Source organism: Macrotis lagotis, chromosome 1 (assembly GCF_037893015.1).
Source record: "Macrotis lagotis isolate mMagLag1 chromosome 1, bilby.v1.9.chrom.fasta, whole genome shotgun sequence".
NCBI classification, from domain to species: domain Eukaryota; kingdom Metazoa; phylum Chordata; class Mammalia; order Peramelemorphia; family Peramelidae; genus Macrotis; species Macrotis lagotis.
The window spans coordinates 131114220-131402577 of record NC_133658.1 but is presented as its reverse complement, the minus strand read 5'-3'; the positions used below and the strand labels follow the sequence as shown (position 1 = coordinate 131402577).

The following is a 288358-nucleotide window of genomic DNA, read 5'->3' as shown; positions in this document are numbered from 1 at the left end:
TCTTTATCTATTATCCCATGGTCTTCAAATGAAAGAAAATGAATTTAAGTGTGGGATTTAGAGAAGAAGTAAAAATTCATCAGGTAAAATGATCATGGAGACATACTCAGCATAGAAAATAGTCTGGGCAAATGGAGGCCAGAAAAATACAGCAACAACTTCAGATCTAAGATCTTTTTCCAAAAGAATGCTGAGTCTTTTACAAAGTATTTCCATTGATCATCACAACCTTTTTAAGGCACTGGGTTTTGTTTTGCATTTTTCATTTAAAAGGTCAGAAAGTATTTGCATTGAAATAGAATAATAGATCTGAGCTCAGCTAATTAGTTGGATTTAGGGCTTGGGTGCCCTAAAAAAAATGATTTCTACCTTCCATTATATAGTCCATGCATACACATGCATACATTTTAAAGGGAGACAAGAATAACTAGAATCACAGAAATTTCATATATATATATATATATATATGTTTTTATATGCAGATGTTATATAATGAATGTAACATACATAATCATATGTATAATATATGCAAAAACTTTATTATCTTTCTCAGTGTGTGTGCTCCTTGAAACATTGACTAGTTTGGTGGGGTTTTTGCCCTTCTTTTATCTTAAAAATATCTTGACAGACTGTCTGACTAATTAATCTGATGTTCATAATTAAACATGGTAAAGTATTGCAGGTACACATCCTCATATTTCTTGCACCAGCTAGTAGAAAAGATAAACATCCTTGCAGATCTCAGGTTATAGGGAAATCTAGGACCAGTGAAAATTTACAAATGATGCTGAGGTAGGTTGTATTTATTTTTCCACAGATAAAATTCAGATCTGCTAAGCCACTTTTGTTTAACAAAAGTTAAATATGTTAACTGTTAACATATGAGGTAACTACAGGTACTTAAAAATAGGTAACTATTTCATAATAGAAATATTATGAAATAATTTTTTACTTGCAAAATGATTTTCTCACAAGTTTCCTTTAATGGGCATTCCTTCTCACCCACCCAGGATCTTTCAATGTTTGCTGAAATTTAGCTTGGTATAGCCCAGACCTGGCCTTCTATCTCAACTCTGATACTGAAACACATTGTAAATCACTATTATCTCAGCTGTGAAATGGGCAATAATAATATTTACATAATGTCCCTCATAGATTTGTAATGGGAAAAATGCTTTATAAACCATAAATCTCTATAGAAATGTAAACTATTATAACTAAGAGGCAGAAGTCAAAAGGTTACAAAAATCTGCCAATTGAAAATTATTTCTAAAGATACATTTTTAAATGCATCTCTTAAATGATAATAAAGTCAGTGGGGAGAGAATAATGTCAATTTCTATTAAGCTTTGAATCTTTCGAAGTAATTTCTCATTCATTTCCTCTTTCTGTTTTTGTAAAATCCCTCTGAGATATGGAAATAGTTATACCTATTTAACACACGAAGAAACTGAGGCCTTGAGCAGTAAAATGACTTGTCTATGGTGAAAGGGAGTTCAGTGGTAAGTAGCCAAAAGCTTTCAAAAAACCAGACTCTTGAGCTAAATTCTCTTGCAAAGTGACTGTTTAAACTTTACAGCTCACTGGATTAAAAAAATATAACAGGATGTGAAGGGTGACTTTTGGCATTTTCCATTCTTTGCTCTCTTGAAAAGCTGGAGGGAATGCAAATTCATGTCTCCTCATCCTTAATGCTTCTGGCCTACATTGGTTGCTATGCTTCGTCCTCTGGATGTCACCCAACACAGACCCACATGTCACTTGCTAAACTGCTACTTGGGGGACTTCTCTACTGTGATGTCCCTTAGGGTTTTTTTCCCTTTTGTGTTTGCTACGCCCCCGAGCCTAAATTATAACCTATAACATGGTACGTGACCAACTGCATGCACCCAAAAGATAGTACTCAACTTGAGATGTGGCACCAATGAAGCCACAGCATAGAATCACAGAGACTAACCTTGAGGTGACCTCAGAGGTCATTTTGTCCAACCTATATCTGAATATAGGCATCCTCTCCATAATATCCTGGACAGGTAATCATTTAGCTTTTACTTGGAGACCTCTAGCATTGGAGAATTTGCTATATTTCAGTTAATACAGTCTATTTTTGAAAAATTCTAACTACAAAATATTTTTCTTTATATAAAACCTAAAGCTACCTCTCCATAACTTTCACCAACTCTCCTTCATTATATAGGAGTGAGCAAAACTAATCAAATCCCTTTTCTTTAAGAGTTCCATTAATCCTAAATGACAGTTATATTGGCTTTTCTCATCTTTTAGTTTACTTCTCCTCTCTCTTAAAGGGAAATTGTCAGTATAATGAGTGGCACATGCCCAGATCAACGCCATGGGAGATGCCAGACAGAAGGTCTGGTGCAGGCATGAACACTGTTGGCTACCATATGGTTGGGCTACCAAATAAGTTCCTGGTATGTGGTGTTTAATAAACATTTGTTCAGTGAATGAATGAAAGCAAATGAAGAAAAGAATATTAGATTCTCTGCTTTTAATAGAAAGCCCTCCAATATGATTGAATGATAGCAGTGTCTATAATGTTATCTCATAATGATATCCTGTCTTTATGTCAGACTCTTAATCAGTATCATGAACTCAATTCAACTTCTTTTCCCTTTATTTAGTTAAGCAGTCTGGGGCACATTCCCTAAATATTTGCTTTTATTTTTACAGTTTTGAATTTTACCCAATTTATCATACTTTTTCCACAGTTTCATTATTTTGAAGGTTTGCTTATCTTCATGACCCAACAGTGATGAAATGCCCTCTTGTCCCCTTAGAGATTTGCTTCTTTTGAATGAATTATACTTCCCATCTTACAGTGACTCACATATGAATTCCTACCATCAATTTAAACCAAATTTCATTTTATTAGCCATCCTTTGTACTTAGACACCTGATTTCCATAACTATCCTTTCCCCAAAATTTATCTTCAATCCTGATCTTTTTTTTGAAATGTAAATGAAATTTTTTTGAAATACTATTATTTCCAACTTCCAAGAAGAATATAAGCTCCTTGAGGAAAGGATAGGTGGTATCATCATGTCACCATTTTCTATCCTTGCACAAGTATCACAAAGTTTAGAATGGATCTCAGAAGCTATCCAGAGCATACATTCCACAATGTAACCAACAACACTTTGCTTGAAAATCTCGAAGATGACTGAGCTTATTACCATCTGAGGTAATTCCTGTTACCTTTGGATAGATCTAAGAGGAAATTTTCCTCTTTACATATTTCCTCTTACATACATCATCTCTACCTAATGCTCCTATTTCCCCAAGCAGAACCTCCTTGAAAGGGAAGGTTGGGAGTGTTATTTTCTTTCAATATACATAATCTTTGTAATTTTGTAACATTCAGGTTTGATTTTGTTTGTTTGTGTGGTTGTTTATTCCATTCACATTGTTGTAGTTATTGTATTGTTTCCTGAGCTCTGCCTACTTTGCTTTCGATCAGTTTGTGCAGAGCTTCCTATGCATCTTTATATTCATCATATTTATATTTTCCTACAGCAAAGTAATATTCTTTTATATTCATGTATCAAAATTTGTTTATCTTTTCTCCAACTGATTGGTATCTACTTTATTTCCAATGCCTTGCTTTCCCAAAAAGTTCTACCCCAAATCTTTTAGTGTTTATGGGGACTTTTACCTTATTGATGTCTTCCTTGGCATATACACCCAATAATGGAATCCTAGAGTCAAAAGGAATGGACATTTTAATCACTTTATTAGCATAATTCCAAATTGCTTTTCAAAAATGATTGTACCAATTCATAGTTCCATTCATAATGCATCAGTTTATCATCTCATAATCTCTCCATCATTGACTATTGCCATATTTTTGTCATCTTTGCTAATTTGCTAGATATGAAGTGAAACCTTATTTCCATTTCTCTTATTGTTAGTGATTGAAGCATTCTTTCATGTTGTTGTTAATATTTTGTTATTTTTAAAAAACTGTTAATATTCTTTAGTTATTTATCTATTGGGAAATTACTATTAGTCTTATATATTTGTTAATTGTTTTTATATTATGGATACTAAATCCTTCTCAGAGAAATTTAATAGAAAGTTCTTTTTCTTGTTTAATTGCTGTCCTTATCCTAGGTATATTAATTTTGTCTTTGCAGAAGTTTTCTAGTTTCAAGTAATCAAAGTTATTTATTTTATGATTTGTAATTATCTCTATTTCTTGTTTGTTTGGGAATATGTCCCTTGCACATAACTGTTAGAGGTATGTGATCTGTTTCTGTTTTTTTTAATAGTAAGATCTTTAATATCAAGGTCACATATACATTTAAAATATATTGTGAAATGTAGTGTAAGGCACTAAGCCTAATTTCTGCTAGCCTACTTTCCTTTCTTTTTTCATTTTTGACTGCCTTTTGAAAATGGTTAACATATATTTAGCTTATAACTGTCAAGGGCCAGCCCCTAGGGGTGATTTACACATATTTTTGGTGATCTTTGTCATCAGAGATATGCATGTATTTTTGTTCATTAAATGGATTTGTTGGTTCATCAGTAAACTCTGACCTAAGACATCTGTGGTACCAGAGGTGTTTGGGAAACTTTCTGATAAGGAAGTTTATAGACTTCAAAGGATAAATATCACAAATTTAATGAAGGAAGCTATGCAGTGGGGTTTCATCTGACCTGTCATGTCTGAGATAAATTTTGTTATAAAAGTCTGAGTATTCAAGAATAAAGCAAGAGAAATTGTTTCTCAACCTTAGGTGTTGGTATTTTTTGTTCGTGGGACATTTCCTTCAACCTGGCTCTTCATTCAATGCCAGACCCATATCAGAGCTATTGTAGGCGATAATAACTTAAAATTTTTTTTGTTAACCAAACTTGTATCAAGCAATGCTTCCCTAATTGTGCTTAATGAATATTGGTTGAACTGAATTAACAGCAGGATATGTCCTCTTAGACATCCAGTTGGCACCTCCAAACTCAACATGGCCAAAACCAAGTTTAATACCTGTTCCTCTAAATATACTTTTCTTTGGAATATATTTATGGAATTTTGACTATTAAAAAGTAAACAAAAAAACTTTCATTTTTCCCTCTTCCTTATTTCTAGTAGCTCATCAGTTGCTCTAATATTGAATCCACCTCTGAGCTATCTCCCTTGTTTGAATGTTTCTCTGTAATTCCTAGAATTACAATCTGCCTAGAGTCTTGAAATAACCTCTTTAGAGGTTTTCCTACCTTCATTTTCTCCCATTTCCAAATATTTTTACATATATTTCCATACTAATCATATAGATAGATAGATAGATAGATAGATAGATAGATAGATAGATCTAGTCATGTTACTGTTCAGTTAAGAACTATCCAGAAAAGTAGAAGTTTCTGGTCCTTTAGTATATGAAAAGCCCTGGTACCTACACTATCACAGTCATTTTCTTTGCCCCAACTAAATTCAATTTAATTAGCTTTATATTATTTTTCACATCATGAATTACAGCTATGATTTTAATGTACTATCCATATATATCCAGCAATACTTGTTCCAGGGATGTTTTTTGCTTCTCACATTAGGCACTGAAGTTGATAGTTCAACTCAACTCAACAATTCTTCTGATTTTTTTATTTTTTTAAAAATTTGTTTTATTTATTTTATTAAATATTTTCCAAATACATGTAAATTTTTTTCATATTCACTTTTTAAAATTTTGAGTTCTAAATTTCCTTCTTCCTTCTCACTTTTTCCTCATTCCTGAGAAGTCAAGCAATTTGATATTGATTATATATGTGTGAAGTCATAAACAACATATTACCATATTAGCCATATTGAAATGAAAACAGACAAAAAAAGAAAGCAAAAGCATGATATCTTTCAATCTATATTCAGAGTTCATTAGTACTCTCTCTGGAGGTGGATAGCATTTTTTAACATGGGTTCTTTGGAATTGTCTTGGATCATATCTTGATCAGAGTAGCTAAGTCTTTCGTAGTTGACTATCTTGACAATACTTCTATTACTGTGATCTCATTATTCTGCTCACTTCACTTTGCATGAATTCAAACAATTCTTCTTAGATTTTTCTTGAAAACATTTAATTCATCATTTCTTATAGCACACTAGAACTCCACTAAGCCATATGCCACAACTTGTTCAGCCATTTCCCACCTGATGGGTATTTCCTCAATTTCCAATTCTTTGGTACCACAAAAATAGCTGAGGCTGTTTTCCCATTTTTCTTATCTGTTGGAATACAGACCTAGGAGTGGTATTTATATGTCCAGGGTATACAGTTTTATAGTCTTTTAAGTATAGTTTCAAATTGTTCTCCAGAATACAACTCAACCAACAAAGCATTAGTGCCCCCATTTTTCCATATCCTCTCCAACATTTGTCATTTTCTTTTTATGTTATGTTAGTCGATCTAATAAATGTTAGCTGGTATCTCAGAGTTGTTTTAAATTGCATTTCTCTAATCAGTGGTAATTTAGAGAATTTTTTTCTGTAACTGTTAGGAGCTTTGTTTTCTTTTTCTGAAAATTGTCTGTTCATATTCTTTAACCATTTTTCTGTTAAGGAATGGTTCTTTTTTTAAAAAATAAATTTGCTGCAACAGCCAGGTGTTGCAGTGGATAGAGCATTGGCCCTGGAGTCAGGAGGACTTGAGTTCAAATACAGCCTCAGACACTTAATAATTACCTAGCTGTGTGACCTTAGACAAGTCACTTAACCCCATTACTTTAAAAAGAAAAATAAATTTGCCTCAGTTTCTTATATATTTGAATAATGAGGCTTTTATCAGGATATTTGTTATTAAAATTCCCCCCAGTTTCCTGTTTTCATTTTGGCTGTATTAGTTTTGCTTTTGGAAAAGCTTTTTATTTTATTTAATCAATTTTTTCCATGATCTTCTCTCTTATTTGGTCACAATTTCTTCCCTTTTTCATGGATCTGTTTTTCAATATTCCCCCAATTTAGTTATGATATCATTCTTTTTTAAAGATTTATTTATGTTGAATTTTACAATTTTATCCCTTAATCTTGCTTCTCTCCCCCCCCACCCGTCATAGAAGGCAGTCTGTTAGTCTTTACATTGTTTCCATGGTATACATTGATCTAAGCTGAATGAGATGAGAGAGAAATATCCTTAACAGAAAAAAAAATAAAATATAAGAGATAGCAAAATTACATAATAAGATAATGTGTTTTTTTTTTAATTAAAGGTAATAGTCTTTGTTTAAACTTCACAATTCTTTCTCTGGATACATATTGTATTCTTCATCACAGATGCCCCAAAATTGTGCCTGATTGTTACACTGATGGAATGAGCAAGTCCATTAAAGTTGATCAGCACCCCCATTTTTCTATTAGGGTGTACAATGTTCTGGTTCTGCTCATCTCACCCAGCATCAGTTCATGCAAATCCTTCCAGGATTCCCTGAATTCCTATCCCTCCTGGTTTCTAATAGAACAATAGTGTTCCATAACAGACGTATGCCACAATTTGTTTAGCCATTCCCCAATTGATAAACAGTCACTCACTTTCCAATTATTTGCCATCACAAACAGGGCTGGTATGAATATTTTTGTACAAATGATGTTTTTACCCTTTTTCATGATGTCTTCAGGTTATAGACTCAGTAGTGGTATTGCAGGATCAAAGGGTATGCACATTTTGGTTGCCCTTTGGGTGCAATGATATCATTCTTGTCTAAATCATTCATTCATTTGACTTTTATTTTGATAAATGGTATGAGATGTTGGTCTATGCCTAGTTTCTTCTAAACAGTTATTTACTTTTCCCAGAAATTTTTGTCCAAAAGCCTGAATCTTTGCATTTATCAAACTCTAGCTTATTATGGTCATTTGCTACTATAGTTAATTTATTACATTGATTGAACACTCTATTTTTTTAGCCAGTACCAGATTTTTTTGATGATTACCTCTTTGTAGTATAATTTGAAATCTGGTATTGCCAGGCTACCTTCCTTCACATTTTTTTCAATGATTCCTTTGATTTTCTTGACCATTTATTTTTTTAGTTGCATTTTGTTATTATTTTTTCTAGCTTTATAAAACAATTCTTTGATAGTTTAACTGGTAAAGCAATGAATAAGCAAATTGATTTAGGTAAAATTATCATTTTTATTATATTGGCTTAGTCTACTTATGAGCAATTAATATTTCTTTAATTGTTAGATCTGTCTTTATGTGAAGTGTTTGTTTGTTTTTTTATTTCATTTTTTTAGGTTTTTACAAGGCAAATGGGGTTAAGTGGCTTGCCCAAGACCACACAGCTAGGTAATTATCAAGTGTCTGAGGTTGGATTTGAACTCAGGTACTCCTGACTCCAGGGCCAGTGCTCTATCCACTGCGCCACCTAGCCGCCCCTGTGAAGTGTTTTGTAATAGTGTTTATATAATTCTTGGGTTTGGATTAGCACTTAAATTCCTAAATATTTTATATCATCTACAGTTATTTTAAATGGAATTTCTCTTTCTATCTATTGTGCTGGGTTTTCTTGGTAGTAGACTTATGTGGGTTTATTTTATATAATACAACTTTGCTAAAGTTGTTGTTTCAAATAGTTTTTTAGTTAATTCTCTGGTATTCTCCAAGATCTCTTCATATCTACAAAGAGAGATAATTTTGTTTCTTAGTATTTTTATTCCTTCAATTTATTTTTCTTGTCTCATTATAGCTAGCATTTCTACTACATTATTGAATAATATTATTGATAATGGACACCCCTGATCTTATTGGGAAGGCTTTAAGTTTTCTCCAGTACATAATGTTTATTTTTGGTTTTAGAATGATATAGTTTATAATCTTAATAAAGGTTCCATTTATTCTTATGTTTTCTGTTGGTTTTTAAAATAGGAATGAGTACTGTATCTTGTCAAAAGCCTTTTCTGTATCTATTGTTATAATTGTATGGTTTTTGTTGATTTTATTATTGATGTGGTCAATTATATTAATAGTTTTCTTAATATTGATTATACTGATAGTTTTCCTAATATTGAACCAGCCCTGAGTTCCTGGTATAAATCCCATCTAGTTACACTATGACAGTCTTTTTTTTTTTAGGTTTTTGCAAGGCAAATGGGGTTAAGTGGCTTGCCCAAGGCCTCACAGCTAGGTAATTATTAAATGTTTGAGACCGGATTTGAACTCAGGTACTCCTGACTCCAGAACAGTACTCTATACACTGCACCACCTAGCCTCCCCCACTATGACAATCTTAATGGTATTCCCTGCCTCTTGATCTAATTTTGAATTTTCTAACAATTCAATCAGTAAGCAGACAAGATACTGTTGTCCCCATTTCCAAAACTATATTTTGGGATCATTATGAACTAAAATTGATTCTAATTTCAAATTATAGAAAAAAGAAAATGAGTGATAGTAGTGGTTGTAGTGAGTTGCCTCATCCTATGATTTTGGAATAGAGTCCCTCCTATCTTCTTATTAGCATGGGGGAGGAGGAATTGTCCTGATGATTGCCCTATCTATGAGCACATAATTTTTGAGACAAAAATTGTCTTAAAATGGCTGAGGGCAGCTAGGTAGCACAGTGGATAGAGACTGACTCTGGAGTCAAGAGGACCTGAGTTCAAATACAGCCTCAGGCACTTAATAAGTGACTTAGCATAGCATCCCTCACCCATATCCAATTCACATGCTTGTCATGGCATCATCTCCCTAATGTCATGGTCTTCTTCAAAAATGAAGGACAACTATTATTATTATTATTATTATTATTATTATTATTACTACTACTACTACTACTACTACTACTACTACCCATCTCTGTGACCTTGGCCAAGTCATTTAATCCCATTGCTTTGCAAAAAAATAAAAATAAAAAAGAATAAAATGCAAGGTCAATAATGAATAAAGGACCATTATGGCATTAAAAAAATCAGAAACAGATCATTTATACACAGTAACCCACAAATACATGTATTTTCTCATTCAATTAGATGTCTAATGAAAATCAAATAGATAGTAAAGAATACATTTATACAGAGGCATGACACTTTGTAAGGAGTTGTTTTTTTTCTATTCAACAGTCTCAAAGAGTACTACTATTCTGGTAGCAAGTCAAAATAATGAATTGCAGTTTTTCTTACTAAGTCTATATTTCCCCCCACAAGTAATTGTCTTAATGGGCATAGGCAGAAGGCAACTCAGAGTTTAATAAGCAACAGAAAGCAGGACTAGAACACTTGCCTTTTTATTCAAATGTTTCAATTGAGTAAAAAAGCATGAAAATATATGCCTTTTATAAAATATACTTTTCTTTGTTTTAGAAAGATTTTATTTTGAGTTTTACAATTTTTCACCCAACCTCCCACAGAAGGCATTTTGTTAATATTTACATTGTTTCCATGGTATACATTGATCTCAGTTGAATGTGATGAGAGAGAAATCATATCCTTAAGGAAGAAAAATAATGTATGAGATAGTAAAATTACATAATAAGATAACAGTTTTTTCCCTAATTTAAAGGTAATAGTCTTTGGTCTTTGTTCAAAATCCACAATTCTTTCTCTGGATACAGATGGTATTCTCCATTGCAGACAGTCCAAAATTGTCCACTGGCTGTTGCACTGATGGAACGAGTAAGTCTATCTAGGTTGGTCATCACCCCATGTTGCTGTTAGGGTGTATGATGTTTTTCTGGTTCTGCTCATCTCACTCAGCATCAATTCATACAAATCCTTCCAGGCTTCCCTGAACTCCCATCTTTCCTGGTTTCTAATACAACAATAGTGTTCCATGACATACATATACCACAGTTTGTTCAGCCATTTCCCCAATTGAGGGACATTCACTTAATTTCCAATTCTTTGCCACCACAAACAGGGTTGCTATGAATATTTTTGTACTAGTGATGTTTTTACCCTTTTTCATAATCTCTTCAGGGTATAGATCCAGTAGTGGTATTGCTGGATCAAAAGGTATGCACATTTTTGTTGCCCTTTGAGCATAATTCCAAATGGCTCTCCAGAAAAGTTGGATGAATTCACAGCTCCACCAACAGTGTATTAGTGTCACAGATTTCCTACATCCCTTCCAATGTTGATCATTGTCCTTTCTGATCATATTGGCCAATATGAGAGATATGACGTGGTATCTCAGAGATGCTTTAATTTGCATTTCTCTGATAAATAATGATTTAGAGCAATTTTTCATATGACTGGATTGCTTTGATTTCCTTGGCTGTAAGGTGCCTTTGCACATGCTTTGACCATAAAATATACTTTTCAATGCTACCTTTGGAAGAAGGACATTTCCCCCCCCTTACCACAGTTGTTTTTGTGACTTCTAAAATACTTAGTCAATTATAGTTTTAAGGTCCCTATATAATATTTTGTTTTTCCCCTTGCCCCTCCTAAATTTGGAATATAAAGGAAAGTGAGTAATTTTGGAGAAAGTAGAAAGATTCATAGCTTACAGCTGGAAAAAAACCATAAGCTGGGATAAGTAGAAGATGAAATGTATTATGGACCAAAAACTTATTTTTTTCTGTATAGTATGCCCAAAAAACAAACCCTGAACTCCAAGAGTATCTGTTTAAATAACTGGTCATTTCTATCATAATTCTCTCTCTCTCTCTCTCTCTAAGAAAAAAAGTTCACACCCTCAATCATCCACAATGATAAAAAATATCATCTGCACCTCCAAGTCCTTTAATTTCTTGTTCAGGACTTCTTAGTCTCTAGAATTTTTCTTAGATTTCTCCTGCAGATTACTGTCCCTATCATGCATAACTCCCAAGGAGGGACTAGTTAGGTCTCAAAGTAACCAGAAGACCAACCAGGATTTTTTCCAATTTGTAATATTCTTTCATGAAATGTTGATTGTTTGATAAATCAAATATAAAGTTATAGAGAAAAAAACCTGAACTTTTAACTCAGTGGAAGTTTTAAGGTCATTGAAGAGGAATTACTATGGAGAGCTGCTGTGTCTTGGTCACCTGTCAGAAAGCAATACAGAGCCTACACTGCTGGCTTGGTTGTTTACTAGTGACACAGGGGCACCACAATAGAGAACATTGAACATTGAACATTGAACCTGTAATTAGGAAGACCCTGAGTTCAAATTTAACTTTATTTTTGTTTGGTTTTTTAGGTTTTTTGCAAGGCAAATGGGGTTAAGTGGCTTGCCTAAGGCCACACAGCTAGGTAATTATTCCCCCTAGCTGCCCCCAAATTTAAGTTTAGATATTCACTAACTGCGTTACCCTAGACAACTCAATTTAACATTTTTCAGGTTCAGTTTCCTCATCCATAAAATGGGGATAATAATAACATCTACCTTGCAAGGTTTTTGTAAGGATCCAAAGAAATAATATTATAAAGCACTTTGCAAATCCTAAAGCACTGTGTAAATGTGAACTACTATTATTAATAATGTTAATATTATTATTATTATTATTGCCATAGTTAGTCATTTGCACTGGAGGCACTGGGGTCTATGCCATCCTTGAACTGTGTTTTTCCAGGTTTTGCATGGAAGAACTTCTATGTTTTTTAGGCAATTGGTCAGGATTCCCTCAAGAATCAACTAGGTCGATTCAATTTCATTCAAACAAAAATAATTAGGTGCCTGATATCTGCCTAATTGTACTATGAGGATTATAAAACAATAGAGACAGAGTCTCTGCACTCGTTAGAAACTAACAATTCATGCTATGCCAAAGCAGAATGAAGATTTCTAAACAATGATTAGTTACTTGTAAGTTATTATTAAAAAAGATCATTTGTCAGAAATGTTTTTTTCTAAATCTAGATTTCGGTGATTCTATAAAGTTCCTTCCTACCTCCTTATGAAGACAAGACACATCCAAATGAAATCAAGGGATAATAAAATGAGATAGTATAGAAGTGTTAAATTGAATATAATCAAGTTTCAAAATGTTATTTCTCAGGGAAAAGTGAGATCTTTGTTGTCTGGAGACATTTTCAGGCTTTATGTGGGAGGTAGAATTTCAACTGGACATGATAATGATAATAGTAACTCTTCATATTTCTATAATACTTTGCTCAAGAATTGATCATATAGGAGGTTGGATTGTCTTTGGGACCCTGAAAAGTTCTCTTAATGACTTCCAAACTTCTTGAACTGAAATTACATCTTTTTGCTTCCAATTTTCTTCTTCTGGTGTTATTATATAGATGCAAGTGATGGGACTTTATAATCTCTAAAGAACTAAAATAGTCACCCAAAGGAGAAAGGAGAAGTACATGGTAGGTAATCAGAAATACAACAGGGAAGTACAAAAGGAGAAACAAGAGTAAAACATGTCATCAAAGATATGATATGGAAAAAAAAAAAGATGGCTATTAACATGGTAAGCCTGAGAAATAGATAATGGACAGCTCGAGTTCCCCCTGGTATCTTCAATGTCCAAATAAAGCCTACAAATATCTCCAGACAACAAAGATCTCTATTAAAAACTTGCAAAGAATAATGTCATTGGAAGGAAGACTCTTTGGAGGAGATATGTTACAATTGCTTCTTAATGGATAGATAGGCATTTCAGTTGGCCTAAGAGGAAGAAAAGCATTACAACCACAGAGGAAGTATAATTAAAGATGCATGGTTTTAAAATGGTCCTGGAATGAGTGAACATTCCTCTTTAAAAGGATTAGTAATGGCAGCTATCCCTAGTTCTCCTGGATCTAAAATTTTTTGTCTTTTTGTCTTTTTAATCTCTGGCCTCAGAAACTTAATAGCTATATGATCCTGGGCAAATCACTTAATTTCTCTGTCTCAGTTTCTTCAACTGCAAAATGAGGACCCACCCCTTGGAGTTGTTGTGGAGATGCTATATAGATGTTAGTTTTCATTATTATTTTTAAAAATTATTACTATTATCTGATAGAACTCTCTTGGTTCTGTTAAGGGAAATAAGAAAGTTGTTAATCCTGGTTTCTAGAGGTGTCCTGACCACCTATTTTGGACTCAATTTAGACAAGTCTCTGGTTCCCTTAATTCATAAAAGACAAAATTGATTTTTTTTCCCTCCAAGAAATAGTCAACTCACTATACATTTGTTATGTATTTAGAAGAAGAATGAATGACTGTCCCTGCCCTTAAGGGAGCCTACATTCTAACAGGAAGACAATATGCTTATATATAGGAATATTTAAAAAAACATGCAAAGTTGATAAAGACATTTGCAGTTGAGACGCCAAGGAAAAGATGGCATGTGAGCACTTTTAAGAGATTATAGGAGGTGGGGAAGGAGATAATTCTAACTCTCCTTCCTCATGGAAGGGTGAAATGTCACCTGTGAGGAACAGCAAAAAGTCAACTTGATATCACTACATATTATATAGTGGGAGACCAACAAGAAAATTATTTCAACAGTTCATGTATGAGATGGTGAAGACATAAAACAGAGTGGCAGCTTTGTGAATGAATAGTGGAATGTATCCAGTGGAATAGTGAAATGTAAGGTGGAAATGGCAGACTGGATTTATATACAGTTATTATTATTATTATTATTATTATTATTATTATTATTTTAAATATAGGGAGGGAGAAAATGTGGAATATTCATATTATTATTAATATTAATTTTTATCATTTGCAAATGATCCAAATTCAATTAAAAATTTATATATTATATTTACCAGAGAGGGTTCGAAGATGATGCTAAGGTTTCATAAGAATGATGGTACTCTCAAAAGAAATAGGGAAGCTTGGAGGAAGAGTTTTAGGGAAAAAACAAAGGCTTCTCCTTTGAATATGATGAGTTTGAGAGGTCTACAGAACATCTAATATCCTTAAGGCAATGGTTGATGCAAGATTGTAGTGCCATAGAGAGTTTAAGGCAGGATATAGAGATCTATAGATTGATTCCTTAAATCATAGAGATGATCGAACCCAGCAAGATTACACCATCAGGTCTGAGTTTAGGATAATCACTTTAGTAGCTAAGTGGAGAATGGTTTGAATCTGCACTGGTAAGAGGACTTTCCACACCAGATATCTCCTAGTCAAAGAAGTTATTGATTTTTTAAAAAGTTTATAATAGAAAAATAATTTACATACATAGTAATGAAAATTCCCACCAATGAATGGTAAAAGAACTGCCTTACTTTCAAGGAATAATAGATTAAATTCTGAGTACTTTGATGTAGATAAATCTGTCAATTCTTTACTTTCTGGTGGATCAGGATTTACAGGAGTACACTGGATATCTAGTGGGGTGTACATAGATAAAGGAGGACCCTGAAGGATGAAAGGGGAGCCCATGAATAAAAGGGAGGGAGGGAGGGAGCATAAAAAACAATTATTTTCCCATTTCATAGTGAAAGTAGACTCTGTCCTCCACTCCCTGAAAGGCACTGATAACCTAAGTAGCCTGTACTTTGGTTAGTTTAATTGAATGTTCCTCTAAAGGAAACATCTCTCCAACTCAAGAATGCAGAACCTTTCAGAAAGTGATTCCTGCAGAGTGGGGAAAGGGCAGCAAAAGGGAAATAAGCTTTGGTAAAATCGACTATCTCAGCTCTCTCTACTTCCTCAACACCCCCCCACCCCAAGCCTGGAATAGTCTATTCTAGAGGACATGCACAGCTGCACGTTCCACCAGACTAACAAATTGAGGGCATTAGGGAGATTGATCTGGCCCTATTTTGGAACCTTAATGCCAGGGGACTCAAAGCCAGTTATGTAAGATATTATGAAACTTCAGAGATGCTTCTTAGAACTAAAGCAGCCTAAATAACCTGACCTGGTAAAAAGGCCATACAAAGTTCCAGATGCAATGCCAGTTTGATCAGTTAGAAATTTGTTTCTGAAAAAACAGGTTCAGACATCACTCAGCAGGAGGCTGTAGATGCAGCCCCCAGATGGGTTATAGGAAAATTTCAGCACTGCATATACCAGGGTTTTTTTCAAAGTATATTCCATGAAAACTTTCTTAGGATCGAGGGGATATTATTTAACAATTAGATGAGTTTTTCCTGAAATTAGAAACTCTTCCTCTATCCCTATATTTTTGGTTTCTCTGAAAATAGAATTTGACTCTAATTCCCTTTCCTTCTCTAATTTATGCTCTTTTCCTTGCTCTGTAGTGATGCATTTGTTCCCAGGCTCAAAAAAATTCAGAGAACTTTAAAGTTGCTTTTTACCTAAAATATATCTGCCTTATATGCATGTATATAAATATATATGAATTAAGCTTTATCACTTGATTAATGGCCCCTTAATTTGTGTACACTAAGACATAACTTGACATAGTACATAGGACCTTGGATTTAGAATTGGGACAATTGAAGTTCTGATTCGAACTCTGGCAGTTACTAGCTGTGTGTCTTTGGGAAAGTCATTATTCCTTTTATATGTCTGAGATATCTCTCTAGGGCTTTTCTACTCAATCAAGGATCAATATTGGTGGAAGGAATTTCTATACCCAGAATTCCTGACAATAACAGGTGCATTTCATAATTTTGTCCTTGTCCCTTTCTTTCTGTCTCTTTCTCTGTCTCTGGCATTTTGTTTGTTCCCTCTATTGTACCCCCACCCCCCCACCCCAGCAAAAAAAAAAGGTTGTAGTGATTTGAGGAATCATTCTAATTATTGACCTATCCATCCAGCCAGCCATCCATCCATCCATCTAGATATTCACCTGCATTTATATAATTCAACATGCACATATACATAGTACTTTGTATTCACTACTTACATTTAATTGTTGTTATCTAATCATGTTTAACTCTTTGTGGCTTACTGTTTCCTTTTCTGGCTCATTTTACATATGAGGAAACAGAGGCAAACAGGGCCAAGTGACTTGCCCAGGATCAAACAACTAGTAAGTGTCTTAACTGGATTTGAACTCCAGAGGATGCATCTTCCTGTCTCCAGGCCCAGCACTCTATCCATTGTACCATCTAGCTGCCTTCACTTACTATCTATATATTCCTCAAACTTAAAATTTGGTTTCTGACTCCACCACTTGATTGAAGCTGCTCTCTCAAAAACTCCTAGTGACCTCTTAATTGCTAAATCTGATAGACTCTTTTCTTAATCTGAATATTCTAACTTTTCTGAAACTTTCAACACTGATTGTCACCCTCGCTTACTATACACTTTCTCCTCCCTTGACTTCATGCTGCTGTGCCCTCCCTGTTCCTTTACCTGTTTGACTGCTCCTTCTTAGTCTCTTTTGCTGGTTCATCATTCATTTCCTGCCCCTTAAGCAAGGGCGGCACCCCAAACTGTCCTAGGTCTTCTTTTCTCTTGGTTGCTACCTCCTTTGGTGATCTCATCTGCTACCATGGGTTAAATACCTTCTCAACATAGATGACTCATAACTCTCAATCTCTGTCTAAATCTTTTTTTTTCCAATCTTGATTCATATTCACTTGTTCATTATCTCACACCAGCATGTAATGCCAACATTTCAATCACAGTATGTCCCAAAGGGAATTAATTCTCTTTTTTTCCCTAAACCTGTCCTCCTGAATTTTTCTGTTTCCATTAAGGGCACCACCATCTTCCCAGTTACCAAGATGCATTAGCTTTATTGACTGAAAATCATCCTTCACTCTTCCTTCTTCCTCTCTTCATCTCTCCTTCATATCTTATCATTTGCCAAGTCCAGCAGATTTTACTTCCATTTTATGTCTCAATAAATTTTATGTCTCAATACATTTCATTTTTTTCCATTTACATGACCATCATTTTTTCCATTTACATGACCATCATTCTCATTTAGTCTGTTACTCTGTTAATTTGTCAAACAAAACTTTGTGATCTTAGGCAAGTCACTTCATGTCTATGAGATCCAGTTTCCCCATCTGTCAAATGGGTATAATAAGAGTCCCCATGAAATGACATATGGCTATGGAGCCTTGCTGCAAAGCTACTCATCTGAATCACTGGAGTTGAGCTACAGCTCTGACCAGTATGACCTCTGGCAACAAATAAAGCCAACCCAGACCTTTGTAAGTTGAGCTTTGGAGAGAAACAGGCTCAGTGCCAGATGAGTGACCTGACTAGGACAAAGAATGTCCCTGGGAAAGGATGCTAAGGCCTTGCTAGGCTGGAGGTTCTGCCTTGACTGGTCATATTCTGTAAGGGTGTACCCTCCACTAGCTTACTCTGTGTGGGCCCATTCTTCCCTTGGCTGCTTTGTATAGTTGCAGGAGGAAATGTTTTATTACTATTGTTCATGTGGTGCCATCTGAATAAACATCTAGCTTTGAGTTAATTATGTCCTTTGGCTGATTATTACAGGTAAACATGCTGGGAAGACTTGGGAGCTATAGATTTAGAGGAGCAGAACCCCAGAGAACTAAGAATCCAATGTATCTGCTCTCCAAGGGGCCCAGACTGTATGAGTGGCAGGATAGCACAGAGGGCATTGCTTACTTATCTGGATATATGATTGCATAGGTTAAGAGTCATAAGATCATAGATTTAGGAAGGATCCCCAAAGGTCATCTGTGCAAAACCCTTCATTTTACCAAAAAAAAAAAGAAAGAAAGAAAGAAAGAAAGAAAGAAAGAAAGAAAGAAACCAAGACACAGAGAAGTTGTGACTTAACCACATGGTTAATTCCTTGATTGAAAGAGATTGGAGCAGAAGCTAAGTGGTGCAGTGGATAGAGCACCAGCCTTGGGGTCAGGAGTACCTGGGTTCAAATACAATCTCACATACTTAATAATTACCTAGCTGTGTGGCCTTGGGCAAGCCACTTAACCCCATTGACTTGAAAAATCTAAAAAAAAAAAAAAAGAAAGAAAGAGACTGGAACCCCCTTATAAATTTTCAATCTCTGAGATTTTTGTCCAGGTTTTCTCATATATTTTCTATTCTAGTCATCCATATGAGATTCTTTGATCCTAAATCATCAATACTATCTTCTATACCACTTCTATATAAGTTATAGGTTATAACAGGCACTAATAATAATAATAATAATAACAATAACAACAATAATCATAACGTATATCCAGAACACTTTGAGATTTGAAATAGCTTTGCATATTGATGGGTTATTTTAGTGGATTTCCCTGTTTTGTTACATAAGGTCATAAATCATGTTCTTTTAACCATTTTCATTTTCCATTTAGGATAACTAGACCAGTTTCCTTTGCATTTTTAATGAAGAGATTCTTGAGGATTTATTAAACTATAGTGCCAAGGGATTAAATTGACTGGAAGGCTGGGATGAGCAAGAAAGGGTTTGGGTAATAATAAGCAGACTTAGGTCCAAAGATATAAAGTCTTGTAATGTCCCTGATGTCTTAAAGTAAGATATTATAACTATTCTGTTATCTCCTCTACAATTGCTTGGAGAGGCATATAGTAACTTTCCAGAAATTGATTATTCATTATATGGGGTTAAGGCAGTTTCATCTAATGAAAATGATTGCACAGGAGTTCAGGAGAGAGGAGTCTTTCATAAGATTTATACCAAAGAAGGATCATCATTGCTGCTAAGAGATAAGATTGGTGAGTGGACTAAAGTATATTTCTATTCAGTATATAGTTTGTACAAAGATCGTGAGCAATAGTTCTTGGGATAAGTTCAGAGACCAGAAGAGAGTTGTATCAGAGGAGATGTAGCAGAGAGCAACAAGGGAGCTGAGACAGGGATGAAAAATAGCAGGTTTTGGTTTTGGAATTGGCATTTTCAAAGGTAAGGAGAGAAGTATTTGTATAATATGCTGGTATACCAAGGAAAGCTTTTACCAAAGGAGATATTTTGCTCATGGGGTAAGTTCTACATGAATCAACAACTTTTAGAACTAAAGTACGGCTAGTTATGTTATTTACAAAGAGGTATAAAATTGTAACAAGGGGTGCTGGTGATTAAATTTTATATGTTATAGGTTCAAAATTGAGAAGTTTGAGTATACCCATTAGGCTGAATTGAATTTTCAAGTCTCAGTGTTTCCTTAAACCTAATCTCATCATGCGGGAACCTCAGGCCCATTTCTCTCAACATCATTTTTCTAACAATGGCTATTAGCTGTTATTTGAAGACCATCAGTGATGGAACATTTGCTACCACATGCAGCAACCCAGCACATTCCACTTTTGTATTGCTCTAAATGTTAGGAAGTTTTCTCTTATATCACACTTAAATTTTCTTCTCTGCTACATTTACCCATTCCTACTTCTGCCTTCTGGGGCTATCCTTCTATGTACACAGTGGTTGGCACATAAGTGATTAGTAAATGGTTTTAAAATTAATTCCTGTTTGTCCCCCTCCCCAAAAAATACCATGCCCCTAAAATTGCCTGCCATTTGATACAGCAATACCACTACAAAATCTGTATCCCAAAGAAATCACAAAAAAGGAGGAAAAGACCAATATACAATATTTTTAGCAACTCTTTTTGTATTGGCAAAGAACTGGAAATTGAGGGGTTGCCCAAATGGCTAAACAAACTGTGGTATAAGAATGTAATGGAATACTATTGTTCTGTAAGAAAAAATGAGCAGATGGAACTCAGAAAAAACCTGGAAAGACTTACATGAACTGATGCTGAATGAAGTGAGGAGAATATTGTACAACTTATCAGCGACATTATGTGATGATCAGCTATACCCACTTTGCTCCTCTCGTTAGTTCAGTGATCAAAGATAATTCTAAAAGACTTGTGATGGAAAATGGCATCAATATCCAGAGAAAGAACTATGGAGTCAGTATAGACTAAAGCATATTATTTTTACTTTTTAAAATTTGTTTTAGATTTTTTCTTTTCCTCATGGTTCCCCCCTTCTTTCACAACATGATTAATATGAAAATACATTAAACATGATTGTACATGTATATCAGATTACTCATTGTCAAAGGGAGGGAGGAGGGAAGAAGAAAAATGTGGAGCTCAAAATCTTACAAAATATGAATGTTGAAAACTATCTTTACATGTAATTGGAAAAATAAAATAGAAAAATGGAAAAAATTTAGTTTCTAGGGCATTGATTCATTCATTGACCACCTTTTCAAATTAATAGTTCAACTGATTTTCTGTGGCATAAACCTTTTCTACTGAACTCTCATGCATAGGAAATAAGTCCCATGTAGACTTTTTCTGTAGATCTGAGTTTAATAATATTAGAACCACTCATCTAGGGTCCCTCATTGCAAAGCCTCATGCTTGCCTTCATATTGAAGAGTTCCTTGGGTTCTGAAAGTAAAAGAATGCAGGAGAGTAACAGGAGAAATTATCAAGTGCTGTATGATTCTCTTCAATCTTTCTCTCATCTCCTTACAATGGAAAGATGATGTAGAACCTTAGGTGTTTCTTGTCCTTATGATATAGCCTCAACACCCCAAGAAGAAGAGTATAATAAATAATTCACCCAAGTTATGTAGTAAATGGTGTTGAAACAAGTAATAGAAAGCTCTATCATGAAATTTACTTTTGAGAGGGTCTTTTTGAAGACTATGTATAATGCCTCCAACTAGACTGTAGAGGACAGAAAGTATATACTTTGGCATATAGAAGATGACCAAATAGAAAGAGACATGTATATAATAGGAAATATGATGATGCAGACCCAAGTCTTACCTCTGCTAGAATTACAGTGTGATCCTTATCATGATGATGTAGAAGTAAGAGGAACCCTTAGGAGAAAGTGATCATGCTAAATCAGAGTTTGGGTAGCCATGCTGGGAGATGCTCAATATTAACCTTACTTGGATTTTGGAAAAGTAGAGTAAAAAAACAAGAGGGTTAATTCTTGTGAGGTGATTTGGCTCAAAACTTATTTAAGTTACTAAGCCAAATTAAACCACTTTCTTATATTTTTGTCTGTATAAAATCATCAATTCTGTCATTTAATTGACAGTGAAGATTATCACCTTTTCGTTAAGTAACAAGCCCAGAGTTATGGCATGTGTCAGAGAAAGAATTAGAACACAGCTCTTCATGACTGCAAGGGCAATTCTGTATCCATTCTATTCCTGTGCCATGGTGCCTTTTGTATAACATAACACATATTATTCACATCTTAGAAATAGTAGCTCTGAACAAAAGTTCTGCTCCAGTGCCTTATTTTGGAATAAAAGGACACTAGAAACCATGCCAGAATTCTTGGCAATTTGTTTCAAACTGGTCAGACTTTGATTACATGCTGTTACTGTTGCCAGGAACAGTTCAGCCAAACAGAAAGAGACTCACTGTCAGGAAGTTGGCTACCAAGTGGTTAATTATTTTGGCCATGGTGATCAGTGAAGCAGATAAAAATACAAAATGATTTGTAATCTCTTGCTTTTCCTTTTCCTGGAAAGGGAGTCTAGGAATCATACAGCTATTAAATTGTTTACATTCATTTAACCATTGGCACTCTTAAAATATGATCTTTGTCCAATGATAAGCAAATTGATATATCAATGGAGGAAAACATCTGTTAACTGATACTCAATACAAATGAAACTAGATGACATAAAGAAGTTGTAGATGAATTAAAAGATGGTCCATAGGTTCTCAGCAAGGCAAAAAGAATAGCTGATAGAGTTGGTTTTATTGTATTCTCCAAGGCAATCAGAAGCTTCATTTCATGGGACAATTTGTAGTTTCTTTGCAGTAATAACTATGAATATGAGCAAATGTATTACTGTGACAACAGTCATAACAGATGCTCCAAAAATTGTCACCAAGAAAAAAGACAAATTCATGAATTTAATCAAGACCTTTTAGTTGAAGTGAATAAATTCATCGATTCTAAATGATTTCAGGGCAAAACTTGATATAGTGTGGAGAGGGAGCACTGGATTTGGCATTAAAGGATTAGCTTTGAATACCGGCTCTTCACTTTCCACCTACGTGACTCTGAGCACTCTCATTCTCAGTCTTCTTGACTCTAAAATGAAGAAGTCAGATTAGATAATCTCTGAGGTCAGCTTTAAATTTATTAATGATTTCATGACTTAGCACTCTAGAAAAGGAAGATAGTTCTCAAAAAGAATGGGTAAATTCCCAAAATAAAATACTAACATAACAATTGCAAATGATCCCAGTTCAATTCAACATATAGTGGGGATAGCCAATGAGGGTCCAGTCCTAAAGCCTTGCTTAGATTTACTCTTCCTGAGGAATTATAGAAATACACAGATATTCCCTGCTTGTTTCTAATCCGATATGTGGAACTTTGGGGAACCAGTTTCCAATCATGCCTATTTGAGGGGTTAGTTCTATGTTGTGATGGAATGGCTATCTATTGGTATTCCCCTCTGTCTCTAATGAGGGATTAGGCTATTCTTTTTCTGAAAGGCAACAAAAACTGTTTCTTGGACTTGACTGGTCCAGGGGGAAGGCTCAAGTTTATATCTCCTTTGATCCAGTTTTCTCAGTGGTCTCTTGATCAACTGAAAGTATAAAAAAGATCACTCAACTGAAGTCAGTGTCTTTCAGACTTGATAGAACTTATCATCATACTTGACCCTACTGCCTAGACAAGTTTCCATACAGATGTATTCAGGGTAGGGATGACAAAGGTCTGCTACTGAAATTAAGTGCTATCACATCCTTTTGGAATGTCTGACAAAGTACATCTCTTTTTTCTTTGTTCCATGTCAGCATCAAACTGAAAATAAAAGGTTATGGATTTAACAAGTTCTTCCGTCACATGTGGGATGATTAAAAAAAACAACAACCTTCTAATTGGCTAAAGAACTTAAAAGATTTATGACCTGAGAGGTTCTGAGCCAGAACTGAATTCACACACAAAAGGGATGAGTGGCTGATCTCATTCTTTTTTAACTTGGCTCTGAATGAGGCAAGAATTATTTTAAATTGCCAAGCAAGAGAAAGAAAGCTTGCCCTGTCTCCCATTCAGCCTCATAGGGAAGATAGAAATACAAAAACCAAACACCAAATATGGTTCCTTTCTTCTTGAAATTTATAATTGAGAAGGGCAATGGTAGCCGGCAAAAATACTTACAATACAAAATGGAATATTATTATGAACAAAGGTCTATGTGACCACTAAGGTAAGAGACAGTTTCCTACTGTAGGTATCACAAAGAAGGTGGCATTGGAACTGAATCTTAAAAGAATAGGCAGGATTTTAACTGGTCTGCAGTAAGAGGATTTGAACTCAAAAACCATCTGTGGCACATATTATCTATGTGACATTGTACTAATAAAATTAGCCCCTCTGAGCCTCAGTTTCCACATCTGGAGGAGATTGGAACAGATGATCTCCGAGTTCCCTTCCAGCATTATAGCTATGATGTTCTGTTCTTCTAGAAATAAAGTGGGGAATTAAAAAAGAGGGTATTCTAAGTACAGGAAACAGTGTGACCCAAAACTCAAAGGTAGAAATCTGTTTTTAAAAGGATTTGTAAGTGACAGGAGTTCCAATTGTCCTGAAACAGAGACTATTTGGAAAGGGATAGCATGAGAGAAGGCTAGGAACATCACCAGATGTGGAAAGCACAGTTTTCTGTCTTCTAGCCTGGATTATATGTCATTAATACAAACAAATAAACAAAAAACTGTAGGTGTCATTGCAAAACCACTGTATTTATGCTGTAAGAAATCATCCTCAGGTGTTCAAAAGACCAAAGACAGGCAAATGCCACTCATTTTTTATTAGTAAGAATGGATGCATTCTAGATTTTTGACAAAATTCAAAGCAGATTATTAAATGTATGTTTGTAGGCCTGTTAGAAATGAAAAGATGGATCACTAGAAAATGCATTCAAATAAAACTTTAGCAGATTAATCCCAAGCTCCCTTGCCAACTTCTTTTTACCACATTAGCAGGGATCAGGAAGGTGAAAGGGTTCACGATTGATTTCTTTCTCATTTTTACAAAACCCTAAAGTAATCAAGAACAGATATGGCCTAGGACTGTTCTTATTGAGTTACTTATCTTTACTCACTCTAAGCAAGTTACTACTGAGAAAGGATGGAGGATTCCTTAATAGGATCACTGGCAAGGTCATTAGACAGACCCAGGCAGCTTTCTCCAGAAATGGTGAGAGTTCTCCTCCTATCACCTGTTTAAAAAAATCAGTGAGGCTTCCACTTAACCTGTCCATTTGTGTCTGAGTCTCTAGACAGGGTCGCATTTTAATGCTTCCTATGATAGCAGGATTCCCTAACAGGAAGAGTGTATAATGTACACATTTTTAAATTTTGAATTTATTTATTTTTGAATTTTACAATTTTCCTCCTAATCTCACTTCTCTCCCCACCACCCCCACCTCCACCAGAAGGCAGTCTATTAGTCTTTACATTTTTTTCATGGTATACATTGATCTAAGTTGAATGTGTTGGGAGAGAAATCATATCCTTAAGGAAAAAAAATAAAGTATAAGAGATAGAAAAATTACATAATAAAATTATGAGGTTGTTTTTTTTTAGGTTTTTGCAAGGCAAACGGGGTTAAGTGGCTTGCCCAAGGTCACACAGCTAGGTAGTTATTAAGTGTCTGAGACCAGATTTGAATCCAGGTACTCCTGACTCCAAGGGCCATGCTTTATCCACTACGCCACCTAGCTGCTCCTATGAGTTTTCTTTTTAAGTTAAAGTCTGTTCAAACTCCACAATTTTTTCTCTGGATACAGATGGTATTCTCCATCACAGATACCCCCAAATTGTCCCTGATTTATACACATTCTTCCTAAAGGCAGCAAGATAGAATTGTGAAGCTGTTCTCAATAAATCAGAATAGGAGGGGCGGCTAGGTGGTGCAGTGGATAAAGTACCGGCCCTGGAGTCAGGAGTACCTGGGTTCAAATCTGGTCTCAGACACTTAATAACTACCTAGCTGTGTGGCCTTGGGCAAGGCACTTAACCCTGTTTGCCTTACAAAAAAAAAAAAAAACCTAAAAAAAAATCAGAATAGGAGGGAAATTGTCACTCCCTGGGCTAGGCTGGCTTGATTCTCTTCTTCAAGGATAACCCTGAAGTAACCTGTATTTCAGATACCCCCTTTAGGTGTACTATCTTGGGGGGGGGCAGAAAACAAAAACCCCCCAAAACCCTTAGGTATTCTTCCAACCATTCCTCTTCAAGTGTCTTTTATTCTTTTTGTTCTCCTCAATCTGATCTGTTCAGAGTTTCTCAAAACTGGTTATTCACATCCTCACTTCTTACCTTAGATCACACTGTCCCCATTGCCTAAAAAGACCTGATATCTTCTCTTCACTTACACGAAGCTTTCTGATTCTCATTTTAAAATCTACATTTTTCTCTTTTCCTTCTCTGAATATCTACAAGCCCATCTTTATCACTCATTTGGCACATGTTACCATGCCATTGTATTGTTATCCATCTCTTTATATGAGTATCATCTTCTCAGTTCTAGTGTGACACTCCTAGAAAGCAGATTGTGCTTCTAATTACAATACCTTGCACTCCATCACTGTCTGTGGACTGACTAATTGGGAAGTAATAGCATAGTAGAGAAATATATTGGATTTAGAGTAAAACTCCTAGATTTGAATCCTAGCTTTTTTACTTCTTGTGGGAATCTGGGCAATTGCTTAATCTTTCTGGGGCTCAGTTTCCCCTTCTGTAACATTATAGGATTAGATTCTAGGATCCTCTTTTGAGGTGCTTAATAGTATTTTATTTTTTTCTAATTATATGTAAAGATAGTTTTCAACATTCATTTTTGTAAGTCTTTGAGTTCCAAATTTTTCTCCCTCCCTTCCTTCCCCCTTTCCCAAGTCAGTAAGTGATATGATATAGGTTATGCATGTATGATTATACACGTTACCACTGCAGCAGGAATCATGAAGGTGGAAAGGGTTTACAATTGATTACTTTCTCTTCCTTATAAAAATCAAGAACAGTTATAGTATAGGACTGTGCTTCTATGAGGTCCATTTTAAAGCTAAATCTGTGATCCTTGACTTGGAATTTTTCCTTCTCCTTGTCTCAATTTCACAGTCTTTAAAAAAATTTAGGGAGAACAAAACTATATCTGATTTTATCCAATAACCTTATTGCTCTGTTGCCTAGACATTTGCTTTCCTTCCATCTCTTTTTTTGTTTGTTTTTTTAACCTAGAAAAAATGTGAAGAATGAACAATGACAAGACCCCTCTGCTCTTTCCAGGAGAAAGATGAAAAATATGAAATTTCTTCCTATTTTTAGACAACTTTAACAACAGGATTGGCTCCATATATGTGGCATGATTAGTGAAGCTCAAAAAAGGACAGTGGTCAGATTTGCTGGCCATTGATACAAGGATTTTTAACTTGTGATCTAGAACTTTCTTTTGTATATATTTTAATAATTATATTTTGACATAATTGGTTTCTTTTACTCCTCTGTATTTCCTTTTATGTTTTTAAAATCATTGTTCTGAGAAGGGATTCATAGGCTTTACCAGATAATCAAAGGGGTCCATGACACAGAGAAGGTTGAGAATCTCTGTTTTAGTATGATGCCTCAAAATGTTTCTTCCTTCTTCTAGTTACATTGGTGATTCAAGATTGACTCAAATTAGAAGTCTTGAATTAGCTATTTTAGTATGAGGGTAAACAGGATAAGAGGAGTGTGTACACATGTGAAAATTCTTTTCTTCTGTCTTGAAATAAGTTTCTTTTTTTTGTTGGGGTATTTTTTTTGCAAGACAGTGGGGTTAAGTGACTTGCCCAAGTTCACACAACTAGGTAATTATTAAGTGTCTGAGACTGGATTTGAACCCAGGTACTCCTGACTCTATCCACTGTGCCACCTAGCTGCCCCTTGAAATAAATTTCTAAACTTGTGTGAGCATCATAACCACCTTCCTCAGCTATGTTTGACATTAAGTGATGATGCTAGATGCCAGGGTACAAATCTTCCTCCATTACCAGCCTCATGATGCCAGATGTCAGCCAGGAAAAGGTAAGCATATCTAATATCAGAGACCAGCAAAGCCTTCCAAGTGATGGTACCCTGGGCAGATGTCACCTCCTTCCTAAAAAAGTACAGTCATTTCTCTTATGACAAGCTTCAATAAGGGACTGTCGGTAAACTGAGGACCTGAGTTTCTTCCCTCAGTAGCCCATATATGACCAGGTCACAATGTGATCAGCCGCTGCCTGCATGTTTCTTTTGGACCCAAGACAGTCAGATGTTGGGACAGTTTATAGAGTGTTGAAATCATTCCAAAGGTGTCACTCAATCTCCATCTGTCCCTGTCTATCACATGCCCCAAAGCCAAAGTTAATTTTATGACTAACAGAATAGTACATTTGCTACAGAGATTTCTTTACCAGTCAACAGTATCACTTGTTGCAATAATAGTTTCCAGGCAGTTTCCAACTTAAAAATTCACTGTGGTCCAAAAGATTAGTAGAGCTATCATTGAAGACAATTCATTTTCTAACATAAATACTAAGAATCATAGATTTAGAATTGAATGATTTTAAAAGTAATTCAGTTCTATTCTTTCACTTTACAAAAGAAAAGGAAACAATATTATAGATAGTAGATAGATTTCCAGGATAACTCACAAAAATAAAAAACTACTTAAAATATATGATGTTGCTGATCTGAGTTCTGGTTACTGGGAGCAGGATATAAAGCAGAATAGAAGAGAAGGAAAAAAAAATTCCTCCCTCATTCCTGGATACCAGGCAGACCATAGGTAGAAATTTGAGATAATCAAAAACTTTATTATCTTCCAACCTTCCTTTTTTGCAACTTGCTTCCTATATGTACAGTGGCCTAATGTTTCTTTAGAACCCCCTGCAAGATCCTTTACTGTTCGTGCCCTAGCTAATCTTTTTTTTTTTGTTTTTTGCAAGGCAAATGGGGTTAAGTGGCTTGCCCAAGGCCACACAGCTAGGTAATTATTGTCTGAGGTCGAATTTGAACCCAGGTACTCCTGACTTCTAGGCCGGTGCTCTATCCACTGCACCACCTAGCTGCCCCCCCTAGCTAATCTTAAAGTCTGCCATGCTCCAGAATTATTCATCCCAACTAAGCCAAACTCTATTTTCCTGGTGTTGAGATAAGATAAATATAAGAAACAAAGCAATCTTGAATTTATTCATACTAATGTCTGAATCACTTTCCAGAGATATTTGCATTTTAAAAAGTTTGTTTAATCCAAAATGACCTTAAAGCTCTGTAACCAACTGAAATGAAACAAATTCAGATTGTAATTGGAAAAAGTGTTTTTTTCTAGAAGGTGGTCATAACATAATACCCATTTACCCTCCTTCTTTAGCTCCCCCCTAAGTTGTTTTCCCCTTAGAGAATATAAGCTTTTTATTTTGCTTGTTATTTCCTGAGGGCTTGGAACATAGTGGTTGCTTAATAAATGCTTATTAATTAGTTGATTGAAGAGATTCTTACTGAGGCAGGAGTTGAAGTCTGAGCTCTAAATCCATAATCCTCTCTGGCTCCCACTATTTTTAAAAAATTATTTTTAACAATAACTTCCATGGAAGAGGCATTCAGGGTCTAGCACACAAATATTATTTTTGGATGTTGTATAATAGAGATGAGACAAAAATCAGCAGGCCAGAAATGGCAGGGGTTGTTTGTATACATGTCTCTTTTGTAAGTCCAGGATTATTTGTAGTCTTGCTAATATGCAACCTTTGTTACTCAAGCTCTAGGTATCCATATTTTTTTCTTTTGAAAAAAGATTTTTTTTCTTTCTTTTTTTCCCTTTCACTTTCCCTGTCAGCTTGGAGTCCTGGGAAGTCCAGCATGAATGTATAGGAGTGTCTAGGTAGGCAACACGGTTCATCAAAAGGAAACTAAGAAGGTTCAAATCAATTAGCAAACATTGCAGTGGATAGCATTGAAATGCAAAGTGCTCCGGGAACTTCCAAGTTCTATGAATCAATCCCTTTAAGTTCTCTGGGTCCCCATTTTCTCTGTAAAAGGTGAAAGTTTAATGATTTCTAATGTCTCTTTTAGATTTAGGATTGTGAATTTATGAATTCCTACCCAATGCAGACCTACACTTGAGGCTAACTCTGTTTTTGGATCTTAACCCAATCATGGCAGTAAAAAATAATCTCTCCCTTCTTTTCATGTATATAGGACTTTCTTGTTCAGATTTCCTTGTATCAGGGAGGAACTGTATGTAGCACAGTGAATAGTAATGGATCAAGACTTAAAGGATCTGGATCCAGACTCAAACATTTTCTATCTATGATCACAGAGAAGTCACTTAATCTCCATGCCTCAGTTTCCTTATCTTTAAATGAAGCTAAAGTCATTCTACTCTATCTCATAAAAATGTTTAAGGAAAGCTCTTGGTTTAAAAAAGTGAATTATCATAAAGCTTTCATTTATGTGTCTTAAAATTAATACTACATTTTATATTCTTAGGTATCAGAGCAGTGCTCCCCAAGGTGGGTACTGTGATAGGATTTCAAGGGATATATTATCAAACTTTTGGAGGATGGAAAAATAGGTCATCCTATCCCTACTCTACCTTCCTCCTAGTCAATCATAGGTTTATCTATAATACAGTTATCTATTTTTCACCCATTAGCCTACCATTCATTCATTCCAACTCTTCTTCCCCAAAGTCATCTACCTCTTCTCAGGCATTGGCCCCTCAAGACAGTTATAACCTGACTTCAATGGGGACCTCAAATTTTTAGCTGTGCAGGTATCCTCCAGAAGGCAGGGTAAGTGTACCAGAATAGGGGTGAATGATTAAGAGTCTGATCTTTTTCTCATTCCTCACGTCTTTTTCGTTTTCATTTCAGATAAGTAGACAGGAATGGGTTTCAATCTACAATACATATCTCATTACATTATCTATTCCTCAAATCATTACATGATCTATTCTTTCAAACTTTCCACTTTCTGATGAGAGGTCTGTCATCAATGAAGTTATTCTGGTTTGTAACTGATTTCATCCTTGACTCCTCACCTTCACTCATCTCACCTATTCAAGCCATTGCCAAATCTTGCTGTTTCTCCCTCCAGAGCATGTTTCAGAGCCATCCCCTTAAGTATTTTCACTTGAACAATTAATAACCTAATTGATCTCCCTATTGTAAATCTCTTCCCATATCAATTTCTCCTCCATGGGCTTTACAAAGTATTATTTTTCCTAAAGTGAAGGACTATGTTATCCCTTCTACTTAAAACATGGATAACCAACTCCCTATTGATTTTGAGATCAAATATAAACTCCTTCCCTTAGCATTTGAAGCTATTTCCAATCCGACCCAACTTCTGGGCTTGGCTCCACTACTCCACTACTGCTGACTGGGATTGTTCCTCTCTAAGTCCAACACAGTGTTGCTGGAGTAGTTGCTTTATTCTTCCAGAAAGGACAGAGACCCTTAGTCTGGGACTTACAGAAATTTTTCCAGTTTTGCCCCTCTTGACTGACCTCTCAGGCGTTTTCACCTCTAAGAGAGGAGGTGACAGAAGAGATAGTCTTATGCCAGACTTTGAGGTCTTTTCTTGTTTCCTGATTCCTCAATGAAAAGATGTCTCTCGCTCAGGGTTTTACCTTTTTTGTGAACTCCTTTGGCCACTATTGAAATCGATCTACCTTCTCTCAGAATGTTTTAAAATGCTTAAAATAAAATACATAGGATTACAAAGGGATTCAATTATATTGAAATAGTTATATGTGTGTATATATGTACACAGGTACACATCCATATACATAACACCCCCCCCACATACACACATACATACCCCCTCTTTCCCCCCAAACATACACTCCCAGATGAAGATCATCTGTTCTAGCTTATAGTGATTAACCAACTGGTTTTTACTAAAACCAGAGTTCTCAAAGCTGAACCATACCCAGGCAATGTACATTTGTCCTTGATCACAAGATAGTACTGAATTTCCCTATTTCTTAACTTGGAAATTTTCCTGTTGGTCAGGAAAAATAGCTGGGAAACAAAGAACCGAAATACTTAGCTCTGGGTAGTGTGTTGTCTTAAGGGGCTTTCTTCATGCTTCTTCACATGTGTGTTATGTTTGTCTTTGTCTTTACTCCTTTTAATCTGAAAAACTGCAAACATATGAAAAGAGAGCTACATTACATAACCACCCATTAAAAGGAGAATTATGTTTTAAAAAAAAGATGAAAGGATTTATGTTGAAAAACTTTTGCTGAGTTGAATTCAGAAAGAATTTATTTTTGCTGTTTTGCTTGTCATCTTTGTCTTGTAATGTGGTAAATACCTAGACAAAGAAATATGATCCTTGCTAAAAAAAGTATTGTGTTCAATGTACTGCATGTCTTATAATTGAAAAGTTTCTTTAAAAAGAAAGAAATTAAGCTGCTTGGCTATCTACACTGATCAAGTTAACTAAATTATTAATTACTAACAGTTGCTATTTATAGAATTGCCCTGTCTTCCAGGACATACAAAGAATTAAAAAAAACAAATGGAATTACATTGCTCTCACTAAAATATGCTATTATTAATGCTCATTTTAGTGAGAATAGAATTGATAAATAATATTTTGAAGTACTAATTTTTCTTCTTTATCATTTTTATTTCTATTTTGTGTACATTTTAAAATGTATACATCAGTAAAGTAGTATATGTATATAATTAATAAACAACATAATAAACACATATATCATGTGTATACATACACACATATTAAAAAAATAACAAATATATCCTCCCCCCCAAAAAAACCCTAAGATTTAGCAACTGGTTCTATCATTTCTGGGCATATAGAGGGAAAAGAAATGGAATCAGTGCCACATTTTATATTTTTAGGCTCAAAGATCACTGTAGATGGTGATTGTAGCCATGAAATTAAAAAATGCTTGCTCCTTGGAAGGAAAGCTATAGCAAATCTGAATAGCATATAAAGAAAACACCTTGATGACAAAGATCCATATTGTCAAAGTTATGGTTTTTCCAGTAGGAAAGTATGGCAATGAAAGTTTCATAATTAATGATTTCTAATTGTGGTGCTGGAGAAGACTTATGAGACTACTTGGACAAACAAGGAGATCAAATCAGTCACCTAACACAAATCAATACTTGAAGAAATTAATTGAGACTATTCACTGGAAAGTTAAATACTAAAGCTGCAGCTTAAATCCTTTGGCCACATAATGAGAAGACAGGATTTGATGGAAAAGAGCTTCATTTTAGGAAAGATTGGAACGCAAAAGGAAAAGGGGTTGACAGGATGAGATGGAAAATGTCATGAAAACAACAAATTGGAGTTTGAACAGATTTTGGGAGATAGTCAAGGATAGAGGGTCTTGGCATGCTATGGTCACAAAGAGACAGGACTGAACAACAGCATACATACATATTTTGGAATTACATGCTCAAAACTTTTTCACTGATGGAACACCTGATCAAAAAAAATTTAGAGAACATCCCAGAGGATAGGGATTGTTTCTCCTTCTTCAAATCCTTCACAATGTCTACTATGTCTTAGTACTCTGGTAGAAACATCCCTGGATAGGGAGTGAAAAACTCTTGAATTTTAATTCTGGATCTTGCTTTGATCTTGCTTTTAGTCCTAGGATTTAGATCTTAGAGAAATATTATGGATTATCTGGTCCTGTTCCTTGGTTTTACAGAAAAAGAAACTGAAGACCAGAAGCAAAATGACTTTCTCAATGCCACATGAATAGCACTTGAACCAGTATTTGAACCCTGAACCTCTGTCTCCAAAACTAGAACTCTTTATCATACTATTTACTAGCTGTGTAATCTTCAACAATCACTTGACCTTTCTGAGTCCCAGATTCTCCTTCTATTAATAACAATAGTAGTGCTTGTGGTATCTCACGGTAAAAAAAAAAAAAATCAAATGAGATCTATGTGAAAGTGCCTTATAATTATAATACAAATAAATTTGTTTTAATAGTAGAAACCAAGGTGGCTAGGTGACGCAGTAGATAGAGCACTGGCCCTGGAGTCAGGAGTATCTGAGTTCAAATCTGACCTCAGACATTTAATAATTACCTAGCTGTGTGGCCTTGGGCAAACCACTTAAACCCATTTGCCTTGAAAAAACTAAAAAAAATAGTAGAAATCAGTGGATGAATTTATGTCCACTCCCAGCCTCATAACAATATTTATACTTATGGCAGTAGAAACTGTGTTGGTCCAGATCTAGCAGGATAGATAGCTATGAAAAGAAAACTGTCAAAGGATTGGGGGGGGGAATGAACAGAAAATTGGATTGGAAATAAATAAAAACAAACTGATAGAAGGGCTTTGGGGGTTAGAAGGGAAAAAAAAGGACAGTCTTGGAAAAGAGTTGCCAAATTCTGGCCAAGACAAGAACTGGTTGGGACATCAAAACTCTGCTCTTATTGGTATGATAATTGTTGTTTATTGATTATTTTATATGTAAGTATTTTGTGTATAAGCATTTTTCTTTTCCTACCTTGTAATAAAAATGGTACCGGGGGAAAAGGAGGAGGATCATAGATTCTATTTCCTAGACCTAGAAGTAAAGGTCCTCTAGCCCAATCTTCTCATTTTACAAATGAGGAAACTGAGTTCCAAGATGGTTAAGTGACTTGCCAAAAGTCACAAAGGTAGTAATAGAGGCAGGTTTGAAATCTAGATTCTCTGACTATGTTGTAGACAGTGCTTTCTAGGATAATAACAATTAATAATAGATGTTGGCATTTATGACACTATAGGATTTAGAAAGTATTTTAGATATGTAAAGTCATTTGAATCCTCATAGTTTGAAACTCCAAGTTGCATATTCTATGTACTTTGTTACCTGACTAGCCTAGGAAGACATGAAAGAAACAAGCATTTTTAAAGTGCTTAGTCAACCATGTCAAATCCTTTTTTTTGTTTTGTTTTTTTAAGGCAAAGTGGTTAAGTGGCTTGCCCAAGGTCACACAGCTAGGCTGTGTCTGAGATCAAATTTGGACTCAGGTCCTCCTGACTCCAGGGCTGGTGCTCTATCCACTGTGCCACCTAGCTGCCCCCTACCAGGTCAAATCCTTTAAAACAATATTCTCTTATTTAAAACTCACAACAACCTTGAAAAGTAGGTGATAGTATTATCTTCTTTTTCCAACACTGAGGCAGAAGGATGTCAAATGATTTGCCCAAGGTCACACAACTAATATATGACTGAGATATCCTTGATTCCAGGTTCAGAACTCTATCCATCTAAGGGCAAGACTCAAAAGAGAATGGGAGAAGTACAATCATTATTCAGAAAGGTAAAGGAAATTAGGTCAGATCTGGTCAAACTAATATAAGAGGGCTGGAAACCAAGTTTAGAGACCACATTAAGTAGACTTTTTCTTGTCCTGGCATCCTGAACATTTGAAATCTTCCAGGAAGTTTGAATATCTTCCAGGATAGTCTAAAGTTCATGGAAATGATATTTGGTAAGGTATGCCTTCTGCAAACCAGGAATTCTATTCCTCAAGATAAAATTTGGGAATAGGCACCAGAAAAATTATAAAGACCTTAGTAGCCTTTGAATTCAAATCTGATCTTCCTCCTCTTCCTCCTAAGAGTTTGTGTAGCATTGAGTCTGGCTGGTTCTAAACAAAGAAGGGGATAAACTAAGGAAAGAGGGAAATTTGGGGTGGAATTACAAGAGGTAGGTCTATTTCTCCCTACTCTATCATGGGAGATATAAACTTAAAGTGCTATATAAATATGAATTTTTATGGTTAACTTTTAACTATTTTGTAATTTTTCTTTTTTCTGTCATATTAACCCTCATATGTCTTCCTGAAGGGGTTAGCAGTGAAAACCACAACAAAACAAAAAAGAAGTATGTGAATATATCTGACTATCTTTTCTTATTTCAGATACATCAGAGCAAGGGAGTATTAGAAACCTATATTCCTTTCTGCAAGAGAAAGCCTGCAGGAGGAAAAAAAAAATCAAGAAAGCATTGTGGAAATAGATGGTTAATGACATCACTATGTTTGAGACAAATTATAGTGTGTCTTACTGTGGCTCATTCGACCAATACGAACTCTGGCACAAATAGTCCAGGTGAACACCTGGGGTACTAATTCTAAACTTACAGATGTCATATTTCCTTTGAGCTGCTTCAATTCTGCCCTCACTGATGAGGCCATTCTCTGCTGAGTGGTCCTGTGCCAGGGTCTCCCATGCTATACAATCAATTCTAAAGTTCTTAAAAGAGACCTTCAGGGTTTTCTAGTATCAATTCTTCTGTCCCCCTTGTGAGCCCTTGCCCTTGTGAATTCTCTATAAAAGTCTTTTTGGCAAGCATTCTTCTAGCACTCTAATGATCAGCCTATTGTAGTTGCACCCTCTGTAGTAATGTTGGAATGCTTGGCAATTTAACTCAAGAAAGGACCTCAGTGACTGGTATCTTCTCCTGCCAGGCTATCTTCAGAATTTTCCTAAGACAATTTAAATGGAAGTACTTTTAGTTTCCTGATATGGTACTGGTAGATCAACCAGGTTTCACAGACATACACAATGGCTATGCAGACCTTCAGTTTGATAGCCAGTCTAAACTTCGGCTCTCGCACACTTTCTTTCAGATTCTCCCAAATACTGAGCTAGCTCTGGCAATGTGTGTGTCAACCTCATTGTTGATGTGTACTTCCCTGGAAAGGATACTGCCAAGGTAAGTGAACTAGTCCACGGTACTCAAAACTTCTCCATTTGCTGTGGTGCTGGCTGATGGAGCACCTGGGTTTTCTTGGTGTTAATTGTTAGACCAAATCGACCCATACTTTGCTGCATCTCAGCTTCAGAGGCTGCATTGAGTGCACAAGCATCTGCAAATAGAAGATTATGCTCCATTACTCCTTCAACTTTGGTCTTGGCCTGTAGCCTTTTCAAATGGAAGAATTTGCCATCAGAGCAGTAGCTGACCTTGGATGTTGTCTCAGTGAAGGTGTTTGATAACATGGAGCAAGGACACATCCTTGTTTCAATCCATTGGTAACTGAGAAATCTCAAGAGCATCACCCACTATCCACAATCCAAACTGATGAAACTTCTGATGGACAATGAACTTCTCCAGGCAATCAAATTATGACATAAATTTCCATAAACCCTCAAAACTGACAGTATCAAAGACCCTAGTCAGATCTACAAATGTTGTATTCAGACCTCTCTTCTGCTCTTGGCATTTTTCCTGGAGTTGATGGGCAACAAATACCATAATGATTGTTCTTCAATCCTTTCTGAAGCCACACTGGCTCTCAGGGAGGTGACTATCTTTCAGATGAAGGATTAGTCCACTGAGGACTCTGGCAAGAATCTTATCAGAAATGACTAAAAGGGAAATACCTCTGTGGTTGTCACAGGACAATCTATTCCCTTTACCTTTATAGATATGGACAATGGAGGGATCTTTGAATTCTTGGGGGATAACTTCTTCATGCCTTATAACCTGGAAAATTTCAGTCAGTTTTTGGATGAGCAATGGACTCCTCCCCCCAACTTTGTAGATCTCAGCTGGAATAGAATCAGGACCAGGTGTTTGGCCACTTGAAAGGATCCTAATGGCATTCAAAACCTCTTCTTTAGTTGGAACTTCAGCTAGGGATTGACTGACTTCAACTTGAGGTAAATGATCAATGGCTTCTGCATTGATTGTCGATGGTCTGTTAAGAACACTATGGAAGTATTCAGCCCATCTCTCTAGGATCATGTCCCTGTAGTTAATCAGTGTGGATCCATCATATATCTTTGGCCCATAAATAGCCTTTGTGGAATCATAAAAGCACTTTGGATTGTTACTCTCTGCATAAAACTGATTTTTCATCTGCCTTCTTACTGAGCTGAGTCCTGCATCTCTCTAAGCTTCAATTGTACTTTATTTTTGATAGGATTAAATTCTGTCTTCTTAGAAATGGATGAACTATCTGACTGCTAAACCCTGTGGAGTTCTCATTTTTTTTTGTTTTTTTTTTGTTTCTTTTAGCAGCTTCTGTATTTCCCCATCATTTTCATCAAACCAGATTTGATATTTTCTAGTGTTCTGACCCAGATTAGCAGATCTTGAAAGCTTGAAAGATTCTTTTTCTGCTCCACTGTGGCCAACTGTGTGTTGGCTCAGTTTTCCCTTCAAGTTAGCAAGAGGCCATTCTACTCAGAGAGATACTCTGATATCTTGACATTAATTTTTCTAGTAGTCATTTTGCCTTGGGGCAAAATGGGGCTCTAAGTATCCCACAGCAACTACTTCAGCTGCTTTCATGGATGGCCCTTGGAACAAAATATTCTCCTCCACCCATTCCACCAGTGGAAGACTTCACATGCTTGGGGTAGATACTCACTGCAACTCACCAATGATTTTGAGACTCCCTTGGTTACCCTCCACCTGCTGAAATAGTTTACTGGGGTTTGGCCACTGTGTATTCTACAGCTTCTTGGAGCCACAGGTAAGTTAGGTGACTCAAGTGAACATCAAAGGTGGAAAGTAGCCCTGAAAAGGGTTTGACAGTCTTCACATCAAAGGTACTATTATTCCTGGAGCACATCCTACAACCCAGAAATGGATGACCAATGTGGAAAAGGGGGAAGACCAGTCAAACCCTGATCATTTGTTCATTTATTCAACAAACAGTTTTTTTAGGTCTATTTAAAATGCAATGGATTTTATTAGGTGCTGGAAACCCAAAGCTAAGATGGAGACTTTTAAGTTACATTTTGAATTCATTATTTTTTGTTATCTATTATATTTTAAAAGAAACCAAGTCATATATCATAGACAATATTTATTTGGTGTGCATTCTTTTTTTTCTAAACAGAAATGCCTATTTTTTATTTTATTTTAAGAAAGATTTTATTTATTTTGAGGTTTACAATTTCCCCCCATTCTTGCTTCCCTCCCCTCACCCCCCACAGAAGGCATTCCTTTTAGTGTTTACATTGGTTCCATGTTATACATTGATCTCAGTTGAATTTGATGACAGAGAAATCATATCCTTAAGGAAGTAAAATAAAGCATGAGATAGTAAAATTATATAACAATGTAACGTGTTTTTTTTTTCTAATTTGATGGTAATAGTCTTTGGTCTTTGTTCAAAGTCCATAATTCTTTCTCTGGATACAGATGGTATTCTCCATTGCAGATAGCCCAAAATTGTCCCCAGTTGTTGCACTGAAGCAATGAGCAAGTCCATCAAGATTGATCATTGCCCCCATGTTGCTGCTAGGGTATACAGTGTTTTTCCTGGTTCTGCTCACCTCGCTCAGCATCAGTTCATGCAAATCTTTCCAGGCTTCCCTGAATTCCCATAGAACAATAGTGTTCCATGACATACACATACCACAGTTTGTGAAGCCATTCCCTAATTGAAGGACGTTCACTTAATTTCCAATTCTTTGCCACCACTAACAGGGCTGCTATAAATATTTTTGTACAAGTGATGTTTTTACCCTTTTTCATCATCTCTTCAGGGTTTAGGCCCAGTAGTGGTATTGCTGGATCAAAGGGTATGCACATTTTTGTTGCCCTTTGGGCATAATCCCAAATTGCTCTCCAGAAAGGTTGATGAGTTCACAGCTCCACCAACAATGTATTAGTGTCCCAGATTTCCTGAAATGCCTATTTTTAAAGAAAATAATAAAAAAGAAACAAAGAAAAATAAGTGATTCAAATGCCAAAAGAGCATCTGGAAAATAATAATTAAAACCAGAAAACACTGAACTTTGAATTCAACAGGAGCTCAGAAGGAGCTGACGTGAGGCTAAATTATGATGTAGGTAGAAGGGATTTTGTCTTTTCTCCTATCCTTGTTTGTCAATCTCTATTCCGTTTTCCTACATCAAGCCCAAGCCCCCAACTCCTAGAGGAGCTACACAGTCAGGGATCTCTAACCAACTCTTAACTTTCTTGTTCTATAAACATTGCTTGAGCTCACCAGGAATGCAGGAAGGCTCAGAGAATAAAATCATCACTAAACTGGAGGGGCCTGGTGACTTTAGGCAAATAAAAAAATAAATAATAACTGGCATTTATATAGAACTTTAAGGGGGGGAAGTATTTTTATATATTATCTCATTTGAATTTCATAATATTTCTTCAGGTATCCTTATGTTCTTCCCCTTTGATAAAAATTTGCTTTCACATCCTTCATTCACATTGAATTCTAAATAACTAATGATGCTCAGGATTTGATGGATTTGTTTTTTAACAAAGGATAATTAATACATGCTTATGGAATGAATTAAGCCCTTAAAGGGATGAAGTGATAATGCTGAGATTTCAAGCACCCACCAGTGAGCAGAAGACTTTTTTCTTCTTCTCTTTTGTAGTTTAGTGCCTTTTTAGTTCCCAAATAACAAATATATATTATTTTTAGTTTGCATGTTAAACAACTGGTTAAAGTAACTGAAAATTTTCTCCTAGTTGAAATGGAATTTATTTCCCCACTAAGTCCCTAATTACCTGGATCTCATAAGAAACCCAATTTATAATCTTCTAGCAAATTACTTCTTTTTGGCTACTTATCTACAAAATTAGATAAGGCTCATCATATTCATAATTGATTAGCTATGTTCACTGGACACATAGCTCAATCTTAGAGATTATGGCCTACTTTATATGAAGGTGATAGAATTATCATTAAATAAATAATTTGGAATTATAAAAAGTCATTGAAATCAACAGGAAGCGGGCAGCTAGGTGGCATAGTGGATAAAGCACCGGCCTTGGAGTCAGGAGTACCTGGGTTCAAATCCAGTCTCAGACATTTAATAATTACCTAGCTGTGTGGCCTTGGGCAAGCCACTTAACCCCATTTGCCTTGCAAAAACCTAAAAACAAAAAACAAAAAGACAAAAAAGAAATCAACAGGAAGCTAAAGACAGAAATTCTTCCTTTTTGTTGCCATTTTCTGCAAGGCAATGGGGTTAAGTGACTTGACCAAGGTCACACAGCTAGGTAATTATTAAATGTCTGAGGCTAGATTTGAACTCAGGTCCTCCTGACTCCAGGGTTGGTACTCTATCCACTGCACCACTAGCTACTCCTGACAGAAGTTCTTCCTCCAAAGATACAAATATATATATATATATATATATATATATATATATATATATATATATATATATATATATATATATAGTACAGAGTAAGGCAAAAATAAAGTTTTATATATTACTCTGTACTAACAAAGAACCAGAAAGAGAAATCAGAGGCCATGGATTGTGGTGTGACTGAACATACTGTGACATACAATTATAACAGAAACAACAATGAAACAGAAACCAAAGTATCATTTAAATATAAAAACAACACAGGCATATGACCACAATAGGAATGACAAATAGAATCTTAACTTTAGGGTTTGGAGGGCCTTTTGTGATTATCTAATCCAACTCTTTCATTTTATAGATGATGAGACTGAGGCCAAAGACATTAATCTTGGGAGATCATAGAATTTCTCTGGCAGTTGGGGTTATAGAAATTGTGTTTCTCATTCTAAAAATGGCACAGGAGTATGGTGTTGCCATCACTTTTAGGGACATAGAAACTTGTACATAAGGGTCATTTTCATCTCTGAAATTTATACTGGTGAAAGATCTTGTTCTGGGCTTCTGACCTTTTGCAAATTACAGGATTCCAAGGGCATAAAGGCCCATTTTGAATACTTTGAGTCAAAAAATCTTATCTGTTTAGTCTACTTTAGTTTCACGCCTACTCTTTATTCAAAGCCTATCCTTGGAACAGAAACTGTTTTTTACTCTCAGGACATTTCATTTTGGCCTTGATGATGATCCAAGAGAAGGAACATTGGGAGGATTACAAGTTCATATTACAGCATCTCTTAAACACGGTCTCTTCCTGGAAGCCTTGAGATTAAAGTTTCATGTAGGGACCCTGAAATGTTTTACTTGTGCTGCTAGAAGCCCAGGGAGGAGAGGGGCAGAGATAGAGAAGGATGTTGTCAACACTGGACAGCTTTTCCCTGCCCAGGAATCTATCTCTCCCCACTCTGAATTCCAGACCCTCACTTCTTAATCATTCTTTTGGCACTTACCATACTACCATCCTGAATCATTACTAAACTGGTTCACACATTATTTCTCATCTTCTTAATTTTATGAAAGCACACACTGTGTTCTTGACATAGTGCAATATGGATGCTCAATAAAAAAATTCTTACATAAGTGAATTCACTCATAATGTTAATATGGGTTAAATATAGAACAAATGTTCTTTAAAGTTCATTACAATAATAAAAATTTACATTTATATTTTAAGAATTTTATATATACAAAGAATTTTATATTTACTAACTCATTTCATCCTTACAACAATTCTTGTCAGATCTACATTTGACAGATGAGGAAACTGGTACAGAGAAGTTGTGTGATCCCAGGATCACACAGCTAGTAATTGTCTGTGGCTGCATTTGAACTTGGGTTCTTCTGATGCTAAAACCTACCATCTATCCATTAAGGAACATTAATATTTGGGAGAAGTGGAAATATGCTATTTCCCTCCCCCCTCCCACATCTTAATCCCAGATTATAGGATCATAGAATTCAGAGGTAAAGGGAACCATAGAACATATCTAGTCCAAATCCCCTGTCAACCTAAATTATTATTTTTTTAATATTTAATATTTATTCTCATTTTGTACAAATAATGTTTTTATACATTAATAAAATATTCTTGTTTAAGAGTAAACAGAATACCCCCTCCCCAAAAAATATAGACTTGGTTGAGGGATAAAGTAAAGGGGGAGAGAAAAAAATTAAAATTAAAAAAAATAGCAATAATTGTAGGTATGGCTAGGTGGCACAATGGATGGAGCACCAGCCCTGGAGCCAGGAGCCCCTGAGCCCATATTCAGCCCCATACACCCAACAATCACCCAGCTGTGTGACACGCAAGCTACCCCAATTCCTCTGCCCTGCAAAAACCAAAAAAAAGAAAAAGAAAAAAAGACCCAAAATAAAATAAAACAGTAATAATAATAGTAGGGGTGGCTGGGTGGTAGACAGAGCATTGGCCCTTGAGCCAGGAGCACCCAGGTCCAAATCCAGCCTCAGACACCCAATGATCATCACCTTGCTATGCGGCCCCAGGCAGGCCACCCAGCCCCATTTGCCCTGAATCCCCCCAAAATAATAATAATAAAAAATGTGCTTCAATCTTTGTTCCAACACCAACAACTCTGTTGTGGGTGGATCACATTCTTTATGATAAGTCCATGGCAAAAGTTACTTCCATATTTTTCCACCGTTGCCATTGCTGATCACAACTCCCTCCTTTTATATTTCTCCACTACCGTGTACTATGTTTTCTCTCTCCTTTCACTCTGACTGCCGTAGGGTAGCTGAGTGATGCAGCAGACAGATCCCTGGCCCTGGGGCCAAGAGGCCCCAAGACGCCCTACCACCCCTTAGGCCCAGTATCCACCTGGCCCTATGGTCCCGGACAGGCCATCCAGTCCCAGCCCCTTGCAAGAAGCAAAAAAGAAAATGTGTTATATCTGACCACTCTCCCCCTACGGTCCATCCTCTCCTCCATCACTCACATCCCCCCCCTTCCCCCTGTCCTCCCCCTTCTTAATCTAGATGCCTATAGCCCATTGAGTATATATGCTGTTTCCTCTCCTAGACACCTCTGATGAGAGCAAAGATTCCCTCATTCCACCTTGCCTTCCTCCCTTCCATATCATTGCAATAGCTCATTGTAATAAAGAAAAATATCATATGAAATATCTTGGCCTATTCCCCATCTCCTTTTTTTTTCTCCCATTACATTTCCCTTTTTTCTATTGACTCCATTTTTATACCATATTTTATCTTCAAATTCAGCTTTCTCCTGTGCTTCAACTATAAAAGCTTCTTCTACCTGTTCTATTAACTGAGAAGGTTCATATGAGTATTATCAGTGTCATTTTTCTATGCAGGAATACATGCAGTTCATCCTCATTAAGTCCCTAATATTTTCCCCTTCTCCTCCAATCTCTATGCTTCACCTGAGTCCTGTATCTGAAGATCAAACCTTCTGTTCAGCTCTGGCCATTCCAACAGGAACATTTGAAATTCCCCTGGTTCATTCAAAGTCCATCTTTTCCCTGGAAGAAGACATTCATTTTTGCTGGGTAGCTGATTCTCGGTTGCATTCTGAGCTCTTTTGTCTTATGCTATATTATATTTCAAGCCCTACTAGCTTTTAATGTAGTTGCTGCTAAGTCCTATGAGATCCTGATTGCAGCTCCAGGGTATTTGAATTGTGTCCTTTTGGCTGCTTGTAATATTTTCTCTTTGACTTGAGAGTTCTGGAACTTGGCTATAATATTCCTAGGGGTTGGTTTTTTGGGATCTCTTTCTCAGGGGGATCGGTGGATTCTCTCCATTTCTATTTTGCCCTCTGCTTCTAGAATATCAGGGCAATTTTCCTGTAGTAATTCTTTGAAAATGATGTCAAGGCTCTTTTCCTGATCATGACTTTCAGGTATTCCAATAATTTTAAATTGTCTTTCCTAAATCTGTTTTCCATACCAGTTGTTTTTCGATGAGATGTTTCACATTTTCTTCTAATTTGTCATTTTTTTGGTTTTGAAGTAATGAATCCTGATTTCTCGTAAATTCATCAAACTCCCTGAGTTCTATTCTTTGTCAGAAGGATTTGTTTTCCTCAGAGAGTTTTCTTATCTCTTTTTCCATCTGGCCAATTTTGCTTTTTTAAAGAATTTTTCTCCTCAATAACTTTTTGAACTGTTTTATCCATTTGACCTAAGCTGGTTTTTAGCATGCTATTTTCTTCAGCATTTTCCTTGACTAGGCTGCTGACTTCATTTTCATGTTTTTCCTGCATCTCTCTCATTTCTTTTCCCAGTTTTTCTTCTAACTCCCTCATTTGATTTTCAAAGTCTTTTTTGAGCTCTGTCATAGCTAGCCTGAGCCTAATTTCTATTTCTCTTGGAGTCTTTAGATGCAGGAGCTTGTCCTTCTTCCTCTTCAGACTGAGTATTTTGATCCTTCTTGGGATCATAGATAATGTATTTCTCAATGGTGTTCCTCTTTTTTCTCTGCTTGCTCATTTTCCCAGCCTAAGCCTGTTTTGGGGGTGTTTCCTGAGCTTTTGGGACACTTCCACAAGGGTCTCAGTGTGTGAGACTGTCCTTCCTCCTGGTCTGTGAATGACCATATGAGCCCCACCCCTGATACAGGGCTGAGGTGGGGGGCCCTGCTGTTCTATGGGAAGCCTAGACTGATCAGGATCTGAATGTGTTCAGAGCCCCAGAGTTCTGTTCCAGGGGCAGAGCTTGGCAGTCTCTCTTTGCTCCCTTCCCTAGATTCAATGGGCTCATGCCCTGGGGGCTCCTGCTTACCGGCTCTACCTGCTTCTGTTCCTGGATCTGGGCTGTGGAAAGACCTTCTCCTCCAATCTCTAGCTGTGTGCCCTGAGGGCTGGGCTTCATGTGCTCGCTCTGGCAGAGGTCCCCCGCTGTTCCCCCAATTTGTGCCCAGTGCTCCCCAGGGCGTAGCTCAGGAAATTCCCCCCGCTGCTGTGAGCCACAGCTCCCAGCACCCTCGGGCTTCCTCCAGGAGGCTAAAGTTCTTTCACTCTTGTGGGTCACCCCTCTGGTGGGCCTCCCCTCCAACCCCGCGGAGCAGAGCCTTTCTGCTCTTTTCCAGGTTACCTTGAGTAGGAGAACTGCCTCATTGGGTCCCTCTGTGGGTTCTGTCTTAGTTAAAGCCCTTAGTTTTGAAGATTTATGAGAGAGTGCCTAAGACATGATCCGCTCTTGTAGCTATCTTGGCTCTGCCCTGTCAACCTAAATTAAAGAGAAAGTAGCCAGTAAAGCAAAATGGAAGTCTTTAATCAGGGCTAATGAATTGCAGCTTGAGGATCCAAGCAGCAAGTGCTAGGACATTGGAGGAGAGAGCTAGGAACAGGATTTACTTAGGGCCCTAAGACAAAGGGACTGTCTGGGCTGCAGGTGGGAGAGGCTTAGGGAAAGGGAATGATCAGGATGCAGGTGGGAGGCTTTAGGGTGTCTCACAGTTTCACGAGATGAGTTGTTTTGCATAATAAGCAAAAGTCCATAGAATAAACTTGGTAATCTCTAGAGCAAAGAGTTTGGACCTCTAGAGCAAAGAGTTTGGACCATTTACAGAATCAGAACCTGGGAGTGGCAATATCTTCTCAGTCTCAGACAATTCATGGGTCTGGGAATGAGGACAAGGTCAGATTTAGTCATCTAAGTTTGACACATTTCATATTGCAGATAAGGAAAATAAAGTCTAATACAGTAAAGGAACCTGTCTAGGATTCAACTTTGGTTCTTTAAATTCACTATATCAAGAAGTATTGTACTCTTCTTTATAACTTTCCACAGCAAATTTACTTGAGTTTCCAAATAAAATTAACTTTAACTTTTGTTTCTACCTGGAGATAAAGAGTAAATGTCCTTGCTTTATACTTGGGTATTTCAAAAAAGCAGATCTCATCCTCATAGATGTGCTATGGTGGTCATCATTTTCCCCATCCTTGAAGATTTAGAAAAGCACAACAATTCCCCACCCCACCCTCTCATCACCACCTTTAGCTTCCAGAAAACAAAGTTGTAACATGATCATGGTCAGATTTTCACATTGGCAGCTGTGGGGTGGATGAACTTTAGTCCATCAGTGAGATGAGACAAGATAGGGAGACTAATTGGTGAAGGGGCTCTTAAAATAGTTTAGACAAGAGGTGAAGGCCTGAACTATTCTTAGCTATATGATGAAGAAGAGAAATGGGTAGGAAGCAAGAGAGATTGTGGAGGTAGAAATGGCTAAGGTTTAGCATCTAATTGGATATGTAAGGCAATGTGATTAAGACATCACTGATAACTCTGAAGAGAGTATTTTCAGGTGAGTGATGAGGTCAGAAGGTAGATGAAAAGGGTTGAGGAATTAAGGGGGGAACAAGATGAATTTACAGTTTTTCTTTTGGTCTTAATAGTATTTTTTTCAATTACATGTAAGATAATTTTTTTCTTTCTTTCTTTCTTTTTTTTTAGGTTTTTGCAAGGCAAAAGGGGTTAAGTGGCTTGCCCAAGGCCACACAGCTAGGTAATTATTAAGTGTCTGAGGTCGGATTTGAACTCAGGTACTCCTGACTCCAGGGCCAATGCTTTATCCACTGTGCCACCTAGCCGCCCATAAAGATAGTATTCAACATTCATTTTTGTAAGATTTTGAGTTTCACATTTTTCTCTCCTTTTCCTTTCCCTCCTCCTCCTCCCCAAGACAGCAAGCAATCTGATGTAGGTTATGCAAACAGTCTTCTATGGCTTTTCTAAGAAAGGGAAGGAAGATATATAATCTGAGGGTATTGGTAGGGTACAATGAAGGTTTTTTGTGTTTTTGTTCAGGATGGTGGATATTTGGTAGATACATATTTGAAGACTGTAGGGAAGGAATCGGTAGAGTAATTGAAATTAAAAGAGAATGGGTTGTAATCTACTATAACAGAGAAAGCAAACAAAACTGGAGAGTAGCAATGAATATGCTTGAACCAGATGAAAATGTAATTGGGAAATGTTAAACAAAATAAATAAAAATATGGTTTTTCAACAATATTAATGCAGCCTATTGGAATCCTTATGTGGGGCTTAGTGGCCTCAGTTTCTATTAGAGTTTCATAACTGTCCTGGAAAATACAGGAGGAGATGGAATCAAGAACACATGTAAATGAATTAGCCATCTCAATGTCAGAGATTAGGAGAAAGGAGAATAGATTTGAGAAGGATGTCATGGGGCTTTGAGATGAAGAATGAGTTCATATGAAAGGGACTCAATTTTCTTATAGTAGGAGGCAAGGTCCTCAGTTTAGGGAAGTTGCAGCTGGGGAAAGGAGATTGGGAGGTTTAAGGAGTGAAAGTTGAGAAAAGCTTTTGTGGGGAGTGAGATAAGCAATCAGGGAAGGATATAAGATGCTCCTATTGCAAAGGTCATACTGAAATTAGATAATTAGGGGTGGCTAGGTGGCACAGTGGATAGAGAACCAGCCCTGGAGTCAGGAGTACCTGAGTTCAAATCCGACCTCAGACACTTAATAATTACCTAGCTGTGTGGCCTTGGGCAAGCCACTTAACCCCATTGCCTTGCAAAAAAACTAAAAAAAGAAATTAGATAATTAGAATTTATATTCAACCAGCATATGAGAAAGAGTAGAATGATAAAAAATAATTCAAGGGCAAGGGTTGACAAGAGAGGAGTGTCAGCTGAAGAGGGTGCCAGGGAACTTGAGGGTAGAAGATAGGCTAGAGTTGATTGGTTAACTAAAGTTCAAGCCTAGAGCACCAGTAAAGTGAAGTAATAGCAAGGATAAGCACCTGAGAGCATACTGGGGATTGGAGATCTCATTGAGAGTGAAGAATTTAAGCATAGGGAGAGAGAGAATGATAGTGGCTTATGATCTCATAGAAATAGATGAAATTCTTGAATTGTTATGTCCAAAGAAACTAATCACCTGGTACTACGTTATGATGATAAGCCTCTGAGTCTCTCTTTCTTCATCTATAAAATGAGATTGATAATGCACTGTCATAGAGCAGATCAAAACTAGTCCCAGAAGCCAGAAAGATCTGGGTTCAAATTCTGTATCTTACACATACTGGCTGTGTGACCCTGGACAAGTCACTTAAGTCTTCTGCTCTAGGGACTTCCCTGAAATGATAAGTTGCCAATTTTCATTGGTGGAAGGCATTTCCTCATGAAAGAATTCTGTATGCCAATGAAATCATGGCTCTAATGCTTATCCTATCCCTGCCTCACAGAATTGTTTTGAGAAAATTGTAAACTGGGGCAGCTAGGTGGAGTAGTGGATAAAGCACCAGCCCTGGAGTCAGGAGTACCTGGGTTCAAGTCCGGTCTCAGACACTTAATAATTACCTAGCTGTGTGGCCTTGGGCAAGCCACTTAACCCTGTTTGCCTTGCAAAAAAAAAAAAAAGAAAAGAAAAAAAGAAAATTGTAAACCTTAAATTAGCCCCTGGTATATAAATATCAGGGTATTTTTTTATTAGCAACTAGACTGATCTTTGGACAACCTGGTCTTTCACTAGGCCTACACTAAATTAAATTCAGTATATATTTATTTAGAACCTACCACATATAAGGCATTGTAGGAGGTACTGGGAATACATAAATAGAGATGGCTTCTTTAATAGGGATCAGGCTAGGGAAAACATATTTATAAATAAACATGAAGTGAGGGTGTATGATATTTGCAAGGAGATTCAGGAAAATTTATTACTTGAAAGAAGATTTTAATACTTTCAGTTAGAGGAAGAAAAAAGGAGGCCAGGTAAAATTATAAAATAAATGGTCTCTAACTTGGACCTCAAAGAAACTGAAGAGCTTCAACAGACAAAGACAGGGGTAGGAAGACCAGGGAATGATAAAAGCAAGGTCCAGAGTGAAAGAGAGAAACATGAGAGAGAGAGAGAGAGACAGGAGACAGGGGGGAAAGAGAGAGAGAGAGAGAGAGAGAGAGAGAGAGAGAGAGAGAGAGAGAGAGAGAGAAAGAGACAGAGAAAGACAGAGAGACAGAGAGAACCAGATTTCAATACTGACTGATTTTATTAGGAGTATCACCTTTGGCAAGTTGCTTAAATTTTCTGAACATCAATTTCTTCATTTGTAAAATGATAGGCTAGATAGTCCCATCATATTCTAAATTCTCTGAGAATTGGGGATAGAGAATAGTTCAATGTTTCTGCAACTTAGTGTTTATGTAGGTGAGTATTATAAGGTAAACTTGGAAAAGTGATGATGATGTTTGTCCTTCATTCTCTCTCTTTTTTAATTTTAGAAAGGTTTTATTTATTTTGAGTTTTACAATTTTCCCCCAATCTTGCTTCCCCCCACCCTCACAGAAGGTAGTTTGTTCGTCTTTACGTCATTCCCATACTATGCATTGATCTAATTTGAGTGTGATGACAGAGAAATCATATCCTTAAGGAAGAAACATATAGCATGAGATATAGCAGAATTACATAATTAGACAACATTTCTTTTTTAAATTAAAGGTAATATTCCTTGGTCTTTGTTCAAATTCCACAATTCTTTCTCAAGATACAGATGGCATTCTCCATCACAGATACCCCCAAATTGTGCCTGATTGTTGCCCTGTTGGTATGAACAAGTCCATTAAGGTTGATCATCACTCCCATGTTGTTATTAGGGTGTACAATGTTTTTCTGGTTCTGCTCATCTTGCTCCTTTTCCCCCTTTTCCCCTTTTAACACTTTAAAGGTAAGATAAGTTTCTTAACTTAACTGAGTGTATATCTAAGTTAACTTTAAGCCAATCTGATGAGAGTAAGATTCAGGTGATTCTCACCTCCTCCCTTCTTCCCCTCTATTGCAATAAGTCTTTTGTACCTCTTTTTTTTTTTTAATTTTTGCACCTGAGTTGGATTTGAGTGAAGGGATGCTGTACTACATCACCAGCCTCACTTTCTCCCTGGAACCATCTTGACCCAGTGGCCAGATATGGAGCAGGATGGCTGGAGGTGGCCCTGGACGTGCTCTAGTCACTCAGCCTTACTACTGCAGTTCTGTCCCATCTGGAGAAGCAGAACAGAATCAAATTATAGTGAATCTTGTCACGATCAAAAGTTTAGGGGCGGCTAGGTTGTGCAGTGGATAGAGCACCGGCCCTGGAGTTATGAAAACCTGAGTTGAAATCCGGTCTCAGATACTTAATAATTACCTAGCTGTGTGGCCTTGGGCAAGCCACTTAACTCCATTTGCCTTGCAAAAACCTAAAAAAAAAAATGAATTGGAGAAAGAAATTATAAATCAGTATCTTTGCCAAGAAATTACAAAGGGGTCACAAAGAGACCCTGAAAAATAACTAAACAACAAAAAAGTGAGAACTTCCTAAAGATAATAATCAGCAATGTTTAATTTTTTTATTTAAGGATGGATTTTACTCAGTCCATTAAATTTAGTCTCTATTCCCAAAAGGGAAAGAGGTTTGCTACTTGATTGGAACACACTTGAGCAATCCAACCTCTAGAAACTGTAAGATAGAATCTCTGGGTCTCAGGGAAAATCCATATCATTAAATAGAATTTCTTTCTTTCTTTCTTTCTTTCTTTCTTTCTTTCTTTCTTTCTTTCTTTCTTTCTTTCTTTCTTTCTTTCTTTCTTTCTTTTTTTGCAAGGCAATGGGGTTAAAGTGACTTGCCCAAGGTTCCATAGCTAAGTAACGGTTAAGTTTCTGAGCCTGGATTTGAACTCAGGTCCTACAGACTCCAGGGCCAGTGCACTATCCACTCTACCACCTAGCTACCCCTAAATGGAATTTCTTTATGAGTTCCTCAACAATCCATTTACTGGAGAAAAACTTGTTAAGATATCCAGGAAATTCACACCTCCCCTTTAGACTCCAGGAATTTATGATTTTACACTTTCAAAATCAAGAGTCACAGTTTAAAGCCCAGAAATATTTATGCTGCACTTGCCACTAACTTGGAACAATTTAGTCTTGTCAAATCAATTAACTACCTGGGGGCCCACGTTTCTTTATCTACAAAGCAGAAATATTAATAAGTGCTCTATATGTTTCATGGTGTAATTTTGATTGTAAAATTTTTAGGATAAAATTTCCAGAGAACAGATGACTCCTTGGACTTGCTGTGAAGCCACTATCTAGAGGGCAAATCTAATGATAAACTTGGCTTAATCTATCACCTCCAAGGAAATCTGTAATGTTGCATATACACCAAGGGATTCCCCATGCCATCAAAGAGACATCATCTTTGCCAGAACTAAGTCTCAAATGTGTTGTTGATGAGAATATTCATGCCTTCTGTGGAAAGATTATTCACAATATCAGGAAAAAAGACTCATCCTATATGTTTGTTAATCCTGAGCAGCTTCCACCTTGATCAAACAAGTGATTGATATCTTAGGAAATACGTATCCTCATTGGACTATGTTCTGATTAATATTTTTGTGGATGTGGATAACAATTTTAAAAATGTTAAGTACAAAGTAAAGTATTCTAATGAAAAATAATTACTTTATTTTATTTAGTATGTGCTTATGAATAGTAAATACTATGAATTATTTCTTTTCATATTGAATAGAAGGAATGGGAAAGGTTTGTAGAAAGCCTATGGATATGAGGACAAAAACAGTTTGAAAACACATTTTCTATATAGATAGCAAAGGTGAAAGTATTTTGAAAAAACAGAACATATACTACAAGATGTGATAATGATAATTTCAAAAGATTGGACATTACTTTAATGGGGTTACCCTTACTACTGTAGTAACCAACATTACTTTGCAATAGCACCTCTAATGGTATAGAGATGTTGGTTCAATTGTTCATTTTGGACATTGTATTCATGAGGCTAACTTTATGCTCATAATAATAGCTAGCATTTACATAGTATTTTAAAATTTATAAAATTACTTCTTTAGTGAAATCTTAGTGGAGAGTTTCACAAGGTGCTGTGACAGAAAAGAAAAAAAAGTCACCCAGTGGTTAATCCTCTGGAGATAAAGCTTCTCTTCATTTTATAAGGCTGGTCCTTGAACAAAGAACATGGAACTCCATCAGCAGGGTCCTACTCAAATCCTCCCAACCCTAAAAGAATTAATATCCATAAGCAGCTGGACTAGCCTTTGGAATCCCAGAATCATTTTCATTAGATGAGGCAACAAAATATGATTTTAATGAAAAATTATTAAAAACCTTGAAGTAACAGGGTAGAAGATGATTTGATAGAGGATGATTTGGTGATTATGACTGGGTTCTAAGAATGTTTAAAAAGGAGGAGACCATTCATATGTTCACCTTCCTAATCTCATGATATTCTATGATTTCTGCTTTCATCGGCACATATATTTGTGCTTCCATCATCCCTATATCAGAGAATATTGAGCTAATTGTAGAGGAGAAGCATGTAATTCTTTTTTTGTTATTTTTTCCCACATTACTACAATAGTCTTATTGTAAAGGTAAATATAATCCCTCTTCCCCCACAAAGATAGAGAAACCTCAAGAAAAATAAAATGAGAGAAGGAAAAAAGAAAAGTGAGCTTCAGACTGTATTCAGATACCATCAGCTCAATTTTGGGGATGAATCATATTCTTTATCATAGGTTCATTAGAGAAATTGCTTCAATATTTTTCCCCACAGTTGCTAATGCTAGCTTTATTTCCCTCCATCCTATTCCTCCCACTTCCATTTATTCTATTCTTTCTCTCCTTTCATCCTGTCGCTCTTCAAGTGTGTTATATCTGAGTACCCTCTCCTACAATCTTCCCTCTCCTTTATCACCTACATCCCCCCCTTCCCCTATCCCCTTTCTCTTACCTTTTCCTCTTCTCTTTTCCTCTAGAGTAAGATAGATTTCTTTTTTTTTTCTTTTTTAGATTTTGCAAGGCAATGGGGTTAGGGCCACACAGCTAGGTAATTATTAAGTGTCTAAGGCCGGATTTGAACTCAGGTACTCCTGACTCCAATGCTGGTGCTCTATGCACAGAGCCACCTAGCCACCCCTAGATTTCTAGATCCTATTAAATGTGTATGCTGTTTCCTCTCTGAGCTACTTCTGATGAGAATGAAGGCCCACTTATTCCTCCTCACCTTCCTGAAGGCTTGTAATTCTTTTTTTGTTTGTTTGTTTGTTTTTTGCAAGGCAATGAGGTTAAATGGCTTGCCCAAGGCCACACAGCTAGGTAATTATTAAGTGTCTGAGACCAGATTTGAACTCAGGTACTCCTGACTCCAGGGCCAGTGCCACCTAGCCACCCCAAAGCTTGTAATTCTTAAAGCTAAAAGAGGCCATTTTATAGATGGAAAAAATGTTGTCTTGAGATTAAGTAGCTTGACAAAGGTTATACAACTAGTTGATGGCAGTTAGACTAGGACTCAGGTATTCTAATTCCCAAGCTAGTTCAATTTCTTTCTATTAACCTGTCTGATTATTAGACAACCATGGTTACATAGAGTCCATTTCAGGAGAGGGGTAAAATTTAAAGGAGTTACCAGATAGTGATTATTTATTTATTTATATACATATATATGAAATGCCTTTTATTTATCTTCTCAGATAAATTTTGAAACTGAGCCAACTTCTCCTTCTTACTCAGCCTATTTCAACAGTGCCTCCTGTTGTCAACTGGTATTTGCTCAGAAAAAGAAGACTAATATTTCAGAATTAGAAAATCTCAGAGATACTCTAGAGCTCAACTAGTCCAATCTTTATTGGGTGGGAACTTCCTCTATAAAATCCTCTATAAAATTCCTAGTCCTCTGTTTAAAGTCTTCCAATAATGGAAAGAATATTCCACCACTGGACATTCTAAGTGTGGTGAAGTTATTACTCAAATGGAGCTAAAATCAACCTTTCTGGTTTCTATCTTCTTTTCCTAATTTGCCTGCTAGAGGCAAGCAGAACATGTCTAATCTTCCTTTTATTTAATAAATATTTTATTGAAATGAACTGAATTCCACACAAACGTAAAAGACATGCTATCATCCCCTAATAACCCTCTACTTTTTCTCCAGGTTTAAACTCACTTAGTCCCTTTGACCAACCTTTCTTTGACATGACCTCTGGGCTTCTTACATTTCTAATTGCCCTTTTCTGGATATGTCTCAGTTTTCCAATAGCATGTTCCTAAAAGTCCCATACAATTTTCTTTTAATATGATGTAGCTATAATAGAAACATTTCAAAATCAAAGATAAAGGCAGTGTTGTATATTGGAAAGAGACTTGGCTTCTAGTCTCAGATCTGCTGTTGATTGAGTTACCTTCAGCAAGTCATTGAATCTCTGATGACCTCTAAGACTATTCTAAAAGCATTTAAAAAGTCCATGAGCAAGAAATGATTTTTGGATTACATTATCCGACCTTCTTCCTTCTATTTTTATGGATAATAGAGAGTTTACTATGATTATATAATGTATCTCCAAGCATCTCAAATTTGCTTAATCCATATTTGGCTAATCAACACCATCAAATAGCTATTCAAGTCCATGGATATATGGTACTATCTAGATTCCATACAAAGACATTTTTCTGACATTTTTTAAGACTGTAACTCACAATTCATAAAAGAGTTAAATCCAGTTAATCCATCTATTTCTTATCCAATTGTTCTTATTTGCCAACATCTATTTCTGACTTCCTTATTTATTTGACAGTTGACATTCAGATCTACATCACATCATCCTGACAAAAGACAAATTGCCAGGAGGAACAGAATGTTGATTAAATTCATTTTTGGGGGGTGGGGAGCTCAGGTGTGGAGAGGACTAGGAAAGACATGGGAGGGGGCAAAATGTTTCAGGCTGGTAAGGTGTGGATACATATTTGCAAGGCTAACAATTTATTACCCAACATTTTCTTTGGTATACAAAGCTGACTTGCAATATGCTGGAAATAGAAGTTAAACCAATGTAAATTAATTGTTATGACAGGGACACCAAAATGACCAGAAAATGTCTTAGTAAAATTTAATTCTTTTTTGCCAAATGGAGAGAGATGGCTTCCAATGGCAAGTTTAAATATAACTCTAGCTATAAAACCTTAGGGAGAAGAATGATAGATAATCGTGAAAGTAACATTTCATACAGCTGAAAGAAGCAAAGAGCTCATGGTCTAGTTCTCAAATACCACATCTATTTCCTCTTTTTGTCCAAGTATAGTGTAATCCAATACCAAAACAGTCTCCATTATACTTTCCCCTTCTTATTCCTGGATTTCCTCATATGGTGTACCATCTTCACATACAAATGCTACTCTTTTACCTATCCTGGGGATTTTTTTTTGAACCATAGTCTCAAAAATGAGGGGACATGATGAACTTATGTCTAGATTTCCTCTCCTTTATCAGAAAATTGAGGATGGGGTGTTGACTTCTCAAGATAGGTTTCATCCCACCAAGTTTCAATCATACCAATGAGATCAAATTTGTTCCCTTAAGTTTCAATTTCTAATTTCTCATTTCTTTTCGGAATTTTTTGTATAGATACTTGTATTGATGGGTTTTACTAACTGTTCTTTTCTTAGATTTTATCTTTGATGAATTTTGGATTGTTTCAATTGTTCTTTTGTGGCTACTTTCCAACCAATCTATGACATTTCATGACATCCATTAGCAATCTTCTTTTTCCATCATCATCATTTTAATTTAAATTTGTATTATACTTAAAAGATATGCTGTAAATATATTCTTAGTATAATTTATTCAGCTCTTCCACAATTAGTGGGTACTCACTTATAAAGTTCTTTACCTCTATAAAAAGAGCAGCTATAAATGTTTTTTTTTTCTATACATAGGACCTTTCTTCATTTCCTTATACCCCTATTTGGAGTATAAGCCCTATTGCTGGGTCAAAGGGAATGCACAGTTTAGCAGCTTTGGGAGTATAGTTTCAATTGCTTTCCAGAATATTTATAGCAATTCTCAGCTCCACCAACAATGAATTATTGTACCTATTTTCCAGTAACTCCTTCAATATTTGTCTTTTCCCTTAGAAATGAGTCTTTTACTAGAAAACTATTTATAGAGACCCCCCCCCCCCAGTTAACTATAGTTTTTCTTCTAATCTTAGTTAGCATTTATGTGGGATTTAGATAGATGCTATCATTATTGTTTGGAGGGGGTGGGAGGCAGGAGAAGTCAATAAGGTCTAAATGACTTGTCCAGGGTCACATAGCTCATGTCAAGTGTATGAGGTTGGATTTGAACTCAGGTCCTCCTGACTCTAGAGCTGGTGCTCTGTACCACCTGACTTACCTAGATGTTATTATTACCATATTTCAGAAGGAGAAATTCAGGCAAGGAGAGGGTAACTAACTTGCCGATAGTCACAGGGTCTGTAAATATTAAGGAAAGGATATGAACTCAAAGCATTCTATCTACTGTACAACCTGCCTGCCTCTTAGCTGCAGCAAGGAAAACCTTTTTCAAATCATCTACTTTATCTTCTGTGATCTTCTCTAGCTCTTTTTTTGGGTGATCTAACCCTTATCTTCTAAGTCTCTTATTTCCTGTTTATTGACGTTAAAGAAAGCCCATCCCACTTTGAAGGAAGAACTGGGCTTGGTGCTAAATCCTGAGTTGACCCTTGCACCTAGATATATATACTGTCCTGTTTTCAAGTCTCTATGGCTTTTGAATGATTGGCTAATTTATAGGACTCTGAAGAGATTCAGCAGAACTGAGAATTTTTTTTTATAATATTGTGAAGTATTTTAATATATCATCTACTTGAATTTCCACTATGTTGAAATTTCATATATTTGGAACACAAACAAGAATGAGGAAATAAACATAAAAGACATTCAGCATCTTGCACAATATGTAGGCTTGATAAATACTTTTGAAATCACTTGTTCAAAATGCATTTATTAAACTCATTTTATTTTTGAGACTTTTGATTCGATCTTCAGAGTCTTTACTCTTCCTTTACACGTCATCCTAATAAACCTGTTTATCAGGTGCCTGAGGTTTACCAGAATAGAAGCCCAAAATAAAAATGGAAGAGAAACAGGCATAATGACAATCAAATGCTAATAGCAACAAACATTTGTGGAGAATCTACTGTATGCAGAGAGCACTATGTTATTTCTGAGAGAGATACCACATTCAGATAAGACAGATTCTGCCATCAAGGACTTTACAGTTATTTGAATGATAGAATTTCAACACACATAGGTACGATAAACAATAAGAAATGCAAATGAAGCACTGTGTGAGTACTAGAAAGTGAAGCCCTTGTTTGGGGAGATAAGGATCAGAGAAAGTATCATGGGCAGGGTGCCATTTCACTTGGTCTATAAAGATTGAATAGGTATTCAACAGGGAAAGATGGATCAGGAAGCATTTTAGATATAGAAAACAGCATGAGCAAGAATAGAGAAGCATTGGAACTTGTATTCAAGGGACAAAAAGCTGTTCAGTTTGGCAGTACATTGAAGTGGGGCATAATATAAGACTGGAAAAGAAAAAAAGGTAGTATCAGCTCATGGAAAGCCTTGAATGCTTTGCCTTTTTTTTTTTTTGGTAGGAAATAGGCACATAGTATTTGAACAGCAGAATGGCATGAAAATATATATGTAGAGGAAATATTTATTTTGGTAGTTTTAGATCTTGGCAAGGATCTAAAAAGGGGGAGAAAATAGTAAAAAATATAAAAAACAGGCACAAGAAATAAAAAAAACTCAATCATTTGGGACCAGTTAGAGCAAGAGTAAATATTTAACAAGTAAGTGCATAACACACCTCAGTAGACTCTAAAAGTATCTAATAGCACTGGAAAATAACTAATGGTCAATATGATGATCCTGAATTGTCAAGAAAATATGCTCTGTGTACTCTGCTTATGAAGTCAAGGAACTGTGTAATCTGTTTAAATATTTACTTTTGAAATTATTACTTTAATATTTCTCTTTGCCTTCCACGAATGCCTTTCCCCTCATTTCTCTCATGATTTAATGCTAGAGATTCATTACATTTTGAAATTTCCCATTCCACTTTAAGAATCATTTTCCTTCCAACAAGTATGATTTCATCTCTTCTGCTGAAGCTTTGCATGTTAAGTAAGACCTATCAATTACATCAAATATCTGTTAAGAACCTACTTGGAAATCCCTTCAGTTATTTGGAAACTTTGTGTATCTAGAATATCTCATTCATCCAAGTCTTCAATTTAATTTTGGGAACTCATTGCTTAGAAATTATCCTAATGTTAGATTGTTAATTGTTGTGTATATTTATATATAGGGTTCAACAATACAAATAGTTTTCACTATAACTTTATTTTGTTGATATGTAATGGTGGTTGTAGTAAAAATAATAATAATAATAAAAACAACAACTAGTGTTTATATAGGGAGGCTAGGTGATACAGTGAATAAAGCACCAGGCTTGGAGTTAGAAAGATCTCAGTTCAAATCCAACTTCAAACAATTTCTAGTTGGGTGAGTCACTTTGACTTGGTCTATAAAGGTTGAATATGTATTCAACAGGAAAAGATGAATCAGGAAATACTTTAGATATAGAAAACAGCATGAGCAAGGATAGAGAAGCATCGTAATATATTCAAGGGATAAAAAGCTGTTCAATTTGGCAGTACATTGAAGGTGGTATCTCTCCCAGAAATAACATAACACTCTCTGCATACAGTAGATTCTCCACACTCTTATTTGCCTTAGATCCTCATCTATAAAATGGAGACACACTGGAGAAGAAAGGAATACCATTACAGGATCTTTGCAAAGAAAACTCCATGGAGAAATCCATGGTGTCACAAATAGTTGGACACAGTTGAATGACTAAACAACAATATAGAGATTTATTTGTACATCTTTTTAGTTCTTGGAGAGAAGTACTAGTGGAAAGATAATGTTGACATTTTGTACATATTTTTGACCTCAGAGTTGAGAGATCTGACTTCAGAAAATCTAAGGATCATAGGCTTAGAGCTGGAAAGAATTTTCAAGATAGTCCATCCCTTTTATTTCACTAAAAAAGAAAACTAAGACCTAGAAAGGTTAGAAAATCAGGATTGTGTTATTAATTACACAGCATTAAGTAAGTGACTTTAACTGTCTGTGTTAACCTCAGCTTTCCTCATCTATGACAGGCTGGTTTAGAAGATCAAATAAGAAGATAAGTCAGATTATGCAAGGTAACCAAATGGAAAGAGGACCTTATCTTATGAGGACTGCTTGAAGATATTGAGTATATTTAACCAGGAAAGAATAAGACTTAGGAGGATATGACAGCTATAAATATAAATAAAATAACAATAAATAAAACAACAAACAAAATTATTAATGAACAAATAATAATAAAAATAAATGAATAAATAATAATTTAGAAAATAATGTTAATAATAATAATAGATAGCATCTCCCATGTAACAGGTATTATTATGCTAAGCATATTACAAATATTATCTCATTTGCTCTTCACAACAAACTTGGAAGGCATTTGCTATTATTATCACACACACACATCCCATTACAGATAAAGAAACTGAGGCAGGCAGAGATTGAGTGACTTGCTCTAGCAGCTAAGAAATATATAGAACTGGACTTGAATTCACGCCTTCCTGACTCCAGGAAGAACATTGCATCATTTAGAAGAATAATTAGATTTGTTTTGCTTAGCCCCAAGGGGAAGAATTAGGAACAAATATTGGAAATTACAGAGTCAGTAGTTAAACTTAATATAAGAAGAATCTTCCTAATAGAGCTGTCCCAAACTCAACAGTTTATTGTTCAGTTGTTTCAGATATGTTTGATTTTTATGACCTATTTGGGGTTTTATTGACAAAGATAAGGTTTATTATTTCCTTCTCCAATTTATTTTACAGAGAAGGCAATCAGGATTAAGTGACTTGTCCAAGGTCACTCAGCTAGTAAGTATCTGAGGACAGATTTGAATTCGAGAAGATGCATCTTCCTGACTCTTGGTCTGGTGCTCCATTCACTAAATAGTTTGATTTTAGTTAAGTTTATAATGGGATGGGAAATGGCTTTGAATCAATTAGTGTGTAAAGGGGGAGAGAGAGAAAAAGGAAAAAAAATTACCCTAAGTAATCAATTTTACCTTCTAAATTTATGACCCCCAAACTAGCAACTGAAAAGAGTAACGAAAATGCTTATTTTTAAAGGCCAATGTCGCCACCTACTGTAAAGGTTGCATTACTGTAAATAGCAGAAATCTAAAGTGAAACATTTCATTTACCTTTTGGTCAAGAAAAAGACTCTGTGAACCACCTGCTTGGGACAATTAGACAGAGGGACTCTCTCTCTCTCTCCCATGCTCAGTGTTTCAGAGTTGAGTGTTATAGCTCCTCCAGGTTACTTAGGCTATAGCTCTTTTAATCACTGGAGAACTTAGCAAATCAAATAAGAGAATGTAGCTAAAAGAACACTGTGTAATAGAAAATCTTTTCTAGTTAGCAACCACCTTTTTGATTATCTTGTAAAATGTTCATTTTGTACTTTATAACAATTTCTTTCTAATATCAATTTAAGGACAATCTGTGTTTTGGACTAGGATAAGCACTATCTGGGGAACTAAAAAATAATGTTCAGTCTCTAATGAGGTTGGAATCAAGTTAGGTCAACAAGCATTTAAGAAATTAAGAGGATGAGGGCTCTATGCTTAGTGCTATGGATATAAAGAAATGCAAAACAAGTTCCTGACCCCAAGTAGCTGTATGACTCTGAGCAAGTCATGTAATCTTCTTTGCCTCATGTCATCATCTGTAAAATGAACTGGAGAAGGAAACGGCAAACAAGTATTTTTGCCAAGAAAATCAAATGGGGTCACAAAGAGTTGAATAAGACTGAACAAAAAGAAAATTGGAGAATATGCTTAGAAGTAAAGCTGAATGGAAGATAGCATTCTAGATGAGCCTTGAAGGAAACCAGGGAATCTGGAGGAGGAGGAATATTTTAGGACTAGGCAACAGTAAGTGAATAAATAAATGAATATCTAGGGCGAGGATTTGAAACATTCTACCCTAGGCATCACTCCCACTCCCCTCATTCAAAATATTTCCCTATCACTTGTAAATAATCAACAAAAGTCAATGAATAAGAGAGAAAAAGAACATGTTATTTACCAACTACAAAAAAAATTCAAATACCCATGAACTAAAACATGGACTTAAATTCCATTCTGTTCTATTCCACAAACTTTGATAAACCACCAACTATTTAGGTGTTTGCCAGGCACTCTAGGAAAGGAATGAGATAATGAGATCTTAAATAAGAATGGTGATTGTATGAGCAGAGAGAAGGCATGGTAATAAAAGAAGTATTGTGGATGTAGGAATGACGACATTTGGCAACTGATTGGCTAGGTGGGGTGAGGGAAGACTGACAAAATGAGTAGTTGTATTAACAAAGTTTCAAATTTAGAGCAATCCACAAATTGGCATAATTCTAGGTCAATGAAGATGATACATTGCTGGAGTAGTCCTTCATTACTACTCAGGATCTTTGATTTAGTTAGTGCCGGAACTCTCTCCTTCACATACATTAATACATGAATTAATGAATTTCTGTGACCAAAACACTCATCACAAGCTGGACATCTTTTGGCCATCACCTCTCCTGGAATGCATTTTCTGGTCCTAAGACAAGGCTGGTCTTTTGATTGCAATCTATCACCATGTCTATCTATATTAGAGACATGCTGACTTGGTAAGCCTTGCCACAGATTGGTTGTTTTTTCTTGGTATATAAATTTTGAGGGCCCAGCATCATTTCCTCATCCCTTGTTAGAAATTCAGGGGGACTTCAAATTATTTTAATTTACAGCAGATTAATATCCTTCCCATGAAGGAAGGTTTTTATTGAAGGAGAGGTGAGGAACTACACAATTAGTAAACATCTTAGGACAAGAATTTGTGACTCCAAGTCCAACACTTGATCTACTATGCCAAATTATCCTAGGAAGGAATCTCACAGATTTCAGTACAGCTAAAATATAACAAAGATGTGGTCACCCAGCTTTCATTTGGAGACCTCTTAGAATCTGAGAAACTAACTACCTCCTGAAACAGGTCAGCCTATTTTTGGCCAACTCTCATTATTGGAAGATCTTCTTTAGAGAGGGGAAATCTGCCTCTGAGAAATTTTGATCCAAAAGGCATATGCTAAAGGCTGGATCTATTTGAAAGAGAAGATTATATCATACAGGCAGAACTATAGAAATGTAGGGAAGGAAACATAGATAATTAACCTGACTAGAGAGAGTAAGACAAGATCTGAGATGACCCAGAAGGTCGGTGGTCTGTTTGACCTGGGGGACTTAAACCCTGGGAGTAGGAGAGTAAAGGAGAGAAGGCCCTTGGATCAGCCTCTTTATAAGAGGTAAGTGGCACAATTCATAACTGGATTTAAAACAAGGAAGGCTGGGTTTACTTCCAGCTTCAAATACCCACTGTATTAGGAGTCTGGACAAGTTGCTTGACTTCTTTCTTAGTTCTCTCAGCATCTCTCTAAGTTGCAGAGAAGGGTCCCATCTTCATTAATTGAGAGAGTTTGTTCATCTAGGGCAGGGGCAAGGAATGTCCAGTGTATAAGGTTGGCAAAATCATTTGGTCTGGCAGCACCACAGCAACCACAGGCAGGACTTGAAATTCAATATATCTAGGAGGTTTTTAGAGGTTAATTAATTAAATGTTTGACCAAATATAACAGGCTAATTTTTAATTGATATTTTATTTTTCCAGTTACATCTTATGAAAGTTTTTCAACTTTCATTGACATGCATAGTTATAAGTTACACAGTTTTCTCCCACCCACCCTTCCCAAACCCCTCCCCCTAGCAGGGAATAGTCTAGTGAACATTGCACATGTACACTTGTCTTTGATCTGTTTACATACTGGTTATTTTCTGTTTGAGGAATTAGGACAGGAACAAGAAAGAAAACCATCAGACAGAAAGGAAAAACAGAGAAATTTTAAAAAAGTAAAAAAGTAAACAGTGTTCATTCAGATCCTGTAGTTTGGGGGGTTTTTGGTTTGGTTTTGTTCATCTGGAAATGGATGATGTTGTCCATAACAGGTCTCCCAAGGTTGTCTTAGCTTTCTGAACTGCTGAGAGGAGCTACATCCATCAAAGTTGATCAACTCTCAATGGTGTTAATGTATACAATATTTTTTTGGTTCTGCTCCTTTCACTCAACATCAGTTCTTGAAATTCTTTCCATGCTTCTCTAGAGTCTGACTATTCATGGTTTCTTATAGAACAATAATATTTATATCATTCATATTCAATAATTTGTTCATCCATTCCCCAATTGACGGGCATCCCCTCAATTTCTAATTCTTTGCCACTACAAAAGAGCTGCTATGAATATTTGAAACATGTGGGACTTTTTACCTTTTTAATGACTTCTTCTGGATAGGCCTAGTATTGGTATTGCTGGGTCAAAGGGTATTGCTCTGTGAGCATAGTTCCAAATTGTTCTCTAGAATGGTTGGATCAATTTACAACCCCACCAAAATGCATCAATGTCCTAATCCTCCCACAACCTCTCCAACATTGATCATTTCCCCTTTTGTTATCCTAGTCAATCTGATAGGTATGAGGTGGAATCTCATAGTTGTTTTAATTTGCATTTCTCCAATCAGTAATGATTTAGAGAATTTTTTAATATGATTATATAACTTTAATTTCTTTGTTTGAAAACTACCTGTTCCTGTCTTTTGATCATTTATCAACTGAAGAATGACTTGTAACCTTATTAATTTGATTCAATTCTCTCTATATTTTAGGAATGAGACCTTTATCAGAACCCCTTTTCTGTTGAAAATTGTTTCCCAGTTTTCTGTTTTCCTTCTAATTTTGGCAGCATTGGTTTTACTGATGTAAAAACTTTTTAATTTAATATAGTCAAAATCATCCATTTTGCAATTTATAATGTATTCTATTTCTTGTTTGGTCATAAACTATCCCCTTTCCATAGATCAGACAGAGTATTTTTTTGATCTGTTAATTTGTCTATAGTATTGCCCTTTATGTCTAAATCTTGTGCCTGTTTTAACCTTATTTTGGTATAGGGTGTGAGTCTATGCCTAGTTTTTGCCATACTATCCCAGTTTTCCCCAGCAATTTTTGCCTAATAGTAAGTTCTTATTCCAGAAACTAATATCTTTGATTTGGTTAAACAAGAGATTACTAGAGTAATTTCCAACTGTTTCTTTTTACCTATCCTAATCTTTAACTAGTAGCAGGCAATTTTGATGACTACTAGCAGACAAATTTTAAAGTTAATAATTTTGCATGGCCCACAAATGATGTTATAAATATCCAAATGGCCCTCGGCAGAAAAAGGGTTCCCCATCCCAAACTAGGGAGTTCTCTATGCAAATGAAATCTATAGGTCCAGTCTATATCAGTTAGGCAAAACCAACATCCATAAAGAGCATTCATCCATCTAACACAAAATGCTTGCTCTGATGGAAAATCTTTTTTTTGTCTTTATTTTTTATCTATTTACACATTACTAAAATATTCTTGTTGTGAAAGTAAACATAATCCCCCCTCCTCCCACAAAAATATAAAACCTCATGAGAAATAAAGTAAAAGAAAGAGAAAAAAATGTGCTTCAGTCTGGGTTCTGATACCATCAACTTTGTCTCGGGGGTGAATGGCATTCTTTATCATAAATCCATCAGAGAAGTTACTTCCATATTTTTCCACAGTTGCTGTTGCTGATTGTAATTCCCTCCATCCATTCCTCCCCACTACCATTTATTATATTTTCTCTCTCCTTTCACTCTGTCCCTCTTTAAAAATGTACTGTCAGCCAAGTGGCACAGTAGACAGAATGCCAGCTCTGGGGCCAAGAGGCCCCAAGCCTACATCCCACCTCAGAGACCCAGCAACCACCCGGTCCCTTGGTCCTAGACAGGCCACCCAAACCCACTACCTTACACAAAGTAAAAAAGAAAATGTGTTATCTTTGACTATCCTCTTCCATGATCTACCCTCTCCTCTATCACCCATATCCTCCCTCCTCTCCCCCTTTCCCCCTTTCTCTCCTTTTTCTTCTAGATTTCTATGCCCTATTGAGTGTGTATGCTGTTTCCTCTCTGTGCCATTTTTGATGAGAATGAAGGCTCCCTCATTCCCCCCTTACCTTCCCCCCTTGCATACCATTGCAAAAACTATTTCTTGACTCTTTTACATGAAATATCTTAGCCTATTCTACCTCTCCTTTCTCTTACTCCCAGTACATTCCCCTTTCACCTGTTGACCCCATTTTTACAATATATTATACCTTCAAATTCAACTCCCTACTGTGCCTTTTCTATATGTGCTCCTTCTACCTGCTCTAATAAATAAGAAGATTCATATGAATATTATAAGTATCATCTTACCATGCAGGAATATACTCAGTTCATCATCTTTAAATCCCTCATAATATACCCTTCCTATCCACCCTCTATGCTTCACCTGAATCCTGTACTTGAAGATCAAACTTTCTATATACTTCTGGTCATTTCAACAGGAACATTTGAAATTCCCCTTTTTCATTGAAAGTCCATCTTTTCCCCCGGAAGAGGATGTTCATTTTTGCTGGATAGTTGATTCTTGGTTGCATTCCAAGCTCTTTTGCCTTCTGGAAAATTATATTCCAGGCCCTACAAGCCCTTAATGGATGTTGCTAAGTCCTGTGCAATCCTGACTGTAGTTCCACGATATTTGAATTGTTTCATTCTGGCTGCTTGTAATATTTTCTCTTTGACTTGGGAATTCTGGAATGTGGCTATAATATTCCTGGGGGTTATCATCATCATCATCATCATCATCATTATTATTATTATTATTATTATTATTTTGGCTCTCAGGAGTAAATTGGTGGATTCTCTCAATTTCTATTTTTGCCCTCTGCTTCTAGGATATCAGGCAAATTTTCCCTATAGTAATTCTTTAAAACTGAAGTCAAGGCTCTTTTCCTGATCATGACTTTCAGGTAGCCCAATAATTTTTAAATTGTCTCTTTGGATCTGTTTTTTCCAGATCTGTTGTTTTTTCAATGAGATATTTCACATTTTCTTCTAGTTTTTCATTTTTTTTGGTGTTGAGTTATTATGTCTTGATTCCTTACAAAGTCATTGGCTTCCTTTAGCTCTAGTCTACATATGAAGGACTTATTTTCCTCAGAGAGCTTTCTTATCTCCTTTTCCATCTGGCCAATTCTGCTTTTTAAGGCATTCTTCTCCTCATTAACTTTTTGGATTGTTTTATACTTTGTCCTAAACGGTTTTTTTTAGTTTTGTTTTCTTTTGCAAGGCCAATGTGGTTAAGCGGCTTGCCCAAGGCCACACAGCTAGGTAATTAATAAGTGTTTGAGAATGGATTTGAACCCAGATACTCCTGATTCCAAGGCTGGTACTTCATCCACTATGCCACCTAGCCACCCCCTAAACTGGTTTTTTAACATGTTGTTTTCTTCAGCATTTTTTTGGATCTCTTTGACTAAGCTGCTGATTTGGTTTTCATGTTTTTCATGCATCTCTCTCATTTCTCTTCCCATTATTCTTCTATCTCCCTTACTTGATTTTCAAAATCTTTTTTGAGTTCTGAAATAGCCTGAGCCTAACTTCTATATTTCTTGGAGGATTTAGATGTAGAAGCTTGGGCTTTCTCATCTTCAGATTGTGTATTTTGGTCCTCCATGGGATCAAAGTAATTGTCTATGGTCAGGTTCCTTTTTTTTTCTGTATACTCGTTTCCCTGGCCTGTGCCCTGGTTTGGGGTTGTTTCCCGACCTTTTGAGTATTATTGGGACACCCCAACAAGGACCTCAGTTCCTTCAAGGTCTTATGAGAGGCTCTAACTGTTCTCCTGCCTGTGCTCTGGTCTGTGGATGACCAAAAACCCACTCCTCTGACCTGGAGCTGTGAGGAGGGTCCCTGCTCTATGGCAGTATGAGGGCCCCAGACTGTGACCAGGTTCTGAATATGGACAAATCCCTAGAGTCCTGTCAGAGGAGAGACTGCAACAGTCTCACCCCACCCCTTACCTTCTGTGGGCTGAGCACTCCGGAACCAGCTGCTGGTCAAATCCCTACTCGGTAGTTCCACAGGTCTGCTTCTGTTTCCTGGGATCTGGGCTGTGCTGAGGACTACAGCAACACTGAGGAGGGCTATACTTGCCTAGGCTTCATGCTCACTCTGGCAGAGGTTTACCTGCTTATCTTCCAAGATGCGCTTGATGCTCCCTGGCTTGGAAGGTCAGGAAACTGCCAGGAGCCAGGGCTCCCAGGGACCCAGGCATCCTGTGGGCTGTTCCTGGAAGGCTAGAGTTCCTTTGCTCTGCTGCTGTCCCCCTCCAACCATGTGGAACATAGCCTTCCCACTATTTTCCAGGTTACCTTGGGCTAGAGAATTGCCTCACTGGGTTCAGAGTCTTGAAAATTTAGATGGAATCATAATTTTAAGGTTCTTGAAATATTTTGGAGAGAGCTTCTAGGAAAGGTTGTTCTCATGCTGCCATCTTGGCTCTGCCCCCAGAAAATCTTTTTTACAATTTGTGGGAAAGGATGGTGCAATTATCTAGCTTTTCTTCTCCCCTTTTAAGCTGTTCCCTTCTGATACAGTAATCTTCCTTCATCAGGAAACTTGTGATTCCATCCCAGTCTATGATTTTTTGAAGTCCATAACAGTGGGGTAATTGTTCTGCGATCTTCCAAAACAATGTCATTTGTAGTCTCCAAAGATACACTCCCAATAGGTCATAGCATGATAATAAACCAGTTATGTCTTGGCCCCCAAAAGTAACCAACAGAAGAATAAGAAGATGCCCTGCATCCCCCCTCCCTGCATAACCAATTGTAGGGTCTTTTTCTAACACAATCTTTCCACACTATCTCCCATGATCCTAGACACTCCTAAGCTCTCTTCTTCTGCTCTTGATTTAAGTCTCTACAGCTGACCTCAAAACCAGCATATCCTTAACCCATCACCTTAACTGTGGCAGGCAACTTCCAGTGGCCTCTGAGCTCCCAGGATTGGCCTCCTATACAAAATAAAAATAAGAAATATCTCTACCTTGCCCCTTCATGTCATTTTTGGTGGGATAGAACTGTATAGGATGAGTATGCCAAGATGGTTGTAATTTACACCACAAAATCTCGTTATATTATGTTTCCTTCAGACTCACCCCACTTTTGAATATCTTTACTGCGATCAAGGATATAATCATGTTTTCAATCTCTGAGGCTCATAATCTATCATACTCAATTCTTCACTCTACTTCAAGCCACATATACAATTAGCTGCCAAATCTTGTCAAGTCTACCTCCTCAACATTTCTCTCATCCATGCACTTTTCTCCACTCCTACGGCACCACCTTATTCAAGTTCTTTTCACTCCTTTACTGAATTATTAGAACAACCTCTTAATTGATCTCTCCAATTGAAATCTCTCCCCACTCTCTCCATCCTCCATACAGTTCTGATTATGTTGCTCCCCTTCTCAATAAATTCTAGCAGCTTCCTGCCTGCTCTTTGATCAAGTATTATTTCATCTTTTTAATTTCCATTTTTATTAGTTTTATAATATACATGATTATTACCTGTGTAATTTTATAAACATATTAGGGTATAAATAGGTATTGCTTCAGTCAAGTTGAGAGCTGTTAAAGACTGCTTAAAAAGACCAAGTTTTTCCACTGCATCAGGGGCATCTCCAGTCATCCTGATCCATATCTGGTCCCTGGACCAAGATGGCTCCAAAGGAGAATGAGGATGGTGACTTTGCACAGCATCCCTTCACTTAAATCCAGTTCACTTGCATGTCATGTCATCACCTCCCTAATGTCATGGTCCTCTTCAAGAATGAATGACAAACAACAAGGGTATAAGTGAAAAAAAATTATTTATGGGGTAATAAAAAAGTCTAGACACCACTGATCTAGAAGATAGCCAGCATCAATGAAACTTTGGAGGTATTATTAAACATAATTTTCACTCATTTCTCAGTTTATAATTGAAGGTCATTAACCTTGGACTACAAACTTATATTTACCACAGATTTACATTCTCATTTTCTTAATTGATAGTTCCTAATATGAAGGTGTGGTTATCCCTTTCTCTAAGGAGCTCTGTTTACTCAACCATCAATGTCAACTTTTCATTCTTCTAAAAATGTGTTTGATCATTTTTATGTGGTAATTCAAGCTATCATAGAATGAATTAGCAGGGTACTTTTCTTAATGAATTTGAATGTTGTTTGCTGTTACATTTGCTAAGCTCTCCAAAACTCTTAAATGAAATTCACTATATGAGTATGATTGGAATCTTTTTCTGTTAGCTTGGGTATCATTTGTAAAATAAGAGACTTCACTTCTATTCATACATTCCATTTTATAATAGTATTATTATAAGCATACCTTCTCTTGCATCTTTGAAAGGTTCTTTAAAAAAGGTTTGAAAGTTGAGTTCTAAAGATGGCGGCTAGGTGGTATACTGTATAGAGTTCTGGGCTTAGAATCAAGAAGACTCATCTTTATGAGTTCAAATCTGGCCTCTGACACTTAGTAGCTGTATGACCCTGGGCAACTAACTTAACTCTGGGTAAGTTCTTTATCTGTAAAATAAAATGGAGAAGGAAATGGTAAACCACTATAGTATCTTTGCCAACAAAGCCCCAACATTTTAGTCTCACAACTGAACAACCACAAAAGATGACATATTATAAAGAAGGCATCTCTTTTCTCAGAATTCTTAATTAAATTTCAGATGATAGTTTGTTTCTACTAAAAGAAGGAAGTAAAATTTACTATTTAAGGAGGAGGGAGGAAGGAATCTTTCTTCAAATAGCTAATTGCAGTTTTATTAATGTTATAAGCTATATAATGTCAGGCTATAAAATGCTTCTGAAAATAATCTCACTGACCCTGCAAACTTCTGTTTTGGTATTCTAAAATTAAAGTTGCCAGTTGTCTCAGTTCTGTATTTCTTGTATATTTACTAGATGTATTGTAATTTTAAAGTCTTTATCTTGAAGAAAGAATAATCTAATAAGGTAAATTTAATAGAAAACTAATTCCTTTTCAGAAACTGAGAACATGGTCTCCAAGCCTCTTATCCTGCTGGCAACCCTTTCTCTGGCTGTGTTCCAGCTTCTCAAAGTTCCTCATATAAAGTGAAGCCTTGAATGCAATACTGTCATCTGACCAAGTTAGTGTCTTCTGGTTCTGTCAGCATTTTTATTCTGAGCACTCCACAATGCTTTTTTTTTAAGTATATATATACTTTTAACTAAAATCACATTAGCTTTCTTTCCTTGAATGCAACCCTGTTAACTAGTATAGGCTTGCAATCCTCTGATATCTAAGTTCTTTTTACATGAATTTCTCTGAGTCTATTTCCTCCTACTATTTGTATCTTTCATTGTCTTTGTTTTCTTGTCTCTCCTTTCCTTCCTCCTTTTCTATCTTTCAGCAAAGTCTCTAGATATTTAAGTCATCTGGCCCTTAGCTATTTCTTTTCCTCTCCCCTTCTCACTGTTACTCTTTCAAATTAACTGTCCATATTAAGTATCTACTCTGTGTGCAATCCTTTGAAATAGCCCTTGTCCTCAAGAAGCTTATAGACCAGTGGGAGAGATAACCATATGCATAGATAAGTATAGGTAATATACATAAATATATAAAAGGACATTTTTTGAAGGGGGATAATAACGGCTAGTAATTATGTAGAACTTTAAGGCTGGCAAAGCACTTTACAAGTACTTTCTCATTTTAATCTCACAACATCCTGGAAGGTAGGTGTTACTATTCTCCCCATTTTACAGATAAGGAAACCAAAGAAGATAGTGTTAAGCTCAGGAGATTAGGAAAGGTTTCACATAGAAAGTAGTGTTTGAATATTAAACTCTATAGCAAAATAAGGTCAAAATGGGTATAGAATTGAGACCAATTAAAAGAACAAGAAATACTCTATCTGTCAGATCTCAGGAAAGGGAAGAAATTTGTGACCAGACAAGAAATAAAGATTATAAATAAAAAGAAATAAATAATAAAATAAATAAATAAAAATAAAAAATAGTATAAATTACAAAATTAATGATTTTTACTATTTTAAATTTAAAAGTTTTTGCACTAATAAAACCAATGCAGCCAACATTAGAAGGAAGGCAGAACTGGGAAACAATTTTCACAGTATTTCTGATACAGGACTCATTTCTAAACTCTATAGAGAACCAAATCAAATTTATAAGATTGCAAACCATTCCACATTTTATAAATAGTCAAAGGACATGAACAGGAGGTTTTCAGAAGAAGGAATTAAAGTTCTTCATAGTTATATAAAAAATGCTCCAAACCATTAATGATTAGAGAAATGAAAATTAAAACAACTATGAGGTAACACCTCACACCTATCAGATTGACTAATATGACAAAAAAAAAGGAAAATGATCAGTGTTGGAAAGGATATGGAAAAATTAGGACATTAATGCATTGTTGGTGTAGTTGAGGACTGATCCAGTAATTATAGAGAATAATCTGTTGCTATGTCCAAAGAGCAATAAACCTGAACATACCCTTTGATCCAGCAATACCAATATTAGGTCTTTATACTTAAGAAATGATAAAAAATGGGAAAAGTCTCATGTGTTCAAATATTTTTAATAGCAGCTCTTTTTGGAGTGGCAAAGAATTGAAAATTGAAGGAATTTCCATCAACTGGCAAATGTCTGAACAAAGTTATGGTATATGAATGTTATGAAGTACCATTGTTCTATAAGAAATCATGAGTGATACAACTTTAGAGAAGCATGGAAAGACTTGCATGAATTGATGCTGAATGAAGTGACCAGAACCAAGAGAACATTGTACATATTAACAACAACATTGTGAGATGATCAACTATGATGCATGCAACTCCTCTCAACAATTCAGAAATCAAGGACAATCTTGAAAGACCTACTATGGAAAAATGCCATCCACATCCAGAGAGAAAAAAACTATGGAGTATGAATGTAAAACAAAGAATGCTATGTTCACTTTTTTTTTTAAACTTCGATCATGTTTTTCCTTTTTCTCTCATGGTTTTTTTTTTCCCTTTAGTTCTAATTCCTCTTTCACAACATGACTAACATATAAATATGCTAAACAGAAATATACATGTAGAACTTTTACCAATCTGTTTGCTGCCATGGGAAAGGGGGAAGGACAGGAGGGTGGCTGAAAATTGTGGAACTCATAAATCTGCAAATGAATGAATGTTGAAAAAACTACCATTGCATGTAATTGGATATATAAAATGAAATTTCAATAAAAAAAAGAAAGTAGTGTTTGAGTTGAGACATGAAGAAAACTATCCCAAGAGCTCAGAATGAAGCTTATACTTTTGATGTATTTATTAATCTTACACTGCTTGTTATAAACATTTTATTTTATTTTATTTTTTTAGGTTTTAGCAAGGCAAATGGGGTTAAGTGGCTTGCCCAAGGCCACACAGCTAGGTAATTATTAAGTGTCTGAGATCGCATTTGAACCCAGCTACTCCTGACTCCAGGGCCGGTGCTTTATCCACTGCGCCACCTAGCCGCCCCTGTTATAAACGTTTTAAAGGCTCATCTTTATATTTAAATTTCTCCTACAAATCCCTCCTCTCCAAATCTGAACTCAAAAGTTGTTTTAACTTGGCATATTAGATTGTTCTCTTCTCTCTTTTTGGGTTCATGGACCTCGGTAGAAAAAGGGACGCACATCCTTTTTCTTAATTTTTATTTATTTTCATTCTAGAGAAAGAGAGAGAATGAAAAATAATTTGTCATATATATGTATATATATATATATATATATATCAGAACCCCAAAACAATTTTTTTATGAAACTGCAAGTCTCCATTTTATACTGCATGATTCAATATATATATATATGAAATTAATTCTATGTTACTTTCAAAAGCTTGTTTGTGCTTCCTTCTGAACTTCCTTCTTTTCTGTGTATTGTTTTTAAAGTACAGTCTTTTCTACAAAGATCAGAAGCCACATTGAAGAGCTTTGCAGTTCTTTTATATATAAATGAAAAAATTATAATTTCACATTTGGGAAGCATTCAAGACTCATATGTAGTCCTGAAAGATGGAAGAGGTATTAAAGATTGCTTAGTAATCATCAAATTTTGTAAATGAAGAAACTGAGACCTAGAGAGAAGAAAATTTTCTAGTGTCATCTGGGTAGTAAATAGTAAACCTGGAATTCAAAGTGGTCATCTCATGGAAAAGTCAGGGGTCAACATCTCACACCCTGTACCAAGATAAGATCAAAATGGGCACAGGATTTAGACATAAAAGACAATATTATAAGCAAGCTAGGCGATCAAGGGATAGTTTACCTGTCAGATCTATGGAATATGACAAAGGAAGTGATGGAGAACATCATTAAAAACAAACTAGATAATTTTGATTACATTACATTAAAAAGCTTTTGCACAAACAAAAGCACTGTAACAAGATCAAAAGATATGTAGTAAATTGGGTAACAATTTTTACAACTAGTATTTCTGGCAAAGGATTCATTTCTAAAATATATAGAGAATGGAGTCAAATTTATTTTTAAAAAAAAGCCATTCCCCAACTGACAGTCAAAGGATATGCAGAGGCAATTTACAGATGAGGAAATCAAAGCTATTCATAGTCATATGAAAAATTGCTCTAAATCATTATTGCTTAGAGAAATGCAAATCAAAGCATCTCTGAAGTACCACCTCACACCTCTCAGACTGGCCAACATGATCAGAAAAGACAATGATCAATGTTAGAAGGGATGTGGGAAATGTGGGACATTAATACACTGTTGGTAGAGCAATTTGGGATTATGCCCAAAGGGCAACAAAAATGTGCATACCCTTTGATCCAGCAATCCCACTACTGGGTCTATATCCTGAAGAGATTATGAAAAGGGTAAAAACACTTGTACAAAAATATTCATAGCAGCCCTGTTTGTGGTGGCAAAGAATTGGAAATTGAGTGAATGTCCATCAATTGAGGAATGGCTGAACAAAATGTGGTATCTGTATGTTCTGGAACACTATTGTTCTCTTAGGAAACCAGAAGGGTCGGGATTCAGAGAAGCCTGGAAGGAGTTGCATGAAGTGATGCTGAGCGAGATGAACAGAACCAGAAGAACACTGTACACTCTAACAGCAATATGGAGTTGATGATCAATTTTTTTTTTTGCAAGGCAAACAGGGTTAAGTGGCTTGCCCAAGACCACACAGCTAGGCAGTTATTAAGCGTCCGAGGTCGGATTTGAACTCAGGTACTCCCGACTCCAGGGCCGGTGCTCTATTCACTGCGCCACCTAGCCACCCCCGATGATCAATCTTAATGAACTTGCTCATTCCATCAGTGCAACTATCAGGCACAATTTTAGGGTATCTGAAATGGAGAATGGAATCTGTATTCAAAGAAAGAATTGTGGAATTTAGACAAAGACTAAAGACTGTTCCCCTTACTTTTTTTTTTTTTGAAAAAAGGTATTTTATGGGGCGGCTAGGTGGCGCAATGGATAGAGCACCGGCCCTGGAGTCGGGAGTACCTGGGTTCAAATATGACCTCGGACGCTTAATAACTGCCTAGCTGTGTGGCCTTGAGCAAGCCGTTTAACCCCATTGCCTTGCAAAAAAGGGGGGGTATTTTATTATGTAATTTTGCTATCTCTTAAGTTTTGTTTTTTTCCTTAAGGATATGATATTTCTAACAACATATTCAATTTTGATCAATGAAACAAAGCACAGAAACAAAGTAAAGACTATCAGACTGCCTAGGGGGGGTGAGATGGGGGGGGGGAAATGTAAAATTATAAAAACAATAACAAAAAAAGAAAAAAAAGTCAGGGGTCTTTCTACTACTTTGTAGGGTCTCCAAAATGTGTTATTTTTAACATCCTTCAATCCTCCTATCCTTTTTCATCATTCATTCATTCATTTAGTAAGTATTCATTGAAAGCCTGTTCTGGGGGCATTATACTGTGCTCTGAGGAATACCAAAATTTAGGACATCATAGAGCTAGCAAGTAAACAGAAAAATGATTGAAACAGGTCTTGTAGATACCAGACAAAGGACCCGCCTCTGTGATGGAAGTTTGCAATATTTGGTATGTTAGAAAGTCGACTGGATTCGGTGTCCAAATTCAAATTGTACATTTTGGATTTGGTGACTGACACTTGATGTTCTTCTACCTTCTGTACCTCAGTTTACTCATCAGTAAAAAGGTGGCCCGGTCCCCAGGTTCCTCTCTACTAAACCTGGCGGGGAGGTGAGGGAGGGATGTGTGTGTGGGGAGTGGGGTGAAAGGCACTTGCACTCACCCTTGGCCCTCACAGTCCTGGCCTCTTCTGGGGGTGGGCACATAACCGGCCAGTGACTGGTGACGGGGTGTTGGAGGCTCACTCAGGCTTTTCTGCCAGACTCCTTCCAGGCTGTTCTGTGCCCCAAGAAGCAGGGATTCCGAATTTCTTCCCACCCCCTTCTCGGGTTCAGGTGGGGGCTGAGGAATGGCGGGTGGGGGCGGGGTGGAGGGCTAGGCAGCCCCTCCCCCCAGGGCGCTGAGGCATCCCCGTGCGGCCATCCAGGTGAGCACACACGTGCCCGCCCGCGCCTTCTCAGGTGAACCCATTCGGCTCCCTCGCCCACTGAGGGTCAAATGTGCGTGGAGCTGGCGGTCTGTGCGGGCCATGGAGGGACACCCGCAGCTCTCCCCGCCCTGTCCTTTGCCCCTCCAGGCCACTCCGCGGGCCGAGCTGCTGGAGGAGGTGCTGAAGGAGCAGTTTGGCAGCCGGCCCCAGCTAGCCGCCATCAGCCGGATGAAGAGGCAGCCGTCCGGGGACTACTCCTCCACCGAGGACCTGAAGGAGGTCCTGGAGAGGCGGCAGGTGGCCAACGCCAAGGAACGGGAGCGGGTGAGGGAGCTTCCGCTGGGCACCTCCTTCTCGGCCCTCCCCCATCACCTCCTCGCCCCCCGAGAGTCAAGTCCTGACACTTTGATTGGTTGTGAGGTGATGGTCTCAAGGAGTGAAGGAAACGGGCCTGGCCTGACTTCAGGGCCCCCTCCCCGGTCCACTTTTATTTTAAGGTGGTTTAGAAGGTCCAGAGCGTTGCAAAGCAAGACTTCACATGCCAATGACTTGCCTAACCTTTCCATAACCAGATACCCCTAAAGAGTCATGGACACTGGCCCAATGCCCCCCTCAAAATTCTCAAATTTGTCTGTAATCCTCTCAGATGCTCACATGTAGCTAAATGTCCAGCGATTCTGACAGTTCTCACTTTAGGAATGAATGAATGCTAGTGGGCGGCTAGGTGGCGCAGTGCATAAAACACCGGCCCTGGAGTCAGGAGTACTGGAGTTCAAATGCGTCTCAGACACTTAATAATTACTTAGCCGTGTGGTCTTGGGCAAGCCACTTAACCCCATTGCCTTGCAAAAAAAAAAAAAGGAATGAATGATAGCATTTGGAAGGAGTCCTCAAAGACTAATATTTCTCAGATTCCCTGTTTATCTTGTTGTCATTCCCAATTCTGAAGAACTACTGTTATCATTGCTGGAGTAGTTTGCTAGCTAGTTTTAGGAAGAGTGGGAGGGAGAAGTGGGTGGGTGTGCAAATGCTTCCCAGAATTTCCTTGGAAATAGTTTACTGTGTGGGCTTTTTTTAAAGAGTTTCTCAGCCTACAGAAATTTTCATTTAACGCTTACTCTGATTGCGGAGCTGCTAATGTTCTGATAGCCCACTGGGTGTGCTTCTATCATAACTCCCCTTTCCTCTCTAATTCACCCCCTCAGCAAATACTCAGTGAGGTTGAATAGAGTAGACTATTATATTTCCTTTTATAGAAATGATAAGTAATGCTACGGCATCAGTGTAGCTCCCTACCAAATCTTATGGAGGCAAATGAGAATGGACATTTTTCTGACCAAGTTGTTTCTTTAACCTGTCTGGAGTAACTGGTCTGCAAACAAGAAGGGCTCCCAAAGTAAGACTTGGCAATGGGATACACCATAATCCCAAAATAGAATTCCTTGGGGAACTAGCATGGTCTGATAGACATGCTCAGTCACTTAGAAATTTTATACCCTATTCTGAGGGCCACATCATTTTCCTGTATCTGTTTGAACAGCTTATCTGGAACTGGTCATATTAACTTTCAAACAGCACTTATAGATAAGTTATCTGGGTTAGACATTAAAAGCTATGTAAGCTTGGGTGGCCTCTTCTACAAATGGGTTTGACACCCAGAGGCTTACTCAATCTGCTTCCCTATATTTTTTAAACAATCATTTTCATTAGTCTCTAGAGCAGCTCCATCGTATTCCACTTTGGAAAGGGGAAAGAATCGGGTGAGAGGAAGAAAACTAAAAAGAGATACCCTTCAGGTCTGGAGATAGTCCCACTAAGGAAGGCATAATAATTACTGAATATCAATCAGTAAACATTAAATGCCTAGTCTATATTCTATCCACTGCTGGGGATACAAAAAGAGGCAAAAGATAATCCCTGCCCTCAAGCAATTTACAGTCCTCTCTGAAGTTATGGGGAAAAGAAAAAAATTCAATAAAATAGGGTTTTTTTCCTTGGGACTGCAGTGATTTCATCAGTATGGATAATTCCAAGAGTGGAAATTCCTTGTAATCAAAACAGACGGGAAACTACTCTGTTGGACTACATGCTTGTAGTGAAGCAGTCAGATTTTCCTGACTCTTAAGACTAGCCTCCTAAGATCTATGTCAAGTTGTCATTCTACACTATAATTTAATATTTATAAATGTTTTTAGAGGAATATATAAAAGAAAAAGACTTAAGAAGAAGCTGAAGGATCAGCTTAGGATATTAGAAAAGGTGAATTTTTAAAAGATTGAAGGATAAAATTTCATTTTTTTGCATTGGAATCAGAAGATTCTCTGAGTTCTAAAAAGGGATTTCTGCTTCTAGAAGGAAAGATCCTTATGATCTAATTTTTTTCTTATATTATCATACCTTATTTAAGAAAATCTTTAAAATATCCTCTGATTTGGTATTCACCAAACACACCTGGTCTATAATTTGATAACCTGAATGGATCTACTGACCAAAAGAGTTGATATACTCTTGTCTACTTTTCAACTTTTGGTTCTAGTTTTTGTGATTTTTTTTATCCCTCAATATATTTACTTTATTTGAGACCTATATCTTTGTGCTTCTAATCAAGATTAATTGTTAAATGAACTACTAATACTTGCTTTAAACATTTTATTCTGATCTATTTACTGTTCCAATTGGCTCTGAAGGCAAAATTCTGAAACTACTCAAGCTCCAAGTGGTTTTTCCCCCCCCACAGATCTTACATCATGCTTTATTCTGTATCTCTCAAAAGATTTTGCTACCCTGTATGCTATCCTAAGCTAGTAAGAGATGTAGACTTTGCACCCCAACCTTCTACCCCCAACTCTGGATTTAACTTTGTTTCTATATTTACTAATAAAAATGAGAGAGTAAGAAGAAAGTGTTTTGGAATTGAGAAAATTCAAGACCCTGAACCTTAAATCCTATAGCAATTGATAGATGAATAACCTCTTCACGCATTATCAATTAATATACTCTAGCCTTCAGAGAGTAAAAAATGAGGTATATGAAAGTTTTGCCTTAAGTAAAAATGATATTGTCTACTATTGAAAGTTCAATTTAAAAGAGAAACATGATCCTGTGGGCACTGGATATTTAGTTAGGAATGTATCTGTCATTTGTTTTAAGAAAGTAAAAATCTTCTGCTAGAGAAGAAAGCTGCCTGGTCAAGCCTATGAAAAAATGAGTAAGACCAACTATTCCATAAAGAAAAGAGTCAGGAAGTTGGATTGTCCCTCATTTTCTCTTCCCCCCCATAAGGATTTTTAACACAAAAGAACATAACAGAGCTCATTCTTTTCTTGAAGAGATAACATATTAGTTATCTAATCAACTTGAAGTTGAACAAAGAAGCTCAGAGGAGAAAAACTTTATAGCCACATACCCAGTGGGACCATTGGGACTTTTGGTTTCTGACAGACATGAAGTGACAAATGGAGGGGTACCTGCCAGTGTGAGCTATATTCCTGGTGGGTACAGGATGATGATGATATCATTAGAAAATATCAATGGCATTGCCCTCATGGAAGAAATTGCCCCTCCATACATATATTCAAGATACGTTCCTACATGAATGTCCATGAAAACATGTATTGGCTACCATTCTTCCCATGGGTGTGTGATTATTTGCATCTTAGGGTTACAAAAGAAATTTTATTAGTACTTTTATTTCTGAACTATTTCATTAATTGACATGCCTTGGGTTTATTGTGTGCCCTTTTTGACTTGTAAAAGTAGAAATCAGTGAGGAATATCTTGAACCCTGCGTAGCCTTGTCTGGAGGACCTAGGTACTACATATAGTTCAAACCTCTAGGTACTACATATAGAATTGTTAGCTGTTTGTGGTTTATTCTCCATTTTAGCCTATAAACTCCATGAACTCAGGAATTCTGTCTTTTCTCAAATTTTTTGCTACAGCCTCTGTAGCAACTATTTACAGACTCTGTAAATAGTAAAAACTTAATAAATGTCTGAATTGTGTTTTCTAGATAAAGAATCTTAATCGTGGATTTTCCAAATTGAAGGCTATTGTGCCACTCCTTCCTAAAGACAGGAAGCCCAACAAAGTTGATATCCTTAAAACTGCAACTGAATATATACGCCTTCTCCGTGAGATTTTAGAAGATACCAAACACTTTGAAGTACAGGTATGACAATTTCAAAATGACAAAGACTTCATTGTCACTTTCTCCCTCAACTAAACTCCATTTCCAAACTGTATTTCTTTTAAAAAAATTATTTGATATATTTGAAGATCATCTCCTTTCATCTCCTTCTTGTCTTCCTGTCATTCTCTCCACTCCCAGGGTTAGATGGGAACATGGGTTCATACCAGGATAAATATAAGCACAATCTATGATGGGTAGAATTTTTAAGGGAAGTATGAGATCTTTTTAATTTTTCATTAGAAGAAAGAGAGACCCAGAAACAGTAAGTGATTTTTGCCTGAGACTGTGGAGCTACTTAATGACAGATAGGTTTAAGAGGAAAGTTAGGTGATTACTTATCATTGGGAAGATTCATTCAAATCTGACATCAGACACCAAATGTGTGACCCTAGACAAGTCACTTAGCCATTTGCTTTAGGATCCTCATCGGGAAAATTAGTTGGAGAAGGAAATGGTAAACCACTCCAGTAACTTTCACAAGAAAACCATCAAAATGGGCTCATGAAGAGTTGAACATGACTGGAAAAACAACTGAACAATATACATATATATTTTTTTTCACGTCTCTACCACCTTCCATCATTGAACTCTGATTCAAATACATGAAAATTTTTCTTTAAGCAAGAGGTGAAATATGCAAAATTTACCTTAAGGATTTTCTTTCCAAATTGGCCTATAGCAGGAATGAATTACATCTCTAGTTGTTGGCCTAGTTCATTCATGGTACAATCTAAGAAAGAATACTGATTTGAGGTCAAAGCTTGAATTTAATTTTTTTTTTGTAACTTCTACCCATTGTTCCTGATTCTGTCTTATGAGGCCAGACAGAAAAAAATCTAATGCTTCTTCCCTACAGCAATCCCTCACATACTTGAACACAGTTATCAGACCCTACTCAATTCTTTTCTCCTCCAGGGTTAATATGGCCAGTTCTTTCAACCACTCCTTTGCTATGAACCCAAGTCCCCTTTGAGTCTAGTCTATAGGACTGGAATCAATTACCATATTTTATATCATTGTAACTTTATATAGTATTCAGTTAAGCATTTCAGTGTACACTAATTGTACTAATTGGGACCTGTATGAGAGACAAGAAAAGATTACAATAAAATAATATTTTATGGAAATTTAGTGGAGGAAGGTGGTTTTTTATGTCTCAGGGAAAACAGCTTAGGGTAGCATTTGTTAGGTTTGTTAAAAAAAATTTCATTTATTTAAGGCAATGGGGTTAAGTGACTTGTCCAAGATCATACAGCTAGGTAATTAGTAAGTGTCTGAATCCTGACTTGAACTCAGGTGCTCCTGACTCCAGGGCTGGTGCTCTATCCACTATGCCATCTAGATACTTTTGGAACTTCTAATAAATGATGACAGCAAGCAAAAGGAAGCTGAAAAGTGGGGTAAGGTTAGTCTCAAAGTAGATCAGCATAGCCTATGATTTCTACTGGGTCCTTTTCTCTTCTATACTATCAGTTCCCATGGTTCACTTATATCTATAAAGTGATTCCCCAATTTATATATCCAGCTCTGACCTGTCTTCCAAGCTCTAGTTCCATATCCCTATCTTTTTTCTATCAAACCAGATGTTCCAAAAGCATCTTGAACTCAACATGTCCAAAATGACTCATTATATTTGCTTCCAAATCCTCCCTTCTTCCTAGCATTCTTTTTTGCTCTTAAGGGAAGCATCATCCCTCTTCCAAATCATCTTAGATCTGGGGCACCTAGGTAGTGCAGTGGATAGAACACCAGCCCTGGATTCAGGATGACCTGAGTTCAAATCTGGACTCAGATACTTGATAATTACCTAGCTGTGTGACCTTCTTAACTCCATTTCCTTGCAAAAAACTAAAAAACAAAATCATCTTAGATCAAAGTCTTGGTATTCTCTTTGACTCCCTACATTCACTCTACATATCCAGTCCATTGCCAGATCTTTTGAATTGTACCTTCACAATGTCTCTTGTATGTGCCCTTCATCACCTCTCACTGGAATAATTTCCTGACTGGTCCCTCCACCTCAAGGCTCTTCCTTATTTTAAGCAATCCACTCAACTGGATGATTGTAATTGTTCTAAAACATAAGTCTGACCTTTTCCCATTTTCCCTTCACCCCCAGTGAGTTTCAGCATCTCCCTATAACTCGAGAATCAACTATAAGCTCATCTTTGGGACACTTAAGTTGCTTCATAATCTGGTCTCGTCTTTGCCTTTCTTATAATTTATTATCCATACTTTCTATAATTCCACTGGCCTTCTTTCTGTTCCTCAAGCAAGATATCTCCTCTTCCTTTTCTATGTCTTTGACTGGTTATTCTCCATACCTGCCAGGCTCTGACCTCTTACTTTGAGTTCTGGCCTCCTGTATTTAAGGAGGCCTTTCCTGGTGCTTTGCTCCCATCCCCTCAATTCCAAGCTTCTAGTGGCCTCCCTTTTGAGATCCACTTTTATCCATTCTAGATATCTCTTATGTACTTAGTTATTTAAAATGTTATCTCCCCATTAGACTGTGATCTTCTTGAGGACAGGGACTGTTCTTGCTTTTCTTTGTACTCTTAGCATTTACCTCAATGCCCAAAACATAGTAAAATGATGATGTTTGTTGACTAACTATAAATCTTATAGTACTAAAAAAATTGCCTGTAGTTAAGGGCCTTGTCTTGGTTACCATGACAGTAGACAGTCAGAAACAGGACTTGAAATCCAAGACTTCATGAATCTCTAAACAACATGGTCCACTAAACTATGCTGCCGTTTCTGAAAAACAATGCCTTACCTTGTTCTTTTTTTTTTATAGAAATTCTCATTCATCTCTACCTGTCTAAATCTCAGACATCCTTTATAGATCAACAGCCTTTAATAAAACCTTTTTTTATCTAAATCCCTTGAGCCTTCCCAGGTAGGATAGCCCCATGATGCTTTGCATTCAATTTTACTTAATTTTTCTATCTACAGTGTGTTATGTTCAAAGGCAGAGAGATGGCACAGTAGATAGAACACTGGTCTGGAGTCAGAAAGACCTGAGTTCAAACTGACCTCAAACACTTAGTAGCTGTGTGACTCTGAGCAAGTCACTTGACCATATTTGCCTCAGTTTCCCCAAATGTTAAAATCAGATGGATAAGGAAATGGCAAACCATTCTAGCATATTTACCAAGAAAACCTAAAATGGGGGTCATGAAGAGTCAGACTGAACAACATTAATTATGTTCAAGGCATTGCACTAGTGAAATAAACACAAAGACAATCCTTGACCTCTAAGTGGGATTTCTAAGAATCCCACTTCTAAGGAGACATTATACACACAGAAAAGTATACTTCAAGGTAATTTTTTTTGTTTTGGGGTTTTTTTTAGGTTTTTTTTACAAGGCAAATGGGGTTAAGTAGCTTGCCCAAGGCCACACAGCTAGGTAATTATTAAGTGTCTGAGACTGGATTTGAACCCAGGTACTCCTGACTCCAGGGCCCGTGCTTTATCCACTACACCACCTAGCCGCCCCCCAAGGAAATTTTTAAGAAGAGACTATAAGCAACTAGAGGGATTGGGAAAACTTCATAGGGGACAATTTGGGGGGGGGGAGGAGATAGAATGATCAATTCAAGGAATAGCTAGAGGTCTAGTTTAGCTAGAAAGTGAAGATTGTGTAATAGATAGAAAAATCAGGTTGTATCTAGATCATCAAAGGTTTTACCAGTCTAATGCATTTGTAATTTATCCTTCAGGTAGTGATAGTTTTTGAGTGAGAGTGAGGTATATGTGTGGAGTGGGTAAGATAAGGAGATCATGATGAAAGTTGTTAAGAGTAATCATTTGCCTTTTGCATTGACTCAGAATGAATAGATAGCAAACATAATCAACAGTTTTAAAAGTTTTTTCAAAGGCTAGAATTGGCAGTCTAGGAAAATGAGCATTTCCTTGACTAAGATGAGTAATTAACAGAATACTGTATTCCTTTCATCTTCTATGATGTGTGAGAATATATAGTTGTCACCAAGGTGGCAATAAGGACTTTCCCCATATTGTTGAAATTTAGAGGGTTCTAATAACATTCACTGAACTTAGCATCCAGTTAACGAACAATAAAAACAATCAATTAAAATGATACAAGTCCAACTAGTGGTTTTCTCTTATCACCCATCCTTGACAATAACTTTTAATGGTGAATTCAAACTCTCTTGATTTTCCTCTTTTTTTTTTAAGGTTTTTGCAAGGCAAATGAGGTTAAGTGGCTTGCCCAAGGCCACACAGCTAGGTAATTATTAAGTTCCTAAGGCTGGATTTGAGCTCAGGTACTCCTGACTCCAGGGCCAGTACTCTATCCACTGTGCACCTAGCTGTCCCTGATTTTCCTCTTCTCCTCAAAGTAACATGCTAGAAGCACACTACAGACACTAAAATTGGTAGTTTGAAGTCTTGGATGAGTGCATAGGCTGACCATGCCTCTCAGACTTGGATGGGGAGACAAATGAAGACAATGGATTAATAGATGGGAAAAATAAGATGGAGATTAATGAGTCATTGTTCATAATAAAGATAAATAATTGATTGAGATTGAGTTAGAAGGGACCTTGGTACAGGAAGTCAGTTTTCTTCCACTTCTTTCTCCCTGCTTCCAAATATTTGCCAAGTTGTATTATTTTACCTCAAAAACCCTTCTTCTCTGCTTTCTATTCATATGGCTAGCACCTGACTGATTCCTTCATTATATTTACTTGGATATTGAAATGGCCTTCTAAGTGGTCTCCTTGCCTCCAGCTTCTCTCCTCTCTAATTTTTTTTTCTGACAATTGTCCAAAGTGATGCTTCTAACAGAATTGACCATGTCATTTTCCTGCTCATTCCCTCACTCTTGCTTCTCAGATAATTCCTTAATCCATAATTTAAGAGCTATAATTCAGATCCAATTTGCCTTTTATAGTTTTATTTCCCATTAATCACTTTGAGGCCTTTTAAGCTGTATCCAAAAGGACTACTAGTTGTTTCCCTAGTCATATTTGATCTCTTGCCTACACATTTTGAACAAGCCACTTCCCCTATGCCTAGGATTAGACTCCTTCCTCATCTCTACCTTAAAAATTCCTTCTCTTCCTTCTAGACCTAGTTCATTTGTCACTTTTTCTATGAAGCTTTTCTGTATCCTCATAGTTATTAGCTCCCTCTCTTCCCTTTAACCTTTTCTTTTGACTTGTCTGAGCACATATGCTATTTTCCCAGTAGAACATATAAGTTCCCTAAAGGCAGAGACCATGCTGTGTTTGCATCTTCAGTGCTTTATACGTAGTAGGCATTTAATGACTATTTATGGTATTGAGTTGTGTTATAGAAGATGACCTCTGAGATACCTTTGAGGATATGAAACTTCAAGATCTGTCTGGTTTTTTGCTTCCAGATTTCAAAAAAGAGAGAAATAGGACAATAGCATGATGTGTAATTAATTAAAAGTTTTTTTAAGGGATGGCAGATTGGAGTATAATTTGAAGGAAAAGGATGATCCAGTGGAGAGAATTTGGGGCTCCTGGAAAGGGAGAAAAGTCAAGTTTGAATTTAATAACTGGAGACTTTATGATTAAAAATACTTAGACCATAACACATCAAGACCCTCAACTTAAGTTTTTGCTTCTTATCTGTTCTAATTGGAATCAAGCAACATTGATTTTACAGTGAAATAAGATAATTAGTTGTACTGGCTAAATTAAACTCTTTGACTCTGTCTTGGTATAACTAGCTGTATGTGAGTAGGCAGCTATATTCTAATGTTCTTTGATTCAGACTAAATCTTAAGTGGAAGGGTTCTCAGAGGCAAATATTTAATAATAATATTTATTATTGTTATTATTATTATTATTATTAATACAGCAGCAGTAGTAGATGTTTAGGAAAAAAGTTACTGGTTTGCAGAGCAGTCAGTATAAATGCCCTTAATACTTTTGTTTCCTTCCTTAGCATCACCAAGTCTTCAAATATTCTGCTTAAAATCTAAAGGTACTATAATAATACTCATCAGTTAAAACTAAAAAAAAAAAGAAAGCATTTATTAAGTGTTTATTATGTATGACAACTGAGCTAAGTGCTATAGAGACAAAATAAAAAAAAGTTTTTGGGAGAGGGAGAGAGACTTACTCTCTCTATTTTATACACACACACACACATAAATAGGTTATATAAAATGTAGTCTGAGAAAATGGAAGATATACGTATGTATATATGCACTGTATATATGAGAATGTATAAATATTGTTCACTTATAAGTGCATCTATGCATACATAGACACACATGTATGTATGTTTCTGTGTACACATATGCTTATATATATACATATATAATGTAATGCTGCCTATTTCAAATGAGAACAATTTGTTGAAAACTGATAATCTCTTTGTGGAATAAAATCTCTCAAAATGTTTGGGAGAAATGTAGGCTGAGGATTAGTTAGAGAAACTGTCCTTCAGAGGAATGTACTGATAGGTTCAATTTGAAGGTAGAGCAAGGAGTGAGGTAATGATGACTTCATGAACTCAGTTGTAGGTGACCAATTTTAGACTTTTGAATATAACAACTGACAAAATTATAGCTCATGTAAGGATTGGAGACTTGGGGAACTGCTGGGTTTATACCTGATGGTAGGGTTTTTTTTTTTATTTTACTTCTTACAATAAAGATGAGTCACTGCCTATGTTAGAGTTACTAATTTTGAGGCATAGGAAGATCTAAGAATCACAGGAAGAAATATAAGAAGAGAAAGGAGTAGTGGGATCATAATCTGAGTGCTACAATAATCACAAGAAGCTAAGAACAGAAGACAGATGGTTTTCAGCTGAGCTCTGATACTTCAATTGCTTCATGCTGACTAAGGAATTGGCTTAAACCAGATGACCTCTGAGATCGCTTGAGGATATGAAACTTAAAGATCAGCTGGAGAGGAATGGCTTTGCTCAACAGTAGAGTGGTGAGGAATGAAAGAGTATCTGCTAGCAGAGAAGGAGCTTCATGTGGATGCAGCTCATTCCTAGTGTAACAAGGATGTAAGACCTACTATCCAGAATTGTGACTTACCTGACTTTCCTCACTTTTGTGACTCCTTATTAGTTTTTTTTGTATGTACCCCTCCCCCTTCATGAACTGTGTACATTGATGGGACAATGTGACCCAGGCTTATGAGTATACAGTGTTGTGATTTTGCTTTTGTCATTTTTTGGATAAATTTGTGATTATTTTCTCTTATCATTTAATAAATGTTTTCTGTTTGAGTTAAAGGTCTCAATTTCATGTAACTGGGAAGCATGCCAATGGGGGACCCAGGAGCTAGAATGGACAACTAGTAAGAGTATATTCTCTATTCTTCCCCCCCCCATCCCCACAGATATCACATTCATAGATCAAGCTTATACAAGTTGTGAATTGTATCAATATAGTATACTTCTTTCCTTTCCCTACTCTCAAGACCTACCTATCAGAATAGGTTGTGTGAACAAGCCTGTTTTAAGAAAGCGGGGGTCTATTCCATACACACATGTATTATGTACTTATATAAAAAGTGTATCTGAAAATACTACTGTTTTGCATCTTTATGTATTTGTATATGTGTTTTTTGAAGTATGTTTTCTATTCCTTGAAGGTAGAGATTGTCTTCTATTTTCTCCACTTTTCTCCTTTCCCCTCTCTCCTAGAGTATTCAGTCTATACAATAGAAGTGCTCAAAATATACCTAGTTAAGAAAATAAATTATTGGAGATTATGTTTCATTCTATGGTGTCCAGAATATAAACTAAGGAATAAAGGTTTTTTCCCCTAGGTGTTATTCCAGTCAGGTGTCAGTTTTCCCATCTTTTTTTAAATTTATTTTTTATTTATTTTTATTTATTTTTTATTTTTTTTTCAGTTTTCCCATCTTTAAAAGAAGGATGCTTGACAGAAGTCTACGTGATGGTCCTTGAGGTGGTGGTTTTTCTTTTTTAAAACACATGTACCCATCTTGTCCCATATTTCCAAGTTCTTGAAATATGGTATTCTATAAGAAACTTTGCCATTTTATGGCTATTCCTGCAGATAGAGCAGCAGGAAGTAACAAGATAACTATCTCCACAATTTTGTTCAATTTTTTCCTTTCAGATTATACATTATGCCTCAACTCTTTCCTAGGGTCTTCAGGCAGATTGCTAACTGTTGCGGTAGTCTAAAGACATCTCTGCTGACTAAAGAAGTAAGTGACCATTTAGCACTAGAGTATTTATTTAGATTTGAACCTAATTTCTAAGTAGCTAGCACTGTGTAGTTGCTGTATGGCAAATCTTATCCTTTTCTTCCTTAGAATCTTCAGCATCCATGTTAACTTGTGAAGTATTAGTGTGGAATCAATAGTATAGGAATCTGTTTCCATGAAGGGAATTTCATGCTGATTGATTGACTTCACTGTTTCCTTGTGTTGCTATTGATTTTAGAATACCTGAGCTGTGAACCTTAGTTTCCTCATCCTCAAAGTGATGGAATTGTATTAGTTGAGCTCTAAGCTTCTGCAGTTATAGCTTTCACATAACTTTTGTTTCTAACATTTTGATATCCCTACTTGAGCACATATGAATAATAGTGTAACATTGCTAACAAGCCTCCCCAAAACTTATCATCGATTTTCTCAATCTCTTTCAGACTGCTCAGAATTTGAATGTGTACAATGCTGTCTTCAGCTAAGAGATCAATAAATTCTTGTTTATTTTGATACTCTGATCTATCATTTCATTGTTTTGGGTTAAATATATATATCCTTTTGGCACTTTCCCAGTCTCTGAGACTCTTGTCATTTTTAAGTTTCCATGAGCTTTCAATAAAGATGTATCCACGTATATGGAAAACCTTCCTTTGGCTCTTTTATTATTGTAAGACTACTGGTCTAGTCCTTGGGCCCTTTAACTGTTGCTCCTTATTCTTGCTACACTCTCACCATCCTTCTACTATGACTTTTCATCTCCAACTGGGCTTTTCAGCTTTCACTCCTGGGTTCCTGATTGGTGAGAATTCAATTTATTGTTCTGTGACTGCACTCACCATCCCTGGAATATCCCAAGTCAAAAAGAGGTCTCCTTGGTTACTCCTGTTATCTTCCTCTATTAAACTGTAAACTGAACAAGGGTAGAAATTTTATTAAGTCTCTCATTTTTAAACCCCAGTGCTTAGCATAGTCTCTATCATAAAGTGCTTAAACAATTTTTCACTTATACATGAAGGATTCATTTCTTTTTCCATTCATACGTGTCCTCACTAATGTCTTGTGTAACTTCTTATAGCAAAGTCATCATGTCTCATATGCTGCACAGCCTTTAGATGATTTATAACTTTTAGTTTTCTAATACCACATGACTGTGAATCATAGCATAGCCATAGCCAAGATTCACAGCAATATATTTCAAGATATTATGGAAAATATAATGTTGACTTTTCTATGTATAACAATGGCTAGAGGGAGGAAGGAGCAAAGATACAGTAAGAACCACTCCTTAAGTTTGGTGGAGTGATGATAGATGATGGAAGAAAGATCTAACTGTTCAAATCTACATTTTATTTGTTTTCTGTGTCAAAGAAAATTGTTTTTGTTTGGTGACTGGAAAGAACAGAACAAAGATGGTTAATAAGGACTTGAAACCTAAGAAAAATAGCTACATAAATCTACAATATATAAGCTATGTCAGTTAAGTCACTAAACCCAGATGAATTATATCCTAAGGAACAGAAATAACCAGAGCAGAGTCCCTCACTGTGGGAATTCACCTCTAGGGTTAATTCATCTCTTATTCTCCTCTATCTAAATTTCCAAGGAAGAGATCTTTCTAGAAATTGGAGTTTTGTTGATCATCTACCAATTCCTCCTTAAAGAAGATTCAGGCAGTTGGTTAAATTACTAATACTTGTAGTGTCAAAGTGGCAGGAATAAATGAGTAAGGTACTTTCTCCTTCCTCAAAAAATTACATAGACTGATGAAAACTGAAATTCCTCATTTCAAATCTTGGAATATGAAGAGGAAAAATATTTAAAAAAGCTGGATTTCTATTGTAGGTCAAAATTTCAGAAAACTGAGAAACTGAGAAATTTTTATTCCTAACAAAATTCCAAAATATATCATTAGAGGGAGGTTTGGTGACATCTTAAAAAGGAAGTAATGGTCACAAGGAACCAACAAAATCTTCATCAAGAATAGGTCTTACTACTTGACTCATTTTACAGATTTTTTTTTGAGAAGGGGGCTAAGATTGGTGGAATGTTGTGGATGTATCTTTTAGCAAAGCATTGGACAGGCTTTTATCTATTTGAGTGACTTACCCCTGAAAATAATCATTAATAGCTTCATATCATTTTTTTTAGGTTTTTGCAAGGCAAACGGGGTTAAGTGGCTTCCCCAAGGCCACACAGCTAGGTAATTATTATGTGTCTGAGACCGAATTTGAACCCAGGTACTCCTGACTCCAAGGCCGGTGCTTTTATCCACTATGCCACCTAGCTGACCCTTCATATCAGTTTTAAAAAAAGGAAGGTTCCCCTTGTCTTTTCCTTGTCCCGTGCCATTCAGTACTTTTATCAATTACATGAATGAATGACAGGCTAATATTTATGAATATGTAACATTTATAAAAATGAGGTAAAACTAGGTGACTATAGATAGTGCTGGTCCTGGAGTCAGGAAGATCTGAGTTCAAATACTTGCTAGTTGTGTGGCTCTGGGCAAGTCACTGAACCTCTATTTTCCTTAGTTTCCTCATCTGTAAAATGAGGACAATAGTAGCACTTGCCTCCTAGTGTTCTCGTGAAGATCAAGTGAGATAACATGTATGAAGCTCTTGATACTATTGGCACAAAAGTAGGGATTATATAAATGTTATATCTTATTAAATTCTAAAATGATACAAAATTTCCTCCTGTACTATGAGATGGACTTGGTAGAGTACAATAACACCACAAGCTAAGAGGCTAACCCCAGAGGGGTTATCACCTTCTACATTCAATGGATGTCCCTCCATTCACTAATACTCAGCTTGGGTTTATTGACCAGTGGTTGGCATATCCCACCCTTCATAATTTCTCTATACAAGTGATTCTGAATATCCTCCCCCCCAACGTCTGTTGATAATCCTTTCCCCCAACCCTGGCTATCATCTTTCTTATTTCCATCTACCTCAATTCTGCCCATCTCTTCCATTGGTGTTCCTTAGAACTAAATTTGTTTCTATGAATAACAATTTTGATTCTAAAACTACTTCTCAATTTATTAATCTTCTAAGAGTTATTGAATCTGGGTTTTCTTCAAATATCACTGTATCCCCATCACCCTTTAAAAACAATGCTATAATCTTTTCACATTTAACACAGAGTATAATGTTCCCCCTTTCTACTAGAAATTCCCTCTTCCACCATTATTCAGAAACTCCTTGAGGTTCAGTGAAATGCAAATATATCCTCTAATCCTAATCATGTGATTGTTAATATTGACCCCTAAATCTTTCTCTTTCAATGAGTTTAATGCCTGCCTAATCCTGCCTTCCACCCTTACTCTTGTCCTCATACTAGAAGACTTCAAAATACACTTTGATATTTACTCAAAAAATTTTCTAATTATTCAATCTATTCAGATCCTATGATCCAAATTCTCCACAATACCTCACCTAGATAAAGAGCTGGTCAGAGACTTGACCTTTTCAGAGCTTTCTAGTCATCTACTTTCATGACCATGAATACAAATTCTTTTGTTTGAACATAATATTTTAACATTCATGCTTTCTCTTTCAATTCCTTTTTTATCTTAAGACCTCTAACCCTGTTCTTTGTCCTCATTATCACCTCCATTGGACTTTAACCCTGTAATACTTTACCAATCACTCACTTTTGTGCTAGTAACACTTTTCTTCTCCCCAATCTCAACCCCTTGGTGAACCTAGTTCAACTCAACACTATTCTTTTCTCTTGAACCCTTTTCCCTTGTCCTCTAATTGATCATGCCTCACTAAACTCTTGCTCTAGATTATGCCTTCCATTCACCTCATTTATTCCCATGCACATTCTGCTGAATGGAGCTGAAGAAGTCATAAAACTGATGATTGGGTCTACCACATTTATTTTAAATCTCATTTTTCAACTAGGCCTTCACTGCAGAAAGGCAATTATTTTTCTCCCTACTTGTTTTTATCTACTTTGTCTCAATAGCTATTCCAAACCCTCCCCCCACCCAAGTCATTGAAATCTCTCAGATGAGAATCTCACTTATAATTCAAAAGAAATCTAGGAGCTCTTTTTTCTTCCCTTCTCTTTCCACATCCCTCTGACATCTGCTACCATGTCATATTTTCCTATAGTTGAAGAGGTGATCCTTTTTTTTCCTAGCCAAGGTTAACCTGTCCACATTTTTCTCATTAATATCCCTCCTCTCTTTTCCCATATCAGTTAAAGATAGGAGCATCCTATAAAGATTCTCAATTTATTCTATCATCCTTGCTAAGTTATATTTCTCCCTACCTTCAATTAAACTTCTTGAAAAAAATCATCCACACTTGGTGCCTTCACTTATCCTGCTTTTCATATCCTATAGACCTTCTGTGGTATTTATTGTTTCTGACACTCAAAATTTCACTGAAATTTTGTTCACCAAAGTTACCAATGAGATTGCTATAACCTTATAGACTTCTTTCAATTCTTACTCTTCTTGACCTTTCTGTAGTATTGGGCATCCTTAGTAAGCACCTTCTCCTATATACTGACATCTCTCTATTTTCTTCTGAGATGTTTTTGTGATACTAGTCTCTCCTGACTCTCCTACCTGTATGACTATACCTCTTTCTTCTTTCTTGGAACTTCATCTGTCTCATGCCCACTAACTATGGGCATGTCCACTAAAGCTCTCTCATGAATCTACTTTTCTTTTTCTGTACTCTCACCCAGTGATCTCATCAGCTGCCATAGGCTCAATTATTTATATGCAGATGATTCCTAGAGCTATATATTTAATTTCTGTCCTGAGCTCCAATCCTATGTCACTAGCTACACATTAGACAGCTCAAACTGGATGTCTGCTAAACCTCTCAAACTCAAATGTTAAAAAAAACAAAACTTTCCCTTTCCCAAATCTTTCCCTTTTCTGAATGTCCCTCTTATAGGAACATTGTCATTTTTCCAGCAAGGGAAAAGAAGAGGAATAAGCATTTATTAACTTCTCAAGTCTTTACAAATATCTGTTGATTCTCACACAATAATCATGGGAAATTGATACTTATTCCTATTGTTCTTATTATTATCACCATTTTATAGTTGAGAAAGCCGAGACAAAGGTGACTTGCCCAGGTTTACACAAGTAGTAGTACATATCTCAGGCTAGATTTAAGCCCAATTCTTCCTGCCTTTAGGCCCAATACTTTACTGTACCACTCAGTTGTCTATTCACAAGCTAGGTATCTTGTTAACTCTTCTCTCTCATCTCACATATCATCTAGTTGCCAAATCTTCTCATATATTTCTCTAGATAGTACATATCTCTTATATGTCCCCATTGTTCCACTCATGTGGCCTCTACCCTAGTTCATACCCTAAGTCAGTCCCATTGGACTTCTGCCATCGCCTTCTCATTTTCCCCTCCCTCAAGTTTCTGCCCACTCCACACAGGTCATATCTAACCATGTCCATCCCCCTACTCAATGAATCTCAGGTGTTCCATATTTCTTTCAGTCTCAAATATAAAATCCTTTGTGAGATCTGGTCTTTTCCTAAGCTTTCTGGTCTTATACTCTGCACTCATCTAGTCACAGTTGATAGTTGTGCCATTCACAGCCCTGGTAAACACATACAACTAGAATATTTTGTATAATTTGGGGACATCATGTTTTAGCAGGATTGCTGATAAGTTAGAATGTCCAAGAAGAAGGTATGCAGAATGGAGAGGGAACTCAAGACAGGTCATACAATGATCACCTGAAGGATTGGAGATGTTTAGCTACAAGAAGAAAAGATTTAAGGGGAAAAATATTGCTGTGATCATGTATTTGAACTGATGTTTTGGGGAGAAGGGTTATATTTTGGAAGAGATCAGAAAAAGGATCAATAGATTGAAGTTGCAGACAAGCAGATTTAGGGTCAATGGAAGAAAAAAAACACTTTACAATTTAAGGTATTAAAAATAGAATAAATAACCTTGGGAGTTAGTTGGCAAGCAAAAGTTAAGTGACTTAATCAAGGCCATTTATATACTATATACTGACACCTTTCTATTTTCCTTTGAGAGGTGTTTTTATGATACTAATCTCTCCTGACTCTCCTGTCTGTATGCCACACTTCAATTTCCTTCCTTGGAGCTTCATCTGTCCCATGCCCACTAACTATGGGCATGTCTACCAAAGCTATCTCATGAATCTACTTTTCTTTCTCTATACTCTTACCCAGTGATCTCATCAGCTTCCATAGGCTCAATTATTTATATGCAGATGATTCACAGAGCTATGTATTTAGCATTAATTTCTGTCCTGAGCTTCAGTCTTATGTCACCAACTACACATTAGACAACTCAAACTGGATGTCTGCTAAACCTCTCAAATTCAAATGTGAAAAAAAAAACCCACAAATTTATCAATTCCTCTTTCCCAAATTTTCTCCTTTTCTGAATGTCCCTCTTACTGGGAGCATCATCATCCTTCTAGGAAGGAAAAAGAAGAGGAATAAGAGAATCTAAAGCTGGATTTGAACTCAGATCTTCTTAACTCCAAACCCAATGCTCTATCTACTGCCCATATATGGAAGGAGACTTAATCTATATCTCAGGAGTCTACAATAAGGCTTCCCAGGATAGTGTTGTTTCTAATGCATATTACTAAGTCACTCAAGAAAGGACATTCAAATAATTATAATTTAAAAAAATAAGGCTAAGTGTTTATATTAGTACCTTTAATTTTTTCCATTGGGTCACATTTTATCCTGTTATTGGAGATCTTCAACTAGAGATAAAGGATCACTTATTAGAAATGATATATTTCAGTGGTTTCAAAATCAAATAGAATTAGGAAGCTGAATTGTACATAAGGATGCCTGCATCTGGATATTATTTTAGAAAATCATTTGTATTCTACTGTACTTTTATTTACTTTGGTATATATTTCTCAATTATATTTTAATCTGGTTCAACTACATTAGAGAATGTTGGTCTTAGGTTGCATTATGCATGTTTGACACCTTTGATGTAGATGATATTACTATTCATCTACAAGTTAAACTATATGTCTTTTGAGGTCTCTTCCAGATCTAATATTCTATAATTCTCTATTACCTAAGGATAGCAACTAAATAAAGATAAAAATAATCACTAAAATTTCCTCTTTAGAAGAGATGATATTAAAATACTGTGACAAAATGGAAGAAGATTCCCAGGGAAAATATTTCTCCCCCCCCCAATTTGTTTTTAGAGGAGGTAAGATTTTAAGTTTATTTTTGTTATTTGACACTTTCCTAATGTTAGACCAAATGGCTCTCAATTAGGGTCTTGGCAGATGGTGTAGAGCTTCAAGATCATTGATGAAAAGAGGAGAAATCCTGGGCAGCATAATTGCACTGGACATCTTGAAAGTGTAAAAAATGTTGCCTGGCAGAGTTGGGTCAGGGTACTGATGAAGCACAACTAATTTCATTTTTTTATTATAATATCTGTATCTCAGTTGTGTGTACCTCCTGGTATAGATCAGTATTATTTAATAGAAACAGCCCTGGGCTGGGAGAACTTAGTTCTGATCTCCTGAGATACAGATTAAGTTATTTTTCCTTTTATGGACAACCTAGGTAGCACAGTGGATATGAGCATTGAGGGTGGAGTCAGACCTGAGTTCAAATCTAGATTCAGATAAATGTATGTGACCCTGGACAAGTCAACTTAACTTCTACATTCCTCAGTTTCCTTGTTTGTAATTTGAGGATAATAATAACACTACTAGGGTTGCTGTTACACCAAATGATATATTTAATTAAACTATTAAGCATAGGTTCTATTTAAATATTAATTATTATTAATTCTCACCTTTGAAATGAAGGGTTTAAACTAGACATTTTCAAAGTTTGCTTTCAATACAACATTCTAAGAGTTTATTATTCTAACATATAAGTTCTGCAGGGACAAGGACTGTTGTAGTTGTAATTTTTCCTGGCGCCTAAAAGAAGGCTTTGTACAGAGCAAATCTTTGTTGTCACCAGACCCAAGTGACCTATTTATTCAGGGAATGAAAGAATTGACAGATGTGACACCTTGAGTCACTGTCAGTGAGGAAAAGTTATGGAGAATAGAATATGTGCCACTCTACTAGAGAAGGTAAATATTATTTAATTTTTGTAGGGAGATGGAGAAAAGGCCCCAAAATTTAGGTTAATTAGCTTGATTTCTCTTCTATTCTTATGCATTATTAATGAGATAGTATATGACCATTTTAGTAAAAGAAGTACGGTTCATAAAGAGTCACCATTCAATTCAATTTAATTCTCTATTAAGTTAAAAAAAAGACAGTCTTCTCTCAAGGAGCTTACAATGTTGATGAGGGAGATAATATGCCCATAACCATGCACAAACAAGTTATATTTGGGATAAATCGGAAATAGCAAACAAAAAAAAAGACCCTCCAAAAGCCCTCCAATAGGTGTTAGGAAAAAGCTTCTTCTAGAAGTGGGATTTTAGCAGATTTTATGGGAGCCAGGGAAACATAAGATTTGGAGATAATTAGGGAGAGCATTTCATTTGAGAGATAATTATGAAGGCAAAATCAGCAGTCTTTAGCACAAGTTTAGATTGAGGAAATGAAAAGGTTAAAGATGACAGGTTGTGAAACTGGATGACTAGAAGTATTGAGGCACATGGTTTCATCTAGAGCATGGTATGCCAGAATAACTTCATTTTTAGGGGAATTTTGAAGTTACAGTTTATCTAGATTTCAGAGATTTGACAATTTCACATCCTATTCCTATGAACGAGATGGAAATAAAGGGTGGTAGAATGATAGTTATATGGTTTTGAAACCACATAACATAATAAAATAGTTTTGGAACTGGTAAAATACACTAAAAAATCATTAATGTTACAATGTACCTCTTAAAATAGAGTGTCCAATATTGACTGCATTATCAAAGAGATGGTTGAATTAGCTTTGATAGAATTCTCTAGTGGTATAACTTAAGAATTTATACTTAGTCCAGTGCTATTTAATATTTTAATCAGTGATTTTGATCAGGACACAGATGGCATGTTTATCAAATTTCATGATGACAAAAAGTTGGATGATATATTCAATGAAAATTCAGGCTACAAAATGAACTTGATATATATAACATTCAGTTAAACCTAGAAAGATTCAATTTATTAGATAAACAAAAAAACATACTTGTATTCACAAAACCAACTTCACAAAGGCAAGAAGGGGGAGGTTGTCTGAATAAGAATTGAAGGTTTTAGCATGGCACAAGCTCAATATACATCTATGGTATGAATATGCAGCCAAGAAGCTAAATGGGATTTAGGATTGTAATAATAATAATAATAATAATAATAATAATAATAATAACAATATATAGCATTTTAAAGTTTACAAAGAATTTTACATTTACATAACTTTATGAAGTCCATGTTGTTATCCTCATTTTATAGATGAACAAACTGAGTTAAATGAGGTTAAGTGACTTGCTGGTTCTAGAGGTAGGATTATAATTCAAGGCTTTCTGACTTTAAGTCCAGAATTTGATCCACTTTAGGTATTCAGATCCACATAGCTATTTAGATATACCATTTAAGGAAGTAGTATCCAGAATGAAGGATTTGTGACAGTCCTGCCCTAATCAGACCACATGTGGCATTAGCATGAGACACTTTTGGAGGCCAGATTTTAGGAAATATGCTGATAAATCCATGAACATCCAAAGATAGATAAATAGGATGGTAAAGGGCTTCATGACCCTTAGGAACTGATGACATTTAACCTGAAGAAGAAAAGACTTGGAAGAGATATGTTAACTATCTTTAGTTGTTTCAGAGGCTATTAAGGGGAAGAGGGATTAAACATTTTCTGTTTGAACCTGGTAGAGAAGGAAATGGCAAACTACTCCAGGATCTTTGCCAAAAAAAAAACCCAAAACACAAAACTCAACCCAAATAGGGTCATGAGGAGTCAGACAGGACTGAAACAACCAAACAATAACAATAATAATTGACCCTGGAAGACAACTGGGAGCAATAGGCAGAAGGTAGTTATAGTAAGGCAAATTTAGACTTGACATAAGGAAAATTTCTTAACAGAGTCATTGGAATGGCTTGCTTTAGAGATTGTGATTTCCCTTTCACAAGAATTTTTTGAAGAAGTACCAAATTACCATTCATTTTTATTATTGTAGAGACAATTCTCAGTCAGGAAAAGACAAAATGAAATATCATTTGAGGTCCCTTCCATCTCTGAATTCTTTCCCTGAATTTTTGTTATGTTGTTATTCAGTCATTTCAGTCTTTTCTAATTCTGGGTGAATGCATTTGAGGTTTTCTTGACAGAGATACTGGAGTGGTTTGCCATTTCCATCTCCAGTTCACTTTACAGATGAAAAAACTGAGGCAAATGGGGTTAAGTGACTTGCTCAGGATAATAATGCTACAAAGAGCCTTGGACTGGATTTAAACTCAGGAAGATGAATTGTCTTGACTCCAGTTCCACCACTCTATCCACTAGCTGCCCTTTTAGTCCTATCTCTGTCCTTAAGTTCTTCCTGACTCCATCTGGTGCACTATCTCCACTGTACCACCTGGCTACCCTGAAGTGCTTTATAAATATGAGCTATTACTAGAAACTTTAACAGGTTCTATACAGTGTTCAATCCAAATGACCACTGTTCATTGCCATTTACTTTATCCTATTTATTTCTCATTTTGTTTTGCTTTCCCTCTCCTTACCTCCTTGTGATGCACTTTCCCTATCAGTAGTTTGGATGTTGGAAAAATGTGTGCTAAAATGGTATGATATTAATTTTATTATAGAAATAAGCTAAAAAGTGATATATTTTAATCTTTATCAGACTCCATCAATTGCTGCCACTGATATTCTTGAGTTTAGAGGGTGGAGGGTCAATAACATTTTATGGCAATTTTCATGTAATATAAAGCTTATCCATCCTCCTCTCAATTAATGTAATCAATTCTATTTATCAAATTTTAGGAAGGACATTAACAAACTGAATTGAAACTAGAGTTTGTGGGTAGGTCAATGAAGCTGGAAACCATGTCATATGTGGTTCAATTGAAGGAAGTGGGGATATTTTAGCCAGAAAAAGAGGAAACTTTGTGAGGTTGTGATAGCTGCCTTCAAAAATCTGAAGAGCTGTCTGGTTAAAGAGAGAGTACATTTATTTAGTTTTGCCTGGAGGGAATAACGGGAAGCAGTGCTTCTCTGCTTTAGAGATGGGGAAGGGAATACATATTTATTAAGGTTCTATTATGTGCTGGGCACTGTGCTAATAGATAGAAAGCTTAGATTTGATGGACAGAAAAGGAAAAGCATTTGGCAAACCTTGCAGTACTCCATAAAAATGAGCTACTATTATTGTAATATGAGCCTGCTTTTATCTTAGGTGATCTGAAATGCACCAAACTCTATTACATTATTAAATGGTAATGACTTCTCCATCCCTATAAGTCTTTAGACTTTAGAGGCTGAAGGATAATTTTTAGGAATTTTTATTTTTATTATTTTTTTTATTTTTTAGATTTTTTTTGCAAGGCAGTGGTGTTAAGTGACTTGCCCAAGGCCACACAGCTAGGTGATTATTAAGTATCCGAGGCCAGATTTGAACTCAGGTACTCCCGACTCCAGGGCCAGTGCTCTATCTACTACTCCACCTCCATCACAAGCAAATTTTTAGAGGGATTCCTGCTGAGGTTAAAGCTTGATGAATCCCTTTAAATCTCCCCCAATGTTGAAATTCCTTGACTTGGATAATGAAATCCCCATGTGCTTTCATGGCTATTTGCAAATTAAAAGAACAGTTTGGTTTTTAATCTCTGGGAGCTCTCACAGATCTTATTCTTTAACAGATTCTATACAGTGTTCAATCCAAATGACCACTGTTCATTGCTATTTACTTTATCCAATTTGTTGTTGCTGAGTTGTTTCAGTCATGTCTGACTCTGTGACCCCATTTGGTGATTTTTTTGGCAAAGATACCAGAGTTATTGCCATTTCCTTCTCCAGCTCATTTTACAGAGAGGAACATGAGGATTCTTGCTCAGGACCACACAATTAGTGTCTAAGTTCACATTTGAACTCATGTCCTTCTGACTCCAGGGTCAGAGTTCTATCTATTATACCAGTAGTACCCCACCATTTTCATCTGACAGGGGAGATGAAAACAGAAAGATTAGCTCCCTGCTTTGAGTGGTTTTTTTATTGTTCATTCTAACTAGTTGAGAAATTTGAAGCCCATAGAAAGTAAATGATTAGTCCATGGTTACATAACCAGTGAGGTAGAGTAGAAAGAATATTGTATTTTCAATCAAAGGATTAAAATTCAAATTTTTGCTGGGGTATTTATTCCCTGATGAACCATTTCATCTAAGTCTGTTTCCATATCTATAAAATGAAAGAGACTAAATGGTCTTTTAGGTCCCTCTCAGCACCAAATCTAGATCACATGAAATAGCAGAGCCAAGAACTGAGCCCAGGAAATTTGACTGTACATACAAGTCCTGTGCCTGTTTTAATTTTTTTCCAGGTTTTTGCAAGGCAATGGGGTTAAGTGGCTTGCCCAATGCCACACAGCTAGGTAATTAAGTGTCTGAGGTCGAATTTGAACTCAGGTACTCCTGACTCCAAGGTCAGTGCTCTATCCACTGTGCCACCTAGCTGCCCCCTGTTTTAATTTTTTTTATAATACCAAACATCTGTCTCTGATATTATAGGTACAGTATGTGGGGACTGTATGAAAAATTTTGCTTTAGCTTCTGAAATCTAATAGCTAGAGCAAGAATAAAATGAACTAAATTTTTTTCTATGAATTAATCTGAAGTGGTGTGTTTTGTTTTTGTATTGCTGTAGTTTTTCCATCCTCAGATTAATTTATGCCTCTTCTCCTGCCATTCTTCTCCAATGGAGGCTTTAATTCTTGCCAGTAGGGAAAGAAGGAAGTTGGGTCTAGAAGCTTAGTAGTATCTGTTTTCTTTGAAAAGATGGGGTTCAAGGCTAGAATTACATCTAACTTGTTTCTTAAATGTTATTAGTTTGGGGATATAATTTTGAGGATCAGTCTTAACTTCTGATCATTATTCTTTATTGGGAAAATGGAGCCTCAAGCTTTATATCCAAGGTCTAACTTCATTCCCCCAAGTACAAATTTCACAATGAACATGCATAGCAAAGAAACTCATTTATGCAAATCAATAACCAAACAGAAATCAGAGAAAGTATAAATAGGAAAATATATATCAGACAACACAGAGTCAGGGAGCTTTCCCAATGAGGCCCTGGAGTCAGCATCCTGGAGGAAATTCCCTTAAATCTCTAGTGTAATAAACTGGAGATAATGGCATGATGGAGCCTGACAGCTCCTCTCTTGTCAACTTCTTCCTAGAGTCTTATTCTCTATTAACTTGAAATGGAGTTGACATCATCCATCTTTTCTCTAGAAACCTGGAGCCGAAAGCACCCCAAAATAGGCTAGAGGCTTGAAGAGACAGAAAAAAACTTGAAAAAGACTAGAGACTCCTCTCTTTCCTGCTCTTTCCAATCTTATCCTGCTCCTCCCTCAGGTGTGGGTCGTTGAACACTACCAATGAGCAGAGAGCCCCATACTAATAGTCTTTGGGACTCAGGTTAAATATGATAAGTTAATATTTTATATCAAGATAAGATGATGTTTAAGTTGATTGCAGTTTGGACTAGATGAGCTGAAGGTCTCTGTCACTATTAAGAATCCAAGAATATCAGAGGACTTGTTTAGACTGTTTAATAGAGGAAAGGTACTAAGTTCTCTGGAGCTTCCATTCTATCATGAACATTGGTAGTGTGTATAGAGCATTGCGCTAAAGACTGATCTGGCTTCTAGTCTCAGTCACTAAACTATCTGTGTGACTCTGGGAAAATTACTTCTCTCTTTGTCATAGTTTTGTCAACTATAAAAGGAAGGACTTGACATAGCTCATCTTTAGGTTCAAACCTTATAATTACAATGTAAGGCTTATTATTATATGGGTAGATTATAGGTCAGGTTTTGTTTCCCCAAACATAATTCAATTCAGCAAATGGTTAAACAGGACTTGTTATGTAGCCAGTCCTCAGCCAGGTGTTTTAGCCATTATAAAAGAAATGGAGTTCTTAACTCAAAATCATCTCTACAAGTTAAGCAGAAATTACAGATTTTGTTCCCTAAAACATATTCTAAATGAATTTCTACTTTATCTGCATCCTAAATGCTTTTTTATTTGATTATTTTTGTTTTTAAATGACAGGGTCCTTAATTTTGTTGTTTAGTTGTTTCACTTGTATCTGACTCTTTAGGACCTCATTTGGGAATTATCTTGACAAACATATTGGCATGATTTCCCATTTTCTTCTCCAACTCATTTTACAGATGAGGAAATTGAGGCAAATGTTAAATAACAAATCCAGGATCACATAGTAAATGTTTGAGGCTGAATTTGAACTTATAAGGATGTCTTTCTGAATCCAAGTCCAGTGGAATACTGTGTCATCTAACTGTCCCAGGTTGGGTCCTTAAACAATTTAATTAAAAATATAAGGGTAGGATTAAGTCAAAGACTTTTTTTAACTTCTAAATTGCAGCACCATTTTATAATAAAAAAAAAAACAGCAGTTCAATGGAAAGAGTGTTGGATTTGGAGCCCAAGAACCTACATTTAATAAGGCTCTGCTACTTACTACCTGTGTAATCTAAAATGAATAACCTCTCAGAATTTGTTTCCTCATCTGTAACATGAGATTGGACTAGACGACCTTTGATCCTATGATCTTTTTAGAGACCAAGGTAAACTCTCCAAGTTTAAATGTCCTCATTCCAGGAAGCACGCCCTAAATAATTTTACTGAAGAGTGTGGCAGGTACGGCCAAGGATATAGTGATGTCTGACATAGTGACTCAGAATCATAGTTGCCATTTGATATTTTCTGTATCTATAGTCCCTGGTATTTCAAATCACTGCTCAGTGCTCAGATCTTCTCACTGGACCCAGGATAAACCATTTGAGAAACACTAAATCCCTAATCCCCAGCTGTAATGCTCTTCCACAAAGAGTTCTCTACTATTTCTCCTATTCCTCTTCTGTCAACAACTCATCTCTGCAGCCACAGTATAAGGCCAATTTAGAGCATCCACCTACTGATTCTGGGTTTCCCAGCTTTTATCTCCTGCCAGCAGGCATTCTCAAAGTGGGAGAGAAGCTGATTGGCAGCAGTTGCCTTCCTGTTCCCACAGCCCAACTGAGTATCCTCCACTCCCACCCCTCTTTTGTGATAGCAGTGAAAACAATCTAGAGCTGAACTTGATTTAAGTAGAAAAATTTGAATTTGAATAAAGCTTCAGAAATTTGCTAGCCTTGTAATCCTGGGCAAGTCACTTAACCTCTCCCATACTCAGTGTCTATCTTTCAAATGGCATAACAGTAGCATCTTACCTTATAGGGCTGTTGAGAGACTTGAATAAGGATATGTGTGTATATATATTTTATATATATATAATATATATACACATATACATGTATACATATATACACACATAATATACATTTGCCAGCTTTAAATACTATAAAATATTAATTGTTGTTACTGAAACTACAAAGGCAAAAAATAGGTGGCAGATGAACTAAACTTTGAAAGAAGAGGAATATTCTGATGGTTGAGATTCCAGGCAATTGAGAAAGCCTGTGCAAATGAACCACCTCTAGTGGAATATCAAGTTAGAGAAAAAAATAATGATCCATTTGCCTATAAGGTACATTCTATGAAGTAAAATAATATGAATGATGTTGAAAAGGTAAATTGGAAGAATATTGCTGAAGGCTTAAAATGTTAGGTTGATGAATTTATATTCAATGCCAGAAGCAACTGGGAGCCTTGTCAAGGTTTTTTTTTTGGGGGGGGGTGGAGTGAGAGGGTCAACCTTGCACTTTAGGATTATTATTTTACCAGCTGTTTGGGGGAAGATTGGAGAGAGGACAAGATGGAAACAGAGGGTAGCTATACCAATAGTCTTGGTGAGAGACTATGAACTAGGGTGGCAATCACATTAGAAGAGAGAAAGGAAAGGTTACAAGAGATGTGGAAGTAGAATGGATAAGGCTTGGCAACTGAATAGATAGAGGTCATAGGGCAAAAAAAAACAGATTACTGGAGGATGATGGAAACAAACAGAAATTGTGAAGTTTGAAGGCAAAGTAGGTTTGAGTAGCTATAGAAGAAAGGATAGAGTTCTGCTTAGAACATGCTGAATTTGAAATGCTGGTGGAAATGTCTAGCAGAGAGTTGGAAATTTAGGGTTGGATTTTAAGAGAGATTGGAATTAGAGGTAGAGATTCGATCATAGAAGTGATAATTGAACTCATAGGATCTAATGAAATCATTTAGGGAGAGAGTATAGAAAAAAAGATCAAGCAGCTGATATGGAGTCAGCAAAAGAGAATGAGGAAAATTCATGTAGCACAAAGAGAAAGTAGTGTCATAGAAGCCAGGGAAGAAGGGGAGGGATAGGCAATAATATCAAAAGCTGCAGGAAAGTTAAAGAAAAATTAAACTTTGTGTTTGGGAAAGTTTGGAGGGGGAATAATAAGAGAATATAGAATAATCTTACAGAAATAAGAATAATGGAGGAACCAATAGCAATCAATAGGTAGAAACTGTAGAGACAAATTTAGGTTGGATATGAGGAAAACTAACTATTAGAACCATCCAAAATATCATGGGTTGCCTAATGGAGGATTAATGGATTTTATCTTCAAGGAGAATTTTGATAACCGTTTGTCAGGTGTACTGCAGAGATTCTTTTTCAGATGTAGGTTAGATTAAATAGTTTTTGGGGTCCCTTCCAACTCTAAAATTCTGTGATTCTATAACAATAAGGACTGATAAGAATTCTTATTTATTTATTTATTTATTTATTTAGGTTTTTCCTGGGCAATGAGGTTAGGTGGCTTGACTCAGGTCACACAGCTAAGTAAATATTAAGTGTCCAAGGTCAAATTTGAACTTAGATCCTCCTGATTCCAGAGCCAATGCTCTATCCACTATGCCACCTAACTGCCCCCATAAGAATTCTTTAGAGTCATCCTTTTTTTTTTAGGTTTTTTTTTTTGCAAGGTAAATGGGGTTAAGTGGCTTGCCCAAGGCCACACAGCTAAGTAATTATTTAGTGTCTGAGACCGGATTTGAACTCAGGTCCTCCTGACTCCAGGGCCCGTGCTCTATCCACTGTACCACCTAGCTCCCCTACATAGATAACTTTCTAGTAAAAAGATGGCAAATTCAGTTTGCTAAGATGGTAAGATGCAATATGATATACTAAGAGGCTTACTAAGATTAAAGGATGCAGGAGCAAGTAGATGGCACCGTGGATAGAGCACGGGCCCTTGAGTCAGGAGGACCTGAGTTGAAATTCGGCCTCAGACACTAAATAATTACCTAACTGCGTGACCTTGGGCAAATCACTTAACCCCATTGCCTTGCAAAAACAAACAAACAAAAAGATTAAAGGATGTGGCAATATTTTTTAAAGGATGTAGTGAAACAACATATTTTCATTCAAAATATATTAAAGTAGAGAGAGAGAAATGAAAAATTATGATAAAGGAAGAATAATTAATTCTTTTTTTTTGGTCTTTTGTTTCTGCAAGGCAATGGGGTTAAGTGACTTGCCCAAAGTCTCACAGCTAGGTAATTATTAAGTGTCTGAGGTCAAGTTTGAACTCAGGTCCTCCTGACTCCAAGGCAGATGCTCTATCCACTGTACCACCTAACTGTCCTAGAATAATTAATTCTTAAGGAGATGGAAGGAGATAGGATCAAGTACACAGGAAGAAGATTTTGTATAGTATTTTAAGGTTTACAAAGCAATTTCTTCACATCAATTTTTATTTTTATGAGTGATAAAAATAAAGACTCAGGGAGGAAAGTGACTTGCTTAATAGAACAACTCATAAGTAGAATTCCCTTACATTTCACCACATCATATTGCCTCTGTTAACTAAGTTCAAATTTAAGATTCCTACCCTACCTCCTCCCAGTGCAAATGGACAATATTGGTTAATGGTCATTTAAAAAAAAATACCTGGATTGGATGGAATCTGAAAAGTTCTTAAAAATTGTTTTGCCACTAATTTGTTTCTAGATTTCCAATCACTTCCCTTGGACCCCATGTCTTTTCTTGCAAAAGACTCCTACTAGCGCATCTCTCTGGCCTCTTCCAGCTCCAACAGTCTATGACATCAAATCTGGTCTGTTGCATCATCTTCCTGACTGCCGCAACAGAGAGTAGGTGGGGATTGCAGCAAGGTTTCTTCTGGAGCTGCATTGGGGGCTATGGCCCACTAGAGGGGGCTCTGGATGCATTGGGGGGGGGGGGTCCTTCTCTTTGTCAGTATAGGCAACCAGTAAAGCACTCTCATTCCTCTGAAGCCTCATGCGGGAGATGGATTTAATTTTGATCGCAGGGCTATAAGGGAGGGGACTGGGAAGAAAACCTTTGTCATACAGCAGCAGCCTCTGGTCTTTAATTATCCTTAAAGTGAAGAGGCTGTGTCCTGGGGAGGGCACTGCCAGCCAGGTGTGGGCAGGCAAGAGTGAGGCTGAGGATGGATGCAAAAGGATCCTCTGCAGATTAGCTGGGTGGACTTCAGATCTAAAAATTGGCCACAGCGGATCAGTTATGGCTAAGATGCTCTAAGGAGGTAAGGCAGTCGTGGGTGTGGAAATGGCTAAGTCTGTACATTCATTTCTTTTGAATGTTATTTGAAAATCTGTGGTATATTATTAGGCAGATGATATGCTTCTATATGTGGACATCTGATGTTTTAAAAAAATTTTTGCGATGTATTTTTCACTGTCATGGTGTTTTGTGTCTATTCGTATCACAGAAATACCAAAAGATTGATGACAGTCTAATTCCGTGGCCCTGTGAAATGAACGTCTCTGGAGTATAATCTCCTAGACTAGTCTGCATAAAACAGTAATAAGTAATTTTACTATTGCAGAAGGTGAATGAATATTCATTTTCATATAGGTTTATCTCAATTACAGGTGAATTGTGTTGTGTTTTTTTTTTTAAAGAAAAGACTGTGGGGGGTTTTTTTCCTTCTGCCCTCCCCCACCTTTTAGAGGGTAAAAATTTGTGTTCAGTCTGGCTTGTGGCTTCAAGGTTTCTGCATAATTTACTCTTGGGGGTTACCTCCTGTGCGCTTGGTAGCAACATACACAGAAACATGCTTTGCAGCTATTTCACAGATGAGGGGCAGGGTGAGCTAAAAACTGAAAATATTAAGAGAGACTGGCATATAATTGTCTTCTAGGGGGGTTTTCATTTTTCAAGTATCAATTACTCAGCGGTCAGTACCTGTGAAAGTCATGTCATTTTTGTTTATTCTTGAGCTTGCTGCTCTTTCTCCCCCTTTTTTTCTTCTTCTCCCTCTTCTTCCACCCCTTCCTCCTCCTCCTTCCTCCCCTTTCATTTGTTCCCTTTGGTACATCTGTGAGGCAAGGACAAGTATAATCTTGTTTTGAAGCCAATGAGCAATGTACCTGGTGTGGCCTTCTTAAGGATGTTTGCCATATAGTCTTCCGTCTATCCTATTGTCTTGTTTTCTTTCTTCCTCCCTTGTCCAAGTCCCTACCCGCCCAGTCAACACCCCACCCCTCCAAGGAGAAAGGAAAAAAAAGCCATCATACAAAATAAAAAAAAAGGGACTATCCTTCATTTCTGACACATGATCAGTGGCCATCTGCTTCATCTCTTTTCTCCGACTCCACTTGTGGTCTGCACTGTAAAGGTTTCACTGTCTCAAAATTGCTCTGTAGATAATATAAATTGAATTTCAATGCACTAAATTGGCATATGAATGTTTTCTGAGTAACCCCAATGGAGGGGGTCATGATTCTACTTGGCCAAGAGGCTTTTGCAAAAAGACCACCACTTCAGAGAAGTCAAGTTTGGCTATCTTCATGTTTCAATACTTTAGAGTCCTCTGCAGACAAAACTGAGTTTTTAGAGGTCTGGGACATATTTAAATTGATTATTTTAATTGGGAGTTGATATTGTTTGGGGACATGAATCAGTTTTTCAAAAGACCTGAACGAAAGTACTTGAGATGAAAATCAAAGGTCCCTGTGAAATTCTATTCTTGTAAAATCTTCCTTCTGTCATCTAAAAAATTTGTATTGAGTATTTATTTATGGTTAAATATATATATATGTATATATATACATATATATTTACACACACATGTAACCTTTGTACAATTCCACCTGTTTTCATTCTTAATCAGAAAAGGGTCAGAGTTTCATTGTACTCACCACTAGATAATAATATTTTCTTTATACAAACTAAAAAATGCAATTTAGATTATTTGTAAATTAAAGCAAAGCAAATTTATGTGTGTAAGCATATTTGCAAAGCCTTAAGAAAAATGACCTTTTTGATTCTATGACTATAATTTCTTTATGGGAAAACCCTCTACACATAAATCTTTCTCCCCTCCCCCATTTCCCCCTTCAGTCCTCCCCTTAAAACCCAAAATAATTATCTTGCCTAATTAGGTTAGAAACAGTCAAAGTCTGATTGTCTGTCTCTATGCCTAATATTAATTATAAAAATGCCTTGGGTGAGCAAGATAAAAATTTCAATATATAGTTTCTAGTCTTGTAAAGTTAGAATTTATTTTAGATGTTGGTTCAATGGCTAAAATAGTTGAGAGAAATCATTTTTTACTTAGGTTCTTTCATAGCAGTTGTTTCTTTGAAGACTAATAAAATTTTAAATAGAAAAGATGGAGTTATACCCTGATAGGTTTATATTGAACAATCTAAAAAGATATCACATCAAGGAAGAGATGATATATTCCCTCTGAATATCTATTTCTTTTTTGAATTTTTTTTTATTTTTAAGGTTTTTGCAAGGCAATGGGGTTAAGTGGCTTGCCCAAGGCCCAACGGCTAGGTAATTATTAAGTGTCTGAGACCGGATTTGAACCCAGGTACTCCTGACTCCAGGGCCGGTGCTTTATCCACTGCACCACCTAGCCGCCCCTGGATATCTATTTCTTTAATAAGTACTCATCCCCCCCCCCCCCCCAAAATAATTAAATTTCTATATGGCAGACCTACTCATTTTGTAGATGGTAAAATTATATATTGTTAGACTTGGAGGGAACTTTGAGGTCATGGTCATTTGGTCCAATCCCTCATTTTACAAAATAGCAAACTGAGACCCAGTAAACTGAGACCCAGGAATATCAAGTGATTCATCTATGGCCACACACATATGAATAGAACTAGATATCAGATCTTCTGATGTCCAGTTAATTTCTCTTTCAGTCCCTCCTTGTTGCTCTCTAATGACTAAATTATTAAATCCTTTTGCAATTAGGCAGAATACAAGACTCTCAAAAATTCATAAAGTTTAGAAAAGACCTTATTTTAACTAGTCCAATCATCTCCTTTTAATTAATTTTGATTTTTTACTAATGTAAAACATAGAGTTTAAATGACTTGCCCAAAGTCATACACCTTAGGGACCAGTCAATGGGCATCATGAAAAGTCAAGAAACTAAAGATTGGGAAAGGATACTACTATTAAAAATAAGTATCCACAAAATAATTCCAAATATTAACATCTTGGATAAACTGCAAGTTATTTGTGAATTCATAAGTCAGACATCTAATTTAGTTACTTCTTTTCTCAAGGCTCAAAATAAAGTGATTGGACTAAATCTCTAAGGCTTCTTCCAGTCCCAAATCTTCTATTCCTCCATAAAACTGGGCAGATTAACTTCTGACTAAGAATTAATCTGCATAATGAATCTATGCAAAAAAAAAAAGACTGGAAGTTTCCATCTGTCAGGGCCCCATCAAAAGCTCTACTTTCAGTGCTGAAACAGAGGGATAACCTTGAGATGATTCCTAGGAATAGAAGAGTCAAATCAGAGATGAGGAATAAGGGGGAGTGGAGAAGAGATGGGCATTTTAAAGTCCTAAAAAGACCACCTCAGGGGTACATCAAACCCAAGAAAATACAACCAAAGAAGATCTGGAACTAGAGTGGTTGTAGTTGTAAGGACTTTAACAACTTACAGGTCTCTGGCACCAAGTAGGCACTTAATAAAAGTTCATTGATTATGACAGAGCATTCACAATTAAGATATTATCATTTTATGTGGAAAAACTACCATTATACCACCAAAAGGCATTCTACTTATCTAAGTAGCAGTAATTATGATAGACAGTATTTATACAACACTTTAAAGTTTGTAGAGCAATTTACAAATATTTTATCCTAACAACCACCCTAGGAGTTAGGGGCTAGTTGTTATGTGTGTAAAGCAAGATGTGAACTCAGTTCTTCCTGACTCCAAATCCAGCACTGTATTTGCTGTTCCAATTGACTATCAATCATTTTTCTTGTTAATCAATTGTGTCTGACTACTCATGACCCCCCCACACACACACACACTTTGGTATTTTCTTGGTAAAGGTACTGGAATGGTTTGCTATTTCCTTCTCTAGTTTATTTTACAGATGATGAAATTAAGGCAAACTAGGTTAGGTGACTTGGCCAGGGTCACATAGCTAAAGGTCACACAGGTCTTAGGTCAGATTTGAACTTGGGAAGATGAGTCTTCCTGACTCCAAACTTGGAACTCTCTCCACTGCTGCCAGTCATAGTTGTCTTTAAAGGTCAAGTTCTAATGGTACATCTATTTGCACCAGAGGAAGATACACCTTCCTTATCCACTAAGAAGAAATAATATCTGTCTCATTTTATTTTAATTTTTTTAGGTATTTGTCATATCTTAGTTCCCCTACTAGACCGTATGGTCCTTAAAGGCGGTGACTATGCTCTTTCCTCTTACATCCTCTAGCACAGTATCTTCCATATAATGGATACATTAATAAGCATTATAAATAAAAATGGAATAAATGCACTTTAAGATGCAGAGGATCATAAATAACAGGGCCAACCTTGGAGTCAGGGCTCATCAGGGTTCAATCCCTGCCTTTAGCTAAGTAAGGCTAGCTGATAAAATGATTCTCATTTGATAATCTTGGCTGAAAGTAAATAGAGACTGGAATCAAAGTTATTAGAGAATCACCCCTCCTCTTCCACGCCTCAAGTCCAAACACCTTCTAAGAGAGCAAAGTCAAAGGATAAAATTAGTCAATACTGCAAAGATGGTGAGAAGTCAGACACATAAACATACTGATTGTAGAATTGTGAATTGGAAATTAATCTGGATTTATGTCGTCCCCCCCAAATTACTAAATAGTTTATAGTCTCTGACTAGATGACTAGAAATTAATCTGGGCTTATGTCCCCCAGAATTACTAAATAGCTTACAGTCTTTGACTGAATGACTGCCACTACTTAACATTTATCCTGAAGTGGGGTTAGAAGGAAAAGAATGGTCTTATCTTTATGAGAGAGATGTAGCTAGCTAAGCTTTGGATACTCAACTCATCCAGTAGGAGTAAAAGTTGGAAGAAGGTGTCCCAGAATTTATATGGGCTACAATACAAATGTGATTTTTAGTGGACACAGTCAGAATAGTTTTGTGGTTCCAAAAGCTCAGGTGAATAAGAGGGTGATTGGTAGAGCTGGGGTTTGGTAGGGTGTGTCAGTAATAGGACATAGAGGTGCGCAGTTTAGTAGAGTAGGAGATTGGCTCACTAAGGGGTCAAGACAGGGAGAGGGTAGCCAATCCAAAAGGGATAGACTGGAAAAGAACTCAGGTTTGGAGTGCATGGAAGTCCAGCTAAAGACTAAATAATAGAGTTAGGTATCATAAGACTCAGGAAAAGAGAGATCATTCTTTCTGAGATATATATGTTAAGTAGTGGAAGTTTTTTTGTATTTTGTAATTTATTTTTTTTGTATTTTGTAATTTATTTTCTCCTGGTTCCAAATTGATTTTCACAACATCTAAATTAAATCACAATTCTTTAAGTTGAACACCCACAAGAATGAATTGTGTCTGATTTTCACCTGACTTCTAATAACCTTCCAACATTGACTAGTTTTATCCTTTGTCTTTGCCAGCTTGGCAGGTATGATATAATATCCTTGAATTGTTTTAACTGGAATTTTAATTATTATTAGTGATTTTTAGTATTTTTCACATAGTTGTTGATATATTTCTTTTTAAAATTGTTTATGTTTCTCACTACTTTATTGAAGAATATATTTTAATTTAAAAAATTTATGTCTTTCTTATATATCTTTGGTGTCAGACTTGTATAAGATACTCAGTGTGATTTGTTTTATTTTGCCATTTGCTAACTTTCTTCTTAGTCTTAAATTGATTTTATTCATGAAAAAAGGAGTCATTCTCACTTTACTTCAGAATTCATTGCAAAAATGTCTCATGCTCCTCCAAAACAAACACTACTAGTTCTTGGTTTTAAAAAGCTAACTTTTGAAAAGTATTTCTATATTTTAAGGGTATTTTTAAAAATCATATATATTTGATATTATTTATCAAAGTTTTTTCTGTATCTGTTCAATCAAACCACATTTATTAAGGACCTACCATATATTTAGTATTGTGTTCAGTGCTAAGCAGATAGTAGGTATTCACACAAAAGCCAAATAATCCCTTTCCCCAAAGATCCTACCTTCCACTGGGAGAGAGAGAGAGAGAGAGAGAGAGAGAGAGAGAGAGAGAGAGAGAGAGAGAGAGAGAGAGAGAGAGAGATTTCTATTATTAAAATCCTATGAATTTGTGTTTATAGGATTTACTATGCTATTTTCTCAATGTTGAATCATCTATGCATATCAGGTATAAATCCAGCATAAGATTAATGAATATTTTTTGAATATATAATTATAATCTTTGCTGGAAATATGTTAAAATATTTTGTGTCAATATCCTTTAGTGATGGAAAAGTAGCATAGCTTAATGTATTGCAAATCTGCCAAAGTGTTTTGAAGATCTGAACTCAAGTCCCACTTCTGACACATACTGACAATAGGAAATTGAACAAAACAATCAAAGTTCTGCTTAGGTAACTTTCCGAAATGTTAAATTTCAGAAAAATTTATGGAGGGAGTTTTCTTGCTGGGGACTCCCTACACAGATGAAATCTCAGATCAGGAAAAGAAATGATTAGTAATATTGTATGATTCCCCCCCCCCCCCCCCCGCTTTATTGCTCCCTGGTTTGGGAATCTACATTAGGTTTTTCTCATAAAGCATCTTCTTTTTTATTGTTGGGAATAATTTTGTAATTTGGTTGATCTTTAAGTGTCTGATAGAATGTATTTCTAAATTCTTCTGGATAAAGTAAGTACTCTTTCTGAAAGACAATGAAAAAATTAATTAAAAAGTGTTCTCTCACCGTGTAGTTTGCTTTAGCAAAATTCTCACTTGTGAGGGATTTAAGTAAAAGAAAAGATTATCTTGATTCAGGAACACAGATGTTTCTTAAGTATTGCTTATGCTTTTCTTTCCTTTTCTTTCTGTTTTTAGTGAACTAATAAAAAGAGTTTTGAAAGAGGGAAGATAAGGGTGTGGAAATCTGTTTTAAATGCAATAATTTATTCTTCAACAACTATTTGTTAAGTTCTCACTGTTTGCCATGTGACAATCAGTTGAAGGAATCTGGATATGATTTAATCTGCAGGCAAGAAGGCGTAGGGAGGGAATTGATAGCTGCCATCAAGTGTCTGAAGAATTGAAGGTGGGATTTGACTTCCTCTGGTTGGATCCAGGAAATTAGAAGCAATCAGTGAAACTGCAAAGAAACAGACTTAGCCTCTAAGGAAAAACTTCCTAATAATTAGAACTATTTACAAGTGGTACTGAGTGCCTTGGAAGGTTTCCATTCATTTTAGATCTTCGGACAAAAGATGGATAAAGGATTAACTATGCTATTTTCTCAATGTTGAACCCATCTATGCATATCTGATATAAATTCAACATGAGATTAATGAACACTTTTTGAATGTATCATTATAATCTCTGTTAGAAATGTATTAAAATATTTTAGCTATTGGGGACAAAGTAAGGTGTATTGTTGTTCAAGCATGGGTTGGTTAAGTTACTGTCTGAGATTCTGTGATTCTAAAAAACTTCTCTGTTAGGTCTTAAGGTAGATATAAATGCTGTTATCATAAGGATAGAGATCTGTAGTTTTATCTGTACAGGGAATTCCAAGATGAAAAGGCACTATCTTCTGGAGCAAATCAGCATCTCTTCCACCACTTACTGTTTTAGAAAGTGACATAGAACACTAGGTTAAGTGATTTGCCCAAGTCATGCTGCCAAGACCTGACCAGAGCTTTTCCTGGCTTTGAGGTCAGTGCTAACTCTAATCACCAAGGATCCTATAGCACACCTGAGAGACTGGTTCATAGCTTCATAGTATTTGAAACTGAAACAGATCTCAGAGATTACTTAGTCCATTTACTTGCTTCATTTTGAGGGGAGCCACCAGGGTCGCACAAGATTTTGAAGTTTATTTTGTGCCCATTGAATATCCTTTTCTAGTCCCTCCACCCCTAGTGTCTTCCAGAGTTCAGTGCTCTTATATTGTTTTCTGGTTGCTCAAAGTCTCCTATTTTAACATTTTACTCAAACCTCTCATCCCTTGATTTGTCTAATCCTCTCAATTATCTCCTTCATAGCTATGCCACTCACCTAACAAGTGTTTTAAGGCTTGCAAAGCATCGTTCTCTCAATTCTATGAGGCAGATAGTGTCTGCATTGCTACACCCATTTTACAAATGAAGGAACTAAGGAAAGATCAAATAGCACTTCCCTTGTCACACAGTTAGTAATTGTTAGAAAATTGTTAGAAAACTGATTTCAAGTTCCATTTTTTTCCATTCTGCAATCCCTAGTTTAAAAAATAAAACAAAACAAAAAACTAAGAAATAGCCAATCAAAGCTCTTATTTCTTCAATGCCAGGTTCTCAGTTGGTGGTAGAAGGGAAATTCTTATTAAACTAACCCACGCTATATGTACCAAAGTGCCAGATGGGCATGGTCATACTGGAAGGCAGAGGCACAAAGGAGTAGAATGGCCTGGTAGAAAGAGTTCTAAATTTGGTGTCAGATTTCCTGAGTTCCAACCCTCACTCCATTCTTTAATCTGTGACATTGGACAATTCACTTCCACTTGCTTCCTTTGAATACTCTGTAAAACACTGGAGAGGGAAGAGAGGAAAGGTGAGGGAGAATCTCTAAGGTCCCTTACAACTCTAAATCTAAATAAATTTGTAAGTCTCTCACATTAACTCAGTAAACAGTTGAACACATACACATACATACATAAATACATACATACAACACATACCATTTCATTAAGGCAAAGCATTTGAAACTGAAATTCTTTGTTCCTATACCCCCTTCAATAATTTTCTGGAACTTTTTCCCCTTCAGGGTTGTCTTTAATATGTTAAGCAAATGAGAACTTCATGTGGATATTGGCTAAAAGCAGGATTTATTGCCAGAAGGAAATGAGGAATGATTGAATGGTTGCAGTAGTTTCTATTCATCTATATTGGACCACATACCCACATGCTTCAATTTATCAACAAAAAATGAGAGAAAGGCCAGGGCCCAGATTCTGACAAAGAAGTGACCTTGGTTCTCAGGTTAAGAGCAGTGGATTTAGGGAAAGAGGACCTGGATCTCAAACCCAACTTTGTTGCTTATTACTTTTATGTCACTGGTCAAATGTCTTTCTTCACCTTTGGGGTCTTAGTTTTTTTTTTTTTCCTTTTTAAAAGGAAAGATTTAGAATACTTGATCTCTCTGTTTTGTTTGTTTGGGTTTGTTTTTGTTTTTTGTTTTTGCAAAGCAATGGGGCTAAGTGACTTGCCCAAGGTCACACAGCTAGGCAATTATTAAGTGTCTGAGGCCAGATTTGTACTCAGGTACTCCTGACTCCACTGCGCCACCTAGCTGCCCCAGAATACTTGATTTCTAATATTATTTCAAACTCTAAATTCTAAGAAAAGAGAACAAATGATTCAACATGATGTTCTGCCAAATAAATGGCAAATTTCCTCTCATATTTAAAACTATCATTGTTTTCTGTCCATTGAATGCCAGTATCCATGCCAGCAGCTAATGAATGGTGCTGATAAACATCTATAAACATCTATCATGGGGCTATAACCTAGCAAAAGAACTCATATCACCAAATTCAAATGTTCATTCATCTTCACTCAAACTTGTGGGGAAAAAAGTCTCTTCCTCAAATTTCCTCCTCATTCTCCTACCAGTTCTTTGAGCAAATAAGAATCATGATATAATCAATTTAATTTGCATGATTGTATTGACCCTGGGCAAGCCACTTAAGGAATCAGTGTGTTAGATTTAAAGTTATAGTAAAGGTTTCAAACCCCAAATCTATTGCTTATCATCTGAGTGACTTGGACAAGTCACTTTATTTCCCTGGACCTCAGTTTTCCCACTTGTGAAAGGAACCTCTGAAGTACTTTCTGTCTTTTGATCCTAGGATCCTAAATTCTCTGATTCATATTCTTTCATCTGGTAAATTCACTTACATCTTTCAGAGGTCACCTTTGTAACGTTTTACAAGTTAGCAATTAATGTGGAGACTTTTATAAACCAATCTTGCTTGAAGGTTAGTTCAATTTTGGGGGTTTTACTCATTGTTTGTCTAATGAACCACGTCATTAGTCATAAATTAATATAATTTTTCCATTTCCCTAAACTCTTAAAGTTTTAAAAAATTTTCAACTCTGGCTGTTTGTATTTTAATTTCATTTTTTCATTAGATAATTAGAAAACTTTTTTTAAGTTGAAGAAGAAAAGAGGATGCTGGTTATATTTCATTTTGTATGATGTCTTGTCTCCTAAGCAGGTTTCTGAGGATATTTTCTCATAATTTCTCAGGGCAACAGCTTCTCAGTCCATACATTATCATCTTTATACTTATAACTGAGGAAGGACATATGAGTAGATAAAGGGAGTAGGGTGGTTGACAGTTTTCTAGACACAAAGAACAATTAATGCAAAAACATGGGAATGCCTAGAACATATATAGGGAATGACAAGCAAAACATTTTGGTGGAATGAAAATTATACGACATAATATTATTTCACCACATTCCCCTTTCATCCTTCTTTTGAGACTTTTTGACTTATTTTGTGATGGTGGATGTACCTGGAGTGAGGTACCTAGAGTCAGGGAGATGAGTTTAAGTTCAGTTTCAGAAACTTACTAGCTGTATAACCCTGTACAAGTCATTTAACCTCAGTTGTCCTTGATTTTTTGATCTGTAAAATTAAGATAATAAAAGCACCAATCTCCCAGGGTTTTTATGAGGATTAAAATGAGATAATATTTCTAAAGAACATTGCAAAGTCCTTAAAATAGTATATAAATGCTACCTATTACTATTTCTATTGTTATTCTAGAATTAATAGAGAATCAAGAAAATTTTCTCAATTGGGGCAGTAACATTGTCAGACATGCCTTAGGAAGGTTATTTTGACAGTTTTGGATGGAAGCCAAGTGTTCAACTAGGAGGCTGTTATAAATAATCCAAGTAAGAGGTGATGAGAGCCTGAACTAGGGTTTTAGCCATTTATATGGAATGAAAGGGAAAGATGTGATGTCTCCTAAAAATTATATAAATATCTTAATTCTTCAGTATATGTGTGATTTCTGTGACTACCTGTAGAGATCATGACCCTTCCATGAATTAGTCTGTTCATGAGTGGCTTGGATCAAGAGAAATAATTGCCTAGTGGCCAACTCTTCCAATTATAATCCTTTCTATACTTATTAAGGATGTTTCTTGGACAATAAGAGAGAAAGCCATTGCTAGAACATTTGTTGGAAACTTGAGAGTTCAGATTCCATTAGTCCAAACTTTGAGAACCTAGGATTACCTCCACACTCCCTAATAAACATAGGTATTTAGAGTCAGAAATTTTTTAAATCCAATAAAAGACTTCTGATTTGTTGACATTAAATTTAATCTCCTTAGTTTTGGTATAATATTATAGCTTGTTGAGATATTTTTGGATTCTGACTCATCCAATGAGTTAGCTATCTGTCCTATTTTTGTGTCATCGGCAAATTTCATGAATTTGCCATCTATATCTTTAACAGAGTCCCTTGTAAATTGTGAAACAATGTAGGGCAATATTATGATAGAAAGATTAGTAATTTGGAGACAGAGAAAATGGGTTCAAATTCTAGTTCTGCAATTTACTACCTGTATGACCTGGGGTGAAATCACTTATTATGAATATGTTGCATTATTTGGTTTCGAAGTTCTCATATCTCTGAATCTATCATCCTATGGATTTGTTTCAGTTGTCTGTGGCTAAATTGTCATTTTTGCTCTATTTTAGTTTTTGAAATTTAGTTCTTTTGATTCTTATAGGCAATATGGATTTTTCAACTCATTTTCTCTTATATTCAGTAACAAGTTAAGAGGGATTTTTTTCTCCCCATTTGAAGATTATGTGGAAAGTTTTTAAACTGCCTTACTTTGGGTCAGACTCAGCTATTATACTTAAAAATCATACCTTCAGACTTCCCAGTAGTCTGGTTGCAGTCACAGTCCCTTGATCTGAATATGAGATTGCCTCCCTCCATCCCCCACCCTCTCCAAAAGTAGACATTAGAAAACCTCTTCATATCATTTTACAATATTGTGTAATTTATTATTATAATTATCTATTCTTAAGATGTCCATTAGACATCCTTAGGGATCCCAGTTTGTGTTTCTTTTTTGAGTGAATACAATGCTGAAGCTTTCAAGGGCAGATGTAAAAATCATCTTAAAGACACTTTTTAAGTCACAACAGTAATTAGCCCCCAGGAACATGTAATCTATGACATATACACATGCAATCAAAATTCAGAGCATAAATACATGAGAAGTGCAAACAATGTAAAATGTGAAGTCTGTGGGGAAAAGGAAATTATCTCTGGTTGGAAGAGGGCATCCGGGAAGATTTCCTGGTTGGCACAGGAGTTAGAATTTAAAAGGAAGGACATATGATTAGATAAAGGGAGTAGGGTGGTTGACAGTTTTCTAGACACAAAGAACAATTAATGCAAAAACATGGGAAGGCCTAGAACATATATAGAGAATGACAATCAGAATGTTTTGGTGGAATGAAAATTATATGACATAATTAAAATATGAAAAATGGAGATATCATATTTATTGGACCTTGTATAATACTGAGAAAGTTAGATGGTTTTTTAGTAGACAACAGAGAGTCATTAGAGGGTTTTGGGTAAAGGAGCTCTGTGATCAGATCTGTTATAAGAAAGATTAACCTGATGGAGACATGAAGAATAAAGTAGGGAAGTTAGAAGGAAGGAAGATCTATTGGGAAATTCTTACCATAGTCTAGTTGATCATAAGTACCTAAATGGGACTGGGAATGGGTTCAGAGATGAGCTAATTTGAGATTTGAAAGGGAAGTAGAAAAAATAGATGAAATTGCTTTTGTAAATTATTACAATAAATGTTCCTTAAAAACAGAATCATAGAATTTTGGAATTGGAATGGACTTCAAAAGCCATCTAATTCAATCCATATTTGAATGAAAATTCCAGCTACAATCCCCCACAAGTGTTCTAAAAATAAGATTCTTTTCATGAAGAGCTACAGTGGAAAAGAAGGGACTATATCTCCTGCTATGTACTAAGCATTTTTTTTTGCAAACATTATCTCATTTGATCCTTACAATATTCTTGTGAAGTTAGTGCTATTATTATCATCCCTATCTTACAGTTGAGAAAATTGAGACAAGCAGAGGCTATATGACTTGTAGTCAATGTCTGACACTGAATTTGAACTCAGTTCTCCAGACACAGCCCTTTATCCACTGTACCACTAGCTGACAACTACAGTTACAGTCTGATTGTAACAGAATACAATGGAATTTGTACTTCCTGGTCCTAGACACTATGTTTTTCTATTCAGTTTAAGAATGCATTAGCTTTCTTAGATGCTTTTGACATTGCTATTCATATTGAACTTATATCCACCAAAAAACTTTATCCTTTTCATAGGTACTGTAGTCTAGCCACCCTCCACTTTGGACATGTCAAGTTCAGTTTTGGACCTAATATAAGGTTTTGTTTTGTTTTGGTTTTGCAAGGCAATGGGGTTAAGTGACTTGACCAAGGCCACACAGCTAGGTAATTCTTAAGTGTCTGAGGTCATATTTGAACTCAGGTCCTCCTTGACTCCAGGGCCAGTACTCTATCCACTGTGCCACCTAGCTGCCCCCCAAATATAAGGCTTTATATTTATATCCTCCTTCAGGGATCCCATTCAGGGAGCAAGCAACTCCTTCCTCCCTTTTAGTTGTCTTTCTCAAAGCAGTCTCAATTATAGATACTATTACACTCATATAACTTCACTGTTACTCCAAAGTTGGTTAAAAGTCTATATTGAATATATTTTTTATTTTAAAACAAATGAAGACTCAAATGCTTTTAACTGATCCTTGGATGTTCCATCTTTTGGTGTTTGTAGTTCTTTTAAAAATAGCTTAACTGTATTCACACTTGCCTGCAGAATATCAGAGCATTCCCAGGGAAGTGTGAGGGCTTGAATATTTAATTCAGCAACTGACTAAAAGACTCTGCATTCCTATTTGATTTTTATATCTTTCTTCACCTGTTTTTGAAACATTTGTTCTAGAAGTATTAAAAGTGTAAAAGGAGGGGTGGTTAGGTGGCGCAGTGGATGGAACACTGGCCCTGGAGTCAGGAGTACCTGAGTTCAAATCCATCCTCAGACACTTAAGAATTATCTAGCTGTGTGGCCTTAGGCAAGCCACTTAACCCCATTGCCTGGTAAAAACCTAAAAAAAAAAGTGTAAAAGGGTGCATAATCCTCCTTAAGATTCTTTTGAAATTAAAAAAAGTTTAACATTTAATAACAGGTTGCATGATAGAAACAAAACCAAATCCTTTCTCCACAGATAATATGCACTGTCCCTGACACAAAGGATCTTCTCACAGACAGTAACCATTTTTCATTTGTCACCAAATCTGATATGAGAATGCACTGAAATGAGAATTATCGGCTCTAGTTGTCCTGAATTTTATTTAGTATGTTTGTTTTCTGCTTACAATATAGGTGACTTTGTACAAGTCACTTCCCAATCTCTGGGTCTTGGTTTCTCTAAATGAAAAAAAAAAGAAAGGTCAACCTATATGATCTGCAAGAGTATATTATAGTTTAGCTCTCTGACTTATCCCTATGTAAAGTATCATAAAGGTGGCTTTTCAATTCATGCTCTGCCAATGTGATAAAATTTCTCCCTGTCAGTTTTCTATTTTTGACAGGGACTTATGGGGTACTTCCTTGATTTTTATTATTTCTAATCTTCAGGTTGAGCATGGTGAGCTGGCCCTATAATGTGACAGCTAAGAAAGATAAAAGGACCCTGGTCTGAATTTTAATAAAAGCATAATGAAGGACATAATAGTTCCACTATACGGTCCTGATCAAAACGTAACTGAAATATTATGTTCAATTTGGAGTGCCACATTTTAGCAGAGACATTAACAAACTGGGGATTATTCAGTGGAGAGGTGGATCAAATCTATATAACATGAGAACCAATTAAAGGAACTAGGGATAGTTTAGCCTGGAGAAATAATCTCGAGTGGGAGCTGGAGACAGGGGGTTCTGTCTTCAATTATTTGAAGGGTTAGCTTGTGTAAAAGGGTTTAGAAATTGGGCTTAACCTTTTGGGGTGTGTGTGTGTGTGTGTGTGTGTGTGTGTGTGTGTGTGTGTGATAACATGGACCTCTTTAGAGAATGTTTTTAAATGCATAAAAGAAAATACATAGATTATGAAACTAATTATAGTTAATGGAACCAAGATTATGAATGTTTGTTTTTAAGAGGTATTCTGTTTGATCCCAGAAGGCAGAATGAGATCTGATAGTGGAAACTTAAAAAAAGGCAGAATAGCTCAAACTAAAGATAAACTTCCTAAGAACTGAAACTGTCCAAGAATTAAATGGACTTCTCTGAGATAATGACTATCAGTGGAGACAAAGTGACCTTTATTAAGGATATTTTGACAAGAGGTCAAGGCAGGATTCTTTCTCAGGTACATGTTGGACTACATAAGCCTTGAGAGACTTTTCAATTTTGTGATTCTCTTCTATGAATCCCTGTTCTGCAACTAGCCCCCCCCCCCCCCATGTATGTGTGTTCACACCCTGGGTGTGTTCCTTTTCCTCTCTGGGGCTCAAGTTTTCTCATCTTGAAAATGAGAATAATGAACTATCTTAGATCTTTTCCAACTCTAAATCCTTTGATCTACAATGCTATGATTATATGAACCAAGAATGGTAGGGGTGGGAGAAGTTACTCTTATCCTTTTTTGGTATCAGATGGTTAAGTATTAATGCTAATTATCTCAGCATCCCTTTATTTAGAATTTATCCTCCTTCACTCTTTAACACCACACTTCTGATATTTTCAACATGTTCATTTGCCTCCTAAATTAGCTACATCTGTTACCATAGTTATGTAGCATCCAGTTTAACTCCTTCCTTGCTTTTTGCATGCTTGTCCTGAGTGTACTCACATTCATTTTTTAATTCTGCTATAATCTTCAATGGTAGCCAAGACTTCTGGACTATTGTAATCTAGGGAAATTTTTCAGTATGTTAAGCTGAAATATACCTCTGAGTAATTTCTATCTATTGACCTCAGTTTCACACCCTCAGGGTCAAATAGAATAAATCTATATCTCATTCCATACTTCAGAGCCTCATACATCTATCCCCAACCTCCAGAACACCCCACACACACATACACCAATTTAGACTTTGATTCTTTTATATAATTATCATATATTACAACTCCATGTTGGTTCCCTAATCCTGTTGCCCTTTCTATGGATAGAACTGAAGGGTTCTTATCTAGGTCCATGAATTTGTTTTTTTTTTAAATATATATTTGGATAATTATCCAAATACAGATGGTTTCTTTTCAAATCTTTTATATTTTATTTTATGGTTTTAAAAACATTCTGAGAAGGGGTTCATAGGCTTCCTTAGCCTTCCAGTAGGATCTCTGACAAAAAAAGGAAGAACTGCTGCTCTGAATGTATTCTGAAGGAAGAAATGTATAGTGGTACTATCAGTCCCTAATCTGAGGCTTTTATTAATACTGCCTAGGATTGCATTATATTTTTTGGCTGCTACATTATAGTCAACTTATTTTGTGTTTGCAGTCTTCTAGAACAATTTGTCTTTTTACATGAACTGCTACCTAGTTATGTCTTTCCATACTGTTTCTGCAGTTAGTTTTGGAAACCAAGCACAATTCTTCATTTATGCTATTCCATTTTTTCAACCTGTCAATTTTTTTAAAATTCCATCTGCCTCATCCAATTCTGTAGCCATCTCCCCTACTACTTGCCAGTTTGGTAAGCCTGCCAAATCTACCTTACCCAAGTCAGTCATTACAATTCTAAATCAAAAAAGTTCAAGAATGAAGCTCATCAGAAACATTTCTCCAGATTGGGATTAACCCCTTAATCACCATTCTTTGTTGTTGTTCAGTCACTTTAACTCTAACTCTTCATGACCTTATTTGGGCTTTTCTTGGCAAAGGCGCTGGAAGTAGTTGGCCGTTTCCTTCTCCATATCATTTTACAGTTGAGGAAACTGAAGTAAGGTTAAGTGACTTTCCCAAAATCACACAGAGAGTAAGTATCTGAAGTCACATTTGAACTCACATCTTCTGACTCCAGACCCAGAACTCCAATCCATTACACTACCTAGCTGCTCTGTCATCACTCTTAGGGTCAGTCAGCCAGTCTTCAACTAATTTAACTGTACTATTATCAAGCCCACATCTCTCCATTTTGTCCAAAAGGATATGGCAAAGGACATAGTTTATTTGACCTTCATCAGGACATTTGATAATGATCACAGTATTCCTCTGAATCTATCATCTCTAACAAGAGAAAAAAAAGAAGAAATAAATTAAAACTGGTATGCTTTATTTTTAATGAATTTATGCCAACTTTTGTAAATTATTACATTCCTTTCTTAGAACTCATAATTTTTTCTTTTACTCCTAATGAGTCCTATAGCTGCCAATAATTGAAGTCAAGTTTACCAGCCTATCAATTCAAAGTACATGGTTTATTCCCCATTTTGAATATCAGGATAGCAGTTCCCTGTCTCCAGTATCTCTGACACTGCTTTTATCCATTAAAGTTTTTCAATTATAACAGATGGTCATTCGCTAGTCACAATCATAAAAGTTCTTTCAGCTAGGTGTGGTGGTAATCCTAGCCACTGGGAATGCTGAAGTTGATGGATCTCTTGAGCATCAACATTCTGAATTATGCAAATTGGGTGTCCACATCAAGTTTGGTATCAATATAAACCTTTGACAAGAGGTAGGTCCCCAAGTTGCCTAGGGAGAGGTGACTCAAGTCAAAAGCAGAGCAGGTCAAGCTTCCATGACAATCAGTAACAAAATTGGGTACATTCTCAACCCCTGCAATTCCAGGCAGGGCAAGATGGGAGGACCTAATATTTTATTTTGGTTTTATTTAAGAGTCTTTCAAAACCATAAAATGTAGTTCATTTGAGCTTGTCAATGTGGCTGCATTAAATGCCCCTACTAGATACTTCTTTACTATCTCTATTCTTATCTTGACATTTAATTCCTTGTTAACCATTTTTATTTTATGTTTCTCATTCTGAAGGTCATTTTTCTTGGTAGAGAAAAATGTAAGCAAACTAAGAATTGAGTAAATTGACTTTCTATCATTTGCTATCAGTTCTTTGATCTCAAGTCTTTCCCTTCCTTGAGTTTCTCATGTCCCTAGCACAGCCTTTGCTTTCAACTTCTGTACCTATTTTTTAAAAAAATCTAAGTTGATCAATGAGTTCACTATTTAGTGTTTTCTTTTTATATACTCCCCCTTTTCTTTCTCACTGAAATCATTTATATTTAAGTAGCCAGTATTATTTTTTAGATCCTTTTATTCCTTTTGAAATTCCCTCAAAATTTTAGGCCAAGGAATCTTATCTATTATTTCTATGAACTTTGAAATTAGTTCCCTTAAACCAATGGTTTTAGGTCAAACTTTGATTCCTTTATCTCTTGAGACAATGTAGCCACTTTCTCTTAAGGTTCCTGAAATTCTTTATTACCTTGGGGGATAAAATGACCAACAGGACAAGTAAATAATTTTTCAGCTCTTGGTATGATAGACATAATTGCTATTGTGATAACATGGTAATTGGACACAAATGTTGAAGATTTCATGTAAATAACTATAATTAGTAATACTTTTTACAGCCAACTCAAATTTTGAGGTTTGTTTTCTTATTTTTAGTTCTCTACTCTCTGTAATCAGCTTCAGTCTCAACAGTTTCTCCTTATACCATTTATTATTTAATCATCATTGTCATCATCATGCTGAGCTAAAAGAAAAGATCCTGGATCTTATCCACCAACAAACCTTCTTCACTCTTTTGTGCATCAAGATTGATGTTCCCTGTTCTTTAATAAGGAAATTGAATCCCAGAGAGAAGAAATGACTTCCCCAAAGTCACCTAAATAATATATAGCTAAGTTGAGATTCATACCAAGGTAATTTCACTACAAATCCATCTGAGGACTGGTCATCAGATAGTTATGTTGGATGTTCAAAAGGACTAATTAGGGCTTGGAGGAGTTCCTATTGATTTGTGCCAGAGTACACTCACCAATTGAATTGATAATTTTTTTAAAGGTTTTTGCAAGGCATTGAGGTTAAGTGGCTTGCCCAAAGCCACATAGCTAGGTAATTATTAAGTGTCTGAGGTCAGATTTGAACTCAGGTATTCCTGACTCCAGGGCCAGTACTCTATATACTGCACCACCTAGCCACCCCTGAATTGATAATCTTTTGAAATTTAAAGCTAACATGACCAAATAAATGAAGTTCAGTTAAATTTATAAAAAGACATAAATTTCTTTCTGTTTTAATGGAGGAAGAGGGTTGAAACTAGAGCTATGAATTAGTTATCACAAGAGGTAAGGAAGGGACCTTGGAAAACTAAGAAAGGGATGATTATTCTTAGATTCTAACTTTGAAATTTGGTAAAGAGTTTTTTTCTGCTTATCTCTATCTGAACTGAAAACAAATAGATTGAGTCCAAGTGTACTCCATGTCCTTTGTGACCATACAGCACTAGCCAGAATGATTTCCAAGCCCTCTCTCTGAGATCTCTGGGTATTTTGGTCTAGGTTTCCTAATGGAAAAAGCAATCTCACAAAGAATACAAAAACATGAATATGTTACCAAATGATATAGGACACCATTATTTTCTAGAACACTAAATTTCCAATTACAGTATAGATTTTGCTCTCCAGGATCTTTTACAAATGTTTTACCTTCCTAGTGTCGTAATTTTCACATATGATTGTGAGAACTAATATATAATGAACCCAAGTCTAACTTGGATTCTTTTTTTTTCCATCTATCACTCCTTATTTATGGTAGCCTATAGCAGTAGAGAGAGCACTAAACTGAGAATGATAAGACCTGTTTCTGCCAGTAGTTTACTGTATGACCTTGGTAAATCATTCCTTTCTCTGGACTTAACCTTATTGCTGTTTACCATTGACAACACCAGATTTGGAAATATTATGTTTACACAAAGCTGACATTGACAATTCCTCTTCTGTCAAATGACGGTGTTTATCTAGATAGGTGGTTTTTAGAGTTCCTTCCAGCTCATAAGTTCTTTATGTCAATAAAACAATAAAGCAATTAGGTATAAGAATATTGCTGGCCTCTGTTCATTCTACTTGTGATACTGCTTCCATAAAAGATATTATAAAGAGCACATGCCCAGCCATGGACAACCATGGTTTGGAGAGTTGCTATATATCCCAAAGGAACATGTATGAATTTTTCTATGTGACTTCGAAAGACAGTAGGATTAAAGGAAGAGTGAACTTGAAGCCTTCAGTCCCTGGAGGTATGGGAACTGATAATTTCAAGAAACAGGTGGTAAGAGTATTTGCTGATTGATTTAATTCCTTGTTATTTATCTCTTATTCTTTAAAGTAAATGATTTTTTTTACAATATTGATACATGAATTTATTCTGGCTAGGTTGAGTGGAATTCAATGAAAGTGGAAATTTATGAGCTGTAGACTTGGAAATGACCTAAAATTTGTGATTTTATGGGTTCCTCAGGTACTACAATAGTTCAGTAAGTTTAGTTTTTGTGATGCAAGACCAGTTTCTCCTACTTTCTATCTTCATATAAGGATTGCCACAACAATGGAATTTTCATAGGAACTTTACTTTACCCATTCTTATCAGTGTCTATTAATTGTAAAGGATAATTGAAAAAAGAAACTCAATTCACAAACATTAAGTATTTACTATTTACCAAGAAAAGAAAAAAAAACATTATTTATACCCTCAAAAATTAATGTTATAATGAGGTATAATGAGCACACAAATTAACCATACATATAAGATACACACACATATATACACATGTATACACAAATGCATATATATAATACCTATATCTATATCTATATATATCTATATATCTATCTATATATATATATATATATATATATATATATATATATATATATATTGAGAGAGACAGAGACAGAGACAGACAGACAGATAGACAGATAGAGGGTAATTTCAGGGGAATGTATTAACAGCTAGTGGGATAAGATGATTCCTGATGACAATGGGATTTGATCTGAGTTTTGAAGAGAGCAAGGAAGTTGCAAGGTGAAAGTGAGATGGAGTTTTCCAGACATAGGAGACAATCACTGTCAAGGGATAAAGTCAAAAAACGGAGTATCCTGTGCAAGAAATAGGACAAAGACCACTACACTGGATCACAGAGTGCATAATAGGAAGGAAGATCTAAAAAGACTGGAAAGTAGAAAACAGTTCAATTCATGAGGGATTTAAATGTTAAAGACAGGAGTTTTTAATTTGATCTTGAAGGCAATTGGTAATGACTAGAGTTTGTTAAATAGGGGGATGATATGTGCTTTAGGAAAGCCATTCTGACAACAGAGGGAAGGAGATATTAAAGTAAGAAGTGACTCAAGGCAGGAATAACAACCAGAATTGTTATTATATTAGCATAGATGAGGAGACAGGGGTCTGCACCAAGTGGGTGGCTATGTGAGTGAAGAGAAGGGGACACATAAGAAGGAGATCACAAAAATAGAATCCATAATACAAAGCAACGGATGTGGTATAGGGGTACATGGAAAAGAACTGTTGAGAATGGCCCTATATTTTTGAGCTTGAGTGGGAGAATGACAGTGTGCTGAACCAGAGTAGGAAAGTTGAGAAGAAAGGAAGATTTGGGAGAAAGATGAATTTTTTTGGGGGGGCGTGGCATGTTGAGTTGTCTAATGAGACCACCCCAGGTGAGATGGTCAAAAGATAGTTGTTTATTTAGAACTGGAGTTCAGGAGAGACAATAAGACTTGATATATAGACCTAGAAATCATCTGCATGGTGTTGGTAATATAATTAATGTAAGTTGATGCTAATAATAACAATCATTTATATAGCTATTTAAGGTTTTGCAAAATATTTGGCATATGGCATATCATTCGATCTTCACAACAGCTTTAAATTTTCAGTGACTTCATATTTTGGAAGTATGAGTCAAGCTGAGAGAATAAAACTATCATGAGAGAACTGAGGAAGAATGGAAAGGTTTATAATGTTTGGTGTGTGAGTGAGGATAGTGAATCTATTAGAATTGCCTTGCTTTGTTAAGGACAATTGGGATTATGTAACAAATATGTAGGAAACCAGGTTAGAATGGTTCTGTAATTTTCTCCAGCCATATTCAGCAGCAGGTGGATGATCCTGGGAATAATCCAAGCTTAGAACTTGGCATAGTATGATTGGCAATTGGACAATGCATCATGGGATTCTAGTGTACAGAATAGTAGAATTGAACTGATTCACTAAGGAGTATAGTTAGGAAAAGGAGGAGTGGCCAGACAGAGCAGGTATGATCACCTGGGAAAGAACTGAAAAGCGGGAAAATTAGAGCAATAAAGGGAAAAAATAAATTCAATAAAGGGGGAAAAGTTGGTTAGGGGTCATGAGGCAGCGAGAAATATGGAATGGTAAAAGATAATGAGCAGATAAAGGCATTTTTTTAGATTTCTTGAAGAGGAGAGAAGTTGGAAGAAGAAACAGTAAGAGGGAGGAGGAAGTAAGGATAACTATTTCAAATGGAGTGATTAAAGGCCACAATAGGAAAGTGACATACCTAAATATAGTCATTGTCAGAATGAAGACAGGTTTCTCAGTTCCAGGAATTCCCTATCAGGTGTTTTATCTCAAAGATCATAATGCTTCTGCTTGTAGGTTTATACAGTTTCTTTTGTAAGTCATTTTTACACTGGTTATCTGCTCTTTAGCACTTAATTATATTCTCCTTTCTATTGTTGATATAGTTATTGTGTATAAGTTTCATTTTTTCAAAGAAAGTATTAGTTCACTGAGGGCAGAGCAGTAAGTATATCAGAAAAGTAGCTCTCTGTAGATGATGTATAGTTGGGAGAAGAGGTCAGTGGTCATTTCATTATAAGGCTATTATGAAGTTTCAACCAATCTATCACTATTATTGATGGTTGTTCTGGATGGTGACAATCTTAGTTGCTTTTATTCCAAAGAACCCATCCACCTTCAGACTAGTAGAGTTTTGTAAAGCTGCCTAAAGAGAAAAATATTTGCTGGAGTTGGGAAGCCCTGAGAGAGGTTTTCTTCCTGTCAACCCCTCCCCATTCTTTCTAGGCAATTGAGGTTAAGTAACTTACCCAGGTCTCACAGCTAGTAAGTGTCAAGTTTCTGAGGACAAATTTGCATTCAGGTCCTCCTGACTCCAGGTCTGGGATTCCATCCCTGTGCCACCTAGCTGCCCATCCCTTCCCCTTTCTTGAAGTGCCCACACCTGATATGAAGACACAGGAGGTTTACATGTATGTCAAAAATTGAAACTGGTTTAAAGATAGATAAATAAATACAGGGGCAGCTAGGTGGTGCAGTGGTTTGAGCACTGACTTTTGAGTCAGGAGGACCTGATTTCAAATCCAACCTCAGACACTTAATAATTACCTAGCTGAACTTGGGCAAGTCACTCAACCCCATTGCTTTGCAAAAACAAGCAAATACATACATATACATATATATATATATATGTATATATATATATATATATCTTTCTACTTTTGTTTATTCTACACACTTGACTTTGGAGTCTGGTCTTTTCCTATATTCACAGATCAGTTCCATTTTGAGCAGGGAATGAGATGTGCCCTAACAATCCTCAAATGATACATTTTCAGATAAAAAAACTGAAATGATCTACAGAATGGGGAATTCAAAGACAAATATAGCAAACCTATTTAATAGTAATGAGACAAGAGACTATTCCACAATACATTTCCTTAGAAAATTAAACTTAATTACAGCCACCAGGATGATGCAAAAAACACAGACTGCTAGTTCTAGTGCCTTGGAAAGGCATTTTCCCTTTACTGCCAGTGTATTGGGTTCATAGCAATTTTACATATGAATGAATACAGTCACAGAAAGAATAGCTTTCAGTGAGTCAGGTTAGGACATACACCATGCTTGTTTTTGCCAAACAAACCCTTATATTTTGAGGACTGGTCTGGGTCTCTGGGCCTTCTTTCTGAAGCTGGTCAGACTTTGATAAATATTTATAAAAGGAAAAAATTGATTATATTATCCTGGTGCCTTCTAATTCCTTTCCAGGTCATTTAGATTATGTTTCAGGACTGCTGTTAATGGACTTTTATGTAACTAAAATCAATGTTCATAGAAGCTCATGTCTAAATTAGATTGACATCTAGTGTAGTTTGGTCTGTCATTTTATAATGAGAAGTAGGTCCAGTTATAAAATGTTTCAACTAAATAAACCCAGTTTGTGATGGTTTGAATCTTGATTTTTATAGTTTAATTCTATGAGGATCTATGATTTCTGATATATATATATATATATGTCTTTCCTTCTAAGAATGATTAAGCCCTCTAAACCTTAGTAGACAGATTTATATTTGCTGAGTTCAAAAATGAGTCTCTTTAAGTTTAGTTATGTTAGTCCTTGGGCAACAGGGTTCATCTCTGAGTTCATACTCAGAGCCTTTCCAGCTTAGACCTGAGAAGGCTTGGACTCTACTGGTCCTCAGGTCAATCTCCATGCTACAAAGAGGTATTAAATAAGGGTTTAAATGAAGGATTTTTGACTTAGATGGCAGAATTGTGATTTACAGGATCCATCTACCTAAGACTTAGGATTGATTTTGTTCCAATTAATATTGAATAGTTGTTGTGATTCATTTCTATCAGAAGAGGGAAGCATCTAATGAGATATGATTGCCATTAAGTTCTCTCCAGAATCCAGTTATTTGCTTTGGCTATCTCTTGTGGTTGTTTACAAAACCATGATCTTCCTACCTCTTTTACTGACTCTCTTGGAAATGTGGGAAGCAGAAAAGGCTTTCAAGTTTGATAATCTTTACATTTTATGTCAGAAATGTCTGTAAAATTAGCCTGACCAGAGGCACTGAGATCCAGATTGTTCTTTTAGATAGAGAGGTGGGTCTCATATCAAGAAGACTTGAATTCAAATTTTGCCTTCGAACTATAGGACCTGGACAAGTCATTTAACTTCCTCAGTTTCCTCAAATGTAAAATGAGGGTCATAATACTCCCAGGATTGTTGTGAGAATCAAATGAATTAATGTTTGTAAAGAATTTAGTTCCTGTCACATAACAGACACTTAATAAATGCTTAATCCTTCCCTCTCTAGCCATAAAATCCTAGAGAAGAATATAGAAGCACATCTGTAGCTACAGTTGGTAATATGAGTAAGCTATAAATGAACTAAGTACAGTTCCCCCTAGAAAGTCTTTTTCATTATTTTCTATGAATGGTCCTTACTTCTTTCCTTTTTTTTCAGTTATCAAATATTTAGTTTTTTTCTCCCTCTCAATTCCCTTATCCCTTCACCCCCCAAAAAAAGGAAAGGAAAGGAAAGGAAAAGGAAACCCTTCTAACAAATAAAGCACAGTTAGGCAAAACAGATTCCCATATTGATCATCTCCAAAAATTTACAACCCATTCTACCTCTGAATCCATTTCCTCTGTCAGGAGATGGGTAGTAGTCCTCATTATCTTGCCCATTTTCTTTTACACCTCCGATTTTTCTTTCTAAGCTTCTGATACTTCAGATGGATATGTGATCATACCAGTAAGAGGATTAGAGCATTCATCAAAGCTGATCATAACCCCTCCACACCTTGTTTAATGTGATTCTTGTCCATGAAAGGAAACCACAAAGGATCCAATGCACTGACAAATTTCCTCTATTTCTTTTAATATTTCATATATATATATATATATATATATATACACACATATATATATATATATTCAGATTTCCCATTTTTTTTTCATTCTTACTACCTACCATATTTCCCCATGTATAAGATGCACTTTAATTTTGGGGCCCAAAATTTGAAAAAATATATTGCATAAAATTATTGAACTCAAGTTTTATTCATCATGAAATTCAAGGACCTTCTGCTCCTAGCTTTCAGACATCTTTTGTGCAAGTCTACTGCATGGATACAGGCTTAGTCTATTCCATTTCATGAACCTGAAGTACCAGTTGTGTTCTCCTTTGATATCCATAACTTCTTTTTCATCAGCAATTCTCTTGCCTCTTGCTGAGCCATCTTTGTGGATACAGGCATTCCAATGGCCCTTTGCTCTTCAATCCATCTGTTCAATTCCCTCTCTAGATCAGGTCATTTGACTGACATGGCCTTCTTCTGGAGTTTTCAGTAGGGTTTTTTTCTTCCTCTAGCCAGTCTTGGATTGTTTTCTCAGTTGGCGGAGGACCAAACTGACATTCAGCAGCATGATTTCCATTCACTTTTGCAAACTGGATCACTTTGAAATTGAATTCAGCACTGAATGAAAATCTTTTCTGAGCCACTTCTGGGCAGAATGTGACAAAATGTAACCTAATATACCAGCAAAAAATGTGAAACAATGAGTGCAAAGACAAACATAAAAAGTCGGGAAATGTAAGTAAAATAATCACAACCATTGTATGAGATGCTCCCAGTTTTTAGACCCTAAATTTTTCAAAAAGGAGTGCATCTTATACATGGGAAATATGCTTATTAATAAGTGTTTATAAGATATTAACTGTGCACTAGTGCAAAATGAAATAATCCCTACTTCTCATAGAACTTACATTCTCCAGGCTCTCCAACCTGGCCTACTTGGTCATTCTTCTGATGCATTTCATTTCCTACATTTGTACCTTTGTACCAAGCTGTCCGTGTCTACCCCGCCATGCCTGAAATGTTGTCCCTCCATAGAATCCCAAGTCACCTTCCAAGTTCAACTCAAATCCCAATTTCATATGCAATCATGAGGCCATCCCTAATCCCTTCCATGTGCTCCCTTCTCGGCTTTCAGTGTCTCTCTTGAAAAATTGCCTTGTATATATTTTGCATATTGATCTAGAGGGTGCACTGTATAGAATATTGGATCTAGAGGCAGAAAAACCTGGATTCAAGTACAGCCTCAGGTACTAGTTATGTGACTCTGGACAAGTCACTTAAACTCTGCTTGTTTCAACTGTAAAATGGAGATAATAATAATAAAATAATAATATTCATCTCCCAGGACTGTTATAATTATAAAATGAGTTAATATTTATAAAGTACTTAATTCAATACCTGGCACATTGTGGGCAGATAATAAGTGCATTTTTCTTCTTCCCTTCCTATAAAGTTATTTGTGCATATGCTATTTTCCATTCTAAACATTTACCCTCCAGCTACCTCAATATGTAAAATATATACAAGGTAATTTTTCAGGAGAGACACTAAAAGTTGAGAAGGGAGCACATGGAAGGGATTAGGGATGGCCTCATGATTTCATATGAAATTGGGATTTGAGTTGAACTTGGAAGGTGACTTGGGATTCTATGGAGGGAGAACATTTCAGGTTTGGCGGGGTGGAGATGGACAGCTTGGTACAAAGGTACATATGTAGGAAATGAAGTGCATCTGAAGAATGGCCAAGAAAACCAGGTTGGAGAACCTGGAGAATGTATGTGTGAAAGAGAGTTATAACTAATAGACCTGAAAAGTGAGGTTGTGAAGGATTATTAATGCTAAGGAAAGAGTTTGGCATTGATACTTGAAGCAAAAAGGAACCTAGTAAAGACAGGATCAGATCTTATGCTCTAGGAATATCACTATGTGAGTAAGTATGTGAAGGATGGATTAGAGAGATGGGAGGCTGGAGCCAGGGAGATCAATTAGGAGGCTGTTTGCCATAGTCTAGACTCCCCAGACAAAAGGAAATAGAAATAATTAGTATGCTTAGAGTGTGCCAACTTACCTGGAGGAGTATTTCTATTGGCTTTCCCTTCTCCTCAGAGCAAGGATCAATGGGAAGGCTTCGTAATATATATGTTTATACCCTCAAACCCTGCTGTGGGCGGGCATACCTGAGGTGATGACAGCCTGAACTGGGATGAAATGTCCTTGATGATGTTTTTATGTCACTTCTTATTGACTCTTTTTTTGTTTTTGTTTTTTTTTTCAGGGTAATAGGGTTAAGTGCTAGTATCAAGTGTCTGAGGTTGGATTTGAACTCAGGTCCTTCTGACTCCAGGACCAGTATTCTATTGACTGTGCTACCAACTGCCCCTCATTGACTCACAGGGGATCTCAAAACTAGAGTGCACCTCAGAAGCTCTCTGCTCCAATTTATAACAGGATAAATTGCTGTATTTGAAGTAGGGAAGATCCAAGTTTAAGAAATCCTTCCTTAGACACTTGCTAGTTGTATTGACCTAAGCAAATCATTTACCCTCTCTTGACTTCAATTTCGTCAAATGTAAAATGCAACAATACAGTTGTGAGGATCAAATGAGATAATAAATATAAAGTGTTTTATAAACTTTAAGCTATTATATAACTACTGACCTTCCCTGACAAGAGATGACAAAACCTCCATTTGAATGTCTCTAGTGACAGGGAAACCTCCACCTCCAGAGGTAGTCCAATTCATTTCTGGAGAGCTATAATTATTGAAAACTTCTTTATATTGACCTTAATTCTTGTATCTTTGTAATTTCTCCAATTATTCCTGGTTTGTTTCCCCACCCCACCCCACCCCCACTAAAGTCACATAAAATAAATATAATTCTCCATGATAGCTCTTCCTGCCTTTCATTTTATTGGTAGGGAAGATATGAAAGGTAGAGACTGTGATTTCCTTAGTGTAAAGAACTGCAAAGTAAAGAACCTCTTCTAATGCAAGTTAGTGTCTTCTCTGAAAGTTATAGTTTTACACAGCTGTCTGGGGGCACTAAGTGGTTAAGTAATTTCCCCACAGTCACAGTCACTTTGTGTTAAAACATAAGTTTTCAAATGACCTCTTTACACACTTAACCATTATTGAAGAACCTTAAGAACTTTTGTTTATGGATTATAATCTAATGACATTTACCATGTTAGAAGAAAACTGATAAATTTTAATAATTATTGTTCATTTAAAAATAACAATAAACCCACGAATAAGATTTCTATGAAAAATAATATTTCTAAAACAAAAAAATTAGTGAAGTGGCATTATTTTAGATTTTTCCAAATCTTATACACATACACACACACACACACACACACACACACACACATAGAAGGCCAAGTCTGGAGTCAGGGAGACTCATCTTCCTGAGTTCAAATCTGGCCTGAGATACTACCTGTATGATACTGGGCAAGTTACTTTACCCTCCTTGCCTCATTTTCCTTCTCTGTTAAATGAACTGAAAAAATGATAAAGCAAATGTGATCATAAAGCACAGGATGCTATTGCAAATATCTGAACAACAATAACAACATATATAGAAAATCCATTTTCATATAGCTATATAGGTAAAAAAGGGAGAAGTAATTTAATAGTTTTTTTTTCAGAAAACTGTGGATATTATTCTTTGATACAAAACCCAAACTTGGAAATGATATCACTTGCAATGTAGAATCTGAAACTGTTTCAGTGAACTTTTTCATACCCTATTATATTAAAATCCATTGTTCTATCTTGCCCTGTGAATGATCTTTTACCTATGCATGACTTTATAATATTGTGCTTTTGTTATTTTTGTTATTTGTTATATTTTGTTATTTTGTTATTTGCAAAATATTGGTTCCCTGAGATAGGCATATACCCAAATCTTGACACACCTTTCAATATACAATATCAAAAAACAGTTTTCATTCTTATCACTACCAGTCTCATCAGTATTATAACTGTCACAGGGGTAGATACAAGTTTACAAAAATTCTAATTTTTTTCCCTGAAAGTTTGAATTTTATCTTTGACAACAAATATTATCAGTCATTTTCCTCAAGGTGACAGGTTCACTTTGTTCAACTTTGAGAAAATGTCTGCCAAATACTCAAGTTTGAATAACCACAGTTTGTCTATCAATCATTCTTTCAAGTAAAAAAGGTGGTACCTGAAAGAAAGCAACTAGTTCAATTCAAATCTCAAATAATTGCACAGGTATGTATGAGAAGCACTTTCTGTGGTTATTACATTTTGTCACATAGAATAATAAAAAGCTTTTTTAAAAATATAAAATGAATAATTTAATAAAATTTAATAATCTGTATTGCTTCACATAAGACATGCTTTATGAAAATGGTATTATAGTGAGTGATAGTGGTGAAGTCAATGATGACTAATACACTTTGATGTCATTGCTTTGAGTCATTCAAGGTACCAGCAGTTTGACCCCTTGTTGCTTATATTATTTATATACCAGAATTTCTGTTAAAAGATTCTGTGCCTGGCTACTGATCTTGACTAGCTCCATCGTAAAGAAAATGTGCCTTGAAGCTGGGCTACTTCTATCCCATTAAATGTGAAATCTGAGTAGCCTGAAGTTCAGGGTTCTGCAGTTTTCTGGATCCTATTTCTCTGCCCTCAACCCACTTCTACCATTTATGGCTTCTTTACCAATGCTTATCTGAATTTTCATTACCAGTGCCCTATCTACATAAGTTTAAACCCAAGTGAGCTTTGCAATCTTTTATACACACAAAAAAAGAAAATACATTAGTAATATACTGAACCTAAGCAATATTAGAATACCAAAAAATAAGTTCTACCCAATGACTAAAATGGTAAAAGTGTTTTTCTATTAAGAACATGCCTAGTACTAGACTAGCTATTAATCCTTCAGTACAATACCCATCTGATCACTTGGCTTCTATCATTTTCCCTGACCCTGGCCTGGAGTTGTTTATTTTCCCTAAAGTGTCCAAGGCCCAGGAAAATTCAATTCAGTAAACAATTATTAAGAGTTTACTACCTGCCAGGCACCTGTGTTAAGGGCTAGGAATACCCAAAATGGCAAAAAACAGTCCTTGTTCTCAAGGAGCTTACAATCTAATGGGGGGACAAAATGCAAACAAATAAGAGACTAAGCAAACTCTACATAGAATAATTAAAAATAATGAAGAGAGAAAAGGCACTAGAATTAAAAAGGGTTAAGGACAAGGATGGCAATTGTTCCTAACACTTTCCAAATGGCATAACTCCAGACAATTCTGGTTTCCTAGGCTTTATTTTATTAAAACTCCCTATGCCTTTGGCTAGTTAGTGGCTATCACCATCTAGTTATTTCCCAGGACTGAAATTGTTTAAGAAAAAGGCTACTGAGTATGATTTTTAATTTTGTCTGTTACTTGTTTTATATAAATTATACTTTTTTCTAAAAGGATAATAATTAAATCTCACTAGTTCCTCTACCTTTAATAGCCTTCCTTGTACCTTCATAATGAAGGATTATATGAATTTAAAATCCTTTTCCCAAATTGATATGTCTAATGCTGCAGTCTCTACTTTCAAATCAATGTGATATACATGCCTGAAAAAGGCCAAGCTTCCATGAATCAATAAAATAATTGCATTTTGAATTATCCATGGAACTCTGTAAACATGATAAATCATAGCTCAGAGTAGACCTTGGAGCACATCTATTTTTGGGTTAAGCCCATGTGACTTCCCATGCCTGGAATGTTCTCTGTTCCACCTTCTTCAGCCTAGACATTACTTCACCTGTTTTCCTGCTAGCATCTAAGAGTACTTCACATTTAGACTATATATCTTCTACATGGTTGTTTGCATGTCATTCCTTAAGACTGTGATCTCCTAAAGGACAAAGGACAGTGTATTTGACTCTCTTTGTATACTCAATATCTAGCGCATTACCTGGCAAATAGTAATCACTTAATAAATGCTTGTTCACTGACTTTATGTATATTAGGAATGCAAGGTTCAGATTTTAATTCGATAAGCATTTATTAATGGACTGAGGTTATTAAGGACAGAAACAAAATAATGTCTGCTGTCAAGGACCTACCATTCTACTGAAGCAAGCTGACACAATGCATAAGGCACCTTATCTTCGAATCAGGAGGATTGGAGTTCAAATCCAGCCTCTGACAAACAGTACCATTCTACTGGAGGAAATAGTAGCTATTTTGGCTTCTGAAAGAATAACTATACACTCATAAGTAAATACAAAACTCTATACTAAATAAGTTATTGTAATTGGGAGGACTCAGGAGCAAATTCTTGGAGAAATTCCAATTAGTCAAGGTAAGGAAAGAGAGCATTCCAGGGATGGGGACAATTTATTCAAATGTAGAGGTCGATGCAGGAGCTGGAATGATGTATAAGAGGTACAGCAAGTGAACTCCTTTGACTGGATTATGGGATATCTTTTGAAGGGGTATTATGAAATCAGATTGGAGAGGGCTTTTTAAATTCCAGACTAAGGACTTAATAATTTATCTTGATGTTTGTCCTTCATTCTTGAAAAAGACCATGATATCCAATTAGTCAAGGTAAGGAAAGAGAGCATTCCAGGGATGGGGACAATTTATTCAAATGTAGAGGTCGATGCAGGAGCTGGAATGATGTATAAGAGGTACAGCAAGTGAACTCCTTTGACTGGATTATGGGATATCTTTTGAAGGGGTATTATGAAATCAGATTGGAGAGGGCTTTTTAAATTCCAGACTAAGGACTTAATAATTTATCTTGATGTTTGTCCTTCATTCTTGAAAAAGACCATGATATCAGGGAGGTGATGCCATGCAAGCACATTTGAGTGAGGTGGGGTTGTACTAAGTCTCCAACCTCACTTTCTTGTCCAGAGTCATCCGGATCCAGTGGCTAGATATGAATAAAGATGACTGGAGATGGCCCTGGATGGGAGGCAATCAGCGTTTAAGTGAATCTCCCTAGGTAGAAGTCATAGGGAGCCACTGAAGCTCCTTGAGGAGGACTAGATTCACATGTTCAGAATATCAGTATGACAACTTTGTAGAGGACTGCAACGTGTAGTTGGAAAAATAAATTTAAAAAAATCAGAATCACAGAATTGGATAGAAGTTTTGTAGAGTTATGGAATAGCAAGCATTTGAGCAAGTCTGAAAATGTTTTCTGAAAAGGGCAAGAATCTGGATATTCTGCTGAGCTATTGTTTTAATCACTTTCGGGACACATTGTAGGAAAAGATTAAGAATGGGGTGGTTTGAAAACCACAATGTGAATTGCTATACTTTAATGTATGCAATATTCTTCATTAAATTTTTATTTTGTGATTAAAAGAAAAAGGAATTACTGTAGTCTAGGCAAGAGGGGATGAGGTCTTGAACTAAGACTGGGACTGTGTGACTGTGTGAGTAGAGAGAAGGGAGGAAAGGCTAGACATGTCATGAAGATAAAATTAACAAATGTGGCATATCATGGTTGTCTAAAAAAGAACAACAGTTTTCAAGTCTGATTGTGTGATCAATGAGCTTAACCTATCTGGGCATCAATTTCATCCTTTGTAAATGAAGGATAATTTTAGTTATATCATGTTATTTGTGAAATATTTTTAAAAACATAGATCCATAAATTATTATTATTTTTAAGCATTTTTTTATTTAAAATGTATTAACCATTAACAAAAGAATAAAATAACATATACTGAAACAAAAAGACATTTTTTGTTTTCTCAGATCTGTAAGAAGTTCTAGTATCTCTAGTTCTCTACTTTGTCATCTTTCTTTCCTTTTCCCCTTACTTACTTCCTTTTCCCCCTCCTTCCTTCTTTCCTCTGTTACTCTCTCATTATCTTCTTTCCTTTTTTTCCACTCACCCATCTTTTCTTCCTTCTTTCTTCCCTTCCTCCCTTCTTTCTACTTTATGTTGGTATATTCCAAAGAAAATATTTAGCTTTTTTTAAAGAAATAAGAAAGCAATAGAGATGTCTTTCCAGCTATGCCAGGACTGGAATTTATAAAGCCAGTGCCAAATGTCTCATTTTTAATAACATGAGTTATTTTTCATAATCCTGGACCCAGATTCCTAGATGTGTTTTTATTTTTTGAATGTTATTTCATTTTATTCTTTTCAATTACATACAAAAAGTTTTCAACATTCATCTTTTTGTAAGCTTTTAAGTTCCACATTTTTTACCTCTCTTCCTTCCCTTTCCCTTCCCCATGAATTTGATATAGGCTATATATGCACAATCATGTTTCACATATTTCCATGTAAGACATGAAAGAAGACTCAAAACTAAAGGGAAAAAATGAGAAAAAACATAAAACAAGTTTTAAAAAGTGAAAATAGCATGCTATGGTCTACATTCAGACTCCATAGGTTTTTCTCTGGATATGGATGGCATTTTCTATCACAAGTCTTTTAGAATGCTGAACTGCAGAGGGGAGTTAAATCCAATTTAGTTGATCATCAGAAGATGCTACTGTCTAATTTTTTTTAAAGTTTAAAAAAGTATGCTTCAATCTGTATTCAGATACTATCAGTTATCTCTCTGGGGTAGATAGCATTCTTTATCATAAGTCCTTCAGAGTTGTCTTGGGTCAAGACAAGTTAAGTCATTCACAGCTGATCATCCTACAATATTGGTGTTACTTTGTGCAGTAGATTTTATATTGCAACTGTTCATTTAAGTCTTTCCAGGTTTTACTGAGAGCATCCTGATCATCATTTTAAGTTATTATTCTTAAAATATTGCCTTATTTTTGAAATTATTCTGTAGGTTCTAGCTTTCTTTTGTTGGGACCACATTTGAAAATAATTCAGAAATACTTCCAGGGAAATCACTTTGATACCTTTTACAAAAAGTGTATCATAGTGGATGAAGACCTGGCTCAAATCCTGCTTCTGACACATATTGGCTAAGTCACCCTGGGCAAATCTCTTGACTCCTTGATACTCTCAGGTAACTTTAAGACTATGAATTTTGGATGACCGTTACTGATCTACATCAATCTAGGTATTTCCTCAGATTAACGCAGGTAGAGACAAAAAAATTATTACTTTTACTTGTACTTAAAGGTGATATCTGCAAATGTCTCATTTCCCAGAAATGAGACAGAGCTTTATTTCCTGGCATCATACCTATTTATGTATAGTAGGGGAAAACAAAGCATAGCCATTGAAAGGTTCATTTCCTGTTACTTGTGAAAAAAATGCAGTGCCCCTATTGTATGCAAATTACTCTAAAGCATTTGGTGGTACTACACTTTAAAATACAAATTTTTGCACTTTTCTAACCTACCAAAAGTTACCTAAAATTAATAGGCAGTTTTATACAGTTATATTTGTAACCACCACTAACCTGCGGGTTTGTGGTGGTATGAAACTCTTCTGTTTCTCATTTATAAAGGAAACTGATTCGACATAAAAGTATACTTTGCCATTAACTCATAGTGTTCAGGAAAGAGGGAATGAGTTTGTCTTTGTATGTGAGCATCCAATAGTCTGAAATGAGTTTTCTGGGCTTTCATGACCCATCTGCTTCCTATTGAAAAGAAAACTACTGCTTGCTGTGCTAGATGCTATCAAAATGACTACCTGATCTCTGAAGTCTCTAGAGGCAGGCAAGCCCAGAGGAAGCAAGTACCCAGGCATGAATGAAAAGGAAAGTCTTCACAGTTCCACTCCTGGCTAAGTGCCCCTGTTTTTCAAGTTATGATTCTGAAATTGTTGTAAAATTGAAGGAAGTCATAGATGTAAAATTATTTAAATTGCTCAAAGGAAAGTGTTTATTTTCAGCATCCCAGTTGGCTTTTTTTTTGGCAAAACAGTGGGGTTAAGTGATTTGCCCAAGGTCATACAGCTAGGTAATTATTAAGTGTGTGAGGGCTGGCGCATTTGAACTCAGGTCCTCCTGACTCCTGAGCTAGTGGTCTAACCACTGTTGTCATCTAGCTGCCCCTTGCATCCTAGTTTTTAGGAAAAGTCTAATTGGTGGAGATTAGTAGGTGACTGATGAATACCAAGAAACATCAGGCTCTAGAAATGGAGGGTGTGGTCCATGAAGTGAAAGAATGTTAGAACTTTAAGGGAATTTAGATATCTTCATACAAAGATGAGATTAAAAGACTTCACCAAGGTCTTAGAGTTAATAATGATAGAACTGGGACTGGAGTCTGACTTTTGATTCAATGAAAAGAAGAAAACAAAAATCTCATGTCACCCTAAATTTCCCTGAAAGTGGTAGTCACATATACTCCTCTCCATAGCAAATCAATCTGGTCCAAAGGCCAATTCCAGAGCTCTAAGCATAGGCAATAGATTTGGGAGCTGAGGAGATTAAACAGTCTTGAGGCCAGGGACATCCAAGGCAAAGGGGATATAAGATGGGGAGATCAACCCAGAAGAAACTGGGACATAGTCAGTAATGCTGAACTGCTTCAGCTTAAGATAGCTGAGACTTTACATTAATAGGCTACATTTAACCCCACCTACCAATCCTCATTCAGCTGAAGATAACACTGCTATAGAAACTGGTAATAACTTTCAGGGGTAATTGCAGCACCTTTGCTCTCCCTTCCTTCCTCTCTCTCTCTTCTCTCTCTCTCTCTCTCTCTCTCTCTCTCTCTCTCTCTCTCTCTCTCTCCTCCCCCACTCCCTTTCCCTCCCTCCTGTCCCACCCTGTCTCTATTTCTCTCCCTTATGTATATATATATATATACACACACACACACACGTATATATGTGAATCTATTCATAGGCCCATCTCTCTCTCTCTCTCTCTCTCTCTCTCTCTCTCTCTATATATATATATATATATATATATATATATATATGTATATATGTATGTATGTATGTGGTTATGCATATAATAATGTTTGTCCTTTTTTTTTTTAGTTTTTGCAAGGCAATGGGGTTAAGTGGCTTGCTCAAGGCCACACAGCTAGGTAATTATTACATGTCTGAGGCTGGATTTGAACTCAGGTACTCCTGACTTCAGGGCCAGTGCTCTATCCACTGCGCCACCTAGCCACCCCTGTCCTTCATTTTCAAAGAAGACTATAACATCAGGGAGGTGATGCCATGACAAGCACATGAATTGGATTTGAGTGATAAGTCACCACTCTCACTTTCTCCTCCACAGCCATGTGAGTCCAGCAGCCAGATATAAATCAGGATGATTGGAGATGACCCTGGATGCAAGGCAGTCAGGATTAAGTGACTTGCTCAAGGTCACACAGATAGTAAGGGTCAAGTGTCTGAGGTCAGATTTGAACTTCTGTCCTCCTGTCTCCAAGACCAGTGCTATATCTATCATGCCACCTAGATGCTGCAGATGTGCATGTGATCAATATACAATGTGTATCCATACATTGCAAAAATATTTTTGTATTTACATTATGCATATATGCATATAAATACAATATACAGTATACTACATATACATATAATATGCATACACATGCATACATACACATATACATCTTTTCTATACACATAGAAACCCAAATGTATACAAATATACATATTATGTGTTTGTAATGCATTGCATATACATACACACATATCATATCCTGTGTATTAATGCATATGCACTTATGAATATTATATACATTCACAAATAGGAATTTTTACATGTATGCTATGTATATACCTATGGTATTATGTGTATATGATATATTCATATGCATTTTGTATATGTATATACATGCATTTGAGTGTAACCCAATAATAAGGCCCCATAATCAATATTTTAATACAAACCAAAGTATAAGTATGCTGCTTTGTTGTCTGTGCTGTGACTATGTTCTCTCACTTTCCACACAGACAAAAACTCATTCTTTCAGCTACTTTTAGTTTAACTTTCTTCTTTAAAATAATAAAAGCTGACATTTGTATAATATAGTATGTGTTTTTACATATAAATGCATACATGTGTTCATCAGTATATAATCTTATTTGATCCTCAGTACAAGCCTATGAAGTAGGTGCTATAAATATCATAATCTTCACTAGACAAATGAAGATGAATCAAAGACTGTGTGTCAAAGAAAAGATCTGAATCCAAGTTCTTCCAGATTGCTAAACCAGTACCTTTCCCTTCAACCATGCTGCTTCCATAATTAACATCATTTGATAATGTACCTCCAGTACTCAGCACATATAATTGACTTAATAAATGCTCATTGAAATAACTTAATTTCATTGTCCCTGCTGTTTATAAAACTCATAAAGACTTATCATTGACATGAATTGACAAAATTGTATTCACTATGTGTGGTTTCAGAATTGACCTATCTACTTAGTCAAAACTCAAAAGATTGAGTTTAGAGCTCATCACTCACTCTCTGAACCATACCATAGCCATTTCTTTTTTCCTCTGGGACTGGGCATTTTTCACTCTGAAAGTGGAGGATAGATAAAGATTTGCCAGAGGAAGTGGAGTTGATCCCTGGATGCTATGTTGCTGAATTATTTAAATCATAGCAACTAACATCCTTAATGAAAGGTTTGGTTTGTACCAAGTAAAGATACAAATTCCATTAAAGTCCATTATTCAAATGAAATCAACTTGTGAGTACAAGTTGTATGTACAAGTACATACAAAGTTGTAAATAATTGAAGAAGTAAGAATTGTAATACAGAGCCACATAAAGATAGGCATTCAAAATTATATGAATTGTGTGGGACTGAAACTTGGACAGTCAAAGAGCACAACACTGAAACTATAACTTGGAATTCCACAAGAATGGAATTTCTTTCTATTATGTAAAATGCAAAGTCAACATAGATAGATCTTATCTAATAAAGAAATGTTTATGTTCCTTGGTGGTTCCCAGGAAGGGAAATATTGTGGAATGTGGGATGTATACTGGTTTTAAAGAACACCTGGGGTTAGTCCCTGCTCCACCACATACTGCCTATTTCCCCATCTATAAAATGGAGTTCATGCTTGTAATATATACTGGGCAGCTATATGGTACATTAGATAAAGGACTAAATTTGGAGTAAGGAAGATATGAGTTAAAATTTGACTTCAGACACTAGCTGTCTGAAGCTAGTGGACAAGTCCTTTAACCTCCATCTGCCAAATCTATGGTATATGTATAATAGCAGCACCTACCTCCCAGGGTTATGGTGAGAATCCATTGAGATACTATTTATAAAGTGCTTTGCAAAGCTTAAAGATCTTCATAAGTTATTACTCTTTCATAAGATCATTGTGAAGATCAAACAATTAAATTAGGTGATGTGGATAAAGTAAATTGTACATCTTTTGGGGGGGGAGATTCTTTTTTTTTAGAAAGATTTTATTTATTTTGAGTTTTACAATTTTTCCCCCATTCTTGCTTCCCTCCCCCCAACCCCCACAGAAGGCTTTCTGTTAGTCTTTATGTTGTTTCCATGGTATACATTGATCTCAGTTGAATGTGATGAGAGAGGAATCATATCCTAAAGGAAGAAAAATAAAGTATGAGATAGCAACATTATATAATAAGTTATTTTTCTAATTTGAAGGTAATAGTCTTTGGTCTTTGTTCAAATGCCACAATTCTTTCTCTAGATACAGATGGTATTCTCCATTGCAGACAGCCCAAAATTGTCAACTGGTTGTTGCACTGATGGAATGAGCAAGTCCATCAAGGTTGGTCATCACCCCCATGTTGCTGTTAGGGTATACAGTGTTTTTCTGGCTTTGCATCTCACTCAACATCATGCAAATCCTTCCAGGCTTCCCTGAACTCCCATCCCTCCTAGTTTCTAATAGAACAATAGTGTTCCATGACTTACATATACCACAGTTTGTTAAGCCATTCCCCAATTGAAGGACATTCACTAAATTTCCAATTCTTTGCCCCCACAAACAGGGCTGCTATGAATATTTTTGTACAAGTGATGTTTTTACCCTTTTTCATAATCTCTTCAGGGTGTAGACCCAGTGGTGGTATTACTGGATCAAAGGATATGTACATTTTTGTTACCCTTTAGGGATAATTCCAAATAGCTCTCCAGAAAGGTTGGATGAGTGCATAGATCCACCAACAATGTATTAGTGTCCCAGATTTCCCACATCCCTTCCAATATTGATCATTGTCCTTTCTGGTCATATTGACCAGTCTGAGAGGTGTGAGGTGATATCTCAGAGATACTTTAATTTTCATTTCTCTAATAAGTAATGATTTGGAGCAATTTTTCATATGACTATGGATTGCTTTGATTTTCTCAGCTGTAAATTGCCTTTGCGTATCCTTTGACCATTTGTCAACTGGGGAATGGCTTTTTTTTTGAAAATATGACTCAGTTACCTGTATATTTAGAAATGAGTCCTTGATCAGAAATACTAGTTGCAAAAATTATTTCCCAATTTACTACATTTCTTTTGATCTTGGTTACAGTAGTTTTATCTATGCAAAAGCTTTTTAATTTAATATAATCAAAATTATCTAGTTTGTTTTTAATGATGTTCTCCATCTCTTCCTTGGTCATAAACTGCTTCCCTTTCCATAGATCTAACAGGTAAACTACTCCTTGATCTTCTAGTTTGCTTATAATATTGTTTTTATGTCTAAATCATAAATTATAAATCTTAACAAGGTTGAATGTCCTTTATCATTGTTATTAAACTTGTGCCAAGATTTGTGTTTACAGTGACCCAAAAAGCATAGCTTAGATGTTTTTACTACTGAAAGATTTGCAAAGGGATGTTACCTTTACTCTTAACATTATACTTCCTCTTTTTACAGGTAAGAAAATTGAATCTCAGAGAGGTTAAATTATATAGCCAAGGCTAATGGCTGATGTTTCTGTAGTCTTTTAAGATTTACAAAATGCATTCTCACAACATCCCTTTCAATAGAGATAATGTAAATATTATTATCCTTATTTTGCCAATGAGGAAATGGGAACTCAAGAGAAATAAAGATTTTTACATGATTTCATAGTGAAAATCATAGCTAGGATTTGAACCTAAATCTTTTGATTCTTAATTGTATGTGCATTCCACTTACTATCCTGGATATAAAAGTAATTTACAAAAAAAAATTCACATAGATCCAGATCTAAACAAGACCAACATTCTCATTTTACAAATAAGGAAACTTAGACTTATGAAAGTTAAGTGAGTGGCCTAAAGTTCCAGGGTACAAGCATTAGAGGTAGGTTCTGAACCCAAGTCTTCTGACTTTAGAGCTAAGTCAAGGAAGTAATGGAAACAGTCAAAAGTAATTGAAATTCAAAGTCATGGGTTCAATCTCAGATCAACTATTTATGACTTCTGTAATTTTGATCAAGTCACTTAACATTATGGACCTCAGTTTCCTTATCTGTAAAACTATCATTTCTGGTTGATTGGATTATGTAATCTCCAATATCCTTTCTAGCTCTAAATTCTTTATTCTGAAATAGAATTTTTTATGTTACATTCATGAATGATAACTAGAATTCCATAGACTCTCTGGAATGATTATTGATGATTCTAGGATTAGTTTCAGATACCAGACCCCCGCTAACAAAAACATAACTTTAATAGCTAAAGATCCAGTATTACCTTAGTGAAGATATATTCTCTTGTGAAGATCATTATGAGTGGATTGTGAAGATCATGAGTCCAACATCCTGTAGTACCATAGTTTTTAAAGTATGGGCTTCTTGGGGATCCCTTGGACCTTTTCAGGGGATCCACAAGATCAAAACTATTTTCATACTACTACTAAGACATATTATTTTTATGGGAAATATAAGTAGCTATTAGACATATCAACAAAAGTTCTTTGACTTCCTCAATAACTTTAAGTGTGTAAGGAGATGCTGAGACAAAAATGTTTGAGAACTACTACTATAGTAAATGGTTTTTAAAATCGTTTTGGTTAAAAACTATCTCTTAGTGGAACAGTTGGTATTAATCTCCTCCACATATAGTTGGGTTGGTTTTTCAGAGAACAGACCCATCACCACAGTTAGAACTGAAATGCTTTAGTAAGAGCATAAGAGATTCCACTCTGTTGCCCTTTGCTAAGAAACCAGTATCATTTCTCTACCTTAATAAGCCATTAGAAAAGAATAAGTTGGCATTCCACATTAATAATAAAGAACTTTCTAAACTAAATTGATCATGAAATTCTTGGGCATTTAATAAATATTTACTGAATGCATAAAATTCTTCCTGGAGGTATGGGACATCCTCAGGAAAAGATAGGATCAGGGAAATTGTGGCACAAAATAGATAACATTAAGCCTTGGTTCCAAATTGGAGATGACACAAACTTGAAAGCAATCAGAGATTATTTTGCCAAAAAGAATTCACTGGAAGTAGAAGAAACCAAAAGAATGAAAGGAAAAAAATACTATAGATGGTATTCCTTCCAAAAAAGGGCCATGCAGAGGACATTTGTAATTACTTATCCATATACCTACTTTGTTTTTTAGAGCAAAAATTAGCTTTAAATGTGCTCCTCCAGCAAGATATCTCACATGTGTATATTTCAAACCTTAGAGATATTTGCTCAACAATCTTCTGTATATTAATGTCAAATGAAGAAAAAAATCACAATGATAATTTTGATTTTTAATAGTGTTTTAGAGTAACAAAATGTTACATATACACACATTATTTTATTTCAACCTCACAACAATACTGTGAGATAATAATTCAGGTATTATTATTGCCCATTTTAAAAATGAGAAAATTGAGACTCAGAGAATTAAAATGACTTGCCTATGGTCATATGGCTGATAAATACCAGGCAACATTTAAAACCAGATCTTACGGATGACACAATCAATTCAATATGCCATACTGCATTCAAGAAAGAGATTCTTATCAAAAGGTGTTCCTAACTATTATGAAGGATGTTTTGGACAAAGTTCAAATGGAAGATCGAGTCCCTACAGACTGTGAGTTCTTATGTTATTTCTAATTTCATTCAACAATATGCTGATGACATGAAACCCTAGATTAGAACACTATAATACCTCCTCAATGAGATCTATGATTATCAAAAGAGATCAATGTAACAATCCGTGGAAGAAATACAAATGTATGAAAAAAATGACTGGTTTAGATTGTAATATACCATTGAATGGTCAGTCCATTGAATTAATTGATAAGTACATATATGTGAAATAGGCATCATAAAATTGAACAGAAGCTAATCACAGAATTGAATAGGAGGAAAAGGAGATGATTGCCTTTGAAAAACTATTCAGTGCTTTTAACAATACCACACAACTGACTATATCTTTTAAAAAATATATATAGTTTTGTGAATCTTGGAGTGCCATTCTAAAGAATGAACGATGCAAGTTATTCAAAGGACTGTGAAGAGACACAGGACTAGATGAAAAAGAAATTGGTGTTGGTGAGCCTGCCCAAAGCATAGAAAAATCCACTTGCCAATGAGAATTTTATATTTCTTTTTAATGTAAATTTTATTTGCTATTATGAACTTTTATACAAATTACAGAAAATATTGTAAATGAATCTGGAACCTATTACTACATCTTTTATTTTGATTTTATATATTTTGTAAATTTAACAGGCTTTGAAAAAATAATTTCATGAAGAACAGAAAAGAAGATTATGTGTGAAATCATAATTTTGTACAGTTTGGTTTTTTTTTTAGATTTTTTTTTCAAGGCAATGGGGTTAAGTGGCTTGCCCAAGGCCACACAGCTAGGTAATTATTAAGTGTCTGAGGTCGGATTTGAACCCAGGTACTCCTGACTCCAAGGCCGGTGCTCTATTCACTGTGCCACCAAGCCGCCCAGTTTGGTTTTTTTAAAAAAGTATTTTCTGAATTCAACATGTTACTTTCAGCATTCTCTTGACTGTTTTCTTTTGAACTTCATTCTGTTTTCTTCTGTTCACACATTCAGGTTTTTCAAAGCATATATCATTTAAAATTGGGGCAATAAAACTTTCCTGCTTGTATCCTCTCCTCTTCTAAACTTCTTTTTGCTTTCTTTGGTGTATGTTTTGAATGCTTTGTTAATGTTATTTTTTTTCTTCAATTTTTTCATCACTCATCATTCACCAACTTCTTCTCAAAGATTATGCTACATTGATTTCTCTGTCTCCCATTTTCTTTTCTTTTTCTTTTTAGGTTTTTGCAAGGCAATGGGGTTAAGTGGCTTGCCCAAGGCCACACAGCTAGATAATTATTAAGTGTCTGAGGCTGGATTTGAACTCAGGTACTCCTGACTCCAGGGCTGGCGCTCTATTCACTGTAGCACCCCTGTCTCCCATTTTCTAAAGTCCAGTTGTGTTATATTTCACCCCTCCCCCAAGGTTCATCCCATACCTTTAAGGAATTAAGGACACATCTTTTTCATTTACTATAGTCCCTAATTTTTGTTCCCAGTTTTAGGAATGCAAATACTCAAATCCCTAAATAATCAGTTTTACTGTCATAAGGGAATATTTACTTAAACAATACAGAAGAACAAACATACATTTTCTCTAACATGTGATGGGGCATCATTACCCCTATATTATTTTTGTCTTCAGAGATGAGATAAGGATTAGGTTTATAACTTAGCTCAGTTCATACATAGCATTAGTCCCATCAAGTTCCAAGTCATAATTCTCCATTGAGCATGAATCTTAAGACCCTGCCTTCTCAGAATTTCTTTTCTGAACTAGTTGCAATACCTAAGAATTCTGGGCTCCAAAGTACCTAACATATAAGTTTCCAGGTTGCAGAAATAAACTCCCTGAACCTAGAACTGAAAAGGACAAGAAAAATAAGATCAAAACTCCAATCTCACTTCTTGAAGTCACAGAACTTAAGGGAAAGGGAAATGTGACCTTTGGGGTCTTGAAAGCTCCCAACTTGTTACATGGTGCCCTTGGTGTGAGTGAATGAATCAAATCCTTTATCTTTGGATATCTTTGGGAAAAGAGAACATCATGTAGATTTAAAAATATAGGCAGTTCTGGCAATGCAAACAATGGAATGAGGTTGTTCCAAATCAAATGATAGGCCAGCAAAAATGTCTTTTCTCATATGCAGGTTCCTGGCATCTTCCATATGTGTGCCTCCATCATAGAAGGTCTGGAAAAATACCAAAAATCTATTAATAAATCTTTACTATATAGAGTTTGTATATTTTCCTAGGATAACTGAACATACCTTTAATTAATTAGTCAAGTCTGTACTTAGATTGTTACCAACTGTGATACTTTTTTTTGAGCTTGACAGAGTTATAAATTATTTCTGTATCTAGTCTGGCTGCTAAGGCTAACTGTGCTTATTTTGAACATCACATATGAAATAAATATGGTAAACACTAGAGGATTGGGAACAAATTGTCATGCTCTTAGTCCATGGCAGGCAGCCTGTGCTAGAAAAAGTAGTCACTGATAGGACTAACATGTGTAGCTTCTGTTAAATCTGAAGACACGGGGCGGCTAGGTAGAGCAGTGGATAAAGCACCAGCCTTGGAGTCAGGAGTACCTGGGTTCAAATCCAGTTTCAAACACTTAATAATTACCTAGCTGTGTGGCCTTGAGCAAGCCACTTAACCCCATTTGCCTTGCAAAAAAAAAATCTGCAGACAGACTCATCACAAGTTACATGTGAATGGTGTTATCTGTGACTGGGCTCTAGAGCATCTGTGTCACCATAGTCTCAGGCAGGCATGCCTATTTCAGAGAATTACACCTTCCTGGTTTCTTTTCTATAAGGGTGATTGTAATAGCAGAGCACACAAAATACATGTAAACCAGATGAAAATAGAATTCTAATTCCTTTTTTCTCTTCTTTCATTACACCGTAGTGTACTGTGTTTTTAGAAATCTGGAATGGTCTCATAGACCTGCAAAATCACATTGCTTTTTCTATCTAAATATCACAGTTGAATGTGTACTTTATTTGAACAGAAATATATTTTTGACCTTATCTAGCAAAATGCTCCTATTTCTTCCCTTTTTTCTCCCATGGCCTAATGCACCCATGAGACAAGAATAATTTATTAGCTGTATTGATTGCTAGATGGACTTCAACCCTTTCATTTTTATCCCAACAATTATTTGGCATCTTATACACTCTATCAGTAATTCAGAAGGCTGTTCTCTCTGTCTGGAATTGTAGTTTTTCTTTTCTTTATAGAAATCAGTGGAGATTTAATTTAAGAAGCTAATTTTAAAGCAGAAATAGATTCCAGAAATGACAAGTGCTACATGATGCTTGACAAGATCCCATCTGTTGTCATTATGGACACTAAAACAGGATCAGTAAGTAAGGCTTTTATAATCCCAGGAGGGCCTTATGTAGTTCAGTGCAGCAAAAAGAGCTTTGGATCTGAAGCCTAAAATCTATGTAATAGGTTATTTGTAGCAACATGATTTGATAGTACCTTATTATCTGTTAGGACCATGGACAGAGGCAGATGTCAGTCAGTCCTAATACTTTGCACTCTGTCCAGTCATCCCTTTGTTACTTGCTGTCTGAGTGTGATTCATTTTGTTAACAGTTTATGACCCTATCTTTCAGTTAATGATTTGTAACTAGGCCCTCGCCTTTTGTTTCTCCCCAGGGCTCCATGTCAATCAAAACCTATGCTCAAGGGTCATAACTTTAGCAAGCAGTCTAGTTGGATTTGATTAAAAAAAAGGGTAATAAAATATACACATGCATCATCAAAACTACAAACACCTCAAGTCCACCAACTTCAATATGCAGTGTCATTCTTACCAGATTCCACTGATGGAAGATAAAAGACAAAACATAATGTTTATACTCTTAATCCTTAGGCTCCCAGCTCAAAAGAACAATATCAGTTACTTCCAATGAAGCTAGAGATTTAGAAGTAGAGATTAGGAGACTATGCATTCTGGGCATGGAGTTTCAATGGTGGGAGATAGAGTGCCATGTGAGAAAGAGTAAGAACCCCATTTTCATTGCACAAAAGAGTGTGTGAAGGGGAGTAAATCTGGAAAGATAGGTGGAAAGTAGATTTTAAAGGGCTTCAAATATTAAACAGAGTTGCCTTCTTAGAGATGTTGTGTTTTTTTGAGCAAGGAAACAAAATGGGTATGCTATAGGCTTTAGCAATATCATTTTGGCATCTGCATGAAAGATGGATTGGAAAAGGGAGGAACTTGGCACAAGGAAGCTCATTAGAATTCTATTGCAATGAGAGTGTTGGGGGAAGTACTTCATATCTTAGAGAAATGTGAATTGTTATTATAATCACCATCATTTGCCCTTAAACATAGTTTTCCAAATTGTGGAGAATATGAGAGATTCATGAAGCAATGGCCAAAATTACTTTTTAAAGTAAAAACTCCAACATATGGCGTGGCTAGGAGGTATAGTGAATAAAGCACCGGCCCTGGAGTCAGGAGTACCTGGGTTCAAATCTGGTGGCAGACACTTAATAATTACCTAGCTGTGTGGCCTTGGGCAAGTCACTTAACCCCTTTTGCCTTGAAAAAAACTAAAAAAAAAAAACTCCAACATAAATACAGATACTTTTTTCAATGAAAAGAAAGTTCAAATCAAAGTCAACAAAAGCAGTATAGCTCTGCAAACTCCAAATGACAGTGAATGCAACATTGTGATTATTTATTCAGTATGTAAAAATAAGGCTACATTTGAATTAGAGCACTCATTCTCAAAGCAAGTAAAATCTGCCACCATCATTGTCAGTTGGCATAAGCTTATGATACAGATGAGTTGTAATAAATTCTGAATTCTATTTGAATAAATCATGGGTTAAGGAAATTATTTATGGAACTTGTTTTTATGAAACAAGATGTGACAATTTTTAGATATGACAATTTCTATGTAAAAAGAGGTGAAAATGTGAGGCAATATTATTACCTAAATTTTGGAAACCATAAGTGTAAGGACCATTAGACCTTTTCATCAACATTGCAGCCAAACTCTCATATATATACATATATATATATTGTTTCTAACTACTGAAATGTGAGCTCTTTTGATAGCAGAGAGATCAACTAGTATTCTGAGTCTTAGCACAATGTTTGCCATATACTTAGTGCTTTATAAATAAATTTTCATTTCATGCTGCTCCCCTAAGCTGTATCCCAAAATGTGGAAATAGGAAGTGGATGATAATTTATCTTCAGTGTCCAATACCATCAAATTTTTGGGTATCAATTAGTAATTATAACTTAAAATATCACCTTCTCTTTCTCCTTATGAATTTTAAAGGGGTTTGCATTTTAGCATGAATAAAAGCTGCAAGTTAAAGCATTGAAGCTCTTGACAAAAAATGTATTTCATTAGTTCTAGGATGAGATTTAAAGTGAGGAAATCATATCTTACCTGTGTTCCTGAGGCTGGATTTTAAATTGTGGGACCTGGATTTGAATTATGCTGTTTACTTTGGCAACCTCTTTGGGCCTCAGTTTCTGATCCTTAAAGGGTCTAAATCTATGATGACAAGCAAAGATTTTTATAAAAGATTCCTTGTGAAGTTTGAGGTTTTCCCTCTATATCAAAACTTGATTTCTTTCTTTTTCCCCCACAAGCCAATGGGGGTTAAGTGACTTGTCCAGGGTCACACAGCTAGTATGTGTCAAATGTCTGAGGTCAGATTTGTAGTTGGATCCTCCTGACTCTAAGGCTGGCATTCTATCCACTGTACCACCTAACTACACCCAAATGGTGATTTGGAAAGGTGTCAGGGTGATTGAGAATTGTTAGTACATAGGTACTTAGAGGTAAGTATCCAGCTAGTCACCTTGAGTGCATTCTGGGGTGTTGATTCCTCCAGAGCAATTATAGCATCTGATATGTAAGGTAATAGAATAGCATATTACTGAGCTCTCAAGGAGTTTGAACTCTAGCAGACTGACCCACAAACTATATTCATATAACTATATTACAAACATTCACCTTCTCATGACTAATACTTCCTCAACTTCCACACAGTTATGTGATCTAATCACTCTCTCATCCACTATTGTTTAAACCAAACACTAATTCTCAACCTTACCACACTCAAACACTGTTTTTACCACACTACATCACAAAAACCCAGGGTCTGACTTCTAAACATGCTGACTTCATCATTAGCCAGCCTCAAGACAATGTATTTTTTAAAAATACTTTTTAAATTTTATTCATTTAAGGCAATGGGGTTAAGTGACTTGCCCAAAGTCACATAGCTAGGTAATTATTAAGTATCTGAGGTCAAATTTGAACTTAAGTCCTCCTGACTCCAGGGCTGGTGCTCTATCCCCCTGCAACACCTAGCTGCCCCAAGACAATGTTTTGAATCTTTTTTATGCAATAAATGGTTGCAGATAGTTGTACTGATGCTGTCTTTCTTGTATAACTCTCTGCCTTCCCCTGGGATTCTCAGCCTTAACATTGATCTAAGTAGCAAATGACTAGGCCTGATCACCAGCAGCAGTGGTTCCTTTGTTGCTAGTTCTTCTTAGTAAAAGCCTAACTCCTCCAAATTGAGAGAAGGGCTGATAAGAATGTCAGATATTCAGCCTAAGTGGTTCTTTTTTTGTGGCATACCTTTATTAGTCCCTTAGCTTCTCTATATTTGACAACCCTCTCTGCTGTTAACTCTGTTAATAGTGATAATAGGAAGTGACAGAGACATGTGGATTAATTTTCTTTCCTTCTGTTAGGCATGTATATTTCCCTATCACATGCTATCATTGATAGTACTATTGGATTAAAAAAATAAGGAGCATTCTTATTTCCAGTTGATTGCAAAAATAAGGCAGATCAAAACATGTTCCATACCACTTCCTTTGTCTTTGTCAAAAAATATTATAGATATTAACGGAAAGAGCTAATTAGCCTTAGAGTCAATGACTGGCACTAAACCAATGAGTATCCTTGGTCAAGTCATTTATAGGATCATAGTATTAAGAAGAGAAAGGGACCTTAAAACAGAGGTCTTTAATCTGGGATCTATTAACCTGTGTATTCATATATATTATGTGTGTGTGTGTGTGTGTGTAAATGTACATATATATGTATGTGAATATATGTGTGTAGAAATGTGTATGCATACATATATTACTAGCCATGTTTCACTGTAATTGGTTTCCTTTGTAATTCTATGTTGTTGTTTTTTTAATGGTTTTAAAAACATTATTCTGAAAAGGGATCCCTAAGCTTTGCCAGACTTACAAAGGGGTGCACAAAAAAAGAAGAAACAAAAAGAAAGGTTAAGAATCCCTGTCAGTGATTGCAGATTCAAATCCTGCCTCTAATGCATTTTATTTGAAAATCATTTAATTTTCATGGACCTCAGATTCCATATTTATAAGATAATGAATTTAGATTAGAAAACCTCCAGAGTCCCTCTGGGATTTAAATCTATGATTCTTTGTGTAATTTAGTATAACCTTCTACTTTTGCAGCTGAGGAGATCTCAAAATTACAAAAGTAGTACAATTGTAACAATACAATTCTTAGGATTCTAAATCAGATGTTTTCCCTACTATATCATACTGCCTCTTTCCTTTATCCAGTCCTTGGTTTCCTCACATATAAAATTAGGAGATTGCACTTGACCATCTCCAAGGCCCTTTCAAATCAAAGTCCCATAATACTTTGACTCTGTATAGATTTACCCATGTGCCATCAGTGAAAGTGATTTGCTCACCACTTTTTGGAGGTGCTGTGTGGTTTGACCATCCAAGTTCCCAATCCTTGGTGCAAGCAGGAAAGCTCTTTCTAATTCGTGTTCCATCTGGTTTGTTCCCCTGGCCCTGATTTTTCAGGCCTCACATCTCAGAGATGAGAGCAGTTGCTGTTTTATTCATGTGTGACCCTCCCCTGCCCAACATGTATGCATTATTAAAGGCTCTTTGCCAGACAGCCAGCACAGACCTTGGGGGAAAGAGGCTGCAGAAATAATTTTCCTTCTTCCTAAGAAGAATTGCCTGACCCTGGAAAAATTCATCAGAGAAAGATGCTACAATAAAGGCTCATATGGAGAAACCTTCAGGGATCTAAAACACTCAGATCCATAGCTTTGGGCTTCTTGCAAGCCCTCCCCCACATTATGCAGTCCGTTGTCTCCTTTCTGAGACTTATTAATATGATTACATAGACCTCTGAACAAAGGAATGAAGATTTAGATGGTGGTATTACATTTACCAAATGCTAGAAACTTAAAAACAAATGTTGCTTATATTTCTGCTAAAATCTTTATACTGGTTTTGTTATAAACCACCAGAGAATTTTTCAGTGAAATGATTCAAATGAAAGTGTAGCTTCTGAACCTAAATTATCTAAATTCAAAGTTCTAGAAACCTGAGTCACCTGGGTTATTGAAAGGAGAGTGCTTTGAAAATCCTACAGCCTAGAAAAAAAAACAGCTTTGTATATGGGAAAGCTTATCTTTTCATACTATGAGAGGCAGTATAGTGCAATAGGAAATGTTATTGTGAAAGTAGAGAACAGAAGTACAAATCCTTCACTTATAAGACCTTAGTTAAAGACATAATTTTCTTAAGCCTTAGTTTACTTAATTGGGGGATTTTGAACCTGATGAATAAAGTTCTAGTTCTAGAATCAGAAAGACTTGAGTTAAAATCCAGTCTCATAAACTCACTAGATGTGTAACCTTGGATAAGTTATTTAATCTCTGTCTCAGTTTCTTCATCTGTAAAATGGAGATAGTTATAGTACCTATCTCCCAGGATTGTTGTGAGGATCAAAGGAGATAATATTTGCAAATTACTTAGTTCATTCCTGTCACATGGTAAGCACTATATAAATATTACTACTGTTATTATTATTATTATCTAAGGAAAGCTGGAATACAGAATGAGAAGAGGCCATGTACCCTGAATTCCATTCCTCTTCCTCCTCCCCTCTCTCCCTCCCAGAGAGCTCCAGCCTCATTTTGTCAGGACAGTAAGGGAAATCCCCTTGGTTGGAGGTCAGTAACAAAAATGGATGAAAACAAGAATCCAGTAGATAACTCCAGTAACCTTGGAGAGAGAAGTAAGGATGGCACTGGGTGAGGAATTGCTGGACACAGAAACCAAGAAGGATGGTAATGGAGGGGAATAAAAGGAATTGTTGCAGACTTGATCATTTTTCTAGCTTTCTTCCTCCAGCTGTGAGGCACAGATGTGTATATCCAGACAGATGGAAGAGCACAACCCCCTGTCCTTCTCCTTGCCTCTTTCAGCTGGTTCAATGACCTTATCTCCTCTTGCTGGAAGATTCCTAGGGTTTTATGGGAAATGCAGCTTCTGTAATTCCCTCCCTCCCCTCAGTAATTAAATTGAAGAGGAATGAGAAAGAGAACCTCACACACACGTCCCATTGTTTCCTGCCTCCAGGAATCTAAAAGAAGGCATTTAGAGTCAATTCAGCAATCATTAAGTATACTAATGCAAGGCACTAAGGATGCAAAGATTGAAATACAAATTCTACTCTTGAGGAGTTTCTAACTTAATGGAAGTGGGGGAGAGCATCACCAATTATTATGATACAAGAGAGAATAAGTGCAGAGGAATGGTTTCCAGTAAAGTGCTCTAAGAAATATGAGGGAAAGATCATTTTCACTAAGGGAGAGGGAGGATCAAAAAGAGGATTTCACGGAGGAAATTGCTTGCACCCACCTTGAAGGGAGGAAGGAACATGATCAGACAGAGGGATGGAAAGAACTGTATTTGGGGCAGGAAGGATGCCACGAAAAAGACATGGGAAGCAACTTGATTTGACTAGAATGTAAAGGGAAGTAATATGAGATAAGACTGAAAAGACAGATTCCAGACATATCAGAGGTTCAGCTATTTGGTAGGCTAGAAGTAGCCACTATGCTTGGGCTAGTTAGGGAGCTTGCTTGGACAGTGCTATGAAAAATATATTGAAAATGGGGATAGATGGGAGCTGGAAAAACAAACTAGGTGGTATTTCCAAAGGATGAAAATATGGTCAGACAAGACAAATATTTCAATTACTCCAAAGTAAATCTCTTCTTGTTGAGACATTTCAGCTTTGAATGCTTCTAGTAGGGAGCTCACTAAACTTCTCTGCCTCCCCAGTGGGAGAGGTTACCCTGTCTTCAGGGCAAGTAGGAAGGGTGGAGTCAAACTCCTACTCAGGATCAGGTCACCTATATCCATTTCTCTATTTTCAATCTGCCTAAGTGACCATAAGAAAGTCACCAATCTCCTCATGTCTTGGCTTTCTAATTTTTAAAATGAGTGGGTTGGACTAAGTAAATGATCTCTGAGCTCATCTTCCAGGTCTGACATTCTAATTCTAAAATCCATGAGATTATAGTTGTTTTTTTTAAACTTTGAATATTTAATTTATTTTTCCAACTACATGCAATGCCAGTTTTCAACAAACATTTTTTGACAGAAAGTGATTTAAAATGAATTATACATGTATAACTACACTAAACATAGATCTGTATTCATGAGATTATAGTTATAAAAACTTTAGCATAGTAGTTGGAACACAGTACATGCTTAATAATGGCTTGTTGCCTTCCCTTTCTCTTCTTTCTAAGATGTAATGTAGGAACATAGAAACATAGATCTAGAAATGGAAGGGACTTTAAATGTCATTTTATCTAATTCTTCCTTTTCCAGAATCAGAAAGTAAGGAACAAAGAAGGGAAATTCCTTAAATGAGCTCATTAAGGACTCTAATCTATGTTTCCTAATACCTAATTCATTACATTTTTCAGATAGCACCAAAACATTCAGCTCTCTCAATCCCTCTGACAGTTGGATCCACATGTATCATTTCAATCTGTCCCCTTAGAATCTTTTTTTTTAGTTTTTTTTGCAAGGCAGTGGGATTAAGTGGCTTGCCCAAGGCCACACAGCTAGATAATTATTAAGTGTCTGAGATTGGATTTGAACCCAGGTACTCCTGACTCCAAGGCCGGTGCTTTAATCCACTATGCCACCTAGCCGCCCCTGTCCCCTTAGAATCTAAAGAAATGTCTGAATCATCCTTGATTGATACAGTTTAACAAACTATTGTGATCAGATTTTGTTCACTTTGACAAAGTTTATTGACTCTCTATGATTTAGCATTATACAGTGTACTTTGAAGAGGAGCAATAATTTCTAAACTTTATCTCATTTGATATGAAAGTATGATGAGATGGTTTTCTTTCATGGTAGTTTGGTTCCATGGTGAATGGCTGCATGGTAATAACCTTTGCCTATAAATTTCAGTCCTTCTTGCTCACTATGTATTCTAGCTTCTTATAAATTGAGAACATACACAAGCCAATTTGCTCCTTTGCGTTTCAGGTGCCTTATCTAGAAAAGGAGGATAGCAATATTTGCAAATTGTGTTTCTTTTTCCTCATGAGGATCAAAGCACTTTCCTCACAACAACCCTATGAAGCAGGTAGATAAGTGCTTTGTAAATAGACATCAGGAACATAGCAGCATAGGTACTGGAAGGGACAATGAACTTGGAGTCTGTGATCCTGGGATAGAAAGCACTGTGTGAGTCAGATTATCTGGGTTTTAAATCATGACCCTACTAATTACTACCTGTCTAACCTGGAGCAAGTTCACCTCTAACTCATTTTAAGAGCATGTTATTATTGTTGACTCATTCTCAGATGCAGGGGGAGGGAAGGAGAACTGTGTCTCCATCACCTTCTTGTCTGTACTATATAATATTGTGTCTCAATGTTCTATGGCACTCCTCTAGTCAATTCAGCAACCATTTAACTGTTTACTGTATGCAGTTCACTGAGTCATACAAAGTAGAACTGAACATGAGTATTACCTTCATGGAGTTTATAGTCTACCAGGATGATATGACATAATGCTAATACAAAATAATTCATAATGCAGAAGAGAGTTGGAAAATAAAATGTTATATGAAGTCAGAGGGTGGGAAAGTTATTACCAACCTGAGAATGGAGTCCAGGGAATTTATCCTATAGGAAATGGAATTTAAATTTGGGGCATTTTCACTGCCTGGTCCTCATACCTGGAATGTTCTCTATATCCTGACTCCCCTAATCAGCCTAACTTAGTATTTATAGGCCTCTCACCAGGTAATAAAGTACAGAGAAGTTGCTGGTTTACTTTGGTAAGGTGGGTTTTTCACTAGAAGATCCCAAAGTCACAGGTCCAGGTTCCACCACTCCCTCTCCAAATCATTGCTTCCTTCAAGTCCCAGGCTAAAATTCCATTTTATACAGGAAGACTTTCTTAATCCCCATTTTCCCCCCAAGACCTTCCTCTGTTAATTATTTCTAATTTATCCTGTATATAGCTTGTCTGTATATTGTATATTATAGTTTTTGTGTGTTATCTCTCCCTTCCCTTTCCCATTAGATTATGAGTTCCTTAAGATCAAGGACTTCCTTTTGCCTTTCTTTGTATTTTCAGTTAGTACAGTGCTTAGCACATAGTAGATGCTTAATCAATGTTTATTAACTGAGTTTTAAAGAAGAGTAGGTATTCAAAAAGCAAAGAATCCAAGGTGGGAGATGACTGGGTGTGAAGGAGAGCCATGGAGCAATCTAGCACAACTGTAGCCTAGAGTAGGTGGGGAACAAGAGGGGAGTGTGTATTCCCATGGGTCTGACTCTTGTTGAGTCTCTTTTGGAATCATCTCTATCAGTGTTACCACCACAAATTGCCATAGATCTATTAATTCATCTCCACATCTGAGGGGCTGATGGAATGCAGAGCACATAGTGATAGCAGAATTGCTATTGTCCTTTTCATCTAATACTGGAGGAATTATACTAATCTTTTTCCACTCAGTTCACAATAGGGTGAAGTAGATGAGAGATTTCACAAACACAGTGAGAGGGCTGCAATTTGGGAATGAAGCAAGATTCATTTTCTTCACATTCTCTTGTGTCAGAGGCGAAATAGAAACAACTGCTGGTGAGGCTCTTGAGAAATCGTACAGCGTTAATTAGCAGAGTACCGGGTGTTTAAAATACATGACATATTTAAACAGCTATTAAATTAAACCTACTTTGCAGATTGGACAAACCATCTGGCTTTTTTAAAAAAAAAATCTCATGAAAAGGATTTTGCAGTATTTTTAAGGTTTTTGTTGTTGTTTATAATTTTCAAGAAACAATAACTTTGCTTCATTTTTATCTTTATACCTCTCATGTTCCACTACTAAAGACCTCTTCTTAGAGGTGACCCCAGGCTTTCAAGGTTTCTTCCCACAGATTACAAGTTTTGGTAGGTCTAATCAAGTTGATAATGTTTCAAGTCACTCCTAGCAACAGACTAAACATGTCTTCTGTTGGAATGACTACCAACCCAGCTAAATGGGCAGAAGCCCGTCACCAGAAGCTGGGTAATAGACTTGTTAAAAAATCAACAGCAACTCAGGAAAACCATTAAAAAGACCCAAAGAAGTTGCAGTCTACAGTTGTAGTGTGTCCTTGTATCGTGGAAATCAGGACCCTTTAAAGTCTGATACTATTTAGGAAGCATATTAGTTTACAAAATATTTTCATAGGATCATCCACTCATATATTTAGAACCTGTAGAGGGTTTAGGGGCCATCTAGTCCAACTCCTCTTCCCACCCATTTTACAGAGAAAGAAACTGAGCCCAAGAGAATTTGGGCAACTTGTTCAAAGTTTTATAGGTAGTATGAAGTTGAGGTAGAATTTTAACATATTTCATCTAACTCCAGGTTCCCTTGCTTTTCCTTGCTGTACCACTCTCTCATCTTATATAATTCATCTTCAACATTGTGAAGCAAATTGGGGGAGGGTATATAAACCCCTTTTTACAGATAGTGAAACTGAGGTTCACAAATGTTAAGTAACTGAAGGGTTCCACTGTCTTGATTTATTTAATGGGTGACTAAATTGAAGAAAGGAGACAAGGAAGTAGCTTGGTAATAGCCAGGTGACAAGTCTGGAAGAATCTCCTAGTTCCCAAATTTATGCATTTGTTCCTCAAGATCCTGTGTACCTTCTAGTACCAATAAGTCAATTGTAATCAAAGTAATAATAGTTTCCATTCCTATGCAAAGAACTCTCACTCCAACACTACTGTGAAGTACTATCTTTTCTTGTATAGTTAATCTGCATTTTACAGATGAGAAAATTGAAAGTAAACTCAGTTTTCCTTGGACAACAGAGATAGTAAGTGCCTGAGCCAGTATTCAAATCCATGTCTCTTGCCTCAAAGTCAAGTACTTTCCCTTCATATCACACAACTTCATTTTTTGACCTAGGATGAAGTTTACTAAGTCCCCAAAGTCTGAAATTACTTGCTAGCCCTCCCTTGATTACAATGGATCATGGTATCATTTATCTGAGTGGTAAAGAATAGTATTTCCAAGTCAATTTTGAAGTAATTATAGAAAAGAGTCTCAAGATAGTCTTTTAGGTAATGTCAGCTGTATACCTTGAATTAAAATTTATGTCCAAGAAATAACCAAGTGTAAAAAGTAAATAGGTCAGTTAGTAGTGAGTCAACAAACATTCATTGTGTTTACTTTCTACCAGAACAGTGCTCTGAGCTGGGAATATAAATAAAAAAGACTGTCTCTACTCTTAATAAGATTACATTTAATGGGGGATGAGAGCAGATGAAAAGGAACTGAATGGGGTGGAGATCTAAGACACAGAAAGTCAGAGAATTAGGATTGGAGAGGGAGAGAAATGAGCTGTGGCTGGTCCAAGCACTTTCTCCAATGGAAGTTCTGGGCAGGAGCTCACCTCTGGGAGAAGGCAGCTCAAAAAGGAGTGGAAAGGCATCTCTGGGGTGGGAGGTTAAAAAGATTGAACAGGCAGGAGTAGAACTACTGGATCTAGGAACTAGAGATCAAGTGCTTGTTAGTAACTGTGTGACCTTACACAAATCAATTAATCTCTGTGATCCCCAATTTTTCCAACTGTAAATTAAAATTATTTAATTTATACACAGGCCATCTTGTTCTGTGTTATCATTGAGCGAATAAAATGAACTAATGCATGAAAAATATTCTTTGTAAGTTGAAAAATGCCATATTCAGGTTGCTAATCAGCATTACTAGTGAATAGAGAATCAATCTCTGAGCCAACCTCAAGTCATTTAAGCGCAGTGCTACAGTTAAAGCTGTGATTCCATGACTATGGTTTGAGAGATGACCAGTCTAGTTTAGTATATAGAGCCTATCTCCAGATGATAAGGGGCAAAGAGGTTACTGGTTTACCTTGGTAAGGCAGGCTTTTCATTAAGTGCCCCCAAAATCAAATGTCTCTATCCCCCAAAAATATAAGGAACTGTAATTATTAATAATAACTCACTTTTCTCCAATGGCCTTTCTACTAACCACATTGCTTTTCTCTGATGGTGTTACAGTAAACAGGATATTATGGAAAAGAATGACCATTGTACCAGAGCATTAGAAATCATCTCCACATATGTGATTGGTCCTTTCTTCTTTCTGGGCAATGGTTTCCTTACTTACAAAATGAGGAATTCAACAAACTATATTGTCTCTATGATCCCTTTCAGCTCTGAGTCATGGAATTACAATTCTTCCTGCTCATGCACATCCATGGCCATTGTCAGAAATAAGAACAGAAGGAAGGTCTCTCTTGAGACCTTTTTATTCTAACATAAGAAAAAAATATTCCTAATGAGGTCTTATCTTTCCTGAACTCAGCTGGGCAGGGTGAATGGAGAGAAGCCAAGGCAAAAGAGAAACCATCCTTAGGGAGTAAGGATTGAGGTGAGTGATTCCTTCTATTATGCTTAAAAGAGGGAAATTGAATGCAGATCCAGTCCTGGATTCCTCTATCATCCTGGGCCAGACAAATGTGCATTACCTCTGTCCATCAGCCAGGCAGACAGGAAGCCAATTTGAGAAGAAGGAGCAAGGATACAGGCAAAACCACTTCCTGTCTTCTCTTCTGCATTTAACTGATTATCTCATGAGGGAATAATGGAACTTTCTCATCCTCAACTTCCTGTAGCAAATGATGCACTGACCACTCAGTGACCTGAGTCACCCATACTTTGTATAATGCCATCCAGCTATTGAGACATCCCAGCCTGGCTTCCCTTTCCTTCTTGAGAACAAAGGAACTAGACAAGAGAAAGATTTGGGTTTAAATTTCCATTCTAACACTCTGTGACTGAGCATGTCACTTGGGTTCTTTCTGTCTCAGTTTCCTCATCTATAAAAGGGAGACTGACCTTACAGGGGTTTTGTGAGCAAAGTGCTTTGTAAACAGAATACTATAGAAACTTGAGTTATGAGTTACTCAACAATTGTGCCAATGACAGAAAAAAATTTTTTTTAAAGTCCCTGCTGTCAAGAAAAGTATATTTTATTGTTTTCATTCTTGTCCAAATCAGAGATTTCACTTCGGTCTTCTTATTCTTTATAGTGGTCTGGTAAAGAGTAAGAGCTTTTAACAGGTCCCACCTAGCTGTAAAACTCCAGAATTCTTGTGTCTTAGGACAAGCCCATTTAATTTGGAAGGAATTATCATCAGAAAGACTGCAGCAAGAATTCTTTGGTGACAGCAACTTTTGAACATTATCTCCTAGGTTGTGAGTCAAAAGTCATAGAACAGTTTCAGTCTGCATCAGTGAGCGAATACCCCCAGCCCTAAACAAGTGTTCCCCCCGCCCCCCCATATTTGCACTTCTTGCAACCACAAAATCACAGATTCTGGAAGTGCCGAAGTAAGTAAGGGATTAAAAGATTTGGTCTGTGCTGATTAACTCCCTGGAGAAGGATTAAAACCCAACGGTCTGAAGATGCTTTTTAAATTTGGGAAGTTTCATATTCCCTTTTCAAACATTTGAAATATTTCCACTGGGCCAAGTCAGAGAAAGAGTCCTTTGTCTAGCAAGAATGAATAAGTGCACAGATGTAACTTAATTGAAGCAATTTTAACATGAATGTCTAGAGTCATAGGATGATAGGGAAGGATTTATAGCTGGAAGATACTTTAAAGACTCTTCATTTTATGGATGAAGTCACCAGGGGCCAGGGAAGGAAAGTGACTTGTCTACAGTCACACGTGCTATAAATATCACAGTTGAGATTTGAATTCTGGGCTTTGAACTTTGACTCTCAGGCTTTTTTAACTGCATGATTCTCTGTTATACAAATGAATTAGAAATGGCCATTCTCTATGCACAATGATTCTTCACTATAAAGACTAAATCTTTTAACTTTCAAGCTGACTTGGAAATTTTAAATGGTTTAATTTGGACAAGGTTTTGGGGATTTAACTTGTGAGAGGGATTAATGTCTAATGCAAGGGTATTATGAATCTGGAGTCAGAGGACCTTGGTTTGAATCCTAGCTCTGCTTCCTATGGTGTCACTTCAGGCAAGTCACTTTACCTACTGAGTTTGTCTTCAATGTCCTCTTGTAAAATGAATCAAGTCCACAAGTATTTATTAAGCCCTGGGATACAAGTCCAAGCAAAAGCAAAGATAGTGAGGGAGCTGAAAAAAATCTATTAAGGTTCCAGTGCCTTCTGACTTTAAGCACCAGGATGTTGCTACATAAGACAGAGGATGAGCCTGGAGCCAGCTGCTATCTCTTAACATTGAGTTGTGCCTGTTTAAAAGTAGAAGGGTGGGGCCGCTAGGTGGTGCAGTGCACTGGCCTTGGAGTCAGGAGTACCTGAGTTCAAATTCGGCCTCAGACACTTAATAATTACCTAGCTGTGTAGCCTTGGGCAAGCCACTTAACCCCATTGCCTTGAAAAATCTAAAATAATAAAAGTAGAAAGGTACTGGACAGGGGTTCCAGAGGTGAGCTTAATCACGAGCCAGCATTTTTTGAAAAAGGAAAGAGGAGCCTTATTTAAAATGTAAATTGGAACCTGAGAGATGCCCAAGGCTAATCCATTTGATGCTTTCTCTTGGGATCCTGGGTTTTGGTTTTCATGAAATGCTTTGCATATGCAATTAAAAAATACATAAGCCCAGATGGGTCCCAGGTTTACACGATTTATTATAGTATATATTTTATTATTATTTAAATAAATATTTTTATTTTAAAATTAACACCCTTGACAAAAAAAATCACAAGTATTAAAGAAAAGGAATAAGAATTATACATGAATATAGAAACCACAATCTACAGCTTATGGTGAAAAGTATATCCCTGAGCTTGTGCTGATTATGCTTCCTTCATTTTGCAAACAAAAAGTTCTTGTTATTTTTTTTTTATCACTTCCCTTATTTAGAATCTTTCCTCCCTATTTCCTCTAGGAGAAAATACAAATAATTCAGCCACTGAAAGCCAGTCTCTCTTTGGTTCCTGTCTGCTTCAGCAAATTAAATTTCTTAACCTCATATTCTCCAAGCTATAGCTAAACCTATTGCCTATTCTCCTGCTGCACAAAATTGTATCTACAAAGAGACCTAGAATGCTCTCCTTTATTTCGGTCTCTTGAGACTCCCTAGCTTCACTCAAGGCTGAGCTCAGCTGCCAACTCTTAGAGGAAGACTTGTCCTTTCAAATTTTAGTGCTCTCCCACTTCAAACCTCCCAAATAATTTTATATGTGCTTTATATGTACTTATCTCCAAAATGAAGCAAGTCCCATGAGGGCTGTAACTATTTGTTATTTATCTTTGGATTCAGAGCACCCACCAAAGCAGCTTACATATAGTAGGTACTCAATCCATTCTTGTTGAATTTAATTTCTTCAATAAAAATTATTCATATTTATCATTTTTATAATAGAATAATATTATATTACATTAATATATAATAATTTATTCACCAAATTGTTGGCTACATTTAATTGTAAACTTCTTAAAGGTAGGAACTTTCTTTTACTTATCATAGTACAGATCTGGCACAGATCTTAATAAATATTTACTGACTGACACACATGTTGTTTCCTGTTTTTTCCTCCCCCATTACAAACAAAATCTCTGGGATTTTTTTTTTAATATAGAAAAGAGTTTTTCTTTTTACTTTTGACCTTGCATAATGGTCAAGATATACTCAAACAAAAAGATGTTTTCTAGCAATGTAGGTGGTAAACTTGTCCATCTTCTTGAAGTAAATTGTCTACAAGGAGACATAGAGTAGGTGGGCAGAAATGAAGATTTGAAGGTCAGAAAGGGAAATCACAAGCAAATGTATGGACACTTTCCACATAGAGATGATTGCAAAACAAAAATAAAACCAGTATAAGATGAGATAACTAATGAAGAAAGAAAGAGGACTGACAGTCAGAATTAGAAATAAAAGAACAGGGAGACAGAAGGAGAACTCAATGAGATCCATAAAGAGAATCTTGGACAATTCCTAAAGTAAGCAGATAGAATGAGGAATATGGGTTAATGAAGATGACAATGAAGGAGCAAAGAGGTAGTAAGAGATGGAAGCCAAGGAAGGAGAAAGAATCAAGAAGGAGTGGTTGGTCAACACAATCAGATGCTTTCTCCTTTTCTCTACATCAACCATATTTGTGCTTGCAAGCCACAGTTTCATATCTTGAGGGATGACTAGAATTTCAGCATAGATTAGGAGTCAAAATTTCAACCAGTTGAAGGAATTAGTGTGAGAAAAATTATGAATGTGACAAAAAGCAAAATAATTACAGAGTGACAATCTAATTTGGCATTAGAGTATATAAAAAAATGAAGTGATGAAAGTAGGTATTATTTTATTGGAGAGCTTGAATGCCAGGTAGTTTAGATTTTCCTGGTAAATGACAGGAAGCTTCCCCCACTTTCATTTGTTGCTATCACCCTAGATTATTTCATGTCCTTTGAATTCATTCAGTCCCCACACCTGGACCACCTGCAGCCACTTTCTCCAGTCCTACTCCCCAGGGTCACAGAACACTATGGGAAGAAGACATGTGTGAAGCCATGCTATACAATTGTCCCTTGTATTTGTTACTATATTTGTTACTCATCTCTCATACAATTCTAAGATCGCTCCCCAGAGTAGCCCAGGTGTTTTCTCCTCTCAAGTTCTACCAACATGTCAGTCTTTGATCTTGCTTCTTATTAAATAGAAAAGCTCTAGTGAATCCAAAACAAGTTCCTTCTATCTAATAGAACCAATAGAAATCTTCTCTTTCCTGCCCTACCCTTATCTCTTGGCAATATTGTTCTCATCCTTGCTCCTAGTTTCAGAAGAAAACTAAAGAAAAGCTGCCTCTTCTCTAAAACTATCTCTGTTCCTATGCTTGAGATCCCATCTCTTTTCTAATTCTTAACACTTCTGTAGATAAAAATTTAATTTCACCCTAACAAATGGCTTCTTTTCTTTTATGTGGGTCTCCCTTATCCTCAAAACAAAAATAATCCCAACCCAATAAACAAAATAACTGCCTCTTTATCCTGTTACCTATAGTAGTGTCTTAAGATAGGGAGAAAAGGAAATGAGAAAGATAGAAATATCTAGGGATAAGAGTCATTAACTTTCTCATGAGAGGAGATAGTTTTCATTTTACTGAAGCTGAAAGATCCTAGAGCTATGGGTATGAAGTCAAAGAAGAAAGGGGTGGTATGATAGAGAGGGAAGTAGAAGAGCAGCAGTAGCCATAGAAATCTAGTTTGACTGTGCTGTATAGATTGGGAGAAGTGGGAGAAGAGATATTAGACACTGAAGAATTTTGATTACAAGAGGTAGAGGGACTGTACTAAGCTGGTTCTTTCCATCTTCAATAAACTGAGGCTCTTATGCATTTTAGAACTACTGGCACACACTTGCAGGCAGAGCCCAAAACCCAATCCCTCCCAAAATAACCAGAGGGCCACCTGTATGTCCTTCCTTTGCCTCAAAATCAACACAATAGACATTGAATTCCTCTTCCTCCCTGCATCCTTCCAAACTACCAATGCCATAGGACCATAGCTTTAGATTTGGAAGGCACCTACCACCAAGGTGATCAAATCCAAACATTTCATTTTATAAGTGGCAGAGAGAAAAGGAGTGGCTTTCACAGGATTCTATGACTAGTATTTTAAGGCAGAATTTGAACCGAGGCCATCCTGATTCCAGGTCTGGTACTTCATCTATGACATTCTGCTGCCTCTTTTTTGAAGCTCATAATATCCAACTTTTGCCCTTTATAATATTTAAAAAGGTTTTCCCTGCACAGGCAGCAAAACTGTTGCTTGTAATGATTACTTTTCACTCATTCTTCTGGAATTGTACTTGCAAAGACATCAAAATGCTTCTCCTTTCCCCAAATGATAGAATGCATTTGCTTTGGAAAGTACAGGTTCCAGGTTGACCATGTTCTTATTTCTACTCACTGATGTCCCAGACTTTAAGCCTTGCTTTCAGTTTTGACTCTTCCCTCTCCTTCAACCTATATATCCAATCAATTGCCAAGGATTTCTCTCTAAATTGCTATCTCCCCCTCTATTTCCACACACTTCAACATTATTTAAGTCCTACATCACCTCTCATCTATATGACTAACTATCCTTAATTCCAATTTCCCTTTCCAATATTTCCATCACTCAGTTGGAAAAATAATGTTCTTGGTGAGAGGCCCTGATCAAAAACCTTCTGAGACTAGAGCAGTGGCCAGCTAGGCTCAAAATGGGCCACTGATCCATTCATCCATATGAATTCCTGCAAATGGTATATTGACTTTGTTTTAAAATATATTATTTATGTTTTACTGTGTTTTTAGTTTCTCAATTACATTTTAATCTGAGTCAGGTTGCTTTAGGGAGTGTTGTAGGACATATGAGTTCAGTGAGCCACATGATTGACCCCTCTGGCCTTCAGGATCAATTCATTTGAACATTTATTAAGCATTCATTGAGTGTGTATAAAGAATTACAATAGGTACAGGGAATTTGGATAGGAAGAGGAGTCTTGGGTCAGGGCTTCCATTCCATCATAATTACCAATACTATTTAGAAATTGTTCTGTAATTCATAGTCTTTAAGGAGGGTTTTCTGGGGGCATTTAAAGATTACATTATCAGCCTAGAATCACCCAGGCAGTATTTATCAGATATGGGAACTGAAACAGGTTTTTCCCAACTTTGAACTTCATTCTCCAACCACTACATTATTGGCAACTGAGTGGTGCCTGCAGCTAAAATGCTAGATCTGGAATCAGGAAGACCTGAGTTCAAATGTTACCTTATTCTAGTTAGTAGCTGTGCAACCCTGGATAAGTCACTTAACCTCTATCATCCTCAGTTTTCTCATCTGCAAAATGGGAATAATAATAGCATTTCCCTTCCAGGGTTATCATGAGGATAAAATTTAGTATTTGTAAAGCACTATGAAAAGCCCCAAATGCTAATTATTATTATTTATGATGACAATGATGATGATGATGATGATGATGATACCTTGCTAGAAACTAGAGATAGAGGGACAAAAATCCTTATATAATAACTTGCCTTCAGGGAGCTTTCATGCTATTACTTGGAAATTTACTTTATAATTTTAAATATATATTTTGAACATGATCATTTTTTGTACTTGTATCTCCTCTTATGGAATATAAGCCTTTTGAAGGCAAGATTTTCATTTTTATCTTTGTGTCCTTAATACCTAGCACAATGCTGGCAACATAGCTAAATGCTTAACCAATGCTTGTTGATAAGGCAATATTGTTTTTTGCTCTTCATTTTTGAAGAGGACAAATGATGTCAGATGGTGGGATCAGGATCTGGTGTGTTCAGTCCAATAAGTGTTCATAAGGTTCTACTACAAGTTGGGCACAAGTAGCTAATTAGAACATATGGGATAGAGATGTCTCTGGATTTGTGTAGTTCCTGTTTCTTTGTGTTACTGAAAATCTGTTTTGCTCATGCAGTACAGTGTCATCTTTGAGAATGCCATCTTTGAAGGTATCATCTTTGCAGGTACAACATACTGAGTGGGTCTGTGCCAGTATCTCCTGTGTCTTGTAATTGATCCTAATGTCCTTCAGGGAAACCTTGAGTGTGTCTTTGAACTGTTTCTTCTGACCACCATGTGAGTGCTTGCCTTATATGAATTCTTTGTGAAATAATCTTTTAAGTAAGTGTGCATTTGGCATTTTGGATAGGTGACCAGTCCATTGGAGTTGAATTCTCTGCAGTAGAGCTTGAATGTGTGGCAATTCAGCTCCAGAGAGGATCTCATCGTCTAGTACCTGATCTTCAGAATCTTCCTAAGACAAATGAAGTAGAAGCAGCTCAGTTTCTTGGCATGGCACTGGTAGACTATCTAGATTTCATTGGCATGCAACAATGAGATCAACACAGTGGTTCTGAAGACCTTCAGTTTGGTAGGCAGCCCGATATCTTTTTTCCCTCACTTTCTTTTGAAACTTCCCAAATGCTGAGCTAGCTCTGGCAAAGTATTCATCAATTTCATCATTTATATCAAATGGTATAAACAAGGAAGAAGAGAGGCAAGGAGAGTGAAGAGACCCAGAGTGCACTAGGAATATTGGAATATTTGAGGAAGAAGAGAACATTTTTCCTGATGCTCTTATTGAAATAAGGACTTCAGGAGAAAGCTTTACTTACAGTGTCTGAATTTAACTTTGAAGAAAGAAAAGGGTTTTCAAGGCAAAGATAAGGAAAGTATGTGTTTTAGGCAAATGTGCTGAGATGGGAGATGGCTTATTGAGTTTGGCATAATTTAGTTTAGCTAGAATACGAAGGCATATGTGAAGGGAGAATAATATGAAATAATCCTGGAAAGGTAGATTGGATTAGATTATGGAGATCCTTGGATGTCACCCTAAAGCATTTGTATTTTTCTTAAAAACAACAGGGAGTGAGGAGTGGTCAGACCATAGAAAGATTTAAAGAGAGTCATGTCAATAAAGCCAAGGGAGGAAAGAACAACCAGTTTGTGACCCTCAATAATGGTGAAGTCTGAATAAAGGTCAAGTAAGATGAGAACTGAAAAAAAACAATTAAATCTAGCAATTAATTGGTCATTGTTGACCTTTGGGAGAGAAATTTCCAATGAATGGTAGGGTCAGAAATTCAATTACAAACCTGACATTTGAGGTCCTCCACTATCTGGCTCCATCCTACCTTTCTAGTTTTATTGTATTCTATCTATCCAGAGTATAGACTTCAACTTTACTGGTTTAGAAAATAATTTATCAGTTAATTCAGGAATGAACAAGAGAACCTACTCATGATAACACAACCTATAGGAAAGAGGTTATAAACTGGATGAGAAATGAATTAATTTGCAGTGAGAATTATGTTTGGCCTGGGGACTAGTATTGAGCATATGTACAAGGAACTCCTTTTAGTTAGGTGTCCCTTTAGAAAACCAAACTAGAAATTAGAAAGATGCTTAATGAATATAGACTTTAAACAAAAGGAATTGGGTGATCCTAAGGGTTGTTTCCATCGTGGTTGATTAAATGTCCTTTTCTACATTGAGGGATTTTCCTCCCTAAGAATTAGTGCCAATTCTACACTAACAATAACCATAATACATTTATCATGTCTAGATCACTTTAAGGTATAGAAAGTCCTTTTATTATAACACCTCCTGAGTGTAGAAAATTCATCAGCTTCATTTTACAGAAGAGAAAACTGAGGTTTAAAAAAAATGAAGTGGCTTGCCCCAAAGAATTAGAGGATATTTAATAAGGATAAATGTAAAATCCTTATACTTACATTCAAAAATTCAACTTTACCAGAATAAGAAGGGGCTGTATAACTGGGAAGGAATTCTTTAAAAAAAGATCTAAGGGATTTAGTGGACTTAAAATACAATATGGGTCAGGAGGATGACTTGGGAACCAAGAATGATCACATGATCTTGGGCCATAAACAAAATTGTAACAAGAAATGCTGGCACCTAGAGCAAATTCAATTAAGGTCAAAGTGTGGGTGTGTAGATGATTAGCTCTCAGATGGTTTGGCCCATTTCTCCAGAAAAAAAGGACCAGCCGTAAGGTATGGTTATGAGACAAAGAAGGCAAACTGTCTCTTCCTTAGGAAGATTGATGTACACTTGTACAAAAATATTCATAGCAGCCCTGTTTGTGGTGGCAAAGAATTGGAAATCCAGTAAATGTCCTTCAATTGGGGAATGGTTTAACAAACTGTGGTATATGTATGTCATGGAACACTATTGTTCTATTAGAAACCAGGAGGGATGGGAATTCAGGGAAGCCTGGAGGGATTTGCATGAGCTGATGCTAAGTGAGATGAGCAGAACCAGAAAAACACTGTACACCCTAACAGTAGCATGGGGGCAGTGATCAACCTTGATGGACTCGCTCATTCCATCAGTGCATCAATCAGGGACAATTTGGGGGTCTCTGCAATGGAGAATACCATCTGTATCCAGAGAAACAACTGTGGAGTTTGAACAAAGACCAAGAACTATTTCCTTAAATTTAGAAAAAAAACTGATATTTTATTGTCTGATCTTGCTATCTCTTATACTTTATGTTTCTTCCTTTAGTATATGATTTATCTCTCATCACACTCAATTTGGATCAATGTAGACCATGGAAGCAATGTAAAGACTGACAAATTGCCTTCTGTGTGGGGGGGAAGGAAGTAAGATTAGGGGAAAAATTGTAAAACTCAAAATAAATAAAATATTTAATAAAAAAAGAAGGTTGATGTAGTCCTAGAGTTCATCTTTTTAATGTCCTGGGTCTCTTTGGCAATTTGGTGTGGTCTTGAATTCCTTTAATTTTTAAAATATATAAAATGTATTGACTCAACTCATGGTGATATCTTTTTCATAAGAGGTATTACTGTCAAGGCCTGATGACTTCACATAAGATTATCATGGTGATTCTGGTTCAGGTATGACTAGTATATATTTACATATACACATGTTATTTCCTCTGTCAGAAAACACTCTATTTGAAGGTAGGAATTAATTTTTATCTTTATATTCTCTGCACATAGCACAGACCCTGACTCAGATTGAGCTTTATACATGCTAACTGATTGATTAATATTCGATGGTCATAGAGGATCTTTCTAATTATGACATTCTGTGATTCTTGGACTAAAATGCAGGTTTTCGCAATCTGAATTCATTTACTCCTGGAGACACACAGGCTTGTCTCTTGCATTCTCTACTTTTTTCAGTACTCCTCATCCATTACTTAAAGCTGTTGTTGTTATGACATTACTTTATGGGACACACATGCCCACATATTACAATTAATTTGATTTTAGTTTATTTTGTTATTTGTAATTTAGATAGATGTTTTCCTGACAAAATTTTATGGATGGATCTTGGGTTCCTTGATGAAATTTGGAAAACACTATAATTTATAAATGGGTTATTTCTAGGAATAGTTCCAAAGTGGCTAATCTTATCCATTTATATGAATTATTGTTATCCCAAAGTATCATTTCCTTATCTTTCCTTCAAACTCATTGGGCTTAAACTCTCTATGGTAGAACTAGAACTATAGTTTATCTAGAATAATATTATGATTGATATTCATAATGATGATCCAGGCTCATCAAAAAATGATGATGTTTGTCATTCATTCACAAAGAAGACCATGACATCAGGGAGGTGATGTCAGGACAAATGCATGAATTGGTTTTGATTTAAGGGGGATGTACTAAGTCACTATCTCACTTTCTCCTTCAGAGCCACCTGAGTCCAGGGGCCAGATATAGATCAGGAAGACTGGAAATGACCCTGGATGTGAGACAATCAGGGTTAAGTGATTTGCCCAAGATTACATAGTAAATGTCTAAGGTTGATTTTGAACTGAGGTCCTCCTGAGTTCAGAGCCAATGCTCTACCTACTGTACCTTCCAACTGCTCTTCAGAAAAAAAAAATGAGAACCCATTCAATGATAATGTTGACTAAATAAAAAGCTTTGGACCTTCAATTAACAATTATACAGTTTTTCATTTCCTAGTCTAGACTCTTCAACCCAGATCAGAACCCCAAAATATCTTTAAACCATCCCAAGTACAGTATCTTTGCCTTTGCTTTGCTTTGATTATTCATATGTGAGCAACATTTTCTCAAGTAGTTAAGCAGTCAAGAAAAAGCAGTAAGACCAATGATATTCACAATAAAAAGTGAAGCTATCATTCCTTCTAAAATCGTCAAGATTAAGAAATGTTATCAGTTCAGTTGAGTTAAATGAAGTTTTGTTCTATTGTTTACAGAAAGTGTGAATGTCTTCATTGTATTATGCAGGTAACCTGTATTTTTGAAAGACTTAGAAAGTAATAAGCAAATTCCGAAAGAACTTTACCAAGCCACAAAGATTTCTTTTTTTTTCATTTCATTTTATTTTATTTTCAGCTCCAGATTCTCTCCTTCTTTCCCTACTTATTAAGAAAGTAAGAAATATAAAATACATTACAAAGTCATATAAAACAAATTTCTGCATTAGTCATGTTCTGGGGGAAAAAACAAGAAAAAAGAAAAGAAGAGAAAAATTGCACTTCAGTGTGTATTCTAGATCCACCAAATTTTATTTGGAAATGGAAAGTAATTTTCATCATGAGTCTTTTAGAATTGTTATAGGCCATTGTATTGATTAGAATTACTAAGTCTTTCACAGTTTATTTTCTTTACAATATTTGCTGTACAAAGATTTCAAATATGAACTCAAAAGACTTTGCTATTCAAGCACAAAGTTAATTATGAAAGGCTCAATACTAGAAATTTGGCCATTAAATGTTAAACTGATTTTTAACCATGAAACCCATAAAATATAACAAAACATGAAATGACCCTTGATCCAGAATAGTACCCTTTACATATTGGAAGGGAATATCAAGAGTTGACGAAATGACTTTTGATTGAGAGCAAAAGGACTGTAAGAACCACGACTTCAGGGAACACTTGACCATTTCACCTTGCAATTGTCAATGATGAATATTTACAAAATGGAAACATTTACAAAACATGAGAAAAAACTACATCTTCAGTTCCAGTATCTACTTCAGAGCATGAAAGAAAAAGAAAAATTCTATGAAGAACTTGACAAGATCCTTCAAACCTTGGATAATGTTGACTTCACTGTAAAAGTGAGTAAAGGTAGGATAGCAAAATGTATACTGAAAAATAGGATAGAGAATTAAGTAATGAAACACATTAAAGGTTTGCCAACTACTCATGAGCTTCATTTCTGTCCATCAGACTTTTTTTAAAAAAAGAGTGGTGTAGCAAAGAGTTTGGTGAGTACCATTATAAGGTACTGCAAAAAATGAAACAGATTATTTTCTAGTAAATAGGAAAACAGCAGTTCCAGTCATAAGGGCAATTTTTGAACCATCTGTCTATGAGCCATCAGATTATCAGCAGATCAGTTGGAGCAAAGTTCAATGTAAATGCCAAATTAGGGAGATAAAGATGAGAAGAATCCATGCAAAATTTGAGCAGCTCAGCACATTCACCCCATCCTAAATAAGGTTTCTCTTGATCGGTCTAGCTACAAGGTCTTCCTCTATAAAATTTTATTATCTATTATATATGTTTTATAATGTATGTGTGCATTGTTCCCTTAATAAAATGTAAGCTCCTTGAAGGCAGGAAAGTATTTAATTTTTCTTTGTTTTTCTCAGTACTTAGTATATGATATGTGCTTAATAATGCTTAAATGATTGATATGTTGAAACCAACCTAAACAAGTTGTCAAACTTGAAAAATGGTTTAGAGATTAAAAAACTCACTGGAGCCACTATTTTTTCCTAGAGAAGTTTAGCTGATTGAATTTGGCCATCACATTAAGGAGGCTGAGAAAGACCAAAAATGTTTTTAGCCAGTAAATATCAACTTTTATTGCTAAATGGAAAGATGTACCTATTTTTCAATCAAATTAAGAGCAAGAAACAAATTGCAGTCAGAACATGATATAGGAGCATCTCTTGAAATCTATACTGAGAAGCAAACTATTAGTTGAGAGGAAACATCTCATTTATTTGACTGAATTGTGATTAAACATTTTAACATGACACTTGAATATTATATACTTAACAGTAAATGTTATATAGTGAATAAAATTATTTTTAAATGGAGAGACTTGGTCACCTAGGACAATCTCAATTTAGAAGTATAAGTCCATTTGCAAAACATTATATAGGAGAAGAATAATGGAGGATGATGAGCATCACAAAATTAAAAAGACAAGTTGGGTAGAAAATTAGACTTCACAGAACTTAATGTGAGAAACCATTAAGTGAAATCACCTCCAAAGCATATGTAGTTGCTTCAATGAGAAGTAAAACAAATAGTGTAACAGATCAGATCTATAGCTTAAAAAAATAGGAATCTAGTTTATTTGGTTTTATAAGTACAATCATCATATTTTGACTCAAAAACTCAGCATCTAATATAAAATAGTAATAATAGCACACAAAAAGATAAAATCAAGAAGAATGAGTAAACTGACCAAATATGGGCAAATGCAATCAATGATTGTAATTTGAAATGCAGAGTGGGGTTGATTTTTTCATGATACCCTTCAAAAGAAAATTCCAGCAGAATAGAAAAGATAAGTGTTTTTGCTTACTTTCCTCATAAACAAAAAGATATCACAGTTATTGTTGTTCAGTCATTTTCTTGGCAGAGATGTGATAGTTTGCCATTTCTTTCTCCTACTCATTTTTATAAATGAGGAAACTGAGGCAAACAGGGTAAAGTAACTTGCCCAGAGTCACATAGTTATTAAGTGTCTGAGGCCAGATTTGAACTCTGGAAGATGAGTCTTTCTAACACTAGGTCCAATATTCTATTCAGTATACTACTTAGCTTTCCATAACTATTGAACCATATTCTTTTTTTCATCTTTATAAAATCTTCATGAAAATGGTCTAAGAAATATAACATATTTATGTCATTCTTTAAAGCTTACAAATCATTCCATTTATATTATTTTATTTGCTACTCCCAAGAACCTCCTACATAGTAGGAGTATTATTATTCCCTACATATTTTCATTTTTACAGAATAGTAAACTGAGGCTCAATGGAATTTAGTAAACAGTATGATACAGTGGAAAGAGCATGTCTTTGGATCCAGAAAATTTTGGTTCAGCCTTCTGACATCTGTGTCTCTTTGTGTAAGTTACTTAACTTTCATGGATCTCAACTTTCTCCCTTATAAATAAGGACAATGGATTAGATGATCTCTGTGGTCCCTTCCAGCTCTTTCATCATAAGTAACTTGTTCATAACTAAACACAGTCTCCTAGATGAAAAATGACAAGTGCAGAATACAATTGGACTACCACATCTATTCTTGGAAGTTTTCATCTCTTAATATAGCCAAGATCAAAATTGACTTTTTGGGGGGACTAACACATTATATTGTTCACTCATATTGTTCTCATGATCCATTTAGAAATTCAGAACTTTTGGGGTGGCTAGGTGGCATAGTAGATAAAGCACCAGCCTTGGAGTCAGGAATACCTGGGTTCAAATCTGGTCTCAGACACTTAATAATTACCTAGCTGTGTGGCCTTGGGCAAGCCACTTAACCGCATTTGCCTTGCAAAAACCTAAAAAAAAAAAAATTCAGAACTTTTTCCCAAACAATCGCTATTTAATCTTGCCTCTCCTGTGCTGTGCGTGTGAAGCTTATTTTTTAAACCCAAGTATTAATAGTATAAAGATAAAAATAAAAACATTCACTGGAGTCACTATCATTTTCTAGAGTTTAGTTGATTGAAGACAGTCATCACATTAAGGAGGCTGAGAGAGGTCAAAATTGTCTTCAGTCAGTAAACATCTAATTTTCTTGCTAAATGGTCAGATATTCCTATTTTCAATATGTATGACTATGTTTATGACTATTATATTCCTTCTTAATCAATTTAGTACAGTGTTGCAGCCTGGCAAAGTTTTTATGGATTCTGACTCTTATCATTTGGTGGGCTAGCCATCCCTCAGTTTTGTGTTTTCTAACAATTTGAGAAGAGATCTTCTCCATCTTTCTCCTAGTTAATTGATCTCCCTGGATCTCAATTCCCTGATTTGTAAAGGGAACTAAATAATCACTGAAATGCTATGATTTTGAATGTTTTAATCTCTTTTTTTAAGGATATGCCCTCTATTCCTCAGCTTTCATAATGTAAGATTTCTTCTAAGAATAATAGTCACTTACTGTGAGCCACGCACTACATGTAGTTATTCTAGGACCTTTACTTCTCTTTCAACACATATTTTGTCTCTATCATCATTCTTGTAGGCCATAAGCTCCCTGAGGGCAAAGGTTGGATTTAGCATTTTCTTTGGCTTCTAAGTTTCTGGCACATGTAGTCACTTAATAAGTCCTCATTTATTGAATAATCATCAGACCACCAAGAGAAAGGTACAGGATAGTAAAGGACTTGGGACTTAATTAAAATTCTTGGAAAAGGTTTGGTAGTTGGAAAAAAATGACCAAAGTTTGGTTTTGAATTATCCTGGCATCTTCTATATCTATGTATGATGGAACAAACAGAGATAGGAAACTATTTTTCCATCTGAAATCTACAGAGGAGTTGGGTCTTCCTGGTTTAGTGGTGGTTAAGATGATGGCTTCCTCTTGTTAACATCTGAAGTCCTTCCCCACTGAGTCAGAGTCTGTAGGGCCCAGTGGAGGTGACCTAGGGTCCTATAGATCAGATTAACTTGTTTATCCCCATTATACTTGAATGGGTGATGGCTTTTTAAAAATGTTCTTTCCCTTCCACTGCCTCTCCTGTAATGCATCAGTTCATCTCACCTCACCTCAGATTTATAGCCATATAGGCTCAGTTTGTGGTAGTCAACTGTCAGTATTGCTTTAAGACCTACACTCTGCTCTGGTTGTTTGTCCTGTTTTCCCTTTTTGGTATTCAAATTGCTAGCTTCAAAGATATATGTTAGAAGTCAAGGATGGACTATTTCTGAATTCGGTCTAGCTGTGGTGTTTTAAGAAGCTCATCCCGGAGGCTGACCCCATGGGGCCTGAAATAACAAGGTGACTGGAAATCATGTGTCACAAAGATTGGACCAGGGGGAGGAAAAAGAGAAGCAGAAGATTTGAAACAACTCCATCCTACTTAGCTAATTCTTGAAGAAAAAAAAATTGAGGCTGGGGAGGATTATTTAGACCAGAAAAGATAGCTTAAGGGGGAAGATATATGGTGACTATTTCCAAGTACTTGAAGGACTGGCAGGTAAAGAATGATTAGACCTGTTCTGCTTGACCTCCAAGGGTAAAACTATGAGCAGTGGGTGGGAGTCATGTTTCAGCTTAGATATAAGGAAAACATCCTAAAAATTAGAATAATATTAATAGAGGAATTTACTGCCTTAACAGGAGATTTCCCCTCTGAAGATATTTAAACAAATCTTGGTTTAACAGCTGTTGGGGTGAGGTAAAGGGGATTCTTAACTCAGGTATAAGGTGGGAATAGATGGTCTCAGAAGCAGCAGGGAATAGTATATAAAGACTGTGAGATTTTTAGAATCAGAAAACATGAGTTGCTGCTTTGCCACCTACAATGGTAGGTATGCATATATAACTATTAGCAAGTCTCTTTCCTCTATGGGTCACCATTTCTGTAAAAATCTTCTGGACTTGAAGACTTCTAGAGTCCCCTCCCAAGGCTAAAATGTATCACCTATGAACTAACCCTTCCAGCACTGATTTTCTGTGATTCCTTTGATAATCTTTCTACTGAGGAAATAATTTTACACATACACACAGATACACATACACACACATGTGCACACACACACATGCACACTATTACATTTATCCACCTCATCTATTTAATATCTCCATCAGTAAAAGGAGAGAGGGGAGAAGAAGGAAAAAAACAGCTTATTTCTTCCTTCAGAGATAAATATGCCAAGGAATGATTGCAATTGATAATCTGTTTAATTTCTTTCATGAGCTTGAAAAAGTTTAGCTTTTCTCCCTTGAGTTAGGTTGATTCTCCCAAAGCTGGTCCATGGTACAATGGCCAACTGCCATTTCTATCAGAAATTCAAAGGGCTGAACACCACTCAGAAGTATCTGAGGAATCCACCATGGCTAGTCTGACTGTGTTGTAACACATGGACTGACATGCCGACTGGGAAGACAGTTTCATTATCCTCCCCACACTGGCTGGGCTGCTTGGATAGTCCACAGGCTTTCAGCCTGTACAGTAGCTCATTGACTATGGTGCCCTCACTGACTAGTCAAGACAATATTTTATTGTGCCCCACGTTGCAAGAGAAAATAAATGTGCTTGCAACAAAATGTGCTCCTGTTGGTGCTTTTTTCCTCCCACTCCTCTGAGAAGGAATTTGATGCTTATTCAAAGCTTCAGAAGACAAGGTCTGAGAAATATTTAACTTGTTCTGGCTCTAACAGTTACTAGCTGTGGAATCCTAGCCAAACCACTGAGCTCTTATTTCCTCATTTATAAAATAAGTATAAGAATACCTGTGCTAACTACCTAGTGAGATTTTGTGAAGAAAGAATTATTAACTTTAAAAGTCAGAGAAAGATAGATTATTGTTATTATTATTATTATCATCATTATTAACTTTTATGACAAGTTCTTTAGTAATTTTTTTTTGCCTGATTACTCCTTAGATTCAAGAAACTTTACAGAGGCTCAACTACCATACCAGAGGAAACAGTATTATTTTAGGTCCCATTATTAACAGATTATATGAATGTCATAGCATAGTAGAGCAAAACTTGATTTATGTTTGAATTTCCTAAGTAGCAGAAAATACAGGTAATATAAACTTCAACAACATAATCTCTTCTAGGGATCAGGGTTCTCTTCCTTTTCCTACACTCTTTCACTCAAATCCCTGAATATCACTAATCCAGTATCCTTTGGATGAGCTATAACCACAGAACCACTCTCAATGTAGGAAAAATGGGTAAGGAAAGAGTAGTACTTTCTCATCACCACAGGAACACTGGTACCTTCATACTTTGCCAACCCTTGATGTACTGCACAGGAACATTGCTCCCATGAGGGAGATGAGGTCTGCTTAGGATCTCATAGGTCATAAATTTCATCAAATCTACCAGCCAAGCATCACAAGGAGCAATGACGGCACAACTATATCAATACTCAATGTCTAAGCTCAGGAAAAGAGGAGAAATGGCAGTCTCTAAATTCCCTGGCAGCTTAAGGTTATAATATGCCATTTTCTTTCCTGTCCTCTAATTCTGTCTTCATATTTTAACTTTTTTCCTGCATCCATTTGGAAAGCTCACACCACAATGTGCTTATCCAATTCAATTCAACAAATATGTATTAAGTGTCTACTGCCACCAAGAACTGTATATACAAAGACAAAAATAAAAAGTTCTCTGATCTCTAAGAGCTTGTTGTTCGTAGTTCAGTCATTTCAATCATGTCTGACTCTTTGCAACCTCTTTTGGTGTTTTCTTGGCAAAGATACTGGAGTAATTTGCCATCTCTTTCTCTAATTCATTTTACAGATGAGAAAACTGAGGCTTAACATGGTTAAGCGATTTACTAAATGTCTGAGGCTGAATCTGAACTCATGAACATAAGTCTTCCTGATTCCAGATTCAGTACTCTATCTACTTCTTCACCTAACTATTCCCTCAGACATCTTATATTCTACTGAAGTACAAATCTACCTCCCACAAACATGTAGCAACCTAGGAAGAAAGGGAAAGGATTATTGAAGTTTCAAACACCCTTCTTTTCAGCAATAAATATACTATTGACAATTATTGACAATTATTAATAAGTAACCACTATATCTGATTTCCAATATTACCTATTATCCTGTTTAACCTCTAAGAGCAAAAATCAAATCCTTAAAGCTCTTCATATCTTGATCCATTTTTCACTTTTGTAGTGTACTTACATCTTACCCAAATAGAATATGTGGAGGTACATACTCTGCAATCTAGGGACACAGAATCTTGAGATTCCATGCACAAGACACTCCAACTCTTGACTACAAAAGTTTTCAGTGACTACCCTGCTGCAATTCTTTCCTTCCTCATTGCTGTCCTCTGGCATTTTTCAACTCCTAATTAAAATCTCAAAGAAGCCTTTCTTATTGCTGGTTCATCTTAGTGCTTTCTCTCTGAAACTAATCCCAATTTCTCTAGCTTTGTACAATTTGTTTGCATGCAATCTCCACCATTAGACTGTGAGTTCCTTGAAAATAGTGACTGATTTTGCCTTTCTTTGTATCTTCATCTTTTAGCACAGAGTAGGCACATGGGGTCTAGCTGCCTGCCTGCTTACCTTACTTTAAATGTCTCCTAAAACATATAGCAGCCAAGGAGTAGGAGATCTGATAGTTAGTCTTAGCTCTGCCATTGACTATGTGACTTTGGGCAAGTCACTGTATCTCTCAGTCTCAGTTTTCTGATCTATAAAATTTGGAGGTAAGATCAGATAATCCATAAAGCGTCTTCTAGCTCTAAATCTCATGATATTTGTTATTATGGATTTGGGTGGTTTAGCAACTGGAGAAAAATATTCCCCAAAGTTCACGAAGCCTCTCTTAATTTAGAGTACAAATTCAGTGAGCTTTTCCATTTAGCTAACATTCACCTTAGAAAGTAGCAATAATCTATATCAAGGGGGATAAAGTGGTAGAAGCAGTCCACCAAGGGGATAAAGCATGGAAGAAAAAGAAGGGAGGGAATAATTATTTATCAAACAATGACTATATGCTAAGCACTTTATAAATATTATCTCATTTGATCCTCACAACAATCTTATGAGAGGTGTGGTTATTACAGACTTGCTCATAGTCACACAGCTAGGAAGTATCTGAGGTTTGACTTTAACTCAGGTCTTCAGGACTCCAAGTTTAGTATATTTTTCTGCTGCTCCACCTAAATGTCTCCAAGAAGAAGTAGAGAAGACTAACAGCAGAAAGCCCTGGACACTAGGGAACAGTTGCCAAATGGGATACTGAATAAAGAGGGAAAGTACTGTTCTTTGGACAGAAGACAGGGAAGCTGAAGAAATCTAGGACTAAACTCTACCAATATCCATAGCCAGAAATTCATTGTGGCATGTGGTGTTTTTGTGTTTCAATGAGGTGAATCAATACACAGGTACAAAATCATTCATTTATTTTGGATAAAGGACCCCAGGTATGTACTTTAAAAACTTCAGGGGAGTCTGTGTGCCACTGGTTGCCAACTCTGGCTTTCCATGTAACCTAGTATTAATCAGTAGTTCAATTCAGAACCATGGATTAGGTCCCAGGGAGAGAGAGCCTCTGAAGGTAAATAAAAGATTTGAATGCATTCTTCAGTTATCAGACAGAGAAGCAAATTTTTTTCAATGGCACTGGCCCTAGAATAGTTTCCTACTTAGGTCAGAGGATTTAGACCTAGAAAAGACCTTTCAGATCCTCTAGTTCAAATCACTTATTTTATAAAGGTGAAAACTATGTCTTAGTGGAGGACTTGTTATTTACCTTCCAGATGATAGAATCTTTGGGTCTAATAATGTATTATAAATTGTTTCCTGTTGTACAGCCCCTTTCTATTGTAGTTCATATTAGTCAGTCTTATAACTATGTATTAAGTTAACATGCATTAATTAAGCACCCACTAAGTATAAGGCCCAATGCTAAACACTGAAGATACAAAGAAATGTAAAAATAGTGCCTGCTTTCAAGGAGCTTACCAACTAATAGGGGAGAAAACATGCATATAGCTATGTATATAAAAGATATATATATATATATATATATATATATATATATATATTTCTGTGTGTATGTGTATTATATATGTATTATATATTACATATATATAAATATAACCTTATCATAACATATGATAAAGTGGAAATATTCTCAACAAAGGAAGTAGAATTAAAGGGGATTGGGAAAGAATTTGTGTTTAAGGTGGGATATTAGTTAAAACTAAAAAAAAGAAGTAAGGAAGTAAAGGTGAAAAGGGAGAAACTCCAGGTATGAGAAACGGTTTTTGAAATACACAGAGTTGGCAGATAAAGTATATTGTTCAGGAACAGCAAGGTCAGTGTCAATTGAGTAGGGGACTGAAGGATAAGAAGATTGGAAAGGTGGGAAGGTTTGTGAAGGGTTTTAAATGCCAAAGAGAGTATTTAATATATGATCTGAGAAACAGAAAGGAATCATCAGAATTTATTAAATTGGAGCAGGGGATTGGCATAGTCAGACTTAAGGAAGATCACTTTGCTAGCTGAGTGGAGAAAGAATGGGATTGGATAGGGACTTGAGGGAGGAATGCATTCTGTTTTTGTTTGTATATGCATGTATATGTTTAACATGAGAGAAGAAACTGAGAAATATATCTTCAACTATCAACAGGAAGAGACACAGTGAAGATATATTGCTATGTTTTAGAGTTGAACTGTTAAAAGAGTCTCCCTTGTGGGGGCAGCTAAGTGATGTTGCATAGTAGATAGAGCACTGGCCCTGGAGTCAGGAGAATTTGATTTCAGATCTGACCTCAGACAATAATTGCCTAGCTGTGTGACCTTGGGCAAGTCATTTAACCCCATTGCCTTAAATAACAAAAGAAAATTCTTTCAAAAAGTCTCCCTTGTGGGTAGAGTCATCCATAATAAAATCCAAAGAATGACTGTGCTTTTTGCTCCTACCAAGCATGACTGATCAGCAACTGTTCACTGACCCCAGTCTATAGTTGTGAAACAAAGGGATTAAGGGGGCAATAACTTTGAATGGTGCTGCAGCTACTATTCAACTCCTTAGTCACCAACCCTGCTCTGAAACAGGTTAGACTTTTCATCCCTGGGTCTGACTGGAAGAAGAAAAGATTAATTACTTTGGCTGCAAGAGTTAGGGATTTGACTATAATGTATTTCTTCTTTTTAAAAATTTTTCTTTTTATTTAAGGCAATGGGGTCAAGTGATTTGCCCAAGACCACACAGCTAAGTATTATTAAGTGTCTGAGGTCACATTTGAATCCAGGGCCTATGCTCTATCCACTGGGCCACCTAGCTGTCCCATGTATTTCTTTGATAACAGTATGCTTATTATTTTAAGTAAATTATTCTTGTTTTTTTATGACTGGAAAAAAAAGAAGCCAGTTAGCTATCTCAATCTGGGTTAGGGTGAAGTCTGGCATGAGTAAGCTAATCATTTTTCCTGTCTTTCCTACTTCACATCCCTTTTCCAGTTAACTAATATAACAATAATTGCTAATAACTGAAGTTTGCATAATGCTTGCTCTGTAACAGGCTAAACAGTTTACAATAATGATCTCCTTTGATCTGACAACAATCCTGGGAGGTAGGTGCTACCATTATCTCCATTTTATAGTTGAGAAAATTGAAGTAATCAAAGGTTAAGTGACTAAATCAGTGATGCACAGCTAGTATCTGAGGTTGATTTGAACTGAAATCTTTCTCAGTCTGGGACTACTACCCAAGGTTATTTGCAGAATGGAGAATTTAAGTGATTCTTATAGGTATGTTTAGGTTTTTTTGGTAGAATCATGGACCCCATGAAACTTTACTGCTACAGTATCTAGGATCTCTTCTTCAATTGACCATTTGTGTGAATTCTGCTTGGTCAGAGACTCTGGATTTTGCAATAGGAGACACATGAACCTGGATTAGGGAAACATTGAATTTTATCATTGGAAAGGACTTCAGTGACCATCAAGTCTAATCCATACCAGAAAAGGAAGGGAGAAAGGGAACCAGAATTTATTAATCACCTGCTGCAAGCCATAGCCATACCCATTTTTTTTTACAGTCAAGTATATTGAGACAGAGCAATGAAGTGACAAACCTAAGAAGTATATGAGATTATGTTTGACTTGCAACCTTCCTAATTACAGGTCCAGTTCTCTGTCCCTTGCACCACATAACAATGCTTATCCAGCCTCTGAAGACCTCTGGTGAGGCAGAACCCATTACTTTCTGAGGCAGACCATATCCCTTTTGGAGAGATATAATTATTAGGAAGATTTTCCTGATAGTTAACTCATGATTACTTCTGCAACTCTCACCTGCTGATCATTGCCAACATTTCAAGGCAAACTAGAATAAGTCTAATCCTTTTCCCATATGATATTTTGTCTTCCCTGAGTCTTCTCTTCTCTGAGATAAACATCACCCTTTGATTCAAATAATCCTCACAACTGGATGGTATACTGCTACTAGGTAGCTAAGTGAGTGATACATTGTTTAGAGGATTAGATATGAAATCAGGAAGGAACTTCAATTTAAATCTTACCCCATATAAACACAAGGTTTTTTTGACCATGTATTCATCATTTTATCTCTGTCAGCCTCAGCTTTATCACCTATAAAATGGGCACCTTCCTCATAGGGTTGTTGGAAAGATGAAATGAGATAACATGGCAAGCCTTTTGCAAACCTTTTAACATTATGGAAATACTAATTCTTTTTTTTTATATCGTACATAAGAAAAAAAATTTTTAATTGAAGGTAATAATAGTCTTTGGCCTTTGTTTAAACTATACAGTTCTTTCTTTGAATAGGTATTCTCCGTTTCAGATACCATAAAATTGTCCCTGATTATTGAACTGATGAAATGAGCATGTTCATTGGGGTTGATCATCAACTACATGTTGCTGTTATGATGTACAATGTTCTTCTGGTTCTGCTCATCTCACTCAGCATCAGTTCAAGCAAGTCTTTCCAGGCTTCTCTGAATTTCCATCCTTCCTGGTTTCTAATAGAACAATAGTGTTCCATAATGTATATATACCACAATTTGTTCAGCCATCCAATTGATGGACATTCACTTGATTTCCAATTCTTTGCCACAGCAAACATAGATGCTATGAAAATTTTTGTACAAATGATGTTTTTAACCCTTTTTCATGACCTCTCTTCTGGGTTTAGACCCAGTAGTGGTATTGCTGGATCAAAGGGTATGCACATTTTTATTGTCCTTTGGGCATAATTCCAAACTGCTTTCCAGAAAGACTGGATAAGTTCACAATTCCATCAACAATGTATTAGTGTCCCAGATGTCCCACATCCCTTCCAACATTGACCATTGCCCTTTCTGGTCATATTGGCCAATCTGACAGGTGTGAAGTGGTACCTCAGAGATGCTTTAATTTGCAGGAAATACCAATTCTTATTGCTTAATGTAGACTCAAGACTCCTCATCATTAGAGTCACCATTTTAATGGATGCTCTCCAGCACCCTCCTGAAGATTTCTGGAGAGCTGAATACAGTTGGTATTGACAAAAGAAAACAACAGAGAAGCCCTCATCTCTGAGTCCTAGAAGTTCTGCCTCTTTGGATTACCAAGGAGCCCAACGTCACATAAGTTACTTTGACTAACACACATCAAACAGCTTACTCATCTTGAACTTATAATCCACTAGAACAAGACTGTCTGTCTCCTCCTATACTTGTAATATGAGATTTTGAACACAAGGCAATAAACAAGTTTATTACTATTAATAGTAGTGCTGGGGAGTGTTGGAGCCATGTTTAACCTGCAAAGCCAATTGTTAAATTTTCAGTGTGAATATTTACACCTCAGAAATTGGCAAATTCCCAGTGGCTAGGTGGCACAGTGGATAGAGCACCGGCCCTGGAGTCAGGAGTACCTGAGTTCTAATCCGACCTCAGACACTTAATAATTACCTAGCTGTGTGGCCTTGGGCAAGCCACTTAACCCCATTGCCTTGCAAAAACCTAATTTAAAAAAAGAAATTGGCAAATTCCAATTTGCCAAGGATTGATGTATTGTTCTTTAGTGTATTGTTCAAACTTAAAAAGACAATGGAGAAAATCTTAATAAGGTAGATTACATTCATGGTTGTTAAGTTTTCAACAGAATATCCTTGGCTCTACTTGACCAACCCTGGCCTGTTGTTGCACAAGTCCAAACATTATATCCATTTTTTAAAATTCTGAACTTAAGAAATAAAACAAGCATTTCCATAACATAGTAGAATAAGAAAAAAAATGATGATTGCACATGAAACTGCAAATCTGCTATGTACAACTTGCTATTCCTTTCGCAACTTTCTTTTTTTCCCTTTTCCCTTTTAACCCAGAGATGACTACCATTAGACACATATACACATATATTAAAATCATTCTATACATACTTCTATTTTTCACTTCTTTCTCTGGATGCAGATAGCATTTTCCCTCATAGGTCCTTTGTAGTTAATTTGAGTCTTTTTAATAGTCTGCATCTAGTTTTTAAAAATCTATCCAAAATCTGCCTCTTCTGATACTTTGGGGTTTAAGATTAAATTTTTGTTGCCTGTTAATATGATGTCTGGCTTCCTTTCCTCCACAGATTGGTAACACTCAACTCGGCATCAAGCCTGAGGGAATACACTTAGCTAATGTAAGCTGTACCATTAGTGATAGACTTGGTTGTTTTATTACATTAATTCCCCAAGGATACAATGACTCAGTCTAAATCCAGTGTGTTTATGACTTAATCATTATGATTATTTCATTTCACCAAACAACGAAAACCCTGATATCTCAACCAGAACGGTAGTTACAAGAAAAGTGGTATCTGGTACCCTAAGGAAAACATGCTTGATAATTAAAGGTGATAACCATGGTCCAAGAGAAGATCCCTTCTGAAGACTAAAATTTCATCTAAAATAAATTCAGAAAGAGAAAATCAGAAGCCTTGGACTCAAGAGGATAAAGTAAATGATAGAATGGAATTTAGAGCAGTGATCTCAAATTGCTCAGCAGAGCAGAGTATCACTATATCAGTGAAGGTGAAATGGGAGTTTGTTTTACAGTTCACTTTGATTAAGATGACATCCTTCTACTATAGCTGGATCCATGGCTCTTCCTTGTTTTGTTGTATTGATGTTACTGAGGCTCAAGTAAGAGGGACCCATCCTCCATTTCCCAGTATCCCCAAGACATGTTCTGGCCTGGGTGTTTATCATGCAAGGATGTTCAGTAGCATCCAAAGTAGAGGAAAAGACACTTACTTCACTGGACCTGAAGTCAGATGATTTGGGCTTAAGTCTCAACTTTACTTTTATTGATGTTGAACAAGTTAATTCCTCTTGTGTACTTCATATTCTCTGTAAAATGAAAATAATAATACCTCTGTAATCTTTATGTCATTATAGGAAATGCCCATCTTGTTTTCCAGTTATACATTGTCCTTATGATAGCCTTTGTGCTACTTATCCTGCACAATCCCTTGTTTGTAAATATGTTATAAATTGTTCATTTTAGAAATGCAAAGACAAGAATGAATAGTCCTAGCCTTCAGGAAGCTTGGAAGGGTTCTGGGTTCTCATCTTTGCAAAAAAGTCTATAAGAGACTTTGTATGCTGAGTGGAACCAAAGTAAACCATTTAATTCCTAGTCCACAGGTCTTTCTCCTCTATTAAATCTTTTATTTAGAGCACAGTAATAAAGTAAATAGTAGCATTGCTTTTGGAAAGCAATGTATACCAAGGAAGAAATGAGATTCATAGAAGGAAAGGACTTAAACCAATATTACCCAGTCAGTCAATAGTAGACCTAAGCATAGAATTCTTCTCCAACCAGAGCTCAGTTACCCTACATGGAGAGAATGTTAAGCCATATGGTGAGATGCAAAGAGCACCAAAATTGAAATCAGAAGATCCTGCCTTCAATTTCTGCATTTAATATAGTGAGGATATGAGTTCAAATTCTGCCTCTGTTACTTAGTGCTTGACTTAGGGTCAGTCGCTTTGGCCTCTGATTCCCTGTTTCCTCCTCTGCTGAATGAGAATTGGGGTTGAATAGTCTTTATGGGTTCTTTTAAATTTATAATCCTACAGTCAATAAAAATAGGACCAATGATATGTGTAATAATAATGTTTGTCCTTCATTTTCAAAGACAACCATGACATCAGGGAAGTGATGCTATGACAAGCACATGAACTGAATTTGAGTGGGGGGGGTGCTGTGCTAAGTCACCAATCTCACTTTCTCCTCCAGACTCATCTGAGTCCAGTGGCCAGATATGGATCAGAACCACTGGAGATGACTCTGGATAACCCTGTAGACATTTAAGGCCAGACTCAAGGATCTTTCTTACTCTAAGTAAAGCACTCTCTATAGTATTTATCTAACTACCTCTATTGCTGGAGAAATGAGACAGATAATTACCAAATTCTTCATATTTGTCCTTAAAGTGTTTTAGAAATATAGCAACTAATTTTTCTTCCTAAGTCTATCTTTATTAATTTAACAATAACTGGTATTTCCTGGACAAACATCAACTGACAAGGGGAAGTAGCTCTAAAATATAGTTGTACAAAGGGAGATAGTGATTTAATTTTTTTAAATTGCTGCAGAGAATTCAAAAAGTCAGTGATACAAATATGGGAAAGTCATTATTGATCTTAGGTTTGAAAACATACTTACTGGTTGACTTGTGGCACCAAGATCATGCACAGGGATCATTTTCTAAGGAGGAGAGGGGTTTTTTTCATATTTTTTTACAAATATGTGCAGCTCCAGATAAGGTTTTATCCTAATGTCTGCACTAAGACTCAAAGTTCACTATCTCAACTCCACACCCTTACAGTTGTATAGACAAAATCCAATGAAGGAGAAATTTGTCTTCAGACCCTGCCCTTCCAAGAAGCTGTTTCCCATACCTTTCCCCAACCTTGTATGTACCCTACCTTGTACCCAAGCCCCAAGAAAAGAAGAAACATCTAGCAAAATATATATGCATAGTTTATTCAGCAGTAGCCACACAATTATCCAACAAACATTTATTGGTCATCAATGTGTTTGAATACCGAGAACTAGTCTCTCTCTCCAAATAAGTCCCACATAACCAATGACCTCTTGGACATCTCAAATTCAAAATGTCCAAAACTGAATTCATTATATTTTTCCATAAACCCTTCTCTCTTCCCAACTTTGTTACAACTGTCAAGGCAATACTTGATGTCATCTGGTTTCATGAAACCCTGGTTTCATCCTCAACTCCTATTATCCTACATATTCAATCTATTAAACAAATCTTGTCATTTCTGCCCCAGAGAACCCAGTATCTATTTCTCTTTCTTTCCTCTGGCACAGTCATCATCCTCGTGTAGTCCCTCAATGGGCCTCATCTAGACTTCTTCAATAACTTATTGCTTTCTATCCCTGCCACCAATCTCTCTCCATTCCAATCCATTGTCCATTGAACTGCTAAAGTGATTTTGCTAAGTACAACTCTGACCATGCCATCCTCTCTACTTCAATAAATTCCAGTGACCCCCTATAACCCTCTGGAATAAATATAAAATACTCTTTGGCATTTAAAGCCCTTCACAACCTGACTCCTTCATATTTTTCAGTCTTCTTACACTTTATCCCCCTCCACATACTTTGTTATATATCCTTTATAATGAATGTACCATGTAATATTGTATATTAAAGTAATCTCTGTTTGCCTTATTCCCTTACTGGATTGTTGCTGTTCTTCCTTCTTTTTGGAAAAAGACCAAAAACATCATGCATGATGTCTTGACTCATGAGTGAACTGGATTTAAGTGAGGCAGAGCTGCACAAAGTCACTAGCTTCACTCTCTCTTCCAAAGTTATTGAAGTCCAATGACAAGACAAAAGTTAGGGTTACTAGCAATATCTCAGTGTGCAGTGGACCAATCTCTAAGTCCTCCACAGTGCCTGCTTTAGCCACCTTCTTGGCTTGTTTTCCTCTGCCCAATCTGCTGGGGGAAGTCAGCAAATGCTTGGGGTAGCCATCCCCCAACTCATTGAGGGATTTGAGAGCTGTTCATTACCCTATTAGCCTATAAGCTTCATAAAGGCAGAGACCATCTCTTGTCAAAACTTAGATTTCCTGAAGTGTATAGTATGGTGCTCTACAAACAGTCAGCACTTAATAATTCTTTCACAAATCAGTGGCTGATTTTTTTCAGATATATAAATTACAGGACATTTTACTCTTGTCTGCAAAACCAGGTACATATGTTGTCCTTTATCCAATGATTGTTTAATAGTCAACTGTGACAAGATTGATACTTTTATAGTCAACTGTGACAAGATTGATACTTTTAAAGAGTTGTATTGCTTTGGAAGCTCATTCACATGAGTACTTCATCAGACAGATGGTAGGTGAAGGAAGAAGTGAAGGGAGACTTTGGTATAGGTTAAAAGAAATTTTATCCTTTATATCTGTTGATTAAAAAGATGAAATGTGAGTCTAGCCTTCAAGGTCCAACCTCTTACCGCCATCACTTTATGTTTAAGTTGCTTGGCTAGAAATTTATGTGATATAATTTTGAATTTTCTGCATAGAGACTGTGATTGAACTCATAGGAGTTGATAGGATCCACAAGTAAAACAGTAAAGATGGAGAAGAGAAATATGATAATCCCTTGGAAAGCATCTATGGTTAGTGGCTGTTACCTGGATGAAAATCTAGCAAAGAATACTGAGACAGAATCTTCATCTAAGTAGGAAGAGAACTAGGAAAGCACAGATTCATGTAGGAGAGAGAAGGAAAAGGAATAATCATTAATATTGTACCTACTATGGGCTGAATTTTTATAAATATCTCATTTGATCCTGATAACAACAACCCTGTAAAATAGGTGCAGTAATAGCCACCCTTTACAATTGAAGAAATTGGAACAAACAGAGGGTAAGTTACTTACCCAAGGTGACACAGTGAGGAACTCATGCTTTCTTGATTTCAGGCCCAATATTCCAACCACTATGCCACAGAAATGACAAATGCTGCAGAGAGATCAAGAAGAAAGAGAAATGAGAAAGAACAATCAGGAGATTTGTCAGTCAAGAGATCACTGATAACTTTGTAAGAGATCAGCTCCAAATGAAGGAAGCCAGAAAGCAGAAGGAGAGGAGGAGGAGAAGAGGAAACACAGAAACCTTCATTTAAATGTTTCTCTTGTATGGGATGGTAGATAGAAGGTATGTTAAGGAGAGATTGGAGATTAGAGAGTGGTGGTGATGGCTGGTACATTCTGTTGAAAAAAGATGGGTAGGGATGAAATCAAGAATACACGTTGAAAGGTTTGCCTTGGCTATCATTTCTTGTGAATGGAGTTAAGGGAGGACTTAGTGGAAGAAGATGTCTAAGGAACATGAGATAAGAGAAGAAAAAAATGGAGCTTTCAGTAAATGGTTTCAATTTATTTGAGTGAAATATGAACTGAGTTCTTAAGTTGAGAGGGTGAAGGTGATGTCAGAGTAGGGAAGTAGAAGAGAGATGAGAATGTTTAGAACAGTCACTGTAGTGAATGGGATAACAAACTCATTAGGAACATGAAAAGAGTTTGCCTTTATGTAGTGAGGGCCTAGTTGAGATGATGTAACATAAATTTGTAGTGGACTCAGTTTAGCGTTGTTTTGTGATTTCCTCAGTCTCAGGAGCATTCATCAGCATGTATATAGAAGTAAAAGAGACAGATGGTAGGAATAAATCCAAGCAGAGGTTTGGAGAGGTATAACCTTTAATAGGATAAGGAGCCAATCTGAATCTGAATATTCAAGTTAGTGTGATAATTGATGTTTGCCCTTCATTCTCAAAGAAGACCATGACATCAGGGAGTTGATGTCATGATAAGCACGTGAATTGGATTTGAGTGAGGGGATTCTGTGCTAAGTCACCAGCCTCATTTTCTCCTCTGGAGCCATCTGGGTCCAGGGGCCAGATCTGTATCAGGATGACTGGAGATGGCCCTGGATATGAGGCAATCAGAGTTAAATACAGCTAGTCAGTGTCTGGGACTGGGTTTGAACTCAAGCACTCCTAACTTCAGGGATGACTTTCTACCCACTCTCCCATCTAGCTACCCTACAAGTATAGAGGATAATGTAGAATTGAACTGATTCCCCAAACATTGAGATAGGGAAGGAAAGAGATTGTAGCCAATAGAGAGAGATGATGGCCTGCAAAAGAACTGGGGAAAGGAAAGACTATTAGTAAAATAAAAGAACAAAGATGAGGTCCTGGGGGAAAATGCAGTGATAAGAGATTATGATCAGTTTAAGAAATTTTGGAATTTAGGAACTTGGAAACAGAACATCTGTGAGTGATAGCAAGATCAAGGGAGGATACAACCTTCTTTATTGTGTGACTGAAACAGAATGAAGAAGTAGGTCATGAAAACTGAGTTTGAAGAACTAGAAGATTAGGGTATTTGAGGGAGCATCACTATGCATGATGAAGTCCCCCAGTATGAGGAGAAGAGTTATGGTGCAAGACTCAGAGCTACCACTAAACTCATTAAGGAAAGAAAAAGAATGCCCTCGAAGTTAGTAACCACCAGGATCTAGATAGTAAGACAAATTTGAATTGTGTGAACCTCAGAGAAGTAGAGATTGTTGAATGAGGGTGGTAGAAGGAAAGTCTACCAGTGGCAATGGGGAGCAAGGAGTGTTGACTTCCCCTCTTTGATCAGTGAGTTGGGAATATGAGTAAAAGTGCAATCAACTAGTAGAATGGATAGCTAGGGATGGAGTACTATTAGTCAGTTCTCAATAAGTGCTAGAAGATAGAAAGAATGTAAATGAAAAAGTGACATTTAGAGCCTGACAAATTGGGCTGTTGATGTTGGGTACATATCCCCCTTCCCCAGACATACACACAGATACACAAAGATGTGGAAATAACAATTCATATACAATGAGGACTGAATAAGATAATGTGATGATGGGTTTTACATATCATAAAGGGCTATAAAAATGTGAGCACACTGCTTTTCTCTAATGTTATAAAGTATCTTAGACAAGAAAAAGATGAAATGTAATTTTAAATATGATGAAATTTTTATAATTTTAAATTAATCTTTAAATTAATCAATTTTAATTTATGTAATTTTAATTTGAAATCTTAAAATGTTTATAATTGAGAAATTCCAGTCTTAAATATTTTTATTACCCTAAATGATTTTTGCTAGCTGTGTGATCCAGGAAAAACACTTACCCTTTCAGAGCTTTATCTTTCTCATCCATAAAATGGGAATAATAAAAATTATTATGAGGTTGTCAGGAAAAAAAACTTAATAAATCTTAAAATCCTATAGAAATGTGACCTTCTCATCCTTCTACTGCTATTATTGCAATTGTTATTATTATTTCTTTTTTTTAAGGTTTTTTTGGCAAGGCAATGGGGTTAAGTGGCTTGCCCAAGACAACACAGCTAGGTAATAATTGTCTGAGGTCGCATTTGAACTCAGTACTCCTGACTCCAGGGCTGGTGCTCTAGCCACTGCACCACCTAGCTGCCCCTATGTTATTATTTCTAGTCAATGATCCTCTTCCCTCCCCCTACTCACCTTCCTCTAAGAACCCCCAAATTAATCAATTTGGAATAAAAATATAAGTATATCCCTAAGATCTAGTTAATAAATAACCCAAGTTTGCCCTTCTGCTGCTTGACCTCTGTAATCTGTAACATATGGATTATTGTCAGCCCTTTTTCATATATAAATAATAATTAGGAAATGTACTACCTCTGAAGTCATAAGATCTAGGTTCAAACACTATCTCACATGCTTGCAACATGCACAATCTTGGGCAAGTCACTTAACCTCCCCTGAGTCTCAGTTTCCTCATCTGTAAAATGAGGAGCTGGAACTAAATGGCCTTAGATCTTAGTTAAATCATCCATTGAGTATGACTAGCGAAGTACTGGATAATAGACACTCTGTTTAGGAAAATAATAAGTAGAATGAGCACTCCTTGAATGATCAGGTATCAGAATATAAAGATATCTTTTGAATTAAAGAGATCACAGGACTCATCAGAGCCAGAAGGGATCTTAGAAACATCTAACCCAACCCTTTCATTTCAATGATGAGGAAACCAGTGTCCAATGAAAGGTAAAATGATTTACCCAAAAACGTATTAGCCTAGTGCTTAATGAATGTTTGTTGGAGTGTTGCCTCATAGAAAAACTGGGATTTGCTACCCAGTCTTCCCCAAAATATGATCTTGTGTATTTGCCATACTCTGCCTATCTATAGTCATATCTATATATCTCTTTGTCAGCCCTGGGGAGGAAGATGTACTTAATGTTCCTATAAAAGGCAAAGGATGATTAGATAATGCTATCCAACCAAAGTAATAAAGTACATTTATTCACTTATCTTACTCCTTGTATATTACTGTGAAGAGAAGAAAATAGGAAGATTTTTTTTTAACACCAAAGAATTCTTAACCTGGGGCATTTGAACTTGAAAAAAAAATGCTTTTTAAAAATATAGTCAATTTCCTTTGCAATACTATACATACACACAACACACACACACACACACACACACACACACACACACACACAGTTAAAAGCCCTCATTAAATTTGGGCCCATTTGGTACAATGGGCAATGTGGTTCTGGGCTTGAATACTGGCTTAAGACCTATTATCATTCTAGCTCTGTTTCTCCACCTGTAAGATGGGAGTGGAGTGAGGTTAGATTAGATAAATTCCAAGGTCCCTAAAAACACTAATTACTAGCAACCTCTTAGCCCTTTCTGTGCATATCTATGTCAAGACTGGAGAGGAAGTTGTACTAATAAAACTACAGCAGGCAAAGGTTTAGATAACTCTAGCCAAGCACAAGATGACATGAGTCAAATTCATCCCCCCACCCCCATCCCATGCTCCATGATGGGAGGAGGACAGTGTGGTTTCTGTTTATCTAATCAGAACACCAGGGTGCAATTGAGTTGCTGTAAAACTTGCTTATTTTACAAAGTGTGGGAAGAGAGGGCACTACAGTCCTCAATCTTTCCACCTTCTGAAGCCCAGTGGTCTGTGACAGCCCCTCTTCTGCGGTTATGGGACCCTGGATTTCTAAGAGGTTGGTTGGCGTTTGACTTGAAGTAGGTGGGTTGGGATCCCAAGCTCTAGGAACTTCCCCTGTCTGGCCATAGAGGTGGTCTGGGAGCTTGGAAGATGTGTGGCATCAGAACAACTAGCTTCTCTGGACTGGAGGGCTGGGAATCAGGGATGAGTTCCCCCAAGGAAGTTACACAGATTTTAGTAGCACATGAATTTGATAAGTTATGTAGTCAAATAACTTCAGAAGTCAAAGTGTTGGCATATGTTGGAATATGACTGATACCCAAGACCCTGGGGCATCACAGACTCATAATGAAGCAGGAATCATACAGGGCATGAATAGTGGATGTAGAATCAGGAAATGGATGGAAATAATAGCTTTATGATCCTGAGCAAGTCACTTAACTTGTCTGAGTCTTCATCTCCTTATCTATAGAAGGGAGTTAGACTAGATAATTTTTGTATTTCTTTCAAGCTATAAAAGCTTGTGAGACAGCTGAGGAGTGCAATGGATCATGAAATGGGGTCAGGAAAACCTAAGTTCAAATTCTATCTTAGCCCTTTACTAGCTATGTGATCTTGGGCAACTGAACTTCTCCTCTTCTGTAAAGATGAATTATAACTACAGCACCTCCCCTCATAGTGTTGTTGTGAGGATCAAATGAGATAAAATATGGAAAGTGCTTTGCAAACTTTTAAGTCCTCTATTATTATTATTATTAAACTTTAAAATGAATGGAACTTAAGTCTGCATTAACAGAAGCAGAGTGTTCAGAAGGAGGGAAATGATAATGCTTTGGTATTTTGTCCTCAGAATACACATGGAGTCTTGCATCCAGTTGTGACTAAGTCATTTTAGGAAAGAGGTCAATAAGAAGTCTACAGGAGTGTGTGACCTACTAGTTGGAGATATTCAGAGAAGCCTATATGAAGTTGCATAAGAAAGAGTTGTCATATATTTTCCCTTGAGGGGGGGAAATGGCTTCCAGACATATCCATTATCCCTCAACCACAACAGGAGACATCATGATTATTAAGGAAAGAGTACAGGATTTGGAATCAAAGGATGTGGATTTGAATTCTGATTTTTTTTGTTACTTATTATCTGTGTTTCCTTGGGTAAATGACTTAACCTCTCTGGGCTGTTTTCTTATCTAAATTAGTAATTGAATACATGATCTCCAAAGGTCCCTTCTACCTCAAATCAAAGGCTCTATAACTCTACAGAAGCCTGCCCAAACTAACTTGGAAGTACCTTAGAAATTTAAAAGTAGTTTAGAAAATTCTGTTTCTAACTTTTTAAAAGTGTGCAGATATGAGTTATAATAAATAAAAAATCTTGCTAATTATGAAAGTTTCATACTATCATTAAATAATATCTTAAAGCACAATATATACATGGGAGAGATTCATCACAAATGAATCAATATTTCAAATAATCTTTATAATTTTGAACTTTTTATCTGACTTCATCAGATATAATCAGGTCATAATTATTTCTCCCTTATAATACAACTTATGGGTTTCTGCTAAGAGTAGAAGTTTCAGTGCTATTATATTCTCATTGTTCACTTGCACTCACATATTAGTATCATCTTCAATTCTTAGTTTCTTTGCAAGAAGTCTATTTTGTGTTTACCTAAAAGTAAATATTGTAATCTATTGATTCACTTACCCAGAAACACTGAAATATGTCATAAGACACTAAAAGAAAATCTATCAGTAGGGATGTTACAGTAAAACTTTTTACATGGAATTCCCATTCTTTCCTCAGGATGCATCATATGTTGCATGTGAATTGTGACCATATGAATATGAACCAGGCAAGAGTAGGGCCAGAGTCAGTCTAAATATTAAATATTAGGAATATTAATGAAAGTTTCATTTCTTTCTTTTTAAGTTAACAATAAATATAAATACAAGTTTCAGTGTGTTCTTCCTATACCCCTATGGATTATCTTACCCTGGCATACAAGCACTCCATTTTAAAAATCACTAGTTGAAAGCAAATGTTTTAAAGTGGAGAAAGTTATTGCTCTTGATGCATGCATCCCAGTATCCAATAAAATGAGCTGTTTGGAGTGGATAGCAAATGTTCCTTAAAGATATTTACTTAATAATTAATTAATAGTTATGATGAATAATTAATAATATATTTAAAGCAAATATTTATTCAATATATTTAATATATTAATAGTTGTAGTTAATTATAATTATATTAATGATATATTTAAAACAAATGCTTCTTAAATATATTTATAAACACATTAATCAGCATATTTATTCAAAATGACATTTGCTGTATTTTAAGTTATAGGAACTGAATTCCATTCTTGACTCAGCTACTTCTACTTGTATGACTTTGGGAAAGCAACTTCAATTTTTCTGTGACTCAGATTCTTTATCTATTGACATATATCACCTTTCAGTCCTAACTCTAAATCTGATCATATACTTTAGGTAAACCTTAATATCTATCACTATAAAATGAGACAATAGGACTAGAAATTTTCTAAATCCCTTCTAGCCCAGACAAGTTTATTTTTGTCTATGTATTCAATACTTTTAAGAAATTTTGACCTGTTAACAACTTCAAAACACAATTTAATTTTATCAATTTATTATCTTCCCTTTGTCTTTTTTCATCATTCAGTCTTTGAAGAGCAGGTTAAATCTTAGCAAATTTCAGTTTTCAAATGGGCAGTCATAAACTGGCATTGGTAATAATAACAACTAGAATTTATGTAACATTTTGAGATTTGTGAAGCACCTTATTCACTTTATCCTCACAACAACCCTAGGAGACAGTGACAAAATTATCTCTGTTTTTTCAAGGTGAGAAAACGGAGGCAGACAGAGGTCAAATGACTTTCCCAGATTCACATATTGTCTGAGGCCAAATTTGAATCTGGGTCTTCTTGACTCTAGACCCAGAACTCTAACCACTGTACCACCTGGTTTCCTTAGGATCCTCATTTCATGTTGTAGCAATCAGAGGCTTTAAGTATCTCACCAAGAGTGGCCAAACCAAGATTATAATTATTCCTGTGGGAAGGACAGACGGATAAAATGGCAAGAGAACTAATATGGGTGTCAGAAGACTAGAATTTAATTCCCTTACTTTTAGATTATCTGGTGTAGCTTTGGATAAGTAATTTCCTGCTATATGCCTCTGTTTCCCCATGTATAAGTTAAATGATTTCTAAGGATTGTAGGGTTTTTAAAAAATCATTCAATCATGTTCCTTCTGCTTAGAGCTTTGAGCTGGGTATATAACTACATTTATTATATTAGAAATACAGCTGAGATTTCAAAGTATTAAAGGATAATAGGGATAAAATAGGCCTCACCTTTTTGGGTTGGAATGGAGGACAGTTAATATCTGCTATGACCCTTGCCTTGAAATCTCTAAAAGATATCAAAACTGGTCTGGAGGGCAGGGCAGGGAAATGATTTTGATATCGTCTTAAGTTCTGATATGTCAAAGTTAGACATTAGAGTGCATATTGGAGTGTGAGTAAAGAATCTGGCAATTCTCTTACTAGCTAAGTACTGGGCTCATTGAAGTTCTTCTACTTGGGTTATTCATCTGGCTATACAGATGGACTAAGTCCTGGAACCCATTCTGAGCATGTGATGAGGATGAATGAGATTAGCAGAATGAATGACTTACATGGGGAAGAAGAAATGGCATGCAAGATATTTAGAGGTAGATTCATAGCATCATAGAATCTCAGAGTTGGAGGGACCTCAAAGGTCATTTTAGCCTAACCTGTATATGACTAAAAATACCTGCTTAATTATTCCAAACAAGTTGTCAGTCTGACTTTGCCTGAAGACTTTTAATGGTAGAAAAACTCACTACTTCCTAAAGCCAAGACTAGAAGTATTTAGTAAGCACCTACTACTATGTAGCAAGCACTCTGCCAAGCTCTGGCAATACAAAGAAAGGTAAAAACAATGCCTGCTATTAAGAAATTCACAATCTAAATGAGAATACAACATGGAAACAACTATATATGAACAATATATACATACATATATTATGCATATATATATATATATATATATATATAATAAATTGGAAACGATTTCAGAGGGAATTAGCACTAAGAGGAATTGGGAAAGGTTTTTTTCAAAAGATGAAATTTTTACTGACAATTAAGCCAGGAGATTGGGCAGCTGGGTGTTAACAATGAATGGATCACCTGGCCTGGAGTCAGGAAGACCTGAGTTCAAATGTAGCTTCAGACACTTTGTGACTCTGAGCAAACCACTTAACCCCTTTTGCCTCAGTTTCTTCATCTGTAAAATGAACTGGGGAAGAAAATGTCAAATTACTCTAGTATATTTGCCAAGTAAACCCCAAATGGGGTCATGAAGAATCAGATATGAATGAAAAACAGAAACTTGAATGATGAAAAGGAAGGAATGGGAAGTAGCCAATGAAAATACATGGAATCAGAAGATGGATCAGTAAGGAGACCAGTGTCACTAGAATGTAGAGTAAATGAAAGAATAAAGTGTAAGAAGACTGTAAAGGAAGAAACAGGTCAAATTATGAATTTTATAGAAAGTTCTTGGATCAAACCTAAATCTTGAAATTATTACCTAGTTACTCTATGATACTTTCCCAAATAATCTTGCTCTGTAACTTTGTATCTCCAGTCACCCTGATCCATTTCTGGCCACTGGACCCAGATGTCTCTGGAGGAGAAAGTGAATCTGGTGACTTAATACAGCACCCCCTCACTCAAATCTAATTCATGTCATGGCATCACCTCCTTGATGTTGTGGTCTTCTTTGAGAGCAAAGAAAAAACATCATCAGCTCTGTAACTGGGGTCAAACAGAACAGGTCAAGTACTTCTTCCATACTCCAGCCCTTTAGCTAAGTGTAACAGTGGATAAAATCATTAAAAAAAAATCTGAGTTCAAAATCTGACTCCAGACCTTTGCCAGCTGTGTGTGATCCTGGGCAAATCATTTAACTTCTCTGCTTTAGCTTCTTCAATAGTAAAATGTGGATAATAGTAGCCCCTACCTCCCAGGGTTGTTTTGAGGATCAAGAGATATTGTGCCTATATAGTAGGTATTTAATAAGGCTCTTCCTTCCTTCTTTCCTTTCCATTTTCTTGCTTTTTTCTTTCTTTCTTCTCTTTTTTCCATTTTTCTTTTTCTTTCCTTTCTTTTTCTCTTTATTTCTCCCCCCTCCCTCCCTCCCTCCCTTCCTTCCTTCCTTCCTTCCTTCACTATAGAATCATCTAGATATGCAAATGACTCTAAAGGTCAACTCCCTATATAGTTGAAGAAATTGGCTCAGGGGAAGTGAAATGACCTACCCAGAGCCACCCAGATAATAAGAAGCGGATCTAGGGTCTGAACCCAGTTGCTCTAACTCCAAATCTGGCACTCCTTCAAGAACAATCTACTGCCCCCTACAAATATTTTAAAAGAGCTATTAACCTTCCCTTGTCCAAGTGTTTTCTTCTGACATTTAAACCTTTACAGTTACTTCAAATGATTTGCATGTAACAAGATTTCAAATCCCCCTCTCCATCCTAGTCTTGGTCCTTGGAACCTCCTCCTGCTTGTCATTGTTGTTCCTAAATTTTGGTGCTTAGAACTGAACACAATATTTCATATAAGGCCAGTCCTGGCTAGAGGACAAGTGAAATTACCTCTTTCTTAGCACTCTTATTTTCCCTTCTATCATCTTTCTGGTTGAAGTTCTAAGGCAGAGGCTTCTTATTTATGTGTCCATGATGATCAGACAATGCTGTTAAGAACACGTGGCCTCTAATCCCTGTGAGGATCAGCTTGGTTGGGTTCCACTACTTGCTAATGATACACAAAGCTGTCTTTGAAAAACTGTCCTTTTGCAGACTTAATGCAATAATGTCTATATTTTCTTTTTTTTATTTTTTAAGGGTTTTTTTTTTTTTGCAAGGCAATGGGGTTAAATAGCTTGCCTAAGGCCACATGGTTAGGTAATTATTAAGTGTCTGAAGTCGGATTTGAACTCAGGTACTCCTGACTCCAGGGCCGGTGCTCTATCCACTGCGCCACCTGGCTGCCCCTAGGGTCTACATTTTCAAAAGGATCTGGACATTTTACCTTCTTCAGGATAATTTTGTGGGCATCCAACTTGATTCAGTAGAAAATACCTTTCAGGAGGTCAAAAATTTACACTTAGATTATACTACTTATACTTTCGTAGCCTTGAGGAAGTCCCTTAACTTCTCTGGTCCTTCCTTTGGTCATCTGTGAAATATAGAAGTATAAATATAGATGTATAAATGAATTTTTGGAGTTTGAAGGATCCCTGTGTATCCTTCAAACTCCAAAAATTCATTTATACATCTACATCCATACATGGATGGACATATATATACATATATACACACACACATACATACACACATACATCTACTCACATCCAGTCAGCTAGGTGGTACAGAGGATAGAATGAATGCAGGACCTGAAGTCAAGAAAACTCATCTTCCTGAGTTCAAATCTAACCTCAGGCACTTACTAGCTGTGTGACCCCGGGAAAACCCCATTTGCCTTAGTTTCCTCATCCTTAAAATGATCTGGAGATAGAAATAACCACTTTAGTATCTTTGCCAAGAAAACCTCAAATAGGTTCATGAAGAGTCAGAAATGACTGAACAACAACGACAGATAGATTGATTGATTGATAGATGGACGGATGATAGATTGTAGATAGATATTGATTTTGATATCCAGGTCAGAGTCCTCTTAGCTCATAATATTTTGTTTTTTCCTCTGACTTTTAGCTTTGCCTAGAGAGAAGATTTTTGGAAGTGGGGGTAAGCCAGTATCTCAAGACTGGGTTTCTAGGCAACAGGGAGTGGAGCTGTTGCCAGGGGAGCAGGAGGCTGAGCGAGAAGTAGTGCTGTGCTGGGAATGACATAGTCACAAACAGAGAAAAAGCCATTCGATCAGGGCTGGCTCTGGGTAAAGTTGCAAAGGAGGGAACTTGATCTCTGGTGCCCTCCCATGGCTCCTTCCTACATTCTGAGCAAATCATCTCTCTGGTTTGATTTCCCCTTCTATAAAATGAGAATTGAACTAAAGAACTTTAAAGGTCTCTTCTGGCCCTAAATCCCCTTCTCTTAGGAGCTTTTTTGCCATCTCTTGGTCCCTTTTACCTCCAAGGACTCACTTATCTTAAAGTCTCTTATTCCATCCAAACTGGCTTCCTCCCCATTTGCCTAAAACTTTGCCTTATTGCTCATTCTCCTATCTCGCTACCTTTCTTCCCAGGAAGACTAACTACTTTGTTTAATTCTTTTTCCTGCCAAATCCTTAGTTAGTTGTCTGTTAAGAGAGCTGGTCAAGAATACATGCTAAAGTGTTAATGACTGATAATACCACATCCTAGGCAGCTTAGTAAAAAAAAAATACCAGATCTGGAATAAGAAGATTTGGGTTTGAATTCTGGCTGTGACATTTATTTATTTAGTTGGGGTGGAGATGGGGGGAATGTGCATTAAATTTTTCTGAACCTCAGTTTTCTCATCTCTAAATTGGGGGCAAAATATTTATATTCTCTACTTCATAGTATTATTGGAAGGAACTTGTTTCATTACTTTAATTGTTACATAACTATGAACTGTTTTGATTATCCTTGCCTTTTTTTTACCTTCTTTGTTTTTGGTGAGGCATTGGAGTTAAGTGACTTGCCCAAGGTCACACGACTAAGAAATGGCAAGTATCTGAAATAGCATTTGAACTCAGATCCTCCTCACTCCAGAGTCAGCACTTTATCTGCTGTACCACCTAGCTGCCTCAGAGAGTTATGCATTTTAACAGATAAAGGTGAATGCCTTAAGTCAGGGCTGTCCAAAATGTGGCCTACCTGTGGGTTTATAAAATGCTTTAGTAAATGAAGCTGAGCTACTGCAGAACTCTTACTAAAACAACAAATCAAAATATATTATCTATTGTTTCAATGGAAACTTTTAAAAAGTAAGATTGGACAACCCTGCCTTAAGTCAAAGGAACAAAACTCTAAACTTCAGGTTCTCAGATATGATAGAAAAATAGAGGTGGGAAGGTATATTTTTCTAAGAAGTTCTTTAATAGGGACTAAATCATTATCACCTGAGTGAATCCATGTATATAAAATAGACTGTGTCCTATGATATGTGGAAGTATGGTATAGTATTGTAATTGCTTGCTTTAAAGGAAAAATACATCTTGACACTTTTTTTAGCCCAGAAATATCACTACCATCTGAAGTAAACAAAGGTTAACATTTCAGTAGGCACTCTTTTTTTTTTTTTTTGGTGAGGCAGTTTGGGTTAAGTGACAGTCGTCAAGTGTCTGAGGTCATATTTGAAACTCAGGTCCTCCTGATTCCAGGGTTAGGACTCTTAACCACTATACCACCTAGCTTCAGCACAGTGGATAAGCACTGACCCTGAAGTCAGGTGGACCTGAGTTCAAATCCATCCTCGGACACTATTTAGATGTATGACCATGGGTGAGTCGCTTAACCCTGATTGCATCACACCTGCCTTTCTGATTCATATTGGTCACTGAATCCAGAAGGCTCTGAAGGAGAAAGTAAAGCTAGTGACATTGCACAGCATCCCCTCACTCCAATCCAATTCATGTGCTTTTCATGGCATCACCTCACTGATGTCATGGTCTTCTTCGAGAATGAAGACCAAACATCATCCCTGACAATGGAATAGGATTTGCCTCTCCTTGTATGACATATCTCAAGCTTACCTCCTACGAGTTCACTTCATCGCTTTCATTCTATTCAAATAAACAGGTTTGTTTTTTTTTTTAACTCAGCCATCATGTCCTAGGTACTGGGAGATACAAAGACATGACACAGAATCTTCTCTCAAGGAATTTACAGATAAATTGTTAGGTCTAGGATATATATATATATATATATATATATGTATGTATATATATATACATATATATATATATATCAATAAATATGATGCCAAGTCAAATGAGAAATGGTCAAAGGAAGGTTCCAAGACAAGAGTTCTAAGAGAAAAAAATTTTTCTTACATGTGAAGGAGAGTCAGGAAACAGTACATTAAGACTATCATCTACTTATTCCTGGGTACCATGCCTCTCTTACAGCCAAAAATTGTATGAATTGTCTTGATTTCTATATTACATGGTTGACGCACATTCAGCTTGAATTCTACTAAATCCCCTCCAAACACACTCCAGATCTTTTTTTTCTGAGATGGACTGCTGCCTAGCCCTGCCCCTCCATATCGTACTTGGGAAAATGGTTTTTGGAACTCAAAAATTAGGCTTTACATTTATTCCTATTAATTTCAACTTTGATTTCAACCAGTATTCTTACCTGTCAAAATTTTTTTGAGTACTTTCTTCTAGTATACTAGCTAAACCTCCCAGCTTCACATAAAAGATGGTATTTGAGCTTTTTGAAAGTTAAAAATCTTCAAGAGATTTTGAGACATAGAGGTGAGATGGGAGTTCATTTCAAGCATGAGGGTCAGATAGTGAAAAGACACAGAAATGGGGGTATCACATATGAGGAATAGCAAGATAACCAATTTGGCTGGAATGTAGAGTGTGGGAAAGGGAATAATATATATGAGACTGGAAAGTTAGATGGGAACCAGGTTATGAAGGACTTTAAGCCTCAAGCAGAGAAGATTTTATACATACATATATATCTGTACACACATACACATACATATACACATACATGTATACGTATTGTATATACATATACATACATATATACATACATTTCTGGGGGTAAGGCAATGGGGTTAAGTGACTTACCCAAGGTCACATGGCTAGGTAATAAGTGTCTGAGGTTGAATTTGAATTCAGATCCTGCAAATTCCATGGTTGTGCTCTATCCACTGCTCCATGTAGCTATCCCCTGAGAGAAGATTATATTTTTAATATCAAGGATGGGAATGACATAGTCATTCCTGGGTTTTAGGCAACTGTTAGGAGAATATTCTGGAGAAGAGTAAAGAGACAAGGAGTCGATTTAGAAGGCAATTATTGCAAAAATCAGGATAAGAAGTGATAAGGGTTGAAAGTAGGAAGATGTCTTTGTGACTATAGGGTTGGGGACAGTTACAAGAAATGTTGTTGAGGTAGAAATGCCAAAAACTTGGTGACTAATTGGATATATGATACAAGGTAGAGTGAAGAGTCAAGGATAGCACCAAGATTGCAAACCTAAAGTTTTGGAAGGTTGGTAATAAACTCATCAATAAAATGCAAACCTTTTTATGGACTCATAAAATTACATAATATTAAACAGCAAACTAAAATGAAGTTTAGACTAGGAAAATGATGTCAGTAGAATCAATATGATAGCAAAATAGAGCTAGAAGCAGCATTCTATAGCATCTAGGGTATTGGTCCACTGGGGACATCTCCACCTTAGCTGGAAGTCACTATCTTCCCACCTAATTACCTACATTTGAAACTACCCTCACCTCTATCACATATACTCTTTTTACTCTTCCAAGTCTTCCTTTGACAGAATCTTATTTGTAGCTGTATAGCCCTTTACAATATACAAAATATAGTATCTCTTTATTTTTGTACATGCCCCATAGCAATTTCTGAGACTTCATTAATATAAACTTTTGACAATCAGTCCTATCTAAAAAAGGAAAAATCATCTGATCTAATTTTTTCCCAACAATTTAGAATTTGAATCTATTGATTACCCATAAATATTGATCCAGGAAAGCATGGGGAACATGGAATGCATTTCAATAAAAGTGAACTGGGGAGCAAAATAGAAACTATTTGACTTGTTTTCATATAGAATATGATCACATATGATAAGTGTTTTATATATAGATAAGTATACATATCTATCTATCTATATCTATATCTATATCTCTCTATATATATGTATATACACACATTTACTCATATGTATAAGCCCACCTGGGCTTTAACTCTCCATCCCACAGAGTGTATTGATAAATATTCTTTGTGTTGACTTGATGACTATACTTTCACAGGCAGACTTGAAGTTCTTAAAGAAAGATCAACATGATAAGAGTCATAGGGGTTACCTTGGTACATTATAATGTGAATATATAATCCCCTCACTCATCATGCTAGCTTCTAGATCACCGAGCAATTTGGTTTCTATTTAAAGAAAAACATTCACTTACAAGAACGGTACTTAACTACAACAATTTACTTAATAATATGGAAAAAATATAAAATCACATGAACTTACATTTAAAAAATTGTTTAAATAATAATCACAATCCACATATAAGTTTTCGCATAAATATATTATGTTTCTGTGGGGGAGAGTGGGCAAACATAGATATCTGCCAAGGACACAGATGAATGAGAAAAACTTATGTACTCAAGGTAACTATAGCTCTGGAAATATAAATTTCAGTGGCTTCTTTATCTCAGGAATTGTTCAAAAAAGTACTTTCATGAAGATAGCTTCTGAATTGAACAGATGCCTCAACTATTAAGTTCATGCTTGACTGCTTGGCCAACATCTTAGTGGGCATGACCTCTCAGTCAAACTAGTTGATCTATTGGATGACTTTTCTGATTTTCTGGTTCCAAGCAGCTTTTCTGCTCAGCTAGATTTATTCCATAATAGCAGTTATAATGAACATCCATCACTTCTAGGTTTAGAATTAATTGATTCAGTTCTGAAATCTTTCCTATTTTTTCTATTTCCTTCTTTACTTGCTCCTTGGGTTCTTTCTATGAATAACCCCTCTTAGCTTACATTTAGTAATCAAATTCTTATCTGCCTATAATTAGATTAATTATATCAATCCTATAATAATATTACAGCTTCAGGACTAATAAGGAAATTCATAACTATTTATATCTCTGTCCTTTCTTCATACACTTTTCCAGAGTCCCCATTGTTAGTGAATGGTATAGTTGGTGACTCAGGTTTAGTTGATAAAAGAAGATGACACCTAAAACAACTAACTTATAACTATTTTCCTATCATTGATACATGTTGCATATGTACCTATCATTGATACATGTTGCATATGTACCCTATTGGATATATATACTTTTTACCACATTTTTCTCTTCCAATCTGCCTTTGATATATTTTTTATGTAAGTGTAAAGTACTTTGCAATATACAAAATACAATATCTCTTTTATATCCTATAGCAGTCCTATGAGGTAAGGACAACAGATATTTTTTGAGTTTATAATAATATTTTATTTTTCCCAATTACATGTAAAAACATTTTTTAACATTTAAAAAACTTTGAGTCCCAAATCCTTTCCTTCCCTTCCTCTTTCTCCTCCATAAGATAATAAACAATCTGATAGAGGTTACACATGTGCAATCATGTAAAGCATAAAACATATGTGAAAAAATGTGAAAAAGTTTGTTTCAGTCTGTATTCTTTCTCTGAAGGCAGAAAGTATTTTTCATCATGAGTCCTTTCAGATGACAAGTATTTTTAATTCCATTTTGCAGATGAGAGATTAAGGTTCAGAGAGATTATGACTACCTAAGTCATTAAATGGAAGAATAAAAATTTGAACCCAAATTCTCCTTCCGAAAGTCCTGTGCATTCTCCTGCTGCTTCTGAAGTTCACCTGAACCTCATTTCACTCATTTACAAATTCAAGTCCCTAGAAGGACTTGTCCTGGACTGGACCAAAGAAAGACCTGGGACTTAGACTTCCCAAGAATGACTGTGCCTCCAGGTCAAATCTCAGTAAAAGGGACTGATACCTGTGACTCCTTTACCTTTGGGGATCATTCACCAGAATACAGACTTCACTAACCTTAATTCTTATCCTCCTTCCTGCTTGTAGGATCTTGAGAGTGAGTGACAGACTATCGGGAAAATGAGTGAAGAGAGTGCCACTGAGGCCACTTCCCCCCCACCTCCCCAGGGGCAGCGTTACTTTGATCGATTCTCCGAAGATGACCCAGAATATATGCGCCTTCGAAACATGGCAGCTGACCTCCGGCAGGATTTCAACATGATGGAACAGAAGAAGAGGGTCACCATGATCCTTCAGAGCCCTGTAAGTGGAGTCTCTTCTGGCTCAAGGGACAGACTGAACTGGAAATGTGTGTAAAGACTAAGGGTTCAGGAAAGGGCTAATTCCTGGCTTTTCTTTCTTCTTAGAAAGTTAGATTTTTTTTTAAAGTCCTCCTTACATTTCTGAATAGAACATTATTTTCTCGTCCAGAAAAAGCAAAACTTTATGCCCATAGGTAATAAACTATCACTGAAGATCCACAAGAGGCTAAAGTTTTTTTCATGAAGTTGTGGAGGGGATTCTAATTCTCAGGGAGGATGGTCTTATGGTCTTCCAATCTAGAGATTTTATGTTTCTATGAACTTGAGCTTTTATTTCTGTATTCTTATAAATGGCAAGCTAGGAATTGTGGGCCAGAATACTAGGAAGTAAAGAGACATGAGTTAACCTTCTATACTTCCACAGTATCAGCCCAGAGCCCTGAGGAATCTCTGAGAACAGTTAAATAGAATACTTAAAACAGTAAGTAGCCTGGGAAACAAGAGCTCCAAATGTGATTATGACCTCAAAGCCTGAACAACCAGGTTTAGAATCAGAATATTAAACTTGGATCTTACAGCTCATCTAGTCTAACCTCTCATTTTAAAATTGAAACTGAAATCCAGAAAGGTAAAGTTATGAGCATGGTTAATTAAGAAAATATTTTCCACCTTTTGGAGGAAAAAATATGTTATTTCAAGAACTAATGATCTTACAGTATCCCTTGGTTCTATTCCAGTGTAGTTTTTTGGAGACATTTGATATGGGTTCAAATCTTAACTTTTGTATAATAATAAGATAGTAGGCAAAAAGTCTTCTCCCTTTCCTAGCTTCAGATTCCTTAGTGGTAAAAGGGAAATATTGGGCTAGAAGATCTCTAAGTTCCCTTTTAGGTCTAAATAAAATTCCTCTAGCATGTATAAGACATTGTATAACTCTGGATCAGTCATATATTGAGGTTGACCTTTTTGAGTTCAACTGCTTAACTGAGAACAGTGAATCTGAGTCATAGAGCAAGGGAGCTCTATGCCTTTGGGGTCTTCTCATTGTGACCTGACTAGAGCAATTTAAGGTGGAGTTTCTCATAGAGAAATAATGGAATTGATTCCAAGGAGCCCAGAAGGGTCAGAAGATTAGAATTTGTCAGACAAAAGTACCCCCTTACTGTTTTCCTCTATTCCTTTTTTAAAACCAAAACCCAAAGCACCAAGTAGTGTGGGGCCCATCATCCCAGGGTCCCTTGACTGAAGGAAGGAAAGTAGTGTCAAAATTTGTGGAATTCTGGGGCACTTGAATAATTTGGGAAGGAACCAGCCACTACAAGAACCATGGAATCCTTCTTCAGTCTTTCAGAGAGGAGCTGGAGAGCCTTATCCAAGAGCAGATGAAGAAAGGAAACAATTCTTCCAACATCTGGGCCCTCCGGCAGATTGCAGACTTCATGGCCAGCACCTCCCATGCTGTCTTTCCAACTTCTCCCATCAGTACGTGGGCAGAGGGAAGCTGGGGGCAGGGGGGGTGAAGGAAAGGATGGGGAACACAGAGGCAGTAGCTGTTGCCAAGTTACCAAACTGGGTGAGGCTGGGCTAATAGGCCTGATGGGAATTGCAACCTCAGAGCTATTATCCCTTTGCTCTGTGTGTCTGTTGCTGCTGCTGTAATGCCTACTGCATAATTTTCTCTACTTAATCTAGGGTGGGTAGATTCAAGGAAGGGACCCTGGGGAAAGGTCTCATGCATGCCAATTATAGTGCTGATGTTGAGGTAACAAGGAAAACACATATATCATGGGGGTTTTCATGAAGGATCAAATTCTTCAGATAACACATTTATCCACTAAGGTTTTATTATATCTTAAATATGGTTATGCTCCCTTGACATCATGGTATTCAGGTGGTCTTGGAAATGCTGGGATTTGAGAGCCAATTCAATGTTTTATTTTATTACAGCCTTTATTAATAAGGAATAATACTTATTTTTTATGGGGAAGGAGAATTGACAAATGACTAGTACTTCTGCCCAGTTTTTTTAGGACAGTTCCACTGTTGTCTCCCCTATCATCAACCTTAAGTCAACCACTTAACCCAGTGAGCTCAGGAACAATTCAACTTAATTTCTTCATGTCTGACCATTTGTTGGGTATATCATGGAGGGAATTTCTGATTAGGTTTGGGTTGGATTAGATAGTCTTAAATTCTAAGATTCTGAGATAGATCACTTGTGAATCCAAACAAGTTCTTTGTTTCAACAAACCTTCCTCCTTGGCCCTCTTTTTTAAATCCACTTCCAAGAATTATGAATCCTGAAACAGGGATAAGGGTCTGGACCTGTTGTTTTACTGATATAGCTCACTCCCTGGTGAGGAAACTCTTCTACCAATGCAGGGTGGCATCTTCTCTGCAACTTCTTGTCATAATTACTTAGAGCACTGAGAAACCAGATCTTTTATGTATCAAAGGAAGTATTTGAACCCAGATCTTCCTACTTATGAGTCCACTCCACAATGCTGAGCTGAATAACAATATTTATTTGTCTATATTTTATAGATATTTGTTTTGTATATACTCATGTGTACATGCTAGCTTATCCCTGAGATCTAAGACTATTTGTTTTATATCTTTATTTCAGCAGCAACTAACAAATTGCATGGTACATATTTGATGATTAACATAAGCCTGTTGATTGGAAATAACCCACACCTATGTATTTAACAATTACAATGCACTTTAGCCCTACAAAAGTAGATAATTATTAACCCCATTTTTCAGAGAATGAAACAGAGGTACAGAGATGTTAAAGTGCCTGGTCCAAATGTCAGCACCAAGATTCAAAAACAAAACAAGGGACAAGTTATTCCCTGACTCCAAGACTATCATTCCATCCTTCCTTTTCTACAGACTGTCTTATTATCCTCTGCAGACCAACCCCAGTAGACATTACTAAATAGAGAATATGATCTAAGACTTGGTAAAATAGACCGGGAGTCAAGAATTCAGGTTTTTGACTTGACTTGAGAGTAAGTTACTTAACTTCTGAGCCTCACTTTCTCCGATATTTTTGACAAAACAAATACTCTATAGGAAGAGCTCTAAAGTAACAGGATTATGAAGGAATTGGCACCATTTCCCAGATGAAGTAGAAGATGGAGAATCAGCCTCATTTCAAGTGCTTCCTCTGACCCAGATTTGGTCCTATGATTCTGGGAAAATTATTTAAGTTCTTAGTGCTCAAATCTAGGCAATTAGTTGTAGAAATTGCCTCAACCTGTAAAGAGACTATCTGTAAAGAGACTATCCTTACCAAGGATTTCTCTGTACCAATATTCACAGGTCCTATCCCTATGTTATTGCTTGTAAGTCACATAAAGTCTCTATCACTGGAATGTGAGGAAGAGTTTTGACTCTAGGAAGGTCAAAAAAAGAGAGAAAAACCCAGTGACCAGGTTGCTTGATCCTGGGGTATCAGCTATGCTCCCCTGCTCCCCTGCCCCTCCATAGATCTCTCCATGATGACCCCCATCAACGACCTCCACAGTGCTGACTTGCCAAACTTGGCCAAAGGAGAACGCCTCATGCGCTGCAAGATTGGCAGTGTCTACAGACTCTTAGACCTATATGGATGGGCCCAGCTAAGCGACACCTATGTCACGGTAAGAAGAAAGAGGGACATGTGGGAAGGCAAGTGGGGGTGGTGTGGGAGGCCAAATAATCTCATAATTCCCACTTGGAGAGACTCTTATTCTTGGTTGTGCTGATGAATTCTATCCACTATGACTATACATCCAAAGCAGAAGCAACCAATGAGCATATCCTTCTTGTGAGAGCTGTTTTATTCTCATCTCCTTCCTTGATCTATCAGTACTTTCCTTTCTCTATTTTTCCCCAGTTACAGAGAAAAAAAAAACTTCTACCTTCTTCTTCTCTCCCAATAGAATATAGAAGATCAAGTTATTTGAAATGCCAATTGTAAAGTGGGGGGCATGAAAGAAGGGTAGTAGGCAAATTCCCAGAGAGAAGTGCAAGTTCAAAAAGACTGAATGTAAAACTTCAGGACAGAGCAGAGAGTGGAGCACTTACAGGAATATACCAGTTAGTCCAAGACCAGAGTTTTCCCTTAAACATCTGTGTCCTTCCTTCAGCTGAGAGTCAGCAAAGAACAGGATCACTTCCTGATTAGTCCCAAAGGCCTCTCCTGCAGTGAAGTCACAGCTTCCAGTCTGGTGAGTACTGTTCAGTCATTTTATAGTCTCTCCCTTCACCATCAATCCTCATTATGAAAGAAACATTAGGCCATCCCTCCATATTTGAAGCTCACCCCATTGAAATATTAGTTATTTCCTCATTAGCAGTTACTCTGCCCCTCTAAATGAACATATATAGTATAGCTTGTACTATAACCTTCCTTTCAATTTAGTGTCTCTAATTCCTCAAGAAATTTTTGCATCAGCCAGTAAAACTGATCGGTCACTCTGATTCAAGTCTCTCCTCACTCCAGTCCATCTTCTATTCAGCAATCAATTTGATCTTCCCAAAACACAAGTCTGATCATATCACCCATATTCTGTGGGGGTCCAGCCTCCACGGGGTCCTTGGAACCTGACAGGAGGAATAGAGTTGTCGAAATGAGTTGAGTCAACAAGTGGGTAAAGGCAGGAGCAGGTTGACTGTCAGCTGCTTAGATTTATTTTTATAGTCTCAGAATCATATCAAACAAGCAAACTAAAATCATTTCCTTGGTTACAAAAGTGTACAATTTTCATCATTAATCATAGTTCATATGGTTACAAGTTTTATCATGTAGTGGTTACAAGTGTGATTATCAATCATGTAGTTAATTTTCTTGTCCCTGCTCAGACCGTGGTGACTTCAACCTGCTTGTTGCCTAGTTTGTTGCTGCATAGTAAAGTTATTAATTAAACAGAACTTTCCTTATAATAATCTTTGATATAATTTGTTTAATGGAATGCTTTTATGTTTTTGTGCCGCATATGTAATGTTTTTCGATATGCTCCCTTGACAACCTATAGTGAGGGTAGTTATGTTTGTCCACCTGTCCATTGACTCCTTCAATAAGCAATTTTCCTTTCAGCCCTTGTTGGTAGATGCTATGGTTTCTATGACTTTTTATTCTTTCCCAATAAACTGAGGCTGTTAGAATTCACATATTGGTTACCTATACTAACTATTCTCTCACCATCTTTATCATATATTCCTGTGTATGGTAAGGGGGGCAAAACTGTTAATTTTCCCTGGAATTCTATCTGACCCATCTTGTATCTGGCTTCCCTGTATATATTCTGACATCTCCCTTGAACTCCCAGTGCTGTATCTTCCAAAGATTTCATAATGTTGAAGCCTTTTGTATGTCTCAGGGAGAGGCAGTCCTGTTGAATTTGGACAGAGTTCACAATCTGTTTTATTCAAGGAATTTCTCTGAAATCCTTCCTTGTCATTCCACTATTAGGATGAGTAAGTTTTGCAATCAATAATAGACCTATAAATATGGGTATACATGGAATCCCTATATATATTGAAGAAGGAAATGTTCCATCAGGCAGTGTGACTGCCTTGAGTCTTCTTGCCGTGACTGTGTCAAACAGTTTAGAGACCCTGGCTCCCAGCAGTATCCAATGCATTTTCACTGCTTGCCAGTCTTTTGACTTTCATGACTTCTTTCAAGTCTCAGCTAAACCTCTTTTTTTCCTATAGAAAACTTTTCCCAGTCCTCTTTTTCTTAAATTATACTGATCGAAATGAGTGCAAGAGAGAGCACTTCCTTTTGATCTGATCAGACTACATTATTAGTATTATATTCAGTTTAAGGAGAGATTTTAACAAGCTGTAGTATCAACTGCTCAACTAACAGAGGGAAACCAAGATGCTGAATGGTCTGGAAATAAGAAACCTTTGAAGGATATTGTGATATTCAGCCTTGAAAAAGGAAAGATTTAAGAAGTCATGTTTATTTTCTTCAAATTATTGAAGTTTGTCTTCAGAAAAAGGAATTAAATGTATTCTGTAAGGAAGTCATTTAACCTTGTTTACCTCAGTTTTCTCATCTGTAAATTAAGGTGGAGAAGGAAAGGGCAAACTACTCCAGTAGTATCTTTGCCAAGAAAACCCCAAACAGAATCGAACAAAGTCAGACACAGCTGAAACAACTGAACAGTAACAACAACAAAAATCATCAAATTGAACTTTTAGAACTGAAAGAACCCTTAAACATTACATAATCTAACCTCATTTTACCAATGAGGAAACTGAAGCTTAGAGAAGTATATTTGTTGTTCTTGGGTTCATTCCTAGACAGCCTAACAAGAACATTGTTTATCCAACACAAAGTTGGAAAACTACACTTGATTACTGAAGCTAATCAAGTTAAATCAATTTAACACTGCCAACTTTGTTAAAAAAGAGCTTTGTTCCCAAAAGATTAGATAATTGACTTACAATTGCATTTTTTCCCAATAACTTTACCTTGACTTCTTCAGAGATATATTGAGTATTTTGTAAATATCCTATCATTTAATCTTCTGCATATGTTGACTTTTAAACTACTACGTTTCATGCAAAATTCCAGGAAAATGGAATCTTATAAAAATTCTAAACACTTATGAGTTCATAGGACTTATAGTTGGAAGGGATCCTAGAAGTCATCTAGTCCAACTCCTTTTACTGCAAATGAGAAAAATGAAGTGGAGAAAAACCAGGAAACTTGTCCAAGGTCATATAACTATTAAATGACAGAGCCAGGATTCAAACTCAGGCCTTCTAATAACAAATATAGAGCTCATACATCTGCCCACCAGAAACAATTGGAATTCAGTGCCACTTTCCCAAATATCAGGGTTTCCTCTCCGTATCCTCCTTCCTTTGTCTACCCAGATGATTTATTCAGTTTTTTTGAACCCAGTGCAGTTATTAGGAGATAAAGGCAAACTCTGAAATCAGCAAGTGTTCCATATTAAGAAAACCAATAAAAAGTTTGATCCTTAAAATCCTCCCTAATTAAGTCTAGTTTTGTTGTTGTTGCTATTGCTTGATGTGTTTTGCTTTAGGGTCATATTTTGCTTTGCTTTGTTTAGGGTATTTTGAGAATGGATCTTTCTATCTCCTTAGGCTGGAAATGTGGCAATGACTTGTGGGCCTAATCCCACTATGCATCAGTATGGAAGTTTTACCTTGCTCTCCCTTTCTAGCCTGGATTAGTTTTGTCCCTCCTTAGTCAACTGAGTTCACCCCACTCCTAGGGACTCCATCTTTTGGTGCCACATTTAGTGGATGTTAAATTTAGCTGTAGCCCTGTTGCAGTTCAGAATTCCTGAGCTCAAGCAAATCACCAGCCTCATGTACCCCAAACAGGAACATATCACTATGTTTGCAAGTAGGTTGTTTTTAAAAGCAGAAAATCTATGACTATCCTTAAAGAGATATTTTAATCTGGTTCCTTCAAATATTATTTTTGGTCATTAGCTTCTACCTAACAAAAATAAGAAACATCTAATAAGTGCTTACTCTGAAAAAAAAGGCACTTTGTTAAGGACTGGAGATAAAAAAAAGAATCCCTACTGTCAAGGAACTCACCATCTAATGGTGGAGATAAGATGTACAAACAGGATATATGCCAGATAAATTGGGACTGGTTGTATTGGGAAGACCTAAGTTTAAGGAGGACTCTTCTTAAAGAAGATGGAATTGGGGCAGCTAGGTAGCACAGTGTAGAGAGTACTAGCCCTGGAATCAGGAAGATCTAAGTTCAAATTTGACCTCAGACACTTAATAATTGCCTAGCAGTGTCCTTGTCAAGTTAAATAAGACTTGAAAGAAATCACATAAGCCAGAAATATAGTTAAAGAAGGAAGATATTTCAGGTATGGGGACAGAGAGTGAAAACATTTGAATTAAAAGATTAAGTGTGACATTAACAGCAAAATTGTGATAGATTTAGACTTATCCAAAGTACAATGATCCAAGAACAATTCCAAAAACCTTGTGATGGAAATGCTAACCACATCCAGAGAAGGAACTATAAAGTCTGAATATAGATTGAAGCATACTATTTTCACCGTTAGAATGTATGAGTGTTGTGAGTGTATGTTTTCCTTTTTATTCTGAGATTTCTTTCACAACATGATTAATACATGATTGTGCATGTATAAGCTATATCAGATTACTTGCTGTCTTGGGGAGAGGGGAGAGAAGGAAAGGAGTGAGGAAAAAATTGGAGCTCAAAATCTTACAAGAATGAATGTCAAAAACTATACACATAATTGAGGGAAAATAAAATACTACTAAGTTAAAAAGAGATGGATTATGTTGTAAGAAAAACAACAAAGTGGTTTGTGTTACTCAATGAGAGGATATAGAGGGGAGTGAGTTTTAAGAAGACTAGAAAGATAGAAAAGGGTCAGGTTATGAAAGTCTTTAAAAGTCAGAGCATTTTTATATTTGATCCTGGAGATAATAAGGAGCCATAGGAGTTTTCTGAATTGAGTAGTAACATGGTCAGACCTGTTTTTAGAAAGATGAATTTGACAGCTAAATGGAGGGTGGACTAGGGTTGAGTGAGCTAATTATGTTATTTTTGAGTGAGGGAAACCAGCATTAATGTAGAGGTGAGGTGACAAAGATTGTAGTGGTATCAGAAAAGGGATAGGGACAATTCTACATAAGTGATATCACAAAGGTATAAATAACAGAACTTAACAGCTTATTTGATATGGGGAATAAGAGAGAGTGAGGAGCCCAGGATGACTACTTGTCTGTGAGTCTGGGTGACTGAGAGTTTGGTGGTTCCCTTAGCCATAATAGGAAAATTAGAAAGAAGATCTTAGTTAAAAAGAAACTGAGTTTAACTTTGGACATGTAAAGTTTAAGATATCTACAGGATATCCAAGTTGAGATGTCCAACAGACAATTATATATACAAAACTGGATAAGTCAGGAGAAAGTTTAGGACTAGACAAATAGATCTTTGAGTCACTGGCATGGACATGATAATTGAATCCATAGTGATCTCCCTGACTAAAGTCTTTCCTTACTCCAGACCAAACTGGAAAGTACTTTCTCAACATCTGTTGACCAAACTAAACTACCCCCCAACTCCCAGAGACCAAAAAGCTTTGAGTACAGCCCAGTCCTAATCCAACACTATAGTTATCAGTCATATGCCCACTTTAGGAAAGCAGAAATTAACTGATTTGCCTATCACATGAACACAGAGGGCACTGTGCTTCTCTGTCTTGCTACTGAACAGTTGGGCTAATCAAGATTCTGTACGTAATGCTGCCCCCTCTGTCCAGATTGAATTAAGTCTCTAAGGGTTGCCAGAGAAATACTGGTTTCTAGAAGAAACTTTGGGTTCTATTAAGTTCAAATCCCCATAAGACAGGAGCAGAATTGTTTCTTTGGGCTGCTTCAGTGCTGTGGCATCTATGCTCAGAATTTCCATCTTGGCAGGAAATAAGGAATCAGGTACAGCATAGTCCTTTTTCTTTAAGAACATTTCCTTCCATTCCTGTTTCAACATTTGTGCTTCTTGCTTCCAATTTCCTGGACAATTTCAGATCATAAGTTCATCAATTTAGAGGCAGAGAGACCTTAGAGGCAATCTACCTCTCTCATTTTGCAAATGTGGAAACTAGAAAGGTCAAATGATTTTCCCACAGCCACACAGAAAAATCAGCAAGAGTCAGAATTTAAATTCAGGGCTTCTAATGATCTTTTCTAATGCTCTTTTCAGTATACAATGCTAACTCTCAGGTGGTATCATCCTTTTAGGCATACTTATAGAATTCTGAGAAATGTTGTTTACAAAGAACATGATCCCAAAGAAAGATCTTGGTACACTATGTAATGTGGTACTTCTATCTATAATGTTTTAAAGTTTACAAAGTGCTTTCTTCACAACTCTAGTCAGGAAATGGAAAAAAAAAATTGAAAGACAAGGTTATACTACAGCATAGCAACACAAGAGGGCACTCAAATCAACTTTACATTCTTCATCCCCTCCATATTTTAGCAGGAACCGTCTACATCTGGTGCTGGGGCCAACAAAATCCATCATCTAATGTCCAACCTTATTGATAATGAGCATCTCCATACTTAGCTAGATTAGTCTGCAGATAACAATCAATCAATGAGCATTTATTAAGTATCTTACATAGAATAGGAATTGTGCTAAGGCCTGGAGTTACACAAACAAAAGGCCTTAAACAGATCTTGTTCCCATCAAGGGAGACACCATGTAGCTATAGAAATGTGTCCAAAGAAATACAAAGTAGATATAAGAAAGGGAAGAAGTACATGCTAGTTGGAGAGAATCATATAGAAAGAGGGTAGGAAATCTTTTTTTCTGCCAAGGGTCATTTGAATGTTACAACATCAATTGAGGGCTATATTCAATCAAACATTTAATTAATTCTCCCCTAAAAAAGCTGCTAGATTTATTGAATTTTGAGTCCTGCCTGTGATTGCCTTGGTAAGGTCACACCAATGTGGAGGTTCCTCACCTCTGATGTAGAAGGTTGTTGATTGTTCTGTGTTTTAAAGAAAATGAGAGATTCTCTGAGGTAATAAAGAGGAAGCATATTACATACAATTTGAAAGGAATGGAGATAGGAAATGGCGGGTCATTGAGCTCCAGTGATAGACACATGCTCTGTTACTAATAGGCCTCAACTAGACCCCTTTCCATGTTTGTAAGACCTACCAGAATCTCCCTTCCCCTGGAAAATTCACAGAGTTTTTAAGAAATCAGGATAAAAAAGAAATCATTAAAAATGGTAAAAGTCCCACATGTTCCTAAATATCCATAGCAGCCATTTTTTTAGTAGCAAAGAATTGGAAATTGAGGGGATGACCATCAATTGGGGAATGGTTGAACAAGTTATTGAATATGAATGTTATAAATTTATTGTTCTATAAGAAACCATGAATGGTTGGACTCTAGAGAAGCATGGAACAAATTATAAGAACTGATGCTGAGCAAAGGGAGCAGAACCAAGAGAAGAACATTGTACACATTAACAGCAACATTGTGAGTTGATCAACTTTGATGGATGCAGCTCTTCTCAGCAGTTCAGAAAGTGAGGACAATCCTAGTTGACCAGCTATGGACAATGCTATCAAAAGAAGAAAAACAAAACAAAACAAAATATTCCTCAGAATCTGATTGAATGCTACATTCACTTTTAAAAATTTTCTCATATATTTCTTTGCTATCTTATGGTTTTCTTTCTTTTTCCTTAATCCTAATACCAAAAATGACTAACATGTAAACATGTTAAATACAAATGTGTATATACAATATTAACCTGAGAGGGGAGAGGGGTGGGAAGAGAGGGTGAAATTTAATTATGGAATTAAAAATACATATTATGCCGGTGGATGAATGTTGGAAAATTTCATAACATGTAATTGGAAAAATAAAATAACAATTAAAAAATTAAAAAATCAGAATAACCTCCATACAGTGATGAGACACTTAAATGGTATAAGAACTCATTGACTTGGCAAATACTGGCAAACTGAGTTAAAGGTACAAATGAGGAAAGAGAAAGAATGTCAAGAAGTATCTGATCATGATTAGAGGTGGATGAGATGTGTGCATGCCCATTTATATATTTATATGTGTTTGCAAGAGTTATATGGTTTCCTTGCTGTAAATGTCCCTTCTCTGCTTGGCCCTATTCCTCAGATCAAAGTGAATATCCTTGGTGAAGTGGTTGAGAAGGGCACCAGCAGCTTCCCAGTGGATCCCACCGGCTTCAGTCTGCATTCAGCCATTTATGCAGCCAGGCCTGATGTGAGGTGCATCATCCATCTGCATACCCCAGCCACAGCAGCGGTAAGGGGATGCACTTGACTAGCTCTATCCACAAATTAGCCTATCTACCAACCACCACACCCTTATTCAACAATTTTTTTTGAGGCCAGTGGTCTAATTTGTTCCATAAAATTACAAATTCATATTTTAAAATAATCCTGGCCTTGGCCATCTGGACTGGAGACCCCAGAGAGATTTCCTGATACTGTGTTTGCCAGAGAAACCAAGCCAACCAGACTGTAGTTCCATTCACTCAGTATGCGCTGTGATCATTGGGATCATTCATGACCCTTAGCCACTGGACCTATTTCCATGAAGATCTATCAGTTAGGAAACAAACAGACTTCTCCACATGTATCAATCAGACAGGCCTTGTGCCAAGTTCTGGGAATATAAAGAAATTTTAAAAAACAATGTTGCTGTCAAGAAACTCACAGTCTTATATGAATTTCCATTGCCTAAACTGAATTCCAGGGTTCAGAGAAAATAAGGAATGGCAATGGTTTCTTTTCCCCTCTCCAGTCATGATCAAATCAATTAGCAGATCAATAAACATTTGTTGAATGCCAGCAGTATGCTTCTTTGAATTATATGACAGAATTTACAACCATCCTGACTAGGCCCCAGTACCCTAAATTTCTATTTTTATGTTAGTAACACCCTGATGCTTAGGCATGAATCCTGTCCATCCTTACAAGAGAGTCTAAGCTGCTTGAGAGAAGACACTACTTTATTTCATTTTTCTTTGTATCCCTAGCACCTACCATAGTGTTTTCTATATGGACTAAGAGTAAGAATTGGACTTGTGATTTCTTTGGTACTGAGAGTTCCTGGTGGAGAAAGTTCTCCTCCAGTGAAGGTTATCACCTTCTCTATAATGTATTCATAGACTTAGAGGGTGATCTAGAGCACAGAGAGGTTCAGTGAAATCCTAACCAGGATGAGTGATATGCATAACAGAAAGCTTGAGTATAGGATATGTTTACTAATTTTCACAAAATTCATTGAATTAGATTGGCTCAAATTGGATCACTATCTAGTAAAAGGGAAAATCTAGTTTTCAATAAAAGGAACCCTGACTGTACCTACCTTCTTATGCACTGTTTTGGGATTAGAATAAAAGACGAGAGAAAAGAAAAGTAGGGATGGTAAAGGGTATACTCCGCACCTTCTCTGAAGTCAGGAAGTGAAATCAAAGTTGTCAGAAGGATAGCAGTTTCCTCTCCTCAAGGAGTGTGCCTGATATGATCCAATAAAGATGCTATCTGTGCTTAACAGAACTCAGTTCTAGGGGCAAGGAACAAGACCATCTATCTCTTAGAAAAAAGAACATTTCTCAAGACCAGTCATAATGTTTACTAGATGCTCTGACTAGGACCTAAACCACCATGGGGGGTAATTCATAGCCTTTCCTTATCTAATTTGACATCTGATGATATGTCCTCTAGGTCCATTTGGCTCTTTTTGGTCTGATGCCCCTCAATAAAACTTAATGATAACTTTGGATTTGAAATTGAAAATAAATGAATTCTTATTGTGTACAAATATGTACAGAGCATAGAAAATTGAAGGGAAGAAAGCTGGAGGGAGGAAAAGAAAGAGGCTAGAGAGAAAGGGAAAGGAGGAAAGGAGGAAGGGAAGGAAAGAGAATGAAGGAAGGAAGGAAGAAAAGAAGAGAAAGAAGGAAAGGAAAGAAAGGTAGGAGATCAAGGAAAAGTAAAGCAAAGCAAAAAGGAGGGATGCTGTTAAATCTTCATGTTTTCTAAAATATATAGCCCCTCCCTTTCATTAAGACATAGAGAGATTAAATGTGAGTATTAATTTTATGTATTGATTTATTTATAATCTTCATGTTATACACACATGCATATACCCATAAATAGGTAATGGCTATACCATTTATACTGTACTTTCTTGGATTTCTTGGTATCACCATGTCCTAATACTATGGACCTCTATGGCTTCATTCACTTCATTTACACACCTTGAGATGATCTTTGGTATTCTCCAGGCTCTGATTCTGATTTGTCATGCTAGTTCTAACTTTTGGGATCTGAAGCAAGGGAAAGTGGCAAAGATGATAGCCCATAGGATGTTGACCATTTCTTATTGTCTCACTAAAGGTGTCAGCTATGAAATGGGGACTCCTACCCATCTCTCATGATGCACTGCTGGTTGGGGACATGGTCTACTATGATTTCAATGGAGAAATGGAAGAGGAAGCTGATCGGATCAATCTGCAGAAGTGCCTTGGACCCACCTGCAAGGTTTGGTTTGGGACTAAATACAAGCACAAGATTTTGGGTTGGGTCTTATCACAGACTAGTGTTGTTGGAATTATACTTTAATGGTGGAATTAATATGGGGAGATGGTGAGCCTAGTGGGGAGAGAGTTTTACTCTGGAAATCAAAATTAGTACTTCCTACTCCCAGCTCTACCAAATGCTTCATATGCTTCCCCTTGGTTTGTTTATCTGTACCCTGGTGATGGGTATTCTAAACAACCTGAGGGATCTTGGAGTCATGGAATCAGAAGTCAAAGTTGATTCAATTACATGCCAGATGGATGAATAGCCATTTCTATAAATTTTTTTGACAAGGGACTATACATCTCTGCAAAACCATGTCTAGTGACAAAAAGCTCATTTTTTCACCAGTGTGACTCTACCTGCAATTTGTGTAACTTTGATCAAGTCTTTTCTTTGGTCTAAAATCTTTTCCAGTCATAAATCTGATGGTTCAAGGCAGACAATTTCATTTCTAGATCACCCTTGGAAGTTGAGAAATTCTGTATATTATGGCTATAAGCAATCATAACAGTAATAATAGTAACTTATTTGCAAAATGTTTTACAAACTTTAATTTCACCTTCACAACAACCTTAAGTTTTTGTTGTTATTATTCTATTATTCTCATTTTGTTGTTCAGTCATTTTTCAGCTCTGTTTGACTCTTCATGACCCTATTTTGGGGTTTTCTTGACATTAATACTGTTTTGGTTTGCCATTTCCTTCTCCACCTCATTTTACAGATAAGGAAACTGAAGCAAACAGAGATTAAGTGATTTATGCAAGATCACATAGCTAGTAAGTGTCTGAATCCAATTTGCACTCAGTCCTCCTAAATCCAGATAACAATGTGCTATCTACTGCACTATTTAGTTGATTCAAGATATTGAATCATTCAGATCCCATTCATTGCTCTGGTCCAAACAGAAAAAATATATATCTTTTCCAAATAACAGCTCTTCAAATACTTGATAAATGTCAAGAGGTTAATGACTTCATGGTAAAGGTTTTATGTATTTATTTGCACTTAATGAACTGTATAGCTCAAGAGTTCTAGATTCTGTGAGTTAGAAGCCAGGTAAAATGGTGCCAATACAGAGAAATCTGAGAGAGGTATGCCTTGTTGCTTTTTTGGGGGGTGGGGAGAAGGGGGAAGGGAGGAAAAAATGATCCAGAAAATAGCAATTAATTACCCACATCACTCTTTTTACAAAATCTATAAACTTTTCATTTTCACAAGTTAATGATTTGAGGAGGAAAAGAGTTAACTTAGTACAATCACCAGAATACTTACTCTGGAGTAACAGAACCTGGGTTCAAATCCTGTCTCTGATGTTTACTTCTCATATTACCTTAAACATGTCACTTTAAATCCCTAGGCCTCAGTTTCCTCATCTATAAAATGAAGGAATTAGATTAAATGCCCTCCAGAGCCCTTTCCAGCTTGAGTTCTAGGATCCTCTTGCTTTTGTTTTCTCTCCTTTTTTACCTTTCTCAGATATGCTGTTTGCAAATATGTCAAGAAGTTCTAAAGAAAGCAACTGTGACTGACTGCAAGTTAGAAAGGTCTGAAATCAAATCCTAACTCAGATACTTAGTAGCTGAGTAACCCAGGGCCACCTTATTTCCTCATCTATAAAATGGGTATAATAATAACATCTATATCAGAGGGTTGCCATGAGAATCAAATAAAATGATGCATTTTAAGGAATGTTACAAACCTTAAAGTGCTAAATACATATTAGCTATGATTGATATTAGTTTAACTGTTCTTTGTAATAAAATTTGATAAAAACAAATTAAACATTGATTAACATTGTATATAAGGTATGATGAACCTAAATGATTTCATAGGTATTTGGGGTATTAGAATATGTTCTGAATGGTCACCAAGTTTATCTGAGTAGCAACTTATATGAAGAATAGGTCAGAAGATATAAAGCAGTTGGCTCAATTCTAGTCTCATATGCCAGCCACAAGATTTCTATGAACACCTGAGCAGAAATATTCAAACCCTCAATGCTGTCCTCAGTGATCAATACATTGGAATATTGATGACAGTGGGAAGAAAAGGAGATTATAACCTACCCCATTATACAATGGAAAGAGTAACTCTACCTGATCTCATGACTAAGGAGGTCACAGGGCACAGACATTTTGAAGAAAGGTTTTTTTTAGATTTTTTGCAAGGTAAATGGGGTTAAGTGGCTTGCCCAAGGCCACACAGCTAGATAATTAAGTGTGTGAGGCCAACTTTGAACTCAGGTACTTCTGACTCCAGGGCCAGTGCTCTATCCACTGTACCACCTAGCTGCCCCCTGAAGAAAGTTTTTCAAGGAAAGAGATGCTAGGCAGGTTATATAGCAAGGGTGACCAACTTTAGATGGATTAGAGAATTTATCCCACGTCCACAAACTGCCAGAGAGGATGTGAAAACTCAGTAGCTGACCCAGTGGATTGATTGTTTGGGCAGTTATGGAAAGAGTAAGGTTTGCAAACTTTAGAAATATCAACTCATTATTTACATGTCAACTTATAATTTTTATATCTGGTGGATCCATACCCTTTGAGCAATAGTATCATTGAATATAAATTTGAATATCTGGAAATGATATGAGATTCTAACATCAATGAAATTCCCTGAAATTTTGCAAGAAGGGAGGATTCATAATTGTATGCATCAACCTTTGAAGGTCAGAAGGCACCAACTCTGACATCAGAGAGGAGAAAGATGGACTCTTTTCAAAAGAAGAAAATGAAGTCATGTGCTTCAGCCCAGGAATGAATTCTTGCACAGACAGACAATTAGAACTGACCATTAGGGGAGGTTAGGTGGCACAGTGGATAGAGCACTGGCCCTGGAGTCAGGAAGGCCTGAGTTCAAATGTGGCCTCAGATACTTAATAATGACCTAGCTATGTGACCTTGGCCAAGTCACTTAACCCCATTGCCTTGCAAAAACAAAAACAAAGAACTGACCAGAACATCTAACCTGATCTTAATACTTATATGAATTCACAAAATTAGGATTAAGATCTAAAGTTGGAAGGTCTCTTAGACATCATATGACATAAAGTCAGAAAGGTCCTCAGAGTCATCTACACCAACCCTTTATTTTGCAGATGAAGAGACTAAGGCAACTTCTTAGATTCCAAATTCAGCGTTCTTTCTACTAACCACATTGAGAAAACCATGTGGGAGAAATTTGGTAGGGTAAGAAGGAAAAGAAGAGTCCTAGAAGAGTCATATTCTTTAAGCAGATCTGGTTTTCCTTTTTCCCTCCTGTATGTCCTAGAAATTCTTCCTAGAACCTCGATCCTTTGATTCGCAATCCATACTAATTTATGTTGAGCAGAGTTTCATGCTGTCAGTATCAACAGTGACAACATATATAATCATATTGATTCTTAGAGTTTAGCGATCATCTATTCCAAAATTCTTCCATCTATTCCATTACCCATCCCCATTTTACATATTAAAAAACTGAGTCTCAAAAAGCTTAAGAGACTTGACCATGGTTGCATAGCTAATTTAGTGTTCTTTCTACCATAAAAGAAGCTTTCCCTCCAAATTTAGTTTTTGGACTCACAAAGTCCAAAGGCTCAGTCACTGCCACAAGAAACACTTGGTTTACAGACATTTTAGTTTTTGTAAAATTTTAGGGTTTTTTTTAAGGGAACCTTATTATGATAAAGAGGACACGGGCCAAGATAGGCTGGAAACAAATGAATAAGGGTTATTTGAGGTTTGTAGAGGGAAAGGAGAGAAGACAATAAATTATTTAATAAGATTTTGGTTTTTCTTATAATGATTTTTAGGTAGTTTGTAGTTTTAACTATGTTTATAATCTTCTGCAGATCCTGGTGCTAAGAAATCATGGAGTGGTTGCTCTGGGTGACACTGTTGAAGAAGCATTTTATAAGATCTTCCACCTACAGGCAGCTTGTGAGATACAGGTAAAGAATGGATTCTGGGAGTGGGTACTAATGAGTTCTGTCCTGTCAAGACTAGAAATTCCCCTACTTAAAGTCATTGCTATGAGACAAACAGAAATGTTTGCACCGGCTCCAGAGCAATATTAAAATTTATGGATTATTTGTGAGGATATCTTGTATAAATCAATTAAACAAACATATATTAAGTACTATGTACCAGAAATTGTGGTAGGCACTGGGAATATAATGACAAAAATGATACTAATATCTTCCCTGAAGTAGCTTACAATCTATCACAGGAGATAATGCCTATATTATATATATAACACATAGAGGTATATATATTTTCATATGTGTATGGATGTATATTTTGCAGAATATATGCAAAATAAATAAAAGATAGTTTAGGGAGGGAAGGAATTAAAGGCTGGGGGAATTAAAGGAAGGAGTGGGAAGAGATTAATAAGCATTTATATGGTACCAAATATATGTTGGGCATTGTGTTAAGTGTGCTATAAATCTTTCATTATTTGATCCTCATACTAACTTTGTAAGGTAGGTGTTATTATATCCTCATTTTAAATTGAGGAAACTGAGGTAAACAGAGACCAAATGCCTGTTCAGGATCACACAGTCAATGTCTGAAGCCGCATTTGAACTCAAGTCTTTCTGACTCCAAGTCCAACACACCACCTAGCTATCCAAGGAAAGTTCCATATAGAAGGTAGTACTTGAGCTGAGTCTCGAAGGAAACAAGGAATTGTACAGGGGAGGTAAGGGATACGAAGGAGAAACATCCATAGAAGTAGGAAATGTCTTATATGAGGAACAGAAAGAAGTCCAGTTTGGCTGAACAATAAAGTCGAGTATACTGGAAAGAATACAGTTGAATTTAAAAGTTGTTGGTTTATTGCTCAATCATAAATAGTCTATGTGAGTCCATGGGGTGTTCTTGGCAGCGATTTGCCATTTCCTTCTCCCATTTTTACAGACAAGGGAACTGAGACAAATATAGGCATCCAGTTAACACTTGTCTGAGATCAGATTGAACTCAGATCTTCCTGATTCCTGATATTCTTTCTACTATACCAAGCAGCTTCCCTATATGGTTAAAAAAAGACTCAGTTCAAATACTGGGACACTTTTTTGTCTTTACCTCTGTTTCCTTGTCTATCAAATAAAGAGATAAGATGAACTCTAAGTCCAGTGTGCTAAGATTCTATAATTCTGAGGGAACAAAAGGTCATTGAGGCAACAGAGTTAATCATTTTATTTGACTTCTCCTATTATCACATCAACTAGATTTCTTTTATCAAATTAATTATTATCTCTAATAATCATGAAAGTTCATATTTATATAGTACTTTAAATTTTACAAAGTATATTCTTTACAACATGTTCCATCTTAAAGATAAGGCTCAACATGTGCTTTATAAAGTTTTATATAAATGTTAATAATTATTTTTGTCACCCACTCACATCTTTTATCTTCATGTATATTGCTCCATCTAGGACATCATAGTGTAGACAAGGAAAAAAGTCCAGGAGCAGAGCAAAAGCAGCTAGGTCAGCCTGCAGCACTTGTGGGGTATTGAGGTGGAAGGCACCTGGGGGAAGCATGAGAGCAATTAACCCAGAAGGGCAGACCAGGAGGATCAAACAGAAAGGTTCTTAGAGGGAAGCTGGAGAAGAAGACTGGAAAGGACCAACAGCTTACAGGAGAAAAGGAGAGGAGAAAAGAGAAAGAGACTAAGGTAGAGAGAGGGGGGAAAGAGACAGGAAAGAAGGGAGGGAGGAAGAGCAAAAGGCATGAGAGAGAGAGAGAGAATAACCTTGTGATGCCGTGTCTGTGTTCGAATGAATGGAATTGGCTCAAAATGGATCAAAATCTGGACTTGTGATTGGGGAAGGCTCTGGTCTGAATTTGTCTGAAGATAGTTTCATGAGCTCTTTGTCAGAAGTCATTCATTCTAATGGCTTGTTGCCCTCTCCTGGTAAATTCTGACATAGCAGCAAAAATAACAAATCAAATCCTTCATAATCTGGCCTATTCAAATGCAGGCAATGCTCTCCCTTCTAGACAAAAATTTGTATTGCTTTTCCATTTTCTTGGTTCAATTGCTTGCTTCTCTGAGCTATTATGATAAATAATGAAACTGGTTTATTGAAAATAGCATCACTGGGGGCAGCTAGGTGATGCAGTGGATAGAGTACCAGCCCTGGAGTCAGGAGTACCTGAGTTCAAATCTGACCTCAGACACTTAATAATTACCTAGCTACGCAGCCTTGGGCAAGCCACTTAACCCCATTGCCTTGCCAAAAATAAAAAAATAAAATAAAAAAATAGGGGCAGCTAGGTGGCACAGTGGATAAAGCACCGGCCTTGGAGTCAGGAGTACCTGGGTTCAAATCTGATCTCAGACACTTAATAATTACCTAGCTGTGTGGCCTTGGGCAAGCCACCTTAACCCCATTTGCCTTGCAAAAACCTAAAAGAAAATAGCATCACTAAGTACTTAAAAATAATGGAGAAATGCCTATAAGAATTGTTAAAATAAATTAATACATATCTATTAAGTGTTTACTGTGTGCTAATCACTGAATTTGATGCTAGGGAGATACAGAATTTAGAAAAATACAGTCCCTGCCCTCCTGGAGTTTGCTATTTAGTAGAGGGTAAAGGACACAAGCAAAGGTGATTATAATGCCCCATGACAAATGCATTAGAGAGGTAGAGAGAGCTATATTAGGTCTAAGGGGATAAAGTTATTGGAAGGATATTCTTCTGAAAGCTCTAAATCACTATATAAAACTTTAAACTTTATTATTATTGTCATTGTTGATGAATTAAGGAGAAAGGAATAGCAAGTTCTAGGTTAAAAATAGGGATTACTATTCATTTTGATATGAAAAATCTATGTGTGAATTACTTAACAATAATGATAATAACTTTCTATAATATTTTATAATTTAGAAAATTATGTCTTCCCAATAACCCTAGGGGGAAGATGGAGCAATTATTGTTATATAAGAGACCTGAGCCCAGGGAACTGACAGAGCCCAGAATTCAAATGAGGTTTCTGACTCCCAGACCAGCAATATTTCCACCTCACTATGCTAGTTTTAAAATATGCAAAGTAACAATATGATTACCATCCACTCTGGGTTTCATTTGACATTCATGGTTCAGCACTTTTGACAACAACTGAAACAACACTGGCTCCTACGGTGGTTCCAGCTCTCTGTTTCTGTGACCATATGAAGCATGCCAACCTTGTTAAATCAGTTTTAGTGGCTTGAGGTTATCAGAAGATCACTCATCATTTCTCCTGAGGGCCATGTCTCATTGCTTTAGATCGACCCAAGGCTAAAAGAAAGTGGGTCATCACCCAACAGTGGCTGGCAGCTTCCTAAGCCATCTGCAGGTAGGCAAAGAGAAACACAGGCAGTCCTTGCCTCCATCTGCCACCCAAACTGATAGGTAGTACTGAAAAAGTGTGGGCAGTTCTAATTTTATTCATTCATTAAAACATATACATATATATATAACAAAAATATGTATATATATATATATCTATTATCTATCTATCTATCTCTCTATCCATCTATCTATCCATCTATCATCTATCTAGTGCCTGCTCTGTTCAAGGAACTGTGATCCTTGCCAGGAATACAAAGAAAACTATATGGTCTTTGCTCTCAAGAAGTTTCTAATCTAAAAGTGGAGGAAAGACATGGTCATGAATATTAAGGAGGGAGGGAAAAGGAAGGAAGGACAGGAAGGGAAGAAAGAAGAGAGGAGAAGGGGAAGAAAGGGAGAAAGGGGAGAAGGGGAGGAAGGAAGGAAAGAAAGAAGAGTTTAACAAGATGAGTTAGAATAAACATAAAAGAATTAGACTCATATGCTTGACCCAAGGGGAAAGGACAAGGAACAACAGACAGAATTTACTGAAGCAAGTTTTGGTTTTATATTTGAAAAATCTTCCTTAGAACTCAATTTGAGCTATTTCCCAAAGTGGAACAGGTTGCTTTAAGAGACTGTAAATTCCCTCTCACCAGAGACCTTCAAGCAGAGTCACCTGTTCAAGTGGTGGAGGAGATCCTTGTCCACGCACTCCACCACTTGATTGATGTAAAAATTTATCAATATTAAATTTCTTTTACTTTTTGGAATTTTTTTAAATGCCTATTAATATCTCACCCAAGTCCTGGCCATGTACTTAGTCATTCTCTTGTATATAGAGTAAGGATTAGCTATGGTAAATTATTTTGGTCCCAGGAGGACACTTTGGATCATCTATAGTTTGACTATGCCTGGTAAGAAGAAATCCACAATCTACAGATAGGGTACCCAGTGGATTGAATTGTATTATCTTTGGATTTCCTTGTAACTCTGAGATTCTGTGATTTGAGAGGAGACAGAGCACTATTAGCTGGGTGGGCATTAGAGAGGGCTATTCATAGAAAAGGGATCCCTTGTCCAGCTGTTTCACTCCTTGTTCAATATTCTCTTCTTCAGTTTATTCTTTCCCATCCTTTTAACTGACCATTGTGTCTTGGGCATGTCTATGGCTATGCCCTAGTATACCAGTGTATACAGTTTGTATTTAGTTGACTAATGATTACTAGATGAGGCTCGGCTCTGCCAGGTGGCTTCTCTCTGCCCACTCTAAATCACCAAGTAATACTTATAGGCAAGAGTATTGTGATAAATGTTTAACTGGTTCCCTGGGGGAATGTATGTAGGACACAATTTTATGTTTAATCTTCTTTATTAACATATTCTTCATTAATTTTTTAAAAAATCTAGTCAATTAACAAAACAATAAACTAAGCCCTGATTTGTGGTATTTGATGATTCAGGGTAAGTAAATACTCTGAAAATTTAACAATCATCTCTTGAGTAAGATCTGTGAGTATGCTTGTAGGGGAAGGGTGCTCCAGTCCAATCTCTCTCCTATGGCCCAGGGAAATTTCAATCTAGCATATTAGCTGTTTAAAAGCAAGGGAATAGTTATGCACCCCACCCCTCCACCAAAAAAAGAAAAAGAGGCCTCCTGATGACCACTCACATTGCTAAGGTCTGTAATCAGCTAGAAGATTTCAATCAACATGTTGAGAATTCTAATGGGCAGACTCTATTATGTAAGAAAGCTATAATGGATTTCTAATTAGTGTCTTTAAAAATTTCAAAGGTTGGGAGTGGCTAAGTGGCACAGTGGATAGAGCACCTGCCCTGGAATCAGGAGTACCTGAGTTCAAATCCAGCCTCAGACACTTAATAATTACCTAGCTGTGTGGCCTTGGACAAGTCACTTAAGCCCACTGCCTTGCAAAAACTAAAAAAAAAACTTTCAAAAGTTATCAAATGGATGAGGAAGAACTTGCCATATTCTGCGTAGCTCCAGAAAAGTAAAGGGTAAAATGTCTTAAGGGAGTAAATTTTTGATTCAGTTTGCTCTGGCTATAAATGGGCATAAATGGGCTAATTCATGAGGTAGTAAGTCCTCTATCATTATACGTAGAGATAGTCAGGGATACCATTAAAACGATTTCTGAATTGTGTTGAAAATTGAATTTAACGAAATATGAAGACTCTTCTAAAGCCAGTACTCTTGCCTATGGGAGTCCATAAACTAGCTTCTTGTTGACTCAGCCTCTGCCATTTTATTTCAGGCACTCTGTAAAGTTAATAACACAAGATTATCAACTGATATTCAGGAAATAAAACTCTATTTCCTAAGACCTAGTTGAGAGAAAACCCAAGTCTGGCACACAGAGTCTAGAAACCAACTTTAATTCTGACTTGCTAAGGAAGTTGAATATCCCTGCCCAGCTCTACAAAATATGTAATAACTTGGAGTTACTTCATTAACCTGTGCCCTTTCCTTCAGAAAAAATAATAGTTCATGGGTCCACATTCAGTGAGCAATACAAGTGGGAAGAATGGTGGATTTGGAGTTAGGACTCCTAGGTTCAGTGCTGGTTTTGTCATGTATCACCTTTATAATCTTGGGGCAAATCACTTGCTCTCTTTGAGCCCTGGTTCCTCATTTGCAAAATAAGCAAGTTGGATTGGACAATCTCTAAAGTTGTTTTCAAATCTAAATCTGTAGTCAAACCCATAGTTCATATTTCTCTGCCAAATGTCTCTTTTATTAGTTAGCCAGAAGACACATAGTTTATAAAGCAAAGGTATTTAATGAAATAGTACAATAAGAAAATTAGAAATACAATATTTCCTCCATATAACTAGGGTGGTCCTGGCACAAATATTGAACCCATCAGTGGGAAGACTAGAATTCTTAGGGAATGTGCTTGAAGTTCACACACAGGAAGATATGTTCTGGCACACATGTAGAGTGGAACATATATGGCCAGGAAGCCTACTTGGAAGGACAGTACTGTAACTGGTAGTATTTCATTACTCTTGTTGGGTCTATTCCCTCCTAGTTATTGCTTTTATGCTCAGCCTACTCTTCACTGAGTATTAATCTAATTGTCTATCTTTATCTCTGCCTCTATCTCTGTTTCTCACTTCTCTCCCTTTTGTTCTCTCTCATCCCTCTCTTCTCTTCCCAAATTATTCTTGCTTCTCCCACCAACTGAACCTCAACCAGTGGTGTGCTGGTTTATTTAACAACTGGCTCTCACAAATAAGTTTTGAAATTTAATCTGCATTGTTAAAATTATAATTATTAAAATTATAATTATAAAATTATATAGTCATTTTTTTCTTATTTTTATTCTTGGGAAGCTATTTTTTTCCTTGATAACAATCTCAAATTACATTAGGTAGCTTTAATTTGGCTACCATATAAAATTGTTGACTTACATCAGACTAGAAGTCACCTAAAAACCCTAGTTTTTTTCCTAGCTGAACCATTACTTTGTCAACTTTCCTCAAATTGTTCTTGTGAAGATGATGTTTTGAATCTAACTTTAAGATTACCTTACTAGCTTCATTTAAGGGCTTAAGTCTACCCATAACTTTTTGAATTCTAACATACAACTTGTTTATTTCTTCTTACTTTGTGTCAAATGCACGTTTGATAATCATATCTATTTCAGTGGTGTCAAACTGAAGTAATTTAGGAGAGAGGTTTTTAAGAGATTCAAAAAAAATAGGTAACTTCCCATAGCCTACAATTTTAAAGGGAAAAATAGATTCAAGAGGAATCACAAGATCTCAAGAATGTAATTCTAAAGACTCAAAGATAAGTAATTTCAATCAGTTGGAAAAATCATTGTTCTTTTTAAACTTTGGTTTTAAGAAGGGAACACAATAATCTAGATATTGTCTGACCAAGGCAGAATACAGAAGGACATATATTAATTTTAATTTCCTTCACTGAAGTCTTGGGTAATTAAGTACTGATTTATAGCCTTTATCAAAATATAAATGCTCACTCTGAAAATTTCACATTCTGTTCTCTTGTGTCAGAGCTGACTCTATCACACCTCTACCCTTCAATAGGCACCTAAGGTTGTCACTACTTCCACATATTTATTGTCTCTCTTTTAACAGATTACTGAAGCTGTTTCAGTTCTTTTAATAGACATCTTCAAAATCCAGTCTCAGGATTAGGAATTTCCCTCCCAAAGGAAAGAGATAAGAAAGTTCCCTTAGTTTTGTCTCCAGGTATCAAGCTTCTTAGGAGTACAAACAGCTAATTAGAGCCAAGTGTTTAAACTGTCCTGAATCTACTTTCTCCAGCTAGCCTTTAAGTAAAAGTCTTTGTAACTCATTTCTCCTTCAAATTATTTCAGGATCAACCTTCCAATAAACCACAAAGATGAGTTTTGCTCTAAGGCACACAAGTTTCCCTTTGCTTGCCAATATCCATTGATTCTCCCAGGCAAATAAAGAGGGAAAGCAAGAAAGAAAACCAAAAAAGAGGCAGATATAGTTTTTTTTTTCTTTTAATATTTAATATTTATTTATTCTCATTTTGTACAAATAATGTTTTTATACATTAATAAAATATTCTTGTTTAAGAGTAAACAAAATACCCCCTCCCCCCAAAAAATATGGACTCGCTTGAGCTATAAAGGGGAGAGAAAAAAATTAAAATTAAAGAAAAATAATAGTAATAATTGTAGGTATGGCCAGGTGGCGCAATGGATGGAGCACCAGCCCTGGAGCCAGGAGCACCTGAGCCCATATCCAGCCCCATATACCCAACAATCACCCAGCCATGTGACATGCAAGCCACCCCAACCCCACTGCCCTGCAAAAACCAAAAAAAGAAAAAAAGGGGGGGAAAAGACCCAAAATAAAATAGTGATAGTATGGGTGGCTGGGTGGCAGATAGAGCATTGGCCCTTGAGCCAGGAGCACCCAGGTCCAAATCCGGCCTCAGACACCCAACAATCACCCTGCTATGTGGCCCCAGGCAGGCCACCTAGCCCCATTTGCCCTGCACCCCCCCCTAAAAATAATAATAATAATAAATGTGCTTCAGTCTGTGTTCCAACACCACCAATTCTGTCATGGGTGGATCACATTCTTTATGATAAGTCCATCACAAAAATTACTTCCATATTTTTCCACCGTTGCCATTGCTGATCACAACTCCCTCCTTTCATATTTCTCCACTACCATGTACTGTGAAGCATCATTGCCCACTTCAACCTTTTTTTTCTTTTTTCTTTTTTGCCTTTACTATGGATATATGGCCAGAGCCCCTAGATTTTGAGCCTCAGTAGTTTTGCCCCAATGAAAAATTTGCAATCCTTACAAACTATTTTTTAATGGATCAAGATATTTCTTTCTATGCACATGAAGAGATCAATAAGTAAATTTTATTTAAAAAGGACAAGCTGCAGTCATTATGAGGCGACTTAATGCTTTATTTCAAATTCTTGCCTTAATTTTGTTTAGGTGACCAGCAACAGAACTTTTAGTTTTTGATCAACCCTACATATAAAACTGGGTTACCTTAGAAATTAAAGACAGAATATTGCCTTGGTTCAAGTCAGTATGACCAGATGCCAGAAACATTAAGAAGGGAAATGTCCAGTGGATAAGAATTTGGATTAGATACACTTCCAGTCTTAAATTCTGTAATACTATGATGCTATGATTCTAAGATTATATTTTATAGGTTATGGAAACAACTTGTTCAGGTGAAAATGGCATTTCTCTTTGGATCAGCATCTCAATCAAGGATAGGCCCTAGAACTGTGAAATATCTTATATCCTGATTTAAATGGTGCCAGGGAAAGATAGCTGTCTTAAAAATTTATAAAAGAATCCTATAAAAAAGGTATCCTATAAAAGAAATTAGTTTTGTTCTGTTAGGTACCAGAGGGCAGCAGGACCAAAGAATAGACATAGCAGAGAAGCATATTGAAATGATATAAGGAAAATTGCCAACAACTAGAGCTATATAAGCCTAGAATTATAAGGCAGCCAGGTGGTATAGTGGTTAAAATGCTAGGCACAGAGTCAAGAAGACCTGAATTCAAATTTGGTAATTCCTAGCTGTATGACCCTGGGAAAACCATTTAACCCTGTTTGCCTCAGTTTCCTCATCTGTAAATTAAGGTGATGAAGGAAATGGCAATGCACTCTAATATCTTTGCCCAGAAAACCCCAAATGGGGTCTGGAAGAGCCAAGCACAATTGAACAACAACAAAGCATAGAATAACCTGCCTTAGGAGATAGGATAATCCTTAATGGAAGTCTTCAAACATAGGGTGGCCAGGATATAATAGAAGGGAAAAAACCTGGTTAAGCTATAAAACCTCTGTGGATTCTATTATTACATTACACTAGATTATATTACTTTTAAATTACAAAATCCTTATGAGCTTAAACTCTAGAAATGTGGAATAGCCACAACATCTGTCTAGTACTCTGCACACAGAATAAAGAAAAGGAAGTAATTATCAATCACCTCTTATGTGACAGATACTATGCTAAGCCCTTTTTAAGTATTATTTCATTTGATTCTCACAATACATGGTAGAAGGTGCTATTAGTTATTATCCCTAACAGTTGAGGAAACTGAGGCAGAAACTAAGTAACTTGTCCAGGATTACATAGTATCCAAGGTTAAATTTGAACCTGACTTCAAGCCTGGTGTTCTATTTGCTGCTCCACTTAGCTGTCTCTAGAATATTTGAATGGACATTTATTATTTATTCTATATAAATCCCTGTGCTAAGTGATATATGTCAAACAGTTACTGTTCTTTTAAATAAAAGATTTTATTTTGAATTTTAAAATTTCCCCCCTTAATCTTGCTCCCCCCACCCCTTCAGAAGGCAGTCTGTTAGTCTTTACATTGTTTCCATGGTATACACTGATCTAAGTTGAATGTGATGAGAGAGAAATCATATCCTTAAGAAAAATAAAATATAAGAGAGAGCAAAATTTCATAAGATAATTTTTTTAATTAAAAATCAAAACTCCACAATTTTTTCTCTGGATACAAATGGCGTTCTTCATTGCAGATAGCCCAAAATTGTACCTGAATGTTGCACTGATGGAACGAGCAAGTCCATTAAGGTTGATCACCACTCCCATTTTGCTGTTAGGGTGTACAATGTTTTTCTGATTCTGCTCATCTCACTCAGCATCAGTTCATGCAAATCCTTCCATGCTTCCCTGAATTTCTGGTTTCTGATAGAACAATAGTGTTCCATGACATACATATACCAAAGTTTGTTAAGCCATTCACTTGATTTCCAATTCTTTGCCACCATAAATAGAGCTGCTATAAACAGTTATTGTTCTTCAGGAGCTCAAATTCCAAAAAGGAGAGACAATGTATCAAAGAGATATCAGCTGCAAGTCCAGTGAAGAGAATCTATAGTCCTAGGGTCCAAAGGCAAAGCAAATGGTCATACATCTTCCTTAATGTCATTTCCACTGATCAAATCATATCTGTTTCTGACATTGAGTCATTTGATAGTGCCCAGGACTTGGGTGGCAAGAACTTTATTTTCTTGGCCTGAAGTAGTTTTGCCTGTTGTAGACGTGAAGGTAGCAACACGTTAGCCAGATCACATCTCCCCTGGATGCTGGCTTTGGGGCCTGGGCCAAAAGTAGGACCAATAGACCAGGGAACTTTGCTATTCCCAGGACTCTTGGAGTTCAGGGTTCTGTACTCTCTCTATTGGGACCTAGAAGGATGTAGAAGCAGTAGTTTCCCTAACTTGGAGTATTGTCTGGCTCCTATTTCATCAATTGTGATCATCTTCAACTTATCCTGTGTCTATGCAAATGGGTATATATGTATATTATATGTTTGTGTATATACCTATACACATATATACATATATACATACATAGACATATAGTACAATACATGTGTCTTGTTTGCAATTTCTCTTCCAATTAGAATGTGAACTCCTTGAGGGCCAGGGCTATTTTTACCACTCTTTGTATGTCCAGACAATGACTATTCGTAGTAAGCCTTTAAATATTTGTCAACTTGTTAACTTGACCTAGGATGCCTTGTTTCTTCAGTTAAGCTAATTTTCCTGACACATAGATACCATATCAGTTGGTTGATCCTTTCTTCACAAGAGTTTTGACCTTGGATATAGGAGATGGACTAGAAGCAGGACCAAATGGCCTGAAAGATGCTGCTAGTCCCTTAATAAATATTGATTTATAATTTGGCTCTGATGATGTGATTATCTCATTTCAATTATATATAGAAAAGGAGGGAAATTGGATGATTCAGGTATGTTGCCTGGTCCCCAGAAGCTTCTTAAAAAGAATGCCAGACCAGGAATTGGAATGCCTAGTTTCAAACTCCACTTCTAAAAGTTATTATTTCTATGGCTCTAGACTAAGCAATTAAACTCTTATGCACCTCAGTTCTCTAATCTGCAAAATGGGATTAAAATACTCGCACTATTTAGTCCCACAGGCTTGTTATAGAGAAAGGGCTTTATAAACTTTTAAGTGCTAAGATATATTATTATTTATCCCTAAAATACTTACATATGTTTTCCCTTTGTTCTAGGTGTCTGCTCTGTCCAGTGCCGGAGGGTCAGAGAACCTCATCCTGCTAGAGCGAGAAAAGCATCGGCCTCATGAGGTGGGGTCAGTTCGATGGGCTGGGAGTACTTTTGGACCCATGCAGAAGAGTCGGTTGGGGGAGCATGAATTTGAGGCTCTCATGAGGATGCTGGATAATCTGGTAAGTCTATGGCCAGAGCCAATTCTTCCATAGATCTTTACTGGTCAGAGCCCCCAGACTTTCTTACATAAGGGATTTGTTTGAAGGACATCATTGGCATTATTAAAAGTATGGGTAACTTCATTAATCTGTTTTTTTTAAACAAGGCAATGGGGTTAAGTGACTTGCCCAAGGCCACACAGCTGGGTAATTATTAAGTGTCAGAGGTCATATTTGAATTCAGGTCCTCCTGACTCCAGGGCTGGTGCTCTATCCATTGCGCCACCTAGCTGCCCTACAACTTCATTAATCTGGACCTCACTGATTTATGTTTCAATAATTCCATGAATCCATAGATGTTATTGAAGCAGATATTGTCTCCATTGGTTAAAATTGAAACTCATTCATGCCTTTGAATTCTTTGGTCCCCTATATGAAACCTACTCACAGGGCTGAAAGCCTTTCTTTATGAGCAGGCACCTTAATGACAGCAAAGTACTAAATTAGCTACATATTGTTTATCTTTCCTTCTTATCATGTGTTTTGCCCAGCTCCCTTTGTGTTCACTGTTCCTTTAATGATTACCCTTCTGCTACTTCTGAACAAACTGTGAAACTAATTTGCAATTAATTCAGAGGGCACTAGAGTTGAAGTTCATCTTGAGCCATTGACCAAATCTTCCTGACCAAGAATTCCTTATTCCCCAATGGATATACTTTCCTTGATTCTAGATTTCTTTGCTTCTAGTTTGTGGTGGCCTCATGGTTTCAAGCATCATAGTCAAAATTGTAGAATTCATGGCATCTGACTCCCATTCTCTTTTAAACATCATGAAGATAGATAAGGAAGCTCACATTAAATATCTTGGGTTTTAAGAGAAATCATCCTGTAAATCTTTTTTTTTTTTAGTTTTTGCAAGGCAATGGGGTTAAATGGCTTGCCCAAGGCCACACAGCTAGGTAATTATTAAGTGTCTGAGGATGGATTTGAACTCAGGTACTCTTGACTCCAGGATCGGTGCTCTATCCACTGTGCCACCTAGCCACCCTTCATCCTATGAATATTAAATGGCCTCATGTAGAAATCAGACACAGGAAGTCACAGAATAATAGGATGTAGGTTGGATCCCTCATTTTACAGATAAGGAAACTTTCTCAGTGAAATTACTTTCCCAGGTCACAGAGGTGGTCCATGTCACAGACTCACTCACTGTCATTTGTATCCTGTAATCTATTCCAAAAAATGGTCCTTCCACTATATTGAACAGGACAGAATCTAACAGGCTTCTTCTCATCATGGCTCCTAATGATTGTTGTATAGAATGGAGGGGTTAGCATCCCCAACTCCCACATATCATTATTCAGAGCTTCTAGTATAAAAGATCCAGGTCTAATCAACTTCTTTTGTCTTCCTCTCCTCTCTCTCTCACCTCTTTTACCCACCCTACTTTATGTAAACTAATGGCATAAATAAACTCCTCACTTTATATGTGCCCTAATTTCTTTTGTAAACACAAGCTACATTTCAAACTTTTTTTCATGTACTTAAGGGCTAATTTCTTCCCACTCTTTAACCCCCATTCTAATATTAGCTTAGACAGCATATCCCAATGTTTTTAAGGGTCTAAAGAATAACTGATAGCTATGAAAAGTAACATGCTACCTTTAACCTAGGTGATATCACTATTCCTCTTTTTGGCACAGCAATTCCCAGACTTGAATGCTAAATAGTAAATCTTGTATTCAAACCTAAGTCCTCTGATTTCTGTAGTACATCCTATGGATTCAGAACAGCCTTGCAAGCCAAGTGGCTATAAGATATAGCTAAAATAATTATTCCATTTAATTCAACAAACATGTATTATACATCTTTTACATACAAGGTACTATGAGATAGATGAAAAATGTCAGTCCTCAAAAAGTTTACATTCTAATATGGCACATAACACAAAATTATGGTACAAGATAAATGGCACTGGGAAGAGAGAGTGCTAGAAGAAATTTGAGAAAGGAGAGGATTACTCTGTTTGGAGGATCAGGGAAGGTTACAGGAAGGTGGTGGCACTTATTTGAGCTTTTGAAGGAAGAGGTGGAAATATAGAGGGAATGTATCCCAGGTATATGGAATAAATTGAAATTCATGTGTGTGGAAGAGTAAGATAAAATCAAGCAATTCCTAGTATAGAATGGCTAAAAAGTGCATAATGTAAAGAAAGATAAGACTAGAAAGGTAGATTGGAACTAGATTTTAGAAGATCTTGAATGCCAAGATAAGGAACTTGAATTTTATCCTTTAGGTGAACTCTGCAGGGCAAGTAGGTGGCACAGACCTAGAGTCAGGAAGACATGAGTTCAAATACAGTCTTAGACCCTGGACAAGATACTTAACCCTCTCTGCTTCAGTTTAACCATCTATAAAATAAGTTGGAGAAGGAATGGCCAGGCAAACCCCAAATGGGATCATACCAAGTTGGACACTACTGAAATGACTGAACAACTATTTCTTGACTGCAGACTCTGCCTGCTTCTCTACTGTGCTATCTAGGTGCTTTATGCTGACATTACAGCTCTGGTTTTAATCTGAATTATACAGACTTATTGCCTAGGCACCTTCCAGGAACCCCATAATCAATGCATCCTTATAAACATGACACCTGTCTTGTACCAGAAGTTGGGACATTGTTTCTTATATTGATCTTTTACTAACCTGGATCTTTTCAAGTGCTAAATGTCAGTTCTCAAAAGGGACAGTCATTTCAATGACTGGCTGTCAGGTTCTCATGGTCTAGAATTACAAGGACCATTGAAGTGATGCCTCTAGACCAGAAATTATTATCTTTGTCCAGACCTCAGTGTCTTTGTCACTCTCTTTGCTTTTACTAATGTAGTAAAAATGACATTTCTTCTCCCCAAAGTCTTCTGTGATTCCCCTTATCAGGGATGATATTCATGAAACACCTAGGTCTTTACCCTCTACTCCAGAACTCTCTGAGGACTGTTACTATGTCTCATAAAAAGTTACTTTCCAGTGGTTAGCAGCTTAGCACAATTATAGACAATACTTGTATATAAAATATTCAATATTGTATTCAATAGGACATATATATATATATATATATTTGCTGAAGTATGTGCAAGGTGATATGTGTTTGCTCAAACCATAATTTTTCCATTGTAATTTACTCCCTCTCTTATCTTCTTAGGGTTACCGAACAGGCTACACCTATCGATATCCTTTTATCCAAGAGAAAGCAAAACACAAAAGTGAAGTTGAGATCCCAGCTACCGTCACCTCCTTTGTTTTTGAAGAGGATGGAGCACCCATCTCCACTCTGAGGCAACATGCTCAGAAACAGCAGAAGGAGAAGACCCGTTGGCTGAACAGTCCCAACACATACCTTCGGGTCAATGTGGCAGATGAGGTCCAGAGGAACATGAGCAGTCCTCGGACCAAAACTACAGTAAGGGTTGAAGGGGGAGGGTAATTTTTTACTTGATTAACCACAAAGAGTAATGCTATCCAGGTGCCTGAGCCTATTCATTGAAGAAATGATAGGCTGGAAAGTCCCATGCTCAGTCAAGAAATTATTTGAGCCAATTATCAGATTGTTCCAAACTCTGTAGTGATGCTCTCTCTTTTATTGATGAGGTTGGTATTACCTAAGAGCTGGTTACAATTTTTCCCCTAGACTGTCCCTTTTTTGGATAGTTGTCCCCATCTAGTTAGTTTAAGGTCATGATCTCTTTGGATTTGTCATATATGTATGTGTGTGTGTGTATGTATGTATGGTCTCTTTTAGACAGACCTGGGGGTATAGGTAAGGTGCTTACATTCAGACATTTCCATCTCCAAAACAATCTTGTTGCTGGATTTCTTAGTGTTTACTCCATACTTTTGTCTACCAGTGATATCTCATTTTACAGATGAGAAAGATGAGATAGAATGTGCTTGGTCCTATAGTGGAAAGTTGACTATATATATATATATATATATATATATATATACTTACGACACTGAAATTGGGTCTATGGGCAGTCTTCAACACCCAGGTCAGAGGTTGCCAAATCCTACTTTAGATGATAGATCTAAAAAGAAGCCAGGGTAACTATCTCTGAAGGACAATCAGATTGTAGACTTCATGGAATGCTATCTTTTTGAGCATCCTTATTTTTTTACCTAACCTTGTCTGTGTTGTATTTGGTCAGTGGATGAAGGCAGATGAGGTGGAGAAGTCTAGCAGTGGAATGTCAATTCGAATTGAAAATCCAAACCAATTTGTGCCTCTCTATACGGACCCCCAAGAAGTGCTGGAAATACGAAACAAGGTAAAATAATGCCTATGGTAAAATAATCCTCTCTTCATGCCTCATTTGGTACTATTTCAAGGCTTACAGTTTTGGTCTTCAGGATGAGCTTTGGTTTCTGATGCTACAGATGCTTTGTGAAGTAGAAATGTCTTATAGTTATATCTGAGAAAATAAATGCAAACTGAAATTCTAGAAATCAAATTTTATGGTTCCATTGGCTTATAACTTAATAAATGATTTATTTTCATTTTGACTCTGTGCCTCACATCTCAATAGCTCTAGTCTTGAACAGTATTTCTTGAATACTAATACATATATATACATATATATGTGTGTGTATATATATATATATATATATATATATATATATATATATTAGAAAGAACATAGTCCCTGCCCTTAAGGAGCTTATGATTTAATAGGGGGTAAGATAATATAAAGCATGGGGAAAGGAAAATAAAAGTCATAGTGGGGATGTAGAACATGGAAAGGAGAGTAATAAGAAATAAGGCAGGAAAAGATAAAGTACTGTCAGATTGTGGAGGGCCTAGAATTCCAGGTAAAGCAGTTTTGATATATTATGTTAGAAACTATAAAAGATTAACTCAGAGAATCTTCATGGACCACACATCTCTAAACCACACTAGAAAATCCTCATCTAACACCAATTATGTATCAGAAATGGCATCTTCTAAGGAGTTTACTATCCTATCATCATGAACTAACAATTGATTCTTTGTACTTTCCCTTTTCAGATTCGGGAGCAAAATCGGCAAGATGTGAAGTCCGCAGGTCCTCAGTCACAATTGTTGGCTAGTGTCATAGCAGAGAAGAGTAGGAGTCCGGTCAGCAACCCAAATTTCTTTCTGAAGTGGAAACCTTTTTCATTTATTCTGTTGGTTGTAGCTTTTAGTGAGAGAACAGAAAATTGTGGGGTAGAGGGAGAGAGTATCAGGTCTCCTAACTCGTAGGATTTTTGATTTCTATACCTAGAAGGGTCAGGTTATGTACTCTGACTCCCTCATCAGACAATCAATCAACAAGCAACTATGAAGTATCTAACATATACCAGGCACAATGCTGGGAATGACAGATACATTTTGAAGATGAGGAAACAGAAGCTTAAGAAAAGTTAAATGACTTGTCCAAGGTCACACAAGTATAAAGTTGGAGAGTTGGGAGTCAAATCCAGATGTTCTAATTGCCAGCTCCACACTCATTCCCATCCATGAGTCTATTTCTCATGCCTACCTCCCCAGTTAGTTTTTATATGAATGTGGGTGAATCACTTTCATTTCTACATACCCCCATATCTTATCTCAGGGGTTTTTGCTTGTTCTCAATAAAGAGAAGCCATTTAACCCTCTCCATTTTTAATTCTGCAGGATACAACACATGATGTAGGGAAGAGAACATTTTTCTTTTATCTCCCTCCCTTATTCTCTTCTTGGACCACAATTCTGATCTAGTTTCATACTGAGTTAAAGCTGAGGCATGGAGAATTATAGTTATCAGCAAAGACACTACGCTGTGAGGTCTTAGGTCAGATGCTATAGACATACAGATGGAGAGGAATCAGAAGTTTCCCACAAGACAGGAAAGGGATAATTGACATCCTCACAATGCCAACTTAAATCCAAGTTGTCTTTCCATAGAACAAAAGTTCTTAGCCTTTATTGTAATATAAACCTCATTAGTGGGCTAGTAAATCTTTTGGACTCCTTCATAGAACAAAGTTTCCCTTCCTGACTCCAAATCCAAATACTCTCGACAGTATCCTAGGCTACCTCATATATACTTATGACACTGAAAAATGGGTCTACAAGCATATTAAAAACATTTTTACAAATAAGTTCATGGAAATCAGGTTAAGTATCCATGCTTTAGAAGGCGTACCTAAGTCTGGTTTCCAATCTTCAAACTAGAGAAATCAGGCTCATGGTAGGGAAGGGACTCAGTGTGGACAGTAGAAAGAAGACTCTATTTAGAGTCAGAGGACCTGGATCTGAATCCAGGTTCTGCCACTTTCTAACTGTGTTATATTAAGCAAGTCACTTTCCCCTCACTGACCCTTGTTTTCCTCATCCCCATTCCCATCCCCATCCCTATCCCAGGTTAGATAAGAAGACCTCCAAGGTCCCTTCTGACTTCAAAGCTATGATCCCTATGAAACAGAAAGTATCATGTTGTCAAACTTAATGCTAGAACTAGGATAGTATTTAGTAAAAGGGATAAATAGTCTTGATTCCTTAGGAACTCATTTCTACTGACTACCAGGTCAAGGTATTTTACCCTAGAGATAAACAGAAGTCAACACAGGAAATTTTTCTGTCCTATGCGGTAAAACAATATCAACTGATATTTGCAAAATGGTCTGAAGTTCTCCCAACATGTTCCTTTCCAGGATATAAATGGTTTGGAAAACTGAAGCCTTAATGATTTGATGTATTTTGCTTATGAGTTTTGCATAACTGCAATACAGTGTCAGGATTTGGTGTGATCAGGAAGAGCAATAAGTTTAGGGGCACAATGGAGAGCATAGCAAGAAAGAATCCATTTCAAACCTTATTGTGATCCTAGGCAAGTCATTCACCTGCAAATTGAGGAAAATAATAATCTGCCTCCCAGGGTTGTTGTGAAAAATCAAATGAAATAATATATGAAAAACATTTTGCAGACCTTAATAATGGTAGCTATTATTTTTTAATTATTATTAATAGAATTAGTAGTAATGTCAGTATCATTGCCAAAGCTTGAATGCCCTAGCCCTGATCCTTCTGGGATTTTGGCTGACCACTGAGTTGCTTGGAGAAGGGCTGAACAGTATTAGCATAGCTAAGAAATGCAAAATGCAAAACTACATTATAAGAGATGAGTCTTTTTGGTCTGTGACATACTTTGGTTTTGTTCTTTGACATTAATTTGACAATCCTGCTTGATCTTGGAGACCCGAGAGCTTTTACATATTAGTCAATGTCTAAGCTTGGGGGGCTAGGTAAATGTGGATGGTAAAATCAGTCCCTGGAAAAAAACACCATGAACTGCTTATTTCCCCCAAAAAAGTACATATTAATCTGGCCCTAGCAAAATAACCAGGATTTGGGCTACTGAAACCTCAGAGAGAGTTAGTTGGAAAATTAATGGTAGGTTTGGCTCTCCATGTTCATTGGGTGTGACACATATTCTATGGTTCACTTTCAGTCTACAGAAAGCCACCTCGCCTCCAAGGGTGATGCAGATACCAAAGACGACTCAGAGGAAACAGTGCCTGTGGGAACAGAACCCCCAAATCCCTTCAGCCAACTCACTGACCAAGAATTGGAGGAATATAAGAAAGAGGTGGAGAGGAAGAAACTTGAACTTGATGGTAAATCAGGATCCATCGTGATTATAATAGGGATAATAAGGGTCGCTCAGAGGTAATTTAGAGCAACAACACAATGAGGGAGAGGATGAAGAGAGAGAATAATGGGTTCTAGTTTTGCCACAGACGAGATATCCACATCTGGGCAAATCACTTCATCCCTAGCTTTAGCTTGCTCATTTATCAAATGGGCACACTAAACCCTCCCATTTATCCCTTTATCCTTTTATAAGGTTAAAATGAGACTTTAGAAAGCTTGAAGTGACCTTAGACTTTATCTAGTCTAATATAATCTTATAAATGAAAAAACCAAGATTCATATAGAAGAGTGATTTTCCAAATGGATGTGAAAAGCTTTTGGAAGTGTTATTTATAGTATTAGTCCTTTACCCACACACCACCTCAGATGGGGAAAAACATTCAAGTCATTTCTGGAAACAGAGATTCTATCCTGTTCCAGAAAAAGATACTACAGTCCTTGTCATTCATTCATGAAACTGGCAACCCTTCATTATCAGGATATTCTTCCTTAATTAGGTTAACCTACCCTAATGCAGCTGCTCCCTCTTTCTCGTTGAGATGACTGAGGGGCACTATTTTATTTGTTTCTTTGATTCCTGGCAGATCAGATGAAGGGAAGAGGAGAAGGAGAAGGAGGAAGAGGAAGAGAAGGATAACAAGGAAGAGGAGGAGGATAAAGAGGAGAGGGGCTATGTTTAGTTTATAAGCACTGAAGAATACATATACGGCATGCTGTCCATAAAAATAAAGAATGTTAGCTGAATGGAATCTTGGGATACTGAATGTTAGAACATTAAGAAATTTTCATCCACTAAGCTCAAAAAACCAAGAGATCTTAAAATATAGAATTTAAGATGTTATAGCTGAAAGGAACATTAGATGTAGACCATATTAATGTCAGAGTTGGACAGAACCCTAGAGAATACAAAGTATAGTAATAGAGTTGAAAGGAATTCTAGAACATAGAATGTCAGAACTGATGAAATTCTATATTATAGGGCAAAGAATGTGACGATTGGAAGGAATCTCAACATATTTAACCTAGAATGTCAGAGTAAAAAATCAATTAACATTTAATCATCATTTAAGCACTTAATTTATGCTAGTTTATAAAGATAGTGACAAAAATGAAACAACCCCTGCACCCAAAGAACTTATATTCCATCTAGAAAAGAACTCTCAGATACAAAACACAATATCAGAGTTAGAAAGGAACTTCAAGATGTTAGAATTCAATCCCCTTGTGTTTACATAGAGGAGGACACAAAGGCCCAAAGAGATCATTGAGTGCTTAAAATCAAGAATCTAATGATTAATAGAAGGAAGAAGAAAACCAAGCATATCTTCTACCTCTTGGTCCATTATACTTCGCATTAGATCACTACTCATTAAACCACTGCTACTGGTATCTCACTGGTCAGCACCCCAAATCCAAAATAATGCAATTAACTCTGAGAAAAACATTCTGCCTCTTTTTCCCAATTAAATGTCACAGGGTTTTTTTTTTTAATATTTTTTTACTCCTTCCTAACCCCTTTAGTAGTCAGCACTGATCTCAATACCTTCCTTTTCTATAGTCTGTTTCCAGAAAGGTGATTCATCTTTCTGCCTCACTGGGGAAGTTTTTTATAGAAGTACAGAAACAGATGGTGATGGAAAACTCAGAGCACCTGGTACCCAAATGCCACAAGAGAACTAACCAATTTATCATGTCCAGGAGCCATTACTTAGGATGGTTTAACCATTCAGAATATTATGGGTCTGAGTGTGCTCCACTGAGCCCTAGGTTCCCATACTATATGGGGATTCCAGTGAAATAGAGTGGAACCTTATAAGTCTGATGTTATTGGTAGTTTCCCATCTAAAATGTGAAAGGTGAAATGCTGTCTAAAGATACATAACATGAGGCAAATTTTGGATAGATATTAGAACTGTAACTTTTTAATCTCAGAGACTAGCCTAGAGAAGTCTTGTCAAATGCAAACAGAAACAAAGGTCACTAAACTATTCATATGGATCCCTGTGAGTCACATGTTGACTTAGAAAAATACACATTTTATAAATTTATTTAATCTATTAGTACATCAACACATTAAGATCACATAGGAGCTATATTTCAATCTGTTCAGGATTGGATTGGGGGTATTAAAGACTGTAGGAAGCAACCAGCTGAGTATTTGACACCTTTATCTAGAGTATTCGAAGAGGTTAAGTGATGTTCCTGAGGATGTGTCAGAAACAGGACTCAATGCATAAATATTGTCCCCCTATCTCCAAATTCAGTTCTCTATATACTACATCATGCCTTCCCTCTTAGATGTATAAAGAGGTTTAATCTATTTTTGCTACAAAATTTCCTGGTCCATCTTCCATCTTTATCTCTATAACAATCCATATTCCTAACCCAACTGAGTCAATATTTAGATTTTTATCAATATATCATTCAAGTCCTCCTAAATGTTAGCTGGTCAAAATGGTTTGGAAAATATTGATTTAGGGTAAATTTAGAATTTGTTGTTGTTCAGTCATTTCTTTTTAAAACCATTAGGGTTTTCTTGGCAAAGATACTGGAGTGGTTTGCCATTTTCTTCTCCAATTCATTTTACAGATAAGGAAACTGAGGCAAACAGGGTTAAGTTGACTCCAGGCCAGGGCATTATATCCATTGTGCCATTCAGCTGCCCTAGATTTGCCTGCCAAAACCTTCAAAAAAAATCATGACACTTAACCCCATTTGCCTTGTAAAAAACCTAAAAAAAAATCACTAAATGAAGTAAAAAGGCATTTTAAAACATTTGCTATATACTATAATTGAGTGTTTGAAATACAAAAAGAAAAATGAGATAGTTACTGCTCTCAATAAACTCACATTCTAATTAGGGAAAAGAACACATTTTGGAAGGTTCTGCTGCAAGGAAAATGGAGAGGCCCAATAGTCCCTAGGAACTGACCAGAGGCTAAGCAGGTGACATGATCCAGTAAATTTCATGATAAACTGAAATAAAGTTAGGGTCATATCCTAAGCACACATGTCCAATCCAACAGGTATTTTATCAAAGCTACTTTTCAGAAAGGGTAACCCCTCCTCCAGCCAGTACCTCAGGAGCCCGATGTAGCATGCAGAGAGGACTCTGAACTCTTGAAGGTTGTGCCAATGGAGCTTAATATCTAGTGGGTACTCTTCAAAATGGAAAAATTTCAAGTATTATTCTGGCAATAGTTCAATGATATATCATCAAAAGCCTTTCTTAGCTTAGCTTATAGAAAGGCTCACAGCTTGCATGTGTGTGTGTGTGTGTGTGTGTGTGTGTGTTAAAAGGGTAGAAGGAAAAGGAAGTGCTACTACCAAAGCAGGACTGTTCTCCTCAGATGAAATTGCAAATCCTTGAAGAAAAGCTAGGAGGTAAGGATTATAAATGCAAATGAGACTCAGCTTCTATTCTCAAAAAGTTTATAATTCCATTATATAAATAAAACATGCACATATGGAATGAATAATGATAAATGCTAAAATGAGTACCAGAAATAAGAGGTGCTTACTGCCTATGTGCTTTAGGCAAATCATTTATGAACTTCTCCGAGTCTCAGTTTCCCACAAGTAAAATTAGAGGTTGAACTATTTAATTCCTAAGGTCTCTTTTACCTCTAAATCCTAGAATTTCCCGGCAATGGTGTGAACCAAAGTACAGAGATGGATGTAGTGGATGGGAGCACTGGGAACCCCCGAGAAGTAGGATGAGGGGCTTTCTAAAGGCAGTAGAAACTATAGAAAGAACTCCTTGTAAAATTGTACTTGTGAAGGCCAGAATTTGAAAGGTGATCAAACGTTTGTAAACTGTTTAACACCACAATAGGTAATATGATTATTGTTGTGTGGTTATTGTCACTAAGGTTCAGTAAGCTTTGCTTTTTGCAATCTTTATAGAGAGGGAAGAATGGGGGGACCAGAGGGTCAGGGAGAGTCTGGCCTGCTACCTCTTTGAAACCACCAGTGAAGCTGGCAAATGCATCCAGCCTGTCTTGGAGTACTACTCTGTGCAGGACATTCTGTGCTCCATCTGGTTTTGACTTCCAGAATTGGGATGTAAAAAATGATGAAAAAAACTGTCAACCCCTAACCCTCCTTATTTTGTTGAACAAATGTTCATATTCAAATGAATGAGTAAAGCAGAGTTTTCCTTTTACATTAATAGATCTTAGGGTAGATAGGATCAAGAATTCATAAGGGTGACAATCACCTGAGAGGTGGCTGTTTATTGTTCAGGTGTTTATATCACCTATTTTGCAGTTTATACAACAGCTAATATGTATTTAATACCTCCTACAACAGCTCCCATGTTGCAGTGACTAATTATGACAGAGTGGAAACTAGCATGGGGTAAACAGGGTTCCATGCCAAGATCCAGAGAGACCCACTTCCTTTTGAACATTGGAGACATTGCTTCCTGACTTGGAAGTTCCATAATAACTACTGTTCCCATATTTCATCTCGTTAAGTCTTCACTGGGCTCTATGCCTTCCTTTGTAACCCTCATAAGGGCAAGATCTGAACTGTCCCTTCTCCCACCATGACCATACTCTAGGATTCAACTTTCCTCCAAACCACCAATCCTAACACAATTTTCCCCAAGTGAAAAAAATTTCATGTCCCATCCCAATTTTTCCTAACATACACCCTTACTTCTTAAGAATGGCCTCACCCCTGATTGAAGCCAGTCTATATCCTGTCTCTTCATATATCCTCCCATCTTTCCCTTCCAGCTCAGAGAAGAATTTCCTCTTCACTCAGATACCTGGCATTGTTTTTAAAGAAAGACTGTTCCATCAAAAGGTGTCGCTTTATTCCTGTGCTGATCACATATTGCCTTCTGCTCAGTTATACAAATGTTACAAAGATCTGCTGAGCTGCTAAGAGGATGCTGTGTCCTCTCTACCTCTTTCATCACTTTATTCTGTTGTGAGACCAGAGGAATAGGTTTGACTGAAGGAAAGCTTGCAATATAAAGTCAACATGACCTTCTTTAATACAGTTCAAAATTCTTTGGAACAAGGGAAAGGCAATATGGTATGGAAAGGCCAGTCTGAGAGTTCTAGATATGTGAGTCCTAGTCTTGGCTTTGCTATGTACTTGTTGTATGAATACTTACTCCCACTCTGTGACTTTTCATTCATAACATAAGATCTTTGAATAAGATGATCTCTACAATCCTGTTCAGTTCAAGTATAGCTTTCTAAAATCTCTTCCAGCTCTAATATTCCCTGAATTCTCTCTGTCCTTGCCTTAAAAATCTGAAGGAACTAGTTTTGAAAAATCAAGATTTTATGATACATTTAAGTAATGAGAGTCCTTTGAATGAAGTCTAAGAGGAATCTCTCATACCGAATTATACTCTGTGAAGGTGAAACCTTCCTCCTGGACTCATTTTTCCTTACTATTAGAAAATTTGCAGATGAAAAGATGATGAAAAATAAAATAGACAAAAACTATTTTAGATGACAGAATTGAGCCTCAAAAGATATGTACAGTGAATCAAATATAAGAAAATATATTTAATAGTACTAAATATAAAATCCCACAATTTAGGTTCAGAAAAATGAATTATTAAAATGCAGAAGCTAGACAATAGCTCCCCATGGAGGGGCAGGGGAAACCCTGGGGTTTTAGTATATTTCAGTTTCCTTGTGTTAACAGTATGACATGGCAGATAAAATAATATGAGCTTAGGCTGCACTAAGAGAAGTGGCATCCATAATGAGAGGTGATAATTACACTGTATTCTAATCTAGTCAGATCCCAGCTCCAGTGTTAATTTACTTCTATATATCATTTTAGAAGGAATATTGAAAAGCTGGAACATACCCAGAGGAAAATGACCAAGACAGATAGGGAATGCAAAATGATTCCATGCAAATAACAGTTTTACAAATGGAGGTGTTTAGTCTAGAGAAGAAAAGACTTAAAGGGAATACTCAAATACTTTGAAGATCTATCATGGTAAAGACTAACTTGCTTGACTCAGAGAGCAAAATTAGAACCAATGAGTGGAAGTCATAGGGAAGTAATTTTTAGTTCATTAAGAATAAACTCTACAACATAGTTAATATGGATCTATGCTTAGCATGGTTATACATGTATAGGCTATTAATAGATTGTTTTCCAGGGAGAGGGGGTAGGGAAGAGAGGGAAGGAGAAAATATGAAACTCAGAACCCTGACAAAAAATGATTGTTGAAAACTACCATTGTAGTTAGAAGAATAAATAAAATATTTTTTAAAAAAGAATAAGAACTCAAAAATTTAGACCCAATAATTAATTCAATCCAAAGGGGGATTATTTTGCCTTATCGGGTAGTAAATCCCCATTGAAAGAACTGTTCAAACAGAAAAGTAGTGACCAATTGATAGGGAAGCTGTAGTAAGAACTCACATTTCTGACTGAGGTTGAACCAAAAAAAAAAAACCCTCTGAGGGTTCTTTCCAACAACAAGACTCCATTATTCTGATTCTAACTTCCCTAATTATTCTCACTGCTTCCATTTTCTTCCATTCATCTCAATCATTCCAGATTACTTTTCTTAAAACACATAATACATAAAATCTAAAGCAATTCACTGTTGCCACTCATTATAAAGCCAAACTCCTTAGTCTGACACCCAGATGATGTAGAAGATAGAATGTTGGACTTGGAGTCAGGAAGACCCAAGTTCAAATGTGGTCTCAGATATTTTGCTGGAAAGTTGCTTAACCTATATCTGCCTCAGTTTCTTCATCCTTAAAATAATAATAATAATAATAATAATAATAATAATACTTGTCTACTAGAGTTCTTGCAAAGATAAAACAAGATATTTGTAAAGCACTTTACAAACCTTAAAGCACTATATAAATATTGTAAAAGTCTTTATCCAATCTAATGTCCCTCTATTTCTCAACAATACTTGAATGCACAGACACTTATTTTGTGATCTTGCATACACTTTTCCTCCAATATGTCCCCAAACATCCTCCAAATCCGAGTTCAAATCTCATATCTGGAGGGCTGTCATCCATAAAAGAGATAAGCATGTTTTGCTTGTCCCTGTAGGGTAAAACTAAAAGGAATGGATAGAAGAACCTGGAAGACAAGTAAGAAAAGACTTAAGACAAAGCTATCTAAAAAAGAAATAGGTTATTTCATGAGATAATAGTGAATTCCCTTCCACCAGAGGTCTCCAAGTGGAAACCAAATGATCACTTTCCATATAATTTATACCTAGATGACTATACACATATATTCATTATGCATTTATATGTACATATATAGCTACATATCTACATCTGTATATATACATATATATGTGCCTATATTTGTATCTTTGTGTTTCTATGTGTGTGTATATACATATATACGTATATACACATATATACATACATACATACAAACAAAACTAGAGTACCTTAGAGGTCATCTATTTCAACTCCTTATTTTGGAGAATATTGTGAACAGAATTCCTGTTGAGCTAAAGGCTAAAAGAAGATGGTCTCTGAAACCCCTTCCCATTTCTATGATTCCAGATTTTCTAAGTCTAGCTTCCTTCATGAAGCCTTCTACAACTATTCTAAGTTACACTAGTCTGTCTTCTCTTTGACATAATTTATTCAATTTATTGGGTATTTTATTAAGTACCTCCTTGGTTCCTGGATTTGGGACTGGTTGTAAGAGTGTACTTTAAGAGAACAAGAAAGTTTTTTGTAGGGAGCTGGTGGATTCCAAATTGTGCAGGTGAAAGAGGCAGGCACCCCAGATATGATGGGGACTTGGGTGAAAGAGGGAATACAGTATATAGAGAACATTAAGTGAAGCAGTATAATCCTTGGCTTTTAGGTGTTTTATATTGTTCTCTAGCCATTTCCTGGGCTTGTCTTATGTCATGATTTTCCCTAGATGGGAAAAATGCTCTGCTTTTCCTTGTTCAGGGCTAGGCAAGCAGGAGATTCTAAAGATTTGCTGACTGACCCTTCTGAGGTTCTGAGCACTTAATAGGCCAGGAAATATATGAAGAGATGGTAAAGGTGGGCACATTAACAAATAGGCACATTAAAGATTTTTTACAAATTTTGAGTAGCAGTAGCTGTCTCACATTTAACATTGGATAGGTGGATTGTGGCTTGACTCAAAGGGAGGGAGAATAGACTTCTCTAGCCTTTTATCCCCTCACCCTTCTCCACAGGAGACTTTAATTTCTATCAAGAGAGGAAGACCTGCTTGGCTGAGGTCAGAGGCCACCCTACTCTCCTCAGAGAGAGGGTTTCCCATTTTATTTATTTGCTCCTTTAAATATTATTACTCTAATTAGTTTTTGGGTTCAATCTAAAGTTCAGATCATTGTACATTAATGGTGAGAGAAAGCCTTAAACTTTATATTCAAAGTTTAACTCCTTTCTCACCAAATACCAGTTCTACAAAGGACATATATAATAAAGAAAATCATTTATTCAAGTTGGCAGCAAAACAAATCAAAGAGAGAATACATAGAAGATATGCTAAACAATACAGAGTGAAGGAACTCTCCCATTTGGAGTGAGATGACTCAGCTCAAATAAGAGAGAATCTCAGATCTCAGATCTCTGGTATAGTAAGGATGGAGACCACCAGTTCCTCTCAACCAGCTTTTTTACAGTCTTTTTCTTCAGCAAACTGAATTTGAGTTGGCATAATGTTTTTTCTTGAAGCTGGAAGTCTGAGCCTAAATTGACTCAAGAGACTGCAGAAAACTTCTGTTTTACCAATTCCACCTTCATATCTCATACAAGGAAGAGAGATATTAATCAAAAATGAGGAAAAAGTTCCAAGTCAATGAGGGACTTAAACATATGAATGATGAATCTACTCTGTTTATTACAGGAAGTTAATAACATTTAAGTTTGGAGGTAAATAGAGTAGATTTGCTCCATCTGACCCTACAAGGAAGATAAATTTGGGCCCAATCCAATGAAAATCTTTCTAATATTAGAGATATCCATCAGTGAAAGAGTTTGCTACAGGAGAAAGGAAGTGGTTCTCCCTCAATGAGGGCTTTCAAGCAAAGTTGGATGGTCACTTGTCACTTATGTAGTAGGAGGTATTATTTTAGGTGTATGGGTTGGAATAAAGTCCTGCTGAGGCCCATTCCAGCACTAAAATTCTATGACTCTATAAACTTTTCACATTAATGTCATAAATTCACAAAATGTCATAAATTATGACATTAATATCATAAAGGATAATTATGTTCACCCATAAAGTGAGTAACTTCAGAGATAGAAGACTGGGTTACATTACAGGATTATAGTTCTATAGAACTCACATAGGACTTTGGAGGTCATCTTGTCCAATCAGTTGTTTGATAGAAGAGGAACATAAAGCCCAAAGAAGGAAAATTACTTGTCCAAAGTCACACATATAGTATAAGTATCAAGGTATGTTTTATGTTACATTGATTGTGATACTACCCTATTTCTCCAAAAATAAGCCCTATCATGATTTTTTTCAGGATGCTTATACTATAATCCCTATTCCCAAAATAAGCCCCCATTAAACTTGTTGATCATACATCTATTGCAACATATGACAGATGTATTGAATTATAAAATACTAATATTAAGATAGAATTACATAATAAATAATATTATTGACATTAATATATAAAATAGATTTTTCTACATGAATGAATAAATGTAGATCACTATAAATGAAAAAAAATTAAGACATCTCCTGAAAAAAAGCCCTAATGGGTCTTTTGGTGCAAAAATTAATATAAAACACAATCTTATTTTTCGGGGAAATACAGTATTACCAGTGTGGTTTGGCGAAAATCTTTTACTCCTCTATAAAATGAGTTGGAGTAGATAAGGGGTCAGCAAACTACCTCCAAGCTAAAAATGTTTTTTTTTACATTTTTAAATAAAACTTTATTGTAAATAAAAATGTAAAAAAAAATTAGCTCCTGTGATTTGTAAAAATAAATGAAGTGAGGTATGTAGTCCTGGAGTAGATAATCTCTAAGAGCCCCTCCAACTCTCACTCCTGTGGTTCTAAGAAGTAGAATTCAGTTTTGAACCCAGAGCCTCTGATTCCATGACACTATATTGTTTCTAGTTTGACCCACTATGCTATACTTATGGTCTTCTACTATTCCACAGTTAGGCCCTGAATACACTGGACATTGGACAAATGGTTAGTGAATGAATGAACATCAGCAGCAATAGACTTTACCAATGGAGCTCAACTGACTAGGTTATAAATGATGCAAGAGACAGAATCCAGCTAAGGAGCTTTCTAATAGCTTCTCCAGAGATAACAAAAAAGCAAACTCCTGGTTGGACCTGGTAGCACCAAGAAATGATTCCTTTGTACCATCTCTAGATGCTTGACCTTTTTTGCCATTCTCTAGTATTCACAAGTAGTTTTCTATGTTCACAGGTGAGAAAGAAACAACAGCTGGAGAGCCTAGCTCTCCTTTGAAGTCTGTTCCTGTTTCTCCAGTGAAGAGTCCATCCAAAACAGAAGCAAAGAGTCCTGCTCTTTCCCCATCCAAGTCTTCAGAGGGTGAGTTAAGTTCAAAGAGAGTAGGTTAAAAGGGAAGTGTGTTCATTTGATCAAAGAAAGTCGTTGCATGAAAGATGGTACAGATGTATATATTATTAATGAATGGATAAGGAATAGGAAAAGTAATATTCTACCTCCCCTCCCATTTCCCCAATGAACAAAAATACAGATTGCCAAGTATGTATCTCTACTATTTGCAAGCTATCATGATAGATTGAGAATGCATTTTGTATAAAAGAAAAATCCCATAGTCAAAGAATGTTTCTAACTTTAAGTAAGCTATCACTACAGTTTGGAATGAATTCTTACATGTAAACAATGTCTAACATTTGGTTGTCCACATAAGACTAAAACATTTCAAATAAAGAGCATGATGTAGTGCAAAGAGCCACTGGTTTGGGAGTGAGAAGACCCATGTCTCAATCCTAGTTTCAACATATACTAGTTGTGTGCCTGAGGGCAGAACTCTTAAGTGCTCTCTGAATCTCATTTCCCTCTGTGTAAAAATAGACTACCTATCTCAAAAGGTTTTTGTGAAGAAAGTAGCTTGTAAACCTTTTAAGTGCAATATAATTGTGATTATGTTATTAACCTGATCTCTAGGAAGAGTCCACAAACTACATAGAAAATCATTTTAAATATCTTATCAATGAAGAGCTTCTTCCTGAAATCTATATTCAACCCCTCTTCCATTTTAATTCCTTCTAGAATAATAAGCAAATGAATGTTTGACTTATAACAACAACTCAATTTCAAATATTAGTTAAATCAATATTAAGTCATTCATTCATCCTAGAGAATTTTGGAAGAAATCAACCTGGAAAGAAAATTCAGAGCACTTAGATTCTGGTTCTAGTTCTGACATTTTATTAACTGTATTATCTTAGGCAAGTCACCCTGCCTCTCTGTGTCTCAATTTCTTCATCTATCAAATGGAGACAATAATACCTACCCTACTTTCTATAAAAGATCATTATGATCACTAAATGTCATAACATTTAAAAGTCCTATCAAAAACATATGCATATATTATGTGTGTTTATACATATATATATACATAGATGCTCACATTTATATGCATGCATGTGTATATATATATGTATATATATATATATATGTATATGTATGTATTGTGCTTTTGTGAATATGTACATAAGGTATACCAAAAGTCTTAGGGCACTTTTAAGCTATGGGTCTGTTGTTACAATAAGCAGTGTAAGAGTATTATTTTCTTGCCCAACACATAACACTGTTGATAAATACATTTAGGTGGTGAATAGAGTGTTGGACCTGGAATCAGGATACCTAATACAAATTTGTCCCCAGATACTTACTAGTTATGGGATCCCAGGCAAGTTACTTAACCTTTGCCTACCTCAGTTTCCTCATTTGTAAAATGGAGACAATGATAGCACCTCTCTCCCAGTAGTCATTATGAGGATTAAATGAGATCAGATTTGTAAAGCACCTTGCAAACCCTAAAGAACCACATAAATGCTAGCTATTATTATTATATAAGGCAAAATATAAGATCACAGACTTTATACAATGTGATGCAGTGGAGAGATACCAGACTTGCAGTCACTCTCAGGAACTGTGTGAACAGGATGAGCTTACATAAACTTTGAGCATTCAAAACAATGGGTTGGAGAGATGGGTTGGAATTCTGGTTAAAATCATAAAGTCATAGACTTTAGAGCAAAAAGAAAAAAAATCTAGTTCAACTTTCTCATTTTACAGATCCAGAAGCTAATGCCTAAGAAATTCCAATAGCTTCATCCCTAAATCACAGATGTTGTAAACATCAGGGCAGGATTTGAATCCAGGTCTTTAGACTCCAGAACAGTACTCTATTATATGGATCCTTGACAAATAATATAATTATTTTAAAAATACTATATTATACTTGTTTTATTTATATTACATGGAATAATATGTATGTTGGTATCCATTTCTCTGCCAAAAACTTATCACTAATGTGGTTTGCTCCTTTCAAAATATGAACACTTCATATTCTCCTAAGAAAAGTATCTTTAGTAGTGTTAAGAACAAGGTTCACAGAATCACAGGCTATTAAAGCTAGACAAGATCTCAGAAATTACCATTTTACATATAAGGAAACTGATGTTCTACATGGGAGTGTAACTTTCTAAAATGCACAGATAGCAGCAAATAGCAGAGCTAAACTGAGACTATGGCTCCTGACTACAAGTAAAGCACTCTTTTCACATTTTAATAACATTTTTATAAGTGTCCACTATGAAATGGGGGTATATTTTAATTCAGTTCTTCTGCCTAGGTCTCTTTTATCCCTTAAATCAACAGCTTTCCTGAGTGTACATATTTAAGAATGAGAGAAGAAAGTCACAAAAAGAGCATCTTTCTGAGCCAGAGACAAGAAAGTCGATGTTTAGTGATTTTTGTTGTTCTCCTTTGTGTCTCATTGTGGTGTTGTCCAATTTGTCTCCACAACCTCTTCCTTTCTCTTCCCATCTGTGCTTTCATCAAAGGAATTACCTCTGATTCTGAATACTTGTCTATGTAGTAAGTAAGTATAGAGAGGCTGTTTACTAACTGTACCTACCCTTGTGCCGGGGAGGGAGGACTTTCTTTGGCGACTAACAGGAACCATAGCTACTGAACTCAGTGAAAGCAAAAGGACATCCCTCTGCATTCCCCCCACCCCACCCCTTTCCATGTGTCTGTATGAAGGGGAACACCCTGGATGGGAGATAAATGATCAAATTAAGCTGTACCTTATGAATCTGGCCTCCTTCAGGGACACTTATACACTGGTCTCCCTTTTCCAGGGTGGGAGTCCCAGTGGCAGGAATAACTGCTGAATTCTCCCTGCTTTGAAACAGCCAAATCTTGGAGAATGCTGCTCTCTGGATATCCTATAACCCATACCCTGAAACCCTGGGCCAGTTCTAGGAAACCTAACACCTACCCTAAGACACCAAATCGAAGTCAAGGAATCCTTGGAGCTATTATAGCTACTACATAAGATTTGGCACTGGCCTGTTCTGGCTTTCAATTAAACTCACTAGAGTACTTGTAAGTCACTTTGTGGAAACCAGAGGGTGAAGAAAAGATATTCAGAAAGAAAATGGAGATGGCTGCTCAGTTTGTGCTCCCTGGATCAGGACAGGGTAAAAGAAGAAGGAATGGCATAATTCCTTATAGATGTAGACTGGTCTTCAGAGTACCAACTCCTTCCAATGACTGGCCAGGAGCTGGTTTCCCAATCCTTCTTTCCAAACCTCCTTAGGAGGGAGCTTATGCAACAGGACCCATGATAGTTTTATGCCAACAGCATCTCCATCAAACACTGCAAAAAACCAAGACATTGATGGAAAATGTAGGATTATGTGCCCATCTGTGGCAAAGCTATTCCTTCTCATGGGACTGGTGGGCAAAGGGCTGCAGTCATCAGCAATGGGAACTTGCTCTGAGAGCCCTCTTAACTTGTACAGCTCCCCAGTGGGCAGGATCGAGGATGGAATGAAAAAAGAAAACCGTTGAAGTGCTTCCTCTGTGTGGCACTAAAAGCAGCCTGGGCTACTTGACAGAGAAGTGGCCTCAAAGGCAAGAAAACCCAAATTCAGTCTCACTTTTGAGAGATACTAGATGTGTGACTCTGGGGCAATTCAGTTAATCTCTCAGTGATCTGGGTACCCTCTATGACAATAAAGTGCATATAAGGCACCCACTTGAGTGTTGCCTCTCCTAGTCAAACTCAGGGCCAAGAGAAATTGGTTTTTGGACAAGCTAACATATGGAGTCCTGACCCAAGTTCCTCTGATGACTTCTTAGGAAAGCAATGATACCAGATATATGAACTCTGCATGTACAGTCAGGATGGAGAAGGAAATTTAACTATTTTACTCTCATGACTGATATAGAAGCTAGGGTTATGTCAGAAAAAAAGAGAATCTTCTATTCAGTCCTTTTCTATTGGCCTTCCAGCATCCACTGTAGAAAATGTCAGATTCTTAGAATAAGCTCTTCCTATTCTTCCTCCTCATCCTCATCATAAGTTCTTATCAAACAAATCCTTATTGGGCTCCTATAAATTTTATGGCACCATACAATCACAGTCTCCAGAGAATTCTCTCTCTCTCTTTCTATATATGTATACATGTATGGTATATGTCACATAGGTACAATATATTTGTATATATAACATGTATATAAAATAGTACATACTCAGTACAAATATATTACTGACAGAAAAAGCTGCAGTTACAGAAGATAGAACTAAAATGTTCTAAAGAGATAATTTTATCGAATTCCTTCTTTTTACAGATGAAGAAAGTGAAAATCACATAAATAGATAAGCCAGGACTTAACTCTATATCTTCTGACTCCAAATAACATTATACTACCAGAGTGAATACTGAAGAGTAGAGAAATCACATAAAGCCTCAAGAATGAGAAAGGACTTGAGCTGAAACTTGAAGAAAAGTTAGAATCTAGACAAGTAGAAAGGATATAGAAGACTGGATGATATTTTTCCCCAGTTGGAACAAACCCTTTAATTCTAACCCTTTGGCATAGGAAAAATTTATGGAGAAGGTGGGCCAACTAGGAATTGTACATAGAATATTTAGATACTAATATTTAGATTTAGATATTTAAAAACTATATTTAGATACAGAATAGATATTTATGATTAAAGATCACAATGAACAATAAGGAAGGTTGGGAACCTCAATTAATTTGTAATTAATTATGATGGAGGGAAGGGTTTTTATCTTTTCAGCCTCTGAAAAGTCATGCATTCATTCATTTTTGTGCAGAAAACTGCCATAGATTCCAGGGAAAATTTTTAAAAACTTAGAAATCATAAGATCCTTCACTTCAGGGGGATTATACACTACTTTTATCTGTTCATAATCTAATAGGGGAGAGTAAGACAAATATATTATTTTTATTGATGTTGCTCTTTTAACTTTTCAAAAGCATGCCCACATTAAGAACATAAATTTAAAACTGAAAGGGACCTTAGAGTTCATCTACTCTAAGTCCACTCCATCCTCATGTTATAAATAGAAAAATAAGCTCAGAGGTCAGAAGTTACATACCTAAAGATCATAAATATAGTAAATGTCAGAAGCAAGATTTGAATTCAGGTACTCTGACTTCTCTCATCTACTACATACATTGCTTCACCACTTTTGTCTCATTCAATCACCACAACAACCCTATCAAGCAGAGATGGTCCCTATCTTACAAATAAGAAAATAAACCTCCAAAAAAGATCTATGCAGAATAAAAATGAAGGGCTAGAAACAAAAAAAATTACTATGCAACAAGCAAATTCACAAAAGCAAAACCAAATATTTACAATGTGAAAAATAATGACAAAGTTACATTGGGCTAAAAGACAACAAGTGAATATCAATATTAAACTTACGTACTCCAAATGACTTAACATCTAAATTCATTAAACTACTTCAATAGGACAAAGAAAGTAATAATATTGACAGGAGATTTCTATATCCTTTTCTTAGTTTTAGATAAGTCTTAAAATTATTTGTATACAGATTTAGATGTTGTCCTTATCAATTTTGAAGATGAAAGAATCCTGGGATCGATGACTAATTCATTAGATGACAAAATCAGGTTTCAAAAAGATCTCAATAGCCAAGAATTATGTGTCAAAACCAACAAAATAAAATGCAAAAAGCACAGATGTAAAGTACTTCATTTATATTAAAAAATTAGTTTTACAAGTACAGAATTAGTAAACATGACTAGACAATAGCAGTTAACATGAAAATAATAGAGGAGTTTTAGGTGATTATAAACCCAATATAAGCAAATCCTGTCACTTGGCAACCAAAAAAAATTATACTATAAACTCATACATAGCCAGGAAAAGTATTGTGTCCAGAATCCAGAAGGTAAATAAAGGCTCCACTATACTCTTCATCAGTCAGAGAATATTTGAAATGCTTTCTAATTCTTGGCATGACATTTAAGGAGAGGAAAAGAAATTGACTTTTCTAAAAGTTAATGAAGAGATTGAAACTATGTTACAGGAGGAATGATAAAAACAAGAGAGGATGTTACCCTGAAAAGAGAAGACTTAGGGAGATTACATTCTACAAATATATGCAGGGCTGGCATTTGATGATTAGAAAAAAAATTAGAGGTAGGTTGTGGTTATTCTGCATGTCTTTAGATGGCAGAACTAGGGCCAATGGGTATAACTTAGAGAAAGGTAGATTTAGGTTCAACATAAAGCAATATTTTGACAATTTGAGCTATTCCAAAATGGAATGAAGTGACTCTATGAGACAGTGAGTTTCCTGTCACTAATGAAGATGCTATGAAGAATATTCCAACATTGTGTTGGCCACTGAATTAGTTTTATTTTAATTAATTCAACAAACCTGTTCAAAATGGACCTTGAAGGTCTCTTCCAAATCTAAAATGTTATAGTTTTAAATTAGTGGTCAAGGCAAGACTAGAACCCAAACTTTTGATACCTAGTTTAGTAATTATGCCTCACTTGTAGTAACCAAAGGCAACATGGTAGCTTGCAGTCAACTTCTCCATCCCAAAGGATGACAGAATATATTGAAATTGAGGAAAGAACCACAGTATGACAAAGTTACATACATAAATCTAGTCAAGACAACCACTTATGCTTCCTTACTCTTTTCTACTGAAGGTCAATAGTTGGCCAATCTAGTTATTTTCTATTGGAATCAATTGCTGGGGCATCTAAGAATGTACAAGAATTCCATATAAGAATCACATAGGCATGGGGGTGGCTAGGTGGTGCAATAAATAGAGCACCAGCCCTGGACACTTAATAGTTGCCTAGCTGTGTGACCTTGGGCAAGTCACTCTTAAACTCATTGCTTTAAATAAATAAAAAATTTTTTTAAAAAAAGAATCACATAGGCCAGTCAGTGCTGAACACAATAGGTCTTTTTATTTGGAGTGTTTAAAGGGAAACTAATTGAAGAGGCCTAAAGGAACCCAGAGGGGGAATGGGGGGAGCAAAATGGATAGAAACTAGGGTAACATTTATCCTTCAAAATCTGGACAATTAGCTAACATTTCCAAACAAGGACAACTATCCACTCCTCTTCCCTTGGACTGGTACCTCCAAATCAGAACAAAGAAGAGTAGTGAAAAGATGGAATCAGGAATGTCCTCAGGGAGATTCAAGCACCAAGATCTTCAAACAATAATAAAGTATTCCCGTTCTTTTTTTTTTTTGTTTGTTTTTTGCAAGGCAATGAGGTTAAGTGATTTGCCCAAGGTTATACAGCTAGGTGATTATTATGTGTCTGAGCCCTGACTTGAACTTGGGTCCTCCTGACTTCAGGGCCTGTGCTCTATCTACTGCTCCACCCAGCTGCCCCTAGTATTCCCATTCTTAACCTCAGCAAGTCCAAAGCTGAACTAATTATCTTTTGCCCCAAACCCTGCCCACTTAAAAATTTTCCTCTTATTACTATCTTCCTATTCATCAGGTTCACAACCTAGGTGCCCTCCTTGATTTCTCACTCCCATCACTAATCTCTTCCCAAGACATGTTGATTTCACCTTCAAACATCTCTCATATTAACCTCCATCTCTCCTCTGACACTGCCACCACCCTCGGACAGATTCTTATCCGCTCCTAACTAGACTATCTCAATAGCCTATGGTAGAATCAAGTCTCTCCCCCATTCAGCTGTCAAACTAATCTTCCTAAAGTTCAGATCTGACCATGCCAATCCCCTACTCTATAAATTACTCTAAATTTACTCTATAAACTATCACCTCTAAAATCAAATGTAAAATCCTCTGTTTGACATTCAAAACTTTTCACAACTTGCCCCTCTGTCCTATCTCTCCAGTCTTCTAACATCTTACACCTCTCTGCTCCACTTGCACTCCATGATACAGTGACACTGAAATTCTGGCAATTCCTCAAATAAAACACTTCATCTCCAGGTTCTGGGCATTTTTGCCAGCTATCCTCATGCATGAAATACTCTCCCTACTCATCTCCAACTCCCCACTTCCCTGGATTCCTTCTAGCCCCAACTAAAAACCATCTTCTACAAGATATATCTTAATTGCTAGTGCCTTATCTCTGTGAAATATCTTCAGTTTATCCTCTACAGTATGTATCTATTTTTGTATACTGTCGTACATGTTGTCTCCTCCTTTAGATTGTGACTTTCTTGAAGGACTGTCTTCTGCCTTTCTTTGCAACTCCAGTGATTAGCACATAGTAGGTGCCTAATAAGCATTTACTGCCTGACTGACAATGATCTTAGGAGAGGTTGTTCCAGCTAGGTGGTACAATGCATACAGCACTGGTCTTGGAGTCAGGAGAACAGAAATTTGAATCCTGCCTCCAACCCTTGACTGTGTGACCTTGGGCAAGTATCTTAATTCTTGACTGCTTCTCATCTAGGGCCATCTCCAGTCGTCCTGATTCATATCTGACCACTAGGCTCAGATGGCTCCAGAGGAGAAAGTGAGGCTGGTGACTTAGCACAGCAGCCCCTCACTCAAATCCAATTCATGTTATGGCATCACCTCCCTGATATCATGGTCTTCTTTGAGAATGAAGAACAAATATTATTAATGCCATTCACTGACTAGAACTCCCAAGTTTTTCTTCATTCCATTCTTCAGGGCAGTTCAGGCACCTTGGAGGATCAGGATGGCTCCCATGTTTTTATAGAGGGGGAACCTACTCAGGCAAGTCTAAGGTCAATAGGAAATTGAACATTTCTTGCTTAGGTGGTTCCAAGAATAGTTTTCAGATAGAGTAAGTGCTTAATAAATTAGAAAGGAGGGTGTGTGGCTTAGGTATAGAAAGTTTGTTAATAAGGAAAGTAAGCTGGAGAAAAGTGTGTGTTTCTGTGGGGGGGTGTTTCTAGACTACAACAATAGCGTACAGGTACGGACCTTTTGTTTTAATTCCTAATACTATAATCTTAAAGTCATTTTCAGGATGCTTTATTATAGTGAATTTCATCAAAAAATTGATAAACTTGCTGTCCTTTAATATCTGTAGGATTAAATACTCATTCATCTTGACTTAAGAATTTGAGGATAATTGTTTTACTGATTTCACAGTGGTGAGAAAGGGGTCCAGAGATCAGCCATAGAGAGACCAGTGGACAGAAGTTACAACAAAGAAGATTCTGCTTCAAGATAATGAAGGATGATAGATCTCTAAGTGTGATATTGGCTGTCTTGAGTGAGTTCCATACAATTGAAAATGATTAAGCAGAGCCTGGATGTTATAGAGGCTGTATTTCTGTCCACTACTAGGTTAGACTAAATGTCCTTTAAGGTTCAACTCAAATTTCTATGTTCCTTTGATATTAGTCCTCATTTGTAAAGGAGCAATTGTAATGGAAAGAGGATGGCTTCTGAGTCAGAAGACCTGGGTTCAAATCCTGAGTTTTCAGCTTATTATTTGTATAACTTTGGGAAGGTTATTTATATCAATCAAGAAACATTTAAGTGATGATATGTGCCAAGCACTGTGACAAACCCTGGGGAACAAAGAAAAGGCAAAACCTATATAAATTAGATATTTAACATAATTACAGACTAGATGGAAAAGCAACTTTCTATTCTGGGGCCCTCTCATTACTAGCATTAGCAGCTGAGAGAACCAAGAAAGATCTAGAAGAAATGGTCCTAGAACTGAGTCTTAAGACAAGTCAGGGGATGGAATGTCATGTGCAAGGAACTACAAGTAAGACAGTATATAGCTGGTTCACAGGATGTGTGAAAGAGAGTAAATTAGAAGAAGATTAGTAAAATAGAAAGGGGTCAGGCTGTGAAGAGCTTTAACAAAGCTTTAACAATAATTGGAGAAAACAATTTCTACTTGAATGAGGTGAGAAACCAGACTCTAGAGCAGAAATTCTTAACCTGGGATCCATGATTTTTTAAAAATATTTTGATAATCATATATAAATGTTTCCTTCCTATGTATTTTATGTTATTCACTTAATAATATTATTCTGAGGATTCCATAAGCTTTAGCAGACTACCAAAGGTATCCATGAAACAAAAAAAGTTAAGAACTCTTATCATCTAGGTTATAGAAGAGTGCATGGAAAGGAGGAAGTATACGTACTGATTGGAACCAGCTTTTCAAGAAGTTTAACCATGGAAAAGAGGAGAAATATAAAATAGTAAAAGCTGCCGGGTATGGTAGGATCTAGAGGGTTTTTAAAAAATATGTGGGCATGTTTTTAGCAGAGGGGAATAAATGGTAGACAAAGAGAGATTGAAGATTAGAGGAAAAAATTTGAGGGGCAAAAAAGGAGATGACGGGGCAATATGCTATTGAAGATGGAATTGGGGGGATCAAGGGCATGTGTAAAAACTCTTCTAAAGAAGAAAAACAACCTCATCATAGGAGGAATGAAGGAGGAAATTGGTTGGGGGGGGTGGGAGAGGGTGAAACCTCTGTCTTATTTCCTTCATTTGTAAAACGAGGACAGTCACTAAATAATCTCTGAGGTCCCTCTTGCCTCATGTCTTGAGCAGATATCCATTGTCTGCCCCCAATTTCTGCTGTTTTACTCTGCATTCTCCTTGCCTCCTGGACTCTGTGCATTAATTGGACACCTCTGTCTCCAAATATGTCATGTGTTCTCCCTCCACCAAGCATTTACTCATGCTGTTTCCTATGACTGGCATGCGCTCCTTTCCCTCTCAGCCTGTTGACAATCCTAGGGGAGCCAACAAAGCTCATTTCAAATGGTGTGTCCTTCAGGAAGTTTTTCATTCATCTTCTTAGGAAGGAACACATCCCTCTAATCTAATGCATTTATCATAATTTATTATTTGTTTCAAATATCTATTTCTATCTATATCTACACCCCAACCAGAATGCAGCTTCTGTGAGGGCAAAGATCATGTTTTGAGTTTTAAACTTTATATCTTTCTCTAGCATCTTGTACAGCATTCCATACACAGTGGGTGCTTAATCAATGTTCACCTGCTGTTTTAAAGACAGCCTTACCTGTGTTCTCTGTTTTTCACCAGAATAAGAATTGGAAAATCTATGAAAAAAACCTGCCACTGTCTATTCTCTGCTATCTTTCTTTTCCCCTAGAGGGTTGTTTCAGCCCCAAGAGGCAGAAATTTTTACACAAATGTAATTCTTTTGCATATTTTAAAATTCATAAAATGGCATCTTTGTCATTGAATTCTCCTTTCTGATCATGTCATCTATTCCCTGGGCTGTTTTCAAGCATGCATGGCTGTGCCCTCCCTTTTCCTGTTGCTCCTCTTATGTCCATTCCCTCTTTTCTTGGTGGGAAAGGCCCTGAACTAGGCAAAGTGGCATAGATTGGGCTGGTCCTGGTTTGGATCAAAACTATCACCTGCATGGTCCCCTACTACCTACTGACATTAGCTAAACCCCTTACTGGCTGTTCTAGGCTGGTATGTGTAAATTTATAAACAAAAATTAAAGTCATTTCTCTCTCAGGGACTCTCTCACCATAAGGATATATGGCAAGGGGCTCATGGTATGGATAAGATTTACTCCTTTGATCCTAAGCACCTTGCAAGCCAGTTGCCATTTCTCCTCCTTCAGAAGAATAATGGCCAAGTCTCTCATCAATATCCCAGTCCCCTTTTACCAAAATGTGAGAAATTTTGGTCTGGAGTATGTCCTTCCCCATTTCTCAGTATCCTCATTTCTGGGACCAGACAATCACCTTGGGTTGTGAGGCTGCCCACTGGCTGTAGGGTGCTTTGGAAACCAGGAATGGATGCCAAGTTGCACTTGTATCTTATCACCCAGCAGGTATCCTGGTCACCATGTTGGAGTGAATGGAGTGAAATCTCATGAGTCATGTCTTTTTTTTTATTCTTTTGAAGGTGTTAAGAAGACTGAGACAAGTAAAGTTGCTGATGAATCTGAAAAGACCATACCAGAAGGGGTAGTGGTCAATGGAAAAGAGGAAGATCAGACAGTAGAAGAAGCTCTCAGCAAAGGATTGAGCCAGATGACTACAAATACGGATACCGACGTGGATCCCTCCAAGGAAAAAACTGAGTCAGTCACCAGTGGTCCCATGTCCCCAGAAGGCTCACCCTCTAAGTCTCCATCCAAGAAGAAAAAGAAATTCCGAACCCCATCCTTTCTGAAAAAAAGCAAAAAGAAGGAGAAAGTGGAATCCTGATTTTCCTGCCCACAGGCTCCCACTTGCTTCTCCTTTCCTGTCCCTTCCCTCCCCCTGTATCTGTCTCTGAAAGTACAGAGCTATGGAAGGATAGAGTAAGATTAGACTTGTACAGTTGGAAGAGGCTCATCGGGGGAAGTGACCTGTCCAGGGTCACATACTAGTTAGTGGCAGAGCCAGAACTAGAACCCAGGTCTTTTGACTCCCAGTCCAGTGTTCTTTCCACTCTGGCAATGCTGCCTAGCTGCAAGCTGCCTTTGTTAGAATGGTGCCCGCCAATACTGAGCCAAAGGCTGGAGACCAGGAAAGATTCTCAACCTCTCACATTCTCAAACTAAATGTGGGAGAGTGGGGGCTTTCCCAGCTCATAATCTACTCTTTCTCCCAGGAACCTAGTTTCCTGCTGATATAGCTATAGCTAACAGAAATCATTTTGTCTTTCTTCAATTAGGGTTCCCGTCACCTCTGCCTGAGGACTGAAATATACTTTCCTGCACCCTAAGAAAATGCTAATTTTCACTTTTCTGTTCACAAGGGCTCATAGATTGGACTATACTTCCCTGGCTACTAGTCCCTGAGTTCTAAGAAAAACACTGTTTGTCTGTGTATGTGTGTGTGTGCTTGTGTGTGGAGAGGGAAAGGTAGAGGGATGGAGAGAGAGAGAGAGAGAGAGAGAGAGAGAGAGAGAGAGAGAGAGAGAGAGAGAGAGAGAGAGAGAGAGAGAGAGAATGAGAATGAATGAGAACAAGCACATACCCTGGCAAGAATTGTCAGAAATGAGTGGAAGGGTAAAGATTTCTGAATTCAGGGAAGACAGGTAGGACTGAGAGCTAAACATCTACTGTTCAGTAACCAAAGAATATCATTTTGGGTTTTTTAACATGGAAAGATCAGAATTTCTTTTCCCCTTAAAATTCTGGCTCTTGATTTCTAAGGCTAAGACCACATTTAACAATGTGGAGTGTAGGGGGACATGTTCCAACATTCTGTTTCTTAGCTGAGGCAGAAATAGAGGAGCCAAGGACCTCTGCTTGATTTTTGGATTTCACAAAATGAGATAGGATGTACTATTCCTTTCTTGTCCTATAGGAAAGGTACAACTGTTGGCTTTCCTAATCAATGCTTGCTGTCACATTCCCCTTGGGAATTAAGTTCTTTTGGTTAAAGATCATTTCCTTTAAAACAGGACTTCCTTTTGTTTATGAGACCAGAATCAATGCCCTTCTACTTGTTAAGGGCTCCTCCTGGGTGATCACTAGGTCTGAGAGAAATTACTCTATATCTAGTAGAGATGGAAAGGTCCAAAAGTCACCTGAAGCCAGGCAGCTTAGGTCAATACTAAGGAAATGGTTGAAATCTCCTTGCTACTCATAAAAACATAACCTATATCATCAAACCATTTTAGGATGGGATTAAAACTGCAAAGTTGTTCATTTATTTTTAATACCAGCATTGCCTTTAAAAGACATTTTATCATGGGGCATTTAATGAAAGCTCTAGGTTTTCCCTGATAATTGATATTTAAGAAATCTTTTCTACTCTGACCCAGTTAATATTAAAAAAAACCCACCAAATCTATAAGATTTTTAAGTATCAAGTGCTATTGCTAGTTTAGAATCACTATTAATCTTTACTCTGCCCTGTTTAATAAGAAGAGGAAATAGTTTAAAAACTCCATCTGATCTCCCTGGTGAACCAGTGAGAGAGGTGCTAATGATGACATCAATATGCAATTGTGTTCAAATAAGCAACAAGAACTTCTTGGCTGAGAGAGGGGAGCTTGAATGAGGAAAGGTGATTTTGTTTTTTCTATGGTCATATAAAAATCAAAGCCCTTCATGTCACTAAGAATTCAGTCTCCCGAGCAAGTCTTTTTTATATTCAGCAAGAGGTTAACTCCTCTATATTGATCAAGTGAGCAGAGTCCACAAATATTTGTTGAGTAGGTCATATTATTCAAAACACGTTGTTAACCACCTTTAGAAAGATTTCACACTAAATTTAGAAATTAGTGTTCATTTGGAGGGAAATTTGGGAAAAGAAAGCAATGTTAAGGGTTAAGGTGTAAAGAAATAAATTCATGCCCTTTGATCTGTGTGTCTAGTTCAGAGACAAGAGCAGACATTCCTGTCCTTGGAATCAGTCACAGAATCTCAGCATCCATTGGAAGAGACCTCAAAGGTTATCTAATCTAACACATACCTTCACAGAAGCTTCCTTATGCTTCACAAGTAGTAATTAAGCTTTCCCTTGATGAACTGCATTATTGGGGCACTTACAACCTCAAAATACCCTAGACCTCTCCTGGACAGCTCAAATTGTTCCAAAGTCTTTTAGCAAGCCAATATATCCTTCCTTACATGTACGTTACATTCCAGTAATTCTTTTCTGTTGTTCTTGGTTGGACAGTTTGGAACCTACCAAAACAAACCTAATTCTTTATCCACATAACAGCTTTCAAAATACTTTTAAATAGCAATCACAAAACCCCTAGGCCTTCTCATCTCCAGAGTAAATTGAGCCAATTCCCTTTCTTTTTAAAATAGTAGCAGGGGCATATGTAAGCAAACATACTAGTCCATACAATATGACTAGAGTGAAACTATCTTATAAGGCCATTTTGGAACTTTAGTACAAAGGCAGCATAGTATTTGGGTGGACAGTGTTTAACTTGAAGTCAAGAAAGACCTGTGTTTAAATACCACTTCTGACAATTCACTAACTCTGTGACCACAGGGAAATCATCTCAAAACTGAGTCCCCCCTTTCTTCATTTTAAAAATAGGATGGATAATCCTTGAAGTACTTCACAATATCTTGAGGGTCAATCAGTCAAAATGTAAAAATTATGTAGATGCTAATTATCAATTATTAGGCCTTCTCTGCAAGTTATCTCATGCTGAAGTTTGTTCTATAACAGAGACTAATGTTCTCATATGGAATCCATATCTATGAGTTCTTTCAGGAAAATATTTGAAGGAATGTACAAATTGGAAGGGAACTTAGAGCTTATGCAATATATAATCCTCTCATTCTACAGATGAGGAAACTATGGCCCAGAAACATTTTGACTAACCCTGGTCCACAGAGCTATTAAGGGACAGAAATGGGACTTGAACCTAGATTTTCTACTTCAAGTCCAGGTGTTCTTTCACTTAGGAATATTACTTAGGGGAGGCTTTTAGTGAAGAGATAAAGGAAGGTATCCCCAAAGTTTCCTATTCCATTTGGACTTAAGGAAGAAACCACTGAAGTATCTTTCCAAACACCTTTTTAATTTTCCCAAATCCATGGACATCACTATGCTTTAGTTCTAAATGAACTAAAGATAGGAATAGAAATAACCCTGAAAAGAATTCACAGGAGGATTCATGATTAGTTTAAAATGTTATCAACTCATATAGGGTGAGAAAAAGAAATGAGGAAAAAAATCATTCTGAGTTTATGTTAATATCATAGTTATTTAGTTTCAGAGAGTACCTGGCTGAGCATAAAAGAAGGCACCATAGTATGGCCCAAAAGATTGGAACTGTAATGAAGCTCAGGGACCATTTTATTCAGTTGCCACTTTATAGAGAAGAAAACTTAGGCCAAGAGAAGCTATGGAGCTTGCCCAAGGTCACATAAATATTAAGCAGCAGACTAACATTTGAACATAAATCTCCTGACTTCAGATCTACTATTATGTAGAGTCATCATTGGAAAAGCAATGCTGCTTCCAAGAGATTTCTGTTTTAACCTTTAGACAATAGAAAGGATCATTTCACCTACAGAAGAGTCCTCAATGTGGAGTTAAAAGATCCAGATTCAAATTCTGACACTTCTACTTAACTGCCTGTATTGCCTTGGACAAGTCACTTAATGCCCCTACAACCTTAGTTTCCTCACCTATAAAATGCAGTGACTGGACAAGGTGACCTCTCTAGTCCCTTTTAGCATCAAATCCATGATCCTTGACCTGTCCTTAAGTTTCTGAGAAGAAGCCTAGTTGAGGGTGGTATTTAGTGAGCAAACTTGTAATATTTGGCTAGTTTCCTAGAAGTGAGTTAGGCAGACATTGATTGCTCACTCCAACTTTCAAATATATCACCTTGCCTGATTTTAAGGCTCTTTGGAGTCTTTTGATCTAAAAATAAATTTTTAAAAAATTTTGGTATCTCAGGCAAGTGATCCATTTATGCCACCTCTTCCTCCTTCCTCTCAAATTCAATTTAACAACAACATTAACAAAACTCTATTTAGTTCCTCCTCTGAATGTATTTAAATCATCTTGGGAGACACTCAGAAGAATAAAATATGATTTTTAACAAAACCTACATTTAGAAGCAATTTGCTACACCATAGATTCTTTTATATTTGCGATCAAATCAGGTACCCCATAAATACAGGAATGAAATAAGATCATAAAGTTGGAGTTGAAAGGGATCTTCAAAGTCTTCCATCTAACTCCCTCAGATAAAAAATGAATTTGAATTTGAATTTGAGGCCTAGAGTAGCCAAGGGTCCTTGCCCAAAGACACAGAGGAAGAGGTAGAGCTGAGATTCAAACCCAGATCCTCTGACTTCAAATTTCACCCATTTTTTCACTGCACAAACCTTTCTAAAATATGATAAACCAATCATTTAGAGGTTATCCTCCATACAAGCATTAGAATAGGCTATTATCATAAGGTTTGTCTGCTCAAGGGCAATGGGGGTGTGTGCTGTGCTGTGTGCGTGTGTGTTTGTACACGTGTGTGTGGAACAAAGTCTTTGTTTCTTTAAGACTAATTATTAATATAGAACATCTTACAATGCTTTTTGATTTAGAATTACATTATTTAATTTGACCTCACAACAACTTTATGAGTTAAGTAGGACAGTATTATTATTCCTGTCTTAAAGATAAGGAAATTAGGGTTAAGAGAAGTACTTTGACTTGTTCAAGTTCAGACAGCTAACATGTAGTTTTGGAAAGTCAAAAATTCCAGATAAAGATTCTGCTAATTACAAACTTGCCTAGGGACATATACAGCATACAGTTTGCAGGCTTAGCTTGCCATTTCCTAATATGCTTATTTTCTGCTATAGCTCCAAACCAAATATAACCTATTATATTAAACCTATATGTGACCATTTGAAGTCCTTTAACTAGCAACACTGCAATCATATTCCATTATATTCATATGTCAACTTTTTTAGCTACTCCCTCCAAACCTCTCATTTTAAAGAGAAGGAAACTGAGACTCAGAGAAGGGAAGTGACTCACCCTAGGTCACACAATGGATAGTAAAACTAGAAGAAGCCTATAAGTAATAAATCTAAATTCTCCACCATCACAATTTGAAAACTGATCGAGCAACTCTTCTCTGTTTTGAGTATTTTGAAAGGAAACACTTGACTTAATAGAAATCTAATAAGCATAGTCTAGCTCTGTAATTACATGATATCTGCTCACCAGTTATTCATTTGTAAGTTTACATCTGTGCAAAGTAACACTTGTGCTGTACAATATGTGAAGCATAAATAATGATGTAATTATTCCAAAATAACCCAGCAATTATCCAAACAATTATTTATTGGATTGCAGTTATTTGTGCCAGGATAAAGAAATGGTTATAAAAGCAGAGTTGTAGCATAAATGAATTGCCTTCAGAGCTGCTGCTTTTCATGTGGAGGACATGTGTACCCAGAAATCAATGGGTAAATGTTTAGGTATCCCATCCTCCTCTTATTCAGTGTAGAAAGGAACTGTCACTTTTTTCTTCTAAGTGATCTTGGAAATTTGGGATTTTTTTCCGAAGTGCCCATATGAACAGTAGTGAGGAAATGCATCTATTTATTCCTGGGGAGTGGAGGGAAAAGGGGGAAAGAAAAGGAATATTTAAAATTTTTGATTAAAAGTCACATGCTGGGGCAGCTAGGTGGTATATTGGATAGAGCACCAGCCCTGGAGTCAGGGGTACCTGAGTTCAAATACAGCCTTAGATGCTTAATAATTGCCTAGCTGTGTGACCTTGGGCAAGTCACTTAACCCCACTGCCTAAAATTTTTAAAAAGTCACATGACCTGAAAGCTTTGCTCCAAAGCTCACTTTTTATTAAGAAGGCTGAAGGGCAAGGGGGAAGGGAGGGTGTAGAGAGGTGGAAAGCACCTCACAATTTTTGCTATTCATAAAGAAGTCTGGTATATATGTATTTCAGTAGGGCATCTGAATGATTAATAAAAAGGAACAAGAAAGAGTTGAATGCTTTGAAAATAGGGATAGTGTCTAAAGAACATGTTGGAGACAGGAATAGCATTTACTTCATATACACAATAGAACAGAGACTAGACCTGAGCTTTCATTAATATAAGGGATTTGAAGATAAGAAAATTCCCTTTATCAATGTTAGTCAGTACCTTCTCCCAACTTAGATCCTTATACTACTTTAATGGTTAAGTCCATTGTTCTGGATAAATAGCGGTATATACCAAAGGGAGGACTAGAATCATGTGTTCCTGGTGCTGACTAATCTCCCTAATCGTTATACCATACTGCCTCTCATTGCATAGTAGTCCTTTAACAAATAATTGTTGGGTTAAATTGAATGGAGCAGAAATGACTAAGATTTTCTGGTATGGAGTTGCTATGTTTTTAGGTATATGATTTAAATCTTTTAAGTCCATGAAATAAGAAATGTTCATGTAATAGAATCCTATTGTTGTTTCAAATTCTATAAAGAGAAAATTTTACATATAGGCACTCACAGGTAAAAATTTAGAAATGTAAAATTTGGGACTTGGAACACTGATCACTTTTAAACTTCTGTTTGAATAACTGGCATTCTCAGGCTTGAAATGTATTTACAAAAGGGAAGGCAAAATGAAAATAGCTCATCTACAGACCTTGGACATGTCATGGAACTCCTTGGACCTCAGTTTCCCCAGCTATAAAATGAAAGGACTGGACTAGATGGCTGTGATTCAGACTCAAAAATTTCAGAAAGACGAATACAGAAAAAAGGAAAAAACTACAGGATAATGGAGGGAACCTAGACAGACAAATCCCTGGGACATGAAAGCAAATTTAGACTCTTCTGTTTCTGGCCTGGGGGATACCAAAGTGTGCTAATGACCTCTGTTAGGGGCTTTAGGGACCATATGTTTTCCATTTGGTGCTCAGTCTTGATAAAAATTAGAAATTGTGATGATTAGAACTGGAAAGAACCTCAGACATCATCTGGTTTAATTACCTTCATCTTACAGATGAGGAAACTGAGTATCAGAAAAGGAAAGTGACTAATCCAAAATCACATGAATAAGCAGTGGAATTGGGATTTCTACCAAGTTCCTTGAAGAGCCAGGGATCTTTCCACCCTATTGCACTACCACTTCAATGACAATGAAGGAATCAAACTGAGTATCGAGGTCATTGGAATTAGCATTTCAGCTAGAGCAAAAGGAAGAGCAAAAGCATTTTCTGACTGCCTTAGTATCTGCCAGTGTTCCCTTCCCTCCACAAATCTTAACTTTTTGCAAGTAGTAACAAAGGCTAATTTTGGTTTGGCAAAAGCCCTTAAATTTCTCTCCATATCTGGAAATAAGTGGAGCTATTGGAAAGAGAAAGAGAAGTTATATCTAAATCTCAATTCCAAACTCTCAGCCCATTCCAAACTCTCAGCCCTTCCTGGGGAGCTACCTTGCAATAAGATAGTTTTTAGTTAAAATGAAATTGATGGATTGCAATAACTGGACTAGGGATCAAGAGGACTATGGGGACAAGTGGCAACATCTTTACAATTTTGGAAGGACTCTCAGCAGAAACAGATTCCCAGGGTCCTCCCAACTCTACACCTCACAACCAACCCAGGTCTCCAATCTCCTTGTGGGTTGTTCTATCCCTGTCTCCTGCAGTACACACCTGGGCATTGCTCAGACTTAGTGTTTTGGCCTCTCACCAGAAACGAAAGGAAAAATGAAATGGACAGAAGCCAGGGATCGCCTGTGCAGTGGTTAAGTAAAGCGGAGTAAGTCTAGGGTTCAATGTTCTGTATAGTTATTGGGCTGTTCCAGTGAAATGTCTGTGTCTGACAATCGTGGCTTCAAAGTGCTAATTAATGTCTCCACTTGTACATATATTCTCTAAGCTTGGCCTTTTGCTACTATTGTGAAGTTTAAAGTAGGGGTTCCATGTACATATGTACAACTTCAGCTTATTGAGATGCTTGCACCCTGTACCTTGGCATTACCACTGGCAAATCATCCTGCCTTTCTTCAGCATGTCAACATTTTTGGAACAATGATGACATGCAGCTGAAAGGTTGGTTTCTTGGGCTTTTACTTTGCAATTTTATATATACATAATATGACTATATATTTATGGGTTGGTTTTGTACAGTTTGGGGGTTTGCATCTCCAAGCATCAATGCTGTCCTGCTATTTCCAAGAGAATGTTTTGGAATCACTGTCTGAGCCCTCTCACTTTGCTTGTGTTTGAGTGTCTCATCCAAGGGGATGTATCCCTGCCTATGGATTACCACTACTTGGTGTGCTCTTCTCTCATGAATGGATATTACCATATTAAATACAATGTTCTCAGCCTCCTCCTCTGTAGGCCTCTACTTTCACTGGACATTGTGACAAACACAATGAAGCCAGTGGTCAAATAAAACATCTACCAAGTGCTCCTTGTACTTCCTCCCAGAGAAACTACAACAGAATATATCCAAATGGACAAAGACAACGAGGATATAGAACTATCAAATGAGATAGTCAGAAAGGCTTTCTTAAAAAAAGTACTTTAGCTCTTTGGCTAGATGGGTTCTGGGCAGATGAAGAAGAGAAATGGAGGATTCTAAAAAAAGGAACAGCATGAGCATAGAAAAAGAGGCAGGAACAAGGTGAAGTGGAAGAGACATTTTGGGAAATGGGAAAGGGAATTACAAATCTTGGCTCCCTTTCATCCCTGGATCCTCACAACACCCAAGTGTCAGACAATAATTCCAGTAAAGCAGCCACTTCCAGTCCTCCTGATGTCAAGAATCATAGGATTTAGCACTAGGAGAAACCTCAGAGATCAGAGTCCAAATATCTTTAAAAGGAAACTAAAGTCTAAAGATGATTACTTATCTACCCAAGGTCACACAATCACAGAAATACGTAGAATTTAGAGAGGTCTTCAGTGGCTATTGAGTCCAACCCAGACCCAAAGAGGATTCCCCATAATCAAACACACCCAGAAAGTTGTCATCTAACCTCTATTTAAAGACCTGTTAGTGAAGGCTAACCTATTATGTAATGGGTTAGCAGACTCCTTTCTTCCTCATCTTTAATTGGTAGAAGTTTTCTTATAAGCCTAAATTTACTTCGTTACTACTGTTTCTCCTGGTTCTGCCTCCTGAGACTAAAAACAAATTTCCTCCTTCCACATGACAGCTCTATAAATACTTGAAGACAGTTCTAGGCTAAACATTCACTTTCCTCCATTCACTGAGTCAATTCTCAAATGCCGTGAACTTAAGTTTTTTTTATCTTCCTAGTTGGCCTACTACTAAACTAAAGCACCTGGAACTGATCAGAATACTCTAGATATGTTCTGATCAGAGCAGAGTATGGTTGCAGTGGTTCTTAACATGAGGTTCATGTACCTGAGAGTTTGAGGGGGGCCAGGTTCGTGAACTTGGATGGGGAAAAATAACATTTTTATTTTCACTAACTGAAATTTAGCATCTCCTTCAATTATGAATGAAGACAATATGTGTTATTTTGAGAAGGTGTAGATAGCATAGCAGCAAAGAACTCCTGGTTTAGTGGGTTATCTTATTGTTGGAAACTATACCTCTTTTAATGCAGCAGCTAGATGGTGTCGTGGATAGAACACTAGTCTTGGAGTCAGGAGGATGAGTTCAAATCTGGCCTCAGACACTTGACTCTTACTAGTTGTGTGACCTTAGGCAAGTCACTTAACCCTGATTACCTCACATTCAGAGCCATCTCTAGTTGTTCTAATTCATATCTGACTACTGTGCCTAGATGGCTCTGGAGAGGAAAGTGAGGCACCTCACTCAAATCCAAGTCATGGCGCTGGTCAAGGCATCACCTCTCTGATGTCATGGTCTTCGAAAATGAAGGACAAACATTACATCCCATTGGTATTCTTGGCTGCTAAATGAGAGAGAGAGAGAGCAAGAATTCAAACATAAGCCTTCCATCTCCAAATCCAATGCTTTTTCCAGAGTAAAATCACAGTAAAAAAAAAAAATCCACTATCTCTCCACTTCCACTCTCCACCTCAGGCTTTAAATAAGTCAGAATGCCTTCCTGTTGGATTTAGTACCTGGTAAGTCCATTACAACTTTATCCAAACCTTCCGATTCCATTGCCTCTACCATTGCTTACCCCTGGTCACCTTACTGACTAAAAGAACTTTTAAGATTTTATATCTGAAATTTACCTGATATCCATTATACAAGTGTCAAACCCTGTCTGCTTAACATTCACTTATATTTGTTGACACTAATAGCAAAGATCCTTCACTAAAATTCTCCTCTGATATCTCATCATGATATGGGGTAGGACATGGATTTTGAAAACTCTGCCAGTGAAGACAGGTCCTATAAGGTTTGAAGACAGGGTTAACAACAAATGGTGCTATCTCTAGTCTCCATAACAAAAGGTTGGGCCACGGAATGGAAAGCATAGTGGATTTGAATCAGATGACACAAGTTTGGATCTCATTTCCTCTAATCACTATTTGTGTCCTAGAGCAAGTCAATTTTTCTAGCCCTAATGCCTCAGATGTAAAAAAAAAAATGGGGTGTGGTAAGAGGGAGTTGTACTAAATTGCTTCTGAGGTCCTTTCTGGCTCTAACTTTATGATTTTGTGATTCAGGTGATGAGTTTTTTCTAGCCATAGCAATTCATGAAGATAGAGGAAATGACCATAATGATGGAATCATATAACTTTACATACAGCATAGGAGAGAACTGGGGTGTCTGGTAATTAATTTTAGCCTAGATGGTCAGAAGTTCTTATACTATGGATCCCTGATAATACTTCTTTGTGAGAGAGGAGGCAAAGCTTTCCTAAGTGATGCCCATTAACCATTCAATTCAACAAGGGTTTAAGTGGTGATTCTGTGCCAGATGCTGAGCTAAGTCACTCAATACTAGAGCAGAAATAAAATAGTCCCACGTTCAAGGAGCGTATGCTCTCTTGGAAGGAAACAACATATAAAGGAGGAAAATAAAAAAATACAAAGCAACTGGGGGGGGGGGGAAGCCAATGGGAAGGATCAGAAAAGACCTCTGGAAGAAGATGGTAGTTGAACAAAGCCTTGAAGAAAATTAGTTCTATCGGTGGAAGGGGAGGTAGGACATTTCAAACGTGGGGTGGGTACACCTAGCCTTTGAAAATACATAGAAATATTGGCATGTAGGGCAAGTAGTCAGATCATCTGAAGGGTTAGGGGCTTGGTTAGGGCAATGTTTAATAAGTAGGAAGAAACAGATGGAGAAGGGATTTAATCCCAAGAAGGGGATTTGTATTTTATCCAAGAAATAATAATGGAGCCAATCAAGTTTCATGAGTAGGGAAGCAACCTGTCCAAAGATGTGCTTTAAGAACATCAATTTAGCCATTGGGTAGAGGACAGATTAGAGAGGAGAGAGGTTTGAGGCAAAAAAAAAAAAAAAAAAAAAAAACAATTGGAGGGCTACAGAAACAATGTACTCAAGAAGTGATAAGGACTTGAACTAGGGTGTAGCTATAAAGGTGGAGAGCCAGGATAGATGAAAAAACGTGTTATGGAGACAGAAGTGATAAGACTTCGAAGGTGATTAGATATGGAGGGGGAAGAAAGCTTGAAAGAGAAGAACTGAGGTTGACTCCTCAATTTCAAAATTGGCAGTTAGAAGAATGGTGGTACAGAAACCAGGATGTAAAGAGGAGTTTAGAGAGAAAGAAAATGATTTATATTTTGGACATGTTAAGTTTGAGATTCCTATGGGACATCCGGATAGAGATGTATAGCAGGAAGTTGGAAACTGCCAAATTAGAGCTCAGGAGAGAAGTGAGGGTTAGATATGTAGATTTTGAATACATTTTAACATGAGAGTTGAATCCATAGAAGCTGATGCTATGACTAGTAGTTTATGAAAAGAAAAGAGGAAAAAAAGCATAGACCAGAGTCTTACAGACACACAGACACATATGCACACCTACTGTGTTTCTGCCTTTCTTTGTGTCTCCAGGGCTTATCATAGTACCTGGCACGTAGCAATCAATTAATAAATAAATAAATGTTTATTAACTGACTGATTGACTCTATCTGGAAAAGAATCCCTTCTATCCTATCCCTGAGGGGACTACCCAGCCTCTGTTTAAAAACCTCTAGGCTGGGGACTCACTATGTACCAAGACAGTCCCTTCTACTTGGAGGTGACACAATTGTTAGGAAGCTTTTCCTCATGTTGAACTAAAATCTATTTCCCTAATCTTCTTGCTCTGCCAAGTCTTGATCTATGATCCCTCCCACCATCTGCTACTTTCAGACCCCCTCATGTGCTGCTGAATGAAACTGGAGAAAATCACAAAACTGTAAACACATGCAGCAATGCAATCCTTTTATACCTCCCTAATCAAATCATAGTCATCATAATGACTCTTTCAAACTTTTCTTACTTCCTAAATATGCCTCCTCCTCCTTCTCTCTCATCAGAAAGCTTTATCTTAATTCACTGGAAAAAATTATGTCATTCACCAAGAATTCCCTCTTCTTCTCTCTTCCTTATCTCATATTGTTTAGGTACTTTCCTCTATCTCCTCTTTCACTTGTATTTCATATGAAAGTGGTCCTTCTTACCTAGGCAAACTATTCTCTATCTAGAATATATCTATCTTTTCTAGTACATTATCCTTTCTATCATCCCCACTCTCAACTAATCTTCAGTTTCTCCCTAAATCTTTCCTGCCTACAAATATACCCAGGTCCCCTCTTTCCCCTTCCTCAAAAAACCCTTACTTTAGTCTGTCCAGACCTGCTAACTAGAATCCAAAAAATGCCTTGAAAAAGACATCTGCAGTTGTTGTCCACTTCCTTTCCTCTCTCTTTTAACTCTGGAGTCTCTCAACTGAAATGTTCCCTCCACAGTTACCAGTGATCATCTCAACTGCCAAACCTAATGACTGTTCTCAATTCTCATTCTTCTTGACCTCTCAGTAGCCTTTGACATTATTGGTTACCCTTTTTCTCCTTAATAGTCTCTTCTCTCTATATTTCCATGACCTTGCTCTCTTCTGGTTCCTTTACCAGTCTAACCTCCTTAATCTCCTTTTCTGAATCTTCATACAGATCCTATCCACTAACCCAGAGTATCCTCGATACCTGTGTCTTATGTCCTCCTATCTTCTCCTTCCATACTATTCCATTTGGTAATCCTGTAGTAGAGGAAATATTAGAGAGAAATATTTTTCCAAATATTACTTTCTTTTGTGCTGGCCTTGTATATCCTGTGTGCATCTGATTGCTATCCCATTATTAACTATAATGATTCCCATTGTTCGCCACTTGGAACTTATACATCAAAAACTATCTTATTTGAGGGGGGAGATTGGCACTCCAATATATTTTGATATTAAGATAAAGATACTTGAACTTGGAGTTCCAAAGTTGGGTAAATTACCCAACTCCTCTACAAACTTACCCCAAAGGTTAACACATCAAAAAAAAGATACTGAAATGCAAATACCCAAATGCTTCCTCACCCCTTTACCAACTCATACACTTTATACTGCTTTCCTACATAATCCCTGCCCTTATCCCCTACTAGCTGCTCATTCAGTCCAGCTGTAATCACCTTACAACTGTTCCTAATTACATTCTCTACCAAAACTTCCTGACTCAGTCTAGTTGCAATCACCTTGCAACTGTCCCTAATTTCTCTCTGTATGCTGCTCTTTTGTGCTACTGCTGTTCAATCCACTGTTCAAGTGTCCCTAATTTCTTTACTAAACTTTCATTACTGTTTAATTCCTTTACCTTTACAGAATAAACCTTTTTGTTCCTAAATACTCCTGGGTCATTCTGATGAATGATGAAAGACTGATGTCTTTCCATGGATCTGTTCATATATAAAAGACCTTAACCTAGACCACCTCAATATTTTTCCTTCATCAATCTCATTGGCTCTCATAGTTTCTTTTCTTTTCTTTTCTTTTCTTTTTTAAAGTTTTTACAAGGCAGTGGAGGTCACACAGCGAGGTAATTATTAAGTGTGAGGTCAGATTTGAAGTCAGGTCCTTCTGACTCCAGGGCCAGTGCTATATCTACTGTGCCACCTAGTGGTCCCAGAAGTCACTGATTTGTTTTGTGGGGTTTTTTTGCAAGGCAGTGGGATTAAGTGACTTGCCCAAGGTCAAACAATTAGGTAATTATTATGTTTCTGAGACCCGATTTGAATTCATGTCCTCCTGACTCTGCTCTATCTGCTGTGCCACCTAGCTACCCTGGCTCTCATAGTTTCAATGATCATTTCTATTCTGAAGATTCTCAGCTCTATTTTTCCAGACGTAACTTCTCTATCCTGACATCTAATTTTATATCTAAAATGGATTTTGAAATAGTCTTGAATTCAAATTGCCCAAAACTCATTATCATTTCCCCAAACTCCTCTCTCTTCCTAATTTTCCCCTTATTGTGGAGAGTGCTACCATCCTCCTATTCATCTAAGCTCACAAGCTACTTTTTATCCTCAACTCCTCACTTTCTTCCTCCACAGCCCACACACATATTCAATCTGTTGTCAAGTCCTGTCAATTCTACCTTCTCTACTCTGACCGTTCCCCATAAATAGAATACTCTCCCTTCTCATCTCCACCTTCCGGCTGTGGTAGCTTATTTCAAATCCAAACTAAAACACTAATTTACAAGAAGCTTTTCTCTAACCCCTTACTTATTAGTGCCTTCCTTAGGCAGCATGGTGGTACAGAAAGGAATGGATGGTTAGCCCTGGAGTCAGGAAGACCTAAGTTCAAATCCAGCTTCAGCAAGCTGTGTGACCCTGGGCAAGCTACTTCATCTGTCTCCTTCAGTTTCTTCGACTGTAATGTAGGGATGTTATTAGTAGCATCGACCTCAAAGAGTTGTTGTGAAGAGGAAATGAGATGTGTGTCAAGATATGGAAAGCGCTCGGTGAATGGTTGTTGCATTGGTGCCCAACACAGCAGTTTAAACTCCCACCCCAATATTTTTCCTTCATCAATGTCATTGGCTCTCATAGTTTCTTTTTGTTTAAGGTTTTTACAAGGCAATGAT

The 288358-nt window shown here is 36.5% G+C and overlaps 2 protein-coding genes and 1 long non-coding RNA gene across 11 annotated transcripts; 2 read left to right on the top strand and 1 right to left on the bottom strand.

Moving 5' to 3' along the window:
- The first annotated feature begins 76059 nt into the window (after nt 1-76059).
- FIGLA (folliculogenesis specific bHLH transcription factor) lies at nt 76060-82612 on the top strand. The gene is made up of 3 exons (XM_074227118.1): nt 76060-76284; nt 79973-80131; nt 82484-82612. Exons 1-3 carry the CDS (start codon nt 76060-76062, stop codon nt 82610-82612), a joined length of 513 nt encoding a protein of 170 aa, XP_074083219.1.
- Nucleotides 82613-106776: 24164 nt separating this feature from the next.
- Nucleotides 106777-273813, top strand: ADD2 (adducin 2). Of its 6 annotated transcripts, none has more exons than XM_074208398.1 (15): nt 106777-107068; nt 212239-212454; nt 213797-213935; nt 215949-216100; nt 216590-216670; nt 224149-224298; nt 226401-226544; nt 230422-230520; nt 242485-242661; nt 245843-246100; nt 246846-246965; nt 247703-247792; nt 250149-250314; nt 260774-260899; nt 272780-273813. In XM_074208398.1, the coding sequence occupies exons 2-15, from the start codon at nt 212272-212274 to the stop codon at nt 273082-273084; spliced, it is 2190 nt and encodes a 729-aa protein (XP_074064499.1). In that variant the 5' UTR covers nt 106777-107068; nt 212239-212271; the 3' UTR covers nt 273085-273813. The 6 variants fall into 6 exon arrangements, with proteins under 6 accessions (XP_074064499.1, XP_074064484.1, XP_074064491.1 ...); XM_074208383.1 differs by lacking the exon at nt 106777-107068 and adding an exon at nt 199300-199416; XM_074208390.1 differs by lacking the exon at nt 106777-107068 and adding an exon at nt 199300-199442.
- On the bottom strand, nt 146188-217104 carry LOC141503228 (uncharacterized). 4 transcript variants are annotated; one of them, XR_012472789.1, is made up of 4 exons: nt 212209-213038; nt 195245-195326; nt 191573-191668; nt 146188-146254 (listed from the first exon to the last, which is right to left on the bottom strand). It is a non-coding gene; the product is annotated as an uncharacterized LOC141503228 (long non-coding RNA). The 4 variants fall into 4 exon arrangements; XR_012472790.1 differs by lacking the exon at nt 146188-146254 and adding an exon at nt 155104-155202; XR_012472791.1 differs by lacking the exons at nt 146188-146254; nt 212209-213038 and adding an exon at nt 216528-217104 and having other exon boundaries at nt 190856-191668.
- Nucleotides 273814-288358: the final 14545 nt, after the last annotated feature.

Bases quoted from the DNA above. Each gene is read 5' to 3' on its own strand.
- FIGLA (XM_074227118.1), top strand. From the start codon at position 76,060: ATGGAGGGACACCCGCAGCTCTCCCCGCCCTGTCCTTTGCCCCTCCAG. The intron at 76,285-79,972 runs GTGAGGGAGCTT...TGTGTTTTCTAG, and splicing joins ACGCCAAGGAACGGGAGCGG to ATAAAGAATCTTAATCGTGG. The intron at 80,132-82,483 runs GTATGACAATTT...CATACCTGCCAG, and splicing joins CCAAACACTTTGAAGTACAG to GCTCTGACCTCTTACTTTGA.
- ADD2 (XM_074208398.1), top strand. From the start codon at position 212,272: ATGAGTGAAGAGAGTGCCACTGAGGCCACTTCCCCCCCACCTCCCCAG. The intron at 230,521-242,484 runs GTAAAGAATGGA...CCTTTGTTCTAG, and splicing joins AGGCAGCTTGTGAGATACAG to GTGTCTGCTCTGTCCAGTGC. The intron at 250,315-260,773 runs GTAAATCAGGAT...CTATGTTCACAG, and splicing joins GAAGAAACTTGAACTTGATG to GTGAGAAAGAAACAACAGCT.